This window comes from Hordeum vulgare, chromosome 2H, assembly GCF_904849725.1.
Source record: "Hordeum vulgare subsp. vulgare chromosome 2H, MorexV3_pseudomolecules_assembly, whole genome shotgun sequence".
NCBI lineage: Eukaryota > Viridiplantae > Streptophyta > Magnoliopsida > Poales > Poaceae > Hordeum > Hordeum vulgare.
In genome coordinates, this window is record NC_058519.1 from 149,784,145 (window position 1) to 150,072,502 (window position 288,358).

Here is a 288,358-nt window from a genome sequence, read left to right on the forward strand (position 1 = left end):
ACACAACTCTAAGCATAGCATGCATAGCAGGATAAAGCACAACATAGCTCAAGCAACTACCAGGTATGCTAGGTTGCAAGGTTCGGCTATTTACTGTGACAAGGTTAGGTCATGCAAAGGAAGTGGGTTCAACTAACGTGGCAAAAACAGTTGAAGCATTTGATCCTAATGCAATAAATAGGTGCAGGAGCAAGAACATGGGAGTTATCGGGATGATCAAAAAGGTTGCTTGCCTTGTTGCTCAGAGGAGGGACAATATCCGTCAGACGGATATTCGGTGGAATCCGGGGGTGCGGAGCCTACCGAAATGAATGGCAACAATCAATAACAATCATATGCAAGCAAGATGATGCATGAGCATGGCATGAGAATGCAAAGTGATAAACTAATATAATCAACATGTATTAGGTTTGAAGTTGATTTGAATCACATTCAAATATCAATTCAAACGAGGTATTCTCGAATACCGATTTAATTGATTCGACGTGATGCTAGAATCAACTTGATGTTAACATGCATGAGATATCATGTTAGGGTAATGATTTGTAATTAGGACAGTGTGTGATCATGTCATTCATAATGAAATTTGAATATTTTCCAAGTTCCATTTATAAAGTAGTTATAATAATTGACTTATTCATTAATCTACATGTTTGGGTTCTGTAACTTTTTCAAACATGATTGAAAATAGCATATTCCGATTCCTTGAATTTTTCTGATGCTTTTTCATATATAAATTATTTTCATTAGAGTTACATATTAATTTCTATGGTTTTTACAAGTTTTAGCAATTTTCTGGATTTATTTTATAAACAGAAATACTAATATTGCATCACTACTGACGTCAGCAGGTCAACTGCGCCTCGGCCAGGTCAAACCTGACCAGTGGGGTCCATTGGTCAGTGACCCAGGGGCTAACCCCGCGCTGACCAGCCCCTAATTGGGGTTTGACCACGCGTGGGGCCCTCTGGCAGTGACTGAGGGAAGGATAATTACGCCCTAATGGTCGGCCACGTCGACGCCCACCGGAGGGTGGTCGCCGGCGACCAAGCCCGCGGCGGAGGGCTCGCCGGAGACGACCTAAACGGCGCTACACGGCACCAAATCGAGCGCGGTTTGCAGCTACGGGACGCTGGCGAAGCAGCCGATCTGGCAGGGGCATCAGGAGAAGCTAGGGTCGCCGGGAGAGGCGCCGGCGACGAGCCGAAGCGGCGGCCGAAACTCGACCTTCCGGGGGTGATGGCTCCAGGGCACGGGGAGGACAGCTGATGGGCTCATCACATTCCTGGTGGCTCCAGGAGCTCGATCCCTAGCTCGAGCGCGTGGGACAGACACCACAGCGACGGCGACGACATGACCGGCGGCGAGGAGCTCTCGGCCTTGGTGGGGAACGGGGCTACGATGCACGGAAGAGCGTGGGGTGAGAGGGGAAATGATGATGAGCTCACGGCGGTTCCGATGGTGTTGTTGTAGGGCTCGGGGGTGCGCCGAAGGGAGCGAATCGACGGAAGAGGTCTGGCGGTCGGAGGTGGAGAAGATGGCGGCGAGGCGATGACAGGGGGCCTCCGGGCTTGATTCCTTCTTCCGGGGGACGACGAGGAGCACGGCGGGGCTTTGGGGCACAACAGCTGGGCTGGAGGGGGCTCGTGGCCACGGCTACGACGATCGGCGGCGAGAAGCAGGCTCGGCCATGGTGGGAGAGGGCGAGAGAGAGATGGAGGGGAGCCAGAGATGGGTGGAGAAGGGAGAGACGTGCACGGGGTACTCATCCCCGCCGTCTGCGTGGCTCGGGCAAGCAGGAGGTGGCCAGGGGACGTGGCCGCGCTCGCCGGCGCGTCGGCACGCAGCTGCTTCTCCTCCTGGCAGGAGGAAGAAGACAGTCGTGCCCCTGGTGGGCTCGGCCTCCTCAGGCGACAGGTAAGGGTTTTCTTTCTCTTATTTCTTTTCTATTTTGTTTCTGTTTTGCTAACTATTGTTTTGCTATTTATTTTAGCTCCAAAATGGGTTGTAAAACTATTTTAAACACACCTGAATATTTGTTGGAATATTTCCAACTATTGCCAAAGTTTTCAACATTTTGAAAATTTAAAGTTTCTGATTTCAAATTTAAGATTTGAAACCAGTAGCTTTTTGCATTAATTTAAAAGCTTGAAGTGTCAAGAAAAATGTTTTCTTCATTGCTCATTTACTTTCATGATTTATGAGAAAGTTTGAACTTTTCTTGAGGCCATTTTGGATTCATTGATTTTAACTAGTTTGAGATTTCCTTTATTTAAAGTAGTGGCTAGGGTTTTGAGTTTTTCCTTTGCCACTTTCTTGTTCTTGTTGGAGAATTTCTTAGATGCAATGCAAGAAGACATGAGCACAAGACTAACTTGCTTAAGGGATGTGACAACTCACCCCCACTCAAAAGAATCTCGTCCCGAGATTTAGAAGTCGTCGGGAATAACGCAGGATACTCAAGTCGGAGACGATCCTCTCTTTCCCAAGTTGCCTCCTTTTCAGAATGATTTGACCATTGAACTTTAAGAAACTTGAGGTTTCGACGTCGAGTGGTACGCTCAGCTTGATCAAGAATACGCACGGGGTATTCTCGGTATGAAAGGTTATCTTGGAGATCAAGCGTTTCGTGGTCCACTTCACGGATAGGATCCGAAAAGCAACATCTGAGTTGCGAGACGTGGAAAACATCATGAACCTTGGAAAGGTGCGGAGGAAGTTCCAACTGGTAGGCAAATTCTCCTTGTTTGGCAAGAATGCGAAAAGGACCAATGTAACGAGGAGCCAACTTGCCCTTGATACCGAATCGATGGGTACCCTTCAGAGCTGTAACCCGAAGGTAAGCCTTCTCGTTAACTTCAAAGGTCACAACCTTATGATGACGATCATATTGGCTCTTTTGACAAGACTGGGCTGTTTTCAACTTTTCACGAATGATGCGAACCTGCTCTTCTGCATCCTGGATCATATCCGGGCCAAAGAGTTGCCTCTCTCCGGTTTCTGACCAATTAAGAGGTGTTCGACATCTTCGTCCATAGAGAACTTCAAAAGGGGCTTTGCCCAAGCTTGATTGGTAACTATTGTTATAAGCGAATTCGGCGAATGGAAGGCACTTTTCCCAATTCATACCGAACGATATAACACAAGCTCGGAGCATATCTTCTAGGATTTGATTCACTCTTTCTACTTGACCACTTGATTGGGGATGGAAAGCAGTGCTAAAAGATAGGTGAGTCCCCATGGCATTCTGAAAACTTTCCCAGAAGAGAGAAGTAAAGATACTCCCACGGTCCGAGTTAATCTCCAGGGGAACACCATGAAGAGACACTATTCGGGAGATATATAAGCCACTTTGGAAAGAAAATGAGCCACTTTGGAAAGACGGTCAATGACCACAAAGATAGCATTATTCCCTTTCTTGGTCTTGGGAAATCCGGTAATGAAATCCATGCTAACTTTATCCCATTTCCATTCAGGAATAGCTAGAGGTTGAAGGGTGCCAGCAGGCCTTTGATGTTCTGCCTTAACTCGACGACAAACGTCGCAGTTGGCGACGAACTCAACAATTTTTCTCTTCATCCTAGTCCACCAGAACCAATGGCGTAGGTCCTGATACATCTTAGTACTACCGGGATGAATGGTGAGAGGAGAATCATGAGCCTCCTTAAGGATTAACTGCCTTAGATGTGGGTTCTTAGGAACCACTAGACGATTCTGGAAGAGCACAACACCTTGATCGTTCATGGAAAATTCTTTAGCATTTCCGCTAGAAATATTCTCCTTGATCCGTGATATACCCTTGTCACGCTTTTGGCCAGCTATAATTTGATCCTTAAGAGTAGGCTTCGCCACCAGGGTAGAAAGGAATCCTTGAGGAACAATATGAAGATTCAACTTCCGAAAGTCCTCATGGAGATGTGGTTGACCTTGTTGTAGCATCAAATTGTTACAATAAGATTTACGACTTAGTGCATCGGCCATAACATTGGCCTTCCCCGGGGTGTAAGTTATCCCTAAGTCGTAATCCGAGATCAACTCAACCCACCGTCTTTGCCTGAGATTCAAATCCGGTTGGGTGAAGATATATTTCAGACTTTGGTGATCAGTGAATATTTCGCAACGATTACCCAAAAGGTAATGTCGCCAGGTTTTTAGTGCATGGACCACAGCTGCAAGCTCAAGGTCATGTGTGGGATAATTATCCTCATGTGGACACAACTGACGAGATGCGTATGCGATCACATGACGATCTTGCATGAGAATGCAACCTAGTCCTTGTCGCGAGGCGTCGCAATAGATAACAAAGTCCTTAGAAAAATCTGGTGGTAGCAACACAGGTGCGGAAGTCAGGCGTCTTTTCAGTTCCTGAAAACTATGCTCACACTGTGGTGTCCACTCGAACTTTTTATCCTTCTTGAGGAGTTCCGATAGAGGCTTTGCAACCTTGGAGAAATTCTCGACAAAGCGGCGACAATAGCTCGCTAGACCAAGAAAACTCCTAACTTGCTTAACCGATTCAGGTTGAGTCCAATCAAGGACAGCTTGAACTCTCTCGGGATTGACAGCAATACCCTTACCAGAGATTACGTGACCTAAATAGGTCACTTCTGGTAACCAAAATTCACATTTTGAAAACTTGGCATAAAGGCGATGCTCTCGAAGTTTCATCAATACCAGCCTTAGATGCTCGGCATGTTCTTGTACGTTCTTCGAGTAGATGAGAATATCATCGAGGTATACCACGACGAATTTATCCAAATACTCCATGAAGATTGAATTCATCAGACGAGAGAAAGTGGCTGGGGCATTGGTTAACCCGAAGGACATGACGGTGTACTCGTATTGGCCATAACTAGTAACAAAAGCCGTTTTTGGAATGTCCCCGTTCTTGATCTTGATTTGATGGTATCCCAACCTCAAATCCATTTTGGAGAAGACTGAGGATCCAGCGAGCTGATCGTACCCATCGTTGATCCTGGGGAGCGGATACTTGTTCTTTATGGTGACGAGATTAACTGGTCGATAATCTACAACCATCCGATCCGTTCCGTCTTTCTTCTTGACGAAGAGGACGGGACAAGCCCAAGGAGAAGAGCTAGGACGAATGAAACCTTTGTTCAAGGCCTCATCTAATTGCTTCTTAAGTTCGGCTAGCTCCAGGGGTGCCATCTTATAAGGTCTTCTGGCTATTGGGACAGTTCCCGGAACAAGATCTATCACGAACTCTACATCTCTGTCAGGTGGAATTCCTGGCAGTTCCTCGGGAAAAACATCCGGGAAGTCACGGACTGTCGGAATGTCTTCGAGTTCCGGAAGAGGGTTGGCATTCAAGGAATAGAGTCGGCATTTGGCAACTCGAGTAGAGACATTTACTATCTCACCCGAGGGATGGGTAAGCTGTACATTTCTAGAATGAGTATCAATCTTGGCATAGCGAGCTGACATCCAGTCCATGCCCAAGATGATATTAATATCCGAAGATTTCAAGGCTATTAATGAGGCTAGAAAAACTAGCCTGTCTACTAGAATTTCATTGTCATAGGTTATCCTAGAGGTTTGCCATTTATTACCAGGAGTTTGTACAACCAATGGGATTGGCATATCACAAAAAGACATGTTATGCAACTGTGCATAACTTTCTGAAATGAAGGAATGAGAAGACCCAGTGTCAAAGAGAACGGACACTGGGTGATGATTAACAAGAAGCGTACACAGCATGACGTCGGGATCCTTTGCAGCTTCTTCTGCTGACACATAGTTCACACGGCCACGTGCAGGAGTTGGCTTCACATAGTAAGCTTTGCCCGACTTGGCCTGCCCGACGGACTTTCCGGGTTGCTTGGCACCCACATTCTGAGGACACTCACGGGAATAGTGCCCTGGTTCTCCACACTTATAGCATATCACTTGGTTGGCACGTGGTGCAGCATTGCTAGCTGGACCACCATAAGCTTTTGCTGGAGGGTTGGCCTGATTCGTCTGAGGCGCCATGTAGGATGGCCTCGGAGTGTATCTTGGCGGTAGAGAACTGTTTGGAACCCACAGCCTGCGTTTTGGAAACGCGGAACCAGAAGACGAGCCAAAATCACGGGGGTGCTTCCTTGTGGCCTCGAAGTCAGTATGACCAGTCTCGGCACTGATCGCTTTGTTGACCAGGGCTTGAAAGCTTGCACACTCATGGAGGCGCAGATCATGACGAAGCTCACGGCTCAGACCCTTAAGGAATCTTGCTTGCTTCTTGGCGTCAGTAGACACCTCCTCTGTTGCATAGCGGGCGAGGTTACCGAACTCGCGGCTATAGGCATCCACAGACAACTTGCCCTGAGTGAAGGCACATAACTCTTCTCTCTTTCTGTCCATCAGGCCCTCTGGATAGGTGCAGATGAAAAGCTGCACTGAAGTCTGCCCATGTGGCTACTGGTTCACCGGGACGCATAGCTTCAAAATTCTCCCACCACAGATTGGCGGGTCCTTCCAGGAAGTACGCCGCAATGGTCACCTTGTCGGCCTCAGACACATTCGCAGAGTGAATCTTGCGTGAGATGCTGCACAGCCAGTCATCAGCGTCGAGGGGATCGACGGAATGATGAAACTTTGGAGGATTCAGCTTCACAAAGTCATTGAGGGACACTGCAGCATTCCTAGGCTGACGAGCCGTATTCTGCTCAATACGCTCTAACAGTCGGTTGGTCTCCCTTTTATTTCTCTCTCCCTCAAGCATCCCTTCCACCAGAGAAGGCGGGTGAGGCAGGTCTTCCTGCGACGCTTGACTACCCTCGCCTTGCTCATGAGCAGGCGCACGGTTCAACCTGGTGAACACCATCCTGACAAACAAACTCATAGCTTAGACAAATATCATATCAATACTAGCTATGGATTAAGAATGTACTGAACACACGGAATGCAGAAATGAATATCCGAACAGCATGGTAACAAGCAACTGCTATATATACACCATGGTTCATACACACCCTTACATAGTTCAGTACAGCCTTAACCGAAGAGCAAACTACTGAAATTATGAAACTACTCATCAGAGGCTTACAAGCTTCCTACACATTATTTATCTAGGCCTCCGGAATTCATTTCATATCACAGGCATACTTCACAAGTCACGCAGGACTGTGAATGTACGGCTACTACCATACTATCCTTCCGCTCACTGCTCAGGCATCCGCATAAAACATCTCATAGAGATTGCCTCCATGACCTGGAAGCTCAACCTGCGGATCAGGAAACACTCTAGCCTGAGATCCCTGGGATCCATAAGGACACAGATGTGGCCTTGGTCCTCTGAGTGGTGGTAAGAGGGGTCCCCGAAGAGGTGTGACTCCTCCTATAGCTGGCCAGTCAACGTGGGCCGGAAGATGGGTCCTAACAGGGTTCAACATCTCCATCTCTCCATACCATGTCTGGACTACCGGTGCCAGCTGCGTCAAAGCCGTCCACAGACGGGCACGGGTAGCATAAAGCTCCATGCAGAGAGCACGAGCATCCCTGTCTCTGTTCTCTAGCATCTCAACAGTGGACTGCAGTAGTGGATCCTCCATAGAAGAATCAAAATAGACTCCACTGAGGTATCCCTCTTCACCAGGCTGAGAGGCTGGAACATAGCAGAACTCTGAATTCTGCAGCAGTGCATGTCTCGCTCTCATAATGGTCATCATTGAATAGACAGCATCCTGTACTGCCATGTCAAGTGTGACCCCCAACCCATAGGACCAATGGATTGGCTTCTCAGCTCCAGGGTAGTCTGGAAATACCCTAACAGTGCAGATGTACTGGCTCTGGTTGAAGTCTCGGTACTGTTCCTCCACTGTGTACTCGGGGTACCAGCGGTAACCGCACACCGACATCACCCTGACCAGCATGGCCGTATGACCCGGCACATCAATGCACCTGGTCAGACGTACCACCTGACGAGAAGGATGGCCAGGCATCTGTAAATAGAGAGTAATGCAAAAGCATTAGAGCTCCGAATGAAAAATTGGGCAGCATAACGGCTGTAAGTACTCAAAAACAAATTTTGAGACAACCCAAAATGGAATAGAGTAACCACTCAACTATCAAGTTCAACTCTCTGATCATCAAACTTACTTCCTTTTTCATAGGAATGGCAGAAACCCAATATCTCTTGACTTGTAGTCCTATAATCTACCGATCAGAAACACGAGCCTAGAAGAAGATGAGTAGCCTAGTCCTTAATTCCCGCAGAAAAGACGAGGATGACCAGAATAGAATGACTTGAGAAGAGAGCAAGAGTCTTACGTTCCCTTCCACAAACAATTCCCTTATATATAACTAAAGCAATTCTAGACTCAACTTCAACCAGTTTGGCTTAGTAATCCTACAGTCAGTCAGGCTTTGATACCAACGCTGTCGGGACCCCGATCCTAAGCCATAGGAATCTAGCCTGTAACACATCGCATCCCTTTGCGGTCTCACGCACGGTTAACTCCTCGGCTGCAGCCTTACCTTAACCGGGACCGTTTACGTCTTTTGACTCACGTATGCAATAGTGTCGCTAGCATTCCAATGTCAAAGAACCCGGATCGACATGTCTAGTCATAAACCAAAGTGGCGGTACCGCACAAGGATAGGCATACATGACCCAACAAAGCAGGTGTCGGTCATCAGCGAGTGTAGACGAGTCGTAGCAAGCTACAAGGACTCCATTACATCGCGTGACATTTCCCCAAAGAGGACAGACACAGCAGCTAAGAAGGACACATGCCGGTCAACCAATGTGTCCGGAGTAGTAGCGAGCTACCAAGGCTCGTTGGATCATAAAGGGGCATTTCCTTGTAAGGAAGGCTACTAAAGTTCATGACTAGGTAATCGAACCCCATACATATCAAGTACGACACACGTACGCATGGCATACCGATATGTATAGATACATCGATGGCATCACAACATAACCATAAACATACAAGCTTTATTTAAGAGGCTCGGAAGAGCCACACACACAATATTACACATTAAGGGTCTCACGACCCATAATAGCAGTCATTCAGTTACAAGCCAGCGGAAGAGTTTAAACTGTCTGAGTACAGACAGGGCAACTAGAAGGCACATGGCCTGACTATACTACAGATCCAACGCAGGGCCAGATCGTAGCAGGGACACCAGCTACTCGTCGTCGTCGATGTCTACGAAGAACCCTCCATTAGGGTCATTAGCAACCTCTGCAACAGTTATTAAGCAAACATGAGTACGAAGGTACTCAGCAAGACTTTAGGATAACTAACTACTTATGCAAGGTATCAAAAGGGTATTGTGGGGTTTCATGCGGAAAGCCAGCATTTGACTCGTGGCTAGACAACTTGCATTTTTGAATAATTTTGACAACTTGATTTCTCGCACACGAGTCCACTAACACCACAACAATACACTATCGTGGAATCATTCCGTCTCCATACGGAAATGCCGTCCACGACACTCACGCTTATCTTGACAATTTTATGAGTAGCCATTGAAGTTATCTATGAACAACATATGTCTCCAAGTAGTCCATATCCGCGGACGCGGCTATTCGAATAGATCATAACCCTGCAGGGGTGTACTTCGTCACACACGCTCTCGCCACTTATCGCCATGTGCATGTCATGCACCTCGGCAACCTTCAAGGGGAAACCCAGCGAGGGAGTCGGCCACGACCGTTAACCACACTAGTACCTAGTCCAGGTTTATCGCCTATCTGAGAGTAACCCGTACGGAAGTCCGGCCGAGGTTTCCGCCACGGCCTCAAACGATGTGCGCAGGGTTCCCAAGCCCACCATCCGGGTGCCACTTGGTACACCGTGCCACTGCCTACAGCATCACAGTCCACCTCTCAGGTCAGCATCATGCACGGCCTCCAGCATTACTATAAACACCAGAAACTACTTGCAACTCCTGGACCGAGTACTAAACGATTAATAGGCCGAGCGGGGTCATATTTCAGGGCCCAGCATGTGGTAGTATCTAGTCTTGGATTACATACACGGAACTTAGTTCCTAAGGACGGTTCCAATGAAATAAACCGCCATGTACTCCTACACAGCCTTTCACCGGTACCTTTACCAAATCAGGTTCAACACACAACCTTTGATTACCGAACACATTCTCACAATTCTGTTCATCTCCCAGATGACAGACCATACACAACTCTAAGCATAGCATGCATAGCAGGATAAGGCACAACATAGCTCAAGCAACTACCAGGTATGCTAGGTTGCAAGGTTCGGCTATTTACTGTGACAAGGTTAGGTCATGCAAAGGAAGTGGGTTCAACTAACGTGGCAAAAGCAGTTGAAGCATTTGATCCTAATGCAATAAATAGGTGCAGGAGCAAGAACATGGGAGTTATCAGGATGATCAAAAAGGTTGCTTGCCTTGTTGCTCAGAGGAGGGACAATATCCGTCAGACGGATATTCGGTGGAATCCGGGGGTGCGGAGCCTACCGAAATGAATGGCAACAATCAATAACAATCATATGCAAGCAAGATGATGCATGAGCATGGCATGAGAATGCAAAGTGATAAACTAATATAATCAACATGTATTAGGTTTGAAGTTGATTTGAATCACATTCAAATATCAATTCAAACGAGGTATTCTCGAATACCGATTTAATTGATTCGACGTGATGCTAGAATCAACTTGATGTTAACATGCATGAGATGTCATGTTAGGGTAATGATTTGTAATTAGGACAGTGTGTGATCATGTCATTCATAATGAAATTTGAATATTTTCCAAGTTCCATTTATAAAGTAGTTATAATAATTGACTTATTCATTAATCTACATGTTTGGGTTATGTAACTTTTTCAAACATGATTGAAAATAGCATATTCAGATTCCTTGAATTTTTCTGATGCTTTTTCATATATAAATTATTTTCATTGGAGTTACAGATTAATTTCTATAATTTTTACAAGTTTTAGCAATTTTCTGGATTTATTTTATAAACAGAAATACTAATATTGCATCACTACTGACGTCAGCAGGTCAACTGCTCCTGGGCCAGGTCAAACCTGACCAGTGGGGTCTACTGGTCAGTGACCCAGGGGCTAACCCCGCGCTGACCAGCCCCTAATTGGGGTTTGACCAGGCGTGGGGCCCTCTGGCAGTGACTGAGGGAAGGATAATTATGCCCTAATGGTCGGCCACGTCGACGCCCACCGGAGGGTGGTCGCCGGCGACCAAGCCCGCGGCGGAGGGCTCGCCGGAGACGACCTAAAGGGCGCTACGTGGCACCAAATCGAGCGCGGTTTGCAGCTACGGGACGCTGGCGAAGCAGCCGATCTCGCAGGGGCATCATGAGAAGCTAGGGTCGCCGGGAGAGACGCCGACGACGAGCCGAAGCGGCGGCCGAAGCTCGGCCTTCCGCGGGTGATGGCTCCAGGGCACGGGGAGGACAGCTGATGGGCTCATCACATTCCTGGCGGCTCCAGGAGCTCGATCCCTAGCTCGAGCGCGTCGAACAGACACCACAGCGACGGCGACGACACGACCGGCGGCGAGGAGCTCTCGGCCTTGGTGGGGAACGGGGCTACGATGCACGGAAGAGCGTGGGGTGAGAGGGGAAATGATGACGAGCTCACGGCGGTTCCGATGGTGTTGTTGTAGGACTCGGGGGTGCGCCGGATGGAGCGAATCGACGGTAGAGGTCCGGCGGCCGGAGGTGGAGAAGATGGCGGCGAGGCGATGACAGGGGGCCTCCTGGCTTGATTCCTTCTTCCGGGGGACGACGAGGAGCACGGCGGGGCTTTGGGGCACAACAGCTGGGCTGGAGGGGGCTCGTGGCCACGGCTACGACGATCAGCGACGAGAAGCAGGCTCGGCCATGGTGGGAGAGGGCGAGAGAGAGATGGAGGGGAGCTAGAGATGGGTGGAGAAGGGAGAAACGTGCACGGGGTACTCATCCCCGCCGTCTGCGTGGCTCGGGCAAGCAGGAGGTGGCCAGGGGACGTGGCCGCGCTCGCCGGCGCGTCGGCACGCAGCTGCTTCTCCTCCTGGCAGGAGGAAGAAGACAGCCGTGCCCCTGGTGGGCTGGGCCTCCTCAGGCGACAGGTAAGGGTTTTCTTTCTCTTATTTCTTTTCTATTTTGTTTCTGTTTTGCTAACTATTGTTTTGCTATTTATTTCAGCTCCAAAATGGGTTGTAAAACAATTTTAAACACACCTGAATATTTGTTGGAATATTTCCAACTATTTCCAAAGTTTTCAACATTTTTGAAAATTTAAAGTTTCTGATTTCAAATTTAAAATTTGAAACCAGTAGCTTTTTGCATTAATTTAAAAGCTTGAAGTGTCAAGAAAAATGTTTTCTTCATTGCTCATTTACTTTCATGATTTATGAGAAAGTTTGAACTTTTCTTGAGGCCATTTTGGATTCACTGATTTTAACTAGTTTGAGATTTCCTTTATTTAAAGTAGTGGCTAGGGTTTTGAGTATAAGTATTTAATACAATAGTGCTAGCCCTCGCATTTGCGAGGGCCACCTTGCTAGTTTCCTCTTCAAGGGAAAACCAACGCAAGCTCAAGAGGTAGCAAGAAGGATTTCTGGCGCCGTTGCCGGGGAGGATGCATAGCAGGATTACCATGTACCCATCACAAAATCATCTCTTTCATTTACTTTATTTGCCATTTGCCTCTTGTTTTCCTCTCCCCCACTTCACCAATTTGTCGTTTTATTTGCCTTTTTCTCGCCGGATATCTTTTTCTCTACTTGTGCTACCACATGCCTTCTATTTGCTTGCATCTTTGCTTGCTAAAAATCTATTGATATGTATCCGCATCCACTTGCTAATCTTTTCAAGATATCCAATTATGATGAACCAATTGCTAGTGACTTGAGTGCACTTGATTATCTCTATGAAGTTTTGTTTGAAAATCATAAATCTGAAAATTTTGATGAAGTGTTGAAAGAAGAAATTTATAAACTGATTCATGATAGCTCCTTGATTAAAAAGAATGATTGCAGTGATTTTACTATAAATTCTATTAATGTCAGTTGTGCTAATAATATGCAAAACCCCAAGCTTGGGGATGCTAATTTTGCTATGTCGACTACTTATTGCAATGATCATGATTGGGGTGATTCTTCTTACGATCTGGAAAATTTATTTAAGCCTCATGATGAATGTGATCTCAATAATAGTATTTGAAATAATAATGGAAGTGGGTTTGGAAGAGTGTCAACTTTAGATCCCACATATTTGGAGAATTTTCAATCCTATGACTTGTTTGATAAAAGTGGGTTTGGAGAGGTCATGACTTTATTTGATGATAATCGCACTATTTTCGAAGAGTGTCAACTTAGCATGCGTGTAGATTATGAAGAGAATTTTTTTATATGATAGCTATATTATTGCATTTTAGTATGATCTTACATGCAATTATTATGAGAGAGGACAATATGTTCCTAGAAATTTTTAAATTACTAATTTACCTCTCGTTATGTTAAGATTGTCAATGCTTTATTCTTCTCCCTTGCATACGCTAGTTTTTACTTACCTTGATAATTTACTTGCTTATAAAATGCCTATTCATAGGAAGTATGTTAGACTTAAATGTGATTTTGACATACTATATGATGCTCTCTTTGTGCTTTAATTCTTGTCTTCCGTGAGAGCATCATTAAAATTATCTATGCCTAGCTAGGGGTGTTAAACAATAGCGCTTGTTGGGAGGCAACCCAATTTTTTTTGTTTTGCTTTTGTTTTTGTTTCTGTTTTTGTGTGCTGCACATATTATTACTTCTGTAATAATTGTGTTTTCTTGTTTGAGCCAAGTAAAACCTTTGGGATGGTCTACGGTGTTTGCAAGTTGATTCTGCTGAAAAACAGAAACTTCCAGGAATTTTATAAATAAACTGGAAAGTGCTTTTGACCTGAAGTTTTTACGCAAGATTGGTTTACAAATTTCCCAGATCCTCCTAATTTTTCAGAAATTTTGGAGTTACATAAGTATTCGAAGTAAACAGATTGCTACAGACTGTTCTATTTTTGACAGATTATGTTTTCTTTGTGTTGTTTGCTTATTTTGATGAATCTATGGTTTGTATCGGGGGGTATGAACCATGGAGAAGTTGGAATTCAGCACATATTACATAAATATAAATAAATAATGATTCCATAACAGTACCTAAGTGGTGATTTATGTTTCTTAAACTAACGGATCTCATGAGTTTTCTGTTGAGTTTTGTGTTGTGAAGTTCCCAAGTTTTGGGTAAAGATTTGATGGACTACAAAATAAGGAGTGTCAAGAGCCTAATCTTGGGGATGCCCAAGGCACCCCAATCCATATTCAAGGATACAAAAGAGCCTAAGATTGGGGATGCCCCAGAAGGCATCCCCTCTTTCGTCTTCAATCCATCGGTAAATTTACTTGAGGCTATATCTTTATTCACCACATGGTATGTGTTTTTCTTGGAGCTTCTTGTATGATATGAGTCTTTACTATTTAGTTTTCCACAATCATCCTTGCTGCACACACCTTTTGAGAGAGAGAGACACTGAATCGTGAATTTATTAGAATACTCTTTGTGCATCACTTATATCTTTTGAGCTAGGCTATGTTGCTCTAGTACTTCACTTATATCATTTAGAGCACGACGGTGTTTTGTTTTATAGAAATTATTAGACTCTCGTACTTCACTTATATTATTTTGAGAGTTCTTTAAACAGCATGGTAATTTTTTTAGGTTATGAATTTAATCCTAATATAATAGGCATCCAAGAGGGATATAATAAAAACTTTCACATTAAGTGCATTGAATATGATGAGAACTTTGATTCATTGCATATAGTTTTGAGATGTGAAGATGGTAATATGAGAGTCATGCTAGTAAGTAATTGTGAATTAGAAGAAATACTTGTGTTGAAGCTTGTGATTCCCTTAGCATGCATGTATGGTGAACCGTTATGTGATGAAGTCGGAGCATGATTTATTTAGTGATTGTCAACCTTTGTGTGGAGGTCGGGATCTCGCGATGGTTAACTCCCACCAACCCTTCTCCTAGGAGCATGCATCTAATACTTTGCTTCGATAACTCATAGGCTTTTGCAATAAGTATGTGAGTTCTTTATGACTAATGTTGAGTTCATGGATTATACGCACTCTCACCCTTCCACCTTTGCTAGCCTCTCTAGTACCGCGCAACTCTCGCCGGTACATTAAACCCATCTTCCTCAAAACAGCCCCCATATATTTTCCTCAAAACAACCACCATACCTACCTATTATGGCATTTTCATAGCCATTCTGAGATATTGCCTTGCAACACCATCGTCTAGTTTTTATGACACACGGCATCACTTCCATACTACTTGTGCGGTGAAGATGAAGCATAGCCAGACCATATGATTTTGTAGGGATAACTTTCTAAGACCATGTTATTTTGAAAGGAGGCAATTGCCTTATTAGTATGCTTCAATTATTATTGTTTTAATGCCAATATTAGACTTTTGTTTTGAGTCTTGTGGATCTGAATATTCATTCCACAATAGAGAATATTTCATGGATAAATATGTTAGGTAGCATTCCACATCAAAAATTCCGTTTTTATCATTTAGCTACTCGAGGATGAGCATGAATTGAGCGTGGGGGTGCTGATACATCTCCAACGTATCTACATTTTTTGATTGTTCCATGCTATTATATTACATGTTTTGGATGTTTTATATTCCTTTATATGTTCTTGCGTTGGTTTTTCCCTTGAAGAGGAAAGGGTGATGCAGCAAAGTAGAGATAAGTATTTCCCTCAGTTTGAGAACCAATGTATCAATCCAGCAGGAGTATCAAGATGAGGCACCAAGGCACCTACGCAAAGACAAACAAACTTGCACCCAACACGATAAAGGGGTTGTCAATCCCTTTACGATTACTTGCAAAGTCAGATCTGATAGTGATAATAGGTAAATATAAATAAATTAATAAAAGTGCAGCAAGCTAATTCTGGTATTTTTGTATGTAGATCTGAATATATAATGTGTAAAATAGACCCGGGGGCCATAGTGTTCACTAGAGGCTTCTCTCATGATAGCAAGTATTACGGTGAGTGAACGAATTACTGTCGAGTAATTGATAGAATCGCGCAAAATCATGACGATATCTAAGGCAATGATCATACATATAGGCATCACGTCTGAGGCAATTAGACCGATACTTTCTGCATCTACTACTATTACTCCACACATCGACCGCTATCCAGCATGCATCTAGTGTATTAAGTTCATAACAAACAGAGTAACGCCTTAAGCAAGATGACATGATGTAGAGGGATAAATTCATGCCATATGATATAAACCCCAACTTTTTACCCTTGATGGCAACAACACGATGCGTGCCTCGCTACCCCTTCTGTCACTAGGTGAGGACACCGCGCGGTATGAACCCAAAACCAAGCACTTCTCCCATTGCAAGAATTATAGATCAAATTGGCCAAACAAAACCCATAACTCGAAGAGAATTACAAGGATACAAAATCATGCATATAAGAAATCAGAGGAGACTCAAATAATATTCATAGATAACCTGATCATAAATCCACAATTCATCGGATCTCGACAAACACATCACAAAAGAAAGTTACACCGGATAGATCTCCATGAAGATAATGGAGAACTTTGTATTGAAGATCCAAGAGAGAGAAGAAGCCATCTAGCTACTAGCTATGGACCCGAAGGTCTGTGGTGAACTACTCACGCATCATCGGAGAGGCAATGGTGTTGATGAAGAAGCCCTCCGTGTCTGAATCCCCCTCTCGCAGGGCACTAGAACGGTCCCCAGATGGGATCTCATGGAAAAAGAAGTTTGCGGCGGTGGAAAAGTATTTTCGTGGCTCTCTCTGTTGGTTTGGGGATTTTAGGGAATTTATAGGCAAAAGAGGTTGGGCAAAGGACGCACGGGGGGGGGGGGGGGCACGAGCCTGCTAGGCGCGGCGCGCCTAGGGGGCTCATGGCCTCCTCTGTGGCCCTCTGCCTTGGTTCTCAAGTCTTCTGGATCCCTTATGTTATAGAAAAAATCATCCCGAAGGTTTTATTCCGTTTGGACTCCGTTTAATATTCTTATCTGAAAAAGGTCAAAAACACGGAAAAAACAGAAACTGGCATTGGGCACTGAGTTAATAGGTTAGTCCCAAAAATGATATAAAATAGCATATAAATGCATATAAAACAACCCAAATTGATAATATAATAGCATGGAACAATAAAAAATTATAGATATGTTGGAGACGTACCAATTTCCATGCAACACCATCGTCTAGTTTTTATGACACACACCATCACATCCATACTACTTGTGTGGTGAAGATGGAGCATAGCCAAACCATATGATTTTGTAGGGATAACTTTCTAAGACCTTGTTATTCTGAAAGGAAGCAATTGCCTTATTAGTATGCTTCAATTATTATTGTTTTATGCCAATATTAGACTTTTGTTTTGAGTCCTATGGATCTGAATATTCATTCCACAATAGAGAATATTACATGGATAAATATGTTTGTTAGCATTCCACATCAAAAATCCCATTTTTATCATTTAGCTACTCGAGGACGAGCATGAATTGAGCGTGGGGATGCTGATACGTCTCCAACATATCTATAATTTTTGATTGTTCCATGCCATTGTATTACATGTTTTGGATGTTTTATATTCATTTATATGTTGTTTATATTATTTTTGGGACTAACCTATTAATCTAGAGCCTAGTGCTAGTTTGTGTTTTTTCCATGTTAATATTGTAGGTAAGGAATATTAAACGTAGTCCAAACGGAATAAAGTCTCCGGAAAGATTTTTCTTGCACCGGAAGACACGCAACAGACTTGGAGTAGGGGCAAGGCAGTTGCCGGGAGGCCACAAGCCCGCAGGGCCCGTCCTAGGGGGGTGGTCGCGCACCTTGGCTTGTTGGCACGTTGCAGGTCTCGTAACCCTAATTCTTGTCCTATAAATTCCCAAATATTCCCGTATCGCCAAAAAGAGCCATGAAAATACTTTTACGTTGCCGGGAGCCTCCATTCCCGAGAGATCCAATATGGGAGCCTTTTTCGGTAATCTGCCGGAGATGGAATTGATTAGAAGGCATCTACATCAACTCCATTGCCCCTCCGATGAAGCGTGAGTAGTTCACCACACACCTACGGGTCCATAGCTAGTAGCTAGATGACTTCTTCTCTCTCTTTGATCTTCAATACCATGTTCTTCATGATATTCATGGAGATCTATCCGATGTAATACTCTTTTGAGGTGTGTTTGTCGAGATCGGATGAATTGTGAGTTTATGTTCAGATTATCTATGAATATTATTTGAGTCTCTTCTGAATTCTTATATGCATGATTTCATATCTTTGCAAGTCTCTTCGATTTATTGGTTTGGTTTGGCCAACTAGATTGGTAATTCTTGCAATGGGAGAAGTGCTTAGTTTTGGGTTCAATCTTGTGGTGTCCTCATCTAGTGAGAGTAGGGGTAGCGAGGCACGTATTGTATTGTTGCCATCAAGGATAAAAAGATGGGGTTTTCATCATATTGCTTGATTTTATCCCTCTACATCATGTCATCTTACTTAATGCGTTACTCTGTTCTTCATGAACTTAATACTCTAGATGCAGGCAGGAGTCGGTCGATGTGTGGAGTAATAGTAGTAGATGCAGAATCGTTTCGGTCTACTTGATACGGACGTGATGCCTATATGCATAATCATTGCCTTAGATATCTTCATGATTATTCACTTTTCTATCAATTGCTCGACAATAATTTGTTCACCCACCGCATTATTTTCCTTTACGAGAGAAGCCTCTAGTGAAATTTATGGTCCCCGGGTCTATTTTCCATATCGTATTTTCAGATCTATAAACCAAAAATACCAAAAATACTTTGATGCAATTTATTTACTTTAGTTTTACTTTCGGATCTATCAATATTTTATATCTATCTCTATGAGATCTCATCCTTGCAAATAACTCTGAAGGGATTGACAACCCCTTTATAGCGTTGTGTGCAAGTGTTTGATATTTGTGCATGTACTACTATTGGAGCCTTGCTTGTTCCTCCTACTGGATCGATACCTTGGTTCTCAAAAAACTGAGGGAAATACTTATCTACTTCGCTGCATCACGCTATCCTCTTCAAGGGAAAACCAACGCAAGCTCAATAGGTACAATACACTAGGTGCATGCTGGATAGCGGTCGATGAGTGGAGTAATAGTAATAGGTGCAGGCAAGAGTCGACCTATTTATTTATGGACGTGATGCCTATATACACATGATCATTGTCGTGAATATCGCATAACTATCTGTTTTTCTGTCAATTGTCCAAAAATAATTTGTTTACTCATCATATGCTGCTTTTCCTTGAGAGATGCCATTAGGGAAAGCTATGGCCCTTGGCTCTATCCATAACATATTGATAAAACCTTCATTACCTTGCTTTTATTTACTTGTTTTTATTTTGTCTTGCTATCTATAATTATCTACACACCTCCCTTGCTTGCAAATAACCAGACAAGAGGATTGACAACCCTCTTGCCCATTGTCGGTGTCAAAAGCGACTGATCTTGAGTAGGGGGTCTCGACTATGGATCTAAGGTCGATGGGTAACAAGAGACGATGAAACCATAGTATGGAGGTAAAACCATAACTCCTACTCTTGTTGTTATTGATGGGGTAGTACATAGTATGGAGTTGATCTACTTCGAGATCGATGTTGTGGTCTTAACCCTAATCATAATGAGCTTGATGTGTCCTACGAGCTATGACCCAGTGGCTTATATAGTCGATGTGTACACAATCTCAGAATCATCTATTCAACCAACACACAGAACTTCAAAGAGTGCCCCAAGGTTTCTACCAGAGAGTCAAAACGTGTGCCACCCCCTATGCATAGGTTCCCAATGTCACGAACCCGCAAGTTGATCACCAAAACATACATCGAGTACTCACATGAATCAAACGTGTGCCAACCCATATGCATAGGTTCCCAATGTCACAAACCCGCAAGTTTATCACCGCAGATAGACACGTGCAAGACATACATCAAGTGTTCTCAAAGACTCAATCCGATAAGATAACTCCAAAGGGGAAACTCAATTCATTACAAGAAGGGAGAGGGGGAAGAACATCATAAGATCCAACTATAGTAGCAAAGCCTGCGGTACATCGAGATCAAGACATCTCAAGAACATGAGAGAGAGAGATCAAACACATAACTACTGGTACATACCCTCAGCCCCGAGGAAGAACTACTCCCTCCTCGTCATGGAGATCGCCGGGATGATGAAGATGGCCACCGGAGATGGATTCCCCCTCCGGCAGGGTGCCAGAACGGGCTCCAGATTGGTTTTTGGTGGCTACAGAGGCTTGCGGCGGTGGAACTCCCGATCTAGGTTTCTTTCTGGAGGTTTCTGGATTTATAGGACTAGATGGCGGCGGAGTTGCGTCAAGTGGGCCCCTGAGGGGCCCACAAGCTTGGTTGGTGCGGCCTGGGGGGGGGGGAGCCGACAGTGCTTGTGGCTTCCTCGGGACCCCTCTCTGGTATCTTCTTCTTCCGGTGTTTTTGATATTTTCCATAAAAAATCACCGCGAAAGAATTATTCCGTTTGGACTCCGCCTGAAAAAGGGTAAAAAACACGGAAAGAATGGGAACTGGCACTGAATTAATAGGTTAGTCCCAAAAAAGATATAAAAGGCATATAAAACATCCAAAGTTTGACAAGATAACAACATGAAACCATCAAAAATTATAGATACGTTGGAGATGTATCACACGTCCCATCATGGAGGTCGTGCCCCCACTTCTCTAGGGATATGGTTTATGGGTTGGGTTTATCCCACGCACCATAATCACGATTTTATTGGGAAGTGGCTGAGTTTACAGTGCAGCTACGAGGCCTTCGGGATTCTACCGAGTTATAAAAGGTAAAAACTATCACCTTGGCCTCCTCACGCACCTTATATCTCGCTCACCATCGCCATTCCCTACTCCCAAAGCTCCAACACCCTAGCTCTCCTTCCCCTCGTGAGGTGTCAAATCCCCTCATCAATCCGGCAATGGCTAGCGCCGGTTCCAAGGGTAAGCGGGAGGTTTCCTCTATCTTTGGCAAGGACATTTTGGAACTAAAGAGTTGCGGCTATCTTCCACAGAACATAGCTCATCGTGCGCTGGAGAAGGACCAAGTTATTCCTACTCCTAGAGATGGGGAAAAAGTAGTTTCCGTTCCTCATTTCATTAGATGTTTAAGTCTTCCCCTTCGCGCTTTTGTTCGGGGGATCATGTTTTACAATGCGCTTGATTCCACGATCTCCCCCCGAACTCCATCACCCACCTTTCCGTTTTCATCATGGTCCGCGAGGCCTTCTTGCGGGTCCAACCCCACTTCAGCCTATCACTAAAGGTCCTCAATGTCAAGACCAAGGTTGTTAACAGTGAGCAGGCTGACTGCGGAGGGATGATGATCGACAAACTCAATGGGGCTACATGGCCGAAGGGCACATTCATCGACACCATCAAATCACGGCAGGAGTGGTTCTACATCACCGACTCACACAATGAAGGAGAGGAAGATCCTCCTGCACTCTGATTTGCCCCCTCCCCCCTACGGGGCTCATGTCCGGGACATAAAAGGCCCTATAATGGGGGAGGTCGTGCATGTCAAGGTGCTTACGCAGAGGATTTCCGATCTAATGGAGAAAGTCGACCTCACCAACATGGTACACGTGATGCTACATCGCGGCCTTCTCCCCTGCAAACAGCGGCCCATCCCGATGTGGGAATATGATCTGGAGAATCCGGATAGTGTGGCAAGCCTGGTGAGGAGTTTTTTCCGTACCACACTCGAGAAGCTGTGGAAGGCACTGTTCAAGTCGCAAAAGTATTGGCGTGATGATGAAGACGAAGGTCTTTCCCTCCTCAATCCTGCGGGACCGGTAATGTTTTTACTATATTCATTAACTTTCATCCCTTCCTTTTTTAACAAGGCACCAGATTAAATTAAATCAATAAATGCAATTATGACAACAGCGAGAGGTCAGCATGACATCATCAGTCAATAGCTGTGTTGACTGGCCAAACTAACCGGTGGGTCCCATATGTCATAGGCACATTTATTTTTAGGGTTAAATAAATATTTAATCAACTTAATTAGCGGGGTGGGACCGAGCTGTCATACAATGCTTAGGGCATTTAATTTATTTTAATCAACAGATTACCTACTAATTTATTTAATTAAATGTATCTAATCTTTAAACATTATATTTAACTAATTACTTATTTATTATTATTGTCATTATTTATTTAAATATTAAATCTTAATTATCCAAAACAGTAAATATTGTTTAAATAACTAATTAATCCAATTAATTAATTTGTTAATATCAATTATTTATAAAACTCTTTCTATTTATTTTAAATTCTTGTTTTTAGGGTAGTGGGCCCCGCATGTCATTGGGACAGCGAGCATACAAACACTACACGCACACATATTCGGTGCACACACATATATACCTACATACATACATTCATTTTAACATACATACATGCATTCATTTTAACATACACACATATATATTTTTTCTTTTTTTCTTTTCTTTCTCTAAACAACCACACGGGCTAATCCCCTCCTCCTCGTGACTAGCTTGAGGGAAATGGCGCAGGGGCGAGGTGGAGGCCGCCGGCCACGGTGCGGGGCGTGGGAACGGGGCCGGAGGGGAGAGGCCGGAGCCCACGGGCTCACCAACGGTGAAGGGGATGCACATGCCCGGTGTAGAGGTGGCCGGCGGTGGTGAGGTGGGGCAGTCCAGCAAGGTGGTAGTCGGGGCGCGAGGTGGGGAGGGCTTGGTGGTGGGTTCGTTCGTGGGGGGCGCTGGGGAAACGAGCGGCTGTCCTCGTGGAGGTTAAGGTGGGAGTGGGTGGGGGTACGAGGGAGGAACAAGGGGTGGATCCCCTCGTGCGGAGTGGTGGTGGCGCTGGTGGGAGGGTGCTGGTTGGTGGGCTAGGTCAGGTTGGGGGGGTTATACCCCCATGTAGGTGGACCGGCTGGCCCAGTTCGGTGGTTTTTTTTATATTTTTGTTTCCTTTTTCTTTTGTAGGTTTTGGTTTAATTATTTATGTTTTATTTATTTTTTATTAATGACCTTTTGTAACAATGCAGCATTCGGTCCAAAATTTATATTGCAATAAAAGGTAGAGACACAAAATGTTCAAAAGCTTATTGAAATTATCTGAAACTTTATAATTCAAAAGGGCATCTCATAATTGTTTTGGCATGTGTTAATTTGCGTTAGAGGCATCCATCTCATAATTATTTGAAAGCTATTCATGATTTTATTTCCTGAATTGCAAAACTTTTAGAACGACCTTGAACGATTTTGAATTGCAAGGAAATTCGAATTAGGGTTTATTCGAACTGTGATCATAACAGATTAGCAAAAGATTTAGATTAATCATGGTGATTATTGTAGCTTAATTACAATGATCACTGTAGCAAAAGCTGAGGATGTCACAGACACCTACAAGCGCTCTGGCCGCCCCCATGAGTTGGCCATGTGCGTTCAGAAGCCCGACGAACCCCTCCGCGACTACGTCACGCGCTGGATGGAGTTGCGCAACTCGTGCGAAGGTGTGCATGAACTACAAGTCATTCAGTACTTCATCGAAGGCTGCCGAGACGACACCCTTCTCAAGCACAAGCTCATGTGCTCTGAGCCTACCTCTTTGGTGGCACTCATGGCCAAGGCGGATAAGTACGCCACTGTCGACTCTGCAATGAGGATCAAGATCAGCGCGAAGGACAAACCCGTCCAACCACTGGCTACAACTAAGCCGGCTGGCGACAACCAAGGCAGAAAAAAAACAAGCACAAGGCGGATCAGCTAGACCCATGACCTGGGAGCAAGCAGGTGGCCAACATGGAGGAAGAGCAGCCGACTGCTCAAGCCGCTACTCAACAACAACAAACCAGCAAGAACACCTGGCAGCCCAAGCTCACCTTCGAGCAGATGCTCGACGCACCCTGCAAGGTGCATACCAGGACGAAGCCGGCCATCCACACACTACGGCAGTGAAACTTCTCATAGTGCCTGGCCCAGGGCGAGGGTCTGCCGGCTCCCCCGGGGTGGCTCCTTGAATTCTGGCTCCCGGGCCGGGACCTGCTCCAGCTCTACCGCCTCCCAACGATGACCGTCTCCACGACCAATACCCCGAGCGGGACGGGGCCTACGTCGTCTTCACTAGCGAGGGCAACGACAAGCACAGGCAGCGTCAGCATCGGCATGAGGTGAATGCAACGATCCCCTTGGTTCCCCAATACATGCATTGGTCTGAAAATCCAATTACATGGAGCCGGGCGGACCATCCTGCGGTAATGCCGAACCCCGGCGCATACACGCTCGTCCTCGACCCCACCCTCGCCTCCAACAGACTCACATGTTGGTTCTCGCGGGTGTTGGTCGATGGCGGCAGCAGCATCAACATCCTCTACCGCGACACCATGCTCAAGCTCGGGCTGAAGGAGAAGGACGTGCACCCGACCAGGACTGTCTTCCACAGCATTGTGCCGGGGCAGTCTTGCTCGCCGATCGGCAAGATCCAGCTGGGCGTCCTCTTTGGCGACAAGTCGCACTTCTCCCGCGAGGCGGTCTGGTTTGAGGTGGTGGACCTCAATAACCCCTACCACGAGCTGCTAGGCAGGCCAGCACGGGCCAAGTTCATGGCTATCCCCCATTATGCCTACCTCAAGATGAAGATGTCGGGTCCCAAGGGCATCATCACTGTTGCCGAAAACTACAAGAAGTCAATCCAGTGCGCGAGCGACAGCAGCCAGCTGGCCAAAGCACTTGTGATTGCCGATGAGAAAAGGCAGTTCGACCGGCTCATGGCTCAGGCTACCGAGCAGCCGACCCTGCCCACTCCTCCATCCCAGTCGGCCAGCGAGGGTTCGTTCGAGACATCCAAGGAGACCAAGCAAGTGCCACTCGACCCGGCTAACCCCAATCAGTGCGTCACCATCGGCGATGTGATAGCCTAGCTTATTAGGGATGATAGACTTCTCATATCAATAAAGAATTCCTTATTTTCCGGGAGCCCATTCGAACAGAACTCCCATGTTAAGCGTGCTCAGCTTGGAGTAGTTCTAGGATGGGTGACCGACCGGGAAGTTAATCCCGGGTGCGCATGAGTGAGGACAAAGTGCGTAGAAAAAACTAGTATTGATCTGTGGGGCCAGTCTAGATCGTGCCGGGAGTACCGATCATTCTGAAGAAGAACAAGAGATGGCGCATGTGTATAGACTACACAAGCCTGAATATGGCATGTCCGAAAGACCCTTTCGCCCTGCCACGGATAGATCAAGTGATCGACTGCACGGCCGTCTGCGAATTGTTCTCCTTTCTGGACGCTTATTCCGGATACCACCAGATCAAGATGGACCCGGCCGACCGGCTCAAGACCTCCTTCATCATACCTTTTGGAGCCTACTGCTACACACGATGACGTTCGGCTTGAAGAATGCCGGTGCCACCTTCCAGCGCTGCATGCAACAATGCCTCCTGCCGCAAAACGACACGAACATTCATGTCTACGTCGATGACATCGTCGTCAGAACCAAGAAGCATTTCAGAAGTAGAAGATCCGGCTCAATCCGGAGTAGTGCGTCTTTGGAGTACCATAGAGCAAGCTCCTGGGTTTCTTCGTGTCTGCTCGCGGCATCGAAGCTAACACCGAGAAGATCAGAACAACCGATCGCATGGCCAAGCCGGCTCAACTCCTCGATGTTCAGAAGTTGGTTGGCTGCCTGGCATTCTTCAGCCGGTTCGTCAGCTGGCAGGGCGAGAAGGCGCTACCACTCTATCAAGTAATGAAGAAGAAAACCAAATTCGAGTGGAATGATCAAGCGGATGAGGCCTTCCGGGACCTCAAGTGTGTGCTCTCCAGCACGCCAATCTTGGTCGCACCGGTAGAGAAGGAGCCCATCCTCATCTACATCGCGGCAACCGCGTGTGTGGTCAGTGTCGTCTTGGTGGTGGAGCGAAAGGAGGAGGGCAAGGTGTTGCTGGTTCAGCACCATGTCTACTATCTGAGCGAAGTCTTGTCCGCCTCCAAGCAACACTACCCCCACTATCGAAAGATGTTCTATGGCATGTATTTTGCCGCCAAGAAACTGAAGCAATACTTCCAGGAGCATACCATCACGGTGATGAGCACATCCCCACTTTCAAAAATTATGGGCAACCGTGATGCCACGGGCCGGATCGCCAAGTGGTCCATCGCCATGGCCAACCACGACATGGTCTACGAGCCGTGCACGGCCATCGAGTCTCAGGCGGTGGCCGTTTTCCTCGTCGATTGGGCCGAGACCCAGTTCCTGGCACCGCCTCCCGACTTCACGCATTGGTTGATGCAATTTGACGGCTTGAAGATGCGAGCCGGTATGGGAGCCTTCATTGTCTTGACGTCTCCGAAAGGGGACCAGCTCAAGTATGCTCTCCAGATACACTTCGCCGCCTCCAACAACGTCGGCGAGTATGAGGCACTCGCACATGGCCTCTGGCTCGCTAGAGAGATCGGCATCCGGTGGATTCTTTGCTTCGGTGATTCTGATCTTGTGGTGTAGCAAGTCTCTGGCTAGTGGGACGACAGGGACGCCAACATGGCCAGCAACCTCTTCCTCATCCAGCAGCTCAGTGGCCCCTTCGAGGGCTGCGAGTTCCATCATGTCCCCTGGGCGGACAATGAGGCGGCAGATACATTGGTAAAAATCGGCTCCACAAGGTAGGAAATCCCGGACGGCGTCTCCCTCGAGCAGCTGCACAATCCCTTCATCAAGCTGTCTCCGGAGTCATCATCGATCTTCGTGCCGGCAGACCCGTCCGTCCGAATGACTTTGGATCCAGAGATGCTGCCGGCCTCATCAACTCCGTCGGCTCCGCCCGCTCTGCCAACTCCGGCAACCTTGCCGGCTCTAGCTGCCTTGCCTGCTCTAGCGACTCCGCCAGCTACACTTAACCTCGAACCCACTCGACTCAACACCTAGTGGGTGGCCGTCATGGAGGTTGATGGCATGCCGGCTGCCACGACGGTGCCAGAGACAGAAGGTCTCGAACCCAGGACCACAACGACAAACTCGGGGGCTTCTGCTGCCCTTGACCTTCATGCCGAGCCGGAGCCGACTCCCCTCTCGGCTCCCTAATGGGCACACCCCATCCTGGCTTTCCTCCTTCGTGGCGAGTGATACGTCCATTTTGCATCATGCTTTCATGTTGATATTTATCGCTTTTTGGGCTGTTATTTCACTTCACGGTACAATACTTATGCCTTTTCTCTCTTACTTTGCAAGGTTTACTTGAAGAGGGAGAATGCCGGCACGTGGAATTCTGGCCTGAAAAAGGAGCAAGTTTGCGATGCCTATTCCTCGCAACTCCAAAAGCTGTGAAAATCAACAATCACTTTTTTGGGATTTATAAAAAATACTAGGCCAAAGAAGTGCCAGACGGGCGCGAGCAGGTGGCCACAAGCCTGCTAGGCGCGGCCACCCCTGGCCGCGCCTAGGGGGCTTGTGGGCTCCCTGCTGGCCCACTGGCCCCCCTCTTTTGCTACAAGAAGGGTTTCGTCCGGAAAAAAAATCAGGAGGAGGCTTTTCGGAGGATTCGACGCCGCCACGAGGCGGAACTTGACCAGAACCAATCTAGAGCTCCGGCAGAACGATCCTGCCGGAGAAACTTCCCTCCCGGAGGGGGAAATCGTCGCCATCGTCATCACCAACACTCCTCTCATCAGAGGGGACTCATCACCATCAACATCTTCATCTGCACCATCTCATCTCCAAACCCTAGTTCATCTCTTGTAACCAATCGCCGTCTCGCGACTCCGATTGGTACTTCTAAGGTTGCTAGTAGTGTTAATTACTCTTTGTAGTTGATGCTAGTTGGATTACTTGGTGGAAGAGTTTATGTTCAGATCTTTGATGCTACTCATTTCCTCTCTGGTCATGATTATGATTATGCTTTGTGAGTAGTTACTTTTGTTCGTGAGGACATGGGATAAGTCATGCTATAAGTAGTCATGTGAATTCGGTATTCGTTCGATATTTTGATGTGTTGTATGTTGTTTTTCCTCTAGTGGTGTTATGTGAACGTCGAGTACATAACACTTCACCATTATTTGGTCCTAGAGGAAGGCAATGGTAAGCAGTAAGTAGATGATGGGTTGCTAGAGTGACAGAAGCTTAAACCCTAGTTTATGCGTTGCTTCCTAAGGGGCTGATTTGGATCCACTAGTTTCATGCTATGGTTAGACTTTGTCTTAATTCTTCTTTCGTAGTTGCGGATGATTGCGAGAGGGGTTAATCATAAGTGGGATGCTTGTCCAAGAAAGGGTAGTACCCAAGCGCCGGTCCACCCACATATCAAATTGTCAAAGTAACGAACGCAAATCATATGAACATGATGAAAACTAGCATGATAGAAATTCCCGTTTGTCCTCGGGAGCGTTTTTCCCTCCTATAAGACTTTGTCCAGGCTTGTACCTTGCTATAAAAGGGATTGGGCCACTTTGCTGTACCGTTGTTACTTTGGTTACTTGCTACTTGTTACGAATCATCTCACCACACAATCACGTGTTACCGATAATTTCAGTGCTTGCAGATTTTACCTTGCTGAAAACCACTTGTCAGATCCTTCTGCTCCTCGTTGGGTTCGACACTCTTACTTATCGAAAGGAGTACGATAGAACCCCTATACTTGTGGGTCATCAAGACTCTTTTCTGGCGTCGTTGCCGGGGAGTGAAGCGCCTTTGGTAAGTGGAACTTGGTTAGGAAACATTCATATAGTGTGCTGAAATTTATTGTCACTTGTCACTATGGAAACTAATCCTTTGAGGAGCTTGTTCGGGGTATATTCACCTCGAATGGAAGCACAAAGAGTTGCTCCTCAACCTGCTGCACCTACTAAAAATATTTGCTTTGAATTTCCTTCGGGTATGCTTGAGAATTTGCTGGCTCATCCTTTTACAAGAGATGGAACATCACATCCAGACTTGCATCTAATCTATGTAGATGAAGTTTGTGGTTTATTTAAGCTTGCAGGTTTGCTCGAGGATGAGGTCAAGAATAAGGTCTTTCCTTTATCTTTGAAGGATAAGGCGTTGACATGGTATAGGCTATGTGATGATACTGTATCATGGGACTACAATCGGTTGAAATTGGAATTTCATCAAAAGTTTTATCCTATGCATTTAGTACATCGTGATCGGAATTATATTTATAATTTTTGGCCTCGTGACAGAGAAAGCATCGCTCAAGCTTGGGGGAGGCTTAAATCAATGTTATATTCATGCCCCAACCATGAGCTCTCGAGAGAAATTATCATTCATAACTTCTATGCTCGGCTTTCTCATGATGATCGCACCATGCTTGACACTTCTTGTACCGGCTCTTTTATGAAGAGATATATTGACTTCAAATGGAATTTATTGGAGAGAATTAAACACAACTCTGAAGATTGGGAGCTTGAAGAAGGTAAGGATTCAGGTATGAGTTTCAAGTTTGATTGCGTTAAATCCTTAGTTGAAACAAATACCTTTTGTGACTTTAGCGCTAAGTATGGACTTGACTCTGAGATAGTAGCTTCATTGTGTGAATCATTTGCTGCTCATATTGATCTCCCCAAAGAGAAGTGGTTTAAATATCATCCTCCCTTAGAAGTCAATGTAGTTAAACCCAATCCAGTTGAAGGGAAAGTCGTTGCCTATAATGATCCTATTGTTCCCAGTGCTTACATTGAGAGACCACCTTTCCCTGTTAGGATAAAGGATCATTTTAAAGCTTCAACTGTGATACGTAGAGGATACATTAGAACACCTACACCTCTTGAGCAAACTAGAGTTGAACCTAGCATTGCTATTATCAAAGATCTCCTGTCCGAAGATGTTGAGGGACATAATATTCACTTATGTGAAGATGCTACTAGAATTGTTAAACCTCATGCTAGAGACAAACATAGGCCTGTTGTTGGCACGCCTGTTGTTTCTGTTAAGATAGGAGATCATTGTTATCATGGTTTATGTGACGTGGGTGCTAGTGTTAGTGCAATACCTCAATCCTTATATGATTAAATCAAAGACGAGATTGCACCTATTGAGATAGACCTATTGATGTCACTATTCAGCTTGCCAATAGAGATACTATCTGCCCTGTGGGAATTGTTAGGGATGTTGAAGTCTTGTGTGGTAAAACAAAGTATCCTACTGGTTTTCTCGTTCTTGCTACCGCTCAATATAGCTTTTGTCCCATCATATTTGGCAGACCTTTTCTCAATACCGTCAATGCTCATATTGACTATGAGAAGCGAACTGTCACTGTTGGCTTTGAACGTGTGTCACACGAGTTCAATTTCTCCAAGTTTGGTAGACAACCTCATGAAAAGGAGTTGCCTAGTAAGGATGAAACCATTGCCTTAGCCTCTATTTCCGTGCCTCCTACTGATCCCTTAGAGAAATACTTTCTTGAGAATGAAAATGATATGCATATGGATGGAAGGGATGAGATAGATAGAGTTGTCTTAGAACAATATCCTATCCTTAAGAATAATTTGCCTGTTGAACTGCTTGGGGATCCACCCCCACCAAAGGGTGATCCTGTGTTCGAGCTTAAACAGTTGCCACATACTCTTAAGTATGCTTATCTTGATGAAAAAGAGATATATCCTGTCATAATTAGTGCTAGCCTCTGAGAGCATGAAGAAAAGAAGTTACTAAAAACTCTAAGGAAGCACCGTGCTGCTATTGGATATACTCTTGATGATCTTAAAGGCATTAGTCCCACTCTATGCCAGCACAAGATTAAAACTGATCCTGATTCCAAACCAGTTGCTGATCATCAAAGGAGATTAAATCCTAAGATGAAAGAGGTAGTAAGAAAAGAAATACTAAAGCTCCTGGAAGCAGGTATTATCTATCCTATTGCTCATAGTGATTGGGTGAGTCCGATGCATTGCGTCCCTAAGAAGGGAGGTATTACCGTTGTCCCTAAAGATACGGATGAATTGATCCCATAGAGGATTATTACTGGCTATAGGATGGTGATCGATTTTAGGAAATTGAATAAATCCACTAGGAAAGATCATTACCCGTTGCCTTTTATCGATCAAATGGTAGAAAGCCTGTCTAAACACACACACTTTTACTTTATAGACGATTATTCTGGTGTCTCCAAAATACTAGTTGCATAATCTGATCAGGAGAAAACCACTTTCACCTGCCCTTTCGATACCTTTGCTTACAGACGTATGCCTTTTGGCTTATGTAATGCACCTGCCACCTTTCAAAGATGTATGATGGCTATATTCTCTGACTTTTGTGAAAAGATTGTTGAGGTTTTCATGGATGACTTCTCCGTTTACGATTCTTCTTTTGATGATTGCCTCAGCAACCTTGATCGAGTCTTGCAGAGATGTAAATACACCAATCTTGTCTTGAATTGGGAGAAGTGCCACTTTATGGTTAATGAAGGCATCGTATTAGGACATAAAATTTCTAAAAGAGGTATTGAAGTCGATAAGGCTAAGGTTGCAGCAATCGAGAAAATGCCATACCCCACAGATATCAAAGGTATGAGAAGTTTCCTTGGTCATGCTGGTTTCTATAGAAGGTTCATAAAGACTTCTCTAAGATTTCTGGGCCTTTTACCAATCTCTTGCAAAAGGATATTCCTTTTGTTTTTGACGATGATTGTGAGGAAGCCTTCGAAATAATTAAGAAAGCCATGATAACTGCACCTATTGTTCAACCACCTGATTGGAACTTACCTTTTGAAATTATGTGTGATGCTAGTGATTATGCTGTTAGTGCTGTCCTAGGGCAAAGAGTTGATAAGAAGTTGAATGTTATTCACTATGCTAGTAAAACTCTAGACAATGCCCAAAGAAACTATGCTACTACGGAAAAGGAATTTTTAGCAGTCGTGTTTGCATGTGAAAAGTTCAGGTCACTATTCACATTGATCATGCTGCTATTAAGTACCTCATGGAGAATAAAGACGCAAAACCTAGACTTATCAGATGGGTTCTCTTGCTACAAGAATTTGATTTGCACATTGTCGATGGGAAGGGTGCTGATAACCCCGTAGCAGATAAGTTAGTTTAGGTTGGAGGGCGTTCTTGATGACCCACAACCTATTGATGATAGCTTTCCTGATGAGCAATTGAATGTCATCAATGCTTCACGTAGTGCACCGTGGTATGCCGATTATGCAAATATATCGTTGCCAAATATATACCACCTAGTTTCACATACCAGCAAAAGAAGAAATTCTTCTTTGACTTGAGACATTACTTTTGGGATGATCCTCACATTTATAAGGAAGGAGTAGATGGTGTTATTAGACGTTGTGTACCTGAACATGAACAGGGACAGATCCTACATAAGTGTCACTCCGAGGCCTACGGAGGACACCATGCGGGAGATAGAACAACATACAAGGTATTGCAATCAGGTTTCTATTAGCCCACTCTCTTCAAGGATGCTCGTAAGTTTGTCTTGTCTTGTGACGAATGTCAAAGAATAGGTAATATCAATAAACGTCAGGAAATGCCTGCTGACGTGCAACTATTCCTGACTTGATGCCTCCACGGCAACGGAGCTAGAAAAGAGCTCGTCCCAGTTGCTCAACAATTAGCAATTGTCTTGCAATGGCCCACCAGCGCGTGGGATCGCGGCAGTTTTCGAGGGTAGAGTATTCAACCCAAATTTGTTGGTCCGCGCGACGGGAAGTGAAAGAATATTATCAAGTATTAGCAGCTGAATGTGTCAGATTCAACCACACCTGAAAGATTATCAGCAGCAAAGTAGTATGATAGCAACGATGCTAGAAACGATCTGGTGACAAGGCAGACTATTCCTAACTATCGTATCAATGGCACCAGAAGTTGCCCGTGGACGGGAAATATTCTTTCCCGTCAACGGCGCTAGAAAAAGTATTGTAGCAGGTAGCAACAGTGGCAAGGAACAGCAGGACAACAGTAGCAAGTTGCAGCAGTAGCGAGTAACAGCAGTAGCAAGTAACAGCAGCAACAACAGTAGTGGCAACAGCAGCAGAGCAAAACAAGTAACAGCAGCAGCAAGTAACAGTAGCAGCAACAGTAGTGACAGCAGCAGAGCAAAGCAAGTAACACCAGTAGTGGGACAATCTCGTAGGCAATGGGTCGGCGATTCGTTGGATGGTATTTATCATGCAACAGTTATAACATGGAGAGATATGTGGCTAGCTCCAGTTCGTTAATGTGATGTAGGCATGCATTCCGTGTGTCGTCATACGTGCTTAGGGAAACTAACTTGCATGACATGTATTGTCCATCCCTCCCATGGCAGCGGGGTCCAAATGGATACTATAGATATTAAGGGGTTCTCCTTTTAATAAAGAACCGGAACAACACATTAGCACTTGGTGAAACATGAACTCCTCAAACTATGGTTATCACCGGGAGTGGTTCCATTTATTGTCACTCCGGGGTTGCCGGATCATAACACACAGTAGGTAACTACAACTTGCAAGATCGAATCTAAAACACACATATACTGGTGACAACATAATAATTTTAGATATGAAATCATGGCACTCGGGCCCTAGTGACAAGCATTAAGCATGGCAAAGTAGTAGCAACATCAATCTCAGAACATAGTGGATACTAGGGATCAATCCCCGTCAAAACTAACTCGATTACATGATAGATCTCATCCTACTCATCACCGCCCAGCGAGCCTATGAATATATTACTCACGAATGATGAAGAGCTTCATGGAGTTGGAGAGGGAAGAAGGTTGATGATGACGATGGCGACGATCTCCTTGATTCGTAGCCCAAAACGGACTCCAGATCTGCCCTCTAGATGAAGAACAGGAAGTGGCGGCGCCTCCGCATCGCAAACGCGATGAAATCTTCTCTCCTAATTTTTTTCGAGATGAAAGGGAATTTATAGAGTTGAGTTTGGGGGCGGCAGAGCCACGTGGGCCCCACAAGCTTGGTTGCCGTGGCCAGGGGGGCCGGGGCAACAGGGCTTGTGGCCCACTGGCCCGTCCCCTCCGGTGGATCTTTGCGCAGGTATATTACATATTTTCCAGAAATATTCTCCGTAAATTTTCAGGACGTTCCGAGAAATTTCATTTCTGCACAAAAACAACACCATGGCAATTCTGCTGAAAACAGCGTGAGTCCGGGTTAGTTCCATTCAAATCATGCAAATTAGAGTCCAAAACAAGGGCAAAAGAGTTTGGAAAAGTAGATACGATGGAGACGTATCAACTCCCCCAAGCTTAAAACCTTGCTTGTCCTCAAGCAACTCAGTTGACAAACTGAAAGAGAAAGAAAAACTTTGACAAACTCTGTTTGATCTTGTTGTTGCAACTATGTCTAACTCATAACCAGAATTTCAACAAGATCACAAGTTAACCACATATGCAAGTGACACATAGGTCTCACGGTAAACTAATATCAATGGCATAATCAACTACCGAGCAAATAATAATGAGTTTCAGATACCAGCAATTCAATCAAAACAAGCATGAAGCAATATGAATAGGTGGTATCTCGCTAGCTCTTTCTGAGACCGTAAAACAGAAATCCACAGCACTTTCAAAGATCAAGGGCTGACTAAACATTGTAATTCATAACAACGAAGATCCAGTCATAGTCATACTCAATATCAATCAAAAGCAAAGCATAAAAATGACAGAGGTGCTCTCTAATTGGTGCTTAAATAAGAAGAGGATGACTCAACAGGAAAATAAATAGACAGGCCCTTCGCAGAGGGAAGCATCGATTTGCAGAGGTGCCAGAGCTCAAGTTTTGAAAACAGAGATCATAATTTTGGGTGGCATGCTTTCATTGTCAACGCAATGACCAAGAGTTCTCAATATCTTCCATGCTATTCATGATATAGGCGGATCCCAAATAGAAAAGTAAAGTTTTAACTCCCCCACCACCAATCAATCACACTCCACGGCTAGCCGAATTCTCAGGTACCGTCCATACTAACATCAATCCGGGGGGAGTCTTGTTTTATAGTTTTGTTTTCGATTTAAGCATGGAACTTGGCATTCCAATTACCGTTCCCTTTCTCATGAATGACAGTGAATAAACACATGTCGAGGATAACACGCCTAACATGGAAGATACCAATAGCCCCCTGTCACCACATGAGCGGTTCGGGCATGCAAAATAGATTATTTCTTGAAGGTTTAGAGAATGGCACATGCAAATTTACTTGGAACGGTACGTAGATACCACAAATAGGTAGGTATGGTGGACTCTCATGGAAAAAATGTTGGGTTTATAGAAGTGGATGCACAAGCAGTATTCCGCTTAGTACAAGTGAAGCCTAGCAAAAGACTGGGAAGCGACCAACTAGAGAGCGACAAGAGTCATCAAGATGCAATGAGTTTGACTAACATGGAGTGCAAGCATGAACAGGATATAAATCACCATGAACACGAACATCATAGAGGCTATGTTGATTTTGTTTCAACTACATGCATGAACATGCGCCAAGTCAAGCCACTTGAGTCATTCAAAGGAGAATACCATCCTATCATACTACATCATAGCCATCTAAAAACCTATGTTGGCATTCAAGACAAACCATTATAAGCTCCTAGCTAATTAAGCATGACATCAGAAACTATGATCTCTAAGTTTTCATTGCAAACATAGTTCTCTCACAACAAAGCTGAATATGGGATGACAAGCTAGTCATATTTACAAAAACAAAATAGATAGAGTTCATACCAGCTTTTCCAGTCTAAGTCACTTCATCATATATCATCATTATTGCCTTTCACTTGCATGATCGAACGATGTGAACAATAATAAGAGTGCTCGTGCATTGGACTAAGCTGAATCTGCAGGAAAACACAAAGGAGAAGACAAAGTAATATGGCTCTTTGAAAGCTAAACAGGTATGCATGCAAGAGCCACTAAACATTGTAACCAATATCTTCTACCTTGACCCAAAGAAAAAAGAAAACTATTTACACGGGAAAGCTCCCAACAAGCAAAAGAAGAAAAGAAAATCTTTTTGGGTTTTCTCAAAAGGACACAAAACAAGAAAACAAGAAAACGAAAATAGACTAGCATGGATAATACAATGGCAAAGTGTAAACACCGGCTGACAAAGTGAAAGCATAAGCATGAATGTAAAGTCGGTGAGAACACGTACTCCCCCAATCTTAGGCTTTTGGCCTAGCTTGGTCTACTCCCAAGGCGGGAAATAACCAGCTCCGGGATACTCCGGAGCGGACTGTGGATGCCACTGCTGTGTGAGCTCCTCTGGCTCCCGCTGATAAACTGGCGTCTGGTACTCGACTGGCGGCTCGGGCACGGGCACCTGTGGTTGGGCTAAGCCCCAATATGCGTAGATGTCCGAGGGCATAATAGTGTACCTGCCTGCATGAAGAGCGAACAAAGAGGGAGCATGCAAAGTAATAGTCTCTCGAGTACCCTCACTAAATACCAGGTTATAAATCATCCGTCTACTAGCATCTCTATCCAGAAAATCATGGCAAACCATGGTGTCATAATCGAGATATTTTTCAGGAAGAAGCATTTCTTCTTCCTCGTGAAGTCTAATAGGTATCTCAAAGTGTCTAGCAAGACGAGTAGCGTAGATACCTCCATAGACAACAACTTTGGAACGGTTTGTGTTCAATCGTTGAGCTACTATAGCACCTAGGCTATAAGTCTTATCGTTGTAAAGGCCTTCGCGCAAAACCGCAAGGTCTGGAGAGCTAAGTGATCCAGCCTCCCCACGGCCAATCAAACATTTTCCCACAAATAATGAGAAGTACCGAAGCACAGGAAAATATATGCTAGCAATTCTAGCGCGAGACACTCCTCACTCCTCTCCAACAGCAATAGTACCTATGAAATCCTCCAAGTCCCGTGGACGAGGATCATGAATATCCCCAACATAAGGTAATTTGCATACATTGCAGAACTCCTGTAGTGTCATGCACTGGCGGATGTTGTATAACAAGAACTCAACCATGGGAGGATTCTTTCTCGGATAAAAGTTGAAGCTTTGAACGAAAATATTGGTGAGGAGGAAGTATTGTGAGCACTTATCTTCAACGAACGCGGTAAGACCTACGTTCTCCACCAAGTAATAAAAGTCTTCATAAAGCCCAGCACCGCGCAAAAATTCATCACTTGGCCACTCGCACGCTTGAACTTCTACGCGGTAAGACCTGCGTTCTCCACCAAGTAATAAAAGTCTTCATAAAGCCCAGCACCGCGCAAAAATTCATCACTTGGCCACTCGCACGCTTGAACTTCTGTGACTCGCGGAACCACATACTTGGGGCGGTTCTTCTCATCCTCCTTGGGGTTACGGCTTGAAGAGCCTCTCAAGAACATCCTCATCTTTTTCCTTTTCTAGCTCTGAAAAATTCTAAAATTTTTAGAGACTTCGAAAGAAAAGTGAGTAAGGATTAACCCAACTCGTAGCAACTACTCCTACTAGTGCCTAGAGACCGTATCACGCGCTAAAACTACTTGGGACCAGCTAAAATCAACATTTCAAGCTCAAGAACAGGGTCACCAAGGTAGCATGAATACGCGAAGGATAAAGCACTAGAGAAAAAACTAATTGGACCAATGGAGGAGTCACTTACCAAGGAGTAATTTCCCCCAAAACGGTTTGGAGAATGGTGCTTTCACCAAGGAAATCGAAAACCTCAGCCAAATGAGCAAGAACACGGGTTTTTGCTACGAAACAATTTTTTTCTCGAGGTAGAAGAAGAGGATGGGAGCTGGAATGAGTGGAGGGGGTCCCTGTGGGCCCCACAAGATGGCTTGCCGTGGCCAGGGGGGAGGCCGTGGTGATAGGGCATGTGGCCCACTGGTGTGGCCCCCAGGCCAGCTCTCGGTGCGAGTATTTTTCAAATATTCCGGAAAAATCATACTAGATTTTCAGGACCATCGGAGAACTTTTATTTTCGGGGCATTTTTCTACCGGACGCTAAAACAGGAAACAAGGAAAACTAAACTAAATCTATCATTTTTATTCCAAGCAACAAAAGGCGAAAGCTTAAAATAGAGGTATGTGACTCTTTGATTCATCCATTTCATGGTCATCGAAAGAAATCCGTCAATGGGGTTGATCAAATCCTCATGAAAAAACCTTCTTGAATCGCAAAAGAGAACGGATAATTTTCGAATAGCCACTAAGTCACCTCAATGGGGATATGTATCTCCCCAACAAGCAAATCATAGTTCATCTTGACACGAGGAATAGGGCATTCAAAGCTCCCAATAAGAATCGATGAAGTTTTTTCGATAGCATTGATGCAATGTACTTGATATCGTTTCTTCGGAAAGTGCACGGTATGCTCATTACCGTTGACATGGAAAGTGACATTGCCTTTGTTGCAATCTATAACAGCCCCTGCAGTGTTTGAAAAGGGTCTTCCGAGGATGACAGCCATGGCATCGTCCTCGGGAATATCCAAGATAACAAAGTCTGTTAAGATAGTGGTGTTAGCAACCACAACACATACATCCTCACAAATGCCGACAGGGAAAGCAGTTGATTTGTCGGCCATTTGCAGAGAGCTTTCAGTGGGTGTCAACTTATCCAGTTCAAGTCTATGATAAAGAGAGAGCGGCATAACACTAACATTGGCTCCAAGGTCACATAAGGCAGTTCTTACGTAGTTTCCTTTAATGGAGCAAGGTATAGTGGGCACTCCGGGATCACCAAGTTTCTTAGGAGTTCCACCTTTGAAAGTGTAATTGGCAAGCATGGTGGAGATCTCAAGATCTGGTATCTTCTGTTTATCGGTCACGATATCTTTCATGTACTTGGCATATGGAGACATTTTGAGCATAACAACTAACCGCATCTACAGAAAGACGGGTCTTATCATTTCAATAAAGCGCTCAAAATCCTCATCATCCTTTTTCTTGGATGGCTTAGGAGGAAAGGGCATAGGTTTCTGAACAAAGGGCTCCCTTTCTTTACCATGCTTCCTAGCAGTGAAGTCATTCTTATCGTATCTCTTAGGTTGTGGGTTATCAGGATTAACTGTAGGTTCAATCTCCACATCCTCACCATTGCTAGGTTGAGCATTATTATGAACATCGCTGTCCATATTGTCACTAGGTTCATGTTCATTACCAGATTGTGTTTTTTCATCAGACGCAGAAATATCATTTGGTTCTTCAGGTGTGACAGTATTTGGTGAAATGACATGTAGGTTTCTATCATCCTTCTTCTTATTCTTAGGATGACTAGGTGTATCAGCATTAATTCCTTGAGAATCTTGATCAAATCTCTTACGATGGCCTTCAGGATACAAAGGTTCCTGAGTCATTTTGCCTCCTCTAGTAATGACTCTGATAGAGTTGTCATTTAATTCATTGAGCAAGTCATTCTGAGCTTTAAGTACTTGTTCTACCTGAGTAGTAATCATAGAGGCATGTTTACTCAGAAGCTTCAGATCATTGACATTTCTGTCTACACAAGCACTTAAATGACTAAGCATACGAGTACTTTGTTCCAATTGTCTGCTAACATAATCATTGAAACTATGTTGTTTGGCAACAAAGTTGTCAAATTCATCAAAGTATAAGCTAGCAGGTTTGTTAAAAGGAATATCACGCTCATCAAACCTACACAGTGAATTTACTTCTACTACCTGTATCGGGTTATCGAGACCATGGATCTCTTCGATAGGTGGTAGGTTTTTGACATATTCTGATCTAATGCCTTTCTCTTGCATAGATTTCTTGGCTTCTTGCATACCTTCGGGACTGAGGAATAGAATACCTCTTTTCTTCGGAGTTGGCTTAGGAGGTGGTTCGAGAATAGTCCAAGCATTATCGTTGATCAAGATGTTATTCAGTAGGATCTCAACTTGTTCTACAGTTCGTTCCCTAAAAACACAACCGGCACAACTATCTAGGTGGTCTCTAGAAGCATCGGTAAGTCCGTTATAGAAGATATCAAGTATCTCGTTCTTCTTAAGAGGGTGATCAGGCAAAGCATTCTGTAGCTGGATGAGCCTCCCCCAAGCTTGTGGGAGACTCTCTTCTTTGAGTTGAGCAAAGTTGTATATTTCCTGCAAGGCAGCTTGCTTCTTATGGGGAGGGAAATATTTCTCACAGAAGTAATAGACCATATCCTGGGGACTACTCACACATCCAGGAGCAAGAGAAGTGAACCAGGCTTTAGCGTCATCCTTTAGAGAGAAAGGAATTAGCTTAAGGATATAGTAGTGGCAGATCTTCTCCTCACTAGTGAAAAGGGTGGCTATATCGTGTAGTTTGGTAAGATGGGCTATGACCGTCTCAGACTCATAACCCTGGAAAGGATCAGATTCGACTAGAGAGATTATCTCAGGATCGACAGAGAATTCATAATCCTTATCGGTGATAAAGATAGGTGAAGTGGCAAACTTCGGGTCGTATTTCATCCTAGCTTTCAGAGATTTTTCCTTCCACTTGAGAATAATTTCTTAGCGTCATAGACATCCTTACACGCAAGAAAATCCTCAGCTATCTCTCCCTCCATAACATAGCCCTCAGGTATATCAGGCAATTCATATCTAGGAGAGCTAGATCTAGCAGGAGCAAAAGCAGGTTCTATCTCAATAGTATCGGCAGTTTCAGAAGCATCACGAGCATTGGCAGTAACTCTAGCAATATGAGCATCAAGGAATACCCCTAGTGGCATATCAGGCAAAGTAGTATCTCTAGCAGTATCAAGCATAGCATCTCTAGCAGTATCAGGCATAATATCTCTAGCAGTATCAGGCATAGTATCTCTAGAAGTATCAAGCATAGCATCATGAGGCAAAATAGCATCTCTAGCATCATCAGGCAAATCAGCATCAGGCAAAATAGCATCTCTAGCATCATCAGGCATAGCATCTCTAGTAGTAGCATCATAAGCATCATCAAGCACATGCGACATATCAAGATTTCTAGCAGGAGGTGGTGTCGCAAACTTACTCATAACTGAAGGTGAATCAAGTGCAGAGCTAGATGGAAGTTCCTCACCTCCCCTCGTAGTTGAGGGCAAGACTTTGGTTTTTGGAACTTTCAGATTCTTCATAGTGATCAGCAGATATAAATCCCAAGTGACTCAGAGAATATAGCAATCCCTTCCATGACAACGGCGCCAGAAAAATGCTGTTAGCAGTCCCCGGCAACGGCGCCACAAAAAAGTTGCTGACGTGCAACTATTCCTGACTTGATGCCTCCACGGCAACGGAGCCAGAAAAGAGCTCGTCCCAGTTGCTCAACAATTAGCAATTGTCTTGCAATGGCCCACCACCGCGTGGGATCGCGGCAGTTTTTGAGGGTAGAGTATTCAACCCCAAATTTGTTGGTTCGCGCGACGGGAAGTGAAAGAATATTCTCAAGTATTAGCAGCTTAATGTGTCAGATTCAACCACACCTGAAAGATTAGTGTCTACAAGCAAAGTATCAGCAGCAAAGTAGTATGATAGCAACGGTGCCAGAAACAATCTGGTGACAAGGCAGACTATTCCTAACTGTCGTATCAATGGCGCCAGAAGTTGCCCGTGGACGGGAAATATTCATTCCCGTCAACGGCGCTAGAAAAAGTATTGTAGAAGGTAGCAGCAGTGGCAAGGAATAGCAGTAGTGAAACAGTAGCAAGTAGCAGCAGTAGCGAGTAACAGTAGTAGCAAGTAACACCAGAAACAACAATTGTGGCAGCAGCAGCAGAGAAAAACAAGTAACAGTAGCAGCAAGTAACAATAGCAGCAACAGTAGTGACAGGAGCAGAGCAAAGCAAGTAACAACAGCAGTGGGACAAACTCGTAGGCAATGGGTCGGCGATTCGTCGGGCGATATTCATCATGCAACAGTTATAACACGGAGAGATATGTGGCTAGATCCCGTTCGTCAATGTGATGTAGGCATGCATTCTGTGTGTCGTCATACATGCTTAGGGAAAAGAACTTGGATGACATCTATTGTCCATCCCTCCCGTGGCAGCGGGGTCCAAATGGATACTACGGGATATTAAGGTTCTCCATTTAATAAAGAACCGGAACAACGCATTAGCACTTGGTGAACACATGAACTCCTCAAACTATGGTCATCACCGGGAGTGGTTCCGGTTATTGTCACTCCGTGGTTGCCGGATCATAACACATAATAGGTAACTACAACTTGCAAGATCGGATCTAAAACACACATGTATTGGTGACAACATAATAATTTCAGATCTGAAATCATGGCACTCGGGCCCTAGTGAGAAGCATTAAGCATGGCAATGTAGTAGCAACATCAACCTCAGAACATAGTGGATACTAGGGATCAATCCCCGTCAAAACTAACTCGATTACATGATAGATCTCATCCTACTCATCACCGCCCAGTGAGCCTACGAATAGAATACTCACGAACGATGAAGAGCTTCATTGAATTGGAGAGGGAAGAAGGTTGATGATGACGATGGCGACGATCTCCTTGATCCGGGGCCCAAAACGGACTCCAGATCTGCCCTCCAGATGAAGAACAGGATGTGGCGGCACCTCCGTATCGCAAACGCGATGAAATCTTCTCTCCTGATTTTTTTCGGGACGAAAGGGAATTTATAGAGGTGAGTTTGGGGGCGGCAGAGCCACGTGGGCCCCACAAGCTTGGTTGCCGTGGCCAGTGGGGCGCGGCAACAGGGCTTGTGGCCCACTGGCCTGTCCCCTCGAGTGGATCATTGCGCAGGTATTTTTCATATTTTCCAGAAATATTCTCCTTAAATTTTCAGGACGTGCCGAGAACTTTCATTTCTGCACAAAAACAACACCATGGCAATTCTGCTGAAAACAGCGTCAGTACGGGTTAGTTCCATTCAAATCATGCAAATTAGAGTCCAAAACAAGGGCAAAAGAGCTTGGAAAAGTATATACGATGGAGACGTATCAATACCTATGAACTATTCACTTGTCATTGAACGATTTGATGTCTGGGGCTTTGATTATAAGGGACCTTTTCCAAAATCCAATGGGTATACTCATATCCTAGTTGTTGTTGATTATGTCACTAAGTGGGTAGAAGCTATCCCCCACTAGTAGTGCTGACCACAACACATCTATCAGGATGCTTAAAGAAGTTATTTTCCCTAGATTTGGAGTCCCTAGATATCTAATGACCGACGGTGGTTCACATTTCATTCATGGTGCTTTCCGTAAAACGCTTGCTAAGTACAATGTCAACCATAGAATTGCGTCTCCCTATCACCCTGAGTCCAGTGGTCAAGTAGAGATAAGCAATAGAGAGATTAAACTAATTCTTCAAAAGACTGTCAACAGGTCTAGAAAGAATTGGTCTAAGAAGGTCCATGATGCACTGTGGGCTTATAGAACTGCCTATAAGAATCCCATGGGCATTTCTCCGTACAAAATGGTGTATGGTAAAGCATGTCATTTACCTCTTGAGCTAGAGCATAAAGCTTATTGGCGATCAAAGAGCTCAACTTTGATTTCAAACTTGCTGGTGAGAAGAGGCTATTTGACATTAGCTCACTTGATGAATGGAGAACTCAGGCATACGAGAATGCCAAGTTGTTCAAAGAAAAGGTTAAGAGGTGGCATGATAAGAGGATACAAAAGCGTGAGTTCAATGGACGTGATTATGTCTTGCTATATAATTATCGTTTAAGATTCTTTGCAGGAAAGCTTCTCTCTAAATGGAAAGGTCCCTATATTGTTGAGGAAGTATATCGTTCCGGTGCTATCAAGATCAACAACACGGAAGGTAATTGTCCTAGAGTGGTAAATGTGCAGAGAATCAAGAAATATATCTCACGTACTCCCATAAATGTTGAAAGCAATATTATCAATACCATAACTCCGGAGGAATACCTAAAGGATATTTATCAGCCTCTTTCAGACTCCGAAAACGAAGAGGTATGTGATTCGGTAAGAAAACAGACTCCAAAACTTTTCGAGTAGGAATTTTTCTCTGTTTTAGAATATTTGCAAAAAATAGAAAAATTGGAAGTAGTCTGGAAAGCACGCGAGGAGGCGACATGCCTGCCAGGCGCAGGCCCACCCCCTGGCCGCACCTGGGGGGCTTGTGGCCACCTCGTGTGCCTCCCGGACTCCGTTTTCGTGCGGAGTACTCCTTCTGGTCTGGAAAAAATCATTATATATTCTCCCAAAAGGTCTGAACCCTGTATCACGTAGATTTCCTCTGTTTTCGTTTCGAGCGTGTTTCTGTTGCAGATCTAGATCACTATGACGTCCCCAAAATCCCCGAAGGACAAGATCTTCGAGAAGGTCATCAATCCCTACCTCTCGGGAGTGCTGCAACACCCTCAATCTATCAAGATGCGTGAGGGGGATGTTGCACATCCGTGATGTTGAGGGGCCCAAGAAGACCGAAAGCGTGGAGGCGAGGCTCGAAGCAATGGAGCAACATGTCTTCAAGTGCCAAGGGATGGTGGAGCGTGGACTCAACGCCAACCACATGATGATCACGGAGTTCACCAGCAAGCATAGGATCGATGCCAATGACATTGGGAAGCACCTCTCCAGTCTCTATGACAGGATTGATCACCTCCAAGCCCAGATCTATGATCTGCAGAACCAAAACTGTGAGTATGAATATAGATTTAAATCAATACTGTTGGCTGTAGATTTGAGGATTCCAGAGACTCATTCATCTTTCCATGATGGAGCACCTATGCCTTGGAAGACGGAGGATCAAACTCATGTTGCAACAACTCCACCACCATCACCTCCAAAGGAAGACAACTGAGCATGGGTATGGGCAATCCCCTTGGCTTATGCCAAGCTTGGGGGAGTTGCCCCAATATCGTATCACCATCACATCTTTTTCCTTTACCTTTGTTTTAGTTTGTTCCTTTTCAGTTTTCTCTTTCTCTAGTAGAATAAAAGTATTAGTGTTTTAGTCTTTAGTTTTTCTTTGTGTCACCCCCGATGTATTCGAGCTCATGAGCCATATAATAAAGAGTGTCTTAGTTAAGGGCTTTGTCACTTGTCATGATCAAAAGATTGATAAAATAACAAAAACATGAAAGATCATGTAATGATCTTATGGGAAGTGATGGCTTCACATATAAAAAGAATGATGATTGAAACTTGTTGAGGGTAGACAAACGTAGACCTTGGTCATTGTTGCAATTAATAGGAAGTGATAAAGAAGGAGAGGTTCACATATAAATATATCATCTTTGACACCATCTATGATTGTGAACAATCACTAAACTATTGCATGCTTAGAAGTAGATGTTGGACCAGGAAGACAACATAATGAATTGTGTTTGCTTGGTTCCGAACAATGTTATATGATTAGAGATCCCTTAGTATGTGACAATTGCTTCCACCTCATATTAGCTAAACCTCCTGCACTAAGTAGAGATACTACTTGTGCATCCACAAACCATCAACCCAGTTTTGCCATGAGAGTCCACCATACCTACCTATGGATTGAATAAGAACCCTCAAGTAAGTTGTCATCGGTGCAAGCAATAAAAATTGCTCCCTAATATGTTTGATCTATTTGTGCGTGGAAAATAAGCTTTGTACGAACCTGTGATGAGGAACACATAAAAGCGACAAACTGCATAATAAAGTTCTTTATCACAGGAGGCAATATAAAGTGACGTTCCTCCGTACTAAGAGGACACGCATCCAAACCTCAAAAGGGCATGACAACCTCTCCTTCCCTCTGCAAAGGGCCTATCTTGTACCTTTACTTTTTCCCTTAAAAGAGTCATGGTGATCTTCACCAATTCCTTATTTCGCCTTTATCTTGGCTAACGTCATATGCTAGGGAAAGATCTATATTCATATGTCAACTTGGAAGTAAGTATTCATGAATTATTATTGTTGACATTACCCTTGAGGTAAGCAGTTGGGAGCCAAAATTATAAGCCCCTATCTTTCTCTGTGTCCGACTGAAACTTTGATCTCATGAGTACCACGTGAGTTGTGGCAATTGTAGAGAACAAAAGGATGACTGAGTATGTGGATTTGCTTTACAAGCTCTTATTTGACTATTTCTGATGTTGTGATAAATTGTAATTGCTTCAATGACTATAGGCTATTGGTTGTTAATTCTCGGTAAGGTTCTTGATCCATGCTTTATTTTCTGAAGGAATTATCACTTTAGCATGAGAGATTATATGTTGGTATTGCTGTTCTGATCATGATCATGATGCCTGCATGTTCGTATCTTGTTTTGTCGACACCTCTCTCCCTAAACATGTGGACATATTTATTGAGCTAGGCTTTCGCTTGAGGACAAGCGAGATCTAAGCTTGGGGGAGTTGATACGTCCATTTTGCATCATGCTTTCATGTTGATATTTATCGCTTTTTGGGTTGTTATTTCACTTCATGGTACAATACATATGCCTTTTATCTCTTATTTTGCAAGGTTTACTTGAAGAGGGAGAATGCCGGCGGCTGGAATTCTGGCCTGAAAAAGGAGCAAATTTGAGATGCCTATTCTGCGCAACTCCAAAAGCCGTGAAAATCAATGATGATTTTTTTTGGGATTTATAAAAAATACTGGGCCGAAGAAGTGCGAGAGGGGCGCTAGCAGGTGGCCACAAGCCTGCTAGGCGCGGCCACCCCCCTGGCCGCGCCTAGGGGGCTTGTGGGCTCCCTGCTGGCCCACTGCCCCCCTCTTTTGCTACAAGAAGGGCTTCGTGCGGAAAAAAATCAGGAGGAGACTTTTCGGAGGATTCGTCGCCGCCACGAGGCGGAACTTGGGCAGAACCAATCTAGAGCTCCGACAGGACGATCCTGCCGGGGAACTTCCCTCCCGGAGGGGGAAATCGTTGCCATCGTCATCACCAACACTCCTCTCATCGGAGGGGACTCATCACCATCAACATCTTCCTCAGCACCACTAATCTCCAAACCCTAGTTCATCTCTTGTAACCAATTTCCGTCTCGCGACTCCGATTGGTACTTGTAAGGTTGCTAGTAGTATTAATTACTCTTTGTAGTTGATGCTAGTTGGATTACTTGGTGGAAGAATTTATGTTCAGATCTTTGATGCTACTCATTAGCTCTCTGGTCATGATTATGATTATGCTTTGTGAGTAGTTACTTTTGTTCCTGAGGACATGGGATAAGTCATGCTATAAGTAGTCATGTGACTTTGGTATTCGTTCGATATTTTGATGTGTTGTATGTCGTTTTTCCTCTAGTGGTGTTATGTGAACGTCGACTACATAACACTTCACCATTATTTGGGCCTAGAGGAAGGCATTGGGAAGTAGTAAGTAGATGATGGGTTGCTAGAGTGACAGAAGCTTAAACCCTAGTTTATGCGTTGCTTCGTAAGGGGCTGATTTGGATCCACTAGTTTAATGCTATGGTTAGACTTTGTCTTAATTCTTCTTTCGTAGTTGAGGATTCTTGCGAGAGGGTTTAATCATAAGTGGGATGCTTGTCCAGGAAAGGGCAGTACCCAAGCGTCGGTCCACCCACATATCAAACTATCAAAGTAACGAACGCAAATCATATGAACATGATGAAAACTAGCATGACAGAAATTCCCGTGTGTCATCGGGAGCGTTTTTCCTCCTATAAGACTTTGTCCAGGCTTGTCCCTAGCTACAAAATGGATTGGGCCACTTTGCTGCACTGTTGTTACTTTTGTTACTTGCTAGTTGCTACGAATCATCTCACCACACAATCACCTGTTACCGAAAATTTCGGTGCTTGCAGATTTTACCTTGCTGAAAACCACTTGTTAGATCCTTCTGCAGAAAGGACTACGATAGATCCCCTATACTTGTGGGTCATCAGCAAGCTCCCTCAAGACGAGGTGGAAGCACGACAGATCCAGCGTCGTTCTCCCGATTACGCCATCATCAACCACGAACTAGTTCGACACAGTATAACATGCGTATTTCAATGCTGCATCGAATCAGAAAGAGGGCAAGAAATTCTCAAAGACATACATCAGGGTGAGTTTGGGCATCCTTCCGCCTCCAGATCCCTCGTGCCAAGGCGTTCCTGTTGGGGAACGTCGCATGGGAAACAAAAAATTTCCTACGCGCACGAAGACCTATCATGGTGATGTCCATCTACGAGTGGGGATTTCTGATCTACGTACCCTTGTAGATCGCACAGCAGAAGCGTTAAGAAACGCGGTTGATGTAGTGGAATGTCCTCACGTCCCTCGATCCGCCCCGCGAACCATCCCACGAACCGTCTCGCGATCTGTCCCACGATCCGCTCCGATCTATTGCCGAACGGACGGCACCTCCGCGTTCAGCACACATACAGCTCGACGATGATCTCGGCCTTCTTGATCCAGCAAGAGAGACGGAGAGGTAGATGAGTTTTTCGGCAGCATGACGGCGCTCCGGAGGTTGGTGGTGATCTAATCTCAGCAGGGCTCCGCCCGAGCTCCGCAGAAACACGATCTAGAGGTAAAACCGTGGAGGTATGTGGTCGGGCTGCCGTGGCAAAAGTCTCAAATCAGCCCTAAAACCCCACTATATATAGGAGGGAGGGAGGGGAGGAGGCAGCCTCAAAACCTAAAGGTTTGTCCGAAATTGGAGGTGGAGGAGTCCTACTCCAATCATACTTGGAGTAGGATTCCACCTTCCCACTTGGAAACTCTTTCCACCTTGTGTTTTTCCTTCTCAAACCTTATGGGCCTTAGTGGGAACATATTCCAGCCCACTAGGAGCTGGTTTATCTCTTCCCAAAGACCATGAGACCCCTTGGGGCATGACACCCCTCTTGATGGTCCCCGGCACCCCTCTCGGCACTCCCAGTACACTTCGGATGAGCCCGAAACTTTTCCGGTAATGCACGAAAACCTTCCGGTAACCAAATGAGGTCGTCCTATATATCAATCTTCTTTTCCGGACCATTCCGGAAACCCTCGTGACGTCCGTGATCTCATCCGGGACTCCGAACAACATTCGGTAACCAACCATATAACTCAAATACGCATAAAACAACGTCGAACCTTAAGTGTGCAGACCCTGCGGGTTCGAGAACTATGTAGACATGACCCGAGAGACTCCTCGGTCAATATCCAATAGCGGGACCTCGATGCCCATATTGGATCCTACATATTCTACGAAGATCTTATCTTTTGAACCTCAGTGCCAAGGATTCATATAATCCCGTATGTCATTCCCTTTGTCCTTCGGTATGTTACTTGCGTGAGATTCGATCGTCAGTATCCGCATACCTATTTCAATCTCGTTTACCGGCAAGTCTCTTTACTCGTTTCGTAATACAACATCCCGCAACTTACACTAAGTCACATTGCTTGCAAGGCTTGTGTGTGATGTTGTATTACCGAGTGGGCCCCGAGATACCTCTCCGTCATACGGTGTGACAAATCCCAGTCTTGATCCATACTAACTCAACGAACACCTTCGGAGATACCTGTAGAGCATCTTTATAGTCACCCAGTTACGTTGCGACGTTTGATACACACAAAGCATTCCTCCGGTGTCAGTGAGTTATATGATCTCATGGTCATAGGAACAAATACTTGACACGCAGAAAACAGTAGCAACAAAATGACACGATCAACATGCTATGTCTATTAGTTTGGGTCTAGTCCATCACATGATTCTCCTAATGATGTGATCCCGTTATCAAGTAACAACACTTGCCTATGGCCAGGAAACCTTGACCATCTTTGATCAACGAGCTAGTCAACTAAAGGCTTACTAGGGACAGTGTTTTGTCTATGTATCCACACAAGTATTGTGTTTACAATCAATACAATTATAGCATGGATAATAAACGATTATCATGAACAAAGAAATATAATAATAACTAATTATTATTGCCTCTAGGGCACATTTCCAACAGTCTCCCACTTGCACTAGAGTCAATAATCTAGTCCACATCACCATGTGATTTCAACGAATCCAACACCCATATAGTTCTGGAGTCTGATCACGTCTTGCTTGTGAGAGAGGTTTTAGTCAACGGTTCTGAAGCTTTCAGATCCGTGCATTCTTTACAAATCTTTATGTCATCTTATAGATGCTGCTACTACGTGCTATTCGGAAATGATCCAAATATCTACTCTACTATACGAATCCGTTTCACTACTCATAGTTATTCGGATTAGTGTCAAAGCTTGCATCGACGTAACCCTTTACGACGAACTCTTTAACCACCTCCATAATCGAGAAAAATTCCTTAGTCTATTTAGTTACTATGGATAACTTTGACCGTTGATCAGTGATTCAATCCTGGATCACTCTGTGTACCTCTTAACAGACTTGCTGCAAGGCACACATCAGGTGCGGTACTCAGCATGGCATACTTTAGAGTCTACGGCGAAGGCATAGAAGACGACCTTTGTCTATTCTCTTTATTCTACCGTGGTTGGGTTTTGAGTCTTACTCAAATTCACACCTTATAACACAGTCAAGAACTCCTTCTTTGCTGATCTATTTCGAATTCCTTCAAAAACTTGTCAAGGCATGCATCTTATTGAAACTTCTATTAAGCGTTTTGATCTATCTCCATAGATCTTGATGCTCAACGTTCAAGTAGCTCAATCCAGGTATTCCTTTGAAAAACTCCTTTCAAACAACCTTTTATGCTTCACTCAAATTCTACATTACTTCTGATCAACAATTTGTCAACCACATATACTTATCAGATATTCTATAGTGCTCCCACTCACTTCTTTGGAAATACAAGTTTCTCATAAACCTTGTACAAACCCAAAATCTTTGATCATCTCATCAAAGTGTATATTCCAACTCCGAGATGCTTGCACGAGTCCATTGAAGGATCGCTGGAGCTTGCATACTTTTTAGTATCTTTAGGATCGACAAAACCATCTAGTTGTATCACATACAATGTTTGCTCAAGGAAACCGTCGAGGAAACAATGTTTTGACATCCTATGTGCAATATTTTATAAATAATGCAGCCACTACTAACATAATTCTATCAGACTTTCAGCATCGCTACGAGTGAGAAAGTCTCATCATAGTCAACTGTTTGATCTTGTCGGAAACATCTTTGCGACAAGTCGAGCTTTTATTAATAGTGACTTATCACCACCATCGTTTGTCTTCCTTTTAAAGATCCATCTTTACTCAATAGTCCTATGAACATCAAGTAGTTCTTCCAAAGTCTACACTTTGTTTTCATACATGGATCCTCTCTCGGATTTCATGGCCTCCAGCCATTTGTCGGAATCCGGGCCCACCATTGCTTTCTCCATAACTCGTAGGTTCACTGTTGCTCAACAACATGACCTCCAAGACAGGGTTACCGTACCACTCAGCAGTAGTACGAGACCTTGTCAACCTACGAGGTTTGTAGTAACTTGATCCGATGCTCGATGATGACCATCATCAGCTTTCACTTCAATTGGTGTAGGCGCCACAGGAACAACTTCCTGCACCCTGCTACACACTGGTTGAAGTGATGGTTCAATAACCTCATCAAGTTCTACCACCCTCCCACTCAATTCTTTCGAGAGAAACCTTTCCTCGAGAAAGGATCCGTTTCTAGAAACAAACACTTTGCTTTCGGATCTGAGGTAGGAAACGTACCCAACTGTTTTGGATATCCTATGAAGATGCATTTATCCGCTTTGGGTTCGAGCTTATCAGACTGAAACTTTTTCACATAAGTGTCGAATCCCCAAACTTTCAAGAAACGACAGTTTAGATTTCTCTAAACCTCAGTCTATACTGTGTCATCTCAACGGAAATACGCGGTGCCCTATTTAAAGTGAATGCGGTTGTCTCTAATGCATAACCCATAAACGATAGTGGTAATTCGATAAGAGACATCATAGCATGCACCATACCAAATAGTGTGTGGCTATGACGTTCAAACACATCATCACCCTATGATGTTCCAGGTGGCATGAACTGCGAAACAATTTCCACATTGTCTTAACCGCGTACCAAAACTCGTAACTTAGATATTCATTTCTATGATCATATCGTAGACAGTTTATCCTCTTGTTACGACGAACTTCACTCCGAAACAGAATTGAACTTTTCAATATTTCAGACTTGTGATTCATTAAGTATTACTCTTGTATCTGCTCAAATCATCATTGAAGTTAGAACATAATGATATCCACTGTGCGCCTCAGCACCCATTGGACTGCATACATCATAATGTATCACTTCCAACAAGTTACTATCTTGTTTCATCTCAATGAAAACAAGGCCTTGCTCATGTGGTATGATTTGCATGTCACTAGTGATTCAAAATCAAGTGAGTATAAAGATCCATCAGCATGGAGCCTCTTCATGCAATTTATACCAACATGACTCAAGCGGCAGTGCCACAAGTAAGTGGTACTATCATCATTACCTCGTATCTTTTGGCACCAATATCATGAACATGTGTAACACTACGATCGAGATTCAATAAACCATTGAAGGTGATTATTCAAGCAAATAGAGTAACCATTATTCTCTTTAAATGAATAATCGTATTGCAATAAACACGATCCAATCATGTTCATGCTTAACGCAAGCACCAAATAACAATTATTTAGGTTTAACACCATTCCCGATGGTAGAGGGAGTGTGCGACGTTTGATCATATCAACCTTGGAAACACTTCCAACACTTATCGTCACCTCGCCTTTACCTAGTATCCGTTTATACCATAGCTTTCATTTCGTGTTACTTATCACTTAGCAACCGAACCGGTATCCAATACCCTCGCGCTACTAGGAGTACTAGTAAAGTACACATCAATCATCATGTATATCAAATATACTTCTTTCGACTTTGCCAGCCTTCTTATCTACCAAGTATCTAGAGTTGCTCCGCCTCAGTGACCGTTCCCCTCATAACAGAAGCACTTAGTCTCAGGCTTGGGTTTAATCTTGGGTCTCTTCATTAGTGCAGCAACTATTTTGCCGTTTCACGAACTATCCCTTCTGGCCCTTGCCTTTCTCGAAACTTAGTGGTTTTACTAACCATCAACTATTGATGCTCCTTCTTGATTTCTACTTTCACAGTGTCAAACATCGCGAATCGCTCAAGGATCATTGTATCTATCCTTGATATGTTATAGTTCATCACGAAGCTATCAAGGCTTGGTGGCAGTGACTTTGGAGAACCATCACTATCTTATCTGGAAGATCAACTCCCACTTGATTCAAGCGATTGTCGTACTCAGATAATCTGAGCACATGCTCAATGATTGAGCTTTTCTCCTTTACTTCATGGACAAAGAATCTTGTCGGAGGTCTCATACCTCTTAACAAGGGCACAAGCATGAAATCACAATTTCATCTCTTTAGAACATCTCTCATGTTCTGTGATGTTTCAAAACGCCTTCGGCGCCTTACTTCTAAGCCATTAAGTATTTTGTACTGAACTATCGTGTAGTCATCAAAAACGTGTATGTCGAATGTTCACAACATCTACAGACGACGCTCGAGGTGCAGCACACCGAGTGGTGCATTAAGGACATAAGCCTTCTGCGCAGCAACGAGGAAAATCCTCGGTTTTACAGACTCAGTCTACAAAGTTTGCTACTATCAACTTTCAACTAAATTTTCTCTAGGATCATATAAAAAACAGTAGTGCTATAGCGCAAGCTACATCGTAATTCGCAAAGACCATTAGACTATGTTCATGACAATTAGTTCAATTAATCATATTACTTAAGAACTCCCACTCAAAAAGTACATCTCTCTAGTCATTTGAGTGGTACATGATCCAAATCCACTATCTCAAGTCCGATCATCACATGAGTCGAGAATAGTTTCAGTGGTAAGCATCTCTATGCTAATCATATCAACTATACGATTCATGCTCGACCTTTCGGTCTCATGTGTTCCGAGGCCATTTCTGCACATGCTAGGCTCGTCAAGTTTAACCCGACTGTTCCGCGTGTGCAACTGTTTTGCACCCGTTGTATGTGAACGTTGAGTCTATCACACCCGATCATCACGTGGTGTCTCGAAACGAAGAACTGTCGCAACGGTCCACAGTCGGGGAGAACACAATTTTAGTGAGAGATCACCTCATAATGCTACCGTCGTTCTAAGCAAGATAAGGTGCATAAAGGATTAACATCACATGCAATTCATAAGTGACATGATATGGCCATCATCATGTGCTTCTTGATCTCCATCACCAAAGCACCGGCACGATCTTCTTGTCACCGGCATCACACCATGGTCTCTATCATCATGATCTCCATCAATGTGTCGCCATCGGGGTTGTCGTGCTACTCATGCTATTACTACTAAACCTACGTCCTAGCAATATAGTAAACACATCTGCAAGCACAAACGTTAGTTTAAAGACAACCCTATGGCTCCTGCCGGTTGCCGTACCATCGACGTGCAAGTCGATATTAACTATTACAACATGATCATCTCATACATCCAATATATCACATCACATCGTTGGCCATATCACATCACAAGCATACCCTGGAAAAAAAAGTTAGACGTCCTCTAATTGTTGTTGCATGTTTTACGTGGTGACCATGGGTATCTAGTAGGATCCATCTTACTTACGCAAACACCACAATGGAGATATATGAATTGCTATTTAAACTCATCCAAGGAACTCCTCGGTCAAATCTGATTCAACTAAAGTTGGAGAAACCGACACTCGTCGGTCATCTTTGAGCAACGGAGTTACTCGTAGCGATGAAACCAGTCTCTCATAAGCGTACGAGTAATGTCGGTCCGAGCCGCTTCGATCCAACAATACCGCGGAATCAAGAAAAGACTAAGGAGGGCAGCAAAACACACATCACCGCCCACAAAAACTTTTGTGTTCTACTCGAGAAGACATCTACGCATGAACCTAGCTCTGATACCACTGTTGGGGAACGTCGCATGGGAAACAAAAATTTTCCTACGTGCACGAAGACCTATCATGGTGATGTCCATCTACGAGTGGGAATTTCCGATCTACGTACCCTTGTAGATCGCACAGCAGAAGCGTTAATAAACGCGGTTGATGTAGTGGAACGTCCTCACATCCCTCGATCCGCCCCGCGAACCGTCCCACGAACCGTCCCGCGATCCGTCCCACGATCCGCTCCGATCTAGTGCCGAACGGACGGCACCTCTGCGTTCAGCACACGTACAGCTCGACGATGATCTCGGCCTTCTTGATCCAGCAAGAGAGACGGAGAGGTAGATGAGTTCTCCGGCAGCGTGACGGCGCTCCGGAGGTTGGTGGTGGTCTAATCTCAGCAGGGCTCTGCCCGAGCTCCGCAGAAACGCGATCTAGAGGTAAAACCGTGGAGGTATGTGGTCGGGCTGCCGTGGCAAAAGTTGTCTCAAATCAGCCCTAAAACCCCACTATATATAGGAGGGAGGGAGGGGAGGAGGCAGCCTTAAAACCTAAAGGTTTGGCCGAAATTGGAGGTGGAGGAGTCCTACTCGAATCCTACTTGGAGTAGGATTCCACCTTCCCACTTGGAAACTCTTTCCACCTTGTGTTTTTTCCTTCTCAAACCTTATGGGCCTTAGTGGAAAGTTATTCCAGCCCACTAGGGGCTGGTTTATCTCTTCCCATAGCCCATGAGACCCCTTGGGGCGTGACACCCCTCTTGATGGTCCCCGGCACCCCTCCCGGCACTCCCAGTACACTACCGATGAGCCCGAAACTTTTCCGGTAATGCACGAAAACCTTCCGGTAACCAAATGAGGTCATCCTATATATCAATCTTCGTTTCCGGACCATTCGGAAACCCTCATGACATCCGTGATCTCATCCGGGACTCTGAACAACATTCGGTAACCAACCATATAACTCAAATATGCATAAAACAACATCGAACCTTAAGTGTGCAGACCCTGCCGGTTAGAGAACTATGTAGACATGACCCGAGAGACTCCTCGGTCAATATCCAATAGCGGGACATGGATGCCCATATTGGATCCTACATATTCTAGGAAGATCTTATCCTTTGAACCTCAGTGCCAAGGATTCATATAATCCCGTATGTCATTCCCTTTGTCCTTCGGTATGTTACTTGCCTGAGATTCGATCGTCAGTATCCGCATACCTATTTCAATCTCATTTACCGGCAAGTCTCTTTACTCATTCCGTAATACAAGATCCCGCAACTTACACTAAGTCACATTGCTTGCAAGGCTTGTGTGTGATGTTGTATTACCGAGTGGGCCCCGAGATACCTCTCCGTCATACGGTGTGACAAATCCCAGTCTTGATCCATACTAACTCAACGAACACCTTCGGAGATACCTGTAGAGAATCTTTATAGTCACCCAGTTACGTTGCGATATTTGATACACACAAAGCATTCCTCCGGTGTCAGTGAGTTATATGATCTCATGGTCATAGGAACAAATACTTGACACGCAGAAAACAGTAGCAACAAAATGACACGATCAACATGCTACGTCTATTAGTTTGTGTCTAGTCCATCACATGATTCTCCTAATGATGTGGCCCCGTTATCAAGTAACAACACTTGCCTATGGCCAGGAAACCTTGACCATCTTTGATCAACGAGCTAGTCAACTAGAGGCTTACTAGGGACAGTGTTTTGTCTATGTATCCACACAAGTATTGTGTTTACAATCAATACAATTATAGGATGGATAATAAACGATTATCATGAACAAAGAAATATAATAATAACTAATTATTATTGCCTCTAGGGCATATTTCCAACAGTTCCGCCATGGATTCTACTGGCCCACAGCCCTAGAAGAGGCCACAGCCTTGGTGGACAAGTGTAAAGGATGTCAGTGCTTCAGCACGCAAAGCCACTTGCCGGCTTCGGCCCTCAAGAGCATTCCCCTCTCATGGCCCTTCGCTATCTAGGGGACGGACATGGTAGACCCATTCAAGACCGCTCGAGGCGGCATGACACATCTCCTGGTGGCCGTCGACAAGTTCACCAAGTGGATTGAGGCCAGGCCAATCAAGAAGCTTGACGGTCCCATGGCCGTCAAGTTCATCAAGGACATCACCATCCACTACGGTGTGCCCCACATCATCATCACCGACAACGGCACCAACTTCGCCAAAGGTGCAATGGCGCTCTTCTGCACCAAAGAGGGCCAGGGGGAAAGGGCGAACGGCCTAATCCTGGCCGGCATCAAGCCAAGACTCGTGTGGCCGTTCGTGAGGTCAGCCGGCTGCTGGATCGAAGAGTTGCCGGTTGTGCCCTGGAGCCTCCACACCACGCCGAACAGGTCAACCGGTTTCACGCCATTCTTCCTCGTCTACGGGTCCGAGGCAATCATCCCCGCGGATGTCGAGTCCGATTTGCCTCGCGTCACCTTGTACACAGAGGCGGATGCAAAAGAGGCAAGAGAAGACGGCGTCAATCTACTCGAGGAGGCACGGGAGCTAGCCCTGAGCCGGACGACCATCTACCAGCAGAAGCTGAGACACTACCTCAGCAAAAATACCGGGCCTCTCTCCTTTCGTGAGGGGGGCCTAGTACTTAGAAGAATCCAGCGAACCGCTAGCCAGCACAAGCTCTCTTCCCCATGGGAGGGACCTTTCATCATCAGCAAGGCACTGCACAACAACGTGTACTATCTAATAGACGCCCAGAAGTCGCACAAAGCGCAAGAGAGACGCCTCCGGCGAGGAAACGAAGCGTCCATGGAACGTGGCACTGCTTCGCCCGTTGTACTGCTAGAACAAGAGAAAGAAAAAATGTGTACATATGTATCCTTTACCCTTTTGGGATTTTAATGAATGCAATGGGTGCCCCAAAACAGCACTTGGGGCATGCCTGTTTGATTTCCTAAAATGAGTTGTCATTACAAGAGTGAGCTCTCCGGTCCGACTCCTTGGGCTCGGGGGCTCGCTAGCCGGCCCGAGCTAACTTCCTAGTCGTAGTCGAACATACAGTGCATGTCGAGCCGAAACCCTTACCACCCCGTGCAAACTATAGACCGGCTCCCGGCTGTCCAGCTAACGGGATCATGGGACTGAACGCCGGCTACCCGCAAAATTCGACTACGAATGGGTCGCCGGCTCGAGTTGGTTCGATCGCTTCCAATCTTCATTTCTAGCCAGCCTCTACTAACTCGCTCCAAGTTTTAAGTATCCTTGCGGCTTCAAGAAATCCAAGGCCGACACCTTTCAAGGTAGAAGTCCCGTCCCATTCACAGACCGACTCCCGGTTGTCGGGCTGACGGGGCGGATGCTGGAAAGGGCAAAGCTTTTGGGCAAATGGAAGCCAAGGGGAGACGAAAGACAAGAAAGTGAGTCGGCAAGCTCAACCTTCACACGCACAATTCAAGCAAACAAACATATATTACATTCGAAAACATGTAAAGGCCCACGGCCAAAGTTCGTTACATAAACACCCCCATTGGGTGGAACTGTTGGATTAACAAAGACGTGTAGAAAATAAAAAAGCTTCAATTGGTGGCAGCTCCACCCGTGGGTTCGGCGTCGCCAGCGGCACCTGAGACGGAGGCGTCGACATTGCCGGCGGTAGCTGAGGTGGAGGCACCGGCGTCGCGAGCGCCACCTGACGTAGAGGCGCCATCATCCTCCCGTGCGCTTTCGGCACCGCCCTTCACGGTGGAGTGAGCATAAGCCTCGTCGCTGGAGTCGGCGTGCTCGAATCTCTTCTCGTCGGAGCTGTCGTCTACGTCGTAAAGGGCCAACTGAAAATGATCCTCCGAGATCACGCCTCTGTCAGCCTCTCGCTCCATGGAGTATTTGTTCCATGCGGCAAAGGAGGCAATGTCACTGGCCCGCACCTGTAGCTCATCTTCGATGGGTGCCAGCTCCGCTTCCGTGCATGTGCGTTGTGCTGGAAGGAATCCCAAGTTCAGGTTCCTATACCATGACTTGGCAAGGCGAAGCGCCATATACGCTCCAGCTCGTGCAGCCGACGCTTGCCAGGCGTCCAGCCAGGAGCTTCCCGGCTCGAGCCATCGGGACAGCCGGCTCATTGACGTCGGCTCTACCGCATCCTGCCAAAGGGCCTTCACCATCGCCAGCCCGACGTCCTGGTGCCGGGTCAGAGACTATGCTAGATATCGCATGCGGGCCCTGGCACCGAGGACACCTCTTCCACGGTCCAACCGGCGTTGGCCTCCACCTCGACGCTGGCAGCATGTCGTTCATCGCGGTGGGCCTCCACAGCTGCGTCTGCCACATCACGAGTCCGTGGGAAGAGTTCTAGGGAGCAGGGGCGGAGGCGTGGCGTGAGAAAAAGAAAAAAGACAGGCTAGCAAGAAAAAGACAAGAGAAGGCAAGGATGACTTACGGTTGAGGAGAATGTGGACCTCGCATGCCTCCTCTTGAGCTTCGCGCTCCCAAACCGTGCGCTCCCGAGCCAGGCGGGTGAGCCTTCGCTAGTTGGGCCTTCATGCCCTTCATGGCGGTGTCGTGCTGCGCCTTTTCATCAAGGTGCAGCCTGTCCACACACTCCAAATTGGCAGCGTGGGAGGCTTCCTTCTACGTCAGGGCGTCATTGTGGGCGGCGTGCAGCAGCTCCAGCTCTGTTTGATGGGCCGCCTCGCGGTCCTTCTTCCCCATTTGGAGAAGCTCCACCTCCTGACGTAGCCAGCCGTCCTCACCGTGCAAGGTGTCGCGCTCCGTGATGGCTCGGTCTAGCCGGCCTTCAAGGTCGCATGTCTGCCTCTCGGCATCTTGGAGCCGAGCCAACAATGCATTATGAGCTTGTGTTTGGTTGTTGTGGTGATCCTGTGGCGAAAAGAAACAAAACAAATCAAGAATGATATTCGGCCCGGCGGATTCCCATCCGTCCCTACTCTCGGGGGCTATACCCAGTGAGGGCACTTGCGCCCCCACTAAAAGGAAAAGAAGAAAAAAGTTGCCGCGAGTAAGACTCGAGCCGGCTAACATTCAGCCGGTCCGACTCTCGGGGGCTACACCTAGTGGGTCCACTCTCGCGCTCCCACTGGAGCCAATGAAGAAGAAGAAAAATCTTGACAGAAAGATGCGGGAATTAAAAACATACCGCGGTCCATTCCTCGAGGCGGTTTAGATCTTCCTGAACTACCAGGGCCGCCTGCGCCACCTTCTCACGACTGCAGGAATACGCCGCCACAAGCGCGGGGATCCCACTCAGCATGGCGCCAGGAGGCTGGGTCACGTGGATCGTCCTGGCCACGCTCCAGGACTCTATGGGCCGGCTCCCAGAGAGGGGGCCAACTCCCGAGGGGCCGGACCGACCATGGAATCGTCTCCTGGTGGCGCGCTTCGGGTCGGCTCCTTCGACGCGTTGTCCCGGCGAGGCGCTTGCGGACCCTCGGTCTGCACGGCCTTGTCCTTCGGCACAAGGGTCGTCTCCGTGCTCAACGGCGGGAGCTCTGCTCCCGACACATCCATCGGCACCTCTGTGCAGAGTCTGTCCCGGCGTCAGGCACGTCGGGCGACACGTCGAGATCCACCGGCGCGGAGGCAAATCCTGGCCCAGTGGCCTTGGCGGTCTCGGTCGCGCTTGCTCCGGCACGCGCCGGCTCGCTAGTATGAGCCTCCGCATTCACCCGTGATGCGGGATCGTGCTTCGTCTTGGATCGCCCGTCCTTGGTTGGTGGCTTCTCTGCGGGGCCGGCTGCGCGCTTGTCGGGTTGGTCCCCGGCTTGCGGCCGCCTTTCGGGCCGCCTCCTCCCACGTAAGGTTCTCCTGCTCGATCAACGCCTACTTGGCGGCATATGCCTCGGGCCAAGCGGCCTGCTCTACGGTGGCGGGGTCATGCTCCTCCGTCGTCTGGGCATCCCTGCTTATCGCAACCTGATAAGAATGGATTTCCTACCAAAGAATCAAGAATGAAGTGAAGGAAAGAAGAACACGGTTGCTTACCCAATGACGACGGGAATCGGCCGTCTACCAACAATGGCTAGGCTGACTAGCCGCTTCTTAGAGCCGCCCCCACGACCTCCAACAGGAGGCCCTGCCGCGGTTCGCTTGGAGGCCGTCTTGACGGTAGCGTCCTGCTTGCCTTTCCATCGTGCTCCTTCGCCGTCCACGACCGGCTCGCGGGTGACTCGACACTGCCGTCTCACGGGACGGCTGGAGACCTCCTCTAGCTCTTGCAGGTCTTCCATGTCGACTGCACCGCACAATGGAGGCGACACTTCGTCATCATCGGTCCAGTCAAGCAATCTAGACGCAAAAAACTCACCGGTCGGCTTGGTTCCCTCCGGCTCCACCACCTCCCCAACTTCTTCGGAGGCTGTTGGTTGAGGCTCCACCTCGTCCTCATCCTGATCCCGGCGGGTTGTGACACCTCCATGTTGATACATCCCAAACGTATCTATAATTTATGCTTGCTCCATGCAAGTTTTGGGTGATATCGCTATGTGTTCTGTACACTTTCATATAGATGACCCACAAGTATAGGGGATCAATCGTAGTCCTTTTGATAAGTAAGAGTCTCGAACCCAACGAGGAGCAGAAGGCTCTGATAAACGGATTTCAGCAAGGTAATAACTGCAAGCACTGAAAATAGCGGTAATGAGTGATTGTGTAGCGAGGTGAAACATAGCGAGCAAAAAGTAACAAGTAACAAGTAGTAGCAACGGTGCAGCAAGTGGCCCAATCCCTTTTGTAGCAAGGGACAAGCCTGAACAAAGTCTTATAGGAAGAAAAACGCTCCCGAGGACACACGGGACTTTCTATCATGCTAGTTTCATCATGTTCATATGATTCGCGTTCGTTACTTTGATAGTTTGATATGTCGGTGGATCGGCGCTTGCGTACTTCCCTTACTTGGACAAGCATCCCACTTATGATTAACCTCTCTCGCAAGCATCCGCAACTACAAAAGAATAATTAAGACAAAGTCTAACCATAGCATTAAACTAGTGGATCCAAATCAGCCCCTCACGAAGAAACGCATAGACTGGGGTTTAAGCTTCTGTCACTCCAGCAACCCATCATCTACTTACTACTTCCCAATGCCTTCCTCTAGGCCCAAATATGGTGAAGTGTTATGTAGTCTACGTTCACATAACACCACTAGAGGAAAAACAACATACATCATATCAAAATACCGAACGAATATCAAATTCACATGACTATTATCAGCATGACTTATCCCATGTCCTCAGGAACAAAAGTAACTACTCACAAGACATAATCATAATCATGACCAGAGGTGTAATGAATAGCATCAAGGATCTGAACATAAACTCTTCCACCACGTAATCCAACTAACATCAACTTCAAAGAGTAATCAACACTACTAGCAACCTTACAAGTACCAATCGGAATCGCGAGACGAAGATTGGTTACAAGAGATGAACTAAGGATTGGAGAGGAGATGGTGCTGATGAAGATGCCTCCCCTCCGACGAGAGGAGTGTTGGTGATGACGATGGCGATGATTTCCCCCTCCGGGAGGGAAGTTTCCCTCGCAGGATCGTCCTACCGGAGCTCCAGATTGGATCTGCTCAAGTTCCGCCTCGTGGCGGCGACGAAACCACGAAAAAGTTCTCTCTTGATTTTTTTCTAGACCAGGACACTTCATATAACAAAAGAGGGGGGCTAGTGGGCCGTCAGGCAGCCCACAAGCCTGTCCTGCGCCACCAGGGGGGTGGTGGCGGTAGGCAAGCTTGTGGAGCCCTGGTGGCCCCCCTCTAGTAGTTCTTTCGCGCAGTATTTTTAATATATTCCAGAAAAAATCCACGTAAATTTGCAGGGCATTTGGAGATGTGCAGAATAGTGGACTAGGATTTGCTCCTTTTCCAGTCCAGAATTCCGGCTGCGTGAATTTTCCATCTTCAAATAAACCTTGCAAAATGAGAGAGAGAAGGCATAAATATGGTACCACAAGTAATATAACAGCCCAAAAAGCAATGAATATAAACATGAAATCTTGATGCAAAATGGACGTATCAACTCCCCCAAGCTTAGACCTCGCTTGTCCTTAAGCGAAAACCAAGTTCCATAAACATGTCCACATGTTGAGGGACGAAAGTGTCGATAAAACATAATACGGACATGAGGGCATCATGATCACACATAGGACAACAATATATCATAAAGATTCTTATGGGAAAGTAACAATTCCTTCACAAAGCAAACCATGAAGCAAAAATCTTACCGAGAATTGACCAACAATAATCCATAGCCATTGAAGCAATTGCAATTTATCACAACATCAGAAAGAGTCAAATAAGAGCTTGTAAGGCAAACCCACATACTCAATCATCTCTTTTGTTTTCCACAATTGTTACAACTCACGTGGTACTCATAGTGTCAATGTTTCAGCTGGACACAAAGGAAGATAAGGACTTATAGTTTTGCCTCCAACGGTTTACCTCAAGGGTAAAGTCAATAACAATAAAGCATGAGTACTCAACTCCAAGTTGATATATGAATATAGATCTTTCGCAAGCATGTGACAGTAGCCAAGACAAAGGCAAAAAGAGAATTGGTGAAGATCACCATGACTCTTACAAGGGCAAAAATAAAGGTACAAGATAGGCCCTTCGCAGAAGGAAGCAGAGGTTGTCATGCGCTTTTGAGGTTTGAATGTGTGTCCTCTTAGTGCGGAGGAACGTCACTTTATATTGCCTCCTGTGATAAAGAACTTTATTATGCAGTCTGTCGCTTTTATGTATTCCTCATCACAGGTTCGTACAAAGCTTATTTTCAACACACTAATAGATCATACATATTAGAGAGCAATTTTTATTGCCTGCACCGATGACAACTTACTTGAAGGATCTTATTCAAATCATAGGTAGGTATGGTGGACTCTCATGGCAAAACTGGATTGGAGGTTTATGGATGCACAAGTAGTATCTCTACTTGGTGCGGGAGTTTTGGCTAATATGAGGTGGAAGCAATCGTCACATGCTAAGGGATCTCTAATCATATAACATTGTTTGGAACCAAGCAAACACAATTCATTATGTTGTCGTCCTTGTCCAACATCTACTCCTAGGCATGTAATAGTTTGGTGAGTGCTCACAATTGTAAAAAGTGTCTAAGATGATATATTTATATGTGAACCTCTCTTTCCTTATTACTTCTTATTAATTGCAACAATGACTAATGTCTATGTTGATTTATTCTCAACAAGTTTCAATCATCATACGTGTCATAAGTAAAGTTGTCACTTTCCATAAGATCGTCTCATGATCTTTCATGCTATCGTTCTTTTCATACTTTTTGATCATGGCACAAAGCAAAGCCCTTGACTAAGACACTCTTTATTATATAGCTCATAAGCTCGAATACAAAGGGGGAGAGACAAAACCAAAAGACTCAAACTAAGAACTAAAGACTTATTCCTCTAAGAGAAGAAATAAAAACTCAAAAGGAAGAACTAAAACAAAGGTAAAAGCAAAAGATGTAAAGGTGATACGATACCAGGGCAACTCCCCCAAGCTTGGCAGAAGCCAAGGGGATTGCCCATACCAATGCTTAGTTGTCTTCCTTTGGTGGTGATGGTGGTGTTGTTGGAGCAGTCTTGAGCTTGTCTAATTTCCACTTGAGCAAAAAGTTCTGCTCCCTTAGATCGTCATTTTCCTCCTCAAGTTTCAAAACTCTATGGCAAAGCTCCTGCTTACTCTCCTGCAAGAAAAGAGAAGGTATAAACAAGGTCTTAGGCTTCTTCCTATGGTCAGGGAGGCTTGACTTCTTGAACTCCACATGGGTGTTTGCAGGTTGAGGTAGAGGAGCCTCCCCTTCATCGGAACTCATTTGCTCCTTCCCTTTGGGTTCATAGTCCTCTTCCTCATCAGTGGTCCAGCCGTATGGTTCCAAGTCCCCATAGACCTTGGGGTTAGCAAGGTAGTTAGCCACATAGCTCTCTCCCACTGAATCTTGACAAGACATCTTGACCTAGATCTGCGACAGAACAAGCTCGAAATGAAAACAGAGGAAAACTGCGCGATACAGAGATCAAAACCTTCGGGTGACCATATATTGATTTTTTCTGGGCCAGAAGGAATCCTCCGCAAGAAAACGGAGTCCGGGAGGCATACGAGGTGCCCACAAGCTTGCCCACTGCCACCAGGGGGTGGTGGCGGAGTGGGCCCTTGTGGCTGCCTCGTTCGCTCTCCGGACTACTTTTTATTTTTCTAATTTTCCAAAAATTCCAAAACGGAAGAAAGTTCCTATTGGAAAAGGATCGGAGTCCAATTTCTTGCCGAAACAGATACATCTTCGTTTTCATGGTCTGAAACAGGCTGATAAACATCCCTTATGTACTCCTCTGGAGTTATGACATTGATGATATTGGTCTCAACATTTATGGGAGTACCAGAGATGTAATGCTTGATTCTTTGCACATTTACCACTCTAGGAAAATTTGCTTCCGTGTTATTGATTTTGATAGCACCGGAACGATATACTTCCTCGACAACATAGGGACCTTCCCATTTAGAGAGGAGCTTGCCTACAAAGAATCTCAAACGAGAATTGTATAGCAAGACATAATCACCTACGTTGAACTCTCATTTCTGTATTCGTTTGTCGTGCCATCTCTTAACCTTTTCCTTGAACAACTTGGCATTCTAATATGTCTGGGCTCTCCATTCATCTAACGAGCTGATATCAAACAACCGCTTCTCACTGGCAAGTTTGAAATCAAAGTTGAGCTCTTTGATTGCCCAATAAGCTTTGTGTTCCAGCTCAAGAGGTAAATGACAGGCCTTACTGTAAACCATTTTATACGGTGACATGCCCATGGGATTCTTATAAGCAGTCCTATAAGCCCATAGTGCATCGTCAAGTTTGCTAGACCAGTTCTTTCGAGATCTATTGACGGTCTTTTGTAAGATCAACTTGATCTCCCTATTACTCAACTCCACTTGACCACTAGACTGAGGATGATACGGAGATGCAACTCTATGATTGACATCATACTTAGCTAGCATCTTGCGGAAAACACCATGAACCGCCATCAATCATCAAGTATCTAGGGACTCCAAATCTTGGGAATATGACTTCTTTAAGCATCTTAATAGAGGTGTGGTGATTAGCATTTTTAGTGGGGATAGCTTCTACCCACTTAGTAACGTAATCCACAGCAACTAAGATGTGAGTGTACCCATTGGAACTCGGGAAGGGTCCCATATAATCAAAGCCCCAGACATCAAATGGTTCAATGACAAGTGAATAGTTCATAGGCATCTCTTGACGCTTACTCATGTTCCCTATCCTTTGGCATTCGTCACAAGACAAGACAAACTTACGGTCATCCTTGAAGAGAGTAGGCCAATAGAAACCTGATTGCAATACCTTATGGGAAGTTCTATCTCCAGCATGGTGTCCTCCATAGGCTTCGGAATGACACTTCTGCAAGATTTGTCCCTGTTCATGTTCAGGCACACAACGTCTAATAACACCATCTACTCCTTCCTTATAAAGGTGAGGATCATCCCAAAAGTAGTGTCTCAAATCAAAGAAGAATTTCTTCTTTTGCGGATAGGTGAAACTGGGTGGTATGTATTTGGCTACGATATAGTTTGCATAATCGGCATACCAACGGTGCACTATGTGAAGTGCGGATGACATTTAATTGCTCATCAGGAAAGCTATCATCAATAGGTAGTGGGTCATCAAGGACATTCTCTATCCTAGACAAGTTATCTGCTAGAGGGTTATCAACACCCTTTCGGTCAACGACGTGCAAATCAAATTCCTGTAGTAGGAGAACCCATCTGATCAGCCTAGGCTTAGCGTCCTTCTTCTACATGAGGTACTTAATAGCAGCATGATTAGAGTGAATAGTGACTTTGGAGTCAACTATGTAAGATCTGAACTTTTCACATGCAAACACGACTGCTAAAAATTCCTTCTCCATAGTGGCATAGTTTCTTTGGGCACTGTCTAGAGTTTTACTAGCATAGTGAATGACATTCAACTTCTTGACAACTATTTGTCCTAGAACAGCACCAACAGCATAATCACTAGCATCGCACATGAGTTCAAAGGGCAAGTTCCAGTCAGGTGGTTGAACAATAGGTGCGGTTATCAAAGCCTTCTTAAGCATTTCGAAGGCTTCCTCACAACCCTCGTCAAAAACAAAAGGAACATCGTTCTGCAAGAGGTTGGTAAGAGGCCTAGAAATCTTAGAGAAGTCTTCAATGAACCTTCTATAGAAACTAGCATGACCTAAGACTTCCTATACCTCTGATATCTGTGGGGCAAGGAATTTTCTCAATTGCATCAACCTTAGCCTTATCAACTTCAATGCCTCTATCAGAAACTTTGTGTCCTAAGATGATACCTTCATTAACCATAAAGTGGCACTTCTCCCAATTCAAGACGAGGTTGGTTTGTTCACATCTGTGTAAAACTCGATCAAGGTTGCTGAGGCAATCATCAAAGGAAGACCCGTAAATGGAGAAGTCATCGATCCATGAAAACTTCGACGATCTTTCCACAAAAGTCAGAGAATATAGCCATCATACATCTTTGGAAGGTTGCAGGAGCATTACATAAGCCAAAAGGCATACGTCTATAGGCAAAGGTACCGAAAGGGCAGGTGAAAGTGGTTTTCTCTTGATCAGATTGTGCAACAGGTATTTGCGAGAAACCTGAATAACCGTCTAGAAAGCAGTAGTGTGTGTGTTTTGATAGCCTTTCTAGCATTTGGTCGATGAACGGCAAAGGATAATGATCTTTCCTGGTTGCCTTGTTCAGTTTTCGAAAGTCTATCACCATTCTATAGCCGGTAATAATCCTTTGTGGGATTAGTTCATCCTTATCATTAGGAACGACGGTGATACTTCCCTTCTTAGGTACGCAATGTACTGGACATACCCAATCACTATGAGCAACAGGATAAATGATTCCTGCTTCCAGAAGCTTTAATATTTCTTTTCTAATGATCAACAACTGGTTTCAAGTCAGGATCGGTTTTAATCTTGTGCTGACATAGAGTAGGACTAATACCCTTAAGATCATCAAGAGTATATCCAATAGCAGCGCGGTGCTTCCTCAGAGTTTTTAGTAACTTCTTCTCTTCACGCTATCAGAGGAAAGCACTAATAATGACATGATATATCTCCTTCTCATCAAGATAGGCATACTTAAGAGTATTAGGCAACTATTTAAGCTCGAACACAGGATCACCCCTTGGTGGGGGAGGATCCCCAAGCAGTTCAACAGGCAGATTATTCTTGAGAATAGGATATTGTTCTAAGAAAATTTTATCTATCTCATCTCTCTCCTCCATATGCATATCATTTTCATGCTCAAGGATCAATGTTCACTGAACACAGATACTGAATAATAGAGTCTTACATCCAAGTACCAAATTATTACATCAAATGACCAGAAGGTCGGGTTCAAGAGCAAGGCCTAAAGCCAAATAAAACGGATACATCGGGTAGCGGAAACTCGTAAGGGCTAAGCGGTGCCCATGCCATCAAGCCTACACCGACAGGCATTCTGACTCGGAAGCGTCCTAGATCGCAGGTCCGTCTCCGACGGCGTACTCATCACCAAACTCCGGTCCTTCCATGTCTGGTCAATAACATAACCAGTGGCAGGCCAATGAGTACTTTGAATGTACTCGCAAAAAGCCCATGACATATATATGGTAATGAATAAGAGTAACAGTTATCTCGAGTGGAATGCGATGTGGTGGTATGATCAAGTATGTGCAAGAAGTTAAAGAACTACTTGTGATTAATAGGTTACAGATATTGACATATCTGTCAAGGGTTGAACACACCGGGTTCACCCTGTATGCCAAGTCATCGGACTTGTCATAACCTCAATGTATCAGCTAAGGGTTAAACCATCCGGGTTCTCCCTATATGCCAAGTCATCGGACTTGTCATAATCTCAATGTATTAATGAGGGATAAACCATCCGGGTTTACCCTATATGTCAAGTCACCGAACTTGATCATATTATTGTGATTATCATAACAACACCTTTTTTAACACCACACACACAGACTTGGTTTATGCGGAAACTCAGGACGTAGTTTAAGCAGCACCACCCAACTGTCCTTGACTGTGGACAGGCTATTCGAATAGTTTACACTCTGCAGAGGTAGTACGCTGGACCCACGAGAAACGGAATACTTCCATGTCATCCACGACTCGCGATATATCACATATACCCGAGGTAAGTATCCGATCATCATCTTACCTCTGACAATACTAGACAAAGAGATCCACTCGATTGGTACCCAGCCCACATGTTGTATGTCTTACGAGCACTGACTCTGGACTGTATCAACCATGCAGGGACCAACGGTGTGCCTGGAACTCATAATAATGGCATAGTCGTCCTACCTGGCACGACCCCATCACGAGAGTGACACCGATCACTCCCGCCACTAGTAATGTGGCTCTTTGCTAGCACAGACCAGAGTAATCAACAAAGCCCCGTCCCATAAAGGTGTATCATGGTCGTACTGGTAAGGTTGGGACGGTCGACACATCATAAATCTAATCCATTTCCGAAACCATACTCACACCAAAATCACCGGTGCATCACTTCACCAAACGTGATCACCAACTCATCATCACCCTCGGGCATTAGTGGCACCCGACGGGGTTTTCATAAATTCTTTATTTAACTCATCATCATGCTCATGATAAAATGCTCTATTATTACTTGAGATAATATGCCTTAACATTACTTGTCAACATGATAATATCATGACCCTCACGGGGTAGGGTCAAGCTTGATGCAGTGATTATACTCTACTAGCCGACATGACAGTAGCATGATCCTCGTAGATGGTAGGGTCAGCTCATCATGTTTGTGCTCCGAGGAGCCATGTGAATATCACTACTATAAATGCAAGTGCTTCGAAGAAGCCTTCGATACCATCACATCAATGATGAACCGGCATCGTGATCACGTGCAACGGAAAATACTTGCTATTCTAGCATGCATCATTTTATTTACTTAAGTCATGGCAAAAGGGCATGCTTGCCTTGGTCAGCTAGGTATCCGGGGTCTTCGAGGTCTTCCGCTCCGGATCCTCCGTCACTCGGTAACTCTACCGTTGAGAAAGGAATAAATAAATACTATCTCTCAGTAAAACAGATCACAAAGTGTTTTAAAAATGTTGCAAGGCCTGAATAAATTCAGGATATTATTTTGAAAAATGATTCTTGTTGTTTTATTAGCTAAGCATATGTATTTAAAAGCAAACAGAAGCAAACAAGTGCTTTTAAATATCATTTTATTATACCAAACTAGTTTCTGTTATTCATAAATGTCAACTATTACAGAATCAAATACTACTCATTTTTAGAAAAATACTGGTGGAAGAATTATATTTTTCTACTGGCTAAATATTTTTATAAAAATCATTTATTTTGCTGGATTAAAACAAAAGAAAAAGGCCACGGGAAACAGATCCAGCCGGCCCAGCCAGCAGGCCTGGCCACCAACCGCGCGCGGGCCAGGTTCAAACCTGACCTGCGGGCCCCTGGGGTCAGCGTCAGCTGCTGCACGCGGTGGCTGCCCCAGGACACCGACACGAGGGCTCCACCTGTCGGGTCCTTCTCCTACCTCCGGCCAGAGAGGTGGAGATGGACGCCGGCGAGCCTGCCCTTGTCCTCGGGCCTAGCTAGGAACGGGAACGGGTTCCTCGTGCCTCCGCCTACCTGCTCATGGTCGGGACGTCACCGGAGGTGGTCTGGGTCGCCGGCGATGAGGTGCTCGTGGTGGAAGGGTTTCGGGTTCGTGTTGAACTTGGGGCTGGGGGTATGTATTTGCTCGGGAGAGTTAGGGGAAACGTTCCTGGTGTCGAGGGGAGTGTAATGAGAGGTCGGGCACCACAGGAGCCGACGGGTAGTCGGAGATCGACTAGTGCTCCGAGGCGGAGGGGCCTCGGTCGATCTCGAGCACCGGGGCTCTGCGAGCTCGATTGGGCAGCTAGGGAGTGTCTACTGGTTGTGCTGAAGCTGCTTGGAGGGTGCTGGAGTGCCGGGGGTCTATTTATAGGCCAACGACGGTGACCCAACTCGGGCACGCCGGTGACTCACCGTGGCACGCGTGCAAGCATAGTGAGGTGCTGGCCGCGAAACCACGGGTTCGGGACGTGGTTTAGGGCCTCCTGGTGCAACGGCCGCAGAGGGAAAGCGAGTGGGGACGAGCTGCAGCGACCGTGCATGCTCGGCCGCGTTGGGCGCGCATGGGCACGCGTCGCCTGAGCTCTTGCACGAGGTGGAGAGGGTCCCTGGGGTAGCTTTGCACTGAATGGTTGTCGGGGGAGTGCTTGGACATAACTGGGGAGGCTGGGACCGGCCGGAGCGTCGGCCCCTTGCGGGTGGCTCTCTGCAGCGCACCTAGAGCGCAGTTTTGGCATGCCACGGCATGCCGGCTTGCTCTGGGGCACTTGGGACGTGTCCTCCATGTCTTGAGTGTTGCTGGGAGTGTGCCTAGCCGTTGTGGTTTAGTGGAAGCTCGAGCTGGTCAAGGGAGCAAGGAACACTAGTGTTGCCAGTACTTTCCTGCAGCTCAAATTGGAGTTCTTGTCACTTGTGCTTTGAGTTGGGGAGGGGCTGGTTGACTGGGTGTTCAGGGTGTTCTGGTGCTCGAACCCACCAAGTTTGGGGCCTTGACATTGGGTAAAACAGTGGTTAGGAAGGTTTTTACCTTCCTGTCAGTAGGTGTTCGACAGTGACTTGGGGTGCTTCCACTCCACCACTGTAAATGCAACTTAACAGGTTTGGTTTTGGGGTAAAAACATGGGGTTCCACCATATCTGAGCTCCATTGAACAAGTTTGGCTTTGCAAACTTGAAAATGTTTCAAAGTGACCAGTACTATCCTTTACAAAGGAAGTGTGGTCAAACAGAGTCTCACAAATCCCATTTTTGGTGTGGAGTCCTTATTTGGGGTGTTAAACACCTCTGCAAAGTTTCAGCTCCATTGGAGAAACTTTGCAATGTAGAGTTGTTCCAACTCTACTCTGGACAAAGAGGGTTTTGGTCTCTCTAAGTGCACTTCCCCACCTTGGATCAAGGTGAGATTTTAGGTGAGCACCTAATATGGTTTGGGAGGGCTCCTGTAATTTTATGGGAATTTACTGAGATAATTTCCTTTGGAAACATCTCAAAAAGCTGAAACAGAGAGAAATGGTTTTCAGGGTTTTACTCAAATATTATTAATATAAAATAGGGTTGAAAATCTTATGTATGGAAAATATATGTCCTTCTGAGCTTCCATGAATTTACTCATAATTTTCTAAGGCAGGAAAGTTGATGGGGTCATAGTCCTAGGGTAGGGTCATAGGCCTGCCATGTAGGTCCTACCCAAGGACTACCCCTCACAAAGGACAAGGCCCTTAGTCAGTCCTGACTGAATTAAGGAGTCCCCATCATCCAGTCGGTAACAGGTCCTCGACCATCCAGTCGGAGACTAGCATTCGGAGGATACCAAGCTAACCGACTGGCTACACTCGGTACATCGTAACCTCTCTGGAGGGAAACGGTCGCACATTTCCGGGTGCATTTATTAGCATTTAGAGCATACGTTACCTGTAACGTACGCATTCAATCCCCACTACTCCACCCCTGTACCGGAACCGTTGTGGAGGGCAGCGCACTCTATATAAGCCACCCTCCCCCACTGGTAGAGGGGTTAGCAACTCATTGTATTCTATATTTCCACTCGACAACAAGCTCCCTGAGCACTGAGACGTAGGGCTATTACCTCCACCGCAGAGGGGCCCGAACTCATACAACCTCGCCGTAGCTAAGGCTCTGCCCATCCTTTTCGTACCGTACACATCTACTGTCAGGCTTATACCCACGATAGTTGGCGCCCACCTTGGGGCAGGCGTCTAAGCGACTTCCGGTGAGTTTGCGATTACTTCCTTTCGTCATGTCGTCTGGCGGAGATTCGAGCATGGGTCACCAGATCTTTTTCGGCGCTCTCTCCTTCATCATCGACGATTCGGCGTGGCTTCGGGATGCGCCCCTAAACGTCGAGGCGATTCCCTGTCGCGGGGCTACGCACTTCCGCGCCGGCACCCGTGGCATTCTTCTTATCCAACAGTCGGCTCCGTTGTCGACCTACACCGCCGTCATGCGCCGCAACAACCGGTCCCGCCGTCCGCGGCTCCAGTGTTGGGTGCAACACGCCCAGGCGCGCCAGAGCGCATCTTCCCAAGTTGCGGTCCTAGAGTCAGTTGTGGTTGCCCCGCCGTCCCAGTGCTCAGGCTCGGTTCCGACTGAGTTTCCTTCCGAGTACGCGGGTCGCGGGCCTGCAACAGAAGTACACATGGCCAATTCCCATGAAGATCCCCGTCAAGCTGGCCGGAACGAGCACGAGGTCGGCGAAGCGTCCGGCACACGTCGTCCACCTCGCCGTTCTGCCAGTCGGCACACTCGGCGGAGCAACGTGGAGCTGTTCCGCACACCCCTCCTCAACTTGGCTGCGGCTGCCAAGATAGCCGATTCCCTCCAGCCGACTGATTCAGAGGCTGGTAGAGGGATGGAGCAGATCCGAGCACTGTTGCACACGGCGCAGCAGCAGAATTCGGCGGTCTCCCAGTCGCACAACAAGATCTATGATAGTTCTGTTCGTGCGAATACACATCGGTCAGTTCACAGCCCAGGTTCCCATCAGCGGCACAGAGGAGGCAGTCGTTCCATAAATCATGAAGATCGCCGCCGTTCATGCACCCCTCCGAGGGGTGGGCCCTATGGGCCCCGACATCATAATGATCGGCGTTCAGTCGGTGACACTTACGACCCCAGGCCCGACGCAAGAGGGCATATCGCCCAGCGGAGGGTCGACTGGGGACGAGCCCACCGCGATGGTCGCGATATTGACCGTTCGAGTGGAAGCAGGGCCATCGTTTCTGGTCCCGAGTGTTTCAGTCGAGCCATCCGTTCGGCTGACATCCCTCCCAACTTCCGGTTGGCGACGGGAATTAACAAGTTTACAGGGGAGTCCAAGCCAGAAACGTGGCTGGATGATTACCGAGTGGCAGTCCAGATCGGAGGAGGAGACGACCATGTCGCCATGAAGCACCTCCCTCTGATGCTTGACGGCTCGGCGCGAGCGTGGTTGAATCAATTGGCCCCCTCGAGCATCTACAGCTGGGTGGATCTGGCCCGGGTGTTCATAAGGACCTTCGAAGGGACGTGCAAGCGCCCTGCTGGCCTCGTAGAGCTCCAGCACTGCGTCCAGAAGCAGAATGAGCCCCTGCGCGACTTCATCCAGCGTTGGACTACTCTCTACCACACGGTGGAGAACGTCACCGAGCATCAAGCAGTCTGCGCCTTCAAGGCAGGAGTGCGGTACAGGGATTTGTACCTTAAGTTTGGCCGAACAGGCGACATCTCCATGAGCAAGATGATGGAGATAGCGACACGCTATGCAAATGGCGAAGAAGAGGACCGCATCCGAAGCGGCAAGCACAAAACAGTCGCTGAAGGAGACGGGGGCAACACTCGGAAGCAGAAGCAGAAAGCTCCGACCGCTCCGCAAGCAGAAGCTGCAGCCGTAACCAATGCCAAGTTCAAGGGCAAAGGGAGGGCTCAGTTCACCCCCAAGAAGAAGCAGTTCAATAACGCCATCCTGGACTAGCCATGTCCGGTTCATACGAAGATGGACGAAGAGGGCAATCCCATATATGCGAAGCATACCACTCGAAAGTGTCGCCTCCTGATCCAGGGGTTCAGCGAAGGGCAACCGAGTGAGAAGGACCATGAACAGGATGAGGATGATAAGGAAGATCCGTTCCCCCAAGTCCACGCAACCCTGATGATTTTTGCTGACGTCGAGAGCAAGAGTCGACTGAAGCTGGTGAACAGAGAGGTGAACATGGCCACCCGTGCTAGCCCCAAGTTCCTCAAATGGTCTCAGACTGCGATCGCCTTTGACCAGTCGGATCATCCGGCACATGTACCCACCCCGGGGAGACAGGCTCTGGTTGTCGACCCGGTGGTAGAAGGAGTCCGACTGCGCAAAGTCCTCATGGATGGCGGCAGCGGCTTGAACATCATGTACGCCGACACACTCAAGGGGATGGGCATCCCGATGTCCAAACTCAGCGAGAGCAGCATGCAGTTCCATGGAGTTGTCCCTGGACGGAAGGCCAAGTCACTCGGCCAGATCGCGTTGGACGTCGTTTTCGGCTCCGACAAGAACTTCCGCAAGGAAAAGCTGACGTTCGAAGTGGTCGACTTCTAGAGCGCTTATCACGCAATTCTGGGTCGCCCCGCGTATGCGCGTTTCAAGGCCCGTCCATGTTACATATAACTGAAGCTGAAGATGCCAGGACCGAAGGGTGTGATCACCATCATAGGAAATCGGCAGCGGGCTGAAGAGTGTCTGTAGAAGGGATCAAGAATCGCCGACCAGCACATGGCCGTCCTTGAGCTGGACGAGTACAAGAAAACAGTCGACCCCGCCGACCTGAGTCTGTATTTCAGTCGGTGGGAGAGACGAAGAAGGACAGCATCCACCCGACGGACGCCACTGCTGCCCCGACGAACATCTCCACTAGCCTTGATCCTAAATAGGAAGCCGAGCTCACCCAATTCCTCCGTGAGAACTGGGACATCTTCGCATGGAAACCCTCTGACATGCCAGGTGTACCTAGGGAGTTGGCTGAGCACCGATTGCATGTGGATCGTGCTTCTCGGCCCGTCCGAGAGCGCCTGCGTCGGTCCGCCGCGCACAAGAGGAAGGCAATCGGGGAAGAGGTGGCCAAGCTACTGGCAGCCAACTTTATTCGTGAGGTTCACCACTCCGAGTGGCTCTCCAATGTTGTCAAGGTGCCCAAGAAGGACAAGTCGCTCCGAATGTGCATCGACTTCAAGCATCTCAATAAGGTCTGCCCGAAAGACCATTTTCCTCTCCCCCGTATAAATCAGATTGTCGATTCGACTGCGGGTTGCGAGCGTCTGTCATTTCTTGATGCCTACTCGGGCTATCATCAGATCCGTCAGTATGGTCCCGATGAGTTAAAAACAGCCTTCATCACCCCATTCGGGTGCTTCTGCTACATCACTATGCCATTCGGTCTGAAGAATGCAGGAGCTACCTTTATGCGCATGATCCAAAAATGTCTCCTCGACCAGATCGGTCGGAATGTGGAGGCGTATATGGATGATATCGTAGTCAAGTCACACAAAGGTTCCGACCTGCTGACCGACTTGGCAGAAACATTCGCCAACCTTCGTAGGTACGATATCAAACTCAACCCCACCAAATGTTCATTCGGCGTTCCCACCGGAAAGTTACTCGGTTTCTTCGTTTCCGAACGAGGGATCGATGTCAACCCCGAAAAGATCGGGACCATCGTCCGAATGGAGAGGTCGGTCAGAATACACGACGTCCAACGGCTCACAGGTTGCCTAGCGGCTTTGAGCAGGTCCATAGGTCGACTCGATGAGAAAGCGCTTCCTCTGTACCGACTCATGAAGAAATCAGATACCTTCGAGTGGACAGACGAAGCCCAAGTCGCATTCGATGACCTCAAAGTCCTACTTTCCATCCAGCTGGTTCTTACTGCTCCGCTCAGTAAAGAGCCCCTTCTTCTGTATACCGCGGCTACAAATCAAGTCGTCAGTACTGTTCTTACAGTCGAACGCGAACAAGAAGGCAAATCATACAAAGTTCAGCGGCCAGTGTACTACGTCTCCGAAGTCCTGACTCCTTCCAAGCAGAGGTATCCCCACTATCAAAAACTTATCTACGGGATTTAGATGACTGCGAAGAAGGTGGCCCATTATTTCCATGACCACTCGGTGTCTGTCGTTTCTGATGCTCCATTGTCGGAAATTCTCCACAATCGAGACGCGTCAGGCCGAGTGGCAAAGTGGGCGATGGAGATGTTGTACTGTGATATCAAGTTCGAGGCCAAGAAAGCTATTAAGTCTCAAGCTCTGGCTGACTTCATAGCAGAATGGGTAGAACAACACAACCGACCCACATCTGCTCGGCCCATTGGACAATGTTCTTCGATGGGTCCAAGATGTTGAATGGCTCCGGCGCTGGCGTTGTGATCATATCACCAAAGGGCGACAAGCTCAAGTACGTGCTACAGATACACTTCGATTCCTCCAACAACGAGGCAGAGTATGAAGCTCTCCTCTACGGGTTGCGTAGGGCCATCTCACTCGGCGTCCGTCGCCTGATGGTCTACGGCGATTCGGATTTGGTGGTCAATCAAGTGATGAAAGAGTGCGACGTCAGGAACCCCACCATGACTACATACTTCAATGCAGTGAGGAAGCTTGAGAAGAAGTTTGAAGGTCTAGAACTTCACCATGTTCCAAGACTGAAGAACCAAGCAGTTGATGAGTTGGCAAAACTCGGATCCACTCGGAGACCAGTCCCGAGTGACGCCTGCCTCGAGCACCTCCACCTTCCCTCAGTCAAAGAAGATCCTTTCACAGAGGAGCCGGCACTACCGGAAGACGAGGTCCAGGCCAGGGAGATAGTCCGCAGGTCGAAGTTGTTCACTGTCATTGATGGCAAATTGTACAAAGAAAGTATCTCAGGCGTCCTTCAACGATGCATCTCCCCAGAGGAGGAGCAGCTGATTCTGGAGGATATTCACTCGGGGACCTGCGGTCATCACGCTTCTTTGAGAGCAATCGTCGCCAAGGCATTTAGGGCTGGTTTCTTCTGGCTGCAGGCTAACGAGATGGCTAAAGATATGGTTGACCGATGTGAGGGCTGCCAGTTCTACTCCAACAAGTCCCACAAGCCGATGTCTGCGTTGAAGACGATCCCTCTTGTGTGGCCGTTTGCTGTTTGGGGATTAGATACAGTCGGACCATTCAAGACAAGCCATGGTGGATACACACATCTGTTGGTGGCAGTCAACAAGTTCACGAAATGGATCGAAGCGAAGCCCATCAAGAAGCTCGACACCTCAACAGCCGTCAAGTTTATCAGGGACATCATCTTCAGATTCGGTGTACCTCACAGCATAATCACGGACAACGGGACAAACTTTGACTCAGACAGATTCAAAGGTTTCTGTACAAGCCAAGGCATCCGAGTGGATTTTGCTTCCGTAGCGCATCCTCAGTCCAATGGACAAGCAGAGCAGGAAAACGGACTTATTTTGCAAGGTTTGAAGCCCCGACTCCTGCGAGAGATAGGACATGCCGCTGGCGCTTGGGTTACCGAGCTACCTTCAGTGCTTTGGGGACTTCGCACAACCCCGAACAGATCTACAGGGCGATCACCGTTCTTCCTCGTTTATGGAGCAGAAGCAGTCCTTCCGAGTGACTTGCTTCACAATGCGCCACGAGTCGAACTCTTCTCCGAAGCCGAGGCAGAACAAGCAAGGCAAGACGGAGTGGATCTTCTGGAGGAGGAGCACGAGATGGCACTAACTCGCTCAACCATTTATCAACAAAATCTGCGGCATTTCCATGCACGCCACGTCAGAAGTCGCACGTTCCAAGCAGGTGACCTGGTGCTCCGAGTGGATCAGCAAAGACCTCACAAGTTGGCTCCGGCCTGGGAAGGACCCTTCATCATCTCGAAGGTGCTGAACAACGGAGCATACATACTTTACAACATTGAGAGAGAGACGGACGAGCCGCGTGCATGGAACGGAGATCTCCTGAAGCGCTTCTACGCGTGACCGTCGACTGAAGCAATGTAAAGAACAAGTATTGGTGAAATAATATAAAGCAGATTGAGTTTTTGCAGGTTCAAAGTTCTTCCGTGGTCGCAGACTCCGATCTCAAAATAAAAAACTTAGCTGCGATCCAGAATCGCCTAAGTATTAACCTTCTCCGAGTGTGCACTACACGTCACACTCGGGGGCTTAGCTGCGATCCAGCATCGCCTAAGTATTAACCTTCTCCGAGTGTGCACTACACGTCACACTCGGAGGCTTAGTTGCGATCCAGAATCGCCAAAGTATTAACCTTCTCCGAGTGTGCACTACACGTCACACTCGGAGGCTTAGCTGCGATCCAGAATCGCCTAAGTATTAACCTTCTTCGAGTGTGCACTACACGTCACACTCGGGGCTTAGCTGCGGTCTAGAATCGCCTAAATATTAACCTTCTCCGAGTGTGCACTTCACGGCACACTCGGGAGCTTAGCTGCGATCTAGAATCGCCTAAGTATTAACCTTCTCCGAGTGTGCACTTCACGTCACACTCGGAGGCTTAGCTGCGATCCAGAATCGCCCAAGTATTAACCTTCTCCGAGTGTGCACTACACATCAGACTCGGAGGCTTAGCTGCGATCCAGAATCGCCTAAGTATTAACCTTCTCCGAGTGTGCACTACACGTCACACTCGGGGGCTTAGCTGCGATCCAGAATCGCCTAAGTATTAACCTTCTCCGACTGAGCACTTCAGGCACACTCGGGAGCTCAGCTGCGATCCAGAATCGCCTAAGTACTAACTTTTTCCGAGTGTGCACTTAACGCCACACTCGGAGACTTAGCTGTGGTCCAGAATCGCCTAAGTATTAACCTTCTCCGAGTGTACTCTTAACGTCACACTCGGAGACTTAGGGAATTCCACGGACCCTCAATGAGGCTCATGCAGATGTCAAAATAACTGACATGTTCTGAATGTTTGCCTTTGGCTTCTCCAAGAAATGCCAAACAAAAACTCGAGTCAACATTGCAACAGAAGAGCAAAAGAATCAATTTAAAGTTCAACCAAAGATACCCACACCGATCCAAGAATGTGAAGGCCAACAGCAGTGGCCAAAGTTTCTTGCAGATCCACACTCGGCATACCGAGGATAAAAGTGTTTTTTACGCTTCATCTGGATTAACACCAGGACTGGAAGGCTCTACGAACGTGTCCAGATCAATACCGTCGGCGATGCGGGTGGCGCTTTCAAGGAAGGTTGCCATGAAGTCTTCGAATCGAAGTTTCTTCGTGTTGGCCACCTTCAACGTCTTCAACTTCTCCTCGCGCACCTCCTTGCAATGGACTCGGACCAGGGACAGAGCAACATCTGCACCACAACGAGCTGCAGATTCCTTCCACGACTGCACTCGGTTGGGAATCTCCTCCAGTCGGGTCATCAGGTTCTCCATCTCCTGCCGCGACTCATCTTCTGGCCAAAGCTCCTTGTCGATTCGGACGACGACTTCTCTCAGTCGACCGATGAAAGGACCAACTTTGCCCACGCGGATGTGCGCACGGAGCAGATCCCGATTGGCGTCCTCGCCGAGTGGAACGTTCTCAAGAATCGACCGCTCCACGTCAGCTGCTTCAGCTTCGGCGTCAAAGCAAAAATCTGAGACAACAGGACAAACAGACAATAAGTGCCGAGTGTGACGCGCATAACACAACCACTCGGAAAAAGCAGGACTTACCAGCCAGACGCGTCATCATCTGCCGTGCCCAGTCGCTGACATATTTCTCCTGTGCTCTGCACCATTTGTTCAGCACGTCCATCTGACCCATCAGAGTAGTCCTCTGTTTCCCCATCTTTTCCACTTCCTCTGTCAACACTTTGTTTGCTTCCCGAGCCTGCTCCAATGACTTCTCTCATCCCTGCAGAGCATCCTTCATGCCAGCCATTGCGAGCATGGCCGCATCAAGCTCACCAGCGAGCTGATTCCTCTCCGCCTTGAGAGTCTCATAAGCTGTTCCCATTTCACAGGTTTTCTAACACCAAACACCAAGGGACAATCAGAAAATTCAACAATAAAAGTCTAAGTTCTTCAGACCCCCGCCGACTCAAGCAGTCGACAGCGGTATCGGGGACTACACCTAGTGGGTTCACTAAGAGTGACCCCGCTGGCATGCAACTCAAGCAGGCCGGCCCTATTGAGCTGCATGTTACTACCTACGCCTACGAGGCCAATACTACCTGACCTGAGTACAACTTACTCTCGGAGACTCTTACAGAAAGTGCACTCCGAGTGCCACAACAGCTAGCGGTCGGTCATGTTATTTAGAGACCTGATCAAAGCACTCGACAGAAGTCTCGGGGACTACACCCACTGGGTTCACTCAGAGTGAACCCATTGCAAACAACAACCGCTATCCAAAAACACCCACTGGGTTACAAGAGAAAAATAAATACTTACTAGCCCACTTACTCGGATATCATCCCACAGCTCCAAGCTACGCTGGTACAAGGACGCGACGGAGTCGTAGGCCCTCTTGGCTTCCCCAGCCATCAGCTCCGCTTACACCATGGCTCCCTTGGCCGCTCCCACCTGCTCCTCCGGGAGATGCTGGATGTTGAACTCGACATTCGACGAGCCTGGCATCGTCGGAAGTTCCTGAGGCATCCCGAGGTCCGTTCCAGTCGGCACCTCAATTACCAGCGCCGGTTCAGTCGGCGGCAGCGCCTCAGTCGGCGGCACGTCGGCGGCGAGAGCAGCAACAGGCGGAGCATCCTCAAGAACGGGCTCCACAGCCTGTTCAGTTCTCCCCTGATCGCCCTCGTCCACGCTAATCGCCCCTGATAGACCGACCGACGCAAGATCTCAGAAAAAGAAAGAGGCAGAACCTATGATAGAACAAAGCACTCAAGGTCACTACAACACACCTGGCTGGGACGAGACGACGTTGTCCGTGTCGATGAGGTCGTCTTCTTGGCGCGCCGGGGAGGTGGCAGAAGTAGCAACTCTATCGAGTGAAATCCATTCGACCAATGAACAAGAATTCACTCGGATATCAGAAGAAATTAGAAGATCGATACACTTACGTGGAGGTGACGGGGACAGCAACCCTCATCCGCGGCAGAGCCTTCCGAGGTTTGGACCCACTCGGTTTGGCCGCCTTGGAAGACTGACCCGCAGGTTCAGCGGCAGCATCCCTGGCCCTTTTAGTGCTCCGAGCACTCGGGACCGCCGGGGCAGTGGGCGGAGCACTCGACGATGCTGGAGGGGCCGAGGGAACGACAGGATCGTGGCGGCGCTTGGTCCGATGCTCTGTTTGCGGCGGAGAGTCGTGCTCTTCATCTTCCTCCTCTTCCTCGCTGGTCTCTTCCTCCGACTCCCCGCTGTCGGAGTCGTATTCAGCGCTTGATGGTCTGCGATCTAGCAGAAAATATGTGCTTGAACAGCCCCCAATGGGGAGGACAGCCAATGAAACACTCGGACAGAACTATAAAGGCAAAGAGACGGGCGATGGCGTTCGGGGGAAAGTGGTGAAGTTGTGCCCCGAAGTGATTCGTGATGCCCTTGAAGAAAGGATGCGGAGGCAAGGAGAAACCTCGATAGACGTGGCTGAGAAGCAAGACGCGCTCCCCCTCCCGTTCTCCGCCGACAGCCTCCAAGTCTTGTGCACGATCATCCCGTGCTCGACCAGCTGCAGCAGATCCCCCTCCGTCACCGTGGAGGGGAGGAAGTCGCCTTGAATCCACCCGGCCGGCAGCGGCCGCTGCCGCCGCTGAGCAGGAGCCGCCGCCTTCCCCTTCTTCTTCCTCGCCTCCATCTTGCTCGTTCGACCCTTGGTCATGGCGGAAACTGCGAGCCCGCAGGAGGAAGGGAGAGGGAAGAGTGTAGAGGCGCTGGAGGTGGCGAGAGAGACGGACCAGGCAAAGGCAAGAGATTCGGCGAGCGTAACGAAGAGGCCTCGCCGCCGAGATTTAAGTAGGGTTTCGACTGGGTCGCTGGCAGGTGGCCTCGAAACCTTATCCCCCCGACCCACCGCGGCGATACTAATGGAGAGGTTGAAGGCGCGAGAATCGAGGCGTCAGGCGCTACTCGTGCGCGATGGTGTCATCCCCGCTGAGCGCGCGGAAACCGAAATTTGAGATCCCGGAAAATCCGCCGCTGTCAGTTGACCGGTCGCGTCAAAAGATGCCACAGAAGCACTCGGCTTCCGACAGTCTGTTTCGCGAGTACTTCCACTCGGGCGTTGGTCAGAAGAGATAAAATGGATTGAGGCAAGCAATGCCCAAGCCAAATCTGTTCCAGTCGGATCCAAACTTCAAGCAACGCTTCGTCGTTCTAACCCCAATCCATTCGGGGACTAATGATGGGGTCATAGTCCTAGGGTAGGGTCACAGGCCTGCCATGTAAGTCCTACCCAAGGACTACCCCTCACAAAGGACAAGGCCCTTAGTCAGTCCCGACTGAATTAAGGAGTCCCCATCATCCAGTCGGTAACAGGTCCTCGACCATCCAGTCGGAGACTAGCATTCGGAGGATACCAAGCTAACCGACTGGCTAAACTCGGTACATCGTAACCTCTCTGGAGGGAAACGGTCGCACGTTTCCGGGTGCATTTATTAGCATTTAGAGCATACGTTACCTGTAACGTATGCATTCAATCCCCACTACTCCACCCCTGTACCGGAACCGTTGTGGAGGGCAGCACACTCTATATAAGCCACCCTCCCCCACTGTAGAGGGGTTAGCAACTCATTGTATTCTATATTTCCACTCGACAACAAGCTCCCTGAGCACTGAGACGTAGGGCTATTACCTCCACCGCAGAGGGGCCGGAACTCATACCACCTCGCCGTAGCTAAGGCTCTGCCCATCCTTTTCGTATCGTACACATCTACTGTCAGGCTTATACCCACGACAAAAGTAATTTTCCTTGTGGAAATATCATTACTGGCCTTAGAAATAGACATAGATATAAAATAGGAAAATAATATTTTAAATCACCAAATAATGTTTTTAATGAATGAAAATGATATTAGGATCAGATCACCAACTTTGGTTTGGAAGTGCCACTTGGCTTCATGAGCTAGTAGTGTATCCCAACATGATGAAGGTGATCCTGATGTAAAGGAAAAAGGGTTTTTGATGAGAGCAAAATAATAAGTTTTTCATGGGTTTGAGTCATCAAACAAACAAGCATACACTCAAACAAGGGCTCACATTGCACTCACAACATTATTTGAAAAGGTTTTAACAAGCTCTGATTTTTGCAACACAGAAAACTTGGGGTGAAAACAGGGTGTGACAGACCTATCCCCCTTACAAGAATCTCGTCCCCGAGATTCCTAAGCTAAGCGTTAAACAGCTCGGGAAATTCTGATCGGAGATAGTCTTCACGCTCCCATGTGGCTTCTGCTTCGGTATGGTTGCTCCACTGAACCTTGAAAAACTTGATGGTGCGGCTTCTGGTGCAACGCTCTGCTCGTCCAAAATGCGGATCGGTCTCTCGCGGTAGGTAAGGTCCGGTTGAAGGTCAATAGCTTGATGATCAATGTCCTTGTAAAGATCGGGACGGTTCGGCACTTGCAAACACTTCCTGAGCTGTGACATGTGGAACACGTTGTGCACACCCGAAAGTTCAGGAGGTAGCTCCAACTGATAAGCTACTTCCCCGCGCCTTGCCGTGATGTTGAAGGGTCCAATGAACCTTGGAGCTAGCTTCCCCTTGACGTGGAAACGCTTGGTCCCCTTGAGAGGCGTGACTCGCAAGTACACTTGGTCTCCGGGAACAAACTCCACGTTTCTGCGGCGAGGGTCCGCATAGCTCTTCTTCCTTGACTTAGCTGCCTCCAAGTTCTCTCGGACAAGCTGAACCTTGTCCCCTGCTTCTGGTCCGAAAACTAGCGCTTCACCGGTTTCGGACCAATTGAGCGGGGTGCGGCATTTTCCGCCCATATAATGCTTCGAATGGGGCCATTTGAAGACTGGACTAGTAGCTGTTGTTGTAAGAGAACTCAACAAATGGTAGGCAGTCTTCACACTTGGCACCATGGGCCAAAACACAAGCGCGGAGCATGTCCTCAAGTATCTGATTTACCCTCTCGGTCTGTCCGCCCGTCTGTGGGTGGAAAGCCGTACTGAAGGAGAGTTTGGTTCCGAGAGCTTATTGAAACTTCTTCCAGAATCTTGAGGTGAACTGCGTGCTGCGGTCGGACACAATCTCTTTGGGGACTCCATGGAGACTCACCACTCGATGAATGTACAGACTGGCCAGCTGGCTGCCATCGTAAGTGGTGTTAACGGGGATGAAATGGGCCACCTTGGTCAAATGATCAACTATGACCCAAATGGAGTTATGACCCTTATTCGACCGGGGAAACCCGATGATGAAGTCCATGCCGACTATATCCCACTTCCATTCTGGCACTTGAAGAGGTTGTAGCAATCCAGCGGGTCGCTGGTGTTCAGCCTTGACTCGCTGACATACATCGCATTTAGCGATATAGGAGCCAATTTCTCTCTTCATGCCATGCCACCAGAATCATTCTCGGATGTCTTGGTACATCTTGGTACCACCTGGATGGATAGAGTATGGTGTGTCATGTGCCTCTTGCAGGATCAAGTCCTTAAGTTCGGCCTTGTTGGGTACGCATAAGCGCTTCCCGTACCACAATACTCCTTGCTCATCAATCGAGAACCCTGGGGCTTTGCCTTCTCGCACCTTCCTCTTGAGGCCTTCGATACTCTTGTGCCCCTTCTGGGCTTCCTTGATGTCGTCTGCCAGAGTAGGCTTGACTTCGAGGTTGGCCAGGTACCCTGGTTCGACTATCTCAAGTCCTAAGCCTTCCATCTCTTCATACAAGGCGGGTAACCCTTCCTTGAGCGTGACGTTCAAGGAGCCTGCCTTCCGGCTCAGGCCATCGGCTAATACATTCGCCTTGCCGGGATGGTACTAAATGCTGAGGTCGTAATCCTTGATTAACTCAAGCCATCTCTGATGTCTCATATTCAGCTCCCTCTGGGTGAAGATATACTTCAGACTTTTGTGGTCTGTATATATCTCGCATCGCTTTCCCAGAAGGTAATGTCGCCACGTCTTTAGAGCATGCACTACAGCTGCTAGCTTGAGATCATGGGTGGCGTAGTTCTCCTCATGGGGTCCCAGTTGCCGTGACAAGTACGCCATGACCCTACCATCTTGCATCGGGACTCCACCGAGCCCGGTTCCCGAGGCATCACAATATATCACGAATTCCTTGTTGATGTCCGGAGCAGCCAATACCGGGGCGGTAGTTAGCCTCTTCTTCAACTCCTGGAAGCTTGCTTCACACGCCGGTGTCCACTTGAACTTCCGGCCTTCCTTCAAGAGCTGAGTCATAGGTCGAGCGATGCTGGAGAATTCCTCGACAAACTTGCGGTAGTATCCCGCGAGCCCGAGGAAACTCCTAACATCCTTCACGTCCTTGGGTGATTCCCAGTAGGTCACTGTAGAAATCTTGGACTGGTCCACGGCTAAACCACGTGTTGTCAGGGTATGACCAAGAAATCCAACTTCGTTCAGCCAGAACTGACACTTGCTGAATTTGGCATAAAGTTGGCGCTCTCGAAGCTTTCCCAGAACTAGCCTCAGGTGTTGCTCATGCTCTCCTTCGGACTTGGAAAAGATTAGTATGTCATCGATGAATACGACGACAAACTTGTCCAAATATTCCATGAAGACCTTGTTCATGAGGTACATGAAGTAGGCTGGGGCATTTGTCAAACCGAAGGGCATGACCGTGTATTCATATAGACCGTACCGGGTCACGAATGCAGTCTTGGGTATATCTTCTGGTCGGATCTTCAACTCGTAGTATCCCGATCGCAGATCGATCTTGGAAAATACCCTGGCCCCGTTTAACTGGTCAAACAGGTCTTCGATCTTGGGGAGCGGGTACTTGTTCTTAATTGTGACTTCATTAAGGGAATGGTAGTCGACGCAGAGTCGAATGGTACCATCCTTCTTTGAAACAAACAAAACAGGTGATCCCCAAAGTGACGCACTCGGACGAATGAACCCTTTCCTGAGTTGCTCATCCAGCTGCTTCTTCAGCTCTGCCAACTCCTCGGAACCCATCCTTTAAGGCTTTTTATAAATAGGCCTCGATCCGGGCATAAGCTCAATGATGAACTCAATGTATCGGTCGGGAGGCATTCCGGGTAGCTCGTCAGGAAAGACGTCCGGGTATTCACAGACTATAGGCACTCGATCAAGCTCTACCTCGGAGAGACTGTTGACTCGAGGTGCGTGAGCCCATACTGGCTCGGAGACGAACTTGACCTTGACCCCTTGGTTGCTTATCATGGTGATGGCTCTGTTGGCACAGTCCAAAAGACTCTGGTGCTTGGCCAACCAATCCATACCAAGAATCACTTCCACACCTTGTGATTTAAGCACAATGAGGTCTGCCAAGAAACTCGTCCCATTGATAACTATCTCGACCCTTCTACACCCTAGGTTGGTCCTTAGTACTGCTCCCGGGGTTTGGATTGCCATCTGCCCGCAGAGTTAAGTGGGTTTTAAACCGCATTTTTCCGCAAACCCTTGAGTAACAAAAGAATGCGAGGCACCACAATCAAACAACACTGTTGCTGGAGTTGAGTTGACGAGGAACGTACCCAGAATGCAGTCCGGGTATTCATGTGCTTCTTCTGCAGTGATGTGATTGATCCGGCCCCTACCATTGAACTGTTGGTTGTGGGGGGCTTGGTTCCTCCCTGGTGCACCTTGACCGAGGTTGGCTGCATTGGGACGCGGTGCGTCGGGCTTCTTGTTGGGGCACTGCCTGGAATAGTGCCCAGTCTGACCACACCCAAAGGAGGTGACTTTCCCCGGAGGGTTGGTCTTGACTCCACCGTTGTTCGGTGGTTTGACTACTGGCTTGACTTGCTGCTGAGGCTGATAATTCTGGCGGAACACCGGGTACTTGTACTGTTGCTGCTGAAAGTTGGGTCTCGCAGGTGGTGACTGCCACGGTCTTAGTCTTGCGTTACCGGGTCCTCCACTGCCTATCAGCTTGCGCTTGCGGGTGTCGTCCATTGCACGACGCTTGTCTTCCAGCATAAGCGCTTTGTTAACCAACTCGCTGAATGTCTGGCAGTCGCAAACCACCAGCTGGTATTGCAGGGACTGCTGTAACCCTTCCATGAAGCGTTCCACCTTAGCGGCCTCAGTGTTAACATCTTCAGGTGCGTACCTTGACAAGAGATTAAATTTCTGTAGGTACTCCTTAACAGTTCCACTGCCCTGCCTCAAGGCTCGGAATTCTCGCTTCTTAATGGTCATCAGCCCTGGCGGAATGTGAGCCGCGCGAAATCCTTCCTTGAACATCTCCCACGTGATGACTTGCCCTGCCCGCATGATCTGGAATCCATCCCACCATGCCCTGGCAGTGCCTCCGAGACAGTGACAAGCATAAAGGACCTTCTCATGAACATCGGTGCACTTGACCAGCGCAAGGAGGTCATCAATGGTGCGAATCCAGTCATCGGCGTCCAGGGGTTCAGTCGACTCCGTGAATATGGGGGGCGTAGTCCGCATGAACTCAGAAAGAGTAGAGCGACCACCGCCATACTCATTCCGCGGCGGGTTGTCCACCAGGACTTGGGTCAGCTGCTAGATAGATGTATTGCTGGCTTGACGCTCCTCTCGAAGAGCTTGAAGGAACTGAGCCATCGTCAAGTTCTCAGGAGGAGGTGGTGGCGGAAGGTCTCTAGGCTGCTCGTGGTGACCTCCAGCGTGAGCTTCTCCTTCGGTTACCTGCGGCGTCCCTGAGGAGCCGGCGCCGGGGTTGCCGAAGGTGCTGTGCCACCTTGCTCGGGAGTACAAGGATTTGCTCCTAGTAAGAGGGGGTCCAATACGTGCATGTGCCAAGCTTTAAATACCAAAGTTTTTTTTGACAAACTGGAAATTGCATTCATGACAACTAGGTGACGTAGTCACTTACAGGCTGCCCAAGGCAATAGGTGACTTACATCAAGCACACATACGCAAATTAAAAATGGATACAAGGATACCCTATACTCGGGTACTCCGATTTGCCTTGCTAAAACCTACGCGGCGGACTGCTCGGTCTCAAAGGCGGACTCAACAGGATCCTCATCTTCATCAACATCCTCTTCCTTTATAGGAGTGGAAGAAAGAATCTGCACGTCTCGGTGTCTCTTGGGCGAGGCGGCGAAGATCTCAGTGTACTCCTCCGCTGTCAGGCGGCGACTCCGAAGAGGGACTTCCTGGATGGGTAACGCTCAACCCCTAGTGGCAACAACTGCCCTCCCTTCAGGTGCGCCTGCCTTCTTTACTTTGCGGTTCTGCATCTTCTCAGTGTGGAGCAGTCCTTTGACTAGGTGCAGCTCTTGGCGAAGCTTGACTGACTCCTTAACCAGGAAGTGTGTCAAGGTGTCTGACGAGAGACTGAAGTAGGTCTGAAACCTCAGTGGCATCCCATCCTCCATGGCGGGGGTGAGTGTCCAGCTCCCATCCACTCCTTCCTTAATGAAAGGTAGATGATGAGTGACAGGCTCATTAGCCATCTCAGGGAGGATGCTGCGGAGTTGCACGAGCGCCTCTCGTGCAGCCGTCTCCACTGCCAACATCAGCTCTCCCATCTGTGGTCCTTCAAAGAACCAACTAGACAGGGAGTCATTAGCCTTCACTATCACGTCCACGTGATATTCCTTGGTGTCGGCGTTGACCCAGTGCTCGTGGTAGAGGAAGATGGGCGTGCGTCGTACGTGGCACTTCTCGAGACAATCCACCACAAGTAGTGGAAAGCCAGTCTCCAGAAGCGTCTCAGGTACAACAGCCATCTACAAGGCATAGGAGAGAAGTCAGGAGGTTGTATGTGCAAGAGTCTTGTGCAAGGCTGGCGTCCTAACGTTCTTGGTTAATGTCCATGCTATCTAAGGCTTCCTATAGTCAGGATGGCTCTGATACCAGTTCTGCGGGGACCCCAACTAGCAAGTCGAGTTCGCCGTGCCCAGTGACCCCAAGGATCAATGTTCACTGAACACAGATACTGAATAATAGAGTCTTACATCCAAGTACCAAATTATTACATCAAATGACCAGAAGGTCGGGTTCAAGAGAAAGGCCTAAAGCCAAATAAAACGGATACATCGAGTAGCGGAAACTCGTAAGGGCTAAGCGATGCCCATGCCATCAAGCCTACACCAACAGGCATTCTGACTCGGAAGCGTCCTAGATCGCAGGTCCGTCTTCCACGGCGTACTCATCACCAAACTCCGGTCTTCCATGTCTAGTCAATAACATAACCAGTGGCAAGACAATGAGTACTTTGAATGTACTCGCAAACAGCCCATGACATATATATGGTAATGAATAACAGTAACATTTATCTCGAGTGGAATGCGATGTGGTGGTATGATCAAGTATGTGCAAGAAGTTAAAGAACTACTTGTGATTAACAGGTTACAGATATTGACATATCTGTCGAGGGTTGAACACACCGGGTTCACCCTGTATGCCAAGTCATCGGACTTGTCATAACCTCAATGTATCAGCTAAGGGTTAAACCATCCGGGTTTTCTCTATATGCCAAGTCATCGGACTTGTCATAATCTCAATGTATTAATGAGGCCTAAACCATCCGGGTTTACCCTATATATCAAGTCACCGAACTTGATCATATTATTGTGATTATCATAACAACACCTTTTTTAACACCACACACACACACTTGGTTTATGCGGAAACTCAGGACGTAGTTTAAGCAGCACCACCCAACTGTCCTTGACCGTGGACACGGCTACTCGAATAGTTTACACTCTGCAGAGGTAGTACGCTGGACCCACAAGAAACGGAATACTTCCGTGTCATCCACGACTCGCGGTATATCACATATACCCGAGGTAAGTATCCGATCATCATCTTTCCCCTGACGATAATAGACAAAGAGATCCACTCGATTGGTACCCAGCCCACATGTTGTATGTCTGACGAGCACCGACTCTGGACTGTATCAACCATGCAGGGACCAACGGTGTGCCTGGAACTCATAATAATGGCATAGTCGTCCTACCTGGCACGACCCCATCACGAGAGTGACACCGATCACTACCGCCACTAGTAATGTGGATCTTTGCTAGCACCGACCAGAGTAATCAACAAAGCCCCGTCCCATAAAGGGGTATCGTGGTCGTACTGGTAAGGTTGGGACGGTCAACACATCATAAATCTAATCCATTTCCGAAACTATACTCACACCAAAATCACCGGTGCATCACTTCACCAAAAGTGATCACCAACTCATCATCACCCTGGGCATTAGTGGCACCCGACGGGGTTTTCATAAATTCTTTATTTAACTCATCATCATGCTCATGATAAAATGCTCTATTATTACTTGAGATAATATGCCTTAACATTACTTGTCAACATGATAATATCATGACCCTCATGGGGTAGGGTCAAGCTCGACGAAGTGATTATACTCTACTAGCCGACATGACAGTAGCATGATCCTCGTGTTTGTGCTCCGAGGAGCCATGTGAATATCACTACTATAAATGCAAGTGCTTCGAAGAAGCCTTCGGTACCATCACATCAATGATGAACCGGCATCATAATCACATGCAACGGAAAATACTTGCTATTCTAGCATGCATCATTTTATTTACTTAAGTCATGGCAAAAGGGCATGCTTGCCTTGGTCAGCTAGGTATCTGGGGTCTTCGAGGTCTTCCGCTCCGGATCCTCCGTCACTCGGTAACTCTGCCGTCGAGAAAGGAATAAATAAATACTATCTCTCACTAAAACAGATCACAAAGTGCTTTTAAAAATGTTATAGGCCTGAATAAATTCAGGATATTATTTTGAAAAATGATTCCTGTTGTTTTATTAGCTAAGCATATTTATTTAAAAGCAAACAGAAGCAAACAAGTGCTTTTTAATATCATTTTATTATACCAAACTAGTTTCTGTTATTGATAAATGTCAACTATTACAGAATCAAATACTACTCATTTTTAGAAAAATACTGGTGGAAGAATTATATTTTTCTACTAGCTAAATCTTTTTATAAAAATCATTTAGTTTGCTGGATTGAAACAAAAGAAAAAGGCCAGGGGAAACAGATCCAGCCGGCCCAGCCAGCAGGCCTGGCCTCCAGGCGCGCGCAGGCCAGGTTCAAACCTGACCTGCGGGCCCGTGGGTGAGCGTCAGCGGCTGCGCGCACTGGCTGCCCCAGGACACCGACAGGTGGGCTCCACCTGTCGGGTCCTTCTCCTACCTCCGACCAGAGAGGTGGAGATGGACGCCGGCGAGGCTGCCGTTGTTCTCAGGCCTAGCTTGGAACGAGAACGGGTTCCTCGTGCCTCCGCCTACCTGCTCGTGGTCGGGACGTCACCGGAGGTGGTCTGGGTCGCCGGCGACGAGGTGCTCGTGGCGGAAGGGTTTCGGGTTCGTGTTGAACTAGGGGATAGGGGTATGGATTTGCTCGGGAGAGTTAGGGGAAACGTTCCTGGTGTCGAGGGGAGTGTAGTGAGAGGTCGGGCAGCGCAGGAGCCGACGTGTAGCCGGAGATCGACCGGAGCTCCGAAGCGGAGGGGCCTTGGTCGATCTCGAGCATCGGGGCTCTGCGAGCTCGACTGGGCGGCTAGGGAGTGTCTACTGGTGGTGCTGAAGTTGCTTGGAGGGTGCTGGAGTGTCGGGGGTCTATTTATCGGCCAACGACGGTGACCCGACTCGGGCACGCCGGTGACTCACCGTGGCACGCGTGCAAGCACAGTGAGGTGCTGGCCGCGAAAGCACGGGTTCGTGACGTGGTTTAGGGCCTCCTGATGCAACGGCCACAGAGGGAAAGCGAGTGGGGACGAGCTGCAGCGACCGTGCATGCTCGGCCGCGTCGGGCACGCACGGGCACGCGTCGCCTGAGCTCTTGCACGAGGGGGAGAGGGTCCCTGGGGTAGCTTTGCACTGAATGGTTGTCGGGGGAGTGCTTGGACATAACTGGGGAGGCTGGGACCGGCCGGAGCGTCGGCCCCTTGCGGGTGGCTCTCTGCAGCGCACCCAGAGCGCAGTTTTGGCATGCCACCGCATGCTGGCTCGCTCTGGGGCACTTGGGACTTGTCCTCTATGTCCTGAGTGTTGCTGGGAGTGTGCCTAGCCGTTGTGGTTTAGTGGAAGCTCGAGCTGGTCAAGGGAGCAAGGAACACTAGTGTTGCCAGTACTGTCCTGCAGCTCAAATTGGAGTTCTTGTCACTTGTGCTTGGAGTTGGGGAGGGGCTGGTTGACTGGGTGTTCAGGGTGTTCTGGTGCTCTAACCCACCAAGTTTGGGGCCTTGACATTGGGTAAAACACTGGCTACGAAGGTTTTTACCTTCCTGTCAGTAGGTGTTCGACAGTGACTTTGCAACTTAACAGTGGCTTCCACTCCACCACTGTAAATGCAACTTAACAGGTTTGGTCTTGGGGTAAAAACATGGGGTTCCACCAAATCTGAGCTCCATTGAACAAGTTTGGCTTTGCAAACTTGAAAATGTCTCAAAGTGACCAGTACTGTCCTTTACAAAGGAAGTGTGGTCAAACAGAGTCTCACAAATCTCATTTTTGGTGTGGAGTCATTATTTGGGGTGTTAAACACCTCTGCAAAGTTTCAGCTCCATTAGAGAAACTTTGCAATGTAGAGTTGTTCCAACTCTACTCTGGACAGAGAGGGTTTTGGGCTCTCTAAGTGCACTTCCCCACCTTGGATCAAGGTGAGATTTTAGGTGAGCACCTAATATGGTTTGGGAGGGCTCCTGTAATTTTATGGGAATTTTCTGAGATAATTTCCTTTGGAAACATCGCAAAAATCTAAAACAGACAGAAATGGTTTTCAGGGTTTTACTCAAATATTATTAATATAAAATAGGGTTGAAAATCTTATGTAAGGAAAATATATGTCCTTCTGAGCTTCCATGAATTTACTCAGAATTTTCTAAGGCAGGAGAGTAATTTTCCTTGTGGAAATATCATTACTGGCCTTAGAAATAGACATAGATATAAAATAGGAAAATATTATTTTAAATCACCAAATAATGTTTTTAATGAATGAAAATGATATTAGGATCATATCACCAACTTTGGTTTGGAAGTGCCACTTGGCTTCATGAGCTAGTAGTGTATCCCAACATGATGAAGGTGATCTTGATGTAAAGGAAAAAGGGTTTTTGATGAGAGCAAAATAATAAGTTTTTCATAGGTTTGAGTCATCAAACAAGCAAGCATACACTCAAACAAGGGCTGACATTGCACTCAAAATATTATTTGAAATTTTTTTAATAAGCTCTGATTTTTGCAACACAGAAAACTTGGGGTGAAAAGCAGGGTGTGACACTCTGATAAACGGATTTCAGCAAGGTAATAACTGCAAGCATTGAAAGTAGCGGTAACAAGTGATTGTGTAGCGAGGTGAAACATAGCGAGCAAAAGGTAACAAGTAACAAGTAGTATCAACGGTGCAGCAAGTGGCCCAATCCCTTTTGTAGCAAGGGACAAGCCTGAACAAAGTCTTATAGGAAGAAAAACGCTCCCGAGGACACACGGGAATTTCTGTCATGGTAGTATCATCATGTTCATATGATTCGCGTTCATTTCTTTGATAGTTTGATATGTCGGTGGACCGGCGCTTGGGTACTGCCCTTACTTGGACAAGCATCCCACTTATGATTAACCTCTCTCGCAAGCATCCACAACCAAAACAAGAATTAAGACAGAGTCTAACCATAGCATTAAACTAGTGGATCCAAATCAGCCCCTCACGAAGCAACACATAGACTGGGGTTTAAGCTTCTGTCACTCCAGCAACCCATCGTCTACTTACTACTTCCCAATGCCTTCCTCTAGGCCCAAATATGGTGAAGTGTTATGTAGTCTACGTTCACATAACACCACTAGAGTAAAAACAACATACATCATATCAAAATACCGAACGAATATCAAATTCACATGACTATTATCAGCATGACTTATCCCATGTCATCAGGAACAAAAGTAACTACTCACAAGACATAATCATAATCATGACCAGAGGTGTAATGAATAGCATCAAGGATCTGAACATAAACTCTTCCACCAAGTAATCCAACTAGCATCAACTACAAAGAGTAATCAACACTACTAGCAACCTTACAAGTACCAATCGGAGTCGCGAGACGAAGATTGGTTACAAGAGATGAACTAGGGATTGGAGAGGAGATGGTGCTGATGAAGATGTTGATGAAGATGCCTCCCCTCCGACGAGAGGAGTGTTGGTGATGACGATGGCGACGATTTCCCCATCCGGGAGGGAAGTTTCCCCGGCAGGATCGTCCTGCCGGAGCTCCAGATTGGATCTGCTCAAGTTCTGCCTCGTGGCAGTGACGAAACCACGAAAAAGCTCTCTCTTGATTTTTTCCGGATCTGGACGCTTCACATAGCAAAAGAGGGGGGCTAGTGGGCCGTCAGGCCGCCCACAAGCCTGCCCTGCGCCACTAGGGGGGTGGTGGCGGTAGGCAAGCTTGGGGAGCCCTGGTGGTCCCGCTCCGGTAGTTCTTTCGCCCAGTATTTTTAATATATTCCAGAAAAAATCCATGTAAATTTTCACGGCATTTGGAGATGTGCAGAATAGTGGACTAGGATTTGCTCCTTTTCGAGTCTAGAATTCCAGCTGCCTGAATTCTCCCTCTTCAAATAAACCTTGCAAAATAAGAGAGAAAAGGCATAAATATGGTACCACAAGTAATATAACAGCCCAAAAAGCAATAAATATCAACATGAAAGCATGATGCAAAATGGACGTATCACATACCTTTTTTCAACATATTTGGACTAACCTACTAACTCAGTGCACCCAGTGCCAATTTATGTCTATTGATGTTTGTGAATTGCAGTTTTATACCCATATTTACAGTGCCCCAAAAATTCCACCAAAAATATATAAAAAATCAGCGTTCCAAAAGTCTCCAGGGCCAGAGGGGGGCCTCCAGGCGCCCTGGTGGCGAGGCCTGCCCCCTGGCTACTCGAAGAGGCTGCCTGGGTGGGTCCCACCCCCTCCGGTGCCCTACGTTGGCTCCTATTTTACCCCCATGGAGGAAACCCTGATTCCAAAAACCTTTTCTCCAGAAGCAATTCCGATCTCCGCCGCCATCGCCAACAAGTATCGGGGGACCAGAATTCCTGTGCCGGCACCCTGCCGGGACGGGGAAGTACCCCCAGATTAATCTCCATCGACGTTGCTTCCTCCCTCCATGAAGTGGGAGTAGTTCCTCCTCCGGTCTGAGGTCTTCTACAGTAGCTATGTGGTTAATTCTCTCTTCCATGATGTGATCTTGATTGTGATCATAGGCTATGTTATCCTAGGGTGATCCCATGATGTTTCCCCTTCTTCGATGTATGGGATTGATGTACTCACTTGATCTTGTCTAGTATAATCCCCGAGACCATGGTGATAGCGGTCTATTGGACATGGATTAGAAGAATATTTTCATGAGTGATTTCCTCTTTTGTGAATTGATTGAAGATTGAGAGTCTCTTGGTGCTTGTCTTTGACTATCCTTGAGATACGTTGTGGTGATTGGGGTACTCTCTTTGGATGGCCGCGGTGACATTGGGAAATCCATAGATGAGAACTACGAACTCTGAGGTGTGCTTTTGTAGCCCTACATAATTCTCGTCCTCTCTTGATCACAAAGGAATGACCTGTGAGTATGTCACCATTGCATGTTTTAGTGGCAATATCATGTGATTAGACTAGTTAATGTTGTTGGGAGTCGCCACTAGTGAAAGTATGAAGCCTAGGCCTTGTTTCTCACCATTGTTACACCGTTTATGCACACTTTTGTCACTTGCTACCTTGGTGTAATTTTTTTACAGATTTATATTACCTTGCTTTGCCACACATATCACCCATATTTTACCATCTCTTCGTTGAACTAGTGCACCTATACAATTTACCATTGTATTAGGTGTGTTGGGGACACAAGAGACTTCTTGTTTCTTAAGTGCAGGGTTTCTTGAGAGAGACCATCTTCAACCTCTACTTCCCTGAGTTCGATAAACCTTAGGTCATCCACTTGAGGGAAATTGTTGTTGTCCTACAAACCTCTACGCTTGGAGGCCCAACATAGTCTACAAGAATAAAAGCGTGCGTAGACATCAAGCTATTTCGGGCGCCGTTGCCGTGGAGGTGAGTGCTTGAAGGTATATCTTTGGATCTTGCAATTAAATCTTTTCATTTCTTGTTTTTATTTTCACTAGTTAGGCTTATGGAAAACTGCACTCTTAGTTCGCTGCTTGGGGAAGACCGCTTTACCACACCCGTGGTAGAGAAGTCTCCTCCAGCTACTGAATGTATCCCATTCAAAATACCAATTGGGATAAATGAAATAATTAGGAATGATTGTTATGCAGGACATGGAACAGTAAATCCTAGTATTCATTTGTTGAAACTTACAGAACTTTGTGAGTTTTTAAGATTTTAGGTTTGACAAGAGATGGAGTCAGGAGGAAATTTATTGCCTTGTCATTGAAAGGAAAATCATAGGAATGGTATAGGCTACTAGATGATTCTCACATATGGGGTTGGGAAGAGATTCAGTCTCTCTTTTACTCCAAGTTTTATCCTCTTCATGAAGTACATGTAGATCATGGTAACAATGCTTTTATGTGATACTTATATTGTCGAGTTTATTCATGATCCCATTGAAAATTATTATAAGAATGGAACATATGCTTATAGATATTTCAATAATATCAAGTTCCCTCTCTTTATGTCGAAGGTTTCGAAGCTGCACTTGTTTTGCCTTCCTATGCTTATTGCTTTGTGCTTCAATAAACTATTCTATTGCAATATTCCTATGCATAGGAAGCATGTTAGACTTAAATGTGTTTGGTATTTGCTTCTTGATGCTCTCTTTTGTTCTACAACTCTTATTCCTATGAGAGCATCATTAAAATCTTAAGCCTATATTTATGGCTATAAAGAAAGAGGTATAGGGAGACAACCCTTGTTATCCTTACTTTGAGTTTTTACTTTCAGTTTCTAGTGGTATTGATGTGTGTTACTACTGTAGCAACATCCCGATTACAAGAAAGTTCAAAAGTTGCGACATGCTGTCCAGAAACAAATTTTGTCTGCTTGACGAAAAAATTAACCAAAAATAACCATATCATCTTTTTGATCTGAATTGTTTTTACAGTATGCTCTATACAATTGAATTTCTGGCTTCTATTCTGAGTTTTTTGATTTGAGTTGTAGAAATGCCCTGAAAAAATTATTTACTACCTTTTGTTGTGTTTTTCACAGATTCTGCCACGTTTTGCGTTTTCATCGTTTTGTAAAACTTAAGCTTGCCTTTTCTTTGCAAAAACTTTTTGGAAATGTTGATAAATAGTAGATCTTAATGAATTTTTTTATTTCTAGTAGAGAATAAATTATTTTTTTATGGGCACTAACCACTCTAATCAGCTGATGATGAGTTTTGTATGAAGGGAGTTTTCAAGTATGTGATGTAAGATGATGAAACAAGATCCAGGGGTGTCAAGCGCTCAATCTTGGGGATGCCCCCATGCACCCCCAAGAAATATTCAAGGAGACTCAAGCGTCTAAGCTTGGGGATTCCCCGGTGCATCCCCTTCTCCATCAACAATCATCAGTTCGTCCTTCTCCATGCTATATTTTTATCACTTCATATGTTATGTGCTATGCTTGGACACCTCGCTCTTTCATTTTTAGTTTTGCTTGCTGATGTCTACTACGCAACCTTCTCCTTGTAGACGTTGTTGGGCCTCCAAGTGCAGAGGGTTGTAGGAGAGTAGCAATTTTCCCTCAAGTGGGTGACCTAAGGTTTATCAATCCGCGGGAGGCGTAGGATGAAGATGGTCTCTCTCAAGCAACCCTGCAACCAAATAACAAAGAGTCTCTTGTGTCCCCAACACACCTAATACAATGGTAAGTTGTATAGGTGCACTTGTTCGGCGAAGATATGGTGATACAAGTGCAATATGGATGGTAGATAGAGGTTTTTGTAATCTGAAATTACAAAAACAGCAAGGTAACAAATGGTAAAAGTGAGCACGAATGGTATTGCAATGCGTGGAAACAATGCCTAGGGTTCATATTTCACTAGCGAAGTTCTCACAACAATGATAACATAATTGGATCATATAACTAGCCCTCAACATGCAACAAAGAGTCACTCCAAAGTCACTAATAGCGGGGAACAAACGAAGAGATTATTGTCGGGTACGAAACCACCACAATGTTATTCTTTCTGATCGATCTATCATAGAGTTCGTACTAGAATAACACCTTAAGATACATATCAACCAAGACCCTAATGTCACCTAGATACTCCATTGTCACCTCAAGTATCCGTGGGCATGATTATACGATATGCATCACATAATCTCAGAATCATCTATTCAACCAACACATAGAACTTCAGAGAGTGCCCCAAAGTTTCTACCGGGGAGTCAAAACGTGTGCCAACCCCTGTGCATAGGCTCCCAATGTCACGAACCCGCAAGTTGATCACCAAAACATACATCAAGTACTCACATGAATCCACGTGTGCCAACCCATGTGCACAGGTTCCAATGTCAGAAACCCACAAGTTGATCACAACAGATAGACACGTGCAAGACATACATCAAGTGTTCTCAAAGACTCAACCCGATAAGATAACTCCAAAGGGGAAACTCAATTCATTACAAGAGGGAGAGGGGGAAAAACATCATAAGATCCAACTATAGTAGCAAAGCCCATGGTACATCGAGATCAGGACATCTCAAGAACACGAGAGAGAGAGAGATCAAACACATAGCTAGTGGTACATACCCTCAGCCCCGAGGGAGAACTACTCCCACCTCGCCATTGAGATCGCCGGGATGATGAAGATGGCCACCGGAGATGGATTCCCCCTCCGGCAGGGTGCCAGAACGGGCTCCAGATTGGTTTTTGGTGGCTACAGAGGCTTGCGGCGGCGGAACTCCTGATCTAGGTTTCTTTTTTGGGGGTTTCTGAATTTATAGGAATTTATGGCGGTGGAATTACGTCGGTTGGGCCCACGAGGAGGTCACAAGCCTGCCCTGCGCCACCTAGGGGGGTGGTGGTGGCATCAGGGCTTGTGACTCTCTCGTGGCTCTTCTAGCCTTCTTCCAAAGCTTCGGGGGTCTCTTTTGGTCCAAAAAAATCATCGTAAAGTTTCATTCCATTTGGACTGCGTCTGAAAAAGGGTCAAAAACATGGAAAAAACAGAAACTGGCACTTGGCACTGAGTTAATAGGTTAGTTCCAAAAAAGATATAAAATAGCATATTCATGCATATAAAACATCCAAAGTTGACAAGATAATAGCATGGAACCATCAAAAATTATAGATACGTTGGAGACGTATCACTTGCTATTAATAACAAGTTTGAACCTAGCCTACTTTGTTTGGGAGAGAAACACCCTCCACTCCACCATAGAACACAACATAGGTTTTCATGCTTATCTTTTTGTGTGTTCTTTATCTTTTCATAGTTGTTGTCATGCTTAGCTCTTAGTTTTCATGCTTTATCTTTTTAAGAGCTTTTATTTAGTTTGGTTTTGGAACTCTCTTGAGTTATCATGCTTATCTTGTTTAGAGAGTTGGCTTGTTGCACCGATCTGTGTGTCTTGCATGAGTAGGTAATTGAGGTTGCTATTTAAGTATAGTAGTAACTTGCAATAGTTTTGAGGTATTGATTTGAGTAATGTTTGGACTATTGGTGTCAAGAGCTTGAGACTATTAGTGATAGGTGTCGTATTTTGGGAAATCCATGTGTATTTGCAAAAACTAAAAAGTTAGTTGAGAACTCTAGCTACTAGATGGATCGCTAACCTCTGAAGGGGTTGGAATATATAGAGTACCCTCGCGTTATCATGGGTCGAGGATGCGCAAGGATAACCAAACCCCCAAACACTCCTCCTCGGGGTACTTGTCTCTTTGTGAATCTCCTGACTAGATAAAGAGTTACCTATAATAAGTGCATGAGTTCTTCGGACTAGTGGGAGTGTTCGATTGTTGGCACTTCCACCATCCATATTTTGCTAGCCTCTTCGGTACCGTGCATTGCCCTTTCTCATCTTGAGAGTTGGCGCATACTTCGCCGGTGCATCCAAACCCTTGGCATGATACGCTCTATCATCACAAGCCTCATTATATCCTTGGTCAAAACATCCACCATACCTACCTATTAAGGCATTTCCATAGCTTTTCCGAGATACATTGTCATGCAACATCCACCATCTCATGACTTGATCTTCAGGTCTATTAGGGCATATTTCTCCTAAGTGGTTTTAGTGATTGATGACAATTGTTGTGCGGACTAATCTTGTGTCTTGAGCATTTCAGAATATTCTCTTCTAGGCACAAGATGACTCGACGCCCCTCGGAGGTTCTCGAAGACGGATTTTCTTCTACATTTCTCTTCCTAGTTTGAGTCATAGGAAAGTCTTCTTATTAAGAGGGGGTCTGTGTCGGAAAGGTTTGGGTGGAATCCTCACGCACACACTTCATGCACCCACCATATTTTGGCCTCAATGGAGCACCAATATGTGTTTTCTATGTCTATGCGAAAAGGGTAAGCGGTAGTACCGTTGTACCAGCGGTAGTACCGCTCTCAGAGCGGTAGTAAAGCTTTACTACCGCTCCAAGAGCGGTACTACCGACCCAGGTGCGGTAGTAAACTTTTACTACCGCTCCAGGAGCGGTACCACCGCCCAAAGTACGGTAGTAGTTTTTTACTACCGCTCCAAGGGCGGTACTACCCCCCAGTGCGGTAGTATTAATTTACTACCGCGCCGACGGGCTTTTTCTCGCATACTTTTCCACGGAGGTGGTGGCACGGTAGTATCCCGGTATTACCGTGGTTGGTGAGAAGCTAAGCGGTAGTACCGCTCCCAGGAGCGGTAGTACTACTTTGGGTAGTGGTAGTACCGCTCCAGGAGCGGTAGTACCGCTCGTGAATTTATGTGCTAGGTGGGTAACGGGTGGATCTTCCGCCCCTACTATATAAAGGCATCTTATTCTTCCTAGAGCTCACCTTTAACCCCTCTAAGCTCCATTGTTGCTCCACATGCTCATTTTAGCCCGATCTCTCTCCCTAGACAATCAACCTTGTTGATTTTCCAGGGATTGCTTGAGAAGGCCTTGATCTACACTTCCACCAAAGGATATTTGATTCCCCCTACTAATACCTTGCGGATCTTGTTAGTCTTGGGTGGTTGAGCACCCTAGAAGGTTGAGGTCACCTCGGAGCCACATTCCATTGTGGTGAAGCTCCGTGGTCTTGTTGGGATCCTCCAAGCTTTGTGTGGGGATTGCCCCAACCTTGTTTGTAAAGGTTCGGTCGCCGCCTTCAAGGGCACCTATAGTGGAATCGCGACACCTTGCATTGTGCGAGGGCGTGAGGAGAATACGGTGGTCCTAGTGGCTTATTGGGGAGCATTGTGCCTCCACACCGCTCCAACGGAGGCGTACTTCCTGTCAAAGGGAAGGAACTTCGGTAACACATCCTCGTGTTCATCGGTTCCACTTGTGGTTATCTCTTACCTTTACTTTGTATTTGTTGGTGTTGTAGAGTATCTCTTACGTGCTTCTTTACTCGTTGTAAGTAGCATCATATAGGTTGATCACCTAGTGTCATTTTAGTGAATCTTTACGATTGCTACTCCTTATTTATTAAGAAAAGCTAAAAATTGGTAGTTGCCTATTCACCCCCTTCTAGTTAGCCTTATCGATCCTTTCAATTGGTATCACAGCCACGTCTCTTCAGTAAGGATTTCACCACCCGAAGAGTATGGAAGGCGAAGAGGGAGTTCCCCATGGGACAGCCGAGGACATGGACTTGACTTCGGTCACAAGGGACGACTTGAATACGGCTATGGCCGCCCTCAAGACGTCCTTGACGAACGAAGTCAAGACCATGGTTAAAGAGTTAATTGAGGGAAATAAAAGTTCACCCGAACCGGCGTTGGTGGTTAAACCGACCAACACAGATTCGAAGGCCACTTCCTCTAAGGAAGCGGCTAAAGGTATGCGACCTTCCTCTTCTCTCGAAAAGGATGGGACTGGAACCTATGCCTCAGTTCCACCTCCCATGGTTTATGGAGGACCTGTTCCCACACCGCGTATTAACCCTATTGGTCCTCCTCCTAAGCTTGTTAAGGGTGATTTTGCTAACTGGGTGTTTTCTATTAAGTCTCATTTGAATCACAGCTCAACAAATTTATGGAGAATCATCGAGCAAGGCTACTATCCTCATGACCCAAGCAACCTCACTCCAAGAGAAGAAGCGGACAATAAATATAATCACTCTGCATTGTTTATTCTATAGTCCGCAGTACCTCCTGAAGATCTTCCTCACTTGCGCCCCATTACTCTGGCTAAGGACTGTTGGGAGCACATTATGGTGCTGTACAAGGGAAGCTCAAGCATTCAACGGTCAAACTATGAAGTGGTACTTGATAAGGCCGATGAGTTTGTGATGAAGGAAGATGAGGACCCTCGTGATCTCTATCGAAGGGTGACTGCTATTGCTGTTGCTCTCAAGGATCATGGGAGCAAGGATGTGGATGACACATGGGTCAAGCACAAGTTTCTCAAGGCCATCATGCCTTTCAACAAAGCCATGTCATCAGTCATTCGCCAACGACCAGATTTCCACTCCTTGTCTTCCAGTGAGGTGTTGGATGAATTCATTGCAATGTCAATCATGAACGAGACCGCTGAAAATGCACTTGCTCGGGTTCGGTCAAAGATAGCTTCACCAAACCTTGCTTTAAAGGCAAAGTCTGCTTGTGAAGAAGAAGAGGAGGATGAGGAAGAGGAGAGCTGCCCTGAAGACAGTAAGTATGCTTATCACGAGCACATGGCTCTTGCGTCAAGGCAATTCTGGGGCAACAAGAGGAACTCAAGACCCAACTTCACCAAGAACAACTCGAGTGGGTTCAAACCCAAGCAATGAGTGAGGACATGTTATAACTGCGGTAATGTGAGCCACTTCGTGGCGGAATGTCCCTATGAGAAGAGGGAAGACAACGGAGGCAAGCTCATTCGCAAAGGCAAAACAAAGTCATTCCCAAGCAAGAACAACTTTGTCAGGAAACCCCATCCAAAGGGTATGGTGGCTCTTGAAGAGTACCCCTCCGATGATGATGATGATGATGATATGGTGGCAACTGCGACTATCGCTATGGCCACCCCTTCTCCCAAGAATGTGTCTCTCTTCAACGCCCCCAACGATAATCACATCGCCAAGTGCCTCATGGCCAAAGGTATCGATCAGGTAACACCCAGAATTAATACCAACATCACTAGTGCTCCCTCATTGTTGAATTGTGTTGATGATAGTGATGTTGTAGAACTTAATGAGCATGATCTTGACAAATTTCTGTGTACTATCAAAGGAAAAACCAAAAGGCACTTTGTTGCCGTTTTAGAACAACTGGGTGAGGCGACCATCTCCGAGATGCAAGGACATAGTCCTGACTATGCCGATGAGATTGTTGAACTATCTATTGCACTAGAAAAGGAGCGCACTCTTCGTTTGGCTCCTGAGGAGTCATACAACGATGACTGCGCTAAATTGCAAAAGAAACTAGATCATGCTACTGTTCTTACTCGTATGCTGAAGTCTGAAAAGGATGCTCTTGGGGTTGACCATGACAGACTCAAAATGGAGTTTGACACACTTGACAAGGCCCACAAGGTCTTGAAAGGTAGTCATTTCTCCCTGAAAGAGTCTCATGATCAACTCCAAGCAAAGCTTACCAAGGAAATCTCTACTTGTCCTCCTTTTGTTTTAATTGATAATGCTTGTACAACTAACCCTTGTTGTGAGCATGTACATCTTGTGGAGGAAAATGCCAAGTTGAAGGATAAACTTGAGAAGGGCCTTATGTCATGCATCCAAGGCAAGAAGAGCCTGAACGACCTTTTGAGCAATCAAAAGGGTGTGGTAGGAAAGGAGGGGCTTGGACTTACATCCAAGTCTAAAAGAGAAAGGAAGAACAGGAACAACCGATCCCCCACCCTCATGGACATCTTTGTCAAAGAGAGCGAAGGGACTCAGGAGGTGAACAGGAACAAGGTGGAAAATGGGAGCATCAAGAAGGGCAAAGCCATTCCTACCAACACAGCCGGCAAACTCAATCCTTCCTATGTTTTATGTCGTGCTGGTGATGGGCATGTTTATGCCAGATTTGTTGGTTCTTACTATGAGTTCATTGAATGTGATATTTGGGTTCCTAAGACCCTTGTCTCTAACATTAAAGGACCCATTCAAAAATGGGTACCTAAAACCAAGCCTTGATCTATTGCAGGAGTTTGCTTCCGGTGGGGTGTCTTGGTTGCTCGATAGTGGAGCAACAAATCATATGACCGGAAGCAAGGACTTAGTGGTGGATGTGCATCCTTCCCCATCTATGCCCACCCATGTCCAATTCGCCGATGCATCATCGTCAAAGGTATTGGGATTTGGTAAGGTGGTCATCTCTCAAGAGTTATCTATTGAGAAGGTCATGCTTGTTGAGTCCCTTGCTTATAATTTACTTTAAGTTCGTCAACTTGCAATTATGGGCTTTTCCACATTCTTTGATCTTGATACTCTCGTCCTTTTGTGGAGCAAGACCCTTAAAGTAGCCTATGTTGGATATGTCGAAAATGGTCTCTATGTGGTGAACTTTTCAAAGCGACCCACTAAGACTGCGACTTGTCTAATGGCTAAACTTGATGTGGGCTGGCTTTGGCATCGCCGACTAGCTCATGTCAATATGAGATCTTTGCAAAGTCTCCTCAAAGGGGACCATATTCATGGACTAAAGAATGTGAGTTTTGCTAGAGATCGTGCTTGCAGTGCCTGCATTGAAGGAAAGATTCATGAAACTTCTCATCGTCCAACGACTCTCATTTACACTAAGAGACCGTTGGAGCTCCTTCATATGGATCTCTTCGGTCCCCCATCATTTGATAGTCTTGGGGGCAGAAAGTACTGCTTGGTGATTGTTGATGATTACTCAAGATACACCTGGGTATGTTTCTTCAGGAGGAAGAGTGAGACTCAACAAACTGTTATCAACTTTACTAATGAAGCTCAACGTCAACATGAAGCAAATATTTTGATGATTAGAAGTGACAACGGCACCGAGTTCAAGAACTACACCTTGGATGAGTTTCTAGATGATGAGGGAATAAAACATCAATATTCGACACCATATACCCCTCAACAAAATGGTGTGGTGGAAAGGAAGAACCGGACATTGATGGACGCTGCAAGAACAATGATGGCGGAATACAAATCTCCATATAACTTTTGGGCCGAAGCCATCAACACAGCATGTCATGTGTCCAATCGGCTCTATATCCGCAAAGGTTTGAACAAGACCCCATATGAGATTCTCACCGGAAACAAACCCAATCTCAAGTACTTCCCGGTATTTGGGTGTAAGTGTTTCATTCTCAAGAAAGGTGCACGTTTAGCTAAATTTGATTCTAGAGCACATGAGGGCATCTTTGTTGGTTATGCTACAAACTCTCATGCTTACCGTTTCCTCAACAAGTCCACTAGACTCATTGAGGAGACGTGTAACATGGAGTTTGATGAAAATAATGGCTCCCACGTGGAGCAAAGTGGTCTTTGTGATGTAGCTGATGAAATTCGTCCCCAAGCCATAAGAAGAATGGGGATTGGTCAAATACTCCCCATTGAGGAACCCCTTGTGGCCGAAGGAGAAGGACAATGCTCTACTCAAGTGGAGCCATCATCCTCACAAGCCCCATCCGCTTTCGATGAACAAAGATAAGACCCTCAACAAGTTGAACAAACTCAAGAACAAGATCAATTGCCCAAAGATGGTGATGTGTCCCATGATGTACAAGCACTTACCCAAGGTTCTGAACCTGCTTAAGATCAAGATCAAGTGCAACTACACGATCCAGACCAAATAGAAGCACAAGATCAAGATCAAGAGCAACCACAAGAACAAGGACAAACTAGTGAACCTGCTCAAGTCGAAGATCAAGTTGATCAGGATGCTGTCTCTCAATTTCCTTCTGCGGTGCCTAAGAAGGCTACTGGTGCCAAGGGAGGATCAAAACACAAGGGCAAGCAAGGCAATCAAGTCGATGTTCCCCAGTTATCCAATGAAGAACTCTTGGAGCGTCGCGCAGCCAAGATTGCGAACAAGCTCAGAGTCAAGTCACATCTTATGAAGAATGTACTTGGTAGTTTGAAAAGGGGAGTATCCACTCGTCAACAAATTTGGAATTATTGTGAGAATCACGCGTTTGTTTCGTATTGTGAACCTCAACAGTTATAGGAAGTGCTCGATGATGAGGATTGGCTTATGGCCATGCATGAAGAACTCAACAACTTCGAGCGTAATCAAGTCTGGGATTTAGTGCCAAGGCCAAAGGAGGAACATAATGTCATCGGGACCAAATGGATCTTCAAAAACAAGCAAGATGCCAATGGGATTGTGATTCAAAACAAGGCAAGATTGGTGGCGCCAGGCTACTCCCAAGTCGAGGGTATCGACTACGGTGAAACCTTTGCCCCTGTTGCTCGTCTAGAATCTATTCACATGCTGCTTGCATTTGCTTCTCCTCATAATTTCAAATTGCAACAAATGGATGTGAAAAGTGCCTTTCTTAATGGTCCTTTAAATGAGTTGGTCTATGTCAAACAACCCCCGGGGTTCGAACATCCCAAGCTCTCCAATCATGTGTACAAACTCAATAAGGCACTCTATGGCCTTAAACAAGCCCCACGTGCGTGGTATGAGTATCTTACTGAGTTGTTACAAGATCGTGGGTTTGAAATTGGGAAGGTCGATCCCACTCTTTTTACTAAGAGGGTCAAAGGGGATTGGTTCATATGCCAACTATATGTTGATGATATCATTTTTGGCTCTCCTAACGAAACTTTCAATGAATAATTTGCTGCACTGATGACCGAGAAATTTGAGATGTCTATGATGGGTGAGTTGAAGTTCTTCCTCGGGTTCGAGATCAAACAAGGCTTAGAAATGACCTTCATCAAACAAGCCAAGTACACTCAAGACATGCTCAAGAGGTTTGAGCTAGAGGATGTCAAGCCGGTCAAGTTTCCCATGCCAACAAGATGCAAGCTTGACAGTGATCCCAATGGTAAAGCCATGGATCAAAAGGTATATGGCTCCATGATTGGATCCCTCCTTTATCTTTGTGCATCTAGACCGGATATCATGATGGGTGTAGGGATTTGTGCATGGTTTCAATCTGCACCAAAGGAAAGCCATTACATGGCTGTCAAACGAATCTTTTTATATTTGGCTCATGCCCCAAACTTTGGTCTATGGTATCCCAAAGGAGCATACTTCAACCTAGTGGGCTATTCTGACTCAGATTGGGCAGGAGACTGTGTGGAGAGGAAGTCAACCTCTGGAGGATGCCAATTCCTTGGTCATTCACTGGTAAGTTGGTCTTCAAAGAAGCAGAACTGTGTCTCACTATCCTCCACCGAAGCTGAGTATGTAGCAGCTGCAAGTTGTTGTGCCCAGTTTCTATGGATGAGGCAAACTTTAAAGGACTACGGTGTCACTTGTGACAAAGTGCCTCTTCTATGTGACAATCAAAGTGCTATCAAGATTTCTCTCAATCCGGTACAACACAGCAAGACCAAGCACATTGATATTCGCCATCACTTCATTCGTGAACATATCAAGCTAGGTGATATTGAGATTCACTTCATCAACACTGATGAGCAACTTGCAGATATTTTCACTAAGCCCCTAGATGAAGCAAGGTTCCGGGAGTTAACCCATGAACTAAATATCACTGATTCGAGTAATGTGGATTGAAACTAGGCACTTTGCACCTCACTCTACATTACATCTTGCTCTAGATGTAGGCATGGACATAGGGGGAGTGTTGTTCTCTCAATGAACTTTCCCTCCCCCATTATGCATAGATCGATCAAGTCTTTCACTTTGGCCATTACTAAATGGCACTTGTGCTTCAAAGACGAGATATGGTCATGAACCCAAGGATAATTCTTCGCGTTGTCATACCATTTGTCTCAAACATAGGTGACCTCGGCCACCGCCCTCTCCGTTGGAGACTCTGTGTTGTTTCTTTTCTTTCGGTGATCCTTCCTTGTTCTCGTGCTTTGTTTCTCTTCGCTTGATCAAGATTTTTCTACCACGTAAGGCGTAGAGAGTTCATTTTGTGGCTGTTTTGTGACTTAGAGCACGGTACTACCGCCCCCAGCACGGTAGTAAAATATTACTACCGTTGGGGGAGCGGTACTACCGCCCCCAGCACGGTAGTAATTTTTTACTATCGTTGTGGGGCGGTACTACCGCTTGGGGAGCGGTACTACCGCGATGACTACGGTAGTACCGCGCCCCCTCGACCTAGGGGCTATTTAAAGGGCTGGGAGGCCTTTCTCTTTTCCCCTCAGCCCCGAGTTCATCTCTTTCTCTCTCTCTGCTCTCCTCAAGAACTGCCCTAGGGCATTGCCGGATCTCCCTATCCGGCCAGCGTCCTCCAATTCCGAATGGTGGGACTCTTCCCCATGCGCCATGGACTCCGGTACTGCCCCTCATCTGCATTCTTGTGCTTTCTTGTTGATTCAATCTAGGGTTAGGGCATACGGACTCAATTTAGTGGATGTTTTTGGTGAGTATGATTCCTTGGCATAGGAGGTGTGTGTGTCTAGGAGTGCAAAGGATCCAGATCTGAGGTTTTAGATCTTCATTCACAAGTTTTATTGTTCATAATCATGTATAAATCTGTCATTAGGCCTCCTGTGCGGTACTACCGCCCCTCGTGGCGCGGTACTACCGCTTGTAGAGCGGTAGTAAAATTTTACTACCCCTCCAGTAGCGGTACTACCGCCCTCCAGGCGGTACTACCTCTCCCAGAGCGGTAGTAAAATTTTACTACCGCTCCATCTGCGGTACTATCGCTCCCCTCTGTGCACACACACTTTTCTCTTGTTTTCTATGGGTTTTCCGGTCTTTCTTGATCTCTGCCTTGACTTGTTTTTCTTTCTCTTTCTTGTTTTGTGTGTTTTTTGCGTGTCCCGGGTGGTGGTTCCCGGCGTTCCAACCCATCTCGCACTGCCAGCTCCAAGCGACCTTCCTCCGATCCATCTGAAGGGTCCAATGCGCCCAAGCGCACTTTCAAGAAGCCTGCTCCGAAGAAGCCCTCAGTCAACTGGAACACCATGCCGCTTGCTGAGTTTCAACACCGTCGCAAGCTCAACCCCTATGCCAGCAATAGGGAGACATTCCCTGGCGGTGAACTGTTTTGGAATCGCGATCAGTTCTTGATTTATGATTACGTTCTCAGATCAAAGAAGAACCTATATGTACTAGTGCAATGGATTTATCTTTATCACTTGAGGAAGGACATGTCTTACTTTGGGGAGGCCATCGCTATGGTGGAACAACTTAAGATTGCGGATCTCATCTCGTTTCACCAAGATTTTGATATTTCTATTGTGGCTCACTTCTTTGCTACTGTGCACTTTCACCATGATGAGGATCGTACTATGACTTGGTTGCCCAATGGAGTGCAGCTGACTGCTACCTGGAAGGATTTCATGGATCTCCTTCAGGTTAGGGATGAGGGCCTCACTACTCCTGTTGGCTTGCGCCCCCATGCCAAGCCTCAAGCTGGTGCCAAGGAGAAGCTGCACCCTTACCTCACTATGAAGCACACCCCAGCTGGCGAGGTATCCTATGTCATGAACCCCTTTTTGGATGTGATGCACCGGATTTTTCGCAACACGCTCTTTCCCAGGGTTGGCAATAAGGACTAGGTTCACTCTTACCTGGTAGACATGCTTCTAATGTGTCAGAGGGGGAAGAATCATCAGTGTCATCCCCTTAATGTTTCTCATGTCATGTGGAGTGAGCTGTACTCCGCAGTCATTAACCGTAAGGTCCCAATCTACGGTCCATACCTGTTCTACTTCATCAAGACCACTTGGACCAAGACTTTCCCCGGGGTTGAGTTTCTATCTCCAGATTGGGTCCGCCATGAGCCCATCAAACTGCATCAGAAGGACAAATGGTCCAACACCTCCTCTCGTCCTGTTGCCCCAAGGGATTCTGATGAAGATGTGCCTGATGATGAGGATGAGGCCCCTCCAGAGGCTCACCGACAGGGTGAGGGTTCCCAGATGCCTGCCTCTACGGAACCATCATGGGCCACACGGCTCACCGACAGGATGAAGACCATGTTCTGCATGCAGGCCAAGGGCCAGTACAGGACCCATGTTGCTTAGAAGGAGAGTCGCTAGCGCGACAAATTGATCATGAGGAAGCTTGACCTGCCCTTCTCCAGTGGTTCTGAGCGCGAGATCACCCCGGAGGCTGAATGGATGGTGAAGCACCAGTTTCAGTGGGTTGCATCTGAGGAGGACACCGACGATGACTCAGATGAGGAGTATCGTGATGAGGAGGACACCGAGTGATGTTTGTACCATCTGGGTCGTAGGGCTACTCTCTGCCTTTTTGGTGTTCCGATGCCAAAGGGGGGGAGAGTGTAGGATTTTCTCGTTCTCTAGGTTTCTGGTTATTTGGTTTGATAAAACTTTGTTGCTTTCATTCGTTGCTTTTGCTTTATGGTTGAGACTATGAGTCGTCAGACCCTATCATGATGTGAGATATATGTTTTATCTTCCTTATATTTTGTCTCAGTATTATCAGTTTTATCTATCTTGTTATTAGCCTGTGAGACATAGTATCTTGTGCCAGTATTCCTTTGCTCACATGCTTTGCCATGCTTCAATATTGTTACATCTCTCGTACATATGTAGTAAGGATGGCTTAGTCTATATAATCTAGGGGGAGTGTTCTCTCTGTGGTTAGTTGTTGGTATGCACATACCTAGAGGAAACTAGTCCCCTTGTGATATCTTTGGAGTTTGCATATGCCTATCTATATTGTTTTGTACAAATCCAACACTGTCATCAATCCACCAAAAAGGGGGAGATTGTTATGGCATATTTCTCCTAAGTGGTTTTAGTTATTGATGACAATTGTTGTGCGGACTAATCTTGTCTCCTGAGCATTTTAGAATATTCTCTTCTAGGCACAAGAGGACTCGACGCCCCTCGGAGGTTCTCGAAGACGGATTTTCTTCTACATTTCTCTTCCTAGTTTGAGTCATAGGAAAGTCTTCTTATTAAGAGGGGGTCCGCTTCGGAAAGGTTTGGGTGGAATCCTCACGCACACACTTCATGAACCCACCCATATTTTGGCCTCGATGGAGCACCAATATGTGTTTTCTATGCCTATGCGAAAAGGGTAAGCGGTAGTACCGTTGTACCAGCGGTAGTACCGCTCGCACAGTGGTAGTACCGCTCTTAGAGCGCTAGTAAAGTTTTACTACCGCTCCAAGAGCGGTACTACCGCCCGTAGTACGGTAGTAGTTTTTTACTACCGCTCCAAGGGCGGTACTGCCGCCCCCAGTGTGGTAGTATTAATTTACTACCGCGCCGACGGGCTTTTTCTCGCATACTTTTCCATGGAGGTGGTGGCACGGTAGTATCCCGATACTACCGTGGTTGGTGAGAAGCTGAGCGGTAGTACCGCTGCCACGAGTGGTAGTACCCCTCTGGGTAGTGGTAGTACCTCTCCAGGAGTTGTAGTACCGCTCGTGAATTTATGTGGTAGGTGGGTAACGGGTGGATCTGCCCCCCTACTATATAAAGGCATCTTCTTCTTCCTAGAGCTCACCTTTAACCCCTCTAAGGTCCATTGTTGCTCCACAAGCTCATTTTAGCCCGATCTCTCTCCCTAGCCAATCAACCTTGTTGATTTTCTAGGGATTGCTTGAGAAGGCCTTGATCTACACTTCCACCAAAGGATATTTGATTCCCGCTACTAATCCCTTGCAGATCTTGTTACTCTTGGGTGGTTGAGCACCATAGACGGTTGTGGTCACCTCGGAGCCACATTCCATTGTGGTTAAGCTATGTGGTCTTGTTGGGAGCCTCCAAGCTTTGTGTGGAGATTGCCCCAACCTTGTTTGTAAAGGTTCGGTCGCCGCCTTCAAGGGCACCTATAGTGGAATCGCGGCACCTTGCATTGTGCGAGGGCATCAGGAGAATACGGTGGCCCTAGTGGCTTATTGGGGAGCATTGTGCCTCCACACCGCTCCAACGGAGACGTACTTCCTATCAAAGGGAAGGAACTTCGGTAACACATCCTCCTCTTCATCGGTTCCACTTGTGGTTATGTCTTACGTTTACTTTGTATTTGTTGGTGTTGTAGAGTATCTCTTACGTGCTTCTTTACTCGCTGTAAGTAGCATCATATAGGTTGCTCACCTAGTGTCATTTTAGTGAACCTTTATGATTTCTACTCCTTATTTATTAAGAAAAGCTAAAAATTGGTAGTTGCCTATTCACCCCCCCACTAGTCAACCATATCGATCCTTTCAATGTCATACATGCTTTTGTTCGAGAGAGGATCCGCATGATGGGGATATGTACCTAGGGTAGGGTCACAGGCCTGACCTAATTGTCCTACCCAAGGGCACGTCATTATTAGCCCAAGGGTTAGACAGAAGATTCCGACTGGATGAAGATGGCACTTAAAAGTCACTCGGTACGAAAACAATCGGGTTACGTTTCCATCCACTCGACAACCCATATACACTCGGAAGGATTCTAGTCGACATTGAAGTCCAAAAGTCACCCACAAGTGCCAACGGACAGACATTAATCCAATGGTCTTTAGTAGCATTTATTACCCACTTACGTTATTAGTAACGTATCTCTTTAACTCATATTGATCGAGACATTAGATGCTGAGGTATTGATGAGAGGTGGCGCACTCTATATAAGCCACCCTCCCCTCAGGCACAAGGATTCGCCCCCCTGTATTACACAAAACACACTGCAAGAGCTCCCGAGCACCTGAGACGTAGGGCTGTTACCTCCAAGGGAGGGGCCTGAACTCATACAACTTGTGTACAATCTTGCCGTAGCTAGAACTCTACCCTCTCCACTAGTACCCTACACCTCTAATGTCAGGTTTATTCCCACGACAGTTGGCGCCCACCGTGGGGCAGGCGTCTAAGCGACTTCCGGCAAGTTTGCATTTTTTTTCACTCTTCATCATGTCTTCCGGCGGCGGTTCGTTCGTGGGTGGTGAAATCCATTTCGGCGCCCTCATCTTCGTCGCCGACGACTCGGCATGGCTCCCAGAAGCGCCACTCGACATCGAGGCGCTCCCAGTCCATGGAGGGATGCACTTCCATGCAAACTCCTTCGACGTTCTCCTACTACAGCCGTCGAATCCGCTGTCAGCTCTTCACTCTGTTGTTCGTCACTTCAAGCGATCCGGTCGCTCTCGACTCTAGTGGTGGGTGAAGCATGCGGTGGCTCGTCAGGCGTTGTCTCCGTCGACCCCTTAGGTTGCAACCATCGAACCTGTTGTACCTCTTAAGGACCCGATCCACTCAGCGTTAGTCCAGTTTGACGTTCCTTCCGAGTGCGAGAGCTGCAACCCAGCAGCAGAGGTATTCATGGCGGGATCCGTGGAGAGCCCACACGGGTTAGGTCGCGATGAGCATGAGGCTGGTGAACCTCGTCTGGACGCGGTCGTCGTTGTCATCAAACTTCCAATCTGCTTCAGCGGCAACTCTTCTCAAGCGACCATCGCGTCGATATATCATACTCCAGTACTTAATGTCACATCCGCGGCCAAAATAGCAGATTCAATCCAGCCTTCAGATTCAGAGGCAGGCAGAGGCTTAGAACAGATTTTCGCTTTGCTTCAAGTGGCACAGCAGCAGAATTCGGCTGTATCACAGTCGATCAATAGATTGCACAACAATTCATCGAGGGCAGAGACAGACTAGTCAGTTTACAGTCCAGGGTCACCCCAGCGTCACAGAAACAGAGGTCACCGAGAGTATCAGCACCGAGACCAGGGTCGGAACCAGTTTCCCCCTCATCGTCACCGTGATGACCACCATCGAGTGCAATCTCCTCCGCGGAGCGGCTCGTATGTGCCCCGGCACTATGATGACCGGCGCCCGTTCGGTGACGAGCGGAACCCCAGATTTGATGCAAGGGGTATACTTGCACAGAGAAGGATCGACAGAGGCAGAGCCTACCGGGATGGTCTCTACAGAGATCAACCAAGTGGAAGTGGAAGTTTCTGGTCCCGAGTGCTTGAGTAGGGCAATCCGCTCTGCTGATACTCCTCCCGACTTCAGGTTGGCGGCTGGAATCAGTAAGTTCACAAGCGAGTCCAAGCCTGAAACTTGGTTGGATGATTATCGAGTTGCAGTACAAATTGGTGGCGGCAACGACAATGTTGCGATGAAGCACTTGCCCCTGATGCTGGACGGTTCGGCCCGTGCATGGCTGAATCAAGTGACGCCTTCAAGTATATATTGTTTGGCAGATCTAGCTGGAGTATTCATCAAGACCTTTGAGGGCACTTGCAAGCGTCCCGCTGGCCTTTCTGAGTTACAACACTGCATGCAGAAACCGAGTGAGTCCTTGCGCGATTACATCCAGCGCTGGACCACTCTACACCACCAAGTGGAGAATGTTACCGAGCACCAAGCAGTCTGCTCCTTCAAGGCAGGTGTTAGGTATCGAGAGCTGTATCTGAAGTTTGGTCGCTCAGGCGACATGTCAATGAGTAAAATGATGGAGATAGACACCCGTTATGCAAGCGGGGAAGAAGAAGACCGCCTTCGTAGCGGCAAGGGTAAAGCAGTCGACAACACCGACGCTAGTTCCAATCGGAAGCAGAAGCGGAAGGTGGAGAATGCAACCCCAGCACAAGCAGCCACCCTTGGAGCAGGAAAGTTTAAGGGAAAGACCAAGGCACCATTCCCCCCGAAGAAATCAAAGATGCAGTCAGATGTTTTGGATCAACCGTGTGTTTTTCACATGAAGCAAGAAGATGAAGGCAACCTGATATTGCCAAAGCATACCACTCAATAGTGTCGATTGTTGCTCCCAGAGTTCAAAGGTCAATCCAGTGGAAAAGCACCTGAAGAGAGGATAATGAAGAGAAAGATGACTTCCCCAAAGGTCAATGCAACTCTGATGATTTTTCCTGACGTAGAAAACAAAAGTCCACTGAAAGTCATCAACACGGAGGCCAACATGTTAGTACCTACCACCCCAACATACCTGAAGTGGTTGGAAACTCCCATCACATTTGATCAGTCGGACCATCCAACTGTTGTTCCGACTCAAGGTCACTAGGCTCTAGTAGTCAACCCAGTTGTCGAAGGTGTTCGGCTTCACAAAGTTTTGATGGATGGAGGGAGTGTGCTCAATATCCTATATGTAGAAACTCTCAAGGGGATGGGCATTTCGATGTCCCGACGCAGTGAGAGTTCCGTGTCCTTTCATGGAGTAATCCCAGGGAAGAAGGCCAAGTCACTCAGCTAGATCGGACTGGATGTCGTTTTCAGATCTGACCAGAATTTTCGCAAAGAGAAGCTGACATTTGAGGTGGTGGACTTCTAGAGTGCATATCATGCTCTTTTGGGCCGTCCTGCTTATGCACGTTTCATGGCCCGACCATGTTACGTGTACCTGAAGATGAAGATGCCAGGCCCTAAAGGGGTCATCACTGTTTCCGACAATCGATAGAGAGCTGAAGAGTGTTTGTAGCAAGGTTTGAAGATTGCAGATCAGCAGATGTCCGTGAAAGAATTGGAAGAGTACCGGAGGACCGCCGACCCAGCTGACGTAATGCAATCTAAGAAGCCAGCTTCTGAGTCTGCTTTTCAGTCGGCAGGAGAGGTCAAGCCAGTGAACGTTCATCCGACCGATCCCAATGGAGCTCCAACCAACATATCCACGACACTCAAAAGAAAATAGGAAGCCGAGCTCATCCAGTTCCTGTGTCAGAACTGGGACATCTTCGCATGGAAGCCTGCTGATATGTCGGGTATGCCCAGGGAGCTGGCTGAGCACCATTTGCGAGTGGATCCGAAGGCGAAGCCAGTCAGAGAGTGCCTGCAATGATCTGCTTTAGACAAGAGGAAAGCAATCGGCAAGGAGGTAGCGGACTCTTGGAAGCCAAATTCATTCGCGAGATTTACTACTCCGAGTGGCTCTCGAATGTTGTCATGGTTCCCAAGAAGGATAATTCCATTTGCATGTGTATCGACTTCAAAAACGTTAATAAGGTCTGTCCGAAAGATCACTTCCCGCTCCCCCGCATTGATCAGATTGTCGATTCAACCGCGGGGTGCGAGCGTTTGTCTTTTTTGGATGCTTATTCTGGTTACCATCTGATCCGTCTGTTTGGCTCAGATGAAACAAAAATAGCTTTCATCACCCCTTTCGGGTGTTACTGTTACATCACTATGCCTTTCGGTCTGAAGAATGCTGGTGCGACCTTCATGCGCATGTTCCAGAAGTGTCTACTCAACCAGATTGGTCGGAATATTGAAGCATATATGGATGATATTGTTGTCAAGTCATGCAAAGGTTCCGACCTGTTGACTGACTTGGCAGAAACATTTGCTAATTTAGGAAGTATGACATCAAGTTAAATCCAGCTAAGTGCACTTTTGGTGTTCCTGGTGGCAAGTTACTCGGTTTTCTCGTTTCCGAACGAGGGATCTATGTTAACCCCGAGAAAATCGGCGCCATCTTCCGAATGTAGAGCCATGTGCGAGTCCATGACGTACAGAAACTTACAGGATGTTTGGCGGCATTGAGTCGGTTTATATCTCGTCTTGGTGAGAAGGCACTGCCTTTGTACCGGCTGATGAAGAAGTCAAATGTATGCGAGTGGAATGATGAAGTTGAAGCAGCATTTGTAGAGCTCAAAGCTCTGCTTTCCACCCAGCTGGTGCTTGCTGCTCCGCACAGCAAAGAACCACTGCTCTTATACATCGCAGCCACCAATCAAGTCGTCAGTATAGTTCTGACTGTCGAGTGAGAGGAAGAAGGTAAAGCCTACAAGGTTCAACGTCTAGTCTATTATATTTCAGAAGTGTTGACTCCTTTGAAGCAAAGGTATCCCCATTAACAGAAGCTTCTTTATGGAATATATTCGACAACAAAGAAAGTGGCACATTACTTTTAAGATCACTCCATAGCAGTCGTCAGTGATGCTCCCCTATCATAGATCCTTCACAATCGGGATGCAACGGGCCGAGTGGCCAAATGGGATATGGAGCTGTTGTATTTGGATATCAAGTTTGAAGCAAAGAAAGCCATCAAATCTTAGGCCCTCGATGATTTAATGGTCGATCGGGTGGAACAGCAACAGCTTGCATAGATTCACTCGGCGCATTGGACTATGTTCTTTTATGGATCCAAAATGTTAAATGGGTCCGGTGCTGGTGTTTTACTAGTTTCTCCAAAAGGCGACAAGCTTAACTATGTCCTTCAGATCCACTTTGACTCATCCAACAATGAAGCTGAGTATGAAGCTCTCCTTTACGGGTTGCGTATGGCCATCTCACTCGGTGTCCGACGCCTGATGGTCTACGGCGACTCAGACTTAGTGGTCAATCAGGTGATGAACGAGTGGGACGTCAAGAATCCTGCCATGACAGGTTACTGCAATGCAGGGAGGAAGCTGGATAAGAAGTTTGAAGGCTTAGAACTCCATCATCTACCCCGATTGAAGAACCAGGCAGCCGATGAATTGGCTAAGATTGGATCTACTCGGAAGCCTATACCCAACAATGTATGTTTGGAACACCTGCATACTCTGTCTGTGCAAGAGGATCCTTTCACTAAAGAGCCCCCACAACCAACAAGTACTTCCGATCTGATTGAAGTTGACGTTCCAGCAGTTGTCGATCTAATCATGGAGATTTTGGTGATTACCCCCGACTGGACAGTGTCGTATATTGCATACATCTTAAGGCAAGAGCTGCCAGAGGACGAAGACGAAGCCCGATAGCTTGTCCGTAGGTCAAAGGCGTTCACAGTAATGGGTGATCAGCTCTACAGAGAGAGCGTGACCGACGTAGCTCAATGATGCATCTCCCCTGAAGAGGGCCAACTAATTCTAGAAGAAATCCACTCGAGGACCTGTGGCCATCATGCGTCCTCTCGGACCATTGTTGCCAAAGCATACCGATCTGGATTCTTCTAGCCAAGCGCGAATGAGATGACCAAAGATCTCGTCGACCGTTGTGAAGGTTGTCTGTTCTACTCCAACTTGTCTCACAAACTTGCATCTGCCCTGAAGACAATCCCTCTCATTTGGTTGTTTGTTGTGTGGGGCTTAGATATGGTCGGATCTTTCTAGACAGGTCAGAGTGGGCTCACGCATTTACTCACTGTAGTTGACAAGTTCACCTAGTGGATCATAGCTAAACCAATCAAGAAGCTAGATACCCGCACAATCATCAAGTTTGTGAAGGAAGTTACATTCCGGTATGGAGTCCCACATAGCATCATCACGGACAATGGGTCGAACTTCAACTCGGACGAGTTCAGACGTTTTTGCAATAACCAAGGGACCCGAGTGAATTATGCGTCCGTAGCCCATCCACAAATCAACGACCAAGCAGAACAAGCGAATGGTGTTATCATTCAAGGGTTAAAGCCTCGACTCTTGCGAGACCTTGAGTATGCCACGGGCGCTTGGGTGACGGAACTACCTTCTGTGCTCTGCGGTCTGAGAAAAAGATCTAACCGGTCGACTGGGTAACTCCTTTCTTCCTAGTCTATGGAGCCGAAGCTGTTCTACCGAGTGACTTGATTCACAGTTCGTCCCGAGCGGATCTCTATTTAGAAGCTGAAGCCGAGCAAGCACGTCAGGATGGAGTAGATATTTTGGAGGAGGAACGCGAGATGGCGTTGATTCGATCTATGGTTTATCAACAGGACTTGTAGCGTTTTCATTCAAGGCATGTGAGGAGTCGGGCGTTCCATGAAGGTGATCTGGTACTCAGAGTGGACCAACAACAACCTCATAAGTTAGCTCCTACTTGGAAAGGGCCTTTCATCATCACTAAGGTGTTAAACAATGGAGCCTACCAACTCTACAATCTCTAGAAGAAGTCAGATGAACCGCGCACATGGAATGTGGATCTGCTGGAGCATTTTTATGCTTGATTACTGGTCTATCCGATGTAACAAACGAAGTTTGCTGAATAAAGTTGCTTGTGAGATCATAACTTCTTGAATTTTAGTCGATTCTGGTCGAGTGGCTACGCGCCCAAAAATGTACTCCGAGTTAAGAGCAATCCTCACACTCGGGAGCTTAGCTGCAAACAAGATTCGCCTAAGTTAAGAAACTCTTCCAAGTGGATAAAAACTATTCACTCAGACGCTTAGCTGCGAACCCGTCTTCGCCTCAGTACAAAAACATACTCCGAGTGAAGAGAGATTCTCACACTCGGGGGCTTAGCTGCGAACAAGATTCGCCTAAGTTAACAAACTCTTCTGAGTCGATAAAAACTATTCACTCGAACGCTTAGCTGCGAACCAGTCTTCGCCTAAGTACAAAAACAAACTTTGAGTGAAGAGCGATTCTCACACTCGGGGGCTTAGCTGCAAGCAAGATTCGCCTAAGTTAAACAAAAAATTTCGAGTGGATATAAACTATCCACTCGGGCCCTTAGCTGTGAACCAGTCTTCGCCTAAGTACAAAACATACTCTGAGTGAAGAAAAATTCTCACACTTGGAGGCTTAGCTGAACACGATTCACCTAAGTAAAAATATAGTCCGAGTGGAAAAAAGACTTCACACTCGGAAATTTATTTGCGAGCAAGCTTCGCGTAAGTCAAAAAAAATTCCGAATGAATAGGAATCTATCCACTTGAAGAAAACCAAGCAAATCTTGCAAATATCAAAACCAGAAAGATTCAAAAGAGCTCAACATGGATCAAAGTTATCCACGCAGCCATAAAGTACTCGGGTTCATGATACGTCTCCAATGTATCTATAACTTTTGATGGTTCCATGCTATAATCTTGTCAACTTTGGATGTTTTATATGCATTTTACATCTTTTTTGGGACTAACCTATTTAACTCAGTGCCAAGTGCCAGTTCCTGTTTTTCCGTGTTTTTGACCCTTTTCAGAGGAGAATATTAAACGGAGTCCAAACGGAATAAAATCTTCGGAATGATTTTTTCCGTAACAGAAGATACGCGGGGAACTTGAGAACCAAGGCAAAGGACCCCGGGGGAGGTCACAAGCCCCCTAGGCGCCACTTGGGGGGCCGCACCTAGACGGCTTGTGGGCCCCGTGGCTCCTTTCCCTACCTCTTCCGCCTGTAAATTCCCTAAAAATCTGAAACCACGGGAGAGAGCCACGAAAATACTTTTCCACCCCTGCAAGCTTCTGTCTCCGCAAGATCCCATTTGGGGACCATTCTGGTGCCCTGCCAAAGGGGGTTTTTGGACATGGAGGGCTTCTTCATCAACACCATCGCCTCTCCGATGATCCGTGGGTAGTTCACCATAGACCTTCGGGTCCATAGTTAGTAACTAGATGGCTTCTTCTCTCTCTTCGATCTTCAATACAAAGTTCTCCATGATCTTCATGGAGATCTATCCGATGTAATCTTCTTTTGCGGTGAGTTTGTCGAGATCCGATGAATTGTGGATTTATGATCAGATTATCTATGATTATTATTTGAGTTTTCTCTCATCTCTTATATGCATGATTTCGTATCCTTGTAATTCTGTTCGAGTTGTGGGTTTCGTTTGGCCAACTTGATCTATAATTCTTGCAATGGGAGAAGTGCTTGGTTTTGGGTTCATATCGTGCGGTGTCCTCACCCAGTGACAGAAGGTGTAGCGAGGCACGCATCGTGTTGTTGCCATCAAGGGTAAAAAGATGGGGTTTATATCTATTGCAGGAATTTATCCCTCTACATCATGTCATCTTGCTTAAGGTGTTACTCTGCTTGTTATGAACTCAATACACTAGATGCATGCTGGATAGCGGTCGATGTGTGGAGTAATAGTAGTAGATGAAGAAAGTATCGGTCTACTTGTCTCGGACGTGATGCCTATATGTATGATCATTGCCTTAGATATCATTATGACTTTGCTCGATAGTAATTCGTTCACCCACCGTAATACTTGCTATCATGAGAGAAGCCTCTAGTGAGCACTATGGCCCCCGGGTCTACTTCACATCATATTTTCAGCTCTACACTTTTACTTTGTTGCACTTTCCACCTTCAGATCTCACCTAGCAATTAAACGTGAAGGTTTTGACAACCCCTTTATAGCATTGGGTGCAAGTTTGTTTGTTTTTGCATAGGTACATTGGTGACTTGCCTTGATACTCCTACTGGATTGATACCTTAGTTCTCAAACTGAGGGAAATACTTACTACTACTGTGCTGCATCACCCTTTCATCTTCAGGGGAAAACCAACGCAAGCTCAAGAGGTAGCAAGAAGAATTTCTAGCGCTGTTGCCGGGGAGGAGGATCAAGTCAAGAATAGTCTCCCGTCAACGTGCCAATTTCTAGCACCGTTGGTGGGGAGTATCAAGTCAAGAATAGTCTTCCTTCAACGTGTCAATTTCTGGCACCGGGGATTATTCTAAGTGAAGCTTATCCAAGTAACTGTCGCAAACTCATCTGTTGCATTTACTTTTTTGCCTCTCGTTTTCCTCTCCAACACTTCTGAAAAACAAAAGTTTACAAAAATATTTGCCTTTTTCGTTCGCCCTTTTCTTTCGCTTGCTTTTTGTTCGCTTGTGTGCTTGTCTGCTTGCTGAAGTCACCATGACTGAAAACACCAAACTTTGTGACTTCTCGAATACTAATAATAATGATTTTATTAGTACTCCGATTGCTCCCACCACTAGTGTGGAATCATATGAAATCAATGCTGCTTTGCTAAATCTTGTTATGAAAGAGCAATTTTCCGGCCTTCCTAGTGAAGATGCCGCATCCCATCTTAATACCTTCATTGAGTTATGTGATATGCAAAAGAAGAAAGATGTGGATAATGATGTGATTAAATTGAAGCTATTTCCGTTCTCATTGCGAGATCGAGCAAAAACTTGGTTTTCATCTTTGCCCAAAAATAGTATTGATTCTTGGAACAACTGCAAAGATGCTTATATATCCAAGTATTTTCCACCGACTAAGATTATCTCTCTCCGTAATGATATCATGAATTTTAAGCAACTAGATCATGAACATGTTGCACAATCTTGGGAGAGAATGAAATTGTGATTAGAAATTGTCCCGCTCATGGCTTGAGTCTTTGGATGATTATACAAATCTTCTATGCTCGTTTAAATTTTGCTTCTAGAAATATCTTGGATTCCGCCTCCGGTGGAACTTTCATGGAAATCACATTAGGAGAAGCCACAAAACTCCTAGACAATATCATGCTAAACTATTCTTAGTGGCACACTCAAAGGTCACCTACTAGTAAAGAAGTGCATGCTATATAAGAAATTAACTCGTTGAGTGCTAAGATGGATGAGTTAATGAAATTGTTTGCTAGTAAAGGTGCTCCTTTAGATCCAAATGATATGCCCTTGTCTTCCTTGATTGAGAGTAGCAATGAGAGCTTGGATGTTAATTTTGTTGGTAGGAATAATTTTGGCAACAACAATGCTTATAGAGGAAACTTTATTCCTAGGCCTTTTCCTAGTAATGCCTCTATTAACTTTGGCAATTCCTACAACAATGCTTAGGGAAATTACAATAAATTAACCTCTAATCTAGAGAGTAATATTAAAGAGTTTATCCAGTCGCAAAAGATTTTCAATGCGTCCATAGAAGAAAAACTGCTCAAAATTGATGACTTGGCTAGGACCGTTGATAGAATGTCTCTGGATATTGATGCTTTGAAATTGAGATGTGATCCTCCCAGGATCAATATAGATGTAACTTTAAAAGCTATGCGTGTTTCCATGAATGAGAGTAAAGAAAGAACCGCCCAAATTCGTGCTAGACATGAATGGCTTAAAAAGGTGTGTTCTCGTGATGAGAATCACGAAGATCTTAAAGTGCTTGGTGTGACTCCTATTGAATCCTTGTTTTCTAATGTCAAACCTAATGATGATGGGGCTGGATATGAATCCACTTTGGTTGAGAAATGCCCCAATGATTCGGAATCTATCTATCTTGATGCTAAAAGCACTGAAAGTGGAGTAGAGGATATCAAAACTTTGAGTAGTAATGAAATTACTACTTTGGATTTCAAGGAATTCAATTATGATAGTTGCTCTTTGATTGAATGTATTTCCTTGATGCAATCCATGCTAAACTCTCCACACGCTTATAGCCAAAACAAGGCCTTTACCGATCATATCGTCGATGCTATGATGAAATCTCTTGAAGAGAAACTTGAGTTGGAAGTCTCTATTCCTAGAAAACTTCATAATGAGTGGGAACCTACTATCAAAATCAAGATTAAAAACTATGAATGCAATGCTTCGTGTGATTTGGGTGCTAGTGTTTCCGCTATTCCAAAGTCTTTATGTGATGTTCTAGGCTTCAATGAGATTGATGAGTGCTCTCTTAATTTGCATCTTGCGGATTCTACTGTTAAGAAACCTATGGGAAGGCTCAATGATGTTCTTATTATTGCAAATAGGAACTATGTACCCGTAGATTTCATTGTGCTTGATATTGATTGCAATCCGACATGTCCTCCCATTCTTGGTAGACTTTTCCAGAGGACTATTGGTGCTGTCATCGATATGAAGGAAGGGAATATTAGATTTCAATTTCCTTTAAAGAAGGGCATGGAACATTTTCCTAGAAAGAAAATAAGATTGCCTTATGAATCCATGATGAGGTCTACTTATGGTTTGAGCACCAAAGACGACGATACTTGATTCTATCGCCTTATGCGTAGCTAAGGGCGTTAAACAATAGCGCTTGTTGGGAGGCAACCCAATGAATTTATCTTTGCTTTTTTGCTTTCTGTTTTGCTGTGTCCACATCATCATAATTCTGTTATGATTGTGTTTTTTGTGTTTCTTTTGTGTTTGTGCCAAGTAAAACCTTTATGACTAGTTTTGGTGTTGGTTATTTGATCTTGCTGAAAAACACAGAAACTTTGCGCTCACGAAATTATTTTTAATTCGTATCCAGAAATAGCTTTTGAGTTGGTTCGTTTTCTTCTGGATGATATGCCAATTGCCCCAATTGTCATATTTTTCAGAATTTTTTAGATACCAGAAGTATACGAAGTATACAGATTGCTACAGACTAGTCTGTTTTTGACAGATTCTGTTTTTGTTGTGTTGATTGCTTATTTTGATGAAACTATGGATAGTATCGGGGGGTAATAGCCATGGAAAAGTGAGAATACAGTAATTTACACCAATATAAATATAAATCAAGTTTGCTACAGTACCTAAAGAGTTGGTAGTTTGTTTTCTTGTGCTAATGATATCATGAGTTTCTGTTTAAGTTTTGCGTTGTGAAGTTTTCATGTTTTGGGTGATGTTCTCATGGACAATGGGATAAAGAGTGGAAAGAGCTCAAGATTGGGGATGCCCAAGGCATCCCAAGACAAATTCAAGGACACCAAAAAGCCTAAGCTTGGGGATGCCCCGGGAAGGCATCCCACTTTCGTCTTCAATCCATCGGTAACGTTACTTGGAGCTATACTTTTATTCACCACATGATATGTATTTTGCTTGGAGCGTCGTGTATTATAGGAGTATTTTGTTTTTGTTGTGTCACAATCATCCTTGCTGCACACCTTTTTGAGATAGACATGCACTCATCATGATTTTGCTAGAATACTCATTGTGCTTCGCTTATATCTTTTGAGTTAGGCAATTTAGCTCGCATGTGCTTCACTTATATCTTACGAGCTAGATAACTGTGCTCTAGTGCTTCACTTAGATCTTTTTAGAGCATGGCGGTGTCATATTTTGGAGAAATAAAAACTCTCGATCTTCACTTGTATATTTTTGAGAGTGCTCTCTCTAAGTAACTTGGTAATTGGCTTGTGCTATGAAAGTAGTCCTAAGGATGATAGGCATCCAAAGAGGATATAATAAAAACTTCCATATTCATGTGCATCGATTAGTAAAGAGAAGTTTGATTCCTCTCAATTAGTTTTGAGACATGGATATGGTAATGTTAGTAGGGTGTTGTGAATCTAGAAATACTTGTGTTGAAGTTAGTGATTCCCGTAGCATGCACGTATGGTGAACGCTATGTTAGGAAGTCCGAGCATAATTAATTTATTGATTGTCATCCTTTGGGTGGCGGTCGGGATCACGCCATGGTTAACACCTACCAACCCTTCCCCTAGGAGTATGCGTTTAGCACTTTGTTTCGATTACTAATAAAACTTTCGCAATAAGTATATGAGTTCTTCATGACTAATGTGAGCCCATGGTATAGATGCACTTTCACTTTCCACCGTTGCTAGCCTCTCTAGTGCCGCGCAACTTTCGCCGGTGCGCAAACCCACCATATACCTTCCTCAAAACAGCCACATACCTACCTATTATGGCCTTTTCATAGCCATTCCGATATATATCGCCATGCAACTCCCACCGTTCCGTCTCATGACTTGTGCCGTCACTTACATATTGCCATTGCATGATCGTAAGATAGCTAGCGAGATGTTTCAACGTCATACGCTAAGCTAGATCGTTGCACATCCCGGTACACTGCCGGAGGCATTTCCTATAGAGTCATCATTGCTCTAAGTATTAAATTGTGAGTAAATAAAAGTTTGATGACCATGATTATTAGAGCATTGTCCCATGTGAGGAAATAAAAAAAGGCCAAAGATGCCCACCAAAAAAAATGAAAAGAGGCCAAAGAACCCAAAAAAAAAAAAAGAGAGAAGGGACAATGCTACTATCTTTATCCACACTTGTGCTTCACAATAGCACCATGTTCTTCATGATAGAGAGTCTCTTGTTTTGACACTTCCATATACTAGTGGGAATTTTCATTATATAACTTGGCTTGTATATTCCAATGATGGGCTTCCTCAAAATTGCCCTAGGTCTTCGTGAGCAAGCAAGTTGGATGCACACCCACTAGTTCTCCTTTTGAGCTTTCACACACTTATAGCTCTAAGTGCATCCGTTGCATGGCAATCCCTACTCATTCACATTGATATCTATTGATGGGCATCTCCATAGCCCTTTGATACGTCGAGATGATATGACCATCTCCTCCTTTTTGCCTCACAACCTCCACCACACTCTATTTCACCTATAGTGCTATATCCATGGCTCACGCTCATATATTGCGTGAGAGTTGAAAAAGGTTTGAGAAAGTAAGAGTGCGAAAACAATTACTTGGCCAATACCGGGGTTGTGCATGATTCAAATTCGTTGTGTGGGGATGATGGAGCATAGCCAAACTATATGATTTTGTAGGGATAACTTTCTTTTGCCTTGTTTTTTCAAAAGTTTATTATCACGTTGCTAGTATGCTTGAAGTATTATTGTTTTCATGTCAATAGCAAACTATTGTTTTGAATCTTACGGATCTGAGCATTCATGTCATAAGAAAGAAGTTACAAAGGACAAATATGTTAGGTAGCATTCCACATCAAAAATTCAGTCTTTATCACTTCCCTACTCGAGGTCGAGCAGGAGTTAAGCTTGGGGATTCTTGATACGTCTCCAACGTATCTATAATTTTTAATGGTTCCATGCTATTATCTTGTCAACTTTGGATGTTTTGTATGCATTTTATATCTTTTTTGGGACTAACCTATTAACTCAGTGCCAAGTGCTAGTTCCTGTTTTTTCCGTGTTTTTGACCCTTTTCAGTGGAGAATATTAAACGGAGTCCAAACGGAATAAAATCTTCGGAATGATTTTTTCCATAACAGAAGATACGCGGGGAACCTGAGAACCAAGGCAAAGGACCCCGGGGGAGGTCACAAGCCCCCTAGGCGCAGCCGGGGGGGCACGCCTAGCAGGCTTGTGGGCCCCCCGTGGCTCCTTTGCCCTACCTCTTCCTCCTATAAATTCCCTAAAAATCTGAAACCATGGGAGAGAGCCACGAAAATTCTTTTCCGCCGCCGCAAGCTTCTGTCTCCGCAAGATCCCATCTGGGGACCGTTCTGGTGCCCTGCCGAAGGGGGGATTCGCACAGAGAGGGCTTCTTCAACAACACCATTGCCTGTCCGATGATGTGTGAGTAGTTCACCACAGAGCTTCGGGTCCGTACCTAGTAGCTAGTAGCTAGATGGCTTCTTCTCTCTCTTGGATCTTCAATACAAAGTTCTACATGATCTTCATGGAGATCTATCCGATGTAATCTTCTTTTGCCGTGTGTTTGTCGAGATCCGGTGAATTGTGTATTTATGATCAGATTATCTATGATTATTATTTGAGTTTCCTCTGATCTATTATATGCATGATTTCGTATCCTTGTAATTCTCTTCGAGTTGTGGGTTCCGTTTGGCCAACTTGATCTATAATTCTTGCAATGGGAGAAGTGCTTGGTTTTGGGTTCATACCGTGCGGTGTCCTCACCAAGTGACAAAAGGGGTAGAGAGGCACACATCATGTTGTTGCCATCAAGGGTAAAAAGATGGGGTTTATATCTATTGCATGAATTTATCCCTCTACATCATGTCATCTTGCTTAAGGCGTTACTCTATTTGTTATGAACTCAATACACTAGATGCATGCTGGATAGCGGTCGATGTGTGGAGTAATAGTTGTAGATGCAGAAAGTATTGGTCTACTTGTCTCGGACGTGATGCCTATATGTATGATCATTGCCTTAGACATCATCATGACTTTGCGCTGTTCTATCAATTGCTCGACAGTAATTCGTTCACCCACCGTAATACTTGCTATCATGAGAGAAGCCTCTAGTGAACACTATGGCCCCCGGGTCTACTTCACATCATATTTTAAGCTCTTCACTTTTACTTTCTTGCACTTTCCACCTTCAGATCTCACCTTGCAATTAATCGTGAAGGGATTAACAACCCCTTTATAGCGTTGGGTGCAAGTTTTTTTTTGCGCAGGTACATTGGTGACTTGCCTTGATATTCCTACTAGATTGATACCTTGGTTCTCAAACTGAGGGAAATATTTACTGCTACTGTGCTGCATCACCCTTTCGTCTTCAAGGGAAAAACCAACGCAAGCTCAAGAGGTAGCAGTTCAACACCCGAACAAAGTTTAACGATACATTGACCACTCGGCATACCGAGGCAAATTAAGGAATAACAATAGTTTTCTCTTCAAGGACCTATGGGACTTGCTGGCTCGACAAAGGTATCGAGATCGATTCCATCAGCAATGTGAGTCGCAGCACTGATGAAAGTCTCTATAAATTTTTCGAACTGGAGCTTCTTGGCATCTGCTACTTGGAGCATTTTCAGTTTCTCCTCCCTCGCCTCCATACAGTGGACCCTGACAAGAGAAAGAATAACATCAGCCCCGCAGTGAGCAGAAGATTTCGTCCATGCTTGGACTCTCTCAGGAACCCGACCCAGGCGCTCCATCACAGCTTCTAGCTCGAAGAGGAACGTATCTTCAGGCCATAGCTCTTTGTCGATTCCTCCCACAGCAGCTCGCAGTCGAGTGAAGTATCCTTGAACTTTCACGAGGCAACAGTTGAGGCGATACATGTTTATGGCCAAGTCATCAGGAATAGGAAACTTGATGGGGTCCAAGTATGGCTCCACCTCGAAGGTCTCTTTCTCGAAGTCAGGAAAGAATTCTGTGGAAGAAGAAAAATGAAGCAATAGCTGCATGTCATTCAACGAAAAGTGTAAAGACTCACTCAGCAAAGAGAACATACCAATGAGGGACGCACGCATCTTTCCCAGGAAATCTTTTACAAAAATTTCTATGGCATTTCCCCTATTTGCCATAGAGTTAAGCTTCTTTGCCCACTCATCTCTTTCTTTCTTCATTTTTTCATTTTCTACCATCAACCTATCAAAGTCTACAAGCTTCAATTCATTAGCTTTGGACTTCTCTTTCACCTTTGCAAGGACTAGATCCTTTTCTTCCAGCACCTTTCCATTGCATCATACTCCAGCTGCAACTGGTTCTTCTTAGATTCCATCTGGGTATACCTCGACCCAATCTCCCAAGCCTTCTGAAAATCATCCGAGAAGAATAGTATAAGATTCGAGAAGAATAGTTGCGTCAACACCGCTAGGCGCGCGAAAATCGAAATTTCGAATCACGTAAGATCCGGACCTGCCGCAGTGATCGGTCATATCAAAAGATCCCGGTAGTCACTCGGAGTAAGCCCAAGCATCTGAAATCACTCGGGCAAACATGATAGCAGAATCGATCAAGGCTAATGATGAAGATTTCAGTCGACCCGAAGTTTTGTCAATCCCAGGAAAAGGACCAAGATCAGAACGACTCGACAAGAACTCATGTCGACCCCTTCATCACTCGAACCTCGATCCATTCGGGGACTAATGATGGGGATATGTACCTAGGGTAGGGTCACAGGCCTGACCTAAATTTCCTACCCAAGGGCACCTCATTATTCGGCCAAGGGTCAGATATAAGATTCCGACTGGATGAACATGGCGCTCAAAAGTCCCTCGATACGAAAAACTCGGGGTTACGTTACCATCCACTCGACAACCCATATACACTCGGAAGAATACCAGTAGGCATTGAAGATCAGAAGTCACCCACAAGTGCCAACGGACACACTTTCATCCAATGGTCTTCACTAGCATTTATTGCCCACTTACGTTATCAGTAACATATCTCTTTAACTCATATTGATCGAGCCCTTAGATGCTGAGGTATTGATGAGAGGTGGCGCAATCTATATAAGCTACCCCTCCCCTCTGGCACAAGGGTTCGCACCCCCTGTATTACACAAAACACACTGCAAGAGCTCCTGAGCACCTGAGACGTAGGGCTGTTACCTCCAAGGAAGGGTCCTGAACGCATACATCTTGGGTACAATCGTGCCATAGCTAGGACTCTGCCCACTCCATTCGTACCCTACACCTCTACTGTCAGGTTTATTTCCACGACACAGCATGCTAGTTGGGACTTGCCCTTATTATTTCTACATGACGTGCTAGTATCATCGCATATCCTGCTACACTCGCAGAAACATACATTTGCATACATCATGATAGTTTTCATTTGTCTTTATGTTGAGTACTTCTTATAAAGTGTGAAGATCTTCTTTTTGTTTCTTGTAAAATATAGAGTGTTGCCCTTAAGTGAGTTAAAGATCCCAAAGAGGAAAAATTGAAAGATCCCAAAAGAGGACACATGAAAAGATCCCAAAGAGGACAAATGAGAGATAAATAGAAAGAGCCAAAGAGGCCACACAAAACAAGAGAAGGGGCAACACTACTATTCCTTTTGAAAGATCCACACTCGTACTCCATTGTTATATTTGTACTCCATAGGGATTATCATTCATGCATAACTATGTGGGGACCCTTACACTATAGAACTTCGCTTGTATATTCCAATGATGAGCCTCCTCAAGTGAGCTCTAGGTCTTTATGAGAAAGCAAGTTGGATGCACCCCCACTAGCTACATTGGAGAGCTTACCTTAGCTCATATGTGCATCCGTTGCATGGCAGACCCTACTCCTCACATCATATCTATCATTTGGCTTTCTCTCGCCTATGGTTGTCCTCATTTATGTGAGATTTTCACAACTTTTTTTGTCTTCCTTCCCCATCATTATTCTCTTTGCCATCCTAAGTGCCAATATATCTTTCTCGCGCTCATCCATTGCATGAGTGCTCAAAGTCGAAAGGGAGAGGCTCATTTTGAATTGTGCCTGACTAGTGGTCTTGCGATGAGTCAAAATAAGATTCCGAAGGAGACCAAGTGTGAAGTTGTAGTAGATTGAGTTCTCAATTAAACTATATAGTATTTTTGTTCTCTTAACCCATCTCCCACTTCTTGCACGCAAACACCATTTGTAGACAATCGAGTCACGGACAGCGAGAGCTCTTGCACCTTTATGTTCTTACTTTGCTAGTTTCAATACTAGATATATCCCCTTGCTTGTTATTGTCTTGACTTGAATTGCATATATTACTTGCTTTACTTTGAAGTTCTTATATGTGTGTTAACATGTCACCACAGAAATTATTTGTGTTATCATTTACCTACTCGAGGACGAGCAGGAATAAAGCTTGGGGATGTTGATACGTCCCAAACGTATCTATAATTTCTGCCTGCTCCATGCAAGTTTTGGGTGATATTTCTATGTGTTTTGTACACTTTGATACCTTTTTCAACATATTTGGACTAACCTACTAACTCAGTGCACCGAGTGCCAGTTTCCGTGTGCTGATGTTTGTGAATTGTAGGTTTATACCCATATTTACAGTGCCCGAAAAATTCCAGAAAAAATATATAAAAAATCAGCATTCCAGAAGACTACAGACGGACGAAGGAGGGCAGAGGGGGTCCACTAGGCCTCCAGGGGCAGGCCCACGCGAGGAGGCCGCCTCGATGGGGGCCACCCCCTCTGGTGCCCTACCTTGGCTCCTATTTTTACCCCCATGGAGGAAACCCAGATTCCGAAACCCTTTTCTCTGGAAGCAATTCCGATCTCCGCCGCCATCGCCAACAAGTTTCGGGGGACCAGAATTCCTGTGTCGGCACCCTACCGGGGCGGGGAAGTGCCCCCGGATTCATCTCCATCGACGTTGCATCTGTTGGGGAACGTTGCATGGGAAAAAATTCCTACGCACACAAAGACCTATCATGGTGATGTCCATCTACGAGTGGAGATTTGGATCTACGTACCCCCGTAGAACACACAGCAGGAAGCGTTAAGAAACGCGGTTGATGTAGTGGAACGTCTTCACGTCCCTCGAACCATCCCACGAACCGTCCCACGATCCGTCCAACGATCCATTCCAATCTAGCGTCGAACGGACGGCACCTCCGTGTTCAACACACGTACAGCTCGACGATGATCTCAGACTTCTTGAGTTCTCCAACAACGTGACGGCGCTCCGGTGGTGGTCATGATCTACTCATGTAGGGCTCCGCCCGAGCTCCGCAGAAATTCGATCTAGAGGTAGAACTATGTGGTCTAGGGTTGAGTTGCACGTGGCAAAGTTACGTCTCAAATCAGCCCTAAACCACCAATATATATAGGAGGGAGGGGGAGGGCTAGCCTTGACGCACAAGGCCTCAAGGTGCGCCGGCCAAGGGAGGAGGAGGACTCCTCCTCCAATCCGGTTTGGGAAGAAGGAGTCCTCCTCTTCCTTCCCACCTCCCTCTTTCCCTTTTTCTTTTATTTTCCTTTGGTATTTTCTTATGTGGCGCCATAGGCCCCTTGGGCTGACTCCACTAGTCCACTAAGGACTTGTGGCGCCACCCTAGTGCCTTGGGCTCACTCCATGGTGTGTGGGCCCCTCCCGGTGAACTCCCGGAACCCATTCGTCACTCCCGGTACACTGCCGAAATTACCCAAAACTTTCTGGTGACCAAATGAAACCATCCTATATATGAATCTTCCTTTCCGGACCATTCTGGAAACTCTCGTGACGTCTGTGATCTCATCCGAGACTCCGAACAACATTCGGTAAGCACACATATAACTCAACTATACTAAAACATCATCGAACCTTAAGTGTGCAGACCCTGCGGGTTCGAGAACTATGTAGACATGCCCCGAGGCACTCCTCGGTCAATATCCAATAGCAGGACCTAGATGCCCATATTGGATCCTACATATTCTTCGAAGATCTTATTGGTTGAACCTCAGTGTCAAGGATTCATATAATCCCGTATGTCATTCCCTTTCTCCTTTGTATGTTACTTGCCCGAGATTTGATCGTCGGTATCGGCATACCTATTTCAATCTCGTTACCGGCAAGTCTCTTTACTCGTTCCGTAATACAAGATCCCATGACTTACACTTAGTCACATTGCTTGCAAGGCTTGTGTGTGATGTTGTATTACCGAGTGGGCCCCGAGATACCTCTCCGTCACACGAAGTAAGAAATCCCAGTCTTGATCCATACTAACTCAACGGACACCTTCGGAGATACCTGTAGAGCACCTTTATAGTCGCCCAGTTACGTTGCGACGTTTGATGCACACAAGGTATTCCTCCGGTGCCAGTGAGTTATATGATCTCATGGTCATAGGAACAAATACTTGACATGCAGAAAACAATAGCAATAAAATGACACAATGAATATGCTACGTTCATAGTATGGGTCTAGTCCATCACATGATTCTCCTAATGATGTGATCCCGTTATCAAGTGACAACACTTGTCTATGGATAGGAAACCTTGACCATCTTTGATCAACGAACTAATCAACTAGAGGCTTACTAGGGACAGTGTTTTGTCTATGTATCCACACATGTATTTGAGTTTCCAATCAATACAATTAGAGCATGGATAATAAACGATTATCACGAACAAAGAAATATAATAATAAATAATTTATTATTGCATCTAGGGCATATTTCTAACAGCATCCTCCCTCATGAAGCGGGAGTAGTTCCTCCTCGGGGCTGAGGTCTTCTGCAGTAGCTATGTGGTTAATTCTCTCTCCCATGATGTGATCTTGATTGTGATCATAGGTTATGTTTCCCCTTCTTCTATGTATTGGATTGATGTACTCACTTGATATTATCTAGTATAATCCCCGAGACCATGGTGACAGTGGTCTATTTCCTCTTTTGTGAATTGATTGAAGATTGAGAGTCTCTTGGTGCTTGTCTTTCACTATCCTTGAGATACGTTGTGGTGATTGTGGTACTCTCTTTGGATGGCCGCGGTGACATTGGGAAATCCATAGATGAGAACTACGAACTCTAAGGTGTGCTTTTGTAGCCCTACATAATTCTCATCCTGTCTTGATCAGAAAGGAATGACCTCCGAGTACGTCACCATTGCATGTTTTAGTGGAAATATCATGTGATTAGACTATGTTAATGTTGTTGGGAGTTGCGAGTAGTGAAAATATGAAGCCTAGGACTTGTTTCTCACCATTGTTACACTGTTTATTCTCACTTTTGTCACTTGCTACCTTGCTGTAATTTTATTTACATATTTATATTACCTTGCTTTGCGACACCTATCACCCATATTTTACCATCCCTTCGTTGAACTAGTGCACGTGTACAACTTACCATTGTATTAGGTGTGTTGGGGACACAAGAGACTTCTTGTTTCTTAATTGCAGGGTTGCTTGAGAGAGACCATCTTCAACCTCTACTTCCCTGAGTTCGATAAACCTTAGGCCATCCACTTGAGGGAAATTGTTGTTGTCCTACAAACCTCTGCACCTGGAGGCCCAACATAGTCTACAAGAATAGAAGCGTGCGTAGACATCACACGTCAGTAGCCGGTGGCTGGTAGGCTTGCAGACGCGGGAATAGCAGATGACGAAGCCGGCGTCCGGTGTCAGAAGCCGGATTGAATTCAAAAAGAACATAGGAAACATTATCATGAAGAAAGTGTACCGTCGGAGCCGGATGGTCTCGGTCGTAAGGGGTCATGCCCCATTTCCACGCGCCGCTATTATCCATGGAGGCGGAGGAGATCAAGTTCACCAACTGCGCTATCTTGCCGGCTCGCAAGTTCTTCGTCAAGAGCCAGTGTGGGTCATGTTGGCCGCCCATCTGGCAAATCAAGTGTGGTCGGTGCTGCAGAGGCATAATCCGGCATGCCATCATGGTGGCAAGGAAATATTCGTCCACAAGGCCTCGGGTCTTCAGAAGTTCGAGGTGGGCGCATATCTTCTTCACCTCCGGGATCGGCTTCTGTAGCGAGCTCTTCCATTTTAGCTTCGCAGTGAGCGGAGCGATGCCAAGGGGGTAGGTTGATGCAGTCGTTGAGGGGATTTACATTCTTCACATAGAAGAATCCACTCTGTCACTTTTTCACCATATCCTAGAGAGGAAGCTTTGGAAAGCTGGAGGTGGTCCGGTGATGAACGAGGGCGGCGCCACAAGGAGTCATCTTCATGACGCCGGGAACATCGGTCGGCACCGACTGCTGCTTGAAGAAAAACAGTTGGCGCCACAAGTCCAACCAAGGCTTGATCCCCACGAATCCCTCGCACAGGGTGACAAAGGCCGCCAACTGGAGGATGGTGTTCGGCGCAAGGTGGTGCGGCTGTAGGACAAAGTGTACGAGGAAGCGCGGGAATAAGTCGCTTGATGGAAGCCCGAATCCATGAAAGAAATGCTCGTTGAAGACCACCACTTCGCGTTCTTGTGGGATCGGAGATCCTTCTCCGCCTGGGAGGCGCACCGCGACGAGCTCTATTGAGGGCAACATATGGCGATGGTGGAGGACCTCAATATGCCCCTCGGTGATGAAGCTGTCTTCCAAGGAGCCCCGAGCTTTCGCCTTCTTGGCGGCGGCTCGGGACATGGCGGAGCGGTGGCGAGAAGCCCTCGGGGACGCACGAAACTACGGCGACAAAGACTCGAACGACACCTCCCTCTCTGTCTCTCTCTCTCGCTCTGGGAGGGAGGGAGTGTTGGAGCGGAGCAAGATGGGGGGTAAATGGCCTCTTCGGCGCCCCCGCTCGTCCATTTAAACCATGGAAGAACCCATGGTGTGCATGATCCCCACCCCCTCCGGATTTTGCGGGAGCCTTAATGCACTCCGAAATGCCAACCATTGTTGCGTATCCACACAGGATCCCCATGTGCGGGCCGACGTCGTGGCATGGTGGGCACCTTAGCGCACGCCCAGTCCCGTCAGGTGCGTGGCTTGTCGGGACACGACGCCCAAAGCCCAAAATGTGGCGCACCACCGCTGCGAGCGAAGAAGCCGAGGCGTCCAACGGAAGCCAGCGGGCTCCCGGCCCGATCGTCTCCCATGCCTGGGCTCACATATAGCGGCTCCCCAGACCCGCGAGCCGGATACTCAAGCCGGCGAGGCCCTTCGCCTTGAGACGTTGGACCTCCCCTGCTTCGGGGACTACTCACGGGGGGATAATCCCAGGGTAGGCTCATCAAGCCTAATCCTCTATACTTCGGTAAAGAAAGGAGCGAGAGATTCCTCAACTGTTGGCTACTCCTGGTCGGCTACGAAGTCCTTGCCGGCTAGGAGCATAGCCATCTACTCTCTAGCCGGCTGGCTAGCCGCCAGCCGGCTGAAGGGCCCCTGTCGCATCAATCCCCAGGAAGTGACGTGGGCCTTTGATTAAAGGTCAAAGTACCTGAGCACGGGTACGATGGAGAAGCATACTCCTGGCAACAATGGCGGCGGCCGTACAGCTGACTGACGCTGGCTCCGATCCGTCAACCATGCACAGTACCTGCGCGCCACAACCCACTCCATTACCTGGCCCGGCATGGCTACAGAGGACGGTCGTACCGCTGACCGGCCCCGTATCCTGCAAGACGACATTTCTCATACCGCACGTGCTCTGCGTGGGGAACACGCACCAATCCCATAGGCCAGCCGGCGGGGCCCAGGGCCAGATGGGACCTTGCAGCCGCCAGGCCCCTCAAGTGACAAGACTAAACCTCAGTGGGGCCCCAAGCCGGCCTGAGACGCTGCCAGCTAGGTCCAACAAAATGTACTTACTATCCATTTTGTAGGGCGGTGGGTTCGACTATAAAACCCCCCGGCCCGCCTCCATGCAGAGGGTCGGCCATTCTCACACCCACACACACACATAGGAGAGGTAGACTATGAGCCAGCTGCTCCTTCTTCCTCCTCCATCGAACAGCTCAAGGAGCATCCTGTAATCACCTTGGTTCATCAACCACTCCAGCAGGACTAGGGGTATTATCTCCCATGGAGAGCCCCGAACCTGGGTACATCGCGAGTCTTGCATTGCTATCTACCAATCTCGTTCCCGGAGCCCGCCTCTGTCCCTTCGGTGCCAACCACTCTCGATAAGCCTACCCATGGCATGTGTCATGAGAAAACGACGACAGGACCTCAACACATCATAGCCGTACCTAGACTCAACAAAGAGGCCAGCCCATCAGACTAAATCCTATGCGCGTAGGGGTCCCTGGCCCATCGCCCTTTGCACTCCTGCATGTTGCGTGGGTGGCCGAGATCAGTCCCGACACCTATTAATACAAGATCAATGCTTACATGGACCACTCGGGTGGACCACTCGGGTGTGCGTCGCTCCAATGCTGACGTCCAAAGAGCTTCAGTAGATACAAGGACAACGAGTACCCATAACTGCTCCCACGTGAAGGTTAGTGTGTATAGGTCAATCGACCAACTCAGATCAAATACCCAAACTCATTGTGATGCCCTCAATTTGATCGTACGCTAATCATACACGCAAATTCGTATGACCAAGCTCAAGGACTCATGGGAAGATAAAACAACACAACTCTAGACACAAATAAAACATACACGCTTCATATTACAAGCCAGGGCCCTCGAGGGCTAGAATACAGAAGCTCGATAAACACACGAATCAGTGGAAGCAACAAATATCTGAGTACAGACATTAAACATGGGGTGCCTTAGAGAAGGCTAGCACAAAATATACAATGATCGAACGAGGCGAGGCCTCCTATCTGGGAACCTTCTAACTACTCCTCTTCTTCAGCAGCCTCCACGTAGTAGTAGGCACCGTTGGGGTAGCAGTCGTCGTCGACGGGTACTCCATCTCCTGGGCTCCATCATCTGGTCGCAGCAACAGATTAAGGGGAAAAGGGGGGAGCAAAGAAATGGTGAGTACTCATCCAAAGTACTCGCAAGACTTACATCAGAACTATCCTAAGTATGCATCAGTATCAAAGGAAGGGGTTTTATGTGGACTGACTGCATCAATGCGAGAATAGAGAGAGAAGACCTAGTCCTATCGAAGACTAGCATCTTCAGGGGTCTTCCAGCAAGAGATGAGAGTAGAGAAGGGGTAACACAAGCAATAGTCGTATTGTTGCAGCAATATTAATATGAGGTCACACCCAGAGATCCTTCCTCGACTCCCTGCGAGGAAGAAATCCGGGAGCAAACATTCAATTTAAGTAACAGTCGTAGTTGTATAAGATTGGGGCACAACTCCAAGACGTCCTATAACTGTGGACATGGCTATTCGAATAGATAAGTTCTTCCCTATAGGGGTGTACAACAAATTCCGTGTCACGCTCGATAAAACTCTGACCGGACACACTTTTCTGGGTCATGCCGGGCCTCGGAATATCGACACATCGCAGCCCCACCTAGACTCAATGGAGAGGCCAGCCTGCCGGTCTAAATCCTAAGCGCGCAGGGGTCATGGGCCCATCACCCTTTGCACTCCTGCATGATGCGTGGGCGGCCGAGGTCAGTCCTAGCACACCTTATTACAAGAGCGATGCATATTCGGACCACTCGGGCACGCGCCGCTCCAATGCTGATGTCTAAAGAGGTTCGACTGATACCACGACGTCGAGTACCCATAATTCTTCCCACGTAGACGGTTAGTGTGTAATAAGGCCTTCGGACTAACCCAGATCAAATACCCAAATCCATTAACATTTTAATTAACTAAATGACACATCCACACGGGAATCCACCCGCCTAACATTATTCATCAATGTTCCCACTATCATGGTCAAGTAACTGTGTGGTTGTAACATCAAGTGGACTTAAAGGAATCACCCTCGAGGGTCTCACACTTGAGGGGTTGCACGATAGCGTCATCGTCGGGAGTGGTGAAGGAGGAATCACCCTCGGCAACCACGATAGACTAGCTGCCCTACAGAGATATCATGATGAGTACTTCGCGAGGTGTCACCGTCGGTACCCAATAGTAGCTCTACAGCGTCGTACACCTAAGGGGGTGTAAGTGCTGTGTCGGGTCTTGGCTCGTCGATCTGTTGATCGAGACTCGATGATAAAGCGGGGTTAACTGGTCTAACGGGGTAATGGGGATGACTAAGCTACCAATACTAAGCAATATAAAGTGAGGTACTCGAAAGTAGCAGTTCATCAAAATTAGGCTATGCATAATATATAGGAGCTATCTACAATAGTAGCAAAATTCTAATGCAAGCAGGAGGGAGAAAGAAATGGGCGATATAGGGATGATAAAGGGTGGTTTGCTTGCCTTATTGCTCAACGGCAAAGGGCTGGTTGTCAGGTGGGTAGTCGTACCCGACAGTAGCGTCAGTCTCATGGTATACCGATAAGAAGAGGGGGGAAGAAACAATAAATATAACACCAATGCAAACACTAAGCATGACATGTCAAAGCAGGGTTAGGCATGAGATAGCACAGTGCTATCCGTCATAGACGGATCAGGAAAATATCGAATGATATTTCCCGGGTCTCTAGCTACTACTGGTTAAACGTAAACGATGGAAAAGTCTCGTGTTTGCTATACTAGGGACGCGTGACAAACGAACGGATGGTGTATCCGGGTTCGTCTCGTTGTGCTCATCAACTTTCATGTTCAAAACATTTTTATCTGACTTACGATTTATTTTATATTAATTTTTAAATTTTTAATTAATATTAGGAATTAAACAGATTTAACTAATTCAGCTAATTAAATACGATAGCATGACATCAGTAGTCAACACGAGTTTGACTGGTAAAATATGACGAGTGCGTCCCATGTGTCATAGGCATATTTATTTTTAGGGTTAAATAAGTATTTAATCAAGTTAAATAGTGGGATGGGACCGAGCTATCATACACTGCTTAAGATACTTAATTTATTTAATCAAGAGATTCAGCTAACAGTTTATTTTACTAACTTACCAAATCTTTTAGCATTGCAATTTACTAAATACTTATTTATCTATTATTATTATTGTTGTTGTTATTATTATTAAATCCTAATTATTCAAAGCAGTAATTACTGCTTAACTAAATATTTAATCCAATTTATTAATTTATTAATATTAAATATTATAGTACTATTTTTACTTTTATTTGTGCATTTTTTTATGAGGGACCCCAAGTGTCATTTGTTGGGGAGTTGTGGGGCCCAACTGTGATCGGGACATCGAGCAAACCTACACTACGTGCACATACAAGTTGTACACACGTTTATATTCATACATACATATATGCATAAATTCACACACACACACACACACACATATATATATATATTGCACATACATGGATCTCCACAGATACACACATTTTTATACACATGCATACATTACATGCATATATCCATACACATACATACATCTGCTCATGCATACATACATTCATATACACATATACACATACATGCCTATACACATAATACATAATGATTATTTTCTTTTATTTTTTCATCTCTTTCTCTCAACTCACAGGAGGCAACTCCTCCTCCTCCTCCTAGCTAGCAGGAGGGGAAATGGAGTCGGGGCGTGGTGGAGGTCACCATGGGGGGGGGGAGGGGGTCTCACCCTCCGTGTAGTCGAGAAGCGGCTCGGGGAAGTCTGTTGGGGGGTCGGCGTCGATGTGGTGGCGTCAGATCCGGTGAGGAGCAGCCCTGAAGGCGGCAGATTCGGCGTGGCCGACGTGGAGGATAGAGTTGGCCGGCGGGGAAGGAGCCGACGGGGCTGTGGCCTCGGCATCGACCTCCCAGCCCGATCCCTCCTGGATCGGGAGTGAGAGGGAGCGAGCGAGGTGGGGGTGACGGGAGATGGGGATGAGGGACGGCGGCGCTGGCGGGTGGCGCTGGTGGCGAAGGGTGGTGGCGGCGCGAGGGGTGGGAAGGGCCGGCGAGGGAGGAGCAGCGAGCGGGGGCGCCGTGAGAGGGTGCGATGGTGGCCTGGGGAGGGTGCGCGAGGGAGGAGGCGATGGGGAGGCTCGGTGGGGGGAGGCGACGAGGGGCGAGGGAGGCACGCGGGACGGGAGTGCCATGAGTGAAGGGGGCGAGCAAGAGGAGGGAGGCGACAAGAGATGGGGTGGGACGAGGGGGTTCCTCCCCTCGTGGGTGGCGGCGTCTAGGGGAGTGGGGAGTGAGGTAGGTGGGGTTAGGGTTAGTGAGGAGGGGGTTATACCCCCCCCCCCTCCAATTAGGTGGGTTGTTGGTGAGGCGACGCGGTGGGCTGGCTGGGCCATTTTGGCCTAGTTTGGCCCACGGGGTTCTTCCACTTTGATGTTGGTTTGTTTCTATTTTCTCTTTTTACTTTTTTACAGTTTTAGGTTTCTTTTATTTCAGTGCAATAAATCCCCTTAAGTTTAATAATTCTTAAAGGACAACTTACTAAGTATTATTTGACAAACATCAAACATTTTTATTTTTATATTTGAAAACTTCTATCTCTTGACTTTATTTTAAATTTGAATTCGAATCGTTTTGAACTAAGGCGAGATTAACAATAGAAATCACAGTGACGTGGCATCATTTGCATAGGTTTACTGTAGTTTAATTAAATATTTTGCTGTAGCAACAGTTGAGGATGTCACACTCATTAAGCGTGTTATTATGAAATAACCATGGGCAACAACCAGGGACTAGGCCCACCTCTCTCCTAGGCGGTCTCAACCTTCCATGTCGGTCCACCACAAAGATCCTCATAGGGGGGCGTTGGGGTGATGTCCTTTCAGCCCCTAGTCCGTGAATCACTCGTGTATACTCTACGAGCCAACCCAAATTCAGCCACATCAAATATCATTTATAGTACGTATATTTATATACCCGTGATCACCTCCCTTAGGGGATCACAGCTCGATAGTATAGCATAGCAGACGGATAAGTATGTAGGGTCGGTGATGGAATACTAGAAAAAATGATAATCCCCAAGTGCAAGGAATCATCGTAGCACTTTCCAAAGATGGAAGTCGTAAGTATGGAGTGTCGAACCCACAAGGAGCTAAAGGTCAGCTCAATATTCTCTCAAGTCCTATCCGCCACCAATACGACTGTACGTACACCGACCGTTTGCTTCTATCTAGCAATGAGAAATAAAGATTGCGTCCTGGGTATAAAGAGGATAGCTTTGCATGATATTTGGAGAACTAAAATATGAAAATAGTTGTTGTACCAAGTAGAGTTAGAATATATTACAACTAGCGAGTGTGTAATAACGAAAGTATGGAGTGCGGAATCATACTAGGAAATTGATAACAAGATCGGTAATCATTCTTGCAATTTTATATGAGGGAGAGGCATGAGCTAACATAGTTACCATACTTGGATCGTATGAACTTATAATTGGATATCTAGCAAGCATCTCCAACTACTAGAGATCATTGAGGTAAACCCAACCATATCATTAAACATCATGTCCCCTTTACTCCCATACTTAAACAACTCCCTTACTCGGGTGTAAGCTTCTGTCACTCTAGCCAGCTACTATAAGCGAATCATGAAGATATTGCAAACCATACAGCAAGAATTCCTCATGCGTGCACTGCACGAAGGGCACCATACGACAACACCAAAATAAAACATACACTCAAGTCAATCAAGATCATCAATCAACCCAAAGGAGAACATAAATCTACTCAAACATCATAGGATGGCAATACATCATTGATTAATAATATGTGGCATGAAACACCATGTTCAAGTAGGGGATTACATTGGGGTGTGGGAGAGTGGACCGGCATAGATAGATCAGGGAAGGTGATGTAGACAGTTATGTTGATGAAGATGATCACCGCGTCGATGGTTCCTCCGGCGACACTCCTGCACCGCCGAAAGAGAGCGGAAGAGAGTCTCCCCCTTAGGCTTCCTCCTCCATGGCCTATCCCTAGATGTGGAGAGGTTCTCCCCTCTGGTCCTTAGACACCATGGCTCCTGAAGGGGTGAGAGCCCCTCTGAGATTGGATCTCTCTCCCTCTCTCTCTGTTTCTCTCCCGTTTTTGCTACAGTTTTCTCTCCACATTTGTTTTTATCGATACAGTGAGTTGCGGAGGTGAAGCAGAAGGTCTCCCTTTATTTCTAGAGTTTCTACTATATATAGGATTTTCTGCATTGGAATCACGCCGAACGGAGCCACATGGGCCCCACAAGCCATCACACCACGACCTAGGGGGTGGCGGCATGTTGGCTTGTGGCCCACTGGTGGCTCCCCTCCGGTGGTTCTTCGCTCCAATATTGCTTTTTACTCCAGAAAATTTTTATAAAAGTTTCGGACGATTCGGAGAACATTCATTTTCGGCACAAAAAACAACAACACGGTAATTCTGCTGAAAATAGTGTGAGTCCGGGTTAGTTCTAAATAAATCATAGAAAGTGCATCAAAACCATATAAAAGTGTTGTAAACATAAGAAAACATGGCGTGAATACTTCATAAATTATTGATACATTGGAGATGTATCACAAACCTATGCTAGACATTTAACATAATAGGTAAGGGTATCAACAACAGTAGCAAGGATAGGCTATGACACAGTATAGGATCAAACCGATAAGCAGTAATAGATGCACTACTCTAATGCAAGCACTAGAGAGAAAAGAGTAGGCAATATCAGAATGACGGGGGGGGGGGGTGTTCGCTTGGAAGCTCGGTCGAGAAGGAGGGGTCGTCGACTCCGGAGTCGTACTAGGTGGAAATGGCGTTAATCTCAATGTCTACCAAACAGAAGAGGGGGAAGAAACAATAAATAAAAGCAAGCAGATGCAACACGATGCATGCCATGGTAAAATGCAGTGCTAGGGATAAGCCAACGCAGTACTACACTTAACAGACGGAGCGGGAAAATATGTGATGATATCTCCCCGGTCTTTGGCTACTATGGACAAATGATCCTAACGCCAAAATGTCCATGTTCATCATGCTAGGAGCATGTGAGAGATGAATGGACAAGGTATTCGGATTCGTGCGATTTTTGTGAGCAACTTTCATGTATAAAATATTTCCATCTGAGTTATGGATTATTTTATATTTATTTCTGAAATTTAAACAACATTCTGCAATTTCCTTGTTTATAATTATTTCAAAATATATAGGCTAAGTACTAGACTCACCCGGTGCGGTGCACACACACGTGCACCACAGGCTCGCCAATGGGACTGGTCAACTGACCAGTTAGCAGTTGACTGGTCAAAGGATCTAGGGGGACCCAAAAGTCACAGTGTCTTCTTTATATCTAGTTAGTTAACAGAGGGGCCACACATGTCATTGCCTATATGCGAACTAAGCAGCAGATTAACCCTAAACTAATCTAACCCTTAGTCCTAATTTAAACAAGGGTTGGCCCTCCTCCAAGGATCCACTCGGCTAGCAGGGGTCGGTGTGCCCGCACGCGTGTAGGCAGGGCCATGGCCACGTCCTGGTAGGCGGCAGCGATGGCCAGCGGCGTGGCTAGGGCCCGGGCACGACATGACAAGTAGGTACGGAGGAAGACGGGTGTGGCATGGGTGCGGCCACGCGAGCAGGAGGGCACGCGGACTGGCTAGCACTAGCATGCGCTCAACGGGCTCGTGCAGCGGTGACGCCTGGCATCCACGGTGAGGGGAGGTAGATTAAAAGGGGGCGAAGGAGGCTCACCAGGACGAGGTGGATGGCGAGCTGAGGATGGCCGCTGCTCGGTAGTGACGAGCGTGACGAGGCGATGGCCGAGGCGGATACCGACGGTGGGAACGGCATGGGAGGTGTCGTGGGCGCTCCCCATCATCGATCTTGCGTAGTAGAGGAAGAAGGGGACCTCTTGGAGCCGCTGGAGGACCGTCTGTAGCTCGGGGTGGCTCCGGTGCACGACGAGAGCGGTGGCCCAGTGACAACCAAGCTCGGACGAGCTCACGCAAGAGGGAGAGGGCGGGGGAAGGGGAAGCGAACTAGGGTTAGCCGGGGGTGGCTCATCGGTGCCTTATAGACCCGTGGCGGCCACCGAATGATCGACGCGTGGCCAAGGGGAGCCGTGGCGGGCATCCCCTCCCCGTGGCCACTATAGCTAGAAGTTAGGGATGGGGCGGGATAGGTGGGCTGGCTGGGGGGGGGGGCTTGGGCTCAGTGGGTGTGGTCTTTTCTTTTATATTTTATTTTCATTCAAGTTTTATTTAAAAGCTTTTGTTCCGATTTAGCTTTAGTACTAAATGACTTCTGTAAACATATGGGATAGGTCCAATATTTGCAATGCAATATTTGGTACTGCCACAAAATGTTTGGGGCCCTTTTGAAAAGTTTGGAAATTTACATAATTGAAAATGCATTTATTTAAATGTTTTGGCATGTGTTATAATTATTTGGAGGAACCAAAATACTTGATAAAATGTTGGTTTCAGTTTTGTAAACACGAAGGGATTATTTGCAACCCAAACATGATTTTACTTTTTAGGTCTGCAAAATATTTAAACCAGATATTAAAAGGAGTTTGAATTTCAAAAGGAATTTGAAATGATATATGATTCCAATGTGATAAAACATGGTTTACCAAAAGCATTAGCCTAACCTAATGGTTTATTGTAGCTTAATTACATGCATCACTGTAGCTGAAATCCAGGTGTGTTTCAACTCTCCCCTACTAAAAGAAATTGTCGTCCCAAGAATTATGAGGTAGAGGTAAGAGAGAAAGTTCTTGTTACAAAATTCTAACGAATCTTCTTGTTCTTGTTGATCTCATCGATGAGGTAGATCCATTACAATGATGCCTTCAATTCTCTATTTTAGGTCATCTTGATGAAGTCGTCATCCTCTCTTCGGGATCTTCATCATCCTACGAATGCGATAAGACTGAAAAATCTAGAAGAACATATCTCCACCAAGTTGGGCATATGACGGTGAATTTAGGGAAGAAGATTGGAATTATTTCTCACGTTGCAACTCAGGGAATTCACTGATAGCAATATGTGATGGTACAAAAATTTCAAACGGGTAGGCAATCATTCGATTCCTAATCAGAATGTGAAAGGGGTTCACAGTAACGAAAATAAATATTGCGTCTGATAGTAGAATAGATCATCCCTTGGATGGCGGCTTGGGAATATCAAAAGATACTTTGGAATCGAAGATGTACAGGAGAGTCAGGTTTCGATTGTGTGGAACTCTGGTTTATGGGCCCATCATGTGGGTTAAGAGTAGGTAGAGCAGTGACATCTCGCACGGTCTTGGTAAGAAGACATGTCAGAGGGTAGCCTGTTAGTTATGTTGGAAATAATGTCGGTACCAAGGGCAGGGGACGAACATGACCATTTTCGTGCTTGTTGAAACAAGGCAGACCAATAGGCAAAGTTCTCGTCCACTGGCGGCTAACGGAATGTTATCCACAATAGTAACAGGGACTTACTAAGAGAGTTGTACATCGAGGTTTTTACCTAACTAGGGAATTACCATTGTTCGGATAAGTTAGGTTAGAAGTAAGGTTAAATATACCAATGGGAAGGACAATGTGATTATCACATCAAATAGACCAACAGAAAGAAAAATGTGTTCACACAAAAGTATTAGAGTATACCTTTCCCAAGGAAAACAAAGCCTTGTATACATGATAGATCACGAGATTCATAATCAAGGCTCAAGGAGAATCATGATATTTACCCATACAATACATGTTTGGATAATTGGTCAAGAACTTTTTAGTAGTGCGCTTCCAGTGTTCCTGTTGACATTTGAAGTACCACATTCGTGCTTCGGGGTCGCATCGACATCGTCAATAGGTAAAGGTCGAACCTTGGGTACACAAAGGATAGTATTAGAGTAAGAACTTATAAAATAAGTCATACAATTTCGTAAGGAGAGAATGTCTAACCTTATGAAGGAATATATTACAATAATAGGTCCTCCAGCCAGATGTGTTAGACAAGACATCACCGTACCCGTTTATTTAAAAACCTAAGTTACAAATATTGGAAAAACGTTCCAACATCATATATACCCGAGATCAAGATCTGATGGGTGTTAGGATACCTCACACTCACTATGTGTGAGAAGAAAAAGGGGGCAACAAATTTGGACGAGATAATGATGAAAGATTCTCGAGATAAGAACTACGGAAGCAAATCTTGAATCATGAGTTAGATTGTAAAACACATGAAAACAATGTCAAGATATTCATGCCCAGATGGGATTCTTACAACGAAATACCACCAAGTTTTGATTTGGGAACCATCATCGAGGATATCCATGTCCTTGTGTAAGCCTGGATTAACTCTTACGAAGGAACTTCTTTTCCTTGATCAAATTAGTAGTGGCTTGGGTGCTAAGAAAGTTATGTGAAGTGAAGATAGCAAATCTTCAAAACATATAACATTTCGCGCAAGCGTGAATGATTTGGGATGATCCCGGACAAAGTGAAACAAAATTTCTCATATTCACGGCGGCAAGGATGCACGTGAACTTTGGGAAAACACTTCTTCTATCGAACGTATTTTTCATGAGCTAGGAATAAAGATAATGCTTTCAAAAGCTTCATCATGAAACATGGAGAAGTTGAGGATGTGGACGATGGGCTCAGCAACAATCCCTCAATATTTTGATAGGGATGAATTTCCAAAATTATAAGAACAAGGAGATATCATTTCTCAGATCAAATGATATAATGATGTATGCTCAAGGAAACATCAGCAATTAAACATTGATCGAAGGGTGCACTCGGAAATACAGACTGATTAGCACGACCAATGCTAAAATGGTGAGTCAACAACTAACACACTAAGAATGAAACTATCTTCCATTAACTTCAAAGCAATGGGGTTGCTACATGTATTGGAATCACACATCAGAGTTCACTTGTCGGTATTTCGGTTAGAAACAACAAAGGGGCCAAGAAATGAATGGTGATGGAGATAAGTATCACTATATGAAGAGTTCTTAAGAGGTAGATCAATTCTCACAACACTCTTGACATAAAAGATGGTAATACTCCAAGGTAGAACATAACATAAGCTAGAAAGCAAGGAACTCAAGGACAACACAAAACATGAACAAGTTTGTGTTGGAGGGAAGGCAATAAGGTTGTTGATGATAACATGAATCATCGAGGGGCAGCGATGGTATTTCTCATCATGAATTCCTTTGGTGTCCTGGAAGAGCTCAGAATGCTCATGATGATCACAACACATTTTTTGAGAAGTTTCATGAAGATGTAATCGTTCAGCGATAACATGAAGCGAAGGAATGCTGAAGTGAAAGGTTGTGGTAAACATAGATAAGATTGCTAGCTCAGAATCCAAATTGCCTTTCAAGACATACAACATGATGTTGAATACTTGATGTAACCTTAACTCACAGTTGGAAATGTATTCCGGGGATGAGGACACCTATAGCATGGTCAAGCTCTAGCATGACGATAATGATGTAGCCTAACAACTTGCAATGACATGATCGAGTACAAACTCATAAGGAAGGATGATTACCAAGAATTTGTTGAATCTTAATGCGTACTCGATTTAGTTATTGGTGTCCTTGAGGGTCCAATAACTCAGAACACGAGGAAACTGGAATTGGCGAAATATCATAGTTGATAAGGAGCTCATAAGAAGTTATATAGCTCCGTGATATTCTGGAGATACTAGGGATAATACTTGGAGGTAGATCAGAATAGAGGTTAGACTAGCTTATCGATTTGTGGAAGACAAGCACTTTAACTTATCTAAAATAAATCAAAGTAGAACAACATGGTCAGAACCACGATTGCAAAGTACAAGATCACAGATACCAGATCAAATTATACCAAGGGAATTTTATTGTTACCAGAAGCTTCCATGATAAGACATACATCGGGGACATGGGCATGAACACAAAGTTCAAGGTCGACTCCCTCTTCATCAATGCATCACCTTCCATTTATTCCTCGCCTTTAATGAAGTTGTAGCTTCAAAAGATTATCTCGCAAAAGACTAGAAGAGTAAGACTCATGAAAACTCTCATGTTCACAGGATTAGGGAAAGCATAGGTTCAACACATCGGGGCATCTTAGGAACATATACCACAAACTTCAAGAGTAATTAACACATGCTTGAACAGCATGGCTGACAAAAGCATAGGATACAACTTATCAAAGGGAGAAGACACAATTTACTAATGGCATCATGTATCAGGGGAACAATATCACAAGAATTTTGAATGTGAAGGATGTTGTCAAATAATAACCAAACAATGGGTCTGGCGGTCCAAACAGGACCTGGTGTGAGTATCAGTACCCAATAAGAAAACGAAGGAATGCAAGGCATCAGATTAGAGATCATCTGAGTAATATCGATAATTAAATACCAAAGGAATTATGATTTCTAGGTTGGTGTATCAGAATCAGATGCTCCTATCAAGTACAAGCAAGATGAATGGACTTAGATGGAAAATCAATCAAGGCAGATTTGCCAAGAAACAGCTCGTGTTTGGAAGACGTGTGAGCCGGGTAGATAATTTAAGTGGGTCAACTAATGATTGCGTGCATTCACACATAGCTTGAATCAATAAGATCGAAGACAATCAGAAAGGATTTGGATGAATGTTTCTAGGCATATGGAATTAACCAAAATGCAAGCAGGTGAGAAAGGTCAAGAGAAATAGGCTACTGCGGATTTCAGAAGATCCAATAGCAATTCGAAGGATTTTGAGAAACCCGTGACAACTGAGGATGAATGAATCCCCAGAAAGATAATTCGGTGTACCTTGTAAAAACAAGAGCAACTGGAAAACAAAGTATGAACGACATTGTATGTAGTCATCCATAGGGGTTGACGGAGGAAGGGAATCGCAAAACCGATGAGCACAAGTTCTCTGGAGAACTTTGGAGAATATCTTCGGAGTCTTATGATGAATCAAGCCATTGACTAGAAGGAGGAGCTCTCCGGGAGGAAGTAGTTACGAGAACCTAGTTAGAGTTAGCAAAATATTTAACCCAAAATAAAAGAGAGATCATAACCTAGAGTATAGAAGAGGAGTAAAAGATCCTAATACCACCCGATTAAGATGTGGGCCCGTAAGCCACACAACAATGTTAGTAAAAGTTTTCCAAGTAATAGACTCAACTTCAGCCAAGGAGATGGTAAGGGGGCTAGCTACAGATAGTGGGCTCTAATACCAATTTTTCACACCCTCGATTTTATCATACACTAATCGTACACGCACATGTACAATCAAGGTCAAGGACTCACTAATCAATATCACAACACAACTCTACACACAAATTCAAACATAAAGGTATACATTACAATCCAGGCCACGAGGGCATGAATACATGAGTCAGCGAAAGCAACAATATCTTAGTACACACAATAAGTAAACAAGTTTTGTCTTAAGAAAGCTAGCACAAAATATACATCAATCGAAAAGGCAAGGCCTCCTGCATGGGTGCCTCCTAACTACTGCTGGTCGTTAGCAGCCTCCACGTAGTAGTAGGGTCCATCGGGGTAGTAGGATTCATCGACGGTGGCATCTGGCTCCTGGGATCCTCCATGTGATCGCGGTAATTGAATAGAAGAACATAGGGGGGAAAAGGTAGCAAAGCGACCGTGAGTACTCATCCAAAGTAATCGCAAGACTTACATTAGGTCTAACCTAGATATGCATTGGTATCAAATGAAAGGGGTAGTATCAGTGGACTAAACTGCAGAATGATAGAATAAGGGGGGAAGCTAGTCCTGTCGAAGACTACGCTTCCGGCAGCCATCCTCTTGCAGCATGAGAGGAGAACAGATTTCATAGTGACAAGTATCAACGTATAGAAATAATCCTAACTCAGAGATCCTGTCCTGGTCTCCCTGAGAAAGAGAGGTCACCGAGTTGTATCTATCATTTATCTCGGTGTATTTTATTAAGTATCCAATTTTAGTTGTAAGAGGTCGGAATACAACTCCAAGTCGTCTGGTTACCGTGGACACAACTATTTGGATAGTTAAATCGTCCCTCCATGGGTGTACCACATTCCCCAACACGCTTGATAATGTTTGGCCTTACACACTTTCCTGGGTCATGATCGACCTCAGGACATCAACACGTCCTAGCTCTACCTAGACTCAACAGAGAGGTGAGCCCGCCAGACTAAATCCTATGCGCACAGGGGTCTTGGTCCCATCACCCTTTGCACTCCTGCACGTTGCGTGGGCAGCCGAGATCAGTCCTGGCACCTCTTAATACAAGATCAATGCTTATGTGGACCACTCAGGCGTGTGCCACTTCAATGCTGAAGTCCAAAGAGCTTCGACTGATATAACGACGCCGATTACCCATAACTTTTCTCGTGTGAAGGTTAGTGTGTATAGGTCAATCGACCAACTCACATCAAATACCCAAACTCACGCGTGTTAATATGAAATAACCGTGGACAACGACCAGGGACCAGGCCCAGCTCTCTCCAAGGCGGTCTCAACCTACCCTGCCAGTCTGTGAATGTCATTTCAGCCCCAAGTCCGTGAATCACTCGTCGGTACTCTACGAGCTGGCCTAACTATAGTCACATCAAGTATCATTTATAGTATATATATATATATAAAGAGAGCATGGATTTTCTATCAACACTAGCTAGGATGGTTGCTATGTGAACCCTTTGTTTGCATCGAGATCCGAACTTTCTTGTAGATAAGGTTTCTATTTCTTGAATTTTGGATGATGTCAATTACCAAAGAGGATTTCTATTTCTTGAACTTTCTTGTAAACAACAATTAACCACCGAATATATAGGAAATGAAAAAGAGGAAAGAGAAGAGACCAGATCCCAACAGATAACGTGGAGCACTGATTGCATTCGCTCCAGCGTAACTTTATATCTTCGCTTTTGTCTATACACACACACACACACACACACACACACACACACACACACACACACACACGTGATCGCCTCCCTTAGAGGAACACGACCCGATAGTATGCATAGCATACGAACAAGAATGTAGGGCCACTGATGGAATACTAGAAAACCTATACTAGCCATTTAGGATAATAGGTAAGGGTATCCACAATAGTAGCAAGGACAGGATATGCAGCAGTATAGGATCAAACCGATAAGCAGTAACAGCTACACTACTCGAACTCAAGCAATAGAGAGAATTGAGTAGGCGATATCAGAATGATCACGGGGGAATGCTCGCCTAGAAGCTCGGTCGAGAAGGAGGGGTTGTCCACTTCATAGTCGTACTGGGCGGTAGTGGCGTTTGTCTCGGTGTCTACCGGAGAGAAGAGGGGGAAGTAACAATAAATAAAAGCAAGAGAATTCCACCCAATGCATGACATGGTAAAATGCAGTGCTAGGGATAAGCTAACGCAGTACTACATGTCACACACGCAACAAGAAAATATGTGACGATATTTCACGGGTCTTTGGCTACTGCCGGACACATGAACCAAACTCCACAATGTCCATGTTCATCATGCTAGGATCATGTGATGGAGGAAAGGACAGCGTATTCGGATTTGTGGGATTTTTGTGAGCAACTTTCATGTATAAAATATTTCCATTCGAGTTACGGGTTATTTTATATTAATTTTTGAAATTTAAACAATATCCTCCAATTTCTTGGTTTATAATTATTTCGAAATATAGGGACTACATACTTGGTGCACATGTTGAAGTGCACACACACGTGCACGAGAGGCTGGCCAGTGGGGCCAGGTCAACGGTCGAGACAAGAGTTAACTAGTCAACTTTGACTAGTCAAAGGGTCCAAGGGGACCCACATGTAATTGTGTGTTCTTTATTTAACTTGTTAGTTCATAGAGGGGACCCCACATGTCATTGCCTATATACTAATTAAGCAGCAGATTAACCCTAAACTAATGTAACCCTTAATCCTAAATTAAACAAGGGTCGGCCCCACTAGCAAAGAGCTAGTTGGCTGGGAGGGGCTGGTGTGCCCACGCGTGCACATGTAGCGCCATGGCCATTGGTCAGCCGTCGGCGGCGACAGACAACGGTGTGCCTGGGGCAAGGGCGTGGAACGACGAGTAGGCATGGGCAAAGGCGGGCGCGGCCACACGATCACGAGGGCACAAGCACTCGTTAGCACGAGCTTGCGCTCGCGCCGGCTCGGCCGGCAGCAACGCATGACGTCCATGGCAAGGGGAGGCAGAGGGAAAGGGTGGAATGGAGGAGGCTCACCACGAGGAGGTGGATGGCGAGCTTAGGACGTCCGGGGATGCGGATCCCGACATCGGGAATGGCACGGGAGGCATCGTGGGTGCTCTCCGGGGTCGATTGATATGTCTCCAACGTATCTCTAATTTTTGATGGTTTCATGCTATTATCTTGTAAAACTTCGGATGTTTTGCATGGCTTTTATATATTTTTTGGGACTAAATTATTAACTCACTTCCAAGTGCCAGTTCCTGTTTTTCCATGTTTTTGACCCCTTTCAGAGGAGATTTTGAAACGGAGTCCAAACAGAAGAAAATCCCCGAAAAGATTTTTTTCTGGAACGGAAGAAGATCGGGGAGCTTGGAAGCCAAGGCAGGGGAGCCATAGGGGCCCCACAAGCCCCAACGCCGCGGCTAGGGGGGAGGCCGCGCCATCCAGGCTTGTGGGCCCCCTGAGCGCCCCTGACCTAGGGGTTGCACCTATAAATTCCCTAAAAATCCCAAAATAATCAGGAGATCATCACAATCACTTTTCCACCGCCACAAGCTTGTGTCTCCGCAAGATCCCATCTGGGGCACGTTCTGGTGCCCTCCCGGAGGGGGGATTCGGACACGGAGGGCTTCTTCATCAACACCATGACCTCTCCGATGATGCGTGAGTAGTTCACCATAGACCTACGGGTCCATAGCTAGTAACTAGATGTCTTCTTCTCTCTCTTGGATCTTTAATACAAAGTTATCCATGATCTTCATGGAGATCTATCCGATGTAATCTTCTTTTGCGGTGTGTTTGTCGAGATCCGATGAATTGTGGATTTATGATTAGATTATCTATGAATCTTCGAGTTGTGGGTTTTCTTTGGCCAACTAGATCTATGATTCTTGCAATGGGAGAAGTGCTTGGTTTTGGGTTCATACCGTGCGGTGACCTCACCCAGTGACAGAAGGGGTAGCAAGGCACGCATCGTGTTGTTGCCATCAAAGGTAAAAAGATGGGGTTTTCATCATTGGTTTGAGATTATCCCTCTACATCATGTCATCTTGCTTAAGGTGTTACTCTGTTCGTCATGAACTCAATACACTAGAGCATGCTAGATAGCGGTAGATGTGTGGAGTAATAGTAGTACATGCAGAAAGTATCGGTCTACTTGTCTCGGACGTGATGCCTATATGTATGATCATTGCCTTAGATATCGTCATGAGTTTGCGCAGTTCTATCAATTGCTCGACTCTAATTTGTTCACCCACCGTGATATTCGCTATTATGAGAGAAGCCTCTACTGAACACTATGGCCCCCAGGGTCTACGCCACACCATATTTTCAGCCTTAAAATTTTTACTTCGTTGCACTTTCCTCCTTCAGATCTCACTTTGCAAACAATCTTGAAGGGATTGACAACCCCTTTGAAGCGTTGGGTGCAAGCTTGTTTGTGTTTGCGCAGGTACTTTGGACTTGACGAGGTCCTCCTTTTGGATCGATACCTTGGTTCTCAAACTAAGGGAAATACTTACTGCTCCTGTGCTGCATCACACGTTCCTCTTCAAGGGAAAAACCGACACAAACCAGAGAAGTAACAAGAAGAATTCCTAAGTGCTAGGGAAGGACTTTTGTTGCCGCAGCAGAAGAATTTCTGGCGCCGTTGCCGGGGAGGAAGATCAAGTCAAGAACTCATCCAGTTAGGTGTCTCAAACTCATCTCTTGCATTTACTTTGTTTGCCAGTTGCCTCTCGTTTTCCTCTCCCCTACTTCACCAATTTGCCTTTTTTGTTTGCCTTTTCATTCGCCATTTTTCTTGCCTGCTCTTTATTTGCTCGTGTGCTTGCTTGCTTGCTGAAGTCAGCATGAACAAAAACACCAAACTTTGTGACTTCTCGAATACTAATAATAATGATTTTATTAGTACTCCGGTTGCTCCCGCCACTAGTGCGGAGTCATACGAAATCAATGCCGCTTTGCTGAATCTTGTTATGAAAGAGCAATTCTTTGGCCTTCCTAGTGAAGATGCCGCCTCCCATCTCAATACCTTCATTGAGCTTTGCGATATGCAAAAGAAAAAAGATGTGGATAATGACGTGATTAAATTGAAGCCTTTTCCTTTCTCGTTGCGAGATCGCACAAAAACTTGGTTTTCTTCTTTGCCCAAAAATAGTATCGATTCTTGGGATAAGTGCAAAGATGCTTATATATCCAAGTATTTTCCGCCGGCTAAGATCATCTCTCTCCGTAATGATATCATGAATTTCAAGCAACTTGATCATGAACATGTTGCACAAGCTTGGGAGAGAATGAAATTAATGATTAGAAATTGTCCTGCTCATGGCTTGAGCCTTTGGATGGTTATTCAAATCTTTTACGCTGGCTTGAATTTCGCTTCTAGAAATATCTTGGAATCCGCCTCAGGTCGAACGTTCATGGAAATCACGTTAGGAGAAGCCACAAAGCTCTTAGACAACATCATGACGAACTACTCTCAGTGGCACACTGAAAGGTCACCTACTAGTAAGAAGGTACATGCTATAGAGGAAATTAACTCATTGAGTGCTAAGATGGGCGAGTTAATGAATTTGGTTGCTAGTAGAAGTGCTCATTTTGATCCTAATGATATGCCTTTGTCTTCTTTGATTGATAGTAGCAACGCTAGCTTGGACGTTAATTTTTTTGGTAGGAATAACTTTGGCAACAACAATGCTTTTAGAGGAAACTATGTTCCTAGGCCTTTTCCTAGTAACTCCTCTAATAACTTTGGCAACTCCTAAAACAATACTCATGGAAATTACAATAGATTACCCTCTGATCTAGAGAGTAATATCAAAGAGTTTATCAACTCTCAAAAGATTTTCAATGCGTCCATAGAGGAAAAACTACTCAAAATTGACGACTTGGCAAAGAGCGTTGATAGAATTTCTTGTGATGTAGATGCTTTGAAAGTTAGATGTGCTCCTCCCAAAGTCAACATGGATGGAACTTTTGAAAGCTATGCGTGTTTCCATGATTGAGAGCCAAGAAAGAACCGCCCAAATTCGTGCTAGACATGAATGGCTTAAAAAGGCGTGTTCTCGTGATGAGAATCACGAAGATCTTAAAGTGCTTGGTGTGACTCCCATTGAATCTTTGTTTTCTTGTGTCAAACCTAATGATTATGGGGCTGGATATGAATCCACCTTGGTTTAAAAGTGCCCCAATGATTCGGAGTCCATCTATCTTGATGCTAAAAGCATTAAAAGTGGAGTAGAAGATGTTAAAACTTTGAGTAGTAATGAAATTACTACCGTGGATTTCAAGGAATTCTATTATTATAGTTTCTCCTTGATTGAATGCATTTCTTTGATGCTATCCATGTTGAACTCTCCACACGCTTATAGCCAAAACAAGGCCTTTACCGATCATATCATCGAATCTATGACAAAATCTCTTGAAGAGAAACTTGAATTGGAAGTCTCTATCCCTAGAAAGCTACATGATGAGTGGGAACCTACCATCAAAATCAAAATCAAAAACTATGAGTGCAATGCTTTGTGTGATTTGGGTGCTAGTGTTTCTGCGATTCCAAAGTCTTTATGTGATGTTCTGGGTTTTAATGAGATTGAAGAGTGTTCTCTTAATTTGCATCTTGCTGATTCTACTGTCAAGAAACCCATGGGAAGGATCAATGATGTTCTTATTGTTGCAAATAGGAACTATGTATCCGTGCATTTCATTGTGCTTGACATTGATTGCAATCCTACTTGCCCTATTATTCTTGGTAGACCTTTCCTAAGGACTATCGGTGCTATCATCGATATGAAGGAAGGGAATATTAGATTTCAATTTCCTTTAAGGAAGGGCATGGAACACTTTCCTAGAAAGAAAATAAGATTGCCTTATGAATCCATGATGAGGGCCACTTATGGTTAGAGCACCTAAGATGACGATACGTGATTCTATCGCTTCTATGCCTAGCTAAGGGCGTTAAACAATAGCGCTTGTTGGGAGGCAACCCAATGAATTTATATTTTTCTTTCTGTTTTGTTGCGTCTACACCATCACAATTCTGTTGTGATTGTGTTTTTTGTGTCTGAGCCAAGCAAAGCCTTTATGACTAGTCTTGGTAATGGTTGTTTGATCCTGCTGGAAAAAGACAGAAACTTTTTGATCACGAGATGATTTTTAATTCTATTTAGAAATAGATTTTGAGTTGATTCTTTTTGCTACTGATTAATATGATTTTTGCCCAGGCCTTCGTAATTTTTCAGATTTGTTGAGGTACCAGAAGTATACTAAGTATACAGATTGCTATAGACTGGTCTGTTTTTGACAGATTCTGTTTTTGTTGAGTTGGTTGCTTGTTTTGATGAAGCTATGGTTAGTATGGGGGGGGGGGGTACTAGCCCTGGAAAAGTGATAATACAGTAGCCCAACACAAATATAGATAGAATTCAAGTTTTCTACAGTACCAAAAGAAGTGGTAGTTTGTTTTCTTGTACTTATGTTAGCACAAGTTTCTGCTTAAGTTTTGTGTTGTGAAGTTTTCAAGTTTTGGGTGATGTTCTCATGGACAAAGAGATAAGGAGTGAAAAGAGCTCAAGCTTGGGGATGCCCAAGGCATCCCAAGCCAAATTCAAGGACACCAAAAAGCCTAAGCTTGGGGATGCCCCGGGAAGGCATCCCCTCTTTCGTCTTCAATCCATCGGAAACATTACTTGGAGCTATATTTTTATTCACCACATGTTATGTGTTTTGCTTGGAGAGTCTTGTATCGTAGGAGTCTTTTCTTTTTATTGTGTCACAATCATCCTTGCTACACACCTTTTTGAGAGAGAGAGAGACATGCACTCATCGTGATTTTGCTAGAATGCTCACCATGCTTCACTTATATCTTTTGAGCTATATACTTTTGCTCTATGTGCTTCACTTATATCTTTTAGAGAACGGCAGTGTGTGATTTGGTAGTTGGCTTATGCTATCAAAGTAGTCCCAAATGTGATAGGTACCCAAATAGGATGCAAAAACCTCCATCTTCATGTGCATTGAGTAGAAAGACAAGTTTCGATTCCTCTCAATTAGTTTTGAGACGTGGATTCGGTAATATTGAGAGTTGTGTTAGTAGGGTGTTGTGAATCTAGAAATACTTGTGTTGAAGATAGTGATTCCCGTAGCATGCATGTATGGTGAACCGCTATGTTAGGAAGTCAGAGCATGATTGATTTATTGATGCTCATCCTTTGTGTTGAGGTCGGGACCGCGCGATGGTTTACACCTACCAACCCTTCCCCTCAGAGTATGCATTTAGCACTTTTTTTCGATTACTAATAAAAACTTTTGCAATAAGTATGTGAGTTCTTCATGACTAATGTGAGCCCATGGTATAGATGCACTTTCACCTTCAACCATTGCTAGCCTCTCTAGTGCCGCGCAATTCTCGCCGGTGCACAAACCCACCAAATTCCTTCCTCAAAACAGCCACCATATCTACCTACGATGGCATTTTCATAGCCATTCCGAGATATATTGCCATGCAACTCCCACCGTTCCATCTCATGACTTGTGCTGTCACTCTCATATTTCCATTGCATGATCATAAGATAGCTTGCGAGATGTTTCAACGTCATACGCCATGCTAGATCATTGCACACCCCGGTACACTTCCGGAGGCATTTCCTATAGAGTCATCATCATTGTGATCTTTGAACTGTGGGTAAATAAAAGTCTGATGATCATCATTATTAGAGCATTGTCCCATGTGAGAAGAAAAGAGGCCAAAGACCCAAAAAAACAAAAAAAAGAGAAAAGAAAAAAAAAGAAAAAAAAGAGGCCTAAGAGCCCAAAAAAGAGAGAAAAAGAGAGAAGGGACAATGCTACTATCTTTTTCCACACTTGTGCTTCAAGATAGCACCATGTTCTTCATGATTGAGAGCCTCTTGCTTTGTCACTACCATATGCTAGTGGGAATCTTCATTATATAACTTGGCTTGTATATTCCAATGATGGGCTTCCTCAAAATTGCCCTAGGTCTTCGTGAGCAAGCAAGTTGGATGCACACCCGCTATTTTTCCTTTTGAGCTTTCACATACTTATAGCTCGAGTGCATCCTTTGTATAGCAATCCCTACTCATTCACATTGATATCTATTAATGGGCATCTCCATAGCCTATTGATACGCCGAGTCAGTGTGACGATCTCCTCCTTTTTGTCTCACAACCACCACCACACTCTATTCCACCTATAGTGCTATATCCATGGCTCGTGCTCATGTATTGCGTGGTAGTTATAAAAAGTTTGAGAAAGTAAGAGTGTGAAAACAATTACTTGGCCAATACCGGGGTTGTGCATGATTTACATTAGTTGTGTGAGGATGATGGAGCATAGCCAGACTATATGATTTCGTAGGGATAACTTTCTTTGGCCTTGTTATTTTGAAAGTTCATGATTACTTTGCTAGTTTGCTTGAAGTATTATTGTTTTCATGTCAATAGCAAACTATTATTTTGAATCTTACGGATCTGAACATTCATGCCACGTGAAAAAAGTTGCAAAGGAAATCTATGCTAGGTAGCATTCCACATAAAAAATTCATTCTTTATCACTTCCCTACTCGAGGACGAGCAGGAGTTAAGCTTGGGGATGCTTGATAAGTCTCCAACGTATCTATAATTTTTTATGGTTTCATGCTATTATCTTGTCAAACTTTGGATGTTTTGCATGCCTTTTATATATTTTTTGGGACTAACTTATTAACTCACTGCCAGTTCCTGTTTTTTCCATGTTTTTGACCCCTTTCGGAGGAAATTTTGAAACGGAGTCCAAACGGAAGAAAATCCCAGAAAATATTTTTTCTAGAACGGAAGAATATCGGGGAGCTTGGGAGCCAAGGCAGGGGAGCCACAGGGGCCCCACAAGCCCCCACCCCGCGGCCAGGGGGAGGCCACGTCATCTAGGCTTGTGGGCCCTCTGAGAGCCCCCTGGCCTAGGGGTTGCGCCTATAAATTCCCCAAAAATCCCAAAAAAATCAGGAGATCATCGCAATCACTTTTCTGCCGCCGCAAGCTTCTATCTCCGCAAGATCCCATTTGGGGCACGTTCTGGTGCCCCGCCGGAGGGGGATTCAGACCCGGAGGGCTTCTTGATCAACACCATGACCTCTCCGATGATGCGTGAGTAGTTCACCATAGACCTACGGGTCCATAGCTAGTAACTAGATGGCTTCTTCTCTCTCTTGGATCTTCAATACAAAGTTCTCCGTGATCTGCATGGAGATCTATCCGATGTAATCTTCTTTTGCGGTGTGTTTGTCGAGATCCAATGAATTGTGGATTTATGATCTGATTATCTATGAATCTTATATGAGTTTCTTCTGATCTCTCTTATGCATCATTTCATATCCTTGTAATTCTATTCGAGTTGTGGGTTTTTTCTGGCCAACTAGATCTATGATTCTTGCAATGGGAGAAGTGCTTGATTTTGGGTTCATACCGTGCGGTAACCTCACCAAGTGACAGAAGGGGTAGCAAGGCACGCATCGTGTTGTTGCCATCAAGGGTAAAAAGATGGGGTTTTCATCATTGGTTTGAGATTATCCCTCTACATCATGTCATCTTGCTTAAGGCGTTACTCTATTCGTCATGGACTCAATACACTAGATGCATGCTGGATAGCGGTCGATGTGTGGAGTAATAGTAGTAGATGCAGAAAGTATCGGTCTACTTGTCTCGGACGTGATGCCTATATGTATGATCATTGCCTTAGATATCGTCATGACTTTGCGCGGTTCTATCAATTGCTCGACAGTAATTTGTTCACCCACCGTGATATTCGCAATTATGAGAGAAGCCTCTAGTGAACACTATGGCCCCCAGGGTCTACTCCACACCATATTTTCAGCCTTAAACTTTTTACTTCGTTGCACTTTCCGCCTTCAGATCTCACTTTGCAAACAATCTTGAAGGGATTGACAACCCCTTTGAAGCGTTGGGTGAAAGCTTGTTTGTGTTTGTGCAGGTACTTTGGATTTGACGAGGCCCTCCTTTTGGATCGATACCTTGGTTCTTAAACTAAGGGAAATACTTACTGCTCCTGTGCTGCATCACCCTTTCCTCTTCAAGTGAAAAAGCGACGCAAACCAGAGAAGTAACAAGAAGAATTCCTAAGCGCCAGGGAAAGACTTTTGTTCCCGCAGCATCGATCTTGCAGCCTAGAGGAAGAAGGGGACCGCACAGTGCTACTGGATGACCGGGCACAGCTCAGGATGGCTCCACTGCGTGACAACGGCGGTGGCGCAGTGTCGGCCGCTCTCGGGCGGGCTCGCGCAAGAGGGAGAGGGGAGAAGGAGAGTGCTTGGGAAGGGGGATGATGGAGGCAAAGTTGTCTCTATCTTTCGATGAGAAGGTAGTTATCGTTTTGGTGGAGTAGACTTTTACGATCCGACTACGAACGTGTAAGGACGTCGCGCCTTAGCAATCGCTAAACCAAATCCGAGAGGTTCATTGACCACGCCGGCGCACGATCAGCCTGACCACGAGGGTCTGTTTCCTACACGCAAACAAAGAACAATCAAGAAACTAAGATTGCAATGTGGATATTGCGAATATAAGAGGAAAGCTTTCTGGATGAAAGTGGGGTTCTCTCACGCCTTTGTCTAGTCGTGGAACACAAACGAAGAATGCGAAGTTGCAGCTATGGAAAACATGTAATCTAAACAAAACCCAAGTCTAAACGGCGCCCTAAGGGTTGTATATATGGGGGGATAGAGGAGGAATTCCATGACCCCTTGGAGGAGGGGTCCATAATCGACCCTAACTTAGTTTCCCCACACACACGGACTCTAAAAATAGCCTATAATATGGTGTTTCAAAATTACGTGGGCCTGGTATAAAAATGAGGTGGCGAAGCACCTATAATATCCTATGGGCGTTTATAAAGCGGCTTCTTGAATATTTCATCCAAGCCTTCATGCTCTCCTTATGGTGGTTTCAAAGTGTGAAAATCATGAGTGGAAGCTCCATTGTTCTTTCCTGTGCATGCACCTTCTTCTCCATGTTTGATCCCGCTCCAGCGGATATCCTTCTTGTCCATGCTAGATCCTTTATTCATAAGTACAACAAAAGTATCTAACTTAGGCAGTATCTTATGTTGATGAACATTAGAAGGATTTCCAAGAAACGGAAGTACATGGTAATTCAGCTGGTGTGCGCGAGCTCTAATAACTGGTCTAGTATGTATAGCATCTGGGGCTGTGGGTGTAAGAGTGGTGTTGATGTCCTCATCATCCTCCCCTTCTTGAACTGATGTCGTCCTCGACGGAAGCTCATCTTCCTCACCCAAATATGGCTTCAAATCTGCAATGTTAAAACTGGGACTAATCCCAAAATCTGCAGGCAGCTCAAGTCTATGTGCATTATCATTTATTTTCTCTAATACCTTGAAAGGACCATCAGCACGTGGCATTAGCTTTGACTTGCACAAATCAGGAAACCTATCCTTACGCAAATGCAATCAAACAAGATCTCTTAGTGCAAAGACAACATGTTTCTACCCTTATCTCCAGCAAGTTTATATTTAGCACTCATACGCTCGATGTTTTCGTTAGTTAACTCACGCATCTTTAATACCAAATCAGCACGTTCTTTAACATCAAAATTAACCTTCTTCGAAGATGGAAGAGGTAACAAATCAATAGGTGCACTAGGTAAGAAACCATACACAATTTCAAAAGGGCACGTCTTAGTAGTAGAATGCAGCGAACGATTATAAGCAAATTCAATATGAGGCCACCATTCTTCCAACATTTTCAGGTTTTTCTTCAAAACAACCCAAAGCATACTAGACAATGGTCTATTGACTACTTTAGTTTGTCCATTAGTTTGGGGGTGACATGTAGAACTAAAAAGCAGTTTTGTCCCCGACTTAGCCCATAAACATCTCCCAAAGTGGCTACGAAATTTAGCAGCACGATGTGAAACAATCGTATTTGGCACACCATTCTAGCGAATAATTTCACGAAAGAACAAATCAGCCACATTACCAGCATCATCACTTTTTGACATGTATAAAGTGTGCCATTTTTCAAAATCTGTCCACGGCAACAAATATGATATCCCTCCCCTTCTTTGTTCAAGGTAAACCGAAAATAAAGTCCATAGATAGATTCTCCCAAGAAACACTAGGTACATGCAAATGCATATATAAACCATGAGGATTGAGTCGTGACTTAGCTTTTTGACATGTCGTGCAGCGAGCAACAAAATGCTCAACATCATGTTGCATCTTTGGCCAAAAGAAATGTGTAGCAAGTACGTCCTTCGTCTTCTTTATGCCAAAGTGTCCCATCAATCCTCCTCCATGCGCCTCCTGTAACAAAACAAATACAAATGGAGCTAGCTCGAATGCATAGCTTGTTAGCACGGAACACAAATCCATCATTAATGATGAACTTTTTCCATGTTCTCCCTTCATTATAATTCTCGGACACATCTTTAAAATCAACATCATGAACATATCGATCTTTCATGGTCTCCAAACCAAATATTTTAAAGTCAAGTTGTGAAAGCATAATATAACGACGAGACAATGCATCAGAATAACATTTTCTTTACTCTTCTTGTGTTTAATGACGTACGGGAAAGTCTCAATGAATTCAACCCATTCAGCATGTCTACGGTTCAATTTTGCTTGAATTTTAATATGCTTCAAAGATTCATGATGAGAATGTATGACAAATTCTTTGGGCCATAAATAATGTTGCCATGTTTCCAAAGTCCGAACAAGAGCATATAATTCCTTATCATAAGTAGAATAAGTCAGACTAGGCCCACTCAATTTTCCAGAAAAGTATGCAACAGGTTTACCATCTTGTAATAACACACCTCATAATCCAATTCTACTAGCATCACATTCAATCTCGAAAGTCTTATTAAAATCAGGAAGTTGGAGTAAAGGAGCATGTGTTAACTTATCTTTCAAAACTGTGAAGGCTTCTTCCTTTGCGGTACCCCAAGCATAAGGCACATCCTTCTTTGTAAGCTCATTGAGAGGTGTAGCAATGGTGCGGAAATCTCTCACAAAATGCCTATAAAACCCGGCGAGTCCAAGAAAACTCATCACTTGTGTGACCATTTTGGGCTGCGGCCAACTCTCAATAGCTTCAATCTTGGCTTTATCAACATCAATTTCCTGTGGAGTAACAACATAGCCAAGAAAAGATACTCGATCGGTGCAAAAGGTGCACTTCCCAAGGTTACCAAACAAACATGCATCACGTAGAGAAATAAAAACAGCACGCAAATGATCCAAGTGTTCCTCCAAAGATCTACTATGTATATCATCAAAGTAGACTACCACAAATCGTCCAATGAAAGCAAGTAAAACTTCATTCATTAATCTCATGAAAGTGCTAGGTGCATTAGTTAACCCAAAAGGCATAACTAACCACTCATATAATCCAAACTTAGTTTTAAATTCCATTCATCTCCTAATTTCATGCGAATTTGATGGTATCCACTACGCAAATCAACTTTGGAGAAAATTGTAGAGCCACTTAATTCATCAAGCATATCATCTAGCCTAGGAATTGGATGACAATGACGAATAGAAATATTATTAATGCCTCTAAAATCAACACACATACGCGATGTACCATCCTTTTTCGGCACTAGAATAAGAGGAATAGCAAAAGGACTAAGAGATTCGCGTGTATAACCTTAGTCGAGAAGCTCCTGTACTTGACACATAATCTCGTTCGGCTCCTCTGGATTGGTGCGGTATGGTGCATCATTGGGTGGCAATGCACCAGGAATTAAGTCAACCCCATGCTCAATCCCTCTAATAGGTGGTAATACTAGTGGCACGTCTTGTGGAAAGACGTCAGTGAACTCCTACAAAATGTTAATGACAGCAAGAGTCAAAGAGGGAGGCATGTCCTCAAATGAAAATAATACCTCTGTGCATACGAAAGCATAACAAACAGATGTAGTTGTTGGAAATATGCCCTAGAGGCAATAATAAAATGGTTATTATTATTTTTCCTTATTCATGATAATTGTCTATTGTTCATGGTATAATTGTATTAACCGGAAACCGTAATACATGTGTGAATACATAGACCACAACATGTCCCTAGTGAGCCTCTAGTTGACTAGCTCGTTGATCAATATATAGATGGTCACGTTTTCCTGGCCATGGACATTGGATATCGTTCCTAACGGGATCACATCATTAGGAGAATGATGCGATGAACAAGATCCAATCCTAAGCATAGCACAAGATCATGTAGTTCGTCTGCTAGAGCTTTTCTAATGTCAAGTATCATTTCCTTAGAACATGAGATTGTGCAACTCCCGGATACCGTAGGAATTCTTTGGGTGTATCAAACATCACAACGTAACTGGGTTATAATAAAGGTGCACTACATGTATCTCCGAAAGTGTTTGTTGGGTTGGTACGAATCAAGGCTGGGGTTTGTCACTCCGTGTGATGGAGAAGTATCTCTGGGCCCACTCGATAATACATCATCATAATGAGCTCAATGTGACTAAGGAGTTAGCCATGGGATCATGTGTTACGGAACGAGTAAAGAGACTTGTCGGTAACGAGATTGAACAAGGTATAGGGATACCGACGATCGAATCTAGGGCAAGTATCATACCGATAGACAAAGGGAATTGCATACGGGATTGAGTGAATCCTTGACATCGTCGTTCATCCGATGATATCATCGTGGAATATATGGGATCCAATATGGGTATACAGATCCCGCTATTGGTTACTGGTCAGAGAGGTGTCTCGGTCATGTCTGCATGGTTCCCGAACCCGTAGGGTCTACACACTTAAGGTTCGGTGAAAGTAGAGTTATAATGGGAATTGTATATGTGGTTACCGAAAGTTGTTCGGAGTCTCGGACGAGATCTCGGACGTCACAAGGAGTTCTGGAATAGTCTCGAGGTGAAGATTTATATATGGGAAGTCCAGTTTCGGTCACCGGAAAGGTTTCGGGGTTTATCGGTATTGTATCGGGACCACCGAAAGGGTACCGGGGGTCCACCTGTCCCGGAGGGCCACATGGGCCGAAAGTGGGAGGGAACCAGCTCCCTGATGGGCTGGTGCGAGCCACCAAAGAGGCCCAAGGCGCATAGTGCAAAAACCCTAGGGCGTGGGGCTGCCTCCCTCCAACTTGGGAGGCAAGCTACCCCTAGAACTATCGCCACCCCCTCCTAGGGTTTCCTAGGGTGGCCGGGCCCCTCTCACCTTCCTCCTATAAATAGAGGAGGGTTGGGAGGGTTGCGCATACCCTGAACTTCTCCCCTTGGCACAACCCAACCTCTCCACTTCTCCTCCTCCGCGGCGCTTGGCGAAGCCCTACCGGAGAACCACAAGCTCCACCGCCACCGTGCCGTCGTGCTACCGGAGCTCTCCCTCAACTTCTCCTTCCCCTTGCTGGATTAAGAAGGAGGAGACGTCCCTGGGTTGTATGTGTGTTGAACGTGGAGGCACCACTCGTTCGGTGCTTGTATCGGATCGTCATGAGTACGACTCCATCGATCGCGTTCATAGTAACGCTTCCGCTTAGCGATCTTCAACGGTATGAAGATGCTCTCCCTCTCTGGTCGCTAGCATCTCCTAGATTGATCTTGGTGACACGTAGGAATATTTTTGAATTATTACTACGTTACCCAACAATCGCATCATGAGCTAGGTCTATGCGTAGATTCTTGAGTACAACACAAGTGGTTGTGGGCGATGATTTGGTCAATTTGCTTACCGTTACTAGTCCTATCTTGATTCGGCGACATTGTGGGATGAAGCGGCCCGGACCGATTTTACACGTACTCTTACGTGAGACTGGTTCCACCGCCTGGCATGCACTTGTTGCATAAGGTGGCTAGCAGGTGTCTGTCTCTCCCACTTTAGTCAGATCAGATTCGATGAAGAGGGTCCTTATGAAGGGTAAATAGCAACTGGCATATCACCGTTGTGGCTATGACGTAGGTAAGAAACGTGTAGCGACCCGACTCAACGAGTCAAGCCTCTGGTGTTTCTGTACCATCCCAAGATCATGCTGGTACACACACAGTACATAATGTATATATTCAAGAGTGCAATCACACAGCTTTATTAATCGAAATCTCATAAAGAGTACCTTATTACAATAACGGAGTACAATAAAGTGGCTGAAGGCCAACTCATGAGATTATCTAACGAAGACTAAGCGGAAGCATCAGGTAGACGAGTCCATCCGACTCCAAGGGCATGTCGCTGAGCGTAGAACCGTAGCCTCACTCCTGGTCGGAAAAGTACTCTGCAACATGATACGTTGCAGCCGTGTAGGTCAGCATATTGAATATGCTGGCAAATCATCAAGAGAGGGAGTAAAATAATCACTATCTCTACATGCATATCTGGCCGGTGGAGCTAAGTTTTTGCATAAAGCTAGTTTTATCCTACAACAAAAGGGTTTGAAAGCAAAATATTACTACATAGTTTGTTGTTAACGAGATGGTTCCGCCAACCAATTCTCGTACCCGAATAGTTGTTAACACCCACATCATTATTAAGTTGTGTCGAGAGTTCAGGGGAAATTCAATGCCTTCGGCTCAAGTTGTCCATGACCGTGGACACGGCTAATCGATTAGGTTGAGTACTCTGCAGAGTTTTGCACACGTTCCCCACAAGATTTGATCGCCTCCGGGTTTGTCCTCGCACTTCAGGGTGTTTGAAGACCGGATGATCAAAACATGGTCTTTCAACGGGTCCCTCTGAATCCCTGTCGGTGCCCATCCATTCCTACCGTTCGTCTACATCTGCTAGCACCGCCTGTCCAGAGTCGCCGCGTTGTCCAACCAAGCCAGAGCCCATAATGACTTGTGGCTGTGCAGGTAAGCCTTGAGTCTTGAAGTCTCCGTCCGCCCCTTTGAGCCTGGGTGAAGCTTTCCGCAGGATGACATGGCCTCTCCAGCATCCCGGGCATCCACTGGGTTTTCCAGGGAGCCGATCAACCGTCCTTCACCCAGTGTTGCATTGCGTCCGAGGTCTTGAAAATCTTGTCTTAGTCCGGTCTTGATTATTATATCAACCTCGCATCACTCGTGGTATACACTCAACCGATAACCCGTCTACTTAAGCATAGCATTAAGAAATTGTCGTCCCGGGGCCAAGTGTCGGGGTTGTTGTGTACCTACCACATGATACTACTCTTACACTAAAGTTTCCAAGTACCTAGGCAGCATGCAAATTGGGCAAAGAAGGTGATCTACTATGCATCGAAAACATAGGTAAAATAACATGATCAAAGATGACTTGCCTTGATGATAGTTGTCCTGCTCGAGCGTCTCTAAGTAACACGCTTCGCACTCCGGATGATCTACCGATACAAACACAAAGCACACCATAAGCAATTCAATCATGCCACGAGAAAAAAAAATAACATCACATGCAAAGATTGGCAAACGACTACGCAAAAGAATTTTATCCCACGTCGGTAGGACAGAAACTTGTTTCTGTTGAAAACACTAGTAAAAATACTTGGAAAATTCTGAAAATTCTACCACAGTAAGGTTTCATCACTAGAAAACAGTAGCAAAAAGAATCAACTCAATATAATTTTTCAAACTCCTGGAATAGGCAAAACAGTGTTTAAACTAAATCTGCTCTAACTTATATTTAAAAATTCCAAACACAGAAACATTATATATTTTTAAAACCTACAGGAAATTTGTGAGCTACTGGAAAAAGAATCAATGTCATTGGACGTAGGGATAAAAAGTTGTGATCAAAACAAGATTGAAAGTTTCTGTTTTCGAAATCTGGACAGAAATTACGAAACTGCTAGTGCTAATGAGAGGCACACGTGGCAAGCTTCTAATGGCTGAGATGGAGTGCATGAAATAGAGAGAGAGAGGTTGCTACCCGCTGCTGGAGGTGTTGCACCGGCAAGAAAGGAGATGGCCGGCGAGGAAGGAGGGAGTAGCTCCGGGCGGTGGGGCGTCGGGCGGCGGCGGTGAGGTTCCTCCTCCGCGGGGAAGAGGCGGCGGTGAAGAGAGAGTTCGGGGAGGGCTCCTCCTCCGCGGCGAGGCCGAGGTGCAGCAGCTTTCGGGCTGCTGCCGCTGCTCGCGGCGGTGGCTAGGGCGGCGGTGGGGTGAGGCGCCGGCGGCGGCTTGTGGAGGCGGCGGTGGAGAGACGGCGGCTAGGGTTGGGGAGAGGTGGAGGTGGGGGGGGGGTTTATATAGGCTTAGGGGAGGAGAGTAGAAAGGAAGGAGAGGGAGAACTTTGGGAAGGAGATCATGGGAGAGAAAAATAGGAAAGAGAGGGAGGAGAAAGAAGGAAAAGAGAAATAAGGAAAAGGGAGAGAAAATAGGAAGGAGTAGACGTGGGGAGGGAGAGAAGAAAAAAGGAAAGAGGAGACGTGGGGAGGGAGAGACGTGGAGAGGGGCTTGGGGGCTGCATGCAAGGCTTGCATGCGTGCATGCATGGGGGCTGGCAGTTTTCCTTTTTTTTTTGAAAAACAAACAAACAGAAGCAACAAAAATAAAGAAAAAGAAAAAAACAAAACAGAAAAAATATTTTCCTAGCTAACAAAAATACTAGAAACAGAGTAGGTACTAATATACATATATGCGCTAGAATACTTAGGAAAACAAAATACATATACAACTAATACATATATAATATATATATAGGAACCCTAGTTCCACCTAATGCAACTAAAAAAAGTTTTATGCACTAGGATCACACAACGCGATCGGAAAAAAAAAACTCGACTAAAATAATTCGGAGTTTGGAAAAATTTGCAAAAATCAAAAATGATGACTTTAACTCACAGGGGAGAAGTCATATTATCTCCGCTCCGATAAATTGCCTGCAGTCACATAACGATAAAAATTTTCAGAGGAACGCAATGATGCGTAAAATGTGGGATGCAAATGAATGATCTATTAACATCCGAATTTACGAAAATTGGGATGTGACAAACCTACCCACCTTAAGATGAATCTCGCCCTCGAGATTCGGGTTGACTAGAAAATAGGTGCGGCTGGTCTCGACGAAGATCCTCTTCTCGTTCCCAGGTGGCTTCTTCCTCGGTGTGGTGGCTCCACAACACCTTGCAGAACTTGATGATCTTGCTGCGGGTAACTCTGTTGGCGGTCTCGAGAATTCGGACGGGTTTCTCCTCATATGTCAGATCACTGTCAAGTTGTATGGCCTCTAGGGGCACTGTATCTCTCAACGGAACATCGGCTATCTCAGCGTGGCATTTCTTCAACTGGGAAACATGGAAGACATCATGAACTCCGGACAATCCTTCCGGCAGTTCTAGTTTGTATGCGACTTCGCCTCTACGTTCAAGAATTTTGTAGGGGCCAATGAAACGTGGTGCTAGTTTTCCTTTCACACCGAATCTCTTGATTCCTCGAAGTGGAGACACCCGAAGATATGCTCGATCTCCCACTTCGTATGTTACTTCCTTGCGTTTGCTGTCGGCATAACTCTTCTGCCTGGACTGAGCTATCTTGAGTCGGTCACGAATAAGCTTGACCTTCTCTTCAGAATCTCGGATGAGGTCGGGACCAAAAAGTTGTCGGTCGCCAACTCCATCCCACGTCAATGGTGTTCTGCACCTCCTTCCGTATAGAGCTTCGAAAGGGGCCATCTTCAGACTGGTCTGGTAGCTGTTGTTGTATGAGAACTCGGCATACGGTAAATTGTCATCCCAACTAGACCCATAGTCTAGTGCGCAAGCTCTCAACATGTCTTCCAGAATTTGATTAACTCTCTCGGTCTGTCCATCTGTCTGCGGGTGAAGTGCTGTGCTGAACTCCAATCTTGTTCCCAAGGTTTCGTGCAGTTGGTGCCAAAATTTTGATGTGAACTGAGTCCCTCTATCAGACACAATGCTCTTTGGTACTCCGTGCAGACATACGATCCTCGTCATATAAATCTTGGCCAGCTTGGCACTAGTGTAGGTAGTCTTCACCGGAATGAAGTGAGCTACCTTGGTCAACCAATCGACCACAACCCAAATAGAATCATAGCCAGAACGGGTCCGAGGTAATCCTGTGATGAAGTCCATACCAAGCTTTTCCCATTTCCATTCGGGTATCGGCAGAGGTTGGAGCAAACCTGCTGGCTTCTGATGCTCGGCTTTTACTCGCTGACAAACATCGCATATAGCTACGTACTCGGCAATGTCTTTCTTCAACCCTGTCCACCAGAAACTTTCTTTCAGATCCAGATACATCTTGGTGTTACCGGGGTGTATCGAGTACGGGGAATCATGAGCCTCCTGAAGTATCAACTTCCTGAGTTCGGGATCATTGGGCACATAGATGCTATCCTCAAACCATAAAGTTCCGTGTTCATCCTCACGAAAACCTTTAGCTTTCCCGTCTTCCATTTTCTGCTTAATCTCAGCTATCTCTTTGTCAGCTTTCTGTGCTTCACGGATCTTTTCCGTCAAAGTAGACTGAATTTCCAAAGTGGCAACAAATCCTCTTGGAACTATCTCCAATTTGAGCTCTCGGAGATCATCGACTAACTCCTGGGGTAATCCTCCCGCTGTGAGCGTGTTCACATAACTCTTGCGGCTCAACGCATCGGCTACAACATTTGCCTTGCCTGGGTGATAATGCAATCTCATGTCATAGTCCTTGATCAACTCTAGTCATCGCCTTTGTCTGAGGTTCAACTCCTTCTGCGTGAAGATATATTTCAGGCTCTTGTGATCAGTGTAAACATCACAACTGTTTCCGATCAGGAAATGTCTCCAGGTCTTGAGTGCGTGCACTACGGCTGCTAGTTCCAAGTCATGTGTGGCATAATTGAACTCATGAGGTCTGAGCTGTCTGGATGCATAGGCTACAACTTTGCCTTCTTGCATGAGCACTCCTCCAAGTCCTTGACGAGAAGCGTCACAATAAACCTGGAAATCCTTCTGAATGTTCGGCAATATCAGCACTGGGGTTGTCACAAGACGTTTCTTCAGCTCTTGAAAACTGGTTTCACAATCCTCAGTCCAAACATACTTGGATTCCTTCTTCAATAACTCTGTCATGGGCTTGGCAATCTTTGAGAAATTCTCAATGAACCTCCGGTAATATCTGGCAAGTCCGAGGAAACTGCGGATCTCCTTGACTGAAGTGGGTGCTACCCATTCGGTGACTGCTGCGACCTTGGCAGGGTCCACTGCTATGCCTTCTCCTGAGATGACATGTCCGAGAAATCCGACTTCCTTCAACCAAAACTCACATTTGCTGAACTTTGCATATAGCTTATGCTCTCGAAGCTTCTCCAGAACTAGACGCAGATGTTCCTTGTGTTCCTCTTCGTTCTTGGAGAATATCAGTATGTCATCGATGAACACCACGACAAACTTGTCCAAGTACTCCATAAATACCTTGTTCATCAGATTCATAAAATATGCCGGAGCATTAGTCAGTCCAAATGACATGACCGTGTACTCATACAAGCCGTACCGAGTGGTAAAGGCTGTCTTGGGTATATCCTGTTCACGAATCTTCAACTGATGATACCCGGATCGAAGATCGATCTTTGAGAATATGCGAGCTCCAACTAACTGATCAAACAGATCGTTGATCATCGGCAAGGGGTACTTGTTCTTGATGGTCACATCGTTCAATGCACGATAATCGACAACCATTCTTAAGGACTTGTCCTTATTTTCAACTAAGAGCACTGGGGCTCCCCAAGGTGAAGAACTTGGGCGAATATACCCTTTGTCCAACAACTCCTTAATTTGCTTCTTGATTTCTATCAAGTCATTTGTGGGCATCCGATAAGGTCTCTTGGATATCGGTGTTGTTCCGGGTAATAGCTCAATCAAGAACTCAATCTCTCTATCGGGTGGCATGCCCGGCAATTCCTCCGGAAATACATCTGGATACTCCTGTACGATTGGTACCTCCTCCTGGACTACTCCCGTGAGAGAGTTTACTCGCTTACTCCGTGTCGGGCGCTGAGACACGTACTTAATCCGCTTCTGCTCGGGGGTGGTGAGCAAAATAGACTTAAGGGCACAATCGATATTACCTTCATACTTGGCCATCCAATCCATGCCTAGGATTACATCCAATCCCTGGGACTCTAATACGATGAGGTCGGTGGGGAAATTATGGTTCCCGATGTTGAGACTCAAAGCATGGCATCCTATCCCGGCTGTCATCATGCCTCCTGGGGAACTGACCTTAATAGGTTGGCTGAGGGTTCTAGTTGGCAAACTATACTTTTCCACAACTACCCTTGATATGAATGAATGCGTTGCACCAGAATCAAAAAGTACCAATACTGGATGTGAATTTAGCAAAAACTTACCAACCACAGTATCGGGGTGATCATAGACCTCTTCCACATCAATGTGGTTCACCTGAGCTCGAGGAAAAGGATTGGGCTTCTTTGCTGCAGAGTTGCCGTTGCCGTTGCCGTTGCCGTTTCCATTTCCCTGCTTGTTCTGGGGACAATCAGTGGCATAGTGTCCCTTCTTCTGACACTTGAAGCAAGTGGTGTGAGTCAGATCCTTCTGAGCTGGAGTTGAATTCTGCTGAGTGCCAGTACCGCCATTCTTGAAGTTGTTGTTGTTGCGGTGATTCCCATTTCCTCCATGGTTGTGGCCTCCATGGTTGTGCATAGGGTGGTTATGCTGAACATGTCCACCAAACTTACCGGATCCAGTCCCGGTATTCCCTGAGTAGGGGGTGTAGCGAGGCTTCTGCTGAGTGCGGGAGTTGAACTTTCCAACCCCATACTTTCGTTTGCGGTTCTCCATCTGCTGATGTTTCCCCTCCAAGATGAGGGCCTTATCAACCAGCTCCTGGTAGTTGTTGAAGGTGGCTACCATCAACTGAATGCTCAGCTCATCATTCAGTCCTTCCAAGAACTTTTCCTGCTTGGCCGCATCATCGGCCACATCTCCGGGTGCATAACGGGCGAGCATGCTGAAATCATCAACGTACTGGGCCACAGTGCGACTCCCCTGGCGTAAGTTGCGAAACTCACGCTTCTTCAGACTCATTGCACCAGCTGAGACATGCGCGGTGCGGAAGGCTTGCTTGAATTGCTCCCAAGTGACTCCAGCAATGGGATAAGTGGTGGTGTAGTTCTCCCACCAAGCAGCTGCAGGGCCTTCAAGTTGATGCGCGGCAAAACGCACCTTCTCAGCTTCAGAACAACCAGCGGTGACGAGCTCACGCTCCATCTTGCGAAGCCAATCATCTGCCACAATGGGCTCAATGCTGCTGGAGAAAGTTGGAGGGTTCAACCTCAGAAAACGGGTAAGGTTGTCGGCCTGGGGTGGATGATGGTTGTTGTTGTTCTGGTTCTGGATGATCAGTTGCATCAGGGTGTTTTGTTGCTGGATCAACTGGGTGAGTTCCGGCGGAAAGTTGGAGGTAGGGGCGCGTCTTGGAGGCATCTGATGTTTGTAGAGGGGTGAGATTAGCATAGAACAATGGTCTAGAGGAATTACACTACCCATATGAATGCAACACACAAATATCACACCACACATTTTATTCAAACATCACAAAGGTTCACACGAGGATACAAAATCGATAATCCTAAACATCGGCCCAAAACGTAAAACGATAAAGTAAAAATTGGTGGTCTAGTCTAAGTGTCCTCCTCAAAATAGCATAGTGTCGGGTCCTTCGGTGGAGCTTTCTTCATAGTCCTCGTCGTTGCTGATCACGGGGGCTACGTCTCCTTCGGGGTGAAGGTTCTCGCCCATGTCCAGTTCCTCCTCCAGGTATGGAACTCGAGTCTTCAGCTTCTCGATCCGCTCCAGAAAGTCCTTCACTTCCAGCTCATGCTCATAGTGGGCTTCCTGGGCTGCATCTTCAAGCTCAAGCTCGCGGAGTGACAGTTGCTTGATCTTCTTGGCGTCCTTGATCGCGTGATACTCTAGAGTTACGCTGTGCTTCTCCAAGGTCTGGGCATAAGATAAGAGAGCGTCGTTGGTCTTGCTTGAGATGATGTCTCCGTCTTCATTTCTCTAGGATACAACGAATAGGTCTGGAGAAATAGGGCAGCCTTTGTATTTATCCTTGATACGTCCGAGTGCACAATGGATCGCCATGTCCCTTCCGAGAATCCAGCTGGGTGCGATGAACTTGAAATCCATCGGCTCAGTGCGCGGCTCGAATGTCCTTCCGGGAATATGCACCTCGATCCTGTAGCGTGAATCCTCCGGGTAAGATGAAGTTGGCTTCCCTGTGATAGTCGGCACAGCAATCCTCAAGTCTTTGGTGATCTGCACCAGCTCTTTTCCGAACGGCATAGTGGCGTCGGGCTGGCAAAACTCCGTGAACATAACAGGGATGAAGGTGGCCATCTAAACATTGGAAAATCGGAGAGAAGTCAGAAATGATCAGAAGAGAAAATAGAAGATTTTAGAGAAAATAGTTTTCTTCCTAAGGCTTTTCCATTCCTAGAGGTTACGTCCTAAGGTCAGCGTGTGCTCTGAATACCATTTCTGTAGCGACCCGACTCAACGAGTCAAGCCTCTGGTGTTTCTGTACCATCCCAAGATCATGCTGGTACACACACAGTACATAATGTATATATTCAAGAGTGCAATCACACAGCTTTATTAATCGAAATCTCATAAAGAGTACCTTATTACAATAACGGAGTACAATAAAGTGGCTGAAGGCCAACTCATGAGATTATCTAACGAAGACTAAGCGGAAGCATCAGGTAGACGAGTCCATCCGACTCCAAGGGCATGTCGCTGAGCGTAGAACCGTAGCCTCACTCCTGGTCGGAAAAGTACTCTGCAACATGATACGTTGCAGCCGTGTAGGTCAGCATATTGAATATGCTGGCAAATCATCAAGAGAGGGAGTAAAATAATCACTATCTCTACATGCATATCTGGCCGGTGGAGCTAAGTTTTTGCATAAAGCTAGTTTTATCCTACAACAAAAGGGTTTGAAAGCAAAATATTACTACATAGTTTGTTGTTAACGAGATGGTTCCGCCAACCAATTCTCGTACCCGAATAGTTGTTAACACCCACATCATTATTAAGTTGTGTCGAGAGTTCAGGGGAAATTCAATGCCTTCGGCTCAAGTTGTCCATGACCGTGGACACGGCTAATCGATTAGGTTGAGTACTCTGCAGAGTTTTGCACACATTCCCCACAAGATTTGATCGCCTCCGGGTTTGTCCTCGCACTTCAGGGTGTTTGAAGACCGGATGATCAAAACATGGTCTTTCAACGGGTCCCTCTGAATCCCTGTCGGTGCCCATCCATTCCTACCGTTCGTCTACATCTGCTAGCACCGCCTGTCCAGAGTCGCCGCGTTGTCCAACCAAGCCAGAGCCCATAATGACTTGTGGCTGTGCAGGTAAGCCTTGAGTCTTGAAGTCTCCGTCCGTCCCTTTGAGCCTGGGTGAAGCTTTCCGCAGGATGACATGGCCTCTCCAGCATCCCGGGCATCCACTGGGTTTTCCAGGGAGCCGATCAACCGTCCTTCACCCAGTGTTGCATTGCGTCCGAGGTCTTGAAAATCTTGTCTTAGTCCGGTCTTGATTATTATATCAACCTCGCATCACTCGTGGTATACACTCAACCGATAACCCGTCTACTTAAGCATAGCATTAAGAAATTGTCGTCCCGGGGCCAAGTGTCGGGGTTGTTGTGTACCTACCACATGATACTACTCTTACACTAAAGTTTCCAAGTACCTAGGCAGCATGCAAATTGGGCAAAGAAGGTGATCTACTATGCATCGAAAACATAGGTAAAATAACATGATCAAAGATGACTTGCCTTGATGATAGTTGTCCTGCTCGAGCGTCTCTAAGTAACACGCTTCGCACTCCGGATGATCTACCGATACAAACACAAAGCACACCATAAGCAATTCAATCATGCCACGAGAAAAAAAAATAACATCACATGCAAAGATTGGCAAACGACTACGCAAAAGAATTTTATCGCACGTCGGTAGGACAGAAACTTGTTTCTGTTGAAAACACTAGTAAAAATACTTGGAAAATTCTGAAAATTCTACCACAGTAAGGTTTTATCACTAGAAAACAGTAGCAAAAAGAATCAACTCAATATAATTTTTCAAACTCCTGGAATAGGCAAAACAGTGTTTAAACTAAATCTGCTCTAACTTATATTTAAAAATTCCACACACAGAAACATTATATATTTTTAAAAACTACAGGAAATTTTTGAGCTACTGGAAAAAGAATCAATGTCATTGGACGTAGGGATAAAAAGTTGTGATCAAAACAAGATTGAAAGTTTCTGTTTTCGAAATCTGGACAGAAATTACGAAACTGCTAGTGCTAATGAGAGGCACACGTGGCAAGCTTCTAATGGCTGAGATGGAGTGCATGAAATAGAGAGAGAGAGGTTGCTACCCGCTGCTGGAGGTGTTGCACCGGCAAGAAAGGAGATGGCCGGCGAGGAAGGAGGGAGTAGCTCCGGGCGGTGGGGCGTCGGGCGGCGGCGGTGAGGTTCCTCCTCCGCGGGGAAGAGGCGGCGGTGGAGAGAGAGTTCGGGGAGGGCTCCTCCTACGCGGCGAGGCCGAGGTGCAGCAGCTTTCGGGCTGCTGCCGCTGCTCGCGGCGGTGGCTAGGGCGGCGGTGGGGTGAGGCGGCGGCGGCGGCTTGTGGAGGCGGCGGTGGAGACGGCGGCTAGGGTTGGGGAGAGGTGGAGGTGGGGGGGGGTTTATATAGGCTTAGGGGAGGAGAGTAGAAAGGAAGGAGAGGGAGAACTTTGGGAAGGAGATCATGGGAGAGAAAAATAGGAAAGAGAGGGAGGAGAAAGAAGGAAAAGAGAAATAAGGAAAAGGGAGAGAAAATAGGAAGGAGTAGACGTGGGGAGGGAGAGAAGAAAAAAGGAAAGAGGAGACGTGGGGAGGGAGAGACGTGGAGAGGGGCTTGGGGGCTGCATGCAAGGCTTGCATGCGTGCATGCATGGGGGCTGGCAGTTTTCCTTTTTTTTTTTAAAAAACAAACAAACAGCAGCAACAAAAAGAAAGAAAAAGAAAAAAACAAAACAGAAAAAATATTTTCCTAGCTAACAAAAATACTAGAAACAGAGTAGGTACTAATATACATATATGCGCTAGAATACTTAGGAAAACAAAATACATATACAACTAATACATATATAATATATATATAGGAACCCTAGTTCCACCTAATGCAACTAAAAAAAAGTTTTATGCACTAGGATCACACAACGCGATCGAAAAAAAAAACTCGACTAAAATAATTCGGAGTTTGGAAAAATTTGCAAAAATCAAAAATGATGACTTTAACTCACAGGGGAGAAGTCATATTATCTCCGCTCCGATAAATTGCCTGCAGTCACATAACGATAAAATTTTTCAGAGGAACGCAATGATGCATAAAATGTGGGATGCAAATGAATGATCTATTAACATCCGAATTTACGAAAATTGGGATGTTACAAAACGTTCTTGCTATAATCCCATAGCAGCCACGTAAAACTTGCAACAACAATTAGAGTCCATCTAACTTGTTTTTGTAGGGTATGCTATGTGATGTGATATGGCCAAAAGGATGTGATGAAATATATGTGATGTATGAGATTGATCATGTTCTTGTAATAGTATTCATGACTTGCATGTCGATGAGTATGACAACCGGCAGGAGCCATAGGAGTTGTCTTAATTTATTGTATGACCCGCGTGTCAATCAAAACGCCATGTGATTACTATTCTTTATTGCTAACCGTTAGCCATAGTAGTAGAAGTAATAGTTGGCGAGACGACTCCATGAAGACACAATGATGGAGATCATGATGATGGACATCATGGTGTCATGCCGGTGACAATGGTGATCATGCCGCGCCCTGAAGATGGAGATCAAAGGGGCAAGATGATATTGGCCATATCGTGTCACTTTATGATTTGCATGTGATGTTTATCATGTTATTACATCTTATTTGCTTAGAACGATGGTAGTAAATAAGATGATCCCTCACAAAAATTTCAAGAAATGTGTTCCCCCTAAGTGTGCACCGTTGCGCAGGATCGTTGTTTCGAAGCACCACGTGATGATCGGGTGTGATAGATTCTAACATTCGCATACAACGGGTGTAAGCCAGATTTACACACGCGAAACACTTAGGTTGACTTGACGAGCCTAGCATGTACAGACATGGCCTCGGAACACGAGAGACCGATAGGTCAAACATGAGTCATATGGTGGTTACGATCAACATGGAGATGTTCACCATTGATGACTAGTATGTCTTACGTGATCATTGGACACGGCTCAGTCGATATGGATCATGTAACACTTAGATAACTAGAGTAATGTCTATCTGAGTGGGAGTTCATAAATAATTTGATTAGATGAACTGAATTATCATGAACTTAGTCTAAAATTGTCTTTACAATCTATATTGTAGATGCAATGGCCCACGCCAATGCCCCCTTGAACTTCAACGCGTTTCTAGAGAAAACCAAGCTAAAAGGCAATGGAAGAAACTATATGGACTGGGTCCGTAACTTGAGTCTCATCCTCATAGATTCCAAGAAAATATATGTACTTGATGCACCACTAGGTGACGCACCCGTTTTCCCAGCGGCTCAAGACGTTATGAACGCCTGGCAGTCGCATAGTGATGATTACTCCCTGGTTCAGTGCGACATGCTTTACAGCTTAGAACCGGGGCTCCAAAACCATTTTGAGCAACATGGAGCATATGAGATGTTCCAAGAGCTGAAAATCGTTTTCCAAGCTCATGCCCGGGTCGAGAGATATGAAGTCTCTAACAAGTTCTTCAGTTGTAAGATGGAGTAAAATGGTTCTGTCAGCGAGCACATACTCAAAATGTCTGAGTTGCACAACCTCTTGTCCCAGCGGGGAGTTAATCTTCCGGATGACTCGGTTATTGACAGAATCCTCCAGTTGCTTCCACCTAGCTATAAGATCTTTGTGATGAACTAAAACATGCAGGGGATGGAGAAGACCATTCCCGAGTTGTATTCAATGCTGAAATTAGCAGAGGTGGAAATCAAAAAGGAACATCAAGTGTTGATGGTGAATAAGACCACTAGTTTCAAGAAAGGCAAGGGTAAGAAGAACTTCAAGAAGGACGGCAAAGTAGTTGCCGCGCGTGGTAAACCAGTTGCCGGGAAGAAGCCTAAGAATGGACCCAAGCCTGAGACTGAGTGCTATTATTGCAAGGGAAACGGTCACTGGAAGCGGAACTAGCCCAAGTACTTAGCGGATAAGAAGGTCGGCAACGTCAAAGGTATATATGATATACATGTTATTGATGTGTACCTTACCAGCGCTCGTAGTAGCTCCTGGGTATTTGATACCGGTGCAGTTGCTCACATTTGTAACTCAAAACAGGAGTTGTGGAATAAGCAGAGATTGGCGAAGGACGAGGTGATGATGCGCGTCGGGAATGGTTCCAAGGTCGATGTGATCGTCGTCGGCACACTACCTCTACATCTACCTTCGGGATTAGTTTTAAACCTCAATAATTGTTATTTAGTACCACTTTGAGCATGAACATTGTATCGAGATCTCGTTTGATGCGAGATGGCTACTCATTTAGATCTAAGAATAATGGTTGTTCTATTTATATGAGAGATATGTTTTATGGTCATGCCCCGCTAGTAAATGACTTATTCTTAATGAATCTCAAACGTGATGTTACACATATTCATACTGTGAGTACCAAAAGATATAAGGTTGATAATGATAGTCCCACATACTTGTGGCACTGCTGCCTTGGTCATATCGGTGTCAAACGTATGAAGAAACTCCATACAGATGGACTTTTGGAGTCTCCTAATTTTGAATCATTTCACACGTGCGAACCGTGCCTCATGGGCAAGATCACTAAGACTCCGTTCTCTGGAACAATGGAGCAAGAAACCAACTTGTTGGAAATAATACATACTGATGTATGCCGTCCAATGAACATTGAAGCTCGCGGTGGCTTGCTGCGGCAACAAAAGTCCTTCCCTGGCGCTTAGGAATTCTTCTTGTTACTTCTCTAGTTTGATTCGGTTTTTCCCTTGAAGAGGAAAGGGTGATGCAGCACAGGAGCAGTAAGTATTTCCCTCAATTTTAGAACCAAGGTATCGATCCAATAGGAGCCCTCGTCAAGTCCAAAGTACTTGCACAAACACAAACAAGCTTGCACCCAACGCTTCAAAGGGGTGGTCAATCCCTTCATGATTGTTTGCAAAGTGAGATCTGAAGGCGGAAAGTGCAACGAAGTAAAAAGTGTAAGGCTGAAAATATGGTGTGGAGTAGGCCCAGGGGGCCATAGTGTTCACTAGAGGCTTCTCTCATAATAGCGAATATCACGGTGGGTGAACAAATTACTGTCGAGCAATTGATAGAACCTCGCAAAGTCATGACGATATCTAAGGCAATGATCATACATATAGGCATCACGTCCGAGACAAGTAGACCGATACTTTCTGCATCTACTACTATTACTCCACACATCGAACGCTATCCAGCATGCATCTAGTGTATTGTGTTCATGACGAATAGAGTAACGCCTTAAGCAAGATGACATGATGTAGAGGGATAATCTCAAACAAATGATGAAAACCCCATCTTTTTACCCTTGATGGCAACAACATGATGCGTGCCTCGCTACCCCTTCTGTCACTGGGTGAGGTCACCACACGGTATGAACCCAAAACCAAGCACTTCTCCCATTGCAAGAATCATACATCTAGTTGGGCAGACAAAACCCACAACTCGAAGAGAATTACAAGGATATGAAATCATGCATAAGAGAGATCAGAAGAAACTCAAATAAGATTCATAGATAATCTGATCATAAATCCACAATTCATCGGATCTCGACAAACACACCGTTAAAAGAAGATTACATCGGATAGATCTTCATGAAGATCATGGAGAACTTTGTATTGAAGATCCAAGAGAGTGAAGAAGCCATCTAGTTACTAGCTATGGACCCGTAGGTCTATGGTGAACTACTCCCGCATCATCGCAGAGGTCGTGGTGTTCATGAAGAAGACCTCCGTGTCTGAATCCCCCTCCGGCAGGGTACCAGAACATGCCCCAGATGGGATCTTGCGGAGACAGAAGCTTGCGGCGGCGGAAAAGTGATTGCGATGATCTCCTGATTTTTTTGGGATTTTTAGGGAATTTATAGGCGCAACCCCTAGGTCAGGGGTCGATCAGGGGGGCCACAAGCCTGGATGGCGTGGCCTCCCCCCTGGCCGCAGGGTGGGGGCTTGTGGGGCCCCTGTGGCTCCCCTCCCTTGGCTCCCAAGCTCCCCGATCTTCTTCCATTCCAGAAAAAATATTTTCAGGGATTTTCTTCCGTTTGGACTCCGTTTCAAAATCTCCTCTGAAAGGGGTCAAAATAATGGAAAAACAGGAACTGACACTTGTCATTGAGTTAATAAGTTAGTCCCAAAAAATATATAAAAGGCATGCAAAACATCCAAAGTTTGACAAGATAATAGCATGAAAGCATAAAAAATATAGATACGTTGGAGACATATCATGGCTATCGTTATGTTCTCACCCTCACTTATGACTTAAGCAGATATGGGTATGTTGTTGGAATTATGCCCTAGAGGCAATAATAAATATAGTTATTATTATAATTCCTGTATCAAGATAATCGTTTATTATCCATGCTATAATTGTATTGAATGAAGACTCATTTACATGTGTGGATACATAGACAAAACACTGTCCCTAGCAAGCCTCTAGTTGGCTAGCCAGTTGATCAAAGATAGTCAGTGTCTTCTGATTATGAACAAGGTGTTGTTGCTTGATAACTGGATCACGTCATTAGGAGAATCACGTGATGGACTAGACCCAAACTAATAGACGTAGCATGTTGATCGTGTCATTTTGTTGCTACTGTTTTCTGCGTGTCAAGTATTTGTTCCTATGACCATGAGATCATATAACTCACTGACACCGGAGGAATACTTTGTGTGTATCAAACGTCGCAACATAACTGGGTGACTATAAAGATGCTCTACAGGTATCTCCGAAGGTGTTAGTTGAGTTAGTATGGATCAAGACTGGGATTTGTCACTCCGTGTGACGGAGAGGTATCTCGGGGCCCACTCGGTAATACAACATCACACACAAGCCTTGCAAGCAATGTGACTTAGTGTAAGTTGCGGGATCTTGTATTACGGAACGAGTAAAGAGACTTGCCGGTAAACGAGATTGAAATAGGTATGCGGATACTGACGATCGAATCTGGGGCATGTAACATACCGAAGGACAAAGGGAATGACATACGGGATTATATGAATCCTTGGCACTGAGGTTCAAACGATAAGTTCTTCGTAGAATATGTAGGATCCAATATGGGCATCCAGGTCCCGCTATTGGATATTGACCGAGGAGTCTCTCGGGTCATGTCTACATAGTACTCCAACCCGCAGGGTCTGCACACTTAAGGTTCGACGTTGTTTTATGCGTATTTGAGTTATATGGTTGGTTACCGAATGTTGTTCACAGTCCCGGATGAGATCACGGACGTCACGAGGGTTTCCGGAATGGTCCGGAAACAAAGAGTGATATATAGGATGACCTCATTTGATTACCGGAAGGTTTTCGGAGTTACCGGGAATGTACCGGGAATGAAGAATGGGTTCCGGAAGTTCACCGGGGGGGCAACCCACCCCGAGGAAGCCCATAGGACTTGAGGGTGGCGCACCAGCCCTTAGTGGGCTGGTGGGACAGCCCAAAAGGGCCCTATGCGCATTAGAAAGAAAAATCAAAGAGAAAGAAAAAAAAGAGGAGGTGGGAAGGGAAGGAAGGACTCCCACCCACCAAACCAAGTCCAACTCGGTTTGGGGGGGGAGACCTTCCCCCCCTTGGTTCGGCCGACCCCCTTGGGGCTCCTTGAGCCCCAAGGCATGGCCCCCTCTCTCCCACCTATATATACGGAGGTTTTAGGGCTGATTTGAGATGACTTTTCCATGGCAGCCCGACCACATACCTCCACGGTTTTTCCTCAAGATCGCGTTTCTGCGGAGCTCGGGCGGAGCCCTGCTGAGACAAGATCATCACCAACCTCCGGAGCACCGTCACGCTGCCGGAGAACTCTTCTACCTCTCCGTCTCTCTTGCTGGATCAAGAAGGCCGAGATCATCGTCGAGCTGTACGTGTGCTGAACGCGGAGGTGCCGTCCGTTCGGTACTAGATCGTGGGACTGATCGCGGGATTGTTCGCGGGGCGGATCGAGGGACATGAGGACGTTCCACTATATCAACCGCGTTCACTAACGCTTCTGCTGTACGGTCTACAAGGGTACGTAGATCACTCATCCCCTCTCGTAGATGGACATCACCATGATAGGTCTTCGTGCGCGGAGGAAATTTTTTGTTTCTCATGCGACGTTCCCCAACAGTGGTATCAGAGCTAGGTTCATGCGTAAATGTCTTCTCGAGTAAAACACAAAAGTTTTTGTGGGCGGTGATGTGCGTTTTGCTACCCTCCTTAGTATTTTCTTGATTCCGCGGTATTGTTGGATTAAAGCGGCTTGGACCGACATTACTCGTACGCTTACGAGAGACTGGTTTCATCGCTACGAGTAACCCCGTTGCTCAAAGATGACTGGCAAGTGTCGGTTTCTCCAACTTTAGTTGAATCGGATTTGACCGAGGAGGTCCTTGGATGAGGTTAAATAGCAACTCATATATCTCCGTTGTGGTGTTTGCGTAAGTAAGATGCGATCCTACTAGATACCCATGGTCACCACGTAAAACATGCAACAACAAAATTAGAGGACGTCTAACTTGTTTTTGCAGGGTATGCTTGTGATGTGATATGGCCAACGATGTGATGTGATATATTGGATGTATGAGATAATCATGTTGTAATAGATAATATCGACTTGCACGTCAATGGTACGGCAACCGGCAGGAGCCATAGGGTTGTCTTTATACTAATGTTTGTGCTTGCAGATGTGTTTACTATTTTGCTAGCATGTAGCTTTAGTAGTAATAGCATGAGTAGCACGACAACCCTGATGGCGACACATTGATGGAGATCATGGCGTGGCGCCGGTGACAAGAAGATCGTGCCGGTGCTTTGGTGATGGAGATCAAGAAGCACGTGATGATGGCCATATCATGTCACTTATGAATTGCATGTGATGTTAATCCTTTTATGCACCTTATTTTGCTTAGAACGACGGTAGCATTATGAGGTGATCTCTCACTAAAATTTCAAGACGAAATTGTGTTCTCCCCGACTGTGCACCGTTGCTACAGTTCGTCATTTCGAGACACCACGTGATGATCGGGTGTGATAGACTCAACGTTCACATACAACGGGTGCAAAACAGTTGCGCACGCGGAACACTCGGGTTAAGCTTGACGAGCCTAGCATGTGCAGACATGGCCTCGGAACACATGAGACCGAAAGGTCGATCATGAATCATATAGTTGATATGATTAGCATAGGGATGCTTACCACTCAAACTATACTCAACTCACGTGATGATCGGACTTGAGCTAGTGTAAGTGGATCATGAACCACTCAAATGACTAGAGAGATGTACTTTTTGAGTGGGAGTTTAGCAAATAATTTGATTAAGTTAAACTCTAATTATCTTGAACATAGTCTAAGTCCACTTTGAATATATTTGTGTTGTAGATCATGGCTCATGCGACAGTCACCCTGAATTTTAATACGTTTCTAGAGAAAGCTAAGTTGAAAGATGATGGAAGCAACTTTGTAGACTGGGCTCGTAATCTTAAGCTAATCTTACAAGCTGGGAAGAAGGATTATGTCCTTAATGCTGCGCTAGGAGATGAACCACCCGCTACGGCTGATCAGGATGTTAAGAATGCTTGGTTAGCACGTAAGGAGGACTACTCAGTAGTTCAATGTGCAGTCTTGTATGGCTTAGAACCGGGACTTCAACGTCGCTTTGAGCGTCATGGAGCATTTGAGATGTTCCAGGAGTTGAAGTTTATCTTTCAGAAGAACGCCCGGATCGAGAGGTATGAGACCTCCGATAAATTCTATGCTTGCAAGATGGAGGAAAACTCGTATGTCAGTGAACATGTGCTCAAAATGTCTGGGTACTCAAACCGTCTAGCTGAGTTGGGGATTGAACTCCCACAAGAGGCTATCACTGACAGAATCCTTCAATCAGTGCCGCCAAGCTATAAAGGCTTTGTGTTGAACTACAACATGCAAGGGATGAACAAGTCTCCCGGCGAGTTGTTTGTGATGCTAAAAGTCGCAGAATCTGAACTCCGTAAAGAGCATCAAGTGTTGATAGTGAATAAGACCACTAGTTTCAAGAGAAACGGCAAAGGCAAGAAGGGTAATTCAAAGAAGAGCGGCAAGCCTGTTGCCAATCCGACGAAGAAACCCAAAGCTGGACCTAAGCCTGAAACGGAGTGTTACTATTGCAAGGGTATGGGTCACTGGAAGCGCAATTGCCCCAAGTATCTGGCAGATAAGAAGGAGGCCAAAGAAAAATCAGGTATATTTGATATACAAGTTATTGATGTGTACTTAACCGGCTCTCGTAGTAGTGCCTGGGTATTCGATACCGGTTATGTTGCTCATATTTGCAACTCGAAACAGGAACTGCGGAATAGATGAAGGATGGCGAAAGATGAAGTGACGATGCGCGTAGGAAATGGTTCCAAGGTTGATGCAATCGCCGTCGGCACAGTTTCACTTCAGTTACCATCAGGATTAGTTATGAACTTAAATCATTGTTATTTAGTGCCTGCGTTGGGCATGAACATTATATGTGGATCTTGTTTATTGCTAGACGGTTACTCTTTTAAGTCAGAGAATAATGGTTGTTCTACTTCTTTGAGTAACATCTTTTATGGTCATGCACCCAATGTGAGAGGATTGTTCATATTGAATCTTGATAGCGATACACACATACATAACATTGAGACCAAAAGAGTTAGAGTTAACAATGATAGCGCCATATTTTTGTGGCACTGCCGCTTAGGTCATATTGGTGTAAAGCGCATGAAGAAACTCCATGCTGATGGACTTTTGGAGTCACTTGACATTGATTCACTTGACACGTGCGAACCATGCCTCATGGGCAAGATGACTAAGACTCCGTTCTCTGGAACAATGGAGCGTGCAAGTGACGATGTGTGTGGTCCGATGAGCGTGGAGGCACGCGGCGGATATCGTTATTTTCTCACCTTCACTAACGATTTGAGTAGATATGGTTATGTCTACTTGATGAAGCACAAGTCTGAAACATTTGAAAAGTTCAAGCAATTTTAGAGTGAAGTTGAAAATCATCGTAACAAGAAGATCAAGTTCCTACGGTCTGATCGTGGGGGTGAATATCTGAGTTTCGAGTTTGGTGCTCACTTAAGACAATGTGGAATTTTTTCACAGTTGACACCACCTGGAACACCACAGCGTAATGGTGTGTCCGAACGTCGTAATCGTACTTTATTAGAGATGGTGCGATCTATGATGTCTCTTACCGATTTGCCGTTATCGTTTTGGGGTTATGCATTAGAAACAGCTGCATTCACTTTAAATAGGGCACCATCAAAATCCGTTGAGACGACACCATACGAACTGTGGTATGGCAAAAGGCCAAAGTTGTCATTTCTTAAAATTTGGGGATGTGATGCTTATGTCAAAAAGCTCCAGCCTGAAAAGCTGGAACCCAAAGCGGAAAAGTGCGTCTTCATAGGTTACCCTAAAGAGACAGTTGGGTACACCTTCTATCTCAAATCCGAGGGCAAAGTGTTTGTTGCTAAAAACGGAGCTTTTCTCAAGAAGTAGTTTCTCTCGAGAGAATTGAGTGGGAGGAAGATAGAACTTGACGAGGTTGTCGAACCTCTCATCCCTCTGGATGGTGGCGCAGGGCAAGGGGAAACCTCTATCGTTGCAACGCCGGTTGAGGAGGAAGTTAATGATGATGATCATGAAACTCCGGTTCAAGTTTCTGTTGAAACACGCAGGTCGACGAGACCACGTGCTGCTCCAGAGTGGTACGGTAATCCCGTCTTATCAATCATGTTGTTGGACAACAATGAACCTGCAAATTATGAAGAAGCAATGGTGGGCCCAGATTCCAACAAATGGCTAGAAGCCATGAAGTCCGAGATAGGATCCATGTATGAGAACAAAGTGTGGACTTTGGAGGTACTGCCTGAGGGCCGCAAGGCTATTCAGAACAAATGGATCTTTAAGAGGAAGACAGACGCTCACGGCAATGTTACCGTTTATAAGGCTCGACTTATGGCAAAGGGTTTTTCACAAGTTCAAGGAGTTGACTACGATGAGACTTTCTCACCCGTAGCGATGCTTAAGTCCGTCAGAATCATGTTAGCAATAGCTGCATTTTTTGATTATGAAATCTGGCAGATGGATGTCAAAACGGCGTTCCTTAACGGTTTCCTTAAGGAAGAATTGTATATGATGCAACCCGAAGGTTTTGTCGATCCTAAGAATGCTAACAAGTTGTGCAAGCTCCGGCGATCCATTTATGGACTGGTGCAAGCATCTCGGAATTGGAACAAACGCTTTGATGAGGTGATCAAAGCATTTGGGTTTATACAAGTGGTTGGAGAATCTTGTATTTACAAGAAAGTGAGTGGGAGCTCTGTGGCATTTCTAATATTATATGTGGATGACATATTGCTGATTGGAAACAACGTAGAGTTTTTGGAGAGCATAAAGGATTACTTGAATAAAAGTTTCTCTATGAAGGACCTAGGAGAAGCTGCTTACATTCTAGGCATTAAGATCTATAGGGATAGATCAAAACGCGTGATAGGACTTTCACAAAGCACATACCTTGATAAAGTTTTGAAGAGGTTCAAAATGGAACAGTCCAAGAAGGGGTTCTTGCCAGTTTTACAAGGTACGAGACTGAGTAAGACTCAGTGCCCAGCAACTGATGAGGATAGAGAGCATGTGCGCTCCGTCCCCTATGCTTCAGCCATAGGCTCTATCATGTATGCAATGTTGTGCACTAGACCGGACATTAGCCTGGCCATAAGTATGGCAGGTAGGTTCCAGAGTAATCCAGGAGTGGATCACTAGACAGCGGTCAAGAATATCCTGAAGTACCTGAATAGGACTAAGGAGATGTTTCTCGTGTATGGAGGTGACGAAGAGCTCGCCGTAAAAGGTTACGTCGATGCAAGCTTTGACACATATCCGGACGACTCTAAGTCGCAAACCGGGTACGTATTTATTCTTAATGAGGGTGCGGTAAGCTGGTGCAGTTCCAAGCAAAGCGTCGTAGCAGATTCTACATGTCATGCGGAGTACATGGCTGCCTCGGAGGCGGCTAAGGAGGGTGTCTGGATGAAGCAGTTCATGATGGAACTTGGAGTGGTGCCAAGAGCACTGAATCCAATAACCTTGTTCTGTGACAACACGGGTGTCATTGCCTTAGCAAAGGAACCACGGTTTCACAAGAAGTCCAGACACATCAAACGATGCTTCAACCTCATCCGCGACTACGTCGAAGGGGAGGACGTAAATATATGCAAAGTGCACACGGATCTGAATGTAGCAGACCCGCTGACTAAACGTCTTCCACGGCCAAAGCATGATCAACACCAGAACTGTATGGGTGTTAGATTTATTACAATGTAATTCACATGATGATGTGAGGGCTAGATTATTGACTCTAGTGCAAGTGGGAGACTGTTGGAATTATGCCCTAGAGGCAATAATAAATATAGATATTATTATAATTCCTGTATCAAGATAATCGTTTATTATCCATGCTATAATTGTATTGAATGAAGACTCATTTACATGTGTGGATACATAGACAAAACACTGTCCCTATCAAGCCTCTAGTTGGCTAGCCAGTTGATCAAAGATAGTCAGTGTCTTCTGATTATGAACAAGGTGTTGTTGCTTGATAACTGGATCACGTCATTAGGAGAATCACGTGATGAACTAGACCCAAACTAATAGACGTAGCATGTTGATCGTGTCATTTTGTTGCTACTGTTTTCTGCGTGTCAAGTATTTGTTCCTATGACCATGAGATCATATAACTCACTGACACCGGAGGAATACTTTGTGTGTATCAAACGTCGCAACGTAACTGGGTGACTATAAAGATGCTCTACAGGTATCTCCGAAGGTGTTAGTTGAGTTAGTATGGATCAAGACTGGGATTTGTCACTCCGTGTGACGGAGAGGTATCTCGGGGCCCACTCGGTAATACAACATCACACACAAGCCTTGCAAGCAATGTGACTTAGTGTAAGTTGCGGGATCTTGTATTACGGAACGAGTAAAGAGACTTGCCGGTAAACGAGATTGAAATAGGTATGCGGATACTGACGATCGAATCTCGGGCAAGTAACATACCGAAGGACAAAGGGAATGACATACGGGATTATATGAATCCTTGGCACTGAGGTTCAAACGATAAGTTCTTCGTAGAATATGTAGGATCCAATATGGGCATCCAGGCCCCGCTATTGGATATTGACCGAGGAGTCTCTCGGGTCATGTCTACATAGTTCTCGAACCCGCAGGGTCTGCAAACTTAAGGTTCGACGTTGTTTTATGCGTATTTGAGTTATATGGTTGGTTACCGAATGTTGTTCGGAGTCCCGGATGATATCACGGATGTCACGAGGGTTTACGGAATGGTCCGGAAACAAAGATTGATATATAGGATGACCTCATTTGATTACCGGAAGGTTTTCGGAGTTACCGGGAATGTACCGGGAACGACGAATGGGTTCCGGAAGTTCACCGGGGAGGCAACCCACCCTGGGGAAGCCCATAGGCCTTGAGGGTGGCGCACCAGCCCTTAGTGGGCTTGTGGGACAGCCCAAAAGGGCCCTATGCGCATTAGAAAGAAAAATCAAAGAGAAAGAAAAAAAAGAGGAGGTGGGAAGGGAAGGAAGGACTCCCACCCACCAAACCAAGTCCAACTCGGTTTGGGGGGAGAGACCTTCCCCCCCTTGGCTCGGCCGACCCCCTTGGGGCTCCTTGAGCCCCAAGGCAAGGCCCCCTCTCTCGCACCTATATATACGGAGGTTTTAGGGCTGATTTGAGACGACTTTTCCACGGCAGCCCGACCACATACCTCCACGGTTTTCCTCTAGATCGCGTTTCTGCGGAGCTCGGGCGGAGTCCTGCTGAGACAAGATCATCACCAACCTCCGGAGCGCCATCATGCTGCCGGAGAACTCTTCTACCTCTCCGTCTCTCCTGCTGGATCAAGAAGGCCGAGATCATCGTCGAGCTGTACGTGTGCTGAACACGGAGGTGCCGTCCGTTCGGTACTAGATCGTGGGACTGATCACGGGATTGTTCGCGGGGCGGATCGAGGGACGTGAGGACGTTCCACTACATCAACCGCGTTCACTAACACTTCTGTTGTACGGTCTACAAGGGTACGTAGATCACTCATCCCCTCTTGTAGATGGACATCACCATGATAGGTCTTCGTGCGCGTAGGAAAATTTTTGTTTCCCATGCGACGTTCCCCAACATATGTCTATTTAATGAAACACAAGTCTGAGACCTTTGAAAGGTTCAAGGAATTTTAGGGTGAGGTAGAGAATCAACTTGACAAGAAAATAAAGTTTTTACGATCTCATCGTGGAGGAGAATATTTGAGTCACGAGTTTGGCACGCACTTAAGGAAATGTGGAATTGTTTCGCAACGCACGTCGCCGGGCACACCTCAGCGTAACGGTGTGTCTTAACATCGTAATTGCACTCTATTAGATATGGTGCGATCTATGTTCTCTCTTACTAATTTACTGCTATTATTTTGGGGATATGGATTGGAGACTGCCGCATTAACTTTAAATAGGGCACCGTCTAAATTCTTTGATACGACACTGTATGAATTTTGGTTTGGAAATAAACCTAAGTTGTCGTTTCTGAAAGTTTGGGGATGCGATGCTTATGTCAAGAAACTTTAGCCTCAAAAGCTCAAACCCAAATCAGGAAAGTGCGTCTTCATAGGATACCCTAAGGAAACTATTGGGCATACCTTCTATCTCAGATCCGAAGGCAAGATCTTTGATTCCAAGGATGGATCCTTTCTAGAGAAAGAGTTTCCCTCGAAAGAAGTGAGTGGGAGGAAAGTAGTACTTGATGAGGTATTTGTACCCCCTCTCGAACCGGAGAGTAGAGCAGCACAGGAAAATGTTTCTGGGGTGTCTACACCGTCTAGATAGGAAGTTAATGATGATGATCATGAAACTTCGGATCAAGTTACTACTGAACTTCTTAGGTCCACGAGGACACGTTCCACTCCAGAGTGGTACGGCAACGTGTCTTGGAAATCATGTTGTTAGACAACAGTGAACCTTCGAACTATGAGGAAGCGATGGCGGGCCCGGATTCCAACAAATGGCTTGAAGCCATGAAATCAAAGATAGGGTCCATGTATGAGAACAAAGTATGGACTTTGGTGGACTTTCCCGATGATCGGCGAGCCATAGAAAATAAATGGATCTTTAAGAAGAAGACTGACGTGCATGGTAATGTGACCATCTATAAGGCTCGACTTGTCGCTAAGGGTTATCAACAAGTTCAAGGAGTTGACTACGATGAGACTTTCTCACCATTAGCGTTGCTGAAGTCCGTCTGAATCATGTTAGCAGTTGCCGCATTTTATGACTAGGAGATCTGGCAAATGGACATCCAAACGATATTCCTTAATGTTTTTCTTACCGAAGAATTGTATATGATGCAGCCAGAAGGTTTTGTTGATCCTAAAAATGTTGACAAGGTATGCAAGCTCCAATGCTCCATCTATGGGATGGTGCAAGCATCTCGTAGTTGGAACATTCGCTTTGATGAGGTGATCAAAGCATTTGGGTTTGAACAGACTTACGGAGAAGCCTGTATTTACAAGAAAGTGAGTGAGAGTTGTGTAGCATATGTGTAACACCCAAATTTTCAATTGGATTTCTTGATTTAAATAAATGGATTTTAATTTTGTCTTTGATAAAAAGCTTTGAAGCTCTTTGACAACCTCTTTGAGAAAACTTTTAGAGCTTTCTTTTCTCAACCTGCCTGGTTTAAAAAGTATTCTTTTAGCCTCCTCTCAAAATGAACTAATTTGGGGGAATATTCTATTCTTTTGCAAAACCTTGGAAATTATTCCTATAGGTTCAATTATTTCTTTTAAAGGTTTTCTTTTTTCTCCATCCCGTTTTAGACCATTTTGCACTTCTACATCATCTAGTTCTTCATTTTTATTTATTTACCAAAACTTTAGAAAGGTTGGACCACCCTTCATAAAAAAAATTTAATAAAAGAAATTTCTGTAATTAGTTTTGACCCTAGCAAATTTACAAAGGAAATCAGTGATTCTTTGAAGTTTTGGACCCAAACTCTTACCCTTAGAAGACCTTATTACCCTCAACCTATTTCACCAAAAACCTTGGGTTCACAAGTTTGAAATTTTCAAATTTGATTTGACTCAAGTTTGACCAAAGTATTCTGTTTTTATTAAAAACCTACCTTAAACATTTTCAAAAATTCGAAAAATTTGCACACAGTCTGTGCACTCAATGAGTGGCCATCTCATAAATTTTCAGCTCCAAAAACCTTTTCCACATGCTAGTTTCATTTGATCAAACATATGGTGTGCACTTTAGCCATCTATCTCTGAAATTGATTCAGTCAATTCTTCAGACTGTACTGCTTTGCTGATTCAGTCTCTGTTGCTGCTTCGTCAATCTCAGCAGTGTCAACGAAGATCGCTCGTCCTTGTGCTTGTACCTATCCTCCCGCCGCACGTTCCCTTGTAGGTTTGCTGGCATCGGGGGTGAGCTGGCCTCGGCTAGCCAGCTCCGACAGCAGCACCAACAGCGGCTGTCGCGGCCACCAGTGCCACCTCTACTGCAGCCTCTCGCCGTTCGACACCGCCCAATTGGCCTCTGATCTCCGCATGTCCCTCACCTCCAGTACGCACCACATTTGTCGTCACCACGTCCCAGGGAGCGCAGAGAATGACCTGTGATGTCGAGCCGTGATACGTCTCCAACGTATCTATAATTTTTATGGTTTCATGCTATTATCTTGTCAAACTTTGGATATTTTGTATGCCTTTTATATCTTTTTTGGGACTAACTTATTAACTTAGTGCCAAGTGCCAGTCCCTGTTTTTTTCCGTGTTTCTTACCCTTTTCAGAGGAGGATTTTAAAGGAGTCCAAATGGAACGAAACTTCCAGGGCAGGGGGAGAAGATCGGGGAGCCTGATAACCATGGCAGGGGGCCACCAGGGACCCCACAAGCCCCCTAGCCACGGCCAGGGGGCACGCGCCTCTCAGGCTTGTGGGCTCCCTGGGCCACCTCTGCCCTAGGTCTTTCGCCTATATATTCCCAAAAATTCCAGAAAAATATCAAGATATCATCGAAAGTACTTTTCCGCCGCCGCAAGCTTCTGTCTCCGCAAGATCCCATCTGGGGCACGTTCTGGTGCCCTGCTGGAGGGGGGATTCGGATACGGAGGGCTTCTTCATCAACACCATGACCTCTCCGATGATGCGTGAGTAGTTCACCATAGACCTACAGGTCCATAGCTAGTAGCTAGATGGCTTCTTCTCTCTCTTGGATCTTCAATACAAAGTTCTCCATGATCTTCATGGAGATCTATCCGATGTAATCTTCTTTTGTGGTGTGTTTGTCGAGATCTGATGAATTGTGGATTTATGATCAGATTATCTATGAATCTTATTTGAGTTTCTTCCGATCTCTTATATGCATGATTTCATATCCTTGTAATTCTCTTCGAGTTGTGGGTTTTGTTTGGCCATCTTGATCTATGATTCTTGCAATGGGAGAAGTGCTTGGTTTTGGGTTCATACCGTGCGGTGACCTCACCCAGTGATAGAAAGGGGTAGCGAGGCACGCATCGTGTTGTTGCCATCAAGGGTAAAAAGATGGGGTTTTCATCCTTGGTTTGAGTTTATCCCTCTACATCATGTCATCTTGCTTAAGGCGTTACTCTGTTCGTCATGAACTCAATACACTAGATGCATGCTAGATAGCTATTGATGTGTGGAGTAATAGTACTAGATGCAGAAAGTATCGGTCTACTTGTCTCAGACGTGATTCCTATATGTATGATCATTGCCTTAGATATCGTCATGACTTTGCGCGGTTCTATCAATTGCTCGACAGTAATTTGTTCACCCACTGTAATATTTGCTATTTTGAGAGAATCCTCTAGTGAACACTATGGCCCCCGGGTCTACTCCACACCATATTTTCAGACTTACTCTTTTACTTTGTTGCACTTTCCGCCTTCAGATCTCACTTTGCAATCAATCTTGAAGGGATTGACAACCCCTTTATAGCGTTGGGTGCAAGTTCGTTCGTGTTTGCGCAGGTACTCTGGACTTGACGAGATTCTCCTACTAGATTGATACCTTGGTTCTCAAATGGGGGGAAATACTTACTACTCCTATGCTGCATCACCCTTTCCTCTTCAAGGGAAAAACCGACGCACGCAAGTCTCCATCAATGTGTCAATTTTTGGCGCTGTTGTTTGAGAAGCAAGAAGAATTTCTAGAACCGTTGCCAGGGAGGATCAAGTCAAGAACTCATCCAAGTAAGTGTCGCAAACTCATCTCTTGCATTTACTTTTCTTTGCCTCTCGTTTTCCTCTCCCCCACTTCTCAAAAACAAAAATTTACAAAAATATTTGCCCTTTTCTTCGTTTGCCTTTTTCGTTTGCCCTTTTCTCTCGCTTGCTTTCTGTTCGCTTGTGTGCTATGTGCATACAATATGCTTGCATCTTCGCTTGCTGAAAATCTATTGATATGGATCCTCATCCACTTACCAATCTTTTCAAGAGGTCCAACTATGTTGAACCAATTGCTAGTGAGTTTTGCTTACAAGATTATCTTTATGAAGTTTTACTTGAGATGCGTGAATCTGAAAATCGTAATGAAGAAATTTATGAAGTGATTTACGAGGGCTCCTAGGATGAAAAGCATGATTGCAATGGTTTCACTATGAATTCTATTAGTGACAATCATGCTAAAAATATGCAAAACCCTAAGATTGGTGATGCTAGTTTCGCTATGTCCACTACTAGTTGCAATGATCATGATTGGGGTGATGATTTTTCTTATGATCTTGTAAATTTTTTTAAGCCTCATGATGAATATGATATTTGCAATATTATTAAAAGTGGGTTTGGAGAAGTCATGACTTTAGTTGATGATAATCCCACTATTTTTAAAGAGCATCAAATTTGCATGCATGTGGATCATGAAAAGAATATCCTTTGTGATAGCTACATTGTGGAATTTGAATATGATCCCACATGTAATTATTATGAGAGAGGAAAATATTGTCGTAGAAATTTTCATATCACTAAATCACCTCTCGTTATGTTGAGATTGCTCTTGTCTCTTTCTTCTTCATTGCATATGGTAACTATTGGTTGTCTTGACAATCTGTTTTCCTATAAAATGCATATGCATAGGAAGTATGTTAGACTTAGATGTGATTTTCACATGCTTTATGATGCTCTCGTTGTGCTTCAATTCTTGTCTCTTACGTGAGCATCATTGAATTATCAATGCCTAGCTAAGGGCGTTAAACAATAGCGCTTGTTCGAAGGCAACACAAAAATTTATCTTTTTCTTTCTGTTTTGTTGCGTCCACACCATCATAATTCTATCGTGATTGTGTTTTTTGTGTTTCTTATTGTGTTTGAGCCAAGAAAAACCTTTATGACTAGTATTGGTGATGGTTGTTTAATCCTGCTGGAAAAAGACAGAAACTTTTCGCTCACGGGATGATTTTTCATTTTTATTCGGAAAGAGATTTTGAGTTGATTCTTTTTCATGTTGGTTGACATACCTTTTGCCCACGCAGTCGTATTGTTTCAGAATTTTTTAGGTACCATAAGTATACGAAGTATACAGATTTCTACAAACTGGTCTGTTTTTGACAGATTCTGTTTTTGTTGTGTTGGTTGCTAGTTTTGATGAAACTATGTATAGTATTGGGGGGTACTAGCCATGGAAAAGTTAGAATACAGTAGCCTAACACCAATATAAATAGAAATCAAGATTGCTACAGTACCTAAAGAGGTGGTAGTTTGTTTTCTTGTGCTAATGTTATCACGAGTTTCTGTTTAAGTTTTGTGTTGTGAAGTTTTCAAGTTGTGGGTGATGTTCTCATGGACAAAGAGATAAGGAGTGGAAAGAGCTCAAGCTTGGGGATGCCCAAGGCATCCCAAGCCAAATTCAAGGACACCAAAAAGCCTAAGCTTGGGGATGCCCCGGGAAGGCATCCCCTCTTTCGTCTTCAATCCATCGGTAACATTACTTGGAGCTATATTTTTATTCACCACATGTTATGTGTTTTGCTTGGAGAGTCTTGTATCGTAGGAGTCTTTTCTTTTTGTTGTGTCACAATCATCCTTGCTACAGACCTTTTTGAGAGAGAGAGACATGCACTCATCGTGATTTTGCTAGAATGCTCACCATGCTTCACTTATATCTTTTGAGTTAGATAATTTTGCTCTATGTGCTTCACTAAGATGTTTTAGAGCACGGCGGTGCGTGACTTGTGTGACAGCCCGATGTCGACGCCCCAGAAGATTCCCCTTTATCTCTGTTTCCGTTGTGTGTTATTTTTATTGCTGCATCGTCATTTAGTTTGCATGATTGCATCATGCATGGCATCTTGCATCGTCTGTCGCGTGTGGTGTTTTGAGTGTGTGTGCTTCGAGTGCTCACCGAGTCTTAGGGCGATAGGAACTCCCCTCCTCTCTTCTCTTTGATTTTGTTTTGGGGTTGTGTAAAAGTTTCCATTTGAACCCTTTTTAAAAATGTGTCTTCTTTAAGAAAAACACTTCTATTAAATGTGGGGGCCACTCCTTGGCTTTCCTTTATTTTCCCTTTTGTTTATTTTTGTAAAACGTTTCATTTTATTTTCTCCTTTAAAGCGCTCTTATTTTATTCTTTAAAGAAAAAAAGGGTATTATTTTATTCTTAAAAAAGGTTTCATTTTATTTGTTTTAAAATGCCCAAGCTATTTTATAGTTGGGGTATATTTTTTTTAAAGGGAGCCAAAAGCATTTTTCTATTTTTTTTTAAAAACTTTTTTCATTTTTGTTGGAGTTTTCTCTTTCTTTAAAGGAAAAAAAAGAGAGAGGGAGAGACCCGAGCCCCTGCCCGAGCTGGCCCAGGCCCAGCAAGCCCCTGTTGCCCTAGCGACAGGGGAGGGATCCAGCCGATCCCCTCGTCCTCCCCTCGTTCCCCCGTGCGCCTCCTCCCTCTGCTTCCCCCTCGCCCCGCCATGGCCTCCCTCGATCCCGCCGGTAGCCACGCCGTGCTCCACCCCGCGCGCCGCCGTCGCTCCCGCCGCCTGGCGTGCCTCCTCCTCCTCCCCTCTCTCTGCTCCACCCCGTGTCGCCCGCGAGCTGCTCTCCCCACGCGCCCGAGCCCTCGGCCTCTTCCCTCGTGACCTCGCTCGTTAGGGAGCATCTCCCATCCCCGAAGCCAGCATGCCCTAGGTCGCCGCCCAGCCCGCCGGCAGTTCCCCTCGGATCCCCATGCCGCCTACAGGTCTCCCGTCCTCGCTGCTCGCCTCCCCGCGTTGCGCCTGCTGCCGTGCTTGCCTCTTCGCGCCGCCCCGCTGTGCCCGCAGACATGGCCGCCGCCTGCTGCTACAAGGGCCCCCTGCCGGATGTCAACGGAGGTCAGGACCCGCCGGCCTTGTCCCGTGCTTGCTGCCATGGCCCGGCCTCCTCCTCCTCGTTGCTGTCGCGTGCTGTTGCCGCCGGATACTTGCCTGTCGCTCGTTGTTGCCGTTGATGCTAGCTGAAGCCTGAAGCGATGTTGTTGCTGGTTGCTTATGCTGCTGTAGCTTGCTTTGCTGCTGCCCAGGCCGCTACTGCTACGTGCTGATGCTAGTTGCGGTGCTAGACAGCTTGCTGTTGTGCCTTGTTGTGCTTGCTGCCGCTGCCGTAGCTTGCAGCCGCCGTTTTGCTAGATGCTGCCGCTGCTTGATGTTGCCTGCTTGCCTGCTATGCTGTTGTTGCTTAGCGGCCGCTGCTGCTTGCAAATTCTCCTGTGGCTATCGCCGTTTTCCTGTTGTTGTGCTGCGATGCCTAATGTGGTGGCTAGCATGCTTTTGCTGTTAGATGCTAATGCTTGCTGATGCTAGTTGCTCATGTAGGTCATTGCCTAATGCTGTTGCTATCTGATGCTTGCTGCCGATGTCAGTTGTTGTAGCTTATCGCGTGAGCTGCTATTTGTTGTTGCTTGTTGTGGCGTGCCTCGCCCTATCGCCTTTCGTTTAACGTCGCCGAAGACCGCGTGCTCCATCCCCGCCACCGTGGGTCGTCGACGAGTTCGCCGAGTACCACCACGTCCTCGACGACCCCGGACATCTACGAGAACGTGTTCGACTACCGACGCCGAAGACCCGTGTACCGACGACAAGAGTACGACTACCGTCGACGAGACCGTGTACAACTAACACCACGACGATCCTTGTTCTCCTTCACCGAACCGATCCGCTACGATATGCACGCTTCGAAGGTATACCGATGAGACGTTGTCGTGACCGAACGCATGTGAAGTTTGAGATGTATTGTATGTTTGCGCCTTATGTTGCTGTTGCACGTGTTCCTCTCGTTAAGCCCCGACACATGGGAACCCGATAGACGGGATCACCCCATCATTATTTAGCGTTCCCGCACACGCTCCCTATTCATTGGCACGTTATCTCGATGAGTTATCGGGATAGGGACATTGTCGTGGCATCGTTTCCGTGTTGCCGCCATGGTTCCCTCTCGCTCGCCGTGGCGACATGTGTTTCTTTCTCTTATTTTCGTGGTGTTGATGAACTCGCATGCATGACGCATTCATGGCATATACATCTTGTGTTGCATGTTCTTGTGTCGTAGATCCATTCTATGCTCCGCGTGTTAACCGTCTAGGATGCCATGTAGGACCATCGCTTCACCCTTGCCATGTTAACAACAATTAAATATTGCCGTGTAAATAATCAGGAGTGGACTAAATAATTAATCATGGTGTTTCGTCGGTATGCAACTCGTTGCATATCGAGCTTCACTTAATGTGTAATTTTTGCGTGAGCTGAATTGGCATGCCATCCCTTGCATCTTTGAACTGATCATGCATCATAGTAGGTTATGCATCATGTTGTGCATCGTGTGGTGAATATTTGTGTTGATGTTTGTTTCCGGTTTGCTCTGTTCCGATAGAGTTCCGCAAGCGTGTCGGAATGTGAGGACCCGTTCGACTACGTTGGTTCCCCGACTTCACAGAGTCATTCTTCTTCCAAGCGGGATATCAAGCAAGATGACCATTTCCCCAGATACCATTACTATCATTGCCATGCTAGTTTTATCGCTTCTACTGACTATGTCTCGTTGCCTATCACATGTTAAATATCAGCCTCTCAACCATGCCATGATAACCTTCAACCTGTTCGACCTAGCAAACCACTGTTTGGCTATGTTACAGCTTGCTTAACCCTGTTGTTAGCGTTGCTAGTTGCAGGTGTACATGCTTCCATGTGATAACATGGGTCTCTTGTCATATCACCATATATTAAATGCTATTTAATTTAATGCACCTATATACTTAGTAAAAGGTGGAAGGCTCGGCCTTTCTAGCCTGGTGTTTTGTTCCACCTTTGCCCCCCTTAGTTTCGGCTAACGGTGTTATGTTCCATAATTGAGCGCTCCTAACACGATCGGGGTTGTTATGGGGACCCCCTTGATAATTAGTTTTAGATTAAAGCTGGTCTGGCAAGGCCCAACTTTGGTACTACATTTGCCTAATAACTAATGAACTACATAGGGAGTAATTAACTCGAGGATAATTTAATCACCCCCAGGCCAGTGCTCCTCATGAGTGTTGGTCCACCCACCTAGCAGTCGGCGCTGCCACCACGAGGCAACTGGAGGTTTGGTTCCCGTCCACTTTGCATAGACGGTGTGTCCTGAGAACGAGATACGCGGCTCCTATCAGGATCGTCAACACACTGGGTGGCCTTGCTGGATTAGTTTTACCTTTGACGAGGTATCTTGTGCATCGGGATTCCGGTGATGCTTTGGGTAATCTCAGAGTTGAGGTTTTCCACTAGGGAATCCGACGAGATCGCGAGCTTCATGATTGAGGATTTCTATGCGGCTTGTGGTAATTTGTGATGGACTAGTTGGAGCACCCCTTCAGGGTTAAATCTTTTCGGAAAGCCATGCGCGCGGTTATGTGGCAACGTGGAAACTTTGTTTAACGCTGGTTCTAGATAACTTGAACTTAACTTAATTAAAATGTGCCAACTGTGTGCGTAACCGTGACTGTCTCTTTCGTGAGTTCCTTCTCCGATTGAGGACACGGTGGGGTTATGTCTGACGTAGGTAGGTGTTCAGGATCATTCATTTGATCAACCGTAGTTCACGTCCGCTATGCGTAGATCTCCCCCCCCCTCTTATTTTCTTGTACTCGTAAGTTAGCCACCAAATATATGCTTAGCCGCTGCTGCAACCTCACCACTTAACCATGCCTCACCCATTAAGCTTTGCTAGTCTTGATACCTTTGGAAATGAGATGGCTGAGTCCCCTGTGGCTCACAGAATACTACAACACCAGTTGCAGGTACAGGTAAAGGTTACTTGACGCGAGCGCATTGATTGTTCATTTGGAGTTGCTTCTTCTTCTTCTTCTTCATCGATCCAGGATGGGTTCTAGGCCGGCAGCCTGGGATAGCAAGGATGGACGTCGTTGTTCTTTTCTCGTTTGTTTTCGTCCGTAGTCGGACCCTGCTCTTCTTCATGATGATTATGTAGTGTACTGTTGTGACTCTGATGTAGCTTGTGGAGAGTGTAAGCCCATTCTATACATATATCTCTTCTTTTCAGTACATGTACTTGTAACGATATCCATTCTTGCGACACGACGAGATGCGGTTCTGTCCCTGATGAGGCCTTCGTGCCAAATTGAGGATAGGGTCGCATCTTGGGCGTGACAAGTAGGTATCAGAGCAATACCGACCTAGGAGCCCCCTTGATTGATCGAACTGGGCCAAGTCGAGTCTAGTGTAAACTGCTTTGAGTCTAGTTATATATCGGGGAGTAGGATTCTTTTTTCTCCTCTTCTATGCTCTGGCGAGGAATCTTGACGTAATAATTTAATTCTACTCCTCTTCTCACTCAAAAAAAATTAGGATCACGCGGATATTTTTGAGATCTATATGCTGTCGATGTGACGGAGTTCTGTCTTGGTGCCTCATGTCTGATTTGATTTTCTTCCGGGGAGTTGAGATCCAGGGGATTCTCGAGCACACCGTTATCATTCAGATTTCTTAATATCTCAGGACGAAGGATGTTCGTAGTTGCTTCAATACTAGTAGTGGCGAGATAACCCCGATGTCCCCAGTACTGGTGCAGATTGTTCGGGAGTACTGCCATACTTTGTATCGTTGTGATCACGAGGGTCTGTTGTAGATGAAGCTCTGAGATTCTGGTTGTGTGTTGACGGATGTGATACAGGTGACGGGTTAGTATAGGAGTTGTGTAATACTACTCCTTGTATCCGTGTACCAGATTGCATGGCCATATATTTCGGGAATTCGTAGGTGGGAATTCAAGTAGTTGCTTATAGGACAATCTTCCAACAAATGCATGATGTTAGGTTGGGGTTCCACATCTAGTTGATTCGTTTGTTCACGGTCGACTTACAAGGGTACACGTTGTGTCTTAAAGAGTCCTTGTAGCTTGCTACGACTCGGGGACGCTTCGTATGTCGGGTGCACTGCCTTGCACTTGATGGCTACTATAAAATCGAGCCCGTGCGATCCAGTCCACGAAAATATCGAACGAAATCTTTCTCATAAGTTTGTTTTGGCTTGTTTCATAAGCCTCACCCTTTGTTTTGTTGGAATGTGGTAATTCAAGTTGCTTCGAAGTCAAGTGGTGATTTCAGATCTTTCCTAAGAGGTGTTCTCATATTTTTATGTGAGAATGCAAATTCTTTTGTTCGTTCAAATGGTCATATCAATTCTTGTCAACCGGAGTCATCATATCAATTCCATTCAACCGGTGTGTTTCTCTTCAAGTGAATTCAATCCTCTCCAATTTTGCAAGGTCATTCTCTCATTTCTTTCCGGAGTTCATCTCATCTGTACCAAGTTGTCTTTGTTTTTCCCGCCCTCCCGCCCTTTTTCTTCAATGTTTCAGTCATCATCCTAGTGCCTTCATATTCAGTGATGCTTCCGCTATCTCTTCTCCCTTTTGTATCTGGTGATTCATTGTGAAGATTCTCAGGAGCTTCATGTTCATCTTTATTCATTCTTGTCATCTTTTCCGGTGAATTTAATTCAGTTGTGTGTGTTCAACATATCCTTTTCATCCTTGTAAATTCTTTCCCATGTTGGAGTTTCTTGTCAGCCTACCATGTTGTTCATTTCTCTCTAGTCTATCCAGAGTGCTGAAGTTATCTCAGAAATTCTTGTTTTCAATTCTTTCATTTATTTCGGGGTGCTAACCTCATCTAGTTTTCATTTGTACCGGTGCATTCAATCTTTCTTTCAATCTTTTCAATGGTGATTTCTTTGAGTGGGCCCATAACCCAGAGGTTCTTTCCCAGGATCTTTCTTGGCTCTGTAATCTTTTTTCCGGAGATCTCTAATTCTTTTTAGCTACGACGTAAGTATGTATTTCATCAGTCATAGCCATTCTCCAAGATCTATCGGAATTAATTCTCATATTGGCTAAACCTTTCATTCTTCTTTATTCCGGAGTGTCTCATTAACTCTTGGTGGTGTTCTTCTCATCATTCTCTTCTTTGAAGACCGAAGGAGTGTTTCTCTCAAATCCTTGTCAATCTCTTGCAGATTCATCATTTCAGCTTTGTGCCATCATCTTAATTGTTGTCAATCTTGAGTATCCCTTTCTTGCTATCTGGTGCTTTTCTGAGTTGTTGTCTTTCTCGATTCTCCGAAGGCCATTATTCAGAAGATTCTTCATTCTCAGCTTTCAGCCTTCATCCTCAATTCTTCTCAATTGTTGTCTCTTCGTTCGGCTCTCGTTTATCCGGTGCCTTGTTCTAGTTTTCTCTCAGGTGGCTTGTGATCGATTCGTTCTCATGTATCTCCATTAATTTGTGGTGTTCCCATTTATTTGTGAATTCTTACCGATGCGTCCTTCAATCATGCCTCAAGTGATGCTTATCTCTCTCCTCAATCATTTCTAGAAGAATAAGTTGTATGCTAAATCCGTTGTTGGTCATCAATTAAACTTGATGAAGGATAAACATAACATAATTCTTATTCTTGTTCATAGTAATCTGAATTTTTCTTCCGGAGTGGCTCATGATATCAATTCTTTTCTCAAGTGTTCTTATCTTTTCTTTTCTGGAGTTCCAAGTTTTATCAACTATCTCTTTGTGAAGCTTCATCTAAACCCTGGCAAGGTCATAATCTTATTCTTTCTACCTTGATATCTTTGCATCATTCATTCGTATACGGAGGTCCTTCTTGGTGGTTCATCAAGGTTTCAATCCATTCTTAAGTGTTCTTCAAGATTCTTGTTGGAGAACCTCAAGTTTTCTTCTCTTGCATTTCCAAGTGCATCTGTTCTTCCTTTAGCCTTTGAGGTGGTTTTATAGCATTCTTGTTAGTGTAGGAGCCTCGAAGTGTTTTCCTTTCAAGAATGAGATAATTAAACCCACCAATTCTATGATCATGAGATATTTTCAACCCATGATTTCTTCATTGAGCTATCTTGGTTTGGATTCCACCTAAAGCTTTTCCTATGGATTGTTGCTATCATGGTGCTTGTCATTAATCCAAGTTCTCATTGTATCCTCTTGGGGTAAGAAATTGTTCATGTCTTGTTTCTCCCAATCTATCATTGTTTCTTTTAGTGGTTGGTTGTCACCTCATATTTGTTGAGATGATTTTCATAAGCCCACTACTATCTTGTTCTTTTCGTTGTTGGTTTTCCAATTGCTACGTCAATTCTCTGTCCGGGGGCTCTTCAATTCTATTGTGATGATAGTTGGCATTGTTTCTTCATTCTCTTCTTCTGCTTGAGCTAGTTTATCTTCTCTTGTTCTGGAGGCATTGTGATGTTGCTCTTTTCGGTCTATCATATTGTTCTATCAAGATCATGGTGTTCCCTAGTTCTATTTAGTTGTTTGTCATGTATATTGTCTAATTCTCTCTTCGTATCGAATTTTTTGTCCCATTTTCCTACCGTAGTGCTGCCGAAATTTTCCGTGAATTCTTGCTTCTTTGTCATATCAGTCCTCATCTCTTTGCAACCTTCAAGGATCGTTGGTTTCACTCGTTTGTCTAAGAAGCGACTAAGTTTTTACCTCTTGTTCTTTCTCAACCTCTCCCCCTTTCGTTCTTGGATCTCAGGGCGAGATCCTCTTGTAGTTTAGGAGAGTTGTGACAGCCCGATGCCGACGCCCCAGAAGATTCCCCTTTATCTCCGTTTCCATCGTATGTCATCTTTATTGTTGCATCGTCATTTAGTTTGCATCATGGCATCATGCATGGCATCTTGCATCGTCTGTCGCGTGTGGTGTTTTGAGTGTGTGTGCTTCGAGTGCTCACCGAGTCTTAGGGCGATAGGAACTCCCCTCCTCTCGTCTCTTTGATTTGGTTTTGGGGTTGTGTAAAAGTTTCCGTTTTAACCCTTCTAAAAACATGCGTCTTCTTTTAAAAAAACACTTCTATTAAAAGTGGGGGCCACCCCTTGGGTTTCCTTTATTTTCCCTTTTGTTTATTTTTCTAAAACGTCTCATTTTCTTTTCTCCTTTAAAGAGCTCTTATTTTATTCTTTAAAGAAAAAAAGGGTATTATTTTATTCTTAAAAAAAGGTTTCATTTTATTTGTTTTAAAATGCCCAAGCTATTTTATAGTTGGGATATATTTTTTTAAAAGGGACCCAAAAGCATTTTTCTATTTTGTTAAAAAAAACCTTTTTCATTTTTGTTGGAGTTTTCTGTTTTCTTAAAAAGGAAAAAAAGAGAGAGGGAGAGACCCCAGCCCCTGCCCGAGCTGGCCCAGGCCGAGCAGGCCCCTGCTGCCCTAGCGACAGGGGAGGGATCTAGCCGATCCCCTCGTCCTCCCCTCGTTCCCCCGTGCGCCTCCTCCCTCTGCTTCCCCCTCGCCCCGCCATGGCCTCCCTCGATCAAGCCAGTAGCCCCGCCGTGCTCCACCCCGCGCGCCGCCCTCACTCCCGCCGCCTGTCGTGCCTCCTCCTCCTCCCCTCTCTGCTCCACCCCGTGTCGCCCGCGAGCTGCTCTCCCCGCGCGCCCGAGCCCTCGGCCTCGTCCCTCGCGACCTCGCTCGCTAGGGAGCATCTCCCATGCCCGAAGCCAGCATGCCCTGTTGGGGAACGTCGCATGGGAAACAAAAATTTTCCTACGCGCACGAAGACCTATCATGGTGATGTCCATCTACGAGAGGGGATGAGTGATCTACGTACCCTTGTAGATCGTAAAGCAGAAGCGTTAGTGAACGCGGTTGATGTAGTGGAACGTCCTCACGTCCCTCGATCCGCCCCGCGAACAATCCCGCGATCAGTCCCACGATCTAGTACCGAACGGACGGCACCTCCGCGTTCAGCACACGTACAGCTCGACGATGATCTCGGCCTTCTTGATCCAGCAAGAGAGACGGAGTGGTAGAAGAGTTCTCCGGCAGCGTGACGGCGCTCCGGAGGTTGGTGATGACCTTGTCTCAGCAGGGCTCCGCCCGAGCTCCGCAGAAACGCGATCTAGAGGAAAAACCGTGGAGGTATGTGGTCGGGCTGCCGTGAGAAAGTCGTCTCAAATCAGCCCTAAAACCTCCGTATATATAGGTGGGAGGGAGGGGAGGAGGCAGCCTCAAAACCTAAAGGTTTGGCCGAAATTGGAGGTGGAGGAGTCCTACTCCAATCCTACTTGGAGTAGGATTCCACCTTCCCACTTGGAAACTCTTTCCACCTTGTGTTTTTTCCTTCTCAAACCTTATGGGCCTTAGTGGGAACTTATTCCAGCCCACTAGGGGCTGGTTTATCTCTTCCCATAGCCCATGAGACCCCTTGGGGCGTGACACCCCTCCCGATGGTCCCCGGCACCCCTCCCGGCACTCCCGGTACACTACCGATGAGCCCGAAACTTTTCCGGTAATGCACGAAAACCTTCCGGTAACCAAATGAGGTCATCCTATATATCAATCTTCGTTTCCGGACCATTCCGGAAACCCTCGTGACGTCCGTGATCTCATCCGGGACTCCGAACAACATTCGGTAACCAACCATATAACTCAAATACGCATAAAACAACGTCGAACCTTAAGTGTGCAGACCCTGCGGGTTCGAGAACTATGTAGACATGACCCGAGAGACTCCTCGGTCAATATCCAATAGCGGGACCTGGATGCCCATATTGGATCCTGCATATTCTACGAAGATCTTATCGTTTGAACCTCAGTGCCAAGGATTCATATAATCCCGTATGTCATTCCCTTTGTCCTTCGGTATGTTACTTGCCCGAGATTCGATCGTCAGTATCCGTATACCTATTTCAATCTCGTTTACTGGCAAGTCTCTTTACTCGTTCCGTAATACAAGATCCCGCAACTTACACTAAGTTACATTGCTTGCAAGGCTTGTGTGTGATGTTGTATTACCGAGTGGGCCCCGAGATACCTCTCCGTTCACACGGAGTGACAAATCCCAGTCTTGATCCATACTAACTCAACTAACACCTTCGGAGATACCTGTAGAGCATCTTTATAGTCACCCAGTTACGTTGCGACGTTTGATACACACAAAGCATTCCTCCGGTGTCAGTGAGTTATATGATCTCATGGTCATAGGAATAAATACTTGACACGCAGAAAACAGTAGCAACAAAATGACACGATCAACATGCTACGTCTATTAGTTTGGGTCTAGTCCATCACATGATTCTCCTAATGATGTGATCCCGTTATCAAGTGACAACACTTGCCTATGGCCAGGAAACCTTGACCATCTTTGATCAACGAGCTAGTCAACTAGAGGCTTACTAGGGACAGTGTTTTGTCTATGTATCCACACAAGTATTGTGTTTCCAATCAATACAATTATAGCATGGATAATAAACGATTATCATGAACTAAGAAATATAATAATAACTAATTTATTATTGCCTCTAGGGCATATTTCCAACAGTCTCCCACTTGCACTAGAGTCAATAATCTAGTTCACATCACCATGTGATTCCAACGAATCCAACACCCACATAGTTATGGGGTCTGATCATGTCTTGCTTGTGAGAGAGGTTTTAGTCAACGGTTCTGAAACTTTCAGATCCGTGCGTTCTTTACAAATCTTTATGTCATCTTATAGATGCTGCTACTACGTGCTATTCGGAAATGCTCCAAATATCCACTCTACTATATGAATCCGTTTCACTACTCATAGTTATTCAGATTAGTGTCAAAGCTTGCATCGACGTTACCCTTTACGACGAACTCTTTAACCACCTCCATAATCGAGAAAAATTCCTTAGTCCATTTGTTACTAAGGATAAATTTTGACCGCTGCTAGTGATTCAAACATGGATCACTCTCTGTACCTCTCAACATACTTTGAGTCAAGGCACACTTCAGGTGCGGTACACAGCATGGCATACTTTAGATTCTACGGCTAAGGCATAGAAGACGACCTTCATCTATTCTCTTTATTCTGCCGTGGTCAGGTTTTGAGTCTTACTCAAATTCACACCTCACAATGCAACCAAGAACTCCTTCTTTGCTGGTCTATTCTTTCAAAAACTTGTCAAGGCATGTATCTTGTTGAAACTTCTATTAAGCGCTTTCGATCTATCTCCATAGATCTTTGATGCTCAACCTTCAAGTAGCATAATCCAGGTACTCCTTTGAAAACTTCTTTCAAACAACCTTGTATGCTTTACAGAAATTCTACATTACTTCTGATCCACAATATGTCAACCACATATACCTATCAGAAATTCTATAGTGCTCCCACTCACTTCTTTGGAAATACAAGTTTCTCATAAACCTTGTACACACCCAAAATCTTTGATCATCTCATCAAAGTGCTTATTCCAACTCCGAGATGCTTGCACCAGTCCATTGAAGGATCACTGGAGCTTGCATACTTGCTAGCATCTTTAGGATCGACAAAAACTTCTGGTTGTATCACATACAATGTTTGCTCAAGGAAACCGTCGAGGAAACAATGTTTTGACATCCTACGTGCAATATTTCATAAATAATGCATCAACAACTAACATAATTCTAACAGACCTTTAGCATCGCTACGAGTGAGAAAGTCTCATCATAGTCAACTGTTTGATCTTGTCGAAAACATCTTTGTGACAAGTCGAGCTTTTCTTAATAGTGACTTATCACCATCATCGTCTGTTTTCCTTTAAAGATCCATCTTTACTCAATAGTCCTATGACCATCAAGTAATTCTTCCAAAGTCTACACTTTGTTTTCATACATGGATCCTCTCTCGGATTTCATGGCTTCCAGCCATTTGTCGGAATCTGGGCCCACCATCGCTTTCTCCATAACTCGTAGGTTCATTGTTGCTCAACAACATGACCTCCAAGACAGGGTTACCGTACTACTCTCCAGCAGTACGCGGCCTTGTCGACCTACGAGGTTTGTAGTAACTTGATTCGAAGCTCAATGATCACCATCATCATCTTCCACTTCAATTGGTGTAGGCGCCACAGGAACAACTTCCTGCGCCCTGCTACACACTGGTTGAAGTGATGGTTCAATAACCTCATCAAGTTCTACTACCCTCCCACTCAATTCTTTCGAGAGAAACCTTTCCTCGAGAAAGGATCCGTTTCTAGAAACAAACACTTTGCTTTCGGATCTGAGATAGGAGATGTACCCAACTGTTTTGGATACCCTATGAAGAAGCATTTATCCGCTTTGGGTTCGAGCTTATCAGACTGAAACTTTTTCACATAAGTGTCGAAACCCCAAACTTTCAGGAAACGACAGTTTAGATTTCTCTAAACCTCAGTCTATACTGTGTCATCTCAACGGAAATACGCGGTGCCCTATTTAAAGTGAGTGCGGTTGTCTCTAATGCAAAACCCATAAACGATAGTGGTAATTCGATAAGAGACATCATAGTATGCACCATACCAAATAGTGCGTGGCTATGACGTTCAGACACATCATCACACTATGATGTTCCAGGTGGCATGAACTGCGAAACAATTTCCACATTGTCTTAACTGCGTACCAAAAACCCGTAACTCAGATTTTCATTTCCATGATCATATCGTAGACAGTTTATCCTCTTGTTACGATGAACTTCACTCTGAAACGGAATTGAACTTTTCAACATTTCAGACTTGTGATTCATTAAGTAAATACTCCTGTATCTACTCAAATCGTCAGTGAAGTAAGAACATAATGATATCCATTGCGTGCCTCAGCACCCATTGGACTGCATACATCAAAATGTATCACTTCCAACAAGTTACTATCTTATTTCATCTCAATGAAAACAAGGCCTTGCTCATGTGGTATGATTTGCATGTCACTAGTGATTCGAAATCAGGTGAGTACAAAGATCCATCAGCATGGAGCCTCTTCATGCAATTTATACTAACATGACTCAAGCGGCAGTGCCACAAGTAAGTGGTACTATCATCATTAACTCGTATCTTTTGGCACCAATATCATGAACATGTGTAACACTACGATCGAGATTCAATAAACCATTGAAGGTGAATATTCAAGAAAATAGAGTAACCATTATTCTCCTTAAATGAATAATCGTATTGCAATAAACACGATACAATCATGTTCATGCTTAACGCAAGCACCAAATAACAATTATTTAGGTTTAACACCAATCCCGATGGTAGAGGGAGCGTGCGACGTTTGATCATATCAACCTTGGAAACACTTCCAACACGTATCGTCACCTCGCCTTTAGCTAGTCTCCGTTTATGCCGTAGCTTTCATTTCGTGTTACTAATCACTTAGCAACCAAACCGGTATCCAATACCCTCATGCTACTAGGAGTACTAGTAAAGTACACATCAACATCATGTATATCAAATACACTTCTTTCGAATTTTGCCAGCCTTCTTATCTACCAAGTATCTAGAGTTGCTCCGCCTCAGTGACTGTTCCCCTCATTACAGAAGCACTTAGTCTCGGGTTTGGGTTTAATCTTGGGTCTCTTCATTAGTGCAGCAACTGTTTTGCCGTTTCACGAAGTATCCCTTCTAGCCCTTGCCTTTCTTGAAACTTAGTGGTTTTACAAACCATCAACTATTGACGCTCCTTCTTGATTTCTACTTTCGCAGTGTCAAACATCACGAATCGCTCAAGGATCATTGTATCTATCCTTGATATGTTATAGTTCATCACGAAGCTCTCACAGCTTGGTGGCAGTGACTTTTGGAGAACCATCACTATGTCATCTGGAAGATTAACTCCCACTTGATTCAAGTGTTTGTCGTACTCAGACAATCTGAGCACACGCTCAACGATTGAGCTTTTCTCATTTACTTTGTGGACAAAGAATCTTGTTGGAGGTCTCGTACCTCTTAACAAGGGCACAAGCATGAAATCACAATTTCATCTCTTTAGAACATCACTTATGTTCCGTGACGTTTCAAAACGTCTTCGGCGCCTTGCTTCTGAGCCATTAAGTATTTTGCACTGAACTATCATGTAGTCATCAGAAACGTGTATGTCGGATGTTCACAGCATCCACAGACGACGCTCGAGGTGCAGCACACCAAGTGGTGCATTAAGGACATAAGCCTTCTGCGCAGCAACGAGGACAACCCTCTGCAAAGTTTGCTACTATCAACTTTCAACTAAATTTTCTCTAGGAACATATAAAAACAGTAGAGCTATAGCGCAAGCTACATCGTAATTCGCAAAGACCATTAGACTATGTTCATGACAATTAGTTCAATTAATCATATTACTTAAGAACTCCCACTCAAAAAGTACATCTCTCTAGTCATTTGAGTGGTACATGATCCAAATCCACTATCTCAAGTCCGATCATCACGTGAGTCGAGAATAGTTTCAGTGGTAAGCATCTCTATGCTAATCATATCAACTATACGATTCATGCTCGACCTTTCGGTCTCATGTGTTCCGAGGCCATGTCTGCACATGCTAGGCTCGTCAAGCTTAACCCGAGTGTTCTGCGTGTGCAACTGTTTTGCACCCGTTGTATGTGAACGTTGAGTCTATCACACCCGATCATCACGTGGTGTCTCGAAACGAAGAACTGTCGCAACGGTGCACAGTCGGGGAGAACACAATTTCGTCTTGAAATTTTAGTGAGAGATCACCTCATAATGCTACCGTCGTTCTAAGCAAAATAAGGTGCATAAAAGGATTAACATCACATGCAATTCATAAGTGACATGATATGGCCATCATCACGTGCTTCTTGATCTCCATCACCAAAGCACCGGCACGATCTTCTTGTCACCGGCGCCACACCATGATCATCCATCAACGTGTTGCCATCGGGGTTGTCGTGCTACTTATGCTATTACTACTAAAGCTACATCCTAGCAAAATAGTAAACGCATCTGCAAGCACAAACGTTAGTATAAAGACAACCCTATGGCTCCTGCCGGTTGCCGTACCATCGACGTGCAAGTCGATATTTCTATTACAACATGATCATCTCATACATCCAATATATCACATCACATCGTTGGCCATATCACATCACAATCATACCCTGCAAAAACAAGCTAGACGTCCTCTAATTTTGTTGTTGCATGTTTTACGTGGTGACCGAGGGTATCTAGTAGGATCGCATCTTACTTACGCAAACACCACAACGGAGATATATGAGTTGCTATTTAACCTCATCCAAGGACCTCCTCGGTCAAATCCGATTCAACTAAAGTTGGAGAAACAGTCACTTGCCAGTCATCTTTGAGCAAAGGGGGTTACTCGTAACGATGAAACCAGTCTCTCGTAAGCGTACGAGTAATGTCGGTCCAAGCCGCTTCAATCCAACAATACCGCGGAATCAAGAAAAGACTAAGGAGGGCAGCAAAACGCACATCACCGCCCACAAAAAAGCTTTTGTGTTCTACTCGAGAAGACATCTACGCATGAACCTAGCTCTGATACTACTGTTGGGGAACGTCGCATGGGAAACAAAAATTTTCCTACGCGCACGAAGACCTATCATGGTGATGTCCATCTACGAGAGGGGATGAGTGATCTACGTACCCTTGTAGATCGTAAAGCAGAAGTGTTAGTGAACGCGGTTGATGTAGTGGAACGTCCTCACGTCCCTCGATCCGCCCCGCGAACAATCCCGCGATCAGTCCCACGATCTAGTACCGAACGGACGGCACCTCCGCGTTCAGCACACGTACAGCTCGACGATGATCTCGGCCTTCTTGATCCAGCAAGAGAGACGGAGTGGTAGAAGAGTTCTCCGGCAGCGTGACGGCGCTCCGGAGGTTGGTGATGACCTTGTCTCAGCAGGGCTCCGCCCGAGCTCCGCAGAAACGCGATCTAGAGGAAAAACCGTGGAGGTATGTGGTCGGGCTGCCGTGAGAAAGTCGTCTCAAATCAGCCCTAAAACCTCCGTATATATAGGTGGGAGGGAGGGGAGGAGGCAGCCTCAAAACCTAAAGGTTTGGCCGAAATTGGAGGTGGAGGAGTCCTACTCCAATCCTACTTGGAGTAGGATTCCACCTTCCCACTTGGAAACTCTTTCCACCTTGTGTTTTTTCCTTCTCAAACCTTATGGGCCTTAGTGGGAACTTATTCCAGCCCACTAGGGGCTGGTTTATCTCTTCCCATAGCCCATGAGACCCCTTGGGGCGTGACACCCCTCCCGATGGTCCCCGGCACCCCTCCCGGCACTCCCGGTACACTACCGATGAGCCCGAAACTTTTCCGGTAATGCACGAAAACCTTCCGGTAACCAAATGAGGTCATCCTATATATCAATCTTCGTTTCCGGACCATTCCGGAAACCCTCGTGACGCCCGTGATCTCATCCGGGACTCCGAACAACATTCGGTAACCAACCATATAACTCAAATACGCATAAAACAACGTCGAACCTTAAGTGTGCAGACCCTGCGGGTTCGAGAACTATGTAGACATGACCCGAGAGACTCCTCGGTCAATATCCAATAGCGGGACCTGGATGCCCATATTGGATCCTGCATATTCTACGAAGATCTTATCGTTTGAACCTCAGTGCCAAGGATTCATATAATCCCGTATGTCATTCCCTTTGTCCTTCGGTATGTTACTTGCCCGAGATTCGATCGTCAGTATCCGTATACCTATTTCAATCTCGTTTACTGGCAAGTCTCTTTACTCGTTCCGTAATACAAGATCCCGCAACTTACACTAAGTTACATTGCTTGCAAGGCTTGTGTGTGATGTTGTATTACCGAGTGGGCCCCGAGATACCTCTCCGTTCACACGGAGTGACAAATCCCAGTCTTGATCCATACTAACTCAACTAACACCTTCGGAGATACCTGTAGAGCATCTTTATAGTCACCCAGTTACGTTGCGACGTTTGATACACACAAAGCATTCCTCCGGTGTCAGTGAGTTATATGATCTCATGGTCATAGGAATAAATACTTGACACGCAGAAAACAGTAGCAACAAAATGACACGATCAACATGCTACGTCTATTAGTTTGGGTCTAGTCCATCACATGATTCTCCTAATGATGTGATCCCGTTATCAAGTGACAACACTTGCCTATGGCCAGGAAACCTTGACCATCTTTGATCAACGAGCTAGTCAACTAGAGGCTTACTAGGGACAGTGTTTTGTCTATGTATCCACACAAGTATTGTGTTTCCAATCAATACAATTATAGCATGGATAATAAACGATTATCATGAACTAAGAAATATAATAATAACTAATTTATTATTGCCTCTAGGGCATATTTCCAACATGCCCTAGGTCTCCACCCATCCCGCCGGCCGTTCCCCTTGGATCCCCGCGTCGCGTGCAGGTCTCCCGTCCTTGCTGCTCGCCTCCCCGCGCTGCGCCTGCTGCCATGCTTGCCTCCTCACGCCGCCCCTCTATGCCCGTCGCCTGCTGCTGCAAGGGCCCCCTGCCAGATGTCAATAGAGGTCAGGACCCGTCGGCCTCGTCCCGGGCTTGCTGCCATGGCCCGGCCTCCTCCTCCTCGTTGCTGTCGCGTGCTATTGCCGTCGGATGATTGCCTGTCCCTGGCTGTTGCCGTTGCTGCTAGCTGAAGCCTGAAGCGATGATGTTGCTGGTTGCTTATGCTTATGTAGCTTGCTTTGCTGCTGATGCTATTTGCAGTGCTAGACAGCTTGCTGCTGTGCCTTGTTGTGCTTGCTATCGCTGCCGTAGCTTGCTGACGCCGTTTTGCTAGATGCTGCCGCTCCTTGATGTTGCCTGCTTGCCTGCTATGCTGTTGTTGCTTAGCCGCCGCTGCTGCTTGCAAATCCTCCTGTGGCTATCGCCGTTTTCCTGTTGTTGTGTTGTGATGCCTCATGTGGTGGCTAGCATGCTTTTGCTTTTATATGCTAATGCTTGCTGATGCTAGTTGATGATGTAGCTCGTTGCCTAATGTTGTTGCTAGCTGATGCTTGCTGCCGATGTCAGTTGCTGTAGCTTATCGCGTAAGCTGCTATTTGTTGCTGCTTGCTCTGGCGTGCCTCGCCCTATCGCCTTTCGTTTAACGTCGCCGAAGACCGCGTGCTCCATCCCCGCCACCGTGGGTCGTCGACGAGTTCGCCGAGTACCACGACGTCCTCGACGACCCCGGACATCTACGGGAACGTGTTCGACTACCGACGCCGAAGACCCGTGTACCGATGACAAGAGTACGACTACCGTCGACGAGACCGTGTACAACTACGACCACGACGATCCTTGTTCTCCTTCACCGAACCGATCCGCTCCAATATGCACGCTTCGAAGGTGTACCGATGAGACGTTGTCGTGACCGAACGCATGTGATGTTTGAGATGTATTGTATGTTTGCGCCTTATGTTGCCGTTGCACGTGTTCCTCTCGTTGAGCCCCGACACATGGGAACCCGATAGACGGGATCACCCCATCATTATTTAGCGTTCCCGCACACGCTCCCTATTCGTTGGCACGTTATCTCGATGAGTTATTGGGATAGGGACGTTGCATGGCATCGTTTCTGTGTTGCTGCCATGGTTCCCTCTCGCTCGCCGTGACGACTTGTGTTTCTTTCTCTTCTTGACGTGGTGTTGATGAACTCGCATGCATGACGCATTCATGGCATATACATCTTGTGTTGCATGTTCTTGTGCTGTAGATCCGTTCTATGCTCCGCATGTTAACCGTCTAGGATGCCATGTAGGACCATCGCTTCACCCTTGCCATGTTAACAACAATTAAATATTGTCGTGTAAATAATCGGGAGTGGACTAAATAGTTAAACGTGGAGTTTCGTCGCTATGCAACTCGTTGCATATCGAGCTTCACTTAATGTGTAATGTTTGTGTGAGGTGAATTGGCATGACATCCCTTGCATCTTTGAACTGATCATGCATCATAGTAGGTTATGCATCATGTTGTGCATCGTGTGGTGAATATTTGTGTTGATGTTTGTTTCTGGTTTGCTCCGTTCCGATAGAGTTCCGCAAGCGTGTCGGAATGTGAGGACCCGTTCGACTACGTTGGTTCGCCGACTTCATGGAGTCATTCTTCTTCCAAGCGGGATCTCAGGCAAGATGACCATTTCCCCAGATACAATTACTATCATTGACATGCTAGTTTTATCGCTTCTACCGACTATGTCTCGTTGCCTACCACATGTCAAATATCAGCCTCTCAACCATGCCATGATAACCTTCAACCTGTTTGACCTAGCAAACCACTGTTTGGCTATGTTACTGCTTGCTTAACCCTGTTGTTAGTGTTGCTAGTTGCAGGTGTAGATGCTTCCATGTGATAACATGGGTCCCTTGTGATATCACCATATATTAAATGCTATTTAATTTAATTCACCTATATACTTGGTAAAAGGTGGAAGGCTCGGCCTTTCTAGCCTGGTGTTTTGTTCCACCTTTGCCCCCCTTAGTTTCGGCTACCGGTGTTATGTTCCATAATTGAGCGCTCCTAACACGATCGGGGTTGTTATGGGGACCCCCTTGATAATTCGTTTTAGATTAAAGCTGTTCTGGCAAGGTCCAACTTTGGTACTACATTTGCCTAATAACTAATGCTGCATAGGGAGTAAATAACCCAAGGATAATTTAATCACCCCCCCGGGCCAGTGCTCCTCATGAGTGTTGGTCCACCCACCTAGCAGTCGGCGGTGCCACCACGGGGCAACTCGAGGTTTGGTTCCCGTCCACTTTGCATAGACAGTGTGTCCTGAGAACGAGATACGTTGCTCCTATCGGGATCGTCGACACACTGGGTGGCCTTGCTGGATTAGTTTTACCTTTGACGAGATATCTTGTGCGTCGGGATTCCAGTGATGCTTTGGGTAATCTCAGAGTTGAGGTTTTCCACTAGGGAATCCGACGAGATCGCGAGCTTCGTGATTGAGGATTTCTATGCGGCTTGTGGTAATTTGTGATGGACTAGTTGGAGCACCCCTGCAGGGTTAAATCTTTTCGGAAAGCCGTGCCCGCGGTTATGTGGCAACGTGGAAACTTTGTTTAACGCTGGTTCTAGATAACTTGAAGTTAACTTAATTAAAATGTGCCAACTGTGTGCGTAACCGTGACTATCTCTTTCGTGAGTTCCTTCTCCTACCGAGGACACGGTGGGGTTATGTCTGACGTAGGTAGGTGTTCAGGATCATTCATTTGATCAATCGTAGTTCACGTCCGCTATGCGTAGATCTCCCCCCCCCCTCTTATTTTCTTGTACTCGAAGTTAGCCACCAAATATATGCTTAGCCGCTGCTGCAACCTCACCACTTAACCATGCCTCACCCATTAAGCTTTGCTAGTCTTGATACCTTTGGAAATGAGATTGCTGAGTCCCCTGTGGCTCAAAGATTACTACAACACCAGTTGCAGGTACAGGTAAAGGTTACTTGATGCGAGGGTGTTGATTGTTCATTTGGAGTTGCTTCTTCTTCTTCTTCATCATCATCGATCTAGTATGGGTTCCAGGCCGGCAGCCTGGGATAGCAAGGATGGACGTCGTTCTTCTTTTCTCGTTTGGTTTCGTTCGTAGTCGGACCCTGCTCTTCTTCATGATGATTATTTATTGTACTGTTGTGACTCTGATGTAGCTTGTGTCGAGTGTAAGCCAATTCTATACATATATCTCTTCTTTTCAGTACATGTACTTGTAACGATATCCATTCTTGCGACAAGGCAAGATGCGCTTCTATCCCTGACGAGGCCTTCGTGCCAAATTGAGGATAGGGTCGCATCTTGGGCGTGACAACTTGGTAGTTGGCTTATGCTATGAAATTAGTCCCAAAGGTGATATGTACCCAAAGAGTATACAAAAAACCTCCGTCTTCATGTGCATTGAGTAGAAAGAGAAGTCTTGATTCCTCTCAATTAGTTTTGAGACGTGGATTTGGTAATATTAAGAGTTATGTTAGTAGGGTGTTGTGAATCGAGAAATACTTGTGTTGAAGTTAGTGATTCCCGTAGCATGCATGTATGGTGAACCTCTATGTTAGGAAGTCGGGGCATAATTAATCTATTGATTGTCATCCTTTGTGTTGAGGTCGGGATCACGCGATGGTTAACACCTACCAACCCTTCCCCTAGGAGTATGCGTTTAGCACTTTGTTTCGATTACTAATAAAAATTTCGCAACAAGTATGTGAGTTCTTCATGACTAATGTGAGTCCATGCTATAGATGCACTTTCACCTTCCACCATTGCTAGCCTCTCTAGTGTCGCGCAACTTTCACCGGTGCACAAACCCATCATATGCCTTCCTCAAAACAGCCACCATACCTACCTACTATGGCATTTTCATATCCATTCCGAGATATATTGCCATGCAACTCCCACCGTTCCGCCTCATGACTTGTGCTGTCACTCTCATATTGCCATTGCATGATCGTAAGATAGCTAGCGAGATATTTCAACGTCATACGCCAAGCTAGATCGTTGCACATCTCGGTGCACTGTCGGAGGCATTTCCTATAGAGTCATCATCGTTCTAAGCTTTGAGCTGTGAGTAAATAAAAGTGTGATGATCATCATTATTGGAGCATTGTCCTATGTGAGGAAAAAAAAGGAGGCCAAAGAGCCCAAATAAAAAAAGAGAAAAAAAGGCCCAAGAGCCCAAATAAAAAAAGAGAAAAAGAGAGAAGGGACAATGCTACTATCTTTTTCCACACTTGTGCTTCATAATAGCACCATGTTCTTCATGATTGAGAGCTTCTTGCTTTGTCACTACCATATGCTAGTGGGAATCTTCATTATATAACTTGGCTTGTATATTCCAATGATGGGCTTCCTCAAAATTTCCCTAGGTCTTTGTGAGCAAGCAAGTTGGATGCACACCCATTAGTTCTCCTTTTGAGCTTTCACATACTTATAGCTCTAGTGCATCCTTTGTATGGAAATCCCTGCTCATTCACATTGATATCTATTAATGGGCATCTCCATAGCCCTTTGATACACCGAGTCAATGTGACCATCTCCTCCTTTTTATCTCACAACCACCACCACACTCTATTCCACCTATAGTGCTATATCCATGGCTCACGCTCATGTATTGTGTGATAGTTATAAAAAGTTGGAGAAAGTAAGAGTGCGAAGACAATTACTTGGCCAATACCGGGGTTGTGCATGATTTACATTAGTTGTGTGAGGATGATGGAGCATAGCTAGACTATATGATTTTGTAGGGATAACTTTCCTTGGCCTTGTTATTTTGAAAGTTCATGATTACCTTGCTAGTTTGCTTGAAGTATTATTGTTTTCATGTCAATAGCAAACTATTGTTTTGAATCTTACGGATCTGAACATTCATGTCACATGAAAGAAGTTACAAAGGACAATTGTTCTAGGTAGCATTCCACATAAAAAATTCAATCTTTATCACTTTCCTACTCGAGGACGAGCAGGAGTTAAGCTTGGGGATGCTTGATACGTTTCCAACGTATCTATAATTTTTGTTGGTTTCATGCTATTATCTTGTCAAACTTTGGATGTTTTGTATGCCTTTTATATCTTTTTTGGGACTAACTTATTAACTCAGTGCCAAGTGCCAGTTCCTGTTTTTTCCGTGTTTTTGACCCTTTTCTGAGAAGGATTTCAAACGGAGTCCAAACGGAACGAAACTTCCAAAAAGATTTTTTTTTCGAAACATAAGAAGATCGGGGAGTCTGAGAACCAGGGCAAGGGGCCACCAGGGACCCCACAAGCTCCCTAGCCATGGCTAGGGGGGTTCGTGCCTCCCAAGCTTGTGGGCTCCCTGGGCCACCTCTGCCCTAGGTCATTCGCCTATATATTCCCAAAAATTCCAAAAAAAATCAGGAGATCATCGAAAGTACTTTTCCGCCGCCGCAAGCTTCTGTATCCGCAAGATCGCATCTGGGGCACGTTCTGGTGCCCTGCTGGAGGGGGGATTCGGATACGGATGGCTTCTTCATCAACACCATGACCTCTCCGATGATGCGTGAGTAGATAACCATAGACCTACAGGTCCATAGCTAGTAGCTAGATGGCTTCTTCTCTCTCTTGGATCTTCAATACAAAGTTCTCCATGATCTTCATGGAGATCTATCCGATGTAATCTTCTGTTGCGGTGTGTTTGTTGAGCTCCGATGAATTGTGGATTCATGATCAGATTATCTATGAATCTTATTTGAGTTTCTTCTGATCTCTTATATGCATGATTTCATATCCTTGTAATTCTCTTCGAGTTGTGGGTTTTGTTTGGCCAGCTTGATCTATGATTCTTGCAATGGGAGAAGTGCTTGGTTTTGGGTTCATACCGTGCGGTGACCTCACCCAGTGACAAAAGGGGTAGCGAGGCACGCATCATATTGTTGCCATCAAGGGTAAAAAGATGGGGTTTTCATCATTGGTTTGAATTTATCCCTCTACATCATGTCATCTTGCTTAAGGCATTACTCTGTTTGTCATGAACTCAATACACTAGATGCATGCTGGATAGCGGTCGATGGGTGGAGTAATAGTAGTATATGTAGAAAGTATCGGTCTACTTGTCTCGGACGTGATGCCTATATGTATGATCATTGCCTTAGATATCGTCATGACTTTGCGCGGTTCTATAAATTGCTCGACAGTAATTTGTTCACCCACCGTAATATTTGCTATTTTGAGAGAAGCCTCTAGTGAACACTATGGCCCCCGGGTCTACTCCACACCATATTTTCAACCTTACTCTTTTACTTCGTTGCACTTTCCTCCTTCGGATCTCACTTTGCAATCAATCTTGAAGGGATTGACAACCCCTTTATAGCGTTAGGTGCAAGTTCGTTTGTGTTTGCGCAGGTACTCTGGACTTGACGAGATTCTCCTACTGGATTGATACCTTGGTTCTCAAACTGAGGGAAATACTTACTGCTCCTGTGCTGCATCACCCTTTCCTCTTCAAGGGAAAAACCGACGCAAGCAAGTCCGTCAACGTGTCAATTTCTGGCGCTGTTGTTTGAAAAGTAGCAAGCCGCATCTTGCGCCGATGGTTAACCGAGCTTAGGCCAAACATGCAACTTCTGCATCGAGTATATACTAACCCAACCCCTAATCCTTCTGATTAAGCCCCAAGATCGCCTAAATTTGTCGCCGTAGATAAGCACCATGGCACCCCCTCTCGGGATCCTATAAATAGAGCTCCTCCCGTGCTATTGAAACCCTCATCCACTCCACTACATTCCCTCCTCTCACCGAAGCCTTGCCCAAGCCAGAGAAGGGCCTCAGAGAGGTCTTCTTCTTCGACTCCGACCACTTCCATCTGCCCCTAGTCTCGACGGCATTCGAGCAAGGTAGGCGGAGAGGTGAGCCCCAGAACCTTCTTGTAGCTCCTTGGTGAGCTCCTCCTCGTAATCCCATCGTCAATTTGGTCGCAGGTGAGCTCCTCGGTGAGTTTCGGAGTTGCCCGAATTTGTCGTCTGCCGGAGCAAGGTCGCCGTCAACGTGAAGCCTCCCTTTCAACCAATTCTTCCTCTCATCAACATGCGGGTCCTCGATGAGTGCGCCGACACCCTCAGCCAGCCCTCTCCTTTCTTCTATCGTCGTCGGTGACCACCGGACGCCACTCGCACCGGTGAAGATTCAAACCTGATGGGGTGGACCCCCTCGTCAGTGTCATCTCTCTCTCTGAATCATTTTTGGTGAAAGCGCCTTTGCCAAAAGCCACCTTCCCTGCGGGTTGGCGTATTTCTAATTCAAGCGCTTTATGTTTCTCAGACTAGCCCCTGTTCTAATTATGTTTTATTACAGAATAGTCCTTGGTTTTATTTTGCTTATATATTTTTATCTACAAAATCTTTTTGATTGATTATTTTTGCAAAATCTTGCTATGAGGGTCTAGTTTATTTTCAGATTTATTTAAAAATTAATTGGATCCAGTAGCTAGGCCTCAACTCTTACAACGTTACATGTTATATAACGTATATTCCGACGAAGGAAACACCAACGTTAACTTCACCGAGCTTGATCCCGACTACGTGGAACTAGGCAAGCATGTTTGAACTTTTGATGTGTTGTTTGCCCTCTAACAAGAATTTAATATTCATCCATTTGCATTATTCAAGCATGTTGAATATCTTATAAATAATGTTAAAAACCTGACTGGCAAGTGATGGTTATGAGAGGTCATGGATAACATAGTCACGGGGAACGTGATAGGTTATGGCATGGTCATGACAAGTGCATAATGGTATTGGTAAGAAATTGATAGCTCCGGTATCAACCTAGATGGAGTCTTGTCCGTGTCTTACTTTCTTTATCGTGCTACCACAGTTTCCTCAATAAGGATTCGGTATAGTCGGTCGTAGGCTTATTATCAGTCTCACACCAAGTAGAGGGGCCGCGATGAAGGTATCCATGGCCCTGGACTAAATCCAGTCATCCGGTCAGGGGGCATGGGTGCTTCCGGTCTGGGACCGAGAGGGAGGGCACTCCCTTGTAGCGCGTGGTATAAATTTGATCCCATGCTAGTCGAGGTCGGAGCCTCCTCGTCTTATGGTTTTGCCCTGGCAGTGTAGTCCAGGTGAAGCCTGGCTTCACGGGGGTAAAGTGGGTGTGTGTTGGTTCTGAGTGTCTGCTTCGAAAATACTGTGCGTGGGATTAGTCATATTGACTATCGGTACCCGTGAGCTATGGGTAAAGAGTACACCCTCTGCAGGGTTAAAACTATTCGAGTAGCCATGTCCACGGTTAAGGACGGTCCTTTGACAAGTCAAATGTCGGTCCTTGGAGTACAAGTGGTGGAACAATAATAGTTGTGGATATCTAACAATAATGTGGAATATTTTAAGATTATCTCCTTGGTTCAAGAATTGTCTTGAAGGTTGGTTGTACCACCCGGATACTTGATAACCCACAAGTATAGGGGATCGCAACAGTTTTCGAGGATAGAGTATTCAACCCAAATTTGTTGATTCGACACAAGAGGAAGCAAAAGAATATTCTCGAGTATTAGCAGTTGAGTTGTCAATTCAACCACACCTGAAAGACTAAGTATATGCAACAAAGTTTTAGTAGCAAAGTAGTGTGATAGTAACAGTAGCAACGGTAACAGTAGCAGTGACAGCAGTAGCGGTAACAGTAGCAGCAGTGACACCAGTGACAGCAGTAGCAGTAACAGTAGCAGCAATGACAGAAGTAGCGGTGAAGTAACGTAGCAAGGACCAGTAGGAAAGGACTCGCAGGCATTGGATCGGTGATGGATAATTATGCCGGATGACATTCATCACGCAACAGTTATAACATGGGGAGATATGTAACTAGCTCCAGTTCGTCAATGTAATGTAGGCATGTATTTCGTATATAGTCATACGTTCTTATGAAAAGAACTTGCATGACATCTATTGTCCATCCCTCACGTGGCAGCGGGGTCCTAATGGAAACTACGGGATATTAAGGTTCTCCTTTTCATAGAGAACCGGAACAAAGCATTAGCACTTAGTGAATACATGAACTCCTCATACTATGGTCATCTCCGGGAGTGGTTCCGGCTATTGTCACTCCGGGGTTGCCGGGTCATAACACATAGTAGGTGACTACAACTTGCAAGATAGGATCGAGAACACACATATATTGATGAAAATATAATAGGTCTAGATCTGAAATCATGGCACTCGGGCCCTAGTGACAAGCATTAAGCATGGCAGAGTAGTAGCAACATCAATCTCAGAACATAGTGGATACTAGGGATCAATCCCCATCAAAACTAACTCGATTACATGATAGATATCATCCAACCCATCACCGTCCAGCAAGCCTACGATGAGATTACTCACGAACGGTCAAGAGCATCATGGAATTGGCGATGAAGGAAGGTTGGTGATGACGACGGTGACGATCTCCCCTCTCCGGAGCCTAGAACGGACTCCAGATCTGCCCTCCAGAGGAAGAGCAGGTGGTGGCGGCGCCTCCGTATCGTAGAACGCGATGAACTCTTCACCTTGATTTTTTCCGTATGAAAGGGACTAAATAGAGCTGGAGTTGGAGGCGGTGGAGCTCCGAGGGCCCCAAAAGCGTGCTAGGCGTGGCCAGGGGGGTCCGCGCCTGGTGGGCTTGTGGGCTCCTCGCTCCACTCCTCCGGTTGATTCTCGCGCCAGTATTTTTTATATATTCCACAAAAAATCCTCGTAAATTTCCAGGTCATTCCGAGAACTTTTATTTCTGTGCAAAAACAACACCATGGCAATTCTGCTGAAAACAATGTTAGTCCGTGTTAGTTCCATTCAAATCATGCAAATTAGAGTCCAAAACAAGGGCAAAAGAGTTTGGAAAAGTAGATACGACGGAGACGTATCAACTCCCCCAAGCTTAAAGCCTTGCTTGTCCTCAAGCAATTCAGTTGACAAACTGAAAGAGACAAAAGAAAAACTTTTACGAACTCTATTTGATCTTATTGTTGCAATTGTGTCTAACTCATATTCAGAGTTTCAACAAGATCACAAGCTAGCCACATAAGCAATGACATTTAGGTCTCAAGAGGAACTCATATCAATGGCATAATCAACTAGAGAGCAATAGTAATAAGTTTCAAACATCAACACTTCAATCAAAACAATCATGAAGCAATATGAACAAATGGTATCTCGCTAGCTCTTTCTGAGACCGCAAAACATAAATGCAGAGCACCTTCAAACACCAAGGGTTGACTGGACATTGTAATTTGTGGAAAAGAAGATCCAGTCACAGTCATACTCAATATCAGTTAAAAGCAAAGCATAAAAATGACGGAGGTGCTCTCTAATTGGTGCTTTTATAAGAAGAGGATGACTCAACAGAAACATAAATAGATAGGCCCTTCGTAGAGGGAAGCATTGATTTGCAGAGGTGCCAGATCTCAAGCTTTGAAGACAGAGATAAATAATTTTGGGTGGCATGCTTTCATTGTCAACGCAATGACCAAGAGTTTTCACCATCTTCCATGCTACACATACTATAGGCGGTTCCCAAACAGAAAAGTAAAGTTTTGACTCCCCCACCACCGATCAATTACACTCCACGGCTAGCCGAATACTCGGGTGCCGTCCATACTAACAACAATCCAGGGGGAGTGTTGTTTGCAATTATCTTTTCGATTTGAGCATGGAACTGGGCATTCCAATTACCGGCCCCTTTCTCATGAATGATAGTAAATAAACACGTATCGAGGATAACACGCCTAGCATGGAAGATACTGATCGCCCCTTGTCACCACATGAGCGGTTCGGGCATGCAAAACAGATTATTACTTGAAGGTTTAGAGAGTGGCACATGCAAATTTACTTGGAACGGCGGGTAGATACCGCATATAGGTAGGTATGGTGGAATCATATGGAACAACTTTGGGTTTATGGAAGTGGATGCACAAGCAGTATTCCCGCTTAGTACAAGTGAAGGCTAGCAAAAGAATGGGAAGCGACCAACTAGAGAGCGACAACGGTCATCAAAATGCATTGAAATTAACCAACATTGAGTGCAAGCATGAGTAGGACATAAATCACCATGAACATGAATATCATAGAGGCTATGTTGATTTTTTTTCAACTACATGCGTAAACATGCGCCAAGTCAAGCCACTTGAATCATTCAAAGGAGGATACCATCCTATCATATCACATCATACTCATCTCAAAATTCATGTTGGCATCCAAGACAAACCATTATAAGCTCCTAGCTAATTAAGCATGGCATCAGAAACTATGATCTCTAAGTTTTCATTGCAAACATGTTTCTCTCACAACAAAGCTGAATTAGGAACGATGAGCTAGTCATATTTACAAAAACAAAATAGATCGAGTTCATACCAGCTTTTCTAGGCTCAGTCACTTCATCATATATCGTCATTATTGCCTTTCACTTGCATGACTGAATGATGTGAACAATAATAAGAGTGCTCGTGCATTGGACTAAGCTGGAATCTCTAAGCAAACACAAAGGAGAAGACAAAGTAATATGGATCTTTGACAAATAAACAGATATGCATGCGAGAGCCACTAAACATTGTAACCATGGTCTTCTACCTTGACCCAAAGAAAAAGAAAACTATTTACACGGGAAAGCTCCCAACAAGCAATAGAAGAACGAGAAATCTTTTTGGATTTTCTCAAACTAGACAAACGCACGAGAAGAAAACGAGAAAAAGAAATAAACTAGCATGGATGATACAGTGGCAAGGTGTGAACACCGACTATCAAAGTGAAAGTGTGAGCATGAATATAAAGTCGGTGAGAAACACGTACTCCCCCAAGCTTAGGCTTTTGGCCTAAGTTGGTCTACTCCCATGGATGGTCCGGGCGATACCCAAAATCATAATGGGGATTGTACGGGAGCGCTGCAGCTACCGCCTGAATAGCTGCCTCACGGAGGCGAGCAGCCTTTGCCTCCCTCTCATACTCCTCTGCCTCTCCTATGGTTATGTAATATCTCCGTTTTACCTGAAAGTCAAAGAAGGCACGAGCAGGAAGGGTAACATGGAAAACACGTTGTCGGTTAAATATTAACCGGTATAGGAGGGATTCATTATCCCTCTCAAGGAACTGATAGCGTGTCATAGCGGCGCGATCAAGGAAAGATGTATGGAGCGGGGGATCTCCTTCACGGATGGGTACTCCAAGAAAATTTGCTATGCGAGTGGCATAGATCCCACCAAACAAATCCCCTTCATTAGCATTGTTATTCAACCTCCTTGTTATTATAGCTCCCATGTTGAAACTTCTATCACCCGTTACTGCGCTCTTAAGAATACTAAGGTCAGGTGCACAGAGGTGGCAATGCTCAATCTTGCCGTTAATGCATCTACCTATGAAGAGGGCAAAGTAATGCAAGGCAGGAAAATGAATGCTCCCCATGGTAGCCTGTGTAATATCTCTAGTTTCTCCAATAGTTATACTAGAGAAAAAATCTCTAACCGAAGATTTAGGAGGATTATTGAGACTACCCCAATCAGGTATCTTGCAAATTCTATTGAAATCCTCTAAATCCATGGTATACGATTTGTCATAGATATCAAACAGTACAGATGTGTCACGGCCAGCTGAAAATTTGAATCTACGAACAAAAGAGGCAGTGAGAGTTGTATACTGTTCACAATTATTGGAGGTGAGTTCTTCAAGTCCAACATTGTGAACAAGTGTATCAAACTCATCTTTGAAACCTGCATCAATCATGAATTGATGAGAAGGCCATTCACATGGTTGTACCTGTGCGTTCCTCGGTTGGTAAGGATCGGGCTCCCGAATCGCAAGACAGGGACCCCTCTTGCTTGAGGAACCACCATGATAGTTTCTCCTGAACATCTTCCTTTTCTGATTTTTTTTAGTGACTCTAAGGAAAAGTGAACAAGGCCCAACGAAACTCATAGCAACTACTCCGACAAGTGCCTAGAGTCCATATCACGTATCAAAACTACTTGGGACCAGCTAAAATTAGCATGCAAAGCTCAAGAACAGGGTCACCAAAGCAGCAAAAATACGCAACGAATAAGTCACTAGAGCAAAAACTAATTGGACCAATGGAGGAGTCACATACCAAGGAGCAATTTCCCCAAAATTGTTTGGTGAATGGGGCTTTGCACAAGGAGATCGAAAATCGCAGCAAGAAGAGCAAGAACACGGGTTTCAGCTATGGGATGATTTTTTTCTAGAGGTAGGAGAAGGAGATGGGAGATGGAATAAGTGGAGGGGGGACACGTGGGCCCCACAAGCCTGGTAGGCGCGGCGAGGGGGGTGCCTGTGCCTCCAGGGCTTCTGGCCCACTGGTGCATCCCCCTGACTAGCTCTCCGTCTCAGAATTATTCAAAAATTCCAGAAAAAATCATACTTGATTTTCCCGGCTTTCGGAGAACTTTTATTTTCGGGACACTTTTCTACGGGACGCAAAAAGAAGAAAACAGGAAAAACTAAAGCTAAATCTATCATTTTTCTTCTAAGCAACCGAAGGTAAAGGTTTGGAACAGAGGGCTATGACTCTTAGATTCATCCATCTCATGTTCATCAAAAGAAATCCGTCAATGAGGTTGATCAAGTCTCCTTGACAAACTTTTTTCGAATCGCGTAAAAACAGAGAATTTTCGAATAGTCACTAGGTTACCTCGATGGGGATGTGCATATCCCCAACAAGTAAATCATACTTCATCTTAACAGTAGGTATAGGGCATTCAAAGCTCCCAATAAGAATCGATGAAGTTTTTTCAATAGCATTGATGCAATGTACTCGATATTGTTTCTTCGGAAAGTGCACCGTATGCTCATTACCATTGACATGGAAAGTGACATTGCCTTTGTTGCAATCAATAACAGCCCCTGCAGTGTTTAAAAAGGGTCTTCCAAGTATGACCGCCATGGCATCATCCTCGGGAATATCCAGAATAACAAAGTCTGTTAAGATAGTGATGTTAGCAACCACAACAGGCACATCCTCGCAAATGTCGATAGGGAAAGCAGATGGTTTGTCGGCCATTTGCAGAGAGATTTCATTGGGTGTCAACTTATCCAGTTTAAGTCTACGATAAAGAGAGAGAGGCATAACACTAACACCGGCTCCAAGGTCGCATAAAGCAGTTCTAACGTAGTTTCCTTTAATGGAGCATGGTATAGTGGGCACTTCGGGATCACCTAGTTTCTTAGGAATTCCAGCCTTGAAGGTATAATTAGCGAGCATGGTGGAAATCTCAACCTCAGGTATTCTCCTCTTATTAGTCACAATATCTTTCATGTACTTGGCATAGCGAGACATTTTGAGCATATCTGTCAAACGCATTTGCAGAAAGATAGGTCTAATCATTTCAACAAATCGCTCAAAATCCTCATCATCCTTTTTCTTGGATGGTTTGGGAGGAAAGGGCATGGGTTTCTGAACTCATGGTTCCCTTTCTTTACCATGCTTCCTAGCAGTGAAGTCGTTCTTATCGTATCTCCTATTCTTAGGTTGTGGGTTATCAAGATCAACAGGTTCAATCTCCACATCCTTATCATTGCTAGGTTGAGCATCTCCATGAGCATCACTATCGGTATTATCATTAGGCTCATGTTCATCACCAGATTGTGTTTCGACATCAGAAACTGAGACATTGTTTGAACTCTCGGGTGTAACAGTAACAGGGTTGCTAGCGTGCAAATTCCTATCATCTTTCTTTTTCTTTCTAGAATGACTAGGTGCATCAGTGCTAACTCCTCGAGAATCTTGTTCAATTCTCTTAGGATGACCCTTAGGATACAAAGGTTCCTAGGTCATTCTGCCGCCTCTAGTGACGACTCTAACAGAATTGTCATTCAACTCATTGAGCAAGTTATTTTGAGCTTTAAGTACTTGTTCTACCTGAGTGGTAACCATAGAGGCATGTTTACTCAACAACATAAGATCATTGACGTTTCTATCCACACAAGCACTTAAATGACTAAGCATACGAGCATTCTGTTCCAATTGTCTGCTAACATAATCATTGAAACTTTGTTATTTGGCAACAAAGTTATCAAATTCATCCAGGCATAAGCTAGCAGGTTTATCAAAAGGAATGTCACTCTCATTGAATCTACGAAAAGAATTTACCTCTACTACCTGTATCGGGTTATCAAGACCATGGATATCTTCGATAGGTGGTAGAGTTTTGACATCTTCAGATTTAATGCCTTTCTCTTTCATAGATTTCTTAGCTTCTTGCATATCTTCAGGACTAAGGGATAGAATACCTCTTTTCTTAGGAGTTGGCTTCGGAGGTGGTTCGGGAATAGTCCAAGCATTCTCATTGCACAAGATATTATTCAATAGGATCTCAGCTTGTTCTACGGTTCGTTCGCTGAAAACACAACCAGCACAACTATCTAGGTGGTCCTTAGAAGCGTCGGTTAGTCCATTATAGAAGATATCAAGTATTTCATTCTTCTCAAGAGGGTGACCAGGCAAAGCATTCAGTAGCTGGATGAGCCTCCCCCAAGCTTGTGGGAGACTCTCTTCTTCAACTTGCGCAAAGTTGTATATTTCCTGCAAGGCTGCTTGCTTCTTATAGGCAGGGAAATATTTTTCAGAGAAGTAGTAGATCATATCCTGGGGACTACGCACACAACCAGGAGCAAGAGAAGTGAACCAAGTCTTAGCATCATCCTTTAGCGAGAAAGGAAACAACTTAAGGATATAGTAGTGGCGGATCTTTTCCTCACTCGTGAATAGGGTGGCTATATCGTGCAGCTTAGTAAGATGGGCTACAACCGTTTCAGACTCATAACCATGAAAAGGATCAGATTCAACCAGAGTGATTAACTTAGGGTCGATAGAGAATTCATAATCCTTATCGGTCACAAAGATAGGCGAAGTAGCAAACTTCGGGTCGTATTTCATCCTAGCGTTCAAAGATTTTTCTTTCCACTTGCGCAGTAATTTCTCAAGATCATAGCTATCCTTACAAGCAAGAAAGACCTCAGCTATCTCTCCCTTCATAATATAACCCTCAAGCATATCAGGAAATTCATATCTAGGAGAGCTAGTTCTAACAGGTGAAATAGCAGGTTCTACTTCAATAATCTCAGCAGTTACAGAAGTATCATCACATCTAGCAGCAACTCTAGCAATTTGTGCATCAAGGAATGCACCTAGTGGCAAAGCAGTATGAAACAAAGCATCATCACAAGCATCATGGACAGCAGAAGTAGCATCATCAAGCACAGGAGACACATCAAAATTTCTAGCAGGTGGTGGTGTCGCAAACTTACTCATAACTGAAGGTGAATCAAGTGCAGAACTAGATGCCAGTTCCTTACCTGTCCTCGTAGTTGAGGGCAAGACTTTAGTTTTTGGATCTCTCGGGTTCCTCATAGTGATCAGCAGACGTAAATCCCAAGTGACTCCGAGAATAGAGCTATGCCTCCCCGGCAACGGCGTTAGAAAATAGTCTTAATAACCCACAAGTATAGGGGATCGCAACAGTTTTCGAGGGTAGAGTATTCAACCCAAATTTGTTGATTCGACACAAGGGGAAGAAAAAGAATATTCTCGAGTATTAGCAGTTGAGTTGTCAATTCAACCACACCTGAAAGACTTAGTATCTACAGGAACGTTTCAGTAGAAAAGTAGTGTGATAGTAACAGTAGCAACGGTAACAGTAGCAGTGACAGTAGTAGCGGTAACAGTAGCAGCAGTGACAACAGTGACAGCAGTGACAACAGTAGCGATAACAGTAGCAACAGTGACAGGTGTGACAACAGTAGCGGTAAAGTGACGTAGCTAGGACCAGTAGGAAAAAACTCGTAGGCATTGGATAGGTGATGGATAATTATGTCGGATGACATTCATCATGCAACAGTTATACCATGGGGAGATATGTAACTAGTTCGAGTTCGTCAATGTAATGTAGGCATGTATTCCGTATATAGTCATACGTGCTTATGAAAAGAACTTGCATGACATCTATTGTCCATCCCTCCCGTGGCAGCGGGGTCCTAATGGAAACTACGGGATATTAAGGTTCTCCTTTTAATAGAGAACAGGAACAAAGCATTACCACTTAGTGAATACATGAACTCCTCATACTATGGTCATCTCCGGGAGTGGTTCCGGCTATTGTCACTCCGGGGTTGCCGGGTCATAACACATAGTAGGTGACTACAACTTACAAGATAGGATCGAGAACACACATATATTGATGAAAATATAATAGGTTCAGATCTGAAATCATGGCACTCGTGCCCTAGTGACAAGCATTAAGAATGGCAAAGTAGTAGCAACATCAATCTCAGAACATAGTGGATACTAGGGATCAATCCCCATCAAAACTAACTCAATTACATGATAGATCTCATCCAACCCATCACAGTCCAGCAAGCCTACGATAAGATTACTCACGAACGGTGAAGAGCATCATGGAATTGGCGATGAAGGAAGGTTGGTGATGATGACAGTGACGATCTCCCCTCTCCGGAGCCCAGAACAGACTCCAGATCTGCCCTCCAGAGGAAGAACAGGTGGTGGCGGCGCCTCCATATCGTAAAACGCGATGAACTCTTCTCCTTGATTTTTTCCGGACGAAAGGGACTAAATAGAGCTGGAGTTGGAGGAGGTGGAGCTCCGAGGGCCCCACTAGCCTGCTAGGCGCGGCCATGGGGGGCCGCGCCTAGTGGGCTTGTGGGCTCCTCGCTCCACTCCTCCGGTTGATTCTTGCGCCAGTATTTTTATATATTCCACAAAAAATCCTCATAAATTTCCAGGTCATTCCGAGAACTTTTATTTCTACGCAAAAACAGCACCATGACAATTCTGCTAAAAACGGTGTTAGTCCAGGTTAGTTCCGTTCAAATCATGCAAACTAGAGTCCAATACAAGGGCAAAAGAGTTTGGAAAAGTAGATACGACGGAGACGTATCAATACTTCTTATTTATTTATATGCCCTTTCTTTGGTGTCGCTAAGACGCCCGGTTGTGGCTTGTTTTTTATTTATATGCACTTTCTGTGGTGTCGCTAAGACGCCCGACAGCGGCTGTTATTTATTTTTATGCCCTTTCTGTGGTGTCGCTAAGACCCCCGGCCGTGGCTTGTTATTTATTTATATGTCCTTTGTGTGGTGTCGTTAAGACACCGACTGCGATGGTTATTTATTTTTATGCCCTTTCAGTGGTGTCGCTAAGACGCCCATTTCTGGCTTGCTATTTATTTTAGGCCATGTATGTGGTGTCGCTCAGACGCCCGACGGTGGTTTACTAACCCTTGCTAACCTTTCAACGCGTTGCTCCAGACACCCGATCGGTGCATTTTACCTTTCTGTTAGGATATCTCACGAGGATTACCACCCGATTTATCAACTAAATTAAATTTTTTTCTACACATTCATTTTGATAAATTATGATATGAACCATGCATATTAATAACTGACTGCATGCATCTCATCTTTTGTGCAAACTGTTTGCGAGTACTTTTCGAAGTACTCACTGGCTTGTTGATGTGGCCAGATATGGATGAAGGAGACCTCATGGATGAAGAGTTCGACAGCGAGTCCGATGTCTAGAGCAGTCCTAGTCAGTCTTGCGATCCTAGAGTCTGCCGCTGTATTATTTCATCGCTTCCGCCACCGCGAATAAACCGTCAAGCCTCACTCTGATGCTTGGCGCGTAGTAGTACTTGTCATGTCACATTACTCTCATGTGACTTGCCCCTTTTATTGCAAGCAGTAGAGTTATCCTATTACCACTGTAACATACCCGTCTATGTGAGACTTGGACATGTTGTAATAAATTGTAGAGCAACCTCTGCTCTAACTATTTAATACTCTCTCCGTCCCAAAATAAATGTCTCAACTTCGTACTAGTTCTAGTACAAAGTTGTACTAAGCTTGAGGCAGTTATTTTGGGACCGAGGGAGTATTAAGTACTACTGGTTTTCTGTACCAAGATGAGTCTATCATTGGGAAATGATTTTTTACACTGGCGACGCACATGGCTAATTTCCAATCAATTATTTTATTTAGAAACCGGTCGTGACAACTTTGGTATCAGAGCCAGGCTGACTCTAGGAAACCCCTAGGCACGATCGCTAACCGGTGTTGTTTTTATTTTTCTGCATGTTGTAGATATTTTCTGTTAGTCAACATATATTTCTGTTATGACTATATGAAAATTTTGTCTAGTGTGTAGATGGCTTGCAGTGGTTGCCGGTTGCACGCGTTCACCAACGAGCCGGCGGGATTTTCGCGACTTCTTTCCGTCATTGCCAAGATCACGATTGGACCGACGAATCGCACCGAGTACACGTTCTACCACCACAAGATCAGCGACTCCCTGACTATGCATCAGGCGTCGGTGCATTTTATTGGTGGGCGACCAGAGGCCCATCGTCTTCATTTTGTTGGGAGAGCCATGCCTACGAAGAGGCAGGCTATTCAGATGGCAGCCAGGGAGATGATTGCCCGTCTCCGGGACACCCTCCGAGTGATGAAGACTCGTCCTTATCACTACCTGCCTTGCCACGTGTCGTACACCAGTCACTATGCTTTTGCCTGCCCCACAGGAGAGGAATACGATGCTATTGGGATGCTCGTGCAGTACCTCATAGCCCTGGAGTCAGGCTTTGATGGCTTAGTGGATGACTTGGTGGCTGCTCGCATGGAGACCCTTACTCGTCCTCACCACAGGACTGAGCTCGTTCGTCCCGCACCACCTCGGTCATGCCCATCTTCTTATGCCTCATGCACTCCGCCAGCTCAGCTTCGTTGTCAGCTGCCTACGATTGACGAGTTCAATCAAGTCATTGCTCCTGCCCTCATTAGAGTTGCTATGCCTGCTAGTCCAGTTCGTGCTTCGCCGTCTCGTGCAGTCCGCCTAGAGCCCGTGCTATTGGAAGTGGACTCCCCAACTCCTCATCTAGGACTTTCCCTCGGTCAGCCAATCCAGCTCCCTTCCGACTCCACCTAGAGATGGTGCAACAGATCGCCAGTATGCTTGTGTGATATGTATGATATGTATGATGATGTGCTCCTAGGCTGAAGGGAAGTAGTCGTGTTGCGTCATGTAGGACCAGGAGAAGTGCACTAGCTTAAATAACAACTCAGGCATACAAGAGTAAGACCTGAGTGATATGTATAATTATGTGCGATGTAAGATGTACCGCAGTCCTTCTCCGAACGCGACGGTTAATTTATGAGAAGACTTTTCACAGTGTTTCCTTGGATAATTTTAAAAAAAATTCTCCATTGAACTTGAATTTCTTATTTGGTTTTTGCGACATTAACCCAGCTTTGAGAAAATGAGAAGTCCTTGGACACGCTCCATGCCAAGAATACACGGAGAAAATCAATCTGCTAAGATGGGGAATGATTTCACTCAAGTACAGTCAAGCCGACACGAGAGCGACCCAGCATTTTCAGAGGTCTGTCGTCTATATGAGCAAAGCCAGCAACAACATCACGAGATGATGAATCAACTGATGAATATGGGGAATCGGTGTGGACTACACCCACAACACTCCAGATTGGCTGAATTACAAAAGACACGTCCGCCAACTTTTTCGCACACCGACAAACCAATGGAAGCAGATGGTAGGTTACGTGACATTGAGAGGAAGCTTACAATTGCGCAATGTTCCGACCATGAGAAAGTACCCTATGCACCCCACTATCTGACTGGAGCCGCGACCTCGTGGTGGGAAAATATCCTCCACATACATCCTGACGAGAACAACATCACATGGGCTGAATTCAATGAGAGTTTTCGTGGGGCACACATTCCCAACAGCGTCATGAAAATCAAGAATAGGGAATTTGAAGACCTTAAACAAAGGAGTTCCACTGTAATGGAATATTTGGACCAGTATAAGCAATTATCCTGTTATGAAAGTGAAGATTATAAGAGAGAGGAGAAAAGAATGGAGAAACTCCTGGATGAACTCGGTCCGGCATTAAAATGCCAATTGGTCGTTCACACATTTCCAGACTTCAAAACACTTGTGGACAAGGCCAACATGCTAGAGGTCGAACGTCACAGCTTGATGACATTCATAAACACCGTTGTAATAATTCAACACCAGCACACAACATCAAGCACAAGGCTGAGGACACAAAGAATCAAACTCCTCGTACTCCAACGTCAACAACTAAAGTCAACACCCACTTTTATGCGGGGAACAAGGATTTTACTCCCTGCCCCGGTATCACATGTTTTGCGTGTAGAGAGGTGGATACGTCCAAAGTGCATCACTATTTTGTATAATAATTTGTCTCTATTCATATATTTCACTTTATGATGGTGTATTTATAGTGTTTTGGCTTATTTTACACAGTTTACAACTTTCCGGTGCCGAAACAGCAGACGCATGATTCAGCGGAGAAAAATAACACGAAGACTTGCAATATCTAAACATCTCCAATTGCACTGAAATTTTGAGGGAAGAAGTTTCCGAACAGGTCCCTAAGACAGGCCAAGGAAGGGCCGGAGGGGGGCCACAGGTCACCCAGGCGACCTGTTGGCGCCCCCCCCCCTCGTAGGTCGCGCCAGGAGGCAGCCTGGGTGATGGGCCCCACCTCCGGTGCTCTCCTTTGGCCTATATGTTCCTCTTGACCTAAAAGTTTCGGGGACAGAAGAGTTTTTGCGTTTCCGCCGCTGCTCCGTGCTGGAAACCTACAAAGAAGAAAATACCTTTCCGGCGGGCAGATTCCCTGGGGAGAACTCCTCTCGGAAGGGGAGATCGTCCACATCGTCATCACCATCGTCACGGGCATCATACAGATCATCATCACCATCATCACTAACACCAGCACCATCTCCACCTTCATCCCATCTACTTCACCATTGCAATCGGAGTTGTACCTTGCACTATTCATCCCCTCTACTCTAGCAGTATTGATTACTCTTTTGTGGTGAATGCTATTGAGTTTTGTTGGAGGGTTATTGTTATGACCAGACTGTTAATCACATTTTCATCACCTCTGATCATGATCTCTTTTATGTCTTGTGAGTAGTTTCATTAGTTCTTGAGGACATGGGAAAAGTCTAGATGCTAGTAGTCATATGTGTTGAAATATGCCCTAGAGGCAATAATAAATTAGTTATTATTATATTTCTTAGTTCATGATAATCGTTTATTATCCATGCTATAATTGTATTGATTGGAAACACAGTGCATGTGTGGATACATAGACAAAACACTGTCCCTAGTAAGCCTCTAGTTGACTAGCTCGTTGATCAAAGATGGTCAAGGTTTTCTGACCATAGGCAAGTGTTGTCACTTGATAACGGGATCACATCATTAGGAGAATCATGTGATGGACTAGACCCAAACTAGTAGACGTAGCATATTGATCGTGTCATTTTGTTGCTACTGTTTTCTGCGTTCAAGTATTTGTTCCTATGACCATGAGATCATATAACTCACTGACACCGGAGGAATGCTTTGTGTGTATCAAACGTCGCAACGTAACTGGGTGACTATAAAGATGCTCTACAGGTATCTCCGAAGGTGTTCGTTGAGTTAGTATGGATCGAGACTGGGATTTGTCACTCCGTGTGACGGAGAGGTATCTCGGGGCCCACTCGGTAATACAACATCACACACAAGCCTTGCAAGCAATGTGACTTAGTGTAAGTTGCGGGATCTTGTATTACGGAACGAGTAAAGAGACTTGCCGGTAAACGAGATTGAAATAGGTATACGGATACTGACGATCGAATCTCGGGCAAGTAACATACCAAAGTACAAAGGGAATGACATACGGGATTATATGAATCCTTGGCACTGAGGTTCAAATGATAAGATCTTCGTAGAATATGTAGGATCCAATATGGGCATCCAGGTCCCGCTATTGGATATTTACCGAGGAGTCTCTCGGGTCATGTCTACATAGTTCTCGAACCCGCAGGGTCTGCACACTTAAGGTTCGACGTTGTTTTATGCGTATTTGAGTTATATGGTTGGTTACCGAATATTGTTCGGAGTCCCGGATGAGATCACGGACGTCACGAGGGTTTCCGGAATGGTCCGGAAACGAAGATTGATATATAGGATGACCTCATTTGATTACCGGAAGGTTTTCGGAGTTACCGGGAATGTACCGGGAATGACGAATGGGTTCCGGGTGTTCACCGGGGGGGACAACCCACCCCGGGGAAGCCCATAGTCCTTGGGGGTGGCGCACCAGCCCTTAGTGGGCTGGTGGGACAGCCCAAGAAGGCCCTATGTGCCATAGGAAGAAAATCAAAGAGAAAAAGAAAAAAAAAGGGGAGGTGGGAAAAAGGGGAAGGACTCCACCTTCCAAACCTAGTTGGATTCGGTTTGGAAGGGGAGGACTCCCCCCTTTGGCTCAGTCGACCCCCTTGGGGCTCCTTGAGCCCCAAGGCAAGGCCCCCCCTCTCCCACCTATGTATACGGAGATTTTAGGGCTGATTTGAGACAACTTTGCCACGGCAGCCCGACCACATACCTCCATGGTTTTTCCTCTAGATCACGTTTCTGCGGAGCTCGGGCGGAGCCCTGCCGAGATTAGATCATCACCAACCTCCGGAGCGCCGTCACTCTGCCGGAGAACTCATCTACTTCTCCGTCTCTCTTGCTAGATCAAGAAGGCCGAGATCATCGTCGAGTTGTACGTGTGCTGAACGCGGAGGTGCCGTCCGTTCGGCACTAGATCGTGGGACTGATCGCGGGACGGTTCGCGGGGCGGATCGAGGGACGTGAGGACGTTCCACTACGTCAACCGCGTTCACTAACGCTTCTGCTGTGCGATCTACAAGGGTACGTAGATCGAATATCCCCTCTCGTAGATGGACATCACCATGATAGGTCTTCGTGCGCGTAGGAAAAATTTTGTTTCCCATGCGATGTTCCCCAACAGTGGTATCAGAGCTAGGTTCATGTGTAGATGTCTTCTCGAGTAGAACACAAAAGTTTTTGTGGGCGGTGATGTGCATTTTTCTGCTCTCCTTGGTCTTTTCTTGATTCCGTGGTATTGTTGGATTGAAGCGGCTTGGACCGACATTACTCGTACGCTTACGAGAGACTGGTTTCATCGCTACGAGTAACCCCGTTGCTCAAAGATGACTGGCAAGTGTCAGTTTCTCCAACTTTAGTTGAATCGGATTTGACTGAGGAGGTCCTTGTATAAGGTTAAATGGCAATTCATATATCTCCGTTGTGGTGTTTGCGTAAGTAAGATGCGATCCTACTAGATACCCATTGTCACCACGTAAAACATGCAACAACAAAATTAGAGGACGTCTAACTTGTTTTTGCAGGGTATGCTTGTGATGTGATATGGCCAACGATGTGATGTGATATATTGGATGTATGAGATGATCATGTTGTAATAGATAATATCGACTTGCACGTCGATGGTACGGCAACCGGCAGGAGCCATAGGGTTGTCTTTAAACTAACGTTTGTGCTTGCAGATGCGTTTACTATATTGCTAGGACGTAGCTTTAATAGTAATAGCATGACTAGCACGACAACCCCGATGGCGACACGTTGATGGAGATCATGATGATAAAGATCATGGTGTGGTTCCGGTGACAAGAAGATCGTGCCGGTGCTTTGGTGATGGAGACCAAGAAGCACGTGATGATGGCCATATCATGTCACTTATGAATTTCATGTGATGTTAATCCTTTATGCACCTTATCTTGCTTAGAACGACGGTAGCATTATGAGGTGATCTCTCACTAAAATTTTAAGACGAAATTGTGTTCTCCCCGACTGTGCACCGTTGCGACAGTTCGTCGTTTTGAGACACCACGTGATGATCGGGTGTGATAGACTCAACGTTCACATACAAGGGTGCAAAATAGTTGCACACGCGGAACACTCAGGTTAAGCTTGACGAGCCTAGCATGTGCAGACATGGCCTAGGAACACATGAGACCGAAAGGTCGAGCATGAATTGTATAGTTGATATGATTAGCATAGAGATGCTTACCACTGAAACTATTCTCGACTCACGTGATGATCGGACTTGAGATAGTGGATTTGGATCATGTACCACTCAAATGACTAGAGAGATGTACTTTTTTAGTGGGAGTTCTTAAGTAATATGATTAATTGAACTAATTGTCATGAACATAGTCTAATGGTCTTTACGAATTACGATGTAGCTTGCGCTATAGCTCTACTGTTTTTATATGTTCCTAGAGAAAATTTAGTTGAAAGTTGATAGTAGCAAACTTTGAAGAGGATTGTCCTCTTTGCTGCGCAGAAGGCTTACATCCTTAATGCACCACTCAGTGTGCTGCACCTCGAGCGTCGTCTGTGGATGCTGTGAACATCCGACATACACGTTTCTGATGAGTACACGATAGTTCAGTGCAAAATACTTAATGGCTTAGAAGCAAGGCGCCGAAGACGTTTTGAAACGTCACGGAACATAAGTGATGTTCTAAAGAGATGAAATTGTGATTTCATGCTCGTGCCCTTGTTAAGAGGTACGAGACCTCCGACAAGATTCTTTGTCCACAAAGTAAAGGAGAAAAGCTCAATCGTTGAGCGTGTGCTCAGATTGTCTGAGTACGACAATCGCTTGAATCAAGTGGGGGTTGATCTTCCAGATGAGATAGTGATGGTTCTCCAAAGTCACTGCCACCAAGTTGTGAGAGCTTCGTGATGAACTATAACATATCAAGGATAGATACAATGATCTTTGAGTGATTCGCGATGTTTGACACTGCGAAAGTAGAAATCAAGAAGGAGCGTCAATAGTTGATGGTTAGTAAAACCACTAAGTTTCGAGAAAGGCAAGGGCTAGAAGGGATACTTCGTGAAACGGCAAAACAGTTGTTGCACTAATGAAGAGACCCAAGATTAAACCCAAACCTGAGACTAAGTGCTTCTGTAATGAGGGGAACAGTCACTGAGGCGGAGCAACTCTAGATACTTGGTAGATAAGTAGGCTGGCAAAAGTCGAAAGAAGAATATTTGATATACATGATGTGTACTTTATTAGTACTCCTAGTAGCATGAGGGTATTGGATACCGGTTCGGTTGCTAAGTGATTAGTAACACGAAATGATAGCTATGGCATAAACGGAGACTAGCTAAAGGCGAGGTGACGATACATGTTGCAAGTGTTTCCAAGATTGATATGATCAAAACGTCACACGCTCCCTCTACCATCGGGATTGGTGTTAAACCTAAATAATTGTTATTTGGTGCTTGCGTTAAGCATGAACATGATTGGATCGTGTTTATTGCAATATGATTATTCATTTAAAGAGAATAATGGTTACTCTATTTGCTTGAATAATCACCTTCAATGGTTCATTGAATCTCGATCATAGTGTTACACATGTTCATGATATTGGTGCCAAAAGACACGAGGTAATGATGATAGTACCACTTACTTGTGGCACTGCCGCTTGAGTCATGTTGGTATAAATTGCATGAAGAGGCTCCATGCTGATGGATCTTTATACTCACTTGATTTTGAATCACTAGTGACATGCAAATCATACCACATGAGCAAGGCCTTGTTTTTCATTGAGATGAAACAAGATAGTAACTTGTTGGAAGTGATACATTTTGATGTATGCAGTCCAATGGGTGCTGAGGCACGCAGTGGATATCATTATGTTCTTACTTCAATGACGATTTAAGTACATACAAGACTATTTACTTAATGAATCACAAGTCTGAAATATTGAAAAGTTCAATTCTGTTTCAGAGTGAAGGTCGTCGTAACAAGAGGATAAACTGTCTGCGATATGATCATAGAAATGAATATCTGAGTTACGAGTTTTGGTACGCAGTTAAGACAATGTGGAAATTGTTTCGCAGTTCATGCCACCTGGAACATCATAGTGTGATGATGTGTCTGAACGTCATGGCCACGCACTATTTGGTATGGTGCATGCTATGATGTCTCTTATCGAATTAACACTATTGTTTATGGGTTATGCATTAGAGACAACCGCATTCACTTTAAATAGGGCACCGCGTATTTCCGTTGAGATGACATAGTATAGACTGAGGTTTAGAGAAATCTAAACTGTCGTTTCTTGAATGTTTGGGGCTTCGACACTTATGTGAAAAAGTTTCAGTCTGATAAGCTCGAACCCAAAGCGGATAAATGCATCTTCATAGGATATCTAAAACAGTTGGGTACATCTCCTATCTCAGATCCGAAAGCAAAGTGTTTGTTTCTAGAAACGGATCCTTTCTCGAGGAAAGGTTTCTCTCGAAAGAATTGAGTGGCAGGGTGGTAGAACTTGATGAGGTTATTGAACCATCACTTCAACTAGTGTGTAGCAGGGCGCAGGAAGTTGTTCCTGTGGCGCCTACACTAATTGAAGTGAAAGCCGATGATGGTGATCATCGAGCATCGGATCAAGTTACTACAAGCCTCGTAGGTTGACAAGGTCGCATACTACTGCAGAGTGGTACAGGAACCCTGTCTTGGAGGTCATGTTGTTGAGCAACAATGAACCTGCGAGTTATGGAGAAAGCAATGGTGGGCCCGGATTCCGACAAATGGCTCGAGGCCATGAAACCCGAGAGAGGATCCATGTATGAAAACAAAGTGTAGACTTTGGAAGAACTACTTGATGGTCATAGGACTATTGAGTAAAGATGGATCTTTAAAAGGAAGACACACAATGATGGTGATAAGTCACCATTAAGAAAAGCTCGACTTGTCGCAAAGATGTTTCTGACAAGATCAAACAGTTGACTATGATGAGACTTTCTCACTCGTAGCGATGCTAAAAGTCTGTTAAAATTATGTTAGTAGTTGCTGCATTATTTATGAAATATTGCACGTAGGATGTCAAAACATTGTTTCCTCGACGGTTTCCTTGAGCAAACATTGTATGTGATACAACCAGGAGGTTTTGTCGATCCTAAAGATACTAGCAAGTATGCAAGCTCAAGTGATCCTTCAATGGACTAGTGCAAGCATCTCGGAGTTGGAATATACACTTTGATGAGATGATCAAAGATTTTGGGTTTGTACAAGGTTTATGAGAAACTTGTATTTCCAAAGAAGTGAGTGGGAGCACTATAGAATTTCTGATAAGTATATGTGGTTGACATATTGTGGATCAGAAGTAATGTAGAATTTTTGTAAAGCATACAAGGTTGTTTGAAAGGAGTTTTCAAAGGAATACCTAGATTGAGCTACTTGAACGTTGAGCATCAAAGATCTATGGAGATAGATCGAAAGCGCTTAATGGAAGTTTCAACAAGATCCATGCCTTGACAGGTTTTTGAAGGAGTTCAAACTAGATCAGCAAAGAAGGAGTTCTTGGTTGCATTGTAAGGTGTGAATTTGAGTAAGACTCAAAACCCGACCACGGCAGAATAAAGAGAATAGACGAAGGTCGTCTTCTATGCCTTAGCCGTAGACTCTAAAGTATGACATGTTGAGTACCACACCCGATGTGTGCCTTGCAGCAAGTCTGTTAAGAGGTACACAGAGTGATTCAGGATTGAATCACTGATCAGCGGTCAAAATTTATCCTTAGTAACTGATGGACTAAGGAATTTTTCTCGATTATGGAGGTGGTTAACGAGTTCGTCGTAAAGGGTTACGTCGATGCAAGCTTTGACACTAATCCGAATAACTATGAGTAGTGAAACGGATTCGTATAGTAGAGTAGATGTTCGGAGTATTTTCTGAATAGCACATAGTAGCAGCATCTATAAGATGACATAAAGATTTGTAAAGAACGCACGATCTGAAAGTTTCAGAACCGTTGACTAAGACCTCTCTCACGAGCAAGACGTGATCAGACCCCAGAACTATACGGGTGTTGGTTTCGTTGAAATCACATGGTGATGTGAACTAGATTATTGACTCTAGTGCAAGTGGGAGACTGTTGGAAATATGCCCTAGAGGCAATAATAAATTAGTTATTATTATATTTCTTAGTTCATGATAATCTTTTATTATCCATGCTATAATTGTATTGATTGGAAACACAGTGCATGTGTGGATACATAAACAAAACACTGTCCCTAGTAAGCCTCTAGTTGACTAGCTCGTTGATCAAAGATGGTCAAGGTTTCCTGACCATAGGCAAGTGTTGTCACTTGATAACGGGATCACATCATTAGGAGAATCATGTGATGGACTAGACCCAAACTAATAGACGTAGCATATTGATCGTGTCATTTTGTTGCTACTGTTTTTTGCGTGTCAAGTATTTGTTCCTATGACCATGAGATCATATAACTCACTGACACCGGAGGAATGCTTTGTGTGTATCAAACGTCGCAACGTAACTGGGTGACTACAAAGATGCTCTAGAGGTATCTCCGAAGGTGTTCGTTGAGTTAGTATGGATCGAGACTGGGATTTGTCACTTCGTGTGATGGAGAGGTATCTCGGGGCCCACTCGATAATACAACATCACACACAAGCCTTGCAAGAAATGTGACTTAGTGTAAGTTTCGGGATCTTGTATTACGGAACAAATAAAGAGACTTGCCGGTAAACGAGATTGAAATAGGTATACGGATACTGACGATCGAATCTCGGGCAAGTAACATACCGAAGGACAAAGGGAGTGACATACGGGATTATATGAATCCTTGGCACCGAGGTTCAAACGATAAGATCTTCGTAGAATATGTAGGATCCAATATGGGCATCCAGGTCCCGCTATTGGATATTGACCGAGGAGTCTCTCGGGTCATGTCTACATAGTTCTCGAACCCGCAGGGTCTGCACACTTAAGGTTCAACGTTGTTTTATGTGTATTTGAGTTATATGGTTGGTTACCGAATGTTGTTCGGAGTCCCGGATGAGATCACGGACGTCACGAGGGTTTCCGGAATGGTCCGGAAACGAAGATTGATATATAGGATGACCTCATTTGATTACCGGAAGGTTTCCGGAGTTACTAGGAATGTACGGGGAATGACGAATGGGTTCCGGGTGTTCACCGGGGGGGACGACCCACCCCGGGGAAGCCCATAGTCCTTGGGGGTGGCGCACCAGCCCTTAGTGGGCTGGTGGGACAGCCCAAGAAGGCCCTATGCGCCATAGGAAGAAAATCAAAGAGAAAAAGAAAAAAAGGCGAGGTGGGAAAAAGGGGAAGGACTCCACCTTCCAAACTTAGTTGGATTCGGTTTGGAAGGGGAGGACTCCCCCCTTTGGCTCAGTCGACCCCCTTGGGGCTCCTTGAGCCCCAAGGCAAGGCCCCCCCTCTCCCACCTATATATACGAAGATTTTAGGGCTGATTTGAGACAACTTTGCCACGGCAGCCCGACCACATACCTCCATGGTTTTTCCTCTAGATCACGTTTCTGCGGAGGTCGGGCGGAGCCCTGCTGAGATTAGATCATCACCAACCTCCGGAGCACCGTCACGCTGCCGGAAAACTCATCTACTTCTCCATCTCTCTTGCTAGATCAAGAAGGCCGAGATCATCGTCGAGCTGTACGTGTGCTGAACGCGGAGGTGCCGTCCGTTCGGCACTAGATCGTGGGACTGATCGCGGGACGGTTCGCGGGGCGGATCGAGGGAAGTGAGAACGTTCCACTACATCAACCGCGTTCACTAACGCTTCTGCTGTGCGATCTACAAGGGTACGTAGATCGAATATCCCCTGTGGTAGATGGACATCACCATGATAGGTGTTCGTGCGCGTAGGAAAATTTTTGTTTCCCATGCGACGTTCCCCAACAATATGATGTTGAAGTAATATGTGTTGATTGATATTTAAATTATGGTGATATTCTTCTAGTGGTGTTATGTGAACGTCGACTACATAACACTTCACTTTTTTAAGGACCTAGGGGAATGCATGGTGTATAAACACCGCTTATGGTGGGTTGCCGGAGTGACAAAAAGAAGAACCCCAGTTCGTATACTTTTGCGTGAGGGAGTATTGGATCCTAAAGCTTATTGCTATGGTTAGGCTTAGCCTTAATTTCTCTCTTGTATTTGCGGATGCTTGCGAGATAAATTAATCATAAGAGTGTACTTGTCTTAGCCTAGACGGTGCACTAGTTAAGATCCACCCACATAACACTTATCAATACAAAACATAGTACTAGACAGAGTATGGCGAAAGCACTTGACTATCTCTCCCGTGTGTCCTCAGGAACGCCTTAGTCTTTATAAGTTTAGTCCCTCGACTTATCCTTTGTGTTTAAAAGGATTGAGCCACTTTCTGCACCTCGACACGATTTACTTTACTTGCATTTATTTCCTTGTTGCTTGTACTAGAAAACCCATAAAAAGTTACCTTTTAGTACTTGCAGTTATTCCTTGCTCAAGATCACTTGTCAATACCTTCTGCTCCTCGTTGGGTTCGACACTCTTACTTACCGAAAAGGCTACGATAGATCCCCTACACTTGTGGGTCATCAAGACTATTTTGTGGCGCCGTTGCCGGGGAGTGTAGTACTATTGGTAAGTGAAATTGGTAAGGAAACCTTTACGATGTATGTGCTGTTTTTGTTTTACTGTTTCCACTTTTTGTCCCTATGGACAACTCATCTCTTGGATTGTTGCTTGTCGGGAACCGCCCCAATGCTATTTTGGTGGAGAAGCCTCCCCCACCAACTGAAATTGTGCCTTTTAAAATACCAACTGGTATTATTGATTGTGTTTTGGCTAATCGATATGGAGGAGATAGACATCCAGGTGAACACTTGCTATATCTTTCACAACTGTGCTCCTTATTTAAGCTTGTAGGTATATCTATGGATTTTGTTATGAGAAAGCTATTCTCTCTATCATTAAAAGATAAGGCTTTGGATTGGTATAGGCTTCTTGATGACTCTCATTTACTAAATTGGCAAGATCTAATGCCTCTCTTTTATGCAAAGTTTTATCCTCTTCATGAAATGCATCGAGACAGGAACTATATTTATAACTTTTGGTCTCGTGACGGAGCAAGCATCGCTCAAGCTTGGGGTGAGATTGAAGTCCTTAATGCTCAAATGTCCCAATCATGAGCTCTCCAAAGAAATTATTCTTACATATTTTTATGCAAGGATTTCTCGTCAAGATAAAGAGATGCTTGATGCTTCCTCCAGTGGGGCATTCTCCAACAAAAGCATTGAAGCTAAGTGGGATCTTATTGAAAGGATCCAGAAGAACACCGAAGACTGTGAGATTGATAAAGGTATTGAACCCATTATAAATTATGAGCATGATTACATTGAGAGCTATGTGAAAACTGATTACTTCAATACCTTTTGCGCTAAGATTGGTCTTGATTCCCAACTTCTAATTGATTTTTGCAAAGACTTTGCCTCTCATATTGACTCTTCTGAGAAGAAGGAGGATCAACACCATAAACCTTTTAAGGATTTACCTGATGATATTAATGTTGTTGACCCTATCTTGCCTGCAGTTGAATATGAAAAGCCCATTTTTCCCGCAAGGATGAGGGAGCATTATTTTGTCATAGGCATCCTGAATAAAAGTGAAAGAACGACTGATGAGCATGAGGACCTGATTAAAGTTGATCCTCAAGTTGCATTAGTCAAGGATCTTGTTACTAGTAATATTGAGGATTCTAATATAAATTTTTGTGTTGTTTCCACTAACCTTGTTACAACCAAGAATAAAGGCCCAATTTCAGGTACTCCAGTTGTATCTGTTAAAATAGAAGATCATAATTATTATGGGCTATGTGATTCAGGATCCAATGCTAATGCTATTCCTTTTTCACTTTATCAAGAGATTATGAATGAGATTCTACCATGTGAAATTTAAGAAGTTGATGTTACTATTCATCTCGCAAACAAAAAAACCATCTCTCCTATTGGAATTGTACGAGATGTTGAAGTTCTATGTGGAAAGGTAAACTATCCTACCGACTTTCTAGTACTTGGTTCAATACAAGATAGTGTTTGCCCTATAATTTTTGGTAGGCCTTTTCTCAAAACTTGTAGAGCTATTATAGATTGCGGGAAAGGAAAAGTATCTGTTGAATTTAATGGTGAGCCATATGAATTTAACTTTTCTAAATTCTCGAAGCAAACTCGTGGTACAGATCTGCCTAGTAATGATAAAATTATTGAAGAGATTGCTTCTATTGATATTCCTCCAAATGATCATTTGCAACAATTTATGGAAAACCACGAGAATGATATGCATATGCGGGCAAGGAATGAGCTAGATGGCATATTCATGAGACAACCTGCTATCCTGAAGCACAACCTTCCGGTTGAATGATACGTCTCCGTCGTATCTACTTTTTCGAACTCTTTTGCCCTTGTTTTGGACTCTAATTTGCAAGATTTGAATGGAAACCTGGACTGACGCTGTTTTCAGCAGAATTGCCATGGTGTTGTTTTTGTGCAGAAATAAAAGTTCTCGGAATGTCCTGAAAATTTACGGAGAATTTTTCTGGAAAAAAAGAAAAATACCTACGCAAAGATCCACCGGAGGAGGTGTGCTAGTGGGCCACAAGCCCACAGGCAGGGGCCACCCCCTGGCCTCGCCGTGAGGGCTTGTGGGGCCCACGTGGCACCACCGCCCCCAAACTCAGCTCTATATCTTCCGTCTCGCCCAGAAAAAAATCAGAGAGAAGGTTTCATCGCACTTTACAATACGGAGGCGCCGCCACCTCCTGTTCTTCATCTGGAGGGCAGATCTGGAGTCCGTTTTGGGATCCGGAGAGGGGAAATCGTCGCCATCGTCATCATCAACCTTCCTCCATCGACAATTCCATGATGCTCTTCATCGTTCGTGAGTAATCTCATCGTAGGCTTGGTGGACGGTGATGAGTTGGATGAGATCTATCATGTAATCGACTTAGTTTTTGACGGGGATTGATCCCTAGTATCCACTATGTTCTAGATTGATGTTGCTACTACTTGGCTATGCTTAATGCTTGTCACTAGGGCCCGAGTGCCATGATTTCAGATCTGAACCTATTATGTTGTCGCCAATATATGTGTGTTTTAGATCCTATCTTGCAAGTTGTAGTCACCTACTATGTGTTATGACCCGGCAACCCCGGAGTGACAATAGCCGGAACCACTCCCGGAGATGACCATAGTATGAGGAGTTCATGTATTCACTGCGTGTTAATGCGTTGGTCCGGTTCTTTATTAAAAGGAGAACCTTAATATCGTGTAGTTTCCATTAGTACCCCGCCGCCACGGGAGGGATGGACAATAGATGTCATGCAAATTCTTTTCCCTAAGCACACATGACTACATACGGAATACATGCCTACATTAGATTGACGAACGGGGGCTAGTTACATATCTATCAGTGTTATAGTTGTTACATGATGAATCACATGTTTCATACTCATCCATCACCGATCCACTGCCTACAAGTCTTTTACTACTGGTCCTTGCTATGTTACTTTGTCTAGGCTTGTCCCTTGCTACAAAGGGATTGGGCCACTTTGCTACTACTGTTGCTACTGCTGTTACTCTATTGTTGCTACTGCTGCTGTTCCTTGCTACTTCGCTGTTACTTGTTGCAAGATCATTTTTCGTCACCGTTGTCGGGGAAGAATAGTTCCCCGTCCATGTGCAACTTACTGGCGCCATTGATACAACAGTTAGGAATAGTCTGCCGTCAACAGATCGTTTCTGACATCGTTGCTATCATACTACTTTGCTTGCAGACACTAATCTTTCAGGTGTGGTTGAATCTCACAAAATCAGATGCTAATACTTGAGAATATTCTTTAGCTTGCCCTTGTGAGCGAATCAATAAATTTGGGTTGAATACTCTACCCTCGAAAACTATTGTGATCCCCTACACTTGTGGGTTATCAAGACCTTTTTCTGGCGCTGTTGCTGGGGAAGCACAGCTATATTCTCTGAGTCACTTGGGATTGACGTCTGCTGATCACTATGAGGAATCCGAAAGATCCAAGAACTAAATTCCTACCTTCAACTACGAGGAGAGGTAAGGAACTGCCATCTAGCTTTGCACTTGATTCACCTTTAGTTCTGAGTAAGTTTGCGACTTCGCCTCCTGCTAGAAATCTTGATATGTCGCCTGTGCTTGATGATGCTACTTCTGCTGCCCATGATGCTTATGATGCTATGCTAGATACTACGCCTGACGATGCTATGCTAGATACTATGCCTGATGATGCTATGCTTGATACTATGCTTGCTATGCCTGATACTGCTTTGCCACTTGGTGCCCTTGATGCACATATTGCTAGAGTTGCTGCTAGATGTGATGATACTTCTGAAACTGCTGATACTATTTAAGTAGAACCTGCTACTATGCCTGAATTGTCTGTTATGCCTGATACGCGCTATGTTATGGAGGGATAGATAGCTGAGGATTTTCTTGCGTGTAAGGATAGCTATGATGTTGTGAAACTTCTGCGCAAGTGGAAAGAAAAGTATCTGAACGCTACGATGAAATATGACCCGAAGTTTGCCACTTCACCTATCTCTGTGACCGATAAGGATTATGAATTCTCTGTCGACCCTGAGTTAATCACTCTTGTCGAATCTGATCCTTTTCACGGTTATGAGTCTGAAACGGTTGTAGCCCATCTTACCAAACTGCACGATATAGCCACCCTATTCACTAGTGAGGAAAAGATCCGCCACTACTATATGCTCAAGTTGTTTCCTTTCTCACTAAAGGATGATGCTAAGACCTGGTTCACTTCTCTTGCTCCTGGATGTGTGTGTAGCCCCCATGATATGGTCTACTACTTCTCTGAAAAATATTTCCCTGCCCATAAGAAGCAAGCTGCCTTGCAGGAAATATACAACTTTGCTCAAGCTGAAGAAGGGAGTCTCCCACAAGCTTGGGGGAGGCTTATCCAGCTACTGAATGCTTTGCCTGATCACCCTCTTGAGAAGAATGAGATACTTGATATCTTCTATAATGGACTTACCGATGTGTCCAAAGACTACCTAGATAGTTGTGCCGGTAGTATTTTTAGGGAACGAACTGTAGAACAAGCTAAGATTCTGTTGAATAACATCTTGTGCAATGAGAATACTTGGACTATTCCCGAACCACTTCCTAAGCCAACTCCGAATAAAAGAGGTATTATATTCCTCAGTCCTGAAGATATGCAAGAAGCCAAGAAATCTATGCGAGAGAAAGGCATTAAATCTAAATATGTCAAAAATCTACCACCTATCGAAGAGATCCATGGTCTCGATAACCCGATACAGGCAGTAGAAGTAAATTCTCTGCGTAGGTTTGATGAGAGTGATATTCCTTTTGATAAACCTGCTAGCTTATGCATGGATGAATTTGATAACTTTGTTGCCAAACAACAGAGTTTCAATGATTATGTTAGCAGACAATTGGAAAAGAATGCTCGTATTCTTAGACATTTAAGTGCTTGTGTGGACAGAAATGTCAATGATCTTAAGCTTCTGAGTAAACATGCCTCTATGGTTACAACTCGGGTAGAACAAGTACTTAAAGCTCAAAATGACTTGCTCAATGAATTGAATGACCATGCTGTCAGAGTCGTTACTAGAGGTGGTAGAATGACCCAGGAACCTGTGTATCGTGAGGGTCATCCGAAGAGTTGAACAAGATTCTCAAGGAGTTAGCATTGATGCACCTAGTCATCCTAGAAAGAAGAAGAAAGATGATAGGAACCTACACGCTAGCAACCTGATACGTCTCCAACGTATCTACTTTTCCAAACTCTTTTGCCCTTGTTTTGGACTATAATTTGCATGATTTGAATGGAACTAACCTGGACTAACGCTGTTTTCAGCAGAATTGCCTTGATGTTATTTTTGTGCAGAAATCAAAGTTCTCCAAACGTCCTGTAAATTTACGGGGAGCAGTTTTGGAAAATATCAAAAATACCTGCGCCAGAATCCACCTGAGGGGGTGGGCCAGTGGGCCACAAGCCCCTGCTCCGCCACCACCCCATGGTGGCGGTGGGCAGGCTTGTGGGGCCCACAGGCCTCTGCCGCCCCCAACTCCAGCTCTATAAGTTGTCTTTCGTCCCAGAAAAAATAAAAAGAGAAGTTTTCGTCGCATTTTTGATACGGAGGCGCCGCCACCACCTGTTCTTCATCTGGAGGGCAGATCTGGAGTCCATCTTGGGCTCCGGAGAGGGGAAATCGTCGCCATCGTCATCATCAACCTTCTTCCCTCTCCAATTCCATGAAGCTCTTCGTCGTTCGTGAGTAATCTATTCGTAGGCTCACTGGACGGTGATGAGTAGGATGAGATCTATCATGTAATCGAGTTAGTTTTGACGGGGATTGATCCCTAGTATCCACTATGTTCTGAGATTTGATGATGCTACTACTTTGCCATGATTAATGCTTGTCACTAGGGCCCGGGTGCCATGATGTCAGCTCTGAAATTATTATGTTGTCACCAATATATGTGTGTTTTAGATCCGATCTTGCAAGTTGTAGTTACCTACTATGTGTTATGACCCGGCAACCCCGGAGTGACAATAACCGGAACCACTCCCGGTGATGACCATAGTTTGAGGAGTTCATGTGTTCACCAAGTGCTAATGCGTTGGTCCGGTTCTTTATTAAAAGGAGAACCTTAATATCCCGTAGTTTCCTTTTGGACCCCTCTGCCACGGGAGGGATGGACAATAGATGTCATGCAAGTTCTTTTCCCTAAGCACGTATGACGACACACGGAATGCATGCCTACATCACATTGACGAACGGGAGCTAGCTACCTATCTCTCCGTGTTATAGGTGTTGCATGCTGAATATCATCCAAACAAATCACCAATCCAATGCCTACGAGTTTGTCCTACTGTTGCTACTGCCGTTACTTGTCTTGCTCTGCTGCTACTACTGTTGCTACTGTTGTTACTTGTCTTGCTCTGCTGCTACTACTGTTGCTACTGCCGTTACTTGTCTTGCTCTGTTGCTACTACTGTTTCTACTGCTGTTACTTGTCTTCCTCTGCTGCTACTGCTACTGTTGCTACTACTGCCGCTTGCTACTGTTGCTACTTGCTAGTGCTGTCACTACTGCTTTTCCTTGCCACTGTTATTGCTCGTTACACTACCGATACCCGCTACTTCGTTGTTACTACTTTGTTGTTACTATTGTGCTTGCAGATACTAATCTTTCAGGTGTGGTTGAATCTAACAAATTCAGCTACTAATACTTGAGAGTATACTCTCACCTCCTGTGTGGTGTACCTAAAAATTGGGTCGAATACTCTACCCTCGAAAACTGCTGCGAACCCACGCGCTGGTTGGCCATCAACAACATTCTTCCAGTTTCATTGCCGGGGAGTGCTATCAGCATTCTTCTGGTGCCGTTGCAGGAGAAGGTTAGTTGTTTATAAGCATTCATCTAGCTAACACTAGAGATTGCAGGATGAGCCCTTTTCGGGAGCCATTGTCAGGGAAGCACAGCTGACGTCAGCACTTTTCTGGCGCCGTTGCCGGGGAGGTATTGTTATATTCTCTAAGTCACTTGGGATTTATATCTGCTGATCACTATGAAGAATCTGAAGGATCCGAAGAACAAAGTCTTGCCCTCAACTACGAGGGGAGGTAAGGAATTTCCATCTAGCTCTGCACTTGATTCACCTTCAGTTATGAGTAAGTTTGCGACATCACCTCCTACTAGAAATCTTGATATGTCGCCAGTGCTTGATGATGCTTGTGATACTACTGCTAGAGATGCTATGCTTCATACTATGCTTGATACTGCTAGAGATGCTATGCTTGATACTGCTTTGCCTGATGATGCTAGAGATGCTATTATGCCTGATGATGCTATGCTTGATACTGCTAGAGATACTCCTTTTCTTGATGTTCCACTGGGAGTGTTCCTTGATGCTCATATTGCTAGAGTTACTGCCAATGCTCGTGATGCTTCTGATACTGCCGATGTTATTGAGATAGAACCTGCTTTTGCTCCTGTTAGACCTAGCTCTCCTAGATAGGAATTGCCTGATATACCTGAGGGTTACGTTATGGTGGGAGAGATAGCTGAGGGTTTTCTTGCGTGTAAGGATGCCTATGACGCTGAGAAATTAATTCTCAAGTGGAAGGAAAAATCTCGGGAAGTTAGGATGAGAAATGATCTGAAGTTTGCATACTTCGCCTATCTTTGTCACCGATAAGGATTATGAATTCACTGTCGACCCTGAGATAATCTCTCTAGTCGAATCTGATCCTTTTCACGGTTATGAGTCTGAGACGGTCATAGCCCATCTTGCCAAACTATCCGAAATAGCCAACCTTTTCACTAATGAGGAGAAGATCCGCCACTACTATATCCTTAAGTTGTTTCCTTTCTCTCTAAAGGATGACGCTAAAGCCTGGTTCACCTCTCCTGCTCGTGGATGTGTGTGTAGTCCCCAGGAGATGGTCTATTACTTCTGTGAGAAATATTTCCCTGCCCATAAGAAGCAAGCTGCCTTGCAGGAAATATACAACTTTGTTCAACTCCAAGAAGAGAGTCTTCCACAAGCTTGGGGAAGGCTCGTCCAGCTACAGAATGCTTTGCCTGATCACCCTCTTAAGAAGAATGAAATACTTGATATCCTCTATAACGGACTTACCGATGCCTCTAGAGACTACCTAGATAGTTGTGCCGGTTGTGTGTTTAGGGAACGAACTGTAGAACAAGCTGAGACCCTACTGAATCACATCTTGATCAACGATAATGCTTGGACTATTCCCAAACCACCTCCTAAGACAACTCCTAAGAAAAGAGGTATTCTATTCCTCAGTCCCGAAGATATGCAAGAAGCCAAGAAATCTATGGAAAAGAAAGGCATTAGAGCTGAAGATGTCAAAAATCTACCACCTATCGAAGAGATCCACGGTCTCGATAACCCGATACAAGTAGTAGAAGTGAATTCTCTGCGTAGATTTGATGAGAGTGATATTCCTTTTGATAAACCTGCTAGCCTATGCTTTGATGAATTTGACAACTTTGTTGCCAAACAACAGAGTTTCAATGATTATGTTAGCAGACATTTGGAACAAAGTGCTCGTATGCTTAGCCATCTAAGTGCTTGTGTAGACAGAAATATCAATGCTCTGAAGCTTCTGAGTAAACATGCCTCTATGATTACTACTCAGGTTGAACAAGTACTTAAAGCTCAGAATGACCTGCTCAATGAATTAAATGACAACTCTGTCAGAGTCATTACTAGAGGAGGCAAAATGACTCAGGAACGTTTGTATCCTGAAGGTCATCCTAAGAGAATTGATAAAGATTCTCAAGGAATCAATGCTGATACACCTAGTCATCCTAAGGAGAAGAAGAAGGATGATAGAAACCTGCACGCTAGTTCACCAAATACTATCACACCTGAAGAACCTAATGATGTTTCTGCGTCTGATGCAGAAACACAATCAGGTGATGAACATGAACCTGGTGACAATGTGGACAGTGATGTTCATAATAATGCTCAACCTAGCCATGATGAGGATGTGGAGATTGAACCTACAGATAATCCTGATAACCCGCAACCTAAGAAGTACGACAAGAATGACTTCACTGCTAGGAAGCATGGTAAAGAAAGAGAGCCATGGGTTCAGAGACCTATGCCCTTTCCTCCTAAGCCATCCAAGAAAAAGGATGATGAGGATTTTGAGCGCTTCATTGAGATGATAAGACCCGTCTTTCTTCGGATGTGGTTAACTGATATGCTCAAGATGTCTCCGTATGCCAAGTACATGAAAGATATCGTGACTAATAAACGGAAGATACCAGGTCTTGAGATCTCCACCATGCTTGCCAATTACACTTTCAAAGGTGGAACTCCTAAGAAACTTGGTGATCCCGGAGTGCCCACTATACCTTGCTCCATTAAAGGAAACTACGTAAGAACTGCCTTATGTGACCTTGGAGCCGGTGTTAGTGTTATGCCACTTTCTCTTTATCGTAGACTTGAGTCGGATAAGTTGACACCCACTGAAATTTCTCTGCAAATGGCTGACAAATCAACTGCTTTCCCTATTGGCGTTTGCGAGGATGTGCCTGTTGTGATTGCTAATACCACTATCTTAACAGACTTTGTTATCTTGGATATTCCCGAGGACGATGACATGGTTGTCATCCTCAGAAGACCCTTTTTAAACACTGCAGTGGCTGTTATAGATTGCAACAAAGGCAATGTCACTTTCCACATCAACCGTAATGAGCAGACAGTGCACTTTCCGAAGAAACGATATCCAGTACATTGCATCAATGTTGCCGAAAAGACTTCATTGATTCTCATTGGGAGCTTTGAATGCCCTATTCCTCGTGTCAAGATGAAGTATGATTTGCTTGTTGGGGAGATACATATCCCCATTCAGGTGACTTAGTGGTATTCGAAAATTCTCCGTTCTCTCTTGCTATTCGAGAAGCTTTTGTCATAAGGACTTGATCAATCCCATTGACGGATTTCTTTCGATGACCATGAAACGTATGAATCAAAGAGTCACATAACTCTTTTTTGAGTCTTCATTTTCTGTTGCTTAGAAGAAAAATGATGGAATTAGTTTACCTTTTCCTGTTTTCTGTTTTTAGCGTCCCGGAGAAAAATACCTCGAAAATAAAAGTTCTCCGATGGTCCTGAAAATATAGTATGATTTTCTCTGGAATTTTTGAAAATTTCTGAGCCTGAGAGCTGGTCAGGGGGCCTGACCAGTGGGCCACAAGCCCCCCCACCGCCACCTACACCCTGGTGGCGGGGTGCAAGCTTGTGGGGCCCACAAGCACCCCCTCCACTCATTCTAGCTCCCAGCCTCTTCTTCCACCTGCAGAAAAAAATGTTTTGCAGCTCAAACCTGTGTTCTTGCTCATTTGGCTGTGATTTTCGATCTCCTTTCTTAAAGCACCATTCTCTGAACCGTTTTGGGGAAATTACTCCTTGGTAAGTGACTCCTCCATTGGTCCAATTAGTTTTTGCTCTAGTGCTTTATCCTTCACGAATTCTTGCTACCTTGGTGACCCTGTTCTTGAGCTTAAAAGGTTGATTTTAGCTGGTCCCAAGTAGTTTTAGCGCGTGATATGGTCTCTAGTCACTAGTAGGAGTAGTTGCTACAAGTTGGGTTGATCCTTGTTCACTTCTCTTTCGAAGTCTCTAAAAATTTCAGAATTTTTCAAAGCTAGAAAAAGGAAAAGATGAGGAGGTTCTTGAGAGGCTCTTCAAGCCGTAACCACAAGGAGGATGAGAAGAACCACCCCAAGTACGTAGTCCCTCGAGTCATAGAAGTTCGAGCGTGCGAGTGGCCAAGTGATGAATTTTTGCGCGCCGCCGGACTTTATGAAGATTTTTATTACTTGGTGGAGAACGCAGGTCTTACTGCGTTCGTTGAAGATAAGTGCCCACAATATCTCCTCCTCACCAATATTTTTCATTCAAAGCTTCAACTTTTATCCGAGGAAGAATCCTCCCATGGTTGAGTTCATGATATACGATGTCCTCCAGTGCATGACGATGCATGATTTTTGCAATGTATGCAAATTACCTTATATTGGGGATATCCGTGACCCTCGTCCACGGGACTTGGAGGATTTCATTGGTTCTATTGCTGTTGGAGAGGAGAGAGGAGTGTCTCGCGCTAGAATCACTAGCATACATTTTCCTGTGCTTCGGTACTTCTCACTATTTGTGGGAAAATGTTTGATTGGTCGTGGGGAGGCTGGATCACTCAGTTCTCCAGACCTTGCGGTTTTGCACGAAGGCCTTTATAACGATAAGACTTATAGCTTGGGCGCTATAGTAGCTCAACGGTTGAACCTGAACCGTTCTAAAGGTGTTGTCTATGGAGGTATCTATGCCACCCGTCTTGCCAGACACTTTGAGATACCCATTAGACTAGGAGAGGAAGGAGAGATGCTTCTCCCTGAGAGATATCCGGATTATGAAAGCATGGTTCGCCATGATTTTTCTGGATAGAGATGCTAGTAGACGGATGATTTATAACCTAGTGTTTAGTCAGGGTACTCGAGAGACTATTACTTTGCCTGCTCCTTCTTTGTTTGATCTTCATGCAGGCAGGTACACTATTATGCCCGCGGACATCTACGCATATTGGGGCTTAGCCCAACCACAGGCGCCCGTGCCTGAGCCGACAGTCGAGTACCAAACTCTAGTTTATCAGTGGGAGTCAGAGGAGCTCACACAGCAGTGGCATCCACAGTCTGCTCCAGAGTATCCTGGAGCTGGTTATTTCCCACCATGGGAGTAGACCAAGCTAGGCCAAAAGCCTAAGCTTGGGGGAGTACGTGTTCTCACCGACTTTATATTCATGCTTATGCTTTCACTTTGTTAGCTGGTGTTCACACTTTGCCACTGTATTATCCATGCTAGTTTCTTTTTGTTTTCTTGTTTTCTTGTTTTGTGTCCTTTTGAGAAAGCCCAAAAAGATTTTCTTTCTTCTTTTGCTTGTTGGGAGCTTTCCCGTATAAATAGTTTTCTTTTTCTTTGTGTCAAGGTAGAAGATATTGGTTACAATGCTTGATGGTTCTTACATGCTTACCTGTTTAGCTTTCAAAGAGCAATATTACTTTGTCTTCTCCTTTGTGTTTGCCTGCAGATTCAGCTTAGTCCAATGCGCTTATTATCGTTTTCATCGTTCGATCGTGCAAATGAAAGGCAACAATGATGATATATGATGAAGTGACTGAGACTGAAAAGCTGGTATGAACTCTATCTATTTTTTTTGTAAATATGACTAGCTTGTCGACCCAGAATTAGCTTTATTGTGAGAGAACCACGTTTGCAATGACAACTTAGAGATCATAGTTTCTGATGCCATGCTTATTTAATTGAGAGCTTATAATGGTTTCTCTTGAATGCCAACATAGATTTTGAGATGACTATGATGTAGTATGATAGGATGGTATTCTCCTTTGAATGTTTCAAGTGGCTTGACTTGGCGCATGTTCATGCATGTAGTTGAAACAAAATCAAGATAGCCTCTATGATGTTCGTGTTCATAGTGATTTATATCCTGTTCATGCTTGCATTCAATGTTAGTCAAACTCATTGCATCTTGATGACTGTTGTCGCTCTCTAGTTGGTCGCTTCCTAGTCTTTTGCTAGCCTTCACTTGTACTAAGCGGGAATGCTGCTTGTGCATCCACTTCCATAAACCCAAAGTTTTTCCATGAGAGTCCACCATACCTACATATTTGCGGTATCTACCAGCCGTTCCAAGTAAATTTGCACGTGCCATTCTCTAAACCTTCAAGAAATAAATTTGTTTTGCATGCCCGAACTGCTCATGTGGTGACAGAGGACTATTGGTATCTTCCATGCTAGGAGTGTTATCCTCGACATGTGTTTATTCACAGTCATTCATGAGAAAGGGGCCGGTACTTGGGATGCCCAGTTCCATGCTTAAATCGAAAACATAACTGTAAAACAAGACTCCCCCTTGGATTGATGTTAGTATGGACGGTACACGAGGATTTGGCTAGCCGTGGAGTGTGATTGATTGGTGGTGGGGGAGTTAAAACTTTACTTTTCTGTTTGGGAACCGCCTATAGCATGACCAGCATGGAAGATATTGAGAACTCTTGGTCATTGCGTTCACAACGAAAGCCTGCCACCCAAAATTATTATCTCTGTTTTCAAAGCTTGAGCTCTCGCACCTCTGCAAATCAATGCTTCCCTCTGCGAAGGGCCTGTCTATTTATTTTCGTGTCGAGTCATCCTCCTCTTATATAAGCACCAATTAGAGAGCACCTCTGTCATTTTTATGCTTTGCTTTTGATTGATATTGAGTATGACTATGGCTGGATCTTCGTCGCTATGAATTACAATGTTTAGTCAGCCCTTGATCTTTGAAAGTGCTCTGCATTTATGTTTTGCGGTCTCAGAAAGAGCTAGCGAGATACCACCTATTCATATTGCTTCATGCTTGTTTTGATTGAAGTGTTGGTATTTGAAACTCATTATTATTTGCTCCATAGTTGATTATGCCATTGATATTAGTTTACCGTGAAACCTTTGTGTCATTTGCTTATGTGGTTAACTTGTGATCTTGCTGAAATTCGGGTTATGAGTTAGACATAGTTGCAACAACAAGATCAAACAGAGTTTGTCAAAGTTTTTCTTTCTCTCTCAGTTTGCCAACTGACTTGCTTGTGGACAAGCAAGGTTTTAAGCTTGGGGGAGTTGATACGTCTCCAACGTATCTACTTTTCCAAACTCTTTTGCCCTTGTTTTGGACTATAATTTGCATGATTTGAATGGAACTAACTTGGACTGACGCTGTTTTCAGCAGAATTACCTTGGTGTTATTTTTGTGCAGAAATCAAAGTTCTCCAAACGTCCTGAAAATTTAGGGGGCAGTTTTGGAAAATATCAAAAATACCTGCGCCAGAATCCACCTGAGGGGGTGGGCCAGTGGGCCACAAGCCCCTGCTCCGCCACCACCCCCTGGTGGCGGTGGGCTGGCTTGTTGGGCCCACAAGCCTCTGCCGCCCCCGACTCCAGCTCTATAAGTTGTCTTTAGTCCCAGAAAAAATAAAAAGAGAAGTTTTCATCGCGTTTTCGATACGGAGGCACCGCCACCACCTGTTCTTCATCTGGAGGGCAGATCTGGAGTCCGTCTTGTGCTCCGGAGAGGGGAAATCATCGCCATCGTCATCATCAACCTTCTTCCCTCTCCAACTCCATGAAGCTCTTCGTCGTTCGTGAGTAATCTATTCGTAGGCTTGCTGGACGGTGATGAGGAGGATGAGATCTATCATGTAATCGAGTTAGTTTTGACGGGGATTGATCCCTAGTATCCACTATGTTCTGAGATTTGATGTTGCTACTTCTTTGCCATGCTTAATGCTTGTCACTAGGGCTCGAGTGCCATGATTTCAGATCTGAAATTATTATGTTGTCACCAATATATGTGTGTTTTAGATCCGATCTTGCAAGTTGTAGTTACCTACTATGTGTTATGATCCGGCAACCCCGGAGTGACAATAACCGGAACCACTCCGGGTGATGACCATAGTTTGAGGAGTTCATGTGTTCACCAAGTGCTAATGCGTTGGTCCGGTTCTTTATTAAAAGGAGAACCTTAATATCCCGTAGTTTCCTTTTGGACCCCGCTGCCACGGGAGGGATGGACAATAGATGTCATGCAAGTTCTTTTCCCTAAGCACGTATGATGACACACAGAATGCATGCCTACATCACATTAACGAACGGGAGCTAGCTACCTATCTCTCCGTGTTATAGCTGTTGCATGCTGAATATCATCCAAACAAATCACCGATCCAATGCCTGCGAGTTTTTCCTACTGTTGTTACTGCCGTTACTTGTCTTGCTCTGCTGCTACTACTGTTTCTATTTCGTTACTTGTCTTGCTCTGCTGCTACTACTGTTGCTACTACCGTTACTTGTCTTGCTCTGCTGCTACTACTGTTGCTACTGCTATTACTTGTCTTGCTCTGCTGCTACTGCTACTGCTACTGCTACTGTTGCTACTACTGCCGCTTGCTACTGTTGCTACTTGCTACTGCTGTCACTACTACTGTTCCTTGCCACTGTTATTGCTTGTTACACTACCGATACCCGCTAATTCGCTGTTACTACTTCGCTGTTACTATTGTGCTTGCAGATACTAATCTTTCAGGTGTGGTTGAGTCTGACAAATTCAGCTGCTAATACTTGAGAGTATACTCTCACCTCGTGTGTGGCGTACCTACAAATTGGGTCGAATACTCTACCTTCGAAAACTGTTGCGAACCCACGCGCTGGTGGGCCATCAACAACATTCTTCCAGTTTCATTGCCAGGGAGTGCTATCAGCATTCTTCTGGTGCCGTTGCAGGAGAAGGTTAGTTGTTTATAAGCATTCGTCTAGCTAACACTAGAGATTGCAAGATCAGCCCTTTTCTGGAGCCATTGCCAGGGAAGCACAGCTGACGTCACAACCCTATTGCTACTACACCTGAGAGTCCAAATGATGCCTTTGTCTCTGATGCTGAAACACAATCTGGTGATGAACATGAGCCTAATGATGATATCAATAGTGATGTTCATGAAGATCCTCAACCTAGCAATGATAAGGATGTGGAGATTGAACTTGACCTTGATAAACCACAGCCTAAGTGTCACACCCTGTTTTTCACCACAAGTATTTTATGTTGCAAAATCAGAGCTTGTTAAAACTTTTTCAAATAATGTTGTGAGTCCAATGTAAGACCTTGTATGAGTGAATGCTTGCTTGCTTGATGACTCAAACCCATGAAAAACATATTATTTTTCTCTCTTCAAAAACCCTTTATATCAAGATCACCTTCATCATGTTGGGATACACTACTAGCTCATGAAGCCAAGTGGCACTTCCAACCAAAGTTGGTGATCTGATCCAAATATTATTTTCATTCATTAAAAACCTTAATTGGTGATTTAAAATATTATTTTCCTATTTTATATTTATGTCTGTTTCTAAGGCGAGGAATGATATTCCCACTAGGAAAATTGCTTTCCTGCGTTAGAAAATTCTGAGTAAATTCATGGAAGCTCGGAAGGACATATATTTTCCATATATAAGATTTTCAACCCTATTTTATATTAATATTATTCAAGTAAAACCCTGAAAACCATTTCTGCCTGTTTTAGCTTTTTGAGATGTTTCCAAAGGAAATAATCTCAATAAATTCCCATAAAATTACAAGAGCCCTCCCAAGCCATATTAGGTGCTCACATAAAATATCACCTTGATCCAAGGTGGGGAAGTGCACCTAATGAGCCCAAAACCCTCTTTGTCTAGAGAAGAGTTGGAACAACTCTACATTGCAAAGTTTCTCCAATGGAGCTGAAACTTTGCAGAGGTGTTTGACACCCCAAATGAGGACTCCACCCCAAAGATGGGATTTGTGAGACTCTGATTGGCCACACTTCCTTTGTAAAGGACAGAACTGGTCATTTTGAAGCATTTCCAAGTTTACAAAGCTAAACTTGTTCAATGGAGCTCAAATTTGGTGAAATCCCATGTTTTTACCCCAAGACCAAACCTGTTAAGTGTCAGTTCCAGTGGTGGAGTGGAAGCACCCCAAATCACTGTCGAACACCTTCTGACAGGAAGGTAAAAACCCTCCTAGCCACTGTTTTACCCAATAGCAAAGCCCCAAACTTGGTGAGTTTGAGCCCCAGAACACCCTGAGCACTCAGTCAACCAGCCCCTCCCCAACTCCAAGCACTAGTGACAAGATCTTAAATTTGAGCCACAGGCCAGGGCTAGCAACACTGGTGTTCCTTGCCTCCTTTGACCAGCTCGTGCTCCCACTAGCACACAACGGCTAGGCACACTCCCAGCAACACTCATGACATGGAGGCCACGTCCAAAGTGCCCCAGAGCGCGCCAGCATGCCGTGGCATGCCAAAACTGCGCTCTGGACGCGCTACAGAGAACCTCCAGCAAGGGGACGTCGCCCCTGGCCAGTTCCAACCTCCCCAGTAGTGTCCAAACGCTCCCCCAACAGCCACTCTGTGCAAAGCTACCATCAGGGCCCCCTCTCCTCGCGCAAGAACTCAGGCGACGCGTGCCCGCGCACGCCCGACACGGCCGAGCATGCACGGACGCTGCGGCTCGACCCCACTCGCTCTCCCTCTGCGGTCGATGCACCAGAAGGTCCTAAACCACGTCTCGAACCCGTGGATTCGCGGCCAGCACCTCACTGTGCACGCACGGGCGCCACGGTGAGTCAGCGGCGCGCCCGAGTCGGCTCACCATCGCTGGCCTATAAATAGGTCAACCCGGCACCCCAGCACCCCCCAGGCAGCTTCAGCACAAGCACTAGACTCCCCCTAGCCGCCCAATCGAGCTCGCAGAGCCCCGGTGCTCGAGATCGACCGAGGCCCCTCCGCCTCAGAGCTCCGGTCGATCTCCAGCTACACGCCGGCTCCTGCGCCGCCCGACCTCCCATTGCACTTCCCTTGACGCCAGGGTCATTTCCCCCAACTTCCCCGAGCGAATCCGTGCCCCTAGCCACTAGCTCGACGCCATCACGAAACCTTTCCGCCACGGTCACCTCGTCGCTGGTGACCCAGACCACCTCCGGTGACGTCCCGACCACGAGCAGGTAGGCGGAGGAACGAGGGACCCATTCCCGCTCCTAGATTGGCCTGAGGGCAACGGTAGCCTCGCCGGCGTCCGTCTCCACCTCTCTGGCTGGAGGTAGGAGAAGGACCCGACAGGTGGAGCCCACCTGTCGGTGTCCTGGGGCAGCCAGCCCGCGCAGTAGCTGATGCTGACCCCAGGAGCCCGCATGTCAGGTTTGAACCTGGCACGCGCACGCCTGGTGGCCAGTCTACTGGCTGGGTCGGCTGGGTTCCCGCCCCCCCCCCTTGGCCTTTTCTTTTATTTTTAACCTGCAAGCTTAAATGGTTTTTATAAAAACATTTAGCCAGTAGAAAAATATGATTCTTCCACCAACAATTTTCTAAAAATGTGTAGTAATTGATTCTGCAGAGTTTGACATTTTTCAAAAACAGAAACTATTTTGGTATAATAAAATGATATTAAAAGCATTTGTTTGCTCCTGTTTTCTTTTAAATTAATATGATTAGCTAATAAAAACCATAGGAAACATTTTCCAAAATAATAAACTGAATTTATTCAAGCTTTGCGACATTTTTAAAAGCACCTTGTGATCTGTTTTGGTGTGAGCTATTATTTATTTATTCCTTTCTCGACGGTAGAGTTATCGAGTGACGGAGGATTCGGAGCGAAAGACCTCGAAGACCCCGGATACCTAGCTGACCAAGGCAAGCAGCCCTTTGACCATGACTTGATCATAAACATTGTTGCATGCTAGTATAGTTGGTATTTTCCCCTTGCATGTGATCACGATGCCGGTTCATCATTGTGGTGATGGCACCGGAGGCTTCTTCAAAGCCCTTAAACTACGTCCAGCGTTTCCGCATAAACCGTGTGCGTGTGTGTGTGTGAGTTCGGTGAATGGTGTTAATAACCGGAGTTACTTGAGGAATTGATATGACCAAGTTCGGTGACTTGGCATATAGGGTGAACACGGTGTGTTCAACCCTTGTCAGATATGTCAATATTTGTAACATGTTCTTCAAGAGTAGTTCTTTAACTTGTTGCATATACCTGATCATTCCACCAAATTGCATTCCACCAAAGATACATGTTACTGTTATTCTTCACTATCAATGTTCATATCATGGGCTGTTTGCGAGTACATTCAAAGTACTCATTGGCTTGCCACTAGTTTTATTATTGACCAGACATGGAAGGACCGGAGTTTGGCGACGAGTACGCCTTCGGAGACGAACCTGCGATCTAGGACGCTTCCAAGTCAGAATGCCTGTCGGTGTAGGCTTGATGGCATGGGCACCGCTTAGCCCTTACGAGTTTCCGCTACCCGATGTATCTGTTTAATTGGCTTTAGGCCTCGCTCTTGAACCCGACCTTCTGGTCGTTTGATGTAATAATTTTGGTACTTGGATGTAAGACTCTATTATTCAGTATCTGTGTTCAGTGAACATTGATCCTTGGGGTCACTTGGCACGACGAACTCGACTTGCTAGTCGGGGTCCCCACAGAACTGGTATCAGAGCCATCCTGACTATAGGAAGCCTTAGATAATATGGACATTAGCCGAGAACGTTAGAACGCCAGCCTTGCACAAAACTTTTGCACATACAACCTTCTGACTTCTCTCCTATACCTTGTAGATGGCTGCCGTACCTAAGACACTTCTGGAGACCGGCTTTCCACTACTCCTGGTGGATTGTCTCGAGAAGTGCCACGTACTTCGCACGACCATCTTCCTCTACCACGAGCACTGGGTCAATGCCGACACTAAGGAATATCACGTGGACATGATAGTGAAGGCTAATGACTCCCCGTCTAGTTGGTTCTTCGAAGGACCACAGATGGGAGAACTGATGTTGGCAGTGGAGACGGCCGCACGAGAGGCGCTCGTGCGTCTCTGCAGCATCCTCCCTGAGATGGCTAACGAGCCTGTCACTCGTCACCTACCTTTCATTAAGGAAGGAGTGGATGGGAGTTGGACACTCACCCCAGCTACGGAGGATGGGATGCCATTAAGGTTCCAAACCTATTTCAGCCTCTCGTCGGACACCCTAACGCACTTCCTGGTTAAGGAATCAGCCAAGCTTCGCCAAGAGCTGCACCTAGTCAAGGGCCTGCTCCACACTGAAAAGATGCAGAATCGCAAGGTAAAGCAGGCAGGCGCACCTGAAGGAAGGACAACTGTTGCTACTAGGGGTGGTGTGTTACCCATCTAGGCAGTCCCTCTTCGGAGTCGCCGCCTGACAGCGGAAGAGTACACTGAGATCTTCGCCGCCTCGCCTAAGAGACGTCGTGATGTGCGGATTCTTTCTTCCACTCCTATAAAGGAAGAAGATGTTGATGAAGACGAAGACGAAGATGAGGATCCTGTTGAACCCGCCTTTGAGACCGAGCAGTCCGCCGCGTAGGATTTAGCGTAGGCAATTAGGAATACCCCGAGCATAGGGTATCCATGTATCCGTTTTTAATTTACGTATGTGTGTATGATGTAAGTCACATATTGCCTTAGGCAGCCTGTAAGTGACTACATCACCTAGTTTTTATGAATTCAATTTCCGTTTGTCAAAAACTTTGGTTTTGAAAACTTGGCACTTGCACGCATTGGACCCCCTCTTACTAGGAACGAATCCTTGTATTTCCGAGCAAGGTGGCATTTTGACATGTCTGTTTCTATGACAAGATGGTGAACGCAACCCGCAACAGCACCTTCGTCAACCCCGGCGCCGGCTCCTGAGGAACGCCGCAGGGAACCGAAGGAGAAGCTCACGCTGGAGGTCACCACGAGCAGCCTAGCGACATTCCGCCACCACCTCCTCCTGAGAACTTGACGATGGCTCAGTTCCTTCAAGCTCTTCGGGAGGAGCGTCAAGCCAGCAATGCCGCTATTCAGCAGCTGACTCAAGTCCTGGTAGACAACCCGCCGTGGAATGGGAATGGCGGTGGCCGCTCTACTCTTTCTGAGTTCATGCGGACTACGCCCCCCATATTCACGGAGACGACTGAACCACTGGACGCCGATGACTGGATCCACACCATTGAAGACCTCCTTGCGCTGGTCAAGTGCACCGACGATCGTGAGAAGGTCCTTTATGCTTCTCACTGTCTCGGAGGCACCGCCAGGGCATGGTGGGATGGATTCCAGATCATGCGGATAGGGCAAGTCATCACTTGGGTGATGTTCAAGGAAGGATTTCGCGCGGCTCACATTCCACCTGGAATGATGACCATTAAGAAGCGGGAATTCCGAGCCTTGAGGCAAGGCAGTGGAACTGTTAAGGAGTACCTGCAGAAGTTTAACCTCTTGTCGAGGTACGCGCCCGAAGATGTTAACACTGAGGCCGCTAAGGTGGAACGCTTCATGGAAGGGTTACAGCAGTCCCTGCAATAACAGTTGGTGGTTTGTGACTGCAAGACCTTGAGCGAGTTGGTTAACAAGGCGCTTATGCTGGAAGACAAGCGTCATGCGATGGACGACACCCGCAAGCGCAAACTGATAGGCAATGGAGGACCCAGTAGCGCAAGACCAAGACCATGGCAGTCAGCACCTGCAAGACCCAACTTTTAGCAGCAGCAGTACAAGCACCCGATGTTCCGCCAGAATTATCAGCCTCAGCAGCAAGCCAAGCCAGTCAGAATGATTAGACTTGTCTTTCTGCAAATGCGTTTGACGGATATGCTCAAGATGTCTTCGTATGCTAAGTACATGATAGATATTGTGACTAATAAGAGGAGGATACCTGAGGTTGAGATTTCCACCATGCTCGCTAATTATACCTTCAAGGGTGGAACTCCTAAGAAACTAGGTGATCCCGGTGTGCCCACTATACCTTGCTCCATTAAAGGCAACTACGTTAGAACTGCGTTATGCGACCTTGGAGACGGTGTTAGTGTTATGCCTCTCTCTCTTTATCGTAGGCTGTAACTGGATAAGTTGACACCCACTGAAATCTCTTTGCAAATGGCCGACAAATCAACTGCTTTCCCTATCGGCATTTGCGAGGATGTGCCTGTTGTGGTTGCTAACGTCACTATCTTAAGAGACGTTGTTATCTTGGATATTCCCGAGGACGATGCCATGGCCGTCATCCTCGGAAGACCCTTTTTAAACACTGCAGGGGCTGTTATAGATTTCAACAAAGGCAATGTCACTTTCCATGTCAACGGTAATGAGCATACGGTGCACTTTCTGAAGAAACAATATCGAGTACATTGCATCAATGCTATCGAAAAAAGTTCATCGATTCTTATTGGGAGCTTTGAATGCCCTATTCCTCGTGTCAAGATGAAGTATAATTTGCTTGTTGGGGAGATACACATCCCCATTGAGGTGACTTAGTGACTATTCGGAAATTCTCCGTTCTCTTTTGCGATTCGAGAAAGTTTTGTCGAGGGGATTTGATCCACCCCATTGACGGATTTCTTTCGATGACCATGAGATGGATGAATCGAGGAGTCACAAACCTCTGTTCCAAGCTTTCATCTTTCATTGCTTAGAAGAAAAATTATAGGTTTAGTTTATTTTTCCCTGTTTTCTGTCTTAGCGTCCGGTGGAAAAGTACCCCGAAAATCAAAGTTCTCCGAACGCTGTGAAAATCTAGTATGATTTTTCTGGAATATTTGAAAAATACTGGGACAAAGAGTATGTCTGGGGGCCACACCAGTGGGCCACAAGCCCTAGGGGCGCGGCCACCCCCCTGGCCACGCCACCCAGGCTTGTGGGGGCCCACAGGCATACCCTCCAGTCATTCTTGCTCCCATCCACTTCTCCTAACTCCAGAAAAAAAATCGTTTCGCAGCTCAAACCCGTGTTCTTGCTCCTCTTGCTGGGATTTTCGATCTCTTTGCTCAAATCACCGTTCTCCGAACTATTTTGGGGAAATTACTCCTTGGTAAGTGACTCCTCCATTGGTCCAATTAGTTTTTGCTCTAGTGCCTTATACTCCGCGTATTTTTGCTGCCTTGGTGACCATGTTCTTGAGCTTTGCATGCTAATTCTAGCTGGTCCCAAGTAGTTTTGATGCGTAATATGGTCTCTAGGCACTTGTGGGAGTAGTTGCTATGAGTTTCGTTGAGCCTTATTCACTTTTCCTTAGAATCACTAAAAAATTCAGAAATTTTGAGAGATAGAAAAGGGAAAAGATGAGGAGGTTCTTGAGAGGCTCTTCAAGCCGTGACCCCAAGGATGATGGGAGTGAGAAGAAGGCCAAGTATCCGGTCCCTCGAGTCGTAGAAGTTCGCGCGTGCGAATGGCCAAGCGACGCGTTCTTACGCGCCGCTGGAATTTATGAGGACTTTTATCACTTGGTGGAGAACGCAGGCCCTACCGCCTTCGTTGAAGATAAGTGTTCGCAATAACCTCCTCCTCACTAATATCTTCGTACAAAGTTTTAACTTCTATCCGGGGAAGAATCATCCTATGGTTGAGTTTAAACTCTATGATGTCCCCCAGCGCATGTCACTCTAGGATTTTTGCAATGTTTGCAAATTACCTTATGTTGGGGATATTCATGAACTTCGTCCACGGAACTTGGAAGCTTTTATCGGTACAATTGATGTAGGAGAGGAGAGAGGAGTGTCTTGTGCTAGAGCTGCTAGCATTCATTTTCCCGTGCTTCGGTACTTCTCACTATTTGTGGGAAAATGTTTGATTGGTCGTGGGAAAGCTGCGTCACTTAGTTCCCCAGATCTTGCGGTCTTGCGCGAAGCCCTTTATAACGACAAAACTTATAGCTTGGGCGCTATAGTAGCTCAACGGTTGAACCTTAACCGTTCTAAAGGTGTTCTCTATGGAGGTATCTACGCTTCCCGTCTTACCAGACACTTTGAGATACCCATTAGACTTGAGGAGGAAGAAGAGATGCTTCTTCCAGAGAGATATCTAGATTACGATAGCATGGTTCGCCATGACTTTCTTGATAGAGATATAGGTGGTAGGATGATTTATAACCTGGTATTTAGTCAGGGTACTCGTGAGACTATTACTTTGCCTGCTCCTTCTTTGTTCAATCTTCATGCAGGAAGGTACACTATTATGCCCTCGGACATCTACGCATATTGGGGCTTGGCCCAACCACAGGTGCCCGTGCCCGAGCCGCCAGTCGAGTACGAGACGCCAGTTTATCAATGGGAGCCGGAGGAGCTCACACAATAGTGGCATCCTGAGTCCACTCCGGTGTACCCTGGAGCTGGTTATTTCCCTCCTTGGGAGTAGACCAAGTTAGGCCAAAAGCCTAAGCTTGGGGGAGTACGTGTTCTCACCGACTTTACATTCTTACTTATGCTTTCACTTTGTTAGACGGTGTTCACACTTTACCACTGTATAATCCATTCTAGTTTTATTTTCTTTTTCTCGTTTTTCTTTTCGTGTGTCTGTCTAGTTTGAGAAAACCCAAAAACATTTTCTTTTTCTTATTTTGCTTGTTGGGAGCTTTCCCGTGTAGATAGTTTTCTTTTTCTTTGGGTCAAGGTAGAAGATATTGGTTACAATGTTTAGTGGCTCTTGCATGCATACCTATTTAGCTTTCAAAGAGCCATATTACATTGTCTTCTCCTTTGTGTTTGTCTGCAGATTCCAGCTTTAGTCCAATGCACGAGCACGCTTATTATTGTTCACATCGTTCGGTCGTGCAGGTGAAAGGCAATAATGATGACATATGATGAAGTGACTGAGCTTAGAAAAGCTGGTATGAACTCGATCTATTTTGTTTTTGTAAATATGACTAGCTCATCATGCCTGATTCAGCTTTGTTGTGAGAGAAATATGTTTGCAATGACAACTTAGAGGTCAGAGTTGCTTATGCCATGCTTATTTTGCTAGGAGCTTATAATGGTTTGTCTTGGTTGCCAACATGAATGTTGAGATGACTATGATGTACTCCCTCCGTCCCAAAATAACTGTCTTAACTTTGTACTAGCTCTAGTATAAAATTGTACTAAGCTTAAGACACTTATTTTGGGACGGAGGGAGTAGTATGATAGGATGGTATCCTCCTTTGAATGTTTCAAGTGGCTTGACTTGGCGCATGTTCACGCATGTAGTTGAAACAAAATCAACATAGCCTCTATGATGTTCATGTTCATGGTGATTTATGTCCTACTCATGCTTGCACTCAATGTTAGTTAATCACAATGCATTTTGATGACTGTTGTCGCTCTCTAGTTGGTCGCTTCCCAGTCTTTTTCTAGCCTTCACTTGTACTAAGTGGGAATACTGCTTGTGCATCCACTCCCATAAACCCAAAGTTGGGCCATATGAGTCCACCATACCTACCTATGTGCGGTATCTACCTGTCGTTCCAAGTAACTTTGCATGTGCCACTCTCTAAATCTTCAAGAAATAATCTATTTAGCATGCCCGAACCGCTCATGTGGTGACAGGGGGCTATCGGTATCTCCCATGCTAGGCGTGTTATCCTCGACATGTGTTTATTCACTATCATTCACGAGAAAGGGGTCGGTAATTGGAATTCCTAGTTCCATGCTCAAATCGAAAAGAAATTGCAAACAAAACTCCCCCAGGATTGTTGTTGGTTTGGACGGTACCTGAGGATTCGGCTAGCCGTGGAGTGTGATTGATTGGTGGTGGGGGAGTCAAAACATTACTTTTCTATTTGGGAACCGCCTATAGCATGTGTAGCGTGGAAGATGTTGAGAACTCTTAGTCATTGCGTTAACAATGAAAGCATGCCACCCAAAATTATTATCTCTGTTTTCAAAGCTTGAGCTCTGGCACCTCTGCAAATCAATGCTTCCCTCTGCGAAGGGCCTGTCTATTTATGTTCCTGTTGAGTCATCCTCCTCTTACAAAAGCACCAATTAGAGAGCACCTTTGTCATTTTTATGTTTTGCTTTTAACTGTGTTGAGTGTGACTATGACTGGATCTTCATTGCCTTGAATTACAATGTTTAGTCAGCCCTTGGTCTTTTAAGGTGCTCTGCATTTATGTTTTGCGGTCTCAGAAAGAGCTAGCGAGATACCATCTATTCGTACTGCTACATGTTGTTTTGATTGAAGTGTTGACACTTGAGAGTTATTATTGTTTGCTTGCTAGTTAATTATGTCATTGATATGAGTTTACCGTGAGACCTAGATGTCATTTGCGTATGTGGTTTGCTTGTGATGTTGCTGAAATTCTAGTGGTGAGTTAGACATGGTTGCAACAACAAGATCAAACAGAGTTTGTCAAAGTTTTTCTTTTGTCTCTCTCAGCTTGAGGACAAGCAAGGCTTTAAGCTTGGGGGAGTTGCTACGTCTCCGTCGTATCTACTTTTCCGAACTCTTTTGCCCTTGTTTTGGACTCTAATTTGCATGATTTGAATGGAACTAACCCGGACTGACGCTGTTTTCAGCAGAATTGCCATGGTGTTGTTTTTGTGCAGAAATAAAAGTTCTCGGAATGTACTGAAAATTACGGAGATTTTTTCTGGAATAAAAGAAAAATACCTGCGCAAAGATCCACCGGAGGAGGCGTGACCCCCCCCCCCCCCCCGGCCGCGCCGCGAGGGCTTGTGGATCCCACGTGGCACCACCGTCCCCAAACTCAGCTCTATATCTTCCGTCTGGCCCGGAAAAAAAATCAGAGAGAAGGTTTCATCGCGTTTTATGATACGGAGGCACCGCCACGTCCTATTCTTCATCTGGAGGGCAGATCTGGAGTCCGTTTTGGGCTCCGGAAAGGGGAAATCGTCGCCATCGTCATCATCAACCTTCCTCCATCGACAATTCCATGATGCTCTTCATCGTTCGTGAGTAATCTCACCATAGGATTGCTGGACGGTGATGAGTTGGATGAGATCTATCATGTAATCGAGTTAGTTTTTGACGAGGATTGATCCCTAGTATCCACTATGTTCTAGATTGATGTTGCTACTACTTGGCTATGCTTAATGCTTGTCACTGGGGCCTGAGTGCCATGATTTCAGATCTGAACCTATTATGTTGTCGCCAATATATGTGTGTTTTAGATCCTATCTTGCAAGTTGTAGTCACCTACTATGTGTTATGACCCGGTGACGTCAGTTGTGCTTCCCTGGCAGTGGCTCCAGAAAAGTGTTGATCCTGCAATCTCTAGTGTTAGCTAGATGAATGCTTATAACAACTAACCTTCTCCTGCAACGGCACCAGAAGAATGCTGATAGCACTCCCAAGTAATGAGACTAGAAGAATGTTGTTGATGGCTCACCAGCGCGTGGGTTCGCAACAGTTTTCGAGGGTAGAGTATTCGACCCAATTTGTAGATAAGCCAGTCAGGAGGTGAGAGTATACTCTCGAGTATTAGCAGCTGAATTTGTCAGATTCAACCACACCTGAAAGATTAGTATCTGCAAGCACAGTAGTAACAGCAAAGTAACGAGTAACGGCAGTGTAACGAGCAATAGCAGTGGCAAGGAACAGTAGTAGTGACAGAAGTAGCAAGTAGCAACAGTAGCAAGCGACAGTAGTAGCAACAGTAGCAGCAGAGCAAGAGAAGTAACAACTGTAGCAACAGTAGTAGCAGCAGCAGAGCAAGACAAGTAACAGCAGTAGCAACAGTAGTAGCAGCAGAGCAAGACAAGTAACAGCAGTAGCAACAGTAGTAGCAGCAGGAGGAGGACAAACTCGTAGGCAATGGGTCGGTGATTTGTTTGGAAGCAACAGTAGGACAAACTCGTAGGAAATGGGTCGGTGATTTGTTTGGATGGTATTCATCATGCAACAGCTATAACACGGAGAGATATGTGGCTAGCTCCCGTTCGTCAATGTGATGTAGGCATGCATTCCGTGTGTCGTCATACGTGCTTAGGGAAAAGAACTTGCATGACATCTATTGTTCATCCCTCCCGTGGCAGCGGGGTCCAAAAGGAAACTATGGGATATTAAGGTTCTCCTTTTAATAAAGAACCGGACCAACACATTAGCACTTGGTGAACACATGAACTCCTCAAACTATGGTCATCACCGGGAGTGGTTCCGGTTATTGTCACTCTGGGGTTGCCGGATCATAACACATAGTAGGTAACTACAACTTGCAAGATCGGATCTAAAACACACATAAATTGGTGGCAACATAATAATTTCAGATCTGAAATCATGGCACTCTGGCCCTAGTGACAAGCATTAAGCATGGCAAAGTAGTAGCAACATCAAATCTCATAACATAGCGGATACTAGGGATCAATCCCCATCAAAACTAACTCGATTACATGATAGATCTCATCCTACTCATCACCGCCCAGCGAGCCTACGAATAGATTACTCACGAACGATGAAGAGCTTCATGGAATTGGAGAGGGAAGAAGGTTGATGATGACGATGGCGACGATTTCCCCTCTCTGGAGCCCAAGACGAACTCCAGATCTGCCCTCCAGGATAAGAACAGGTGGTGGCGGCCCCTCCATATCGAAAACGCGACGAAAATTTCTCTTTTTATTTTTTCTGGGACGAAAGACAACTTATAGAGCTGGAGTTGGGGGTGGCAGGTGCCTGTAGGCCCCACAAGCCTGCCCACCGCCACGAGGGGGGTGGTGGCGGAGCAGGGGCTTGTGGCCCACTGGCCCACCCCCTGAGGTGGATCCTGGCGTAGGTATTTTTGATATTTTCCAAAACTGCTCCCCGTAAATTTTCAGGATGTTTGGAGAACTTTGATTTCTGCACAAAACTAACACCAAGGCAATTCTGTTGAAAACAGCGTCAGTCCAGGTTAGTTCCATTCAAATCATGCAAATTATAGTCCAAAACAAGGGCAAAAGAGTTTGGAAAAGTAGATACGTTGGAGACGTATCAACTCCCCCAAGCTTAAAACCTTGCTTGTCCTCAAGCAACTCAGTTGACAAACTGAGAGAGAAAGAAAAACTTTGACAAACTCTGTTTGATCTTGTTGTTGCAACTATGTCTAACTCATAACCAGAATTTCAACAAGATCACAAGTTAACCACATAAGCAAATGACACAAAGGTCTCACGTAAACTAATATCAATGAAATAATCAGCTAACGAGCAAATAATAATGAGTTTCAAATACCAACACTTCAATCAAAACAATCATGAAGCAATATGAATAATTGGTATCTCGCTAGCTCTTTCTCAGACCGCAAAACATAAATGCAGAGCACTTTCAAAGATCAAGGGCTGACTAAATATTGTAATTCATAGCAACGAAGATGCAGTCATAGTCATACTCAATATCAATCAAAAGCAAATCATAAAAATGACAGAGGTGCTCTCTAATTGGTGCTTATATAAGAGGAGGATGACTCGAGAGGAAAATAAATAGATAGGCCCTTCGCGGAGGGAAGCATTGATTTGCAGAGGTGCCAGAGCTCAAGCTTTGAAAACAAAGATAATAATTTTGGGTGGCACGCTTTCATTGTCAACGCTATGACCAAGAGTTCTCAATATCTTCCATGCTACTCATGCTATAGGCGGTTCCCAAATAGAAAAGTAAAGCTTTAACTCCCCCACCACCAATCAATCACACTCCACAGCTAGCCGAATCCTCGGGTACCGTCCATACTAACATCAATCCGGGGGGAGTCTTGTTTTACAGTTATGTTTTCGATTTAAGCATGGAACTAGGCATCCCAAATACCGGCCCCTTTCTCGTGAATGGATGTGAATAAACACATGTCGAGGATAGCACTCCTAGCATGGAAGATACCAATAGCCCTCTGTCACCACATGAGCGGTTTGTGCATGCAAAACAGATTTATTTCTTGAAGGTTTAGAGAATGGCACATGCAAATTTACTTGGAACGACAGGTAGATACCGCAAATACGTAGGTATGGTGGACTCTCATGGAAAAACTTTTGGGTTTATGGAAGTGGATGCACAAGCAGCATTCCCGCTTAGTACAAGTGAAGGCTAGCAAAAGACTCGGAAGCGACCAACTAGAGAGCGACAACAGTCATCAAGATGCAATGAGTTTGACTAACATTGAATGCAAGCATGAACAGGATATAAATCACCATGAACACGAACATCATAGAGGCTATGTTGATTTTGTTTCAACAACATGCATGAACATGCGCCAAGTCAAGCCACTTGAAACATTCAAAGGAGAATACCATCCTATCATACTACATCATAGTCATCTCAAAATCTATGTTGGCAATCAAGACAAACCATTATAAGCTCTGAGCTAAATAAGCATGGCATCCGAAACTATGATCTCTAAGTTGTCATTGCCAAGATGGTTCTCTCACAACAAAGCTAAATCTGGGTCGACAAGCTAGTCATATTTACAAAAAAAATAGATAGAGTTCATACTAGCTTTTCAGTCTCAGTCACTTCATCATATATCATCATTGTTGCCTTTCATTTGCACGATCGAACGATGAAAACGATAATAAGCGCATTGGACTAAGCTGAATCTGCAGGCAAACACAAAGGAGAAGACAAAATAATATGGCTCCCTGAAAGCTAAACAGGTAAGCATGCAAGAACCAATAAACATTGTAACCAATATCTTCTACCTTGACACAAAGAAAAAGAAACTATTTACACGGGAAAGCTCCCAACAAGCAAAAGAAGAAAGAAAAATCTTTTTGAGTTTTCTCAAAAGAACACAAAACAAGAAAACAAGAAAAGAAACTAGCATGGATAATACAGTGGCAAAGTGTAAACACCGGCTAACAAAGTGAAAGCATAAGCATGAGTATAAGGTAGGTGAGAACACATACTCCCCCAAGCTTAGGCTTTTGGCCTAGCTTGGTCTACTCCCAAGGTGGGAAATAACCAGCTCCAGGATACTCCGGAGCAGACTGTGGATGCCACTGCTGTGTGAGCTCCTCTGGCTCCCACTGATAAACTGGCGTGTGGTACTCGACTGGCGGCTCGGGCGCGGGTGCCTGTGGTTGGGCCAAGCCCCAATATGCGTAGATGTCCGCGGGCATAATAGTGTACCTACCTGCATGAAGATCAAATAAAGAAGGAGCAGGCAAAGTAATAGTCTCTCGACTACCCTCACTAAACACCAGGTTATAAATCATCCGTCTACTAGCATCTCTATCAGAAAATCATGGCGAACCATGCTGTCATAATCCAGATATCTCTCGGGAAGAAACATATCTCCTTCCTCTCCCAGTCTAATGGGTATCTCAAAGTGTCTGGCAAGACGGGTAGCGTAGATACCTCCATAGACAATACCTTTAGAACGGTTCAGGTTCAACCGTTGAGCTACTATAGCACCCAAGCTATAAGTCTTATTGTTATAAAGGCCTTCGTGCAAAACCGCAAGGTCGGGAGAACTAAGTGATCTAGCCTCCCCACGGCCAATCAAACATTTTCCCACAAATAGTGAGAAGTACTGAAGCACAGGAAAATGTATGCTTGCAATTCTAGCGCGAGACACTCCTCTCTCCTCTCCAACAGCAATAGAACCAATGAAATCTTCCAAGTCCCATGGACGAGGGTCACGGATATCCCCAACATAAGGTAATTTGCATACATTGTAAAAATCCTGCAGCGTCATGCACTGGGGAACATCGTATATCATGAACTCAACCATGGGAGGATTCTTCCTCGGATAAAAGTTGAAGCTTTGATCGAAAATATTGGTGAGGAGGAGATATTGTGGGCACTTATCTTCAACGAACGCAGTAAGACCTGCGTTCTCCACCAAGTAATAAAAGTCTTCATAAAGTCCGGCGGCACGCAAAATTCATCACTTGGCCACTCGCACGCTCGAACTTCTGCGACTCGAAGGACTACGTACTTGGGGTGGTTCTTCTCATCCTCCTTGTGATTATGGCTTGAAGAGCCTCTCAAGAACCTCCTCATATTTTCCTTTTCCTAGCTCTGAAAAATTCTAAAATTTTTGGAGACTTCAAAAGAAAAGTGAACAAGGATCAACCCAACTTGTAGCAACTACTCCTACTAGTGCCTAGAGACCGTATCATGTGCTAAAACTACTTAGGACCATCTAAAATCAACTTTTATATCTCAAGAACAGGGTAACCAAGGTAGCAAAAATTCGCGAAGGATAAAGCACTAGAGCAAAAACTAATTGGACCAATCGAGGAGTCACTTACCAAGGAGTAATTTCCCCAAAACAGTTCGGAGAATGGTGCTTTGAGCAAAGAGATAGAAAATCACAGCCAAATGAGCAAGAACACGGGTTTGAGATGCAAAACAATTTTTTCTGGAGGTGGAAGAAGAGGCTGGGAGCTGGAATGAGTGGAGGGGGTGCCTGTGGGCCCCACAAGCTTGCACCCCGCCACCAGGGGGTAGGTGGCGGTGGGGGGCTCGTGGCCCACTGGTCAGGCCCCCTAGCCAGCTCTCAGGCCCAGAAATTTTCAAAAATTCCAGACAAAATCATACTAAATTTTCAGGACCATCGAAGAACTTTTATTTCGAGGTATTTTTCTCCGGTACGCTAAAACAGAAAACAAGGAAAGCTAAACTAATTCCATCATTTTTCTTCTAAGCAAAAGAAAATGAAGACCCTCAAACCAGAGGTATGTGACTCTCTGATTCATCTGTTTCATGGTCATCGAAAGAAATTCGTCAATGGGGTTGATCAAGTCCTTATGACAAAACTTTCTTGAATCGCAAGAGAGAACGGAGAATTTTCGAATAGCCACTAAGTCACCTCAATGGGGATATAAATCTCCCCAACCAGCAAATCATACTTCATCTTGAAGCGAGGAATAGGGCATTCAAAGCTCCCAATGAGAATCGATGAAGTCTTTTCAATAGCATTGATGCAATGTACTGGGTACCGTTTCTTCAGAAAGTGCACTGTGTGCTCATTACCGTTGACGTGGAAGGTGACATTGCCTTTGTTGCAATCTATAATAGCCCCTGCAGTGTTTAAAAAGGGTCTTCCGAGGATGATAGCCATGGCATCGTCCTCGGGAATATCATATATAACAAAGTCTGTTAAGATAGTGGTATTAGCAACCACAACAGGCACATCCTCGCAAACACCGATAGGGAAAGCAGTTGATTTGTCGGCCATTTGCAGAGAAATTTCAGTGGGTGTCAACTTATCCAACTCAAGTTTATGATAAAGAGAAAGCGGCATAACACTAACACCAGCTCCAAGGTCACATAAGGCAGTTCTTATGTAGTTTCCTTTAATGGAGCAAGGTATAGTGGGCACTCCGGGATCACCAAGTTTCTTAGGAGTTCCACCTTTAAAAGTGTAGTTGGCAAGCATGGTGGAGATCTCAAGATCTGGTATCTTCCGTTTATTAGTCACGATATCTTTCATGTACTTGGCATACGGAGACATCTTGAGCATATCAGTTAACCGCATCTGCATAAAGACGGGTCTTATCATCTCAACGAAGCGCTCAAAATCCTCATCATCCCTTTTCTTGGATGGCTTAGGAGGAAAGGGCATAGGTCTCTGAACCCATGGCTCTCTTTCTTTACCATGCTTCCTAGCAGTAAAGTCATTCTTGTCGTATCTCTTAGGTTGTGGATTATCAGGATTAATCGTAGGTTCAATCTCCACATTCTCATCATGGCTAGGTTGAGCATTATTATGAACATCATTGTCCATATTGTCTCCAGGTTCATGTTCATCACCTGATTGTGTTTCTGCATCAGACGCAAAAATATCATTAGGTTCTTCAGGTGTGATAGTATTTGGTGAACTGGCGTGCAGGTTTCTATCATCCTTCTTCTTCTCCTTAGGATGACTAGGTGTATTAGCATTGATTCCTTGAGAATCTTGATCAATTCTCTTAGGATGACCTTCAGGATACAAAGGTTCCTGAGTCATTTTTCCTCCTCTAGTAATGACTCTGACAGAGTTGTCATTTAATTCATTGAGCAGGTCATTCTGAGCTTTAAGTACTTGTTCTACCTGAGTAGTAATCATAGAGGCATGTTTACTCAGAACCTTCAGAGCATTGATATTTCTGTCTACACAAGCACTTAGATGGCTAAGCATACGAGCACTTTGTTCCAAATGTCTGCTAACATAATCATTGAAACTCTGTTGTTTGGCAACAAAGTTGTCAAATTCATCAAAGCATAGGCTAGCAGGTTTATCAAAAGGAATATTACTCTCATCAAACCTATGCAGAAAATTCACTTCTACTACCTGTATCGGGTTATCGAGACCATGGATCTCTTCGATAGGTGGTAGATTTTTGACATCTTCAGATCTAATGCCTTTCTCTTGCATAGATTTCTTGGCTTCTTGCATATCTTCGGGACTGAGGAATAGAATACCTCTTTTCTTAGGAGTTGGTTTAGGAGGTGGTTCGGGAATAGTCCAAGCATTATCGTTGATCAAGAGGTTATTCAGTAGGGTCTCAGCTTGTTCTACAGTTCGTTCCCTAAAAACACAACCGACACAACTATCTAGGTGGTCTCTAGAGGCATCGGTAAGTCCGTTATAGAGGATATCAAGTATCTCGTTCTTCTTAAGAGGGTGATCAGGCAAAGCATTCTGTAGCTGGACGAGCCTCCCCCAAGCTTGTGGAAGACTCTCTTCTTGGAGTTGAGCAAAGTTGTATATTTCCTGCAAGGCAGCTTGCTTCTTATGGGCAGGGAAATATTTCTCATAGAAGTAATAGACCATCTCCTGGGGACTACGCACACATCCAGGAGCAAGAGAGGTGAACAGGCTTTAGCATCATCCTTTAGAGAGAAAGGAAACAGCTTAAGGATATAGTAGTGCGGATCTTCTCCTCATTAGTGAAAAGGTTGGCTATTTCGGATAGTTTGGCAAGATGGGCTATGACCGTCTCAGACTCATAACCGTGAAAAGGATCAGATTCAACTAGAGAGATTATCTCAGGGTCGACAGAGAATTCATAATCCTTATCGGTGACAAAGATAGGCGAAGTGGCAAACTTCGAATCATTTCTCATCCTAACTTCCCGAGATTTTTCCTTCACTTGAGAATTAATTTCTCAGCGTCATAGGCATCCTTACACGCAAGAAAATCCTCAGATATCTCTCCCTCCATAACGTAACCCTCAGGAATATCAGGCAATTCATATCTAGGAGAGCTAGATCTAGCAGGAGCAAAAGCAAGTTCTATCTCAATAGCATCGGCAGTTTTAGAAGCATCACGAGCATTGGCAGTAACTCTAGCAATATGAGCATCAAGGAACACTCCTAGTGGAACAGGCAAAGGAGCATATCTAGCAGTATCACGCATAGCATCATCTGGCAAAATAGCATCTCTAGCATCATCAGGCAAAGAAGTATCAATCATAGCATCTCTAGCAGTATCAGGCATAGTATCAAGCATAGTATCATCAGGCATAGTATCAAGCATAGCATCTCTAGCAGTAGTATCACAAGCATCATCAAGCACAGGCGACATATCAAGATATCTAGCAGGAGGTGATGTCGCAAACTTACTCATAACTGAAGGTGAATCAAGTGCAGAGCTAGATGACAATTCCTTACCTCCCCTCATAGATGAGGGCAAGACTTTGGTCTTCGGATCCTTCAGATTCTTCATAGTGATCAGCAAATATAAATCCCAAGTGACTCAGAGAATATAGCAATACCTCCTCGGCAACGGCGCCAGAAAAATGCTGACGTAAGCTGTGCTTCCCTGGCAGTGGCTCTAGAAAAGTGATGATCCTGCAATCTCTAGTGTTAGCTAGACGAATGCTTATAACAACTAACCTTCTCCTGCAACGGCACCAGAAGAATGTTGATAGCACTCCCGAGTAATGAGACTAGAAGAATGTTGTTGATGGCCCACCAGCGCATGGGTTTGCAGCAGTTTTCGAGTGTAGAGTATTCGACCCAATTTGTAGATAAGCCAGTCAGGAGGTGAGAGTATACTCTCGAGTATTAGCAGCTGAATTTGTCAGATTCAACCACACCTGAAAGATTAGTATCTGCAAGCATAGTAGTAACAGCAAAGTAACGAGTAACGGCAGTGTAACAAGCAATAGAAGTGGCAAGGAACAACAGTAGTGACAGCAGTAGCAAGTAGCAACAGTAGCAAGCGATAGTAGTAGCAACAGTAGCAGCATAGCAAGACAAGTAACAGCAGTAGCAACAGTAGTAGCAGCAGCAGAGCAAGACAAGTAACAGCAGTAGCAATAGTCGTAGCAGCAGAGCAAGACAAGTAACAGCAGTAGCAACAGTAGTAGCAGCAGGAGGACAAACTCGTAGGCAATGGGTCGGTGATTTGTTTGGAAGCAACAGTAGTACAAACTCATAGGCAATGGGTCGGTGATTTGCTTGGATGGTATTCATCATGCAACAGCTATAACACGGAGAGATATGTGGCTAGCTCCCGTTCATCAATGTGATGTAGGCATGCATTCCGTGTGTCGTCATACGTGCTTAGGGAAAAGAACTTGCATGACATCTATTGTCCATCCCTCCCGTGGCAGCGGGGTCCAAAAGGAAACTACAGGATATTAAGGTTCTCCTTTTAATAAAGAACCGGACCAACGCATTAGCACTTGGTGAACACATGAACTCCTTAAACTATGGTCATCACCGGGAGTGGTTCCGGTTATTGTCACTCCGGGGGTGCCGGATCATAACACATAGTAGGTAACTACAACTTGCAAGATCGGATCTAAAACACACATAAATTGGTGGCAACATGATAATTTCAGAGCTGAAATCATGGTACTCGGGCCTTAGTGACAAGCATTAAGCATGGCAAAGTAGTAGCAACATCAAATCTCAGAACATAGTGGATACTAGGGATCAATCACCATCAAAACTAACTCGATTACATGATAGATCTCATCCTACTCATCACCGCCCAGCGACCCTACGAATAGATTACTCAGGAACGACGAAGAGCTTCATGGAATTGGAGAGGGAAGAAGGTTGATGATGACGATGGCGAAGATTTCCCCTCTCCGGAGCCCAAGACAGACTCCAGATCTGCCCTCCAGATGAAGAGCAGGTGGTGGCGGCGCCTCCGTATCGAAAACGCGACGAAAACTTCTCTTTTTATTTTTTCTGGGACGAAAGACAACTTATAGAGCTGGAGTTGGGGGCGGCAGGTGCCTGTGGGCCCCACAAGCCTGCCCACCACCACCAGGGGGTGGTGGCGGGGCAGGGGCGTGTGTCCCACTGGCCCACCCCCTGAGGTGAATCCTGGCGCAGGTAATTTTGATATTTTCCAAAACTGCTCCCCGTAAATTTTCAGGATGTTTGGAGAACTTTGATTTCTGCACAAAAATAACACCAAGGCAATTTTGCTGAAAATAGCGTCTGTCCAGGTTAGTTCCATTCAAACCATGCAAATTATAGTCCAAAACAAGGGCAAAAGAGTTTGGAAAAGTAGATACGTTGGAGACGTATCTCCCGGCAACCCTGGAGTGACAATAGCCAGAACCACTCCCGGAGATGAGCACAGTATGAGGAATTCATGTATTCACCGCATGTTAATGCGTTGGTCTGGTTCTTTATTAAAAGGAGAACCTTAATATCCTGTAGTTTCCATTAGGACCCCGCTGCCACGGGAGGGATGGACAATAGATGTCATGCAAGTTCTTTTCCCTAAGCACGTATGACTATATACGGAATACATGCCTACATTAGATTGACGAACGGGAGCTAGTTACATATCTCTCCGTGTTATAGTTGTTACATGATGAATCACACCCGTCATACTCATTCATCACCAATCCACTGCCTACGAGTCTTCTACTACTGGTCCTTGCTACGTTACTTTGTCTAGGCTTGTCGCTTGCTACAAAGGGATTGGGCCACTTTGCTACTACCGTTACTCTGCTGCTGCTGCTACTGCTATTCCTTGCTACTTCGCTGTTACTTGTTGCAAGATCCTTTTTCGTCACCGTTGTCGTGGAAGAGTAGTTCCCCGTCCACGTGCAACTTACTCGCGCCATTGATACAACAGTTAGGAATAGTCTGCCGTCAACAGATCGTTTCTGACACCGTTGCTATCATACTACTTTGCTACTGATACTTTACTTGCAGACACTAATCTTTCTGGTGTGGTTGAATCTGACAAACTCAGTTGCTAATACTTGAGAATATTCTTTAGCCTCCCCTTGTGAGCGAATCAATAAATTTGGGTTGAATACTCTACCCTCGAAAACTGTTGCGATCCCCTACACTTGTGGGTTATCATTGAACCTTTGGGAATTTTATCAAAACCAAAAGAAGACCCGGTGTTTGATCTCAAACCTCTTCCGAGTATTCTCAAGTATGCTTATTTCGATGAAAAGAAAGTATATCCTGTTATTATCAATTCTAACCTTTCAGGATATGAAGAAGAGCGATTATTGGAAGTCCTTCGTAAACACCGAGGTGCTATTGGGTATACCCTTGATGATCTTAAGGGGATTAGTGCATCTATTTGTCAGCATACTATCAATCTTGAGCCTGATGCTAAACCGGTTGTTGATCATCAACGACGGTTAAACTGGAAGACCGAAATCCTCAAGCTTCTAGCCGCAGGTATTATCTACCCTATATATCATAGTCAGTGGGTAAGTCCAGTACATTGTGTTCCCAAGAAAGGAGGTACGACTGTGGTTCCTAATGATAAGAATGAACTAATACCTCAAAGAATTATTATTGGATATAGAATGTGTATTGATTACAAGAAGGTGAACAAGGCAACCAGGAAGGACCACTACCCGTTGCCGTTCATCGACCCAATGCTTGAAAGGGTATCCAAAAACACTCACTTTTGCTATCTTGATGGGAACTCTGGCTTCTCTCAAATTCATGTTAATACTGCCGATCAAGAGAAGACCACGTTTACTCGTCCCTTTGGTACTTATGCTTATACACGTATGCCTTTTGGTTTATGCAATGCTCCTGTTACTTTTCAAAGGTGTATGTCCGCTATCTTTCATGGTTTTTGTGAGGAAATTGTGGAGGTCTTCATGGACGATTTCTCCGTCTATGGAACCTCTTTTGACCATTGTCTCCGCAACCTTAATAAAGTTTTGCAAAGATGTGAGGAGACGAATTTGGTACTCAACTGGGAGAAGTGTCACTTCATGGTCAATGAGGGAATTGTTCTTGGCCACAAGATTTCAGAAAAAGGAATCGAGGTGGACAGGGCAAAGGTTGAAGCAATGTAGAGAATGCCTTATCCAAAAGACATCAGAGGTATTCGTAGTTTCCTCGGTCATGATGTTATCTATAGGAGATTTATTAGAGACTTTTCTAAAACTTCGAAACCCCTTACTAATCTTCTCCAGAAAGATATTCCTTTTGTGTTTGATGAAGATTGTAAGGAAGCCTTCGAATTTCTTAAGAAAACCTTGATAACCGCCCCTATAGTCCAACCACCTGATTGGAATTTGCCATTTGAAATCATGTATGATGCTAGTGATTTTGATGTTGGAGTTGTGTTAGGACAAAGGGCTGATAAGAAACTGAATGTTATTCATTATGCTAGCAAAACCCTTGACACTGCTCAAAAGAATTACGCTACTACTGAGAAAGAATTTTTAGCGGTAGTGTTTGCTTGTGATAAGTTTAGGCCTTACATTGTTGATTCTAAAGTCATCATTCATACTGATCATGCTGCTATTAAGTATCTTATGGAAAAGAAGGATGCCAAACCAAGGCTTATCAGATGGGTCCTTCTTCTTCAAGAATTTGATTTGCAAATTGTTGATAGGAAAGGACCAGACAACCATGCAGAAGACAACCTTTCCAGGATGGAGGACATACCACACGATCCCATTCCAGTCAACGATAGTTTTCCTGACGAACAGTTAGTTGTTTTACAGGTGAAATCTAATTCGGATCCATGGTATGCATATTATGATAACTTTATTGTTGCAAAGTTTTTGCCTCTAGGTTTAACATTCCAGTAGCGGAAGAAGTTCTTCCACGACTTGAGGTATTACTTTTGGGATGACCCGCATCTTTTTAGAGAAGGTGCGGATGGAATTGTGAGGACATGCATACCGGAGCATGAGCAGAAGAATATCTTGAGACAATGCCATAGCAGTCCTTATGGAGGACATAATGCCGGTGAGAGGACCGCACACAAGGTTCTCCAATCAGGTTTTTATTGGCCTACTCTCTTTAAAGATGCTAGAAATTACGTTTTATCCTGTGATAAGTGCCAGAGAGTTGGTAATATTACTAGGAGGAATGAGATGCATATGAATTATTCACTAGTCATTGAGCCTTTTGATTGCTGGGGTTTTGATTTTATGGGTCCTTTCCCTCCTTCACACAAGTACACTCACATCTTAGTAGCTGTAGATTATGTGACCAAGTGGGTTGAAGCAATCCCCACCGAAAGTGTTGATCACAAGACATCTTTGGAAATGCTCAAGGATGTAATCTTCCCTAGGTTTGGTGTACCTAGGTACCTCATGACCGACGGAGGATCACATTTTACACACGGTGCTTTTAGAAAATCTCTAGCCAAATATGATGTTAATCATAGAATTGCTTCACCTTACCACCCTCAAACAAGTGGGCAAGTTGAGCTCACAAATAGAGAGATCAAGTTGATCTTGCAAAAGACAGTGAACAGTTCTAGAAAGGACTATTCCAATAAGCTAGAAGATGTCTTGTGGGCATATAGAACTTCTTACAAAAATCCCATGGGGATGTCTCCGTATAAGATGGTTTATGGCAAGGCATGCCATCTAGCTCTAGAGTTAGAACAGAAAGCTTTCTGGGCTGTTAGAGAGCTTAATGTTGATCCAAAGCTTGCTAGTGAAAAGCGTCTCATGAACCTGACTTCTCTAGATGAGTGGAGAAGTGAAGCTTATGAGAGCGCAAAAATGTTCAAACAAAAGGTAAAGAAGTGTCATGACAAGATAATTTTGAAACGTGAATTTAATGTTGGTGACAAAGTTTTGTTGTATAGATCTTATATCAGGCTTTCTCCAGGTAAATTACTTTCCAAGTGGGAAGGACCGTACCATATCAAAGAAGTCCACCGCTCCGGTGCAATCAATATTAATAATTTTGAAGGTACAAAACCACATGTTGTGAATGGGCCAAGACTCAAGCATTACATGGCTGGATACCCCATCAATGTAGAGGTGGATGTGATACAGGTAGCCTCTCACGAAGAACATATTGCAACACTGTATCAGACACCTGCAGAAGCAGAATAAGAAAAGGTATGAGATACGGTAAGGAAACTTTGCGAACATCAATAAAAGTTCTGTATTATGTGTTTTTGCAAAATTAGAAAAAATATGAGCCGGAGCAGAGTCGGAGAGGAGCTCTAGGTTACCCAGGCGACCTGCTAGCACGGGCTAGCCCCTAGCCGCGCCAGGAGGCCCCCTGGACCACCCGGAGTTCGTCTCCGACCCTACTTTGGGTTGTTACCTTCCTTTTGGTGTAGAAATTTTTCTTATATACTTTCCCGGATCGTCCCAGCTTTGTATCTTGCGATTCCGTGTGTTTTCTCTTTCGACCTTTTTCTGCCAGGCTAAGAAGCTATTGTTCGAGATGTCTTCTTGCGACTCGAGCGGGGAAGAGTACACAGGTCGTCGTCTCTGCCGCGTCGAGCAGGATATCAACCAAGGGAATGTCACCGGATGGGCTACCAATGAAGAGATAGCCGCAAGACAAGCGGAGATGGAGTGCTTCGTGAGAGAGGAAGTCAAGATGGTCACCACCCAGCAAGAAGGAGATCCTTCATCACGAGGATCCAGCTCCAACAACCCCATCCTTGTGGGGTTTATTAACCCTCAACATGATCTTTCTCTGAACCTTCCAGAAACTGCCCCTCCACTAGGAGCTCCACCTGTGTCATCTACTATATCTGAAGCTTACAGAATCACTAACCAATTCTCTGAAGACCTTCGTGTGCTTAAAGTATAGGTGGCCATGTTGGAAGCTGAAAGCAAAACCCTTCGGTGCATAATAGCGGACTTGAAGAACAACAAGTAGGATGAAAAGTGAAATTTTCATGGGTAATGGCATTTTCTTAGCTTGTCCCAAGCTTGGGGGAGTGCCCGGTATCTTTATTTTTTATCCTTTACTTTTTATGGTCAAGTTTAGTGTCGTATCATGTCTAGGGAAGTTATCTTATGAAATAGGTGTTTGCATTAAGGTCTATCACTCCTTTGTGGAGAGCTTGTATCCGTGAGCGTGCAGTGTCTATGATGGAATATTAATGAGAAAGCTATTGGTTTCTTTGTTGCACTTGGTATCCTCTTCATGCAATCGATCTTATATGGTGATTCTTATGCGAGTATTTATCTTACACATCAGGTATGGCTTTGAAAACTTTATTTAATCTTTGCAAACATAGCATTGGTCATAACAACAAGCAAGAGTTTTTCTAGTAGCGACTTAGCCAAAACCTTATGTTCTTATGCTTGAAGTGTTATGCTGACAAGGAAGACAACTTGATGTTTTATGCCAATTCTTTATGTAAAAC